We start from the raw sequence: 264,992 nt of genomic DNA, 5'->3' as shown, positions 1-264,992 counted from the left end.
GGGGACCGTGCTCCCACCCACGGGCAGCTGTGCGGGTGCGAGGAGCTCCTGTCTGCCTGGCTGCATGCAGCGGCCCCAGCGCAGGAAGCCTGCTTGTGATGCCCACAGGGGTGCCGAGTGGATGCTCAACCCTGGAGGAAGAACGCAGTCTCGAGGACAGAGCTAGGCTGTGGTCACCCTCTCCAAACGTCAAATTAGCCTTGTGAGTCCTCAGCTGCTCCAGGGGGATTCTCCTGCCCGCACCTCTGCACCTTCTGGTGACGTGTGCAACTCAGGCACGGGCCCACCTGCGCCCAATTCCCAGGCGCCGCAGTGCTCTGCCCCAGGCCCAGGCACTGGCTGCCAGCACTGACACCGAAAAAGGACGACCCACAGAAAACCCCTGTGCCCTTCAGGCCATGCCGGGAATAGTCACGAAGTGTGATATTTTGAAAACATGAGGTCGATGTCAAAGAGTGTGGCTCAGCCCTCCACCCAGACCTCTGGCGCCCTGGCTGCCGTATTTTGGTGACGGAACCTTTTTAGCCTGCAGAACATGTCACTTCCAAGAAGGTTTGGATTGAAAAGCCATCAGGCATCAGCCTATTCTTATCAGCTGTGCAGGGGCATAGGGGGCTGGGGGGCTGGGAGTGGGGGCCCCAGTCTCTGCTCCCTCTCTGCCTCGGGACTGAAACACTCATGCCCAGACTCGCCCCTTCGTGGGGCGCAGCTCACATCCGTCTCTGATGCCCTGGAAACATCGGCCACAGTGTATGGATCCTCTGTTGACCCCTGAGCTGGGTGCCAGGCTCAGCTGCCACCCTGGGACGTCAGACTCACAATACCTGGAGGGCCGGTGAGGAGGCCGCACCCCGAGGGTTAAGTGGGTACAGAGCTGATGCACTGGCCAGGATCCCCTGCTCTGGCTCTGAAGTCCAGGGTACTGCTTTGCGGCTTCAGGGACTGTGGTCGGCCCTTAAAATGGTGGGGCTCTGAGCAGGACAGGGATCCCCCAGGGTGGCCAGATCCAACTCTTCCTCATTCCCCCTGAAGCTCAGGGCAAGGATCTAGGGTCCCACAGCCTGGCTCATCCCCCAGCGAGGTCGAGGCTCCCCATGCCTGCAGGCTGGGGTCTGGTCGCCTATTCCTGTCCCACCACCTGCCGGGTGGCTAGGCGGAGGGGGTGCAGGGGGCAAGGCCCCAGCTATTTTTAGCGCCTTCAGCTCCAAAGCTGCTGTAAACACTGCCTCCCGGCCTCTCTCAGCCTAGAGACCTCCCCTCCCCGTCGGCATGACTGAGACTGCGGCTGTCACATGTCCCTGTGAGACCTGGAGGAGATTCTGTGACATTTCCTGCAGACGGTCCTCTTTCTGCCGCAGAAATCCACCCTGTGTCCCCAGCTCCCTAAGTGAGTTCTCCCCAGAGCTGGGTGTCTGGACCAGGCCACACTCAGGGGCTGCAGTGCCACAAAGCCCAACCCCAGGCCCTGTGCATAAGCCATGTGCGTCCCCAAGCTGCCACAGGGACCACCATCAGCTGCTCCACACAGTGCCCAGCTGCAAGGGTTGGGACCGCGCTTAATGTCACCTATTTTGCATATGTACCTTCCTGCATTAGCATTTCGGGATTTAGCTAGAGAGCCCAGGCAACAGCCTGCCCACGCACATCCCAGGGGCTGGACTGTGGGGAGGGGGAGGACTGTGGTGTGTGGCTGTCCATCAGCTCCTGTCCCCAAAGCCTCAGTGGCGCCTGTGTGGGGAGGCACCCCCATCTCTGTGCTCTGGCTTTCTTCGTGGTCAGAGCTGGCTGGGACTGATATCTCCGTGCCATGCTTACCACCCACCCAGTGAAGTCTTCCTGGCTTATCATTCTGTTTTCCCAGAGCAGGTGGGGGCAGGGCCTCTCCCTGTCCATTATTTGGCAACAGCGAGACACCGAGCACTCAGGCAGAACATTCTGGGTCTTGCTTGAATTAGCCAGGAAAACAGCAGGGAATGTTTGAGATATGTGGATATTTGTGGCTGTGCAAGCCCAGAATCAACAAACAATAATCAGCAAATCAACAAAAATTATACCAACAATCAACAAATAATAATACACCAGGAATCCGTAAGTAATAAGAGAGCTAGGCTGAGCACTCTGGCACCTCTCAGCTCATTCACGGCTCTTTCCACGAGCCCAGCCCGGGCACCTCAAACCTCCCGCCCTATCCCTGGTGCTCTTCCTAGATGAGGAAGTCAGAGCTCGGAGGGGTCACAGGGCCCATACCAGTGCCCGGAAAACAGAGGGAAAGCAAGGACCTGGGTGCAGGCAGCTCATCTGGACGAGGGTCCAGGGACACAGGAAGGGGATCCAAATGGAGCCAGTGCAGGCAGAGGGCTGGAGCTGGTCTCTGCTGCAAGCTCTCAGGGCTCGATCCACTGGGGACCCTGAGGAATCATCCAGCATGCACCTCAGGACGGCTGATCAGAAGGAAGGGAGGCTGGATATTTACCCAAAGACTCTGATCCGGTTGGTTGAGGATTGCAGCTGGGGGCGATGACACTCCAGCGCTTTCTGCTGGGAGCTGGCCTGGTGGCTTTCCTGGCTTCACAGAAACCGTGCCCCTTGAGGCTGGAACAACTTTTCCTCAGCCGCCATGAGCCCTCTGCTGGCACAGGCCTGACACAGGACCTGGGCTCATCAGCACTGTCCCCCATGGCTGTGCAGAAATCGGAGTATAGGCCAGGGACACTGGAGAGGCTCTCGGGTGTCCCTGGCCCAGGAGCATTCTTCAGACCACATGGCCTTGGGAGAGAAGGTGACAGTGATGTCAAGGTCTGCTCCTACGAAACACCCCAGCGTTCAGGATCAACAAAAGCCTCTGCTTTTCAACCACAGCAATGTGTCCCAGGACCCCCCCCCCCCAGAATGGCCCTGCAGGAAGCCTCCTGCCCAGAGCTCAGTGACCCCAAAACCGGGTCTCCTGTGGTCAGGAACAAGGATGCGGACACAAAGCAAGGCGCCCCCACTCTGGCAAAGCCTGTGTGGATGAGGACAGACATCCCAGGGCAGCTCCATCACAGCCCAAATCAGGGAGATGAATCCAGGGTTTAGGGGGTCAGGGCTCATGGTGGGGTTCTGGAGAGCAATCTCGGGGGCCCCAGGAGGAAGTCACAGGCTTGTCAGAGGCGGAGAATGCAGACAAGTCTGTCTGGAAGCATTTGTGTTTTATGCTGCGTGTACTTGCTAAGCTGTGTGCCTGTCTTAAATCTGGCTCAGCGGTGGCGGCACCCCAGGGTGGGGGAGGCCAGAGGTCCCTGGCTCCCACCTGCAGGTGCTGGGGGTCCACGCAGCTGCACTCAGACCCCACCTGCACCGCTCAGGAGCTGTGTGACCCCCTGTGAGTTACTTCCCCTCTCTGGGCTTCAGAGATGATGGAACCTCCTTATGGGGGCAGTAATAAGTGAGACGATTGGGGGGGTACACTCAGGGTGCTGGGGAAAGGAAGCAGTGGGGGGAGCTACCATCATTGTTATGATTATCAGTGGTGGTAGTAGTAGTAGTAGTAGTATGGCTGGACAGACTGCCCTTTCTTTTCAAGATGCTTTGTGTGACTTCTCTTCTGACCCATATTCAGGGGCCACAGCTGATCAGCTCCTGTGTCCCCTCCTGGCCCCTCGCCACTCTCCCTCCCTCCTTCTTCATCATGGTTTGAATCCTGGGAAGGGCCAGCTAAGGCCACAATCAAGTGCCGTACCCTCCTTGTGGGGGCTGGGGACAGGTCTGGAGAATGACATTTGACCTTATGTAATGCGCAACCTGTGCAACTTCACAGGGCTGCCCGGGAAGGGCTCTTCCTTGGAGCTATCTGATGCAGCTGCTCTTTGAACAGTGCACTTTGAACCATGTCAGGGCCCTGATGGGATCTCTTCAGATACTTCTAGATTCCTCTCCAGATCCTGTAGGCCCAACTTCCCCCACCAACCTTCTCCAGGACTCCCTCTATTAGGCTCAGCTCTGGCTCACCTCAGAAAAGTCTTCCCAGCCCCTGGGCTTTCCTGGAGGGCCCATGCCCTGTCCCATCTGTGATTTATATTTGCTGTGGGACAGTGTAGTGAGGGTCTCCTGCCTGCTGGTGCTGCGGGGAGCCGTGTGTGCTGACCGCCAGCGTTGCCCCACCTGCAGGAGGCCTGTCCCTTCGAAGCACTGGGCGGGAAATGTCTGAATGAATAACCACTGTCTCCTTGAAACTTGCCTCTCTGCCGTTTCCAGCACCTGCTCCTGCCTGGTCCTTCTCCCAACCCTCAGCGGTGGCACCACTGGCCATCAGGCTACCCAAGCCTCAGTCCTGAGCATCACCTGGTTGGCCATCCCGCCTTCCTGGTCCCCAGGCCACCAGCCCCGGCTCTGCCGCCTCCAGCAGCGCCCCAAAGCTGAGCCTCCTGTTTGGTGTCTCACACTGCTTGCCCAGCTCGGGCCCTCAGCACCCTGCCTCCTGCCTCCACTCCTTCCTACAAGTCTGTCCTCCACACGGGCCAGCAGGGGCTCTGCTGGAGTGCACATCTGACCAGGTCCACCCTCTTCCGTGGCTCCCCTTGGCCCTGAGGTAAAGCGCAGCTTCCTGGGCCTTCAGCAGCCTGGCCCCCGCTCTCCCTTAGCCTCCTCCAGCCCCTGCTCCTGCTGCACCCTCTGGCTGGATGTCCTTGGCTGGCTAGCTCAGGCATCCCCTCTGGGGAGACCCCTGTGATGCCCCCAGGCCTCCACATGCTGGGTACACACCCATACGTCCACACTGTGGGCATGAGTTGTTTCCCCACTAAAGGGAAGCCTTTTAAGGGCTGAGACCATGTCTTATTCTCCCTCAATTCCCTCCCCGTGGGGGGAAGACTCAGCCCCGGCCCACGGTCATCGTTCTTTAATTATCTGCTTTGCTCACTCAGGGTTCAGACCTCTGGTGGGCCATGGGAGCCCCTGTGTGTTCTGGAGCAGTGACACATCAGTGGTGGTTTCTGAAGGACTGGAGGGGCCAGGAGGTCCCAGGCTGGCAGCCTGCACACAGTTTCTCGGAATGGGCCTCAACCGGGCACTGCTGGCCCCCGGCACTAGGGTTATGGGTCAGGGAGGTTTGCACCCAGGGCCCTGCCTGGGGTGTGTGCGGGCTGAACGGCCTCTAGGGGGAGTCCTTCCTGGATGGCGTATGAACGAGGCCCTCGAGGCCCTTGAGAGGAAAGTTCAGAACCCAACCGAACCAGGAGGGTGCGTGGCTGGGGGGGAACAGACACCTGTGCCCCAGATGCACAGAGGAAGAACGTCCGATCCGTACAGCTTGCTCAGTCTGTGTCCCCTTCCCTCTGCTGTCCGTCACCATCACGACGGCCTCAGCCCAATGCCTCCACTCCTGTACGAGGGAGCAACGGCCACCGAGAGGCTGATGGGAGGTCCCACAGACAGACGCTGGCCGAGTCCTGGGAGGTGATGAGCTCACCGTCCAGCAAGGCTGATTTTCATCTCCTAAGTATAGAGGAAATTGCATTCTTTGAAATATATATAAATCCTTATTTTGGGGTTGGCCAATTGGTGCCAACATCTGATGTCAACATGGGTTTTTTTTGCCTGTCTGTGTAGCTTCAGGATGGTGGTATATCGGGAAGGCTGGTCACTTGGCCAGTGTCAACGTGAACACTGGCCTGAGAGGAGGAGAGGATGGGTTTAGAAAGCTTAGGATTTGTGAGTCAATTCCTCTGGCGACAGAGGACACAGAAAAGAGCTGGTGGCCCAGAGAAGTCACTTGAGGACACCCGCCTTTTCATTTATTTTGATAGGTGGAATTTAGTTTTAATTATTTAAGAGAATACTTCATAAGATATTTTCAAAGAGAAATGAGATCTTAATAATCTAAGCTCTCATTACAGCCCTCAGCTATTAAATCTTTATAAATTTTTGCTGGAAGCTCAGGAGGATGGTGGGTTTGCAGGACCGTGGACTTGGGGCATGAGCGAGTGGGAAGTGGTGACTCCAATGGGGCTGAGGCTTCATTTCCCCATCTGGGGCCTCAAGTTCAAGGGTGAGGGCTGCTCCCTGTGTGAAACTGTGGGAGGGAGCAACTCTGACAACCACTGAGAATAGGGAAACAGGCAGGGGTGGAATCAGCTGCTGGAATCCATGAGACTACTTAAGGAGATCTGGAAACTGTCTTCCACCAAGCTGGCTTAATCTCGCCCTTGCTAAAGTTAACCCCACTCTGAAACTGGGGAATTTTAGTATCTCAGGGGAGAGGTTGGGTTTGAGTTATTTTTACTACCCCAAGTTAAACCATGCGTGTCCATAGTCTGTGCTCATCACTGGGGCCTTATTTCCACTCCCCTGATTCTCTCCTCCCTCCTTCAGGGCGCTCTGGCTCACAGAAACCGGGCCCTGACTCAGCAGGCCTTTGAAGACAGTGTTGCTGCCTTGCTAGGAAGGAATGCCGGTGAGAGCCCCATGGGTGAACCCCTTCTCTCTCAGAGCCTCCCATTCCTGACCTCCACCACCACCCCAGATCCCTTGGGTCTCCCTAAGGCATGCTGCAGTAGCCTCATCTGCACACATCCGAGCTCCTCACAGCCAGACCCACTGTCCTCATACCTCCTGCCCCAGGCGCCCAAGCCAGAGCACCTGAAGCCTCAGGGTCCACTGTACCTTCTCTTTCCTCTGACATCTGGTTGGTTATCCAGTCCTGTTGATGTCAGAGCTTCAGCCCACCTCAGATCAATGGCAACCTCCCACCTGCCAGATGAAAGCTGGGCCTCTGCTCAGACCCTTGGCATCGCTGTCCTTGGGCCCATGGCCACCTTGGTCCCACTCCACCCGGAGTTCCTTTCCTGAAGAGATCTGAGCACCCTGTCATCCCTCTGTCAGCAACCTCTGCCTGGAGTCCAAAGATAGGACTCAGACCTGCTCCTGACCTCGCCACCGGGGCTAGCAACAGACACGGAGGGCCCCTGCTGCCCCTCTGTGTCCTGAGTGCACAACATCCTGGTGTCTCCCCGCCTCGGCCCATCTCAGGTTCGATGCCCAAAGACTGCTTCTCTCCTCCTGAGCCTGGAAAGCCCCAGGTGGTCTTGAGAGGCTGTTTAACAGCTGCCTCCTCTGGGGAGCCTGAGGAACTTAATGAAGGTCATGGAATAAGTGAAGCAATAAATGCATGAATTCTTCTCCCGAAGAGGGAGAAGTGGCCCTTTGTTCTTTCTGTTACCTGCCACCAGCACTGTGGAGTCAAATAGCACATCTGAGATGCGAGGGACGTGGAAATCATCTGGGCCTCTTCACTGACACTGGAGAAACTGGGGCAGGGGCCGGCATCAAGGAGCACACTCCTCTTGTACGCCTCATCGGAGCCTTCTCCCTGGCAGACCCTCCCCGAGGGGCCATCCAGGCAGAAGGATGTGACCAGCATTCAGACCTCAGGAGTCCCTCTGAGAAGAGCCGAGGGTCACAGCGTTGGTGGGTTCTGACCTCCTGTCTTGCTCCGTGTCAGGATAAAGCACACAAAAGACAAGCCCAAGTTCCTACACAACAAGCAAAGTGTCTTTCTTCTTTTCTAGCAGCCGAAACGAAAGACGCTCAGGGCAGGCAAGCGTTGGAAAGAAGAGTGTGTGTTTCCAAAAGAAAACAAGCTAGAGGTTTTGGAAGCATGCCTCCTGCCATCCCTACGCTGCCCTCGGATGCCCCGTATCAGCGACGCCCCCTGTCATTACAGCCCGGGGTTCTCTGGCCCTGCCCACTGCCGGCTCGGATGCTTTCGGTGGCGAGCAGCAGCACCCTGAGCTAGGGAGCGCACGTGACCTTTCCCAAGGCCCGGCAGGGCAGGCTGACCCGCTACCCCCGCGGCGCCATCTTGAAGGGCCATTCTCCCACACCTTTGCTCTGCCATGCTCCCCAGGGATGAGTCCCCAAACGGCTGCGAGGTGACTAGTCAGATTCTGCCAGCCACCTGCAGACCCAACCATCAGCAAAAAAACAAAACGACCTCCATCTGCGCATCTCCCACTCGCCTCGAAACCTTGCCCAGCATTCCTCAGTCGCCAGCCACTCACATCTGATTGGCTCAGATTGGGTCACATGCCCTGTGCTAAGCTAGTCATTGCCTAGGAGGGCCATCGGCTCAGCCAATCAGAGTTTGCCCCCGAGTCACATGGCAGAAGCTGGTCCGCCTCTTCTACACAAAGGCTAAGAGCTGGAGGACCGAGCACGTGCTGGTTCCAGGCTGGGGAGTCCGGAGCCGCTCGTGGAGTCCTTACAGCAGCTCCGCAGCCACCACCGGCCGGAGTCGGGGAACCAGGAAGACAGGGCCGATGGAGGTCGCCCGAAGGCGCACAGCCTGTAAGAGGGGGAGCTGGGATTCGACCCCAGAGCTTAGCTGTCACCACACCCATCCAGTGGAAGTCCTTTTTAAAAATGACGTAAAATTTGCATACCGTAAAGTGGTATCACCTTTTCGAAGCGTACAATTTAGTGGTTGTTGGTATATTCACGAGGTTGTGCAACCATCACCACAGTCAATTTTAGAATAAGTTCATTGCCCTAAAAAGAAACCGCTGGCCCTGTAGTGGTCACCCCCTATTTCCCTCCCTCAAGCCCCAGGTCACCACTAATCTCCTGTCTCTGGATTTGCCTGTTTGGGACATTTTACGTAATGGGATCGTATAGGGTGTGGTCTTTGTGTCCCGCTTTTTTCCCTTAACGTGATCATTGCCAGGTTCACGCGCGTTGTAGCATGTGTTCCGTTGTATGGATACATCACACTGTTTATTCATTCGTCAGGTGAGGGACGCTGGGCTCTTTCCTCCTTTTGGCTGTCATGACTAGTGCTGCTGTGAACATTTGTGAACAATTTTTGTACGGACAGATGTTTTCTTTTCTTTCTTTCTTTCTTTTTTTTTTTTTTAAGATTTTATTTATTTATTTGACAGAGAGGGGGGAACATAAGAAGGGGGAACGGGAGAGGGAGAAGCAGGCTTCCCGCAGAGCACGAACCCAATATTGGACCGATCCCAGGACCCTGAGATCATGACCTGAGCCGAAGGCAGACACCCAATGACTGAGCCACCCAGGCGCCCCCAGATAGATGTTTTCATTCCTCTAGAGTAGATACCTAGGACTGAGATTGCGGGTAAAAGGGTTTTTTAGGAGGCAAAAGCACAGACACTTTTAAGGGGTGAGCAGGTGGCGTTGGTGTTCTGAGCGCTGGAGCAGGAGTTAGGAGGTTGTGGTCAGGGCTGTTCTATCTGAGGACTGTAGGACCTTGGCCAAAGCCCTTCTCTCCTGGGTCTCAGTGACGTGGGTGATGGAGTGGATGTGCCCAGCTCTGAGAGGGCACCTGCATGCCCACTTCCTTCCTGGGGAAAGGAGCCACGGTTTCTCTGGCACTCTGCTGGCGAGGAATGGTGGTACCCCTCCACAGAGGGCAGAGAGGGCACGTCTTCCCTGGCTTTGGCTCCCTGACCAGGCCCTTTGATCCACAGAGAGAGAAAGACCCTGCCCTCCTACTGTAATCAGCACCCGTTTGTCATTTGCGCTTTAATGTCTGCGCGCTGACTCCACGGTATCCACTTGGACTTGAAAGTAAACCTTAGTTAATTCGAATAAAATAGCCATGTAAAGCTCAGCCAGAAATTTAATTGTATTTACTAAACAGCTAATAAATATTTACTAGAAATCTCATTGCTCCATAAAATAGAAGACAGTACCTTCTTGGCTTGCTTTCTTGGCTTCAAGGCAGGGCTGAGGGAGAGAGGAAGGCAGCTGGGAAGGGGAGAGGGAGGGTCCAGCCTGGTTCCCTGTGACAGTGTAAATGTGATCCTTCAATTGGGTTTTTTGTAATGAGACCGGATCACTCACCAGTTCCTTTGATCTCAGCTTGGTCATTTTATTCAGAAAGCGAGCCCTTACAAGGGTTCATTTCAGTTGCAATTCCAAACCAGATCTCTTTGATTATGTGTGGGAAGCTTACAGAATTTTCCACTGAGATGATTTCTGAATTAACTGAAAACTTAGCAGTTTCATAATTTCTGAGTTGTAGATTTTCACCTCCCCTTTTGGTCTCCTAAGTCAATCGCTGGGTCTTTTTAAATCTGAAATTTGCCATAGGCTGAGTCCTCGAAGAAAGATATATACCCTTGACATTTAAAAAAAATTAATGGAAAAGCACTAAATCCCTTCAAATGCTACTTTGAAATGTAGTTACAGCTCTTTCTTCATGCCCAGTGAGAATTTAATCATAGCAAAATCTTAATGTTTAATATTGAAATCTTTATCCAAGAGACCCAAAAAGTGTTTTGCAAGAAGCAGCTTGGCATTTCCTAAACCTGTGAACATAGTTCCCTGAATCTAATTTGAGGCTGTGATAACTGGAAAGATAACTCAGTGACCCTGACTTTTGCCCAAACCCAAAGTTTGGGGCCCCAGAGGTCAGAGCCCCAAGGGCAAAAAGCATGGACTTAGGCAGGGGGCATTGCTCTGGGAATTCCTCAAGGACTGGTTCCCATTTGCCTCCAGGATCCTCAAGCACCCCAGAGCCTCTTATTGGGCCACAGATCTCATTTATGGAGTGAGGGACTCTGGATGTTTAGGGAACACTCTTGGTTGACGGCTCTGCAGGTCAGTGTGAGTGGCATACCAAAGCGTCAGAGCGTCAAAGGGCCAAGTCCAGACCCGGGACAAAGTCCCTCTTTTTCTCCATCCATACCAGTATTGAGCGTTAGCAGGCCTTTGGGACCACTAGATTTCTGTAGTGGGAACTGTTGGTGCTTGTATTAGGTAACATTGCTGTGTAACAAACAACCCAGAAACTTAGTGGCTTATAATCATTTATTGGCCTTTGATTCTGTGAATCGGCAGTTTGGGCTGGGCCCAGCTGGGTGAGTCTCTAGTCTCTCCTGGGCTCACTCATGTGGCTCTGCTGGAACTGGACGATTTAGGATGGCCGGATGCACATTTCTGGTGGATGAAGGCTGTTGACTGGAATGCCTTGGTTCTCTTCCATGTGGCCCCTATGGAAGTTGGCTTGAGCTCATTCCCATGGTTTCAGGGTTCCAAGTGCCACAAGAGAGCATAAACTCCAATGAACAAGCAGTTTTCAAGCCTTTGCATATATCATGTTTGCTAATGTCCAGTTGGCCCAGGCAAGGCATATGGCCAAGCCCAGACTTCAAGAGTGGGGAATAGACTCCTCCTGACGGAAGGTGTAACAAAGTCCCATGCAAAAGGGCATGGATGCAGAGATAGGAGGAATTCATGGCATTCTGCAGCCTACCACAGAGCCCCACCTAGACTGCCTTTACAGGGCTGGTGTACCCCTTCTCGAAATTCTCTGAGTGTTGGCTGTTAGCAGTTCACAGCTGTCTTCTGAAGGGAATGGCTTCAGCTGATGAGAGCCATGCACCCCAGCTTACATTCTTTGTCTCTACCTGGGGGTCCTCACAGCCAATGGCTGACTGGCTCAAAGGTACAAAGAGGCTGGCCCCCTTTCTTCAAGGCAGGGCCAACTGTGGTGTGATTTGTGGTTCTGAGCCCATTGGGCATCAGTGAGGGCTTGACTTTACTTGGGCGCCCACCCCCTTGCTCAGCTCTTTCCCCTTCCCTGCCCCACTTCCCTCCCTCTCTCCCTGACAGGATTTTTTTGAAAAGCATGCCCTCAGCAGACCATGTGCCCCCGAATCCCTGGCAGGCTCTGCTTCCAGGGAACTCAGCTCTGGAGATTGTATTTTCTCAGGACGGTCCAATGATATTTTCTATTCCACTCGTGTCTCTAGAGGGTGCCCTGGACACTCCCTGCTTGTAACCAACAGGAAATGGCGAAAGTGACACTGTGTGACTTCCGATGGAAGGTTCTAGAAGGTAATACAGCTCCTGCCTTGTTGACCGTAAACCTGCTCTTGAAGCCTCTAGCCTGACAGACTGCCCTGCGGCTGCCGTGTTGTGAGAAAGCTCAAACTGGCCCGTGTGGGGAGATGCTCAGCCAGCGCATTGTGTTCAGATGTCATCGCGCTCTGACTGCACCCAGGGGGGAGACCCTACCCAGCCAAAGCTTTCCCAAATTCCGGACCCACAGAAGCCTTGAGAGATAATAAATAAGTGTTGTGATTGCTGTTGTCTAAGCCACTAAGTGTTGGCCTAATTTGTAGGGCAGTAATTGCGACTGTATGCTGATCTTAGACAATGTCCATCTCCAGGTTACCATGGAGAACAGAAGGAGGAGCTTCCTGAGGACTTGAGACATTGTCCAAACTGCTGGTCTTCTGTTCTTACTCTCTGCACAGGTTAACCCTGTGTGTGTGCACACACGCCAGCCCTGTTAGTCTCATTTCTCTTTCTACTCCCAGAGCCTCTCAAAGTGCCTGGCTCACAGCACTATCAATGAATGTTAGCGAAAGTTCCGATACACTGGAACCCTCATGTGTGTAGCCAGACAGATCTTCCTTGTTCTCCAGCAAGCAATCCTGCCCCTCTAACCTCCCTTCCACTAGAGAATCCAGGAGAGAAACTTCCAGAACAGTAAGTCTCTTTGTGGTTGCCCAGTAGGAGAGCTGGTGGCAGGCCCATTAAAGGTCTTTCTTCTTTGTTGGGAACTCTGGAAGTATGCCCATTTCCAAAGGAACCAAACTTTGGGCTTCCTCTCAGACTGCCCTCTGCATCTCCAGCCTTTTGGAGCAAGTCCCCAGTCTCAGGAGTGTGGTTCTGCAAGACGAGCTGGAGTTTTCAAGGACAAGGAGAGCAGGGGAAGGCCAGGAAGGAGGTGATTCCTGGAGGCAGAGCTCTGGGATTTAAGATGCAATTTAGAGGTGTTGGCATCGATCCCCAGCACACAAAGGCTGCCCACTTTTCAGGCTTTGCTTAACAGCTGAGTCTAGGGGACAAGCAGTAGGGAGAGTGACACACTTCATCCCCAGGAAGCTGAGGTTGGTAGGTAAGGGACGGTGGGGGGAGAGAGGTCAGGAGAGAGGGATGGGGGAATGGTGGCAGGCAATGAATAGCAGGCATGTGGGGGAGACATTAGTGGTTACAGGGGGCACACACAGGACAGGATGTTAGGGAAGTGGGGAGGGCATGGTGGGAAGAGAGTTGGTGGCGGGGGAAGATGGGGAGGATGGTGGCAGGAATGGTGACAGGGAATGGTGGGTGAGAGTGAGGGCTGAGGGAGGGATGGTGCGTGGCAAGGAATGGCTTGGGGGGGAAATTACAGCATTTTTAAAAGGATCCTAACTTTGATGCATGGAACTGGATGATGCTATGGGGTTTTGCCTGATTACAAAACATATTAGGAGCTGTATGTTAGGCCATCTTGTTTTTCTGGGCAAATGTCAGAGATGCTACCGCATTATTAGCTTCAGGTCTTTTGACAACCCGGTGGTAGCAGCTGGGCCCTTGTTCAGGGCAAAAAGCACTGAAAAACAATTGCAGCGAGTTCATGTTCACCCGTCCTTACAGCCAGCCATCCTGGGAAGCCCTGAAGCTTGGGCAGAGGGGAGTGAAGAGGAGGGAGTGGGGAAGACCCCTCTTAGGGCTTTACCCACAGAGAGGAAGATGCGATCTCCTCCTACCCACCACCACCCTGGGCTGAGCAGCTTTTTGGAATTTACAAGCAGAACAGGCTCCGAGTGGATCCCATTTCCGGCCTCTGCAGCAGGCATCTTGAGTGTGGGAATGAATGAACGTTTCAAAGATACATGGGTGGATGTTATTTTTGACCGATCCTGGGGCAAAATCAGTTTTATTTACCCTTAAAAATGATGGGAAAAAATGGAATCAAGGCTCTAGACAATCTGGGGGACTTCTCCTTGAACCTTTTCTAAGATATTTTTCTTTTTGGAATCAAGAGACCTCACATCCACCGGAATCAAAGCATGGAAGGAAAACCCAAGTTCCACTTTTTTTATTTCATTTATTTATTTGAGAGAGAGAGCACAAGCAGGGAGAGGGGCAGAGGGCGAGGGACAAGCAGACTCCCTGCTGAGAAGGGAGTCCAATGTGGAGCTCAATCCCAGGACCCTAAGATCATGACCTGAGCCGAAGGCAGACACTCACCGACGGACCCACCCAGGCGCCCTCCAAGTCCCACTTCTTGATCACCCAGGCAACTTCAGACGGGCCTGCGTCTATTCAAATTGTTTCCCCACAGAGGACAGAGTCCGCGGGAGGCCCTGCACCGGTGGTGTTCTTTCTGGGGAGTGGCCTGGAAGTGGCTGCTCGGAACAGCCTCGTTCCGGGTGCTGGCAGCTCAGTTTCTGCATTTGGACTTGCAGAATGAAGCGCCCCATCAGAACAGCAAAATCCCCAAACCAAAGTTAGAGTGTCCGACTTTGGTTCCCTCACCAGCTGTGGGGGAATTTTTTAGTTTGCCTCATACTCAAAAAGAAACAGCAAGGGAGGAAAGGCCGTTTCCTGTGACAGCCATCATGGGCAGCCACCCCACACTGCATCCTGAGTGCCTGAGTGCCCACCCCACAGGGCCTGCCCCACGAGGGCATCGTGGGCAGCATCACGGGATGGTGTACGGGAGCCCTGCCTGACTGACCCTTAAATCCCCCACAAGAGGGGAGGTATGCCACCGGAGAGGTGCAGAGCGTGCCCCAGACACCTGGGCCGTTAGCCACAGAGTCCGTAGAGACCCCAGGTGGATGCCCACTCCAGTTCTCGGTCCCTTTAATCATGTCCTCAAGGCTTGTTGGCCAGCTCTAGGTCCCCTGGCTTTAGGAAGTACAATACAGCTGGTGTTTAGCAAACTCTTGTTAGGCTGATGAAGCAGGGCTATTTAGGTGCCCTGCTAATTACAAAGCAGTCCTTAGTGACTTAAGCCCTTTGACTATCATTTCAGGTATCAGCACATAGCAAGGTTAGATCTTGCTGCGAAATGAGCTTATTTGGGTCCATGTTAAAAAATAGTAGAGGGAAATTCAAATGTGGTCGTTATGAAAACTCATCTACATTGCAAATCACTCATGGAAATTAACATCTTAGAGCCATCGATTAGCTAGAGGTGTAATGAGAACATGAATTTGTGAATCTGCTGTTTTTATGCTCAGCTACCTAGAACAGAGGACAGAGGTGATTTGGCAATTACGGGGCTCATTAGATTCCTTTTGGCCTCCAGACTGGAAACTCCACACCTCAACTGCCCCCCCCCAAGAACCGATTCATAGACCCACCTCCACGAAGGGACGGCCAGACTGGATTCCTTCGTACCAGCTCACCCAACACAGGCTTCAGCTTACTCTTGAGGTCTTAAAATGCCCCAGAGTTTGGGCATCTAGTTGTAGTTGACTTGATTAATCCTAGTTCACATGCTTCAGGTGAATAACAAGACACAAGACCACTTAGGCTGCCCCAAATGCAACCTGGCCAGAAAGAACGAAGTCAGAGCTGGTTATGGCGCCAACTCCCTGGGAGGCACAATCTTTAGTGTTCTGGAGTAGATTCTTGATTGCCTGGGGTGGGCAGACAGCAAGCCTTGGGTTTCTTCTGTGCCCGTGCAGAAGTGGACACAGTGGTGAGGTCAAGAGGTGGGCAAGGACCCCCAATCTTCCGCAGCTTCCCAGATTCACGTGTGAAATAAAGGAATCACGTTGCTATGGCAATAAGGATTCGAGACAAGTCCGTCGGACGCTATTCTAGACAGATGATCACATCAAACACCTTGTGGAGATTCTAGAGCCAGCACGAGCTCTGAGCCCAGTGCTGGGTCAGGGTCCTTTGTGGGGAGCTTCTCGTTGATGAAGTTTGACTGCGTGAAGCTGGAGGTATGTGAAGTGGACAGGAAAGATTTGGCTTGGGGTGGATAGTTCGTTCGTTCGTTCATTCATTCAGTCACTCACACATTCATTCGCTTAGCCAAATATTTTAATGGCTGCCTAGGGCCTTCTGCCAGGGAGAGCGGAGTGGCTTCTGCCCCAGCCATGCCTGCGCGAACCCTGGAGATTGAGAGGGAGCTGACTCCGCAGACCAAAGCCTTCAGACGGCCGGGGGCCATGGGGGCCAGGGCCCAGCGTTGTCCACGTGGGATGGCTCAGGGAGAGCAGGAGGGGTGCACGGTGAGCCGCAGCATCGTGCTTCGTTTTCTGTTGTTGTTGTTGTTGTTTTTAATATAACAAACCTTGTTAATTCTGACTCTGCTAATCTTGAGTGTTTCATCCCAGAGTGGGTGGAAATTGTGTTCACACGGCACACAAAGAGGTGTCAGCAGAAGTGAGGAAAAGAGCTTCATGCGACCGGAGACATGACGCCGGAGCTGGGTCTCCTTGAGGACGGTGGCTTCTCAGACTTCTTCACAGTGACCCACGGTGAGAAAGACCTTTTACCCGAGGGCACACGAACAGAACCATCCAGGCAGAACTAGAACAAGAGTTGTTTTGTTTTGTTTTTAAAAGATTTTATTTATTTATTTGACAGAGAGAGAGACAGCCAGCGAGAGAGGGAACACAAGCAGGGGGAGTGGGAGAGGAAGAAGCAGGCTCCTAGCAGAGGAGCCTGATGTGGGGCTCGATCCCAGGACCCTGGGATCATGCCCTGAGCTGAAGGCAGACGCTTAACGACTGAGCCACTCAGGCGCCCCTAGAACAAGAGTTTTACGAAACAATACCAACCCTCACTAGGTGTGGAGCTTTCTGCTATTTTCTGTTTTATTTTATTTCATTTTTTGAAAAGAGGCTGGTCATGCCCACTCCACTGATTTTATGATCGACTGAGGGATTGCCAGCTGCAGGTCGAAGAACACTGCACCCTGGGCACTGGAGCGGGCCTGGTTCTTTTCATAGAGGCTGTGGAACCCTGAGGACCAGCTCCTCAGAAAATGCTTTTCAGTGAATGGTTAATGAGGTCTGTCTCTCTATTTCACCCTGCACATGGCTGGCGCCCCTGAAAGTCCTAGGTTAGGTAATATCCCCCCAAAATATTGGGGCAAATGTGATTTTTACCCATCGCAATCGGTGTTGAATACCTGAAATTCAGTAATCCCTCGTACCCTGGGAAAGGCCGGCACGTCCTGTATACGTAGTGGTAACAGGGGCATCGGGAATACAGCCCTGCGCCTTTTCTTCTGGGCTTCGGGGCACCTCTGGGGGACATGGTGGCCGCATGGCCCCACTGGCATCATCCTCCTTCACAGCCCCCTTGGGGTAGGGAGGCAGTCTTATTTCCGCTCTACAAAAGGGGAAACCCAGGGCCAGGGAGGTAAGGTGCCTTCCTAAGTTGATACAGTTAGTCATGCGTTGAGTTCTGCTTTTTCGATTCCTGGTCTAGCAGTCTCCTGTTCTAGTGAATTCCTCGCTGGTTCACCTTTCCTAGGGAACTCATTACCACAATATTTTAGGGGATCTTTTGGCAAGAAGAGCTGGGGTCCTGATGCATGGCATCCTTCCTGCTGGGGTGTGAAGCCACCATGTGGGGCCAAGGGCCCATTTGGAGGTGGATAGGGTAAATCCTGGAAATGCATGTTTTATTTGGAATTGCTCCAACTGACTATGACCCACAGGAAGAGAGAGAGTGAAGTATACAGAGACCCAGAGGAAGAGTGTTCTAGGCAGAGGGAATGGCATGGGCAAAGGCTCTGAGGACTGAGTTGGCCTGAGTCACAGAGGCTCCCTGGAGGCCAGCGTGGGTGGAGCAGGGGAGTGTGGGGAACCTTGGTCGGTTTTTCCTGGGGACTAGGCCGCTAAGAGCAGCTGGGGAGAGGCTGTTATGCTGGGACAGCACTGCTGTGGCCAGAGTTGCTCGGCCTACAGGCCATGTGCTGTGGGTTCTCAGCCCCGTGGGGCTCTAAGCATCTGCTAGGTTTAGAACACCACCATGATGGCCACCAGCTAAAGGGTGATGCTCATTCCCTTTCTTCAGTTTTGAAGGGGGGAGGTACCTAATGGTTTTCCAGTTTTGATGTTATTTCTTTGGAAGAGTCCCAGACGTGGGGTCACTGGGTCAAGAGGGAACCACTTTTGTTATTGTTGTTGTTTTTTAAGCTCAGGAGGTTTGTGTGTCTAGTTGCTGGCCCGCACCAAGCTTCATCAATGGGGATCTCACTCATCCTGTAACAAGAAAACATCCCATTGTTGTTCAGATTTGTCTGGTTCTCAGCATGTTTATTGGCTGAAGGACAATGAAGTAAGATCAAATGTAGGGTTAGTTTGGAGAGACTATAAGCTGTCAGCCAAACTTTACAGTGGACCCCAGCTCAGAGTAAAATCAAAGCGCTGTTGATGACCTGAAAGGCCCTGTGTCTCCAGCTCCCTTGAGCCCTGATCCCCACCCTCACCTTCATCCTCTGTGACTTTGTCCGGCTCCTTGGTTCCAGATTCACTGGCCTCCCGAATGCTTACTGACCTCAGGGCCTTTGCCCATGCTGTTCCCTCTTCCTGGATGCTTTTGCCACTGATAGCCACATGGTACCTTCCTGTTTTCTTTTAGGTCTACATGCAAGTGGTATCTTATCCGGCACCTTACCTGCCTGCTTCTCTGACCATTCACTCCAGACCTCCCTCTTTCCCTTCTCTGCTCTGGCATTCTCCAGAGTTCCTGTCATAAATTCACTTGCAATTTATTTTGTTTTCATCTGCTAGAAGGTAAGCTCCAGCAGGGCAAGCATTTAATTGGCTCTGTGCTGGAAGAGAGCCGGCAGGTCTTGACTACAAGGTCTTGACTGAATGCACTAATGAACAAGGGGACAGTGGAATAAGTGGCTTTGGTCTAGTATCATACGACATTTCAGGCGCATCGCCACCAGCCTTGAGAGCTGGAGAAGGGCACCCCATTTGCCTTTACTCATAGTGAGATGTCACATTGCAGTTTTGATGAATTAGAACGATTCTTGTACTTTTCAAACGTTTTATCTCATTAATCCAAGACTCAATTTGGACCCAATAACCTCCTCCCTCATTTCTAATGAGGAGGGAGGAGCAGAGCCCACTTCCTAGGAGTGTGCCGGGGTAGGAAGAGCTGGTGGTAGGGTTCCACCAGCCGCTGGCTGGCTCGCTGAGTGGTGTGTGCCCGCCCGCTGAGGCTGGAGCCAAATCCCAGGGGGCGGGGGGAGGAGCGGGGCTGTGATGAACCCGCAGATAGAGAGAAAAGGTCAGTCATCACAGAAGAGGTTCTAAATAGGATTTGAAGGCAGGCACTGGATTTTCAAAGCAGGATTCGTGAGTTCGCTGTGTGGTTTTTTTTTGTTTTTTTTTTTTAAGATTTTATTTATTTGACAGAGAGAGAGACAGCCACGAGAGAGGGAACACAAGCAGGGGGAGTGGGAGAGGAAGAAGCAGGCTCCCAGCGGAGCATGGAACCCCTATGTGGGGCTCGATCCCAGGATCTCTGGGATCACGCCCTGAGCCAAAGGCAGACACTTAACGACTGAGCCACCCAGGCGCCCCTCGCTGTGTGGTTCTTGATGCAAACTCTCTTCCCTGCCTCCCCATGAGGTCTGCAGAAAAATAACCCTTTCTCTTGATGAGACCGAATCTATTTTTCCGAAGGTGTTAAAGGTCAGGGTGGGTGTGGGGCTCCAGTCAAGGCACCTGTGGGAGGCTGGCCTCACCCTGTGCTCAGGTTCTCCTGAAGGGTTGGGGGAAAGTGCCAGAGATGGTGTGTGTGTGTGTGCATACGTGTGCAAATCCCAGAATGGGTCTTTCCCAAACGAGGATACCTTCATTTCCCTGAGCAGCCCACAGAAATGAGAGAAAATTAAAGCTTCATGTGGGCAGTTCCCCAAATCTCCCACGTTCCCTGCTCTTGTCCGTCACTTGCACAAGAGCCCTGGCTAGGTTTGAGCACCTTAGCCATCCGGCGCCTCTCTGTGCCCCATTTCTTTGCGTTTGCTTTCTGCTACCCTTGTCCAGAGAGGGGCACAGGCAGCCCGCATCTTTGCTGGTGCACCTCAGCCCTTAGCCAGGGTCCACTTCAAGGGGACGGGGCCTGGTGGCCTTAGCTCCCCAGCTCAGCAGGCCCAGCGCGCACTCACCGTGGATCAGTAGGGGGGAGGGGGATTTCCCATAGCCGACCACCCCCCACACTGGGGCGGGGGGCATCCACCATCCTCAGCCCTTCTTTTAGTCGAAGATATTGTTTTCAAACTTCAGGTTACAAACCAACAGTGAGTGGAGAGGGTCACAACAGTATTTACAAAATAGAATGCACTAGAAAATAGAGTACATCACATGTTTGAGGTGAAGTGCTGTCGTGTGTGTGTGTGTGTGTGTGTGTGCGCGCACATACATGATACACAATTGGGTTGTGCTGTGAAATTCACAAAACTTGGAAGCCACTTGCCTGGACAGTTGGTAAAACTGGTTTTATTTTGCTGTGTGTCCCGGTCCCTCCTGAGGTGACATTTAATATGTTTCAGTGGGAGAAGTTTCCAGGGTCCTGCAGCCCAAGTTCGACCTCCCAGGGAGGCCCGTGTTCTTTGTGTGGGTGTCACCTGAAGGCCTGGTCATCACATTCAGGGAGAGGCCTGATGGGACCCCATTCACAGGCCCGAAGTGCCCTAACGCTGTGGATGACTACTTTTCCCCCTTCTCTGGGAAACAGGACTGGCTTCCGAGCCATGGCTAATATCTGTGTGCACTTCTCCCAGGAACACAGCAAACAGAACATGTAATGCAACATAAATCCCTGTGAGAAATTTCTTTGTCCAGAGATGGTGTCAGCTTGTTGTTCCACGTTGCCATAGGGAACCGAGAGGGCGGCCTCTGAAAGGCAGAGGAGAGCTGTAATTGGCCCTCCTTGCTGCCCATCACTGCTGCCCAGCCGGCTGAAACTGCAGAGGCCGGAGGACCCGCCCCCCAGAGCGATTGCCCGGTTTGGGGCAAAATTATTCGTGCTCTGGCCCCCTCTAGTCCCTAAGGCAGGGCATCCAGAACTGCTCAGACAGTTGGAGAAGAGAAAGGAGAGGTGGAAGGGGAAGAGGAGCGGGAGCAGGTCTCCCCAGCAGAGGGCTCCACCGGGGGTCGGACCTGGATCTATTCAATCTGTTCATTCTCACTGTTACCTGATACGCTGTGGTGGAGAGCAAGCTGAGTCCCAGAAAACCCCTCTGATGGGTCGTTGAAACTTCTACCTTGCTGCTTATTTTAAAAGAAGCAAAAATAGCCCAGCCTAGAGAATGTTTGGCAGTCTTATTTTGGCAAAGTCTTAAAAACAGTCCTTGCAGTTTAGCGTGAGGCCGTAGCGGGGAGTGAGCCCCTGGCCCACAGTGTCCGGGAATGCGGTCTGAGCAGGTCTGCGGACCTGGGAGGAGACGGGCCAAGCCAAGCAGCCAGGACCTGATTCTTCAGGTCGGTGTCACCGTTGAACAGGCAGGAAAGGACACCCAGGGCTCTGCAGGGGAGCCCACCATGAGGGACGATGGGGTTCCGGGAGCTCGGGGGTCTGTGTGCAAAGGCTGGCTGCGGCCGGCCTGTCTCCCTGACGTGGTTGCTCAGGGAACGGCAGCCATCTCGGGTTCTCTGCTCTGAACTCAAAGAGCTGTGCCTTTCTGTGGCCCAAGCGGGGGCGCCACTGCAACCTGAGTCTGGGGAGCAGACCCCCCAGGGCTGAGGCTGGGGAACAGACACCTGTTGGGCTGATGGAGCCAGAGCCGCGGCCGCAGCAGCCTGTGCAGAGTGTCCAGGGTTCCGGAACGTTCCAAGGGGAAGCTGCAGGAGGAGATGCTGGACTTCCTGCCTCTCCTCCCATGAGTCATTGGAGAAATACAAGAAGGAAGACTGGCCCAAGCTGGTCACCCTGGTCTCAGCTCTGGTCTAGGGTCTTCATGAGTCTGCTTGAGAAGACCAAAACGAAAAGCCCCTTCTGTTGCCCCGGTGTCGACGTGCAAACACGGGTAGAATTGGCCTGGAGCTTCCCAGAGAGGCCCAGCCAGGCGGGGTGCAGTCTTAGAGGACCAGGGGGATCGCTGATGACTTGGGGGGCACTGGGGTCGCGGCCTCCGGAGGAGCGGGCGCCCCTGGCTCTGGAGGCCGCCTCTACTGCAGAGGCCTGGGGCCGACGCAGGAGAGCGGGGCGCGGGCAGGCGGGTCGCCGTCCACTGGGGCGCCAGGGCCAGTTGCGAAGTCGGGGCACTTGTGGCACACTGGCCACCCTGTTCACACTTGACTGAGCGCAGCTTCCTGGGTGTGGGAGGAGCCCAGGGAGGAAGGAAAGGAAACTCCAAACAAATGCTCAGACGGCCCCTCTCGGTAAAGGGAGCAGAGGCCCAGATGGCTTGAGTCACCTTCAGCCCCACCCACCTGCGCGCGTGTGAGAGGAATGTGTGTGTGAGCGCGCGTGTGCTGTGTGCACGGGTGTGCAGGAGCCTGAGTGTCGGCTGGTATGTGAGTGTGAGCGCGAGGGCATGGGAGCGTGTCTGTGCTCAGGTGAGTGAGCGTGTGTGTCTGAGTGGCACCGTGTTTAGGAATGCGTGTCTGTGAGCCTGTGTCAGCAAGTGTGCGGGTGCGGGTGCGTGACGGTAAGCGTGTGTCTAGGGGTGCAGTCTGTGGGAGTGAGCGTGGCTGCGCGGGTGAGCCGGGTGACGCCATCGCTCCGGGCCGCCGAAGAACCTGCACCTTTGGGGCCCACACGCCGCTGCGTGGCTGTTTTTCGTTTGGTTTTTTTTTAAACCCGGAAAGGGGGGACGGCGGGGGGCGCGCGGCGGCCGGGGGCGGGGGCCGCGCAGAGCGAGGGGGCAGTCGGCGCGTCGGGGGGCGTTGGGGGCCGCCCCAGCTCGCGCCGCGGCGCCGTTGCTAAGGCCGGCGGGCGGGCGCGGGGCGGGCGGGCCTTAGCAACGGGCCGCGGGCGCGCGCGCTGGGGGGAGCGGGGCCGCGCGGGCCGCGGGCGCGTGGGGCTGGCCGCGCTCGCCGGCTCCTGCGCTCCCACGCGCGCGCGGGCGGCGGGGGCGGGGCGGGCGCGCGCTGGGGCGCGCTCCGGCGGCCGGCGGGGATTTCCAGCGCGCGAGAGGAAGTGCTGTGAGAGGGTGCGTGAGGGCGCGAGGGAGCGCGGCGCGGCGCGGCCGCCGCGTGCGCGAGCCGGGGTTGCAGCCCAGCAGGGACTTTCCAGCCGGCGGCGGCGGCGGCGGCCGCCGGCCCTTCCCCGCCCCCCGACATGGGGCTGCCCGGGGAGCAGGACGCTGCGGACCGCGGCGGAGGACGCGCCCGGCGCCCCTGAGCCGGCCGAGCGGGGCGGACCGCGGGGTAAGGGGCCGCGGCGTCGGCGGGGGGCGGGCGGCGGGCGGCTCCATCCCCGGCGGTTCCTTCCCGCGCCCGCGGCGGCGGCGGCGGCGCCGGTGGGCCCGGGGCCGGAGCGGGGCCGGGGCGGAGCAGGCCCGGCGCCCGGCTGCGAGTGCCCGGTGCGGCGCCGCCTCGCCCCCGGGCCCGCCCGTCCCCCGAGCGCCTCAACTTCGGAAAACTTTGTCCTCGAGGCCGGGCCCCGGGCCCGCGGGCCGGGGTGCCCGCAGCTTTTCAGGAAACGGGGTGCCGAGGCCTCTGGAAAGCGTGAGTCCCGCGGGGTGGGGAGAGCCGGCATCTCCTGCGGGGCGGTGTGTTTTCGCGGTGGGAGGGCCGCCCGGCTCGGGGGTCTGCATCCGCTGACGTGCTCCCCCTGGGCTGGCGGCGGGTGGGTTTTTTTAAGCCATTATTTAAAAGTTTATACTGAGTCATTGCTCTGCAGATGAACCTCTGACTGATTCATAATCGGGGAGCTGCAGTGGCCCCGAAGGCAGGCGGGTACTGGGCTCCAGCTTTGGGCAAAATGTACACATTCCACCTTTGATTAATAGTAAAGGTCAGGCTGGGCTCCCAGAGGTGCAAAAAATGAAAATGATCCGTGCCACAGTATTTAAAATTTCATCTCGAGGCGCCAGGCTATGGCTCACGTACGCTTTGCCACGTTTTCACACTGTCACCCCATTTGGGAACATCTATTTAATATTTGGACCTGTAGAGAGGATTCTGTGTGGAACATTCTTTACCCTTAATCTGAAAACATAGGAACAAAATGGAAATGGATGAACTGTCGTGGACGTGCTTTGAAATTAAAGAACCCTTCAGATAATGGACCGTTGAAGGAAACAGTTTTATTTCACGTTTTTCCTATTAAGCTCTGAATCAGATTTCAGACGGAGATACGGTGTGTGTGTGTGTGTGTGTGTGTGCGCGCGCGTGTGTGTGTTCATTTGTTTTTTGTGGAGTCATAAAGGCTGTACTGAGTAGCGTTACCTTACTGCTTCTTAATTTACATTCACAGCATACAACTGAGGAGGAGCCATAATTTTTTTTTTCCTGGCATTTGCCGTGAATACACACGGGTGAGGGTTTTGGACACGTATTCTGTAATCTTCTATATATCTATAAAAATCTTATTTAAAAAAATGACCAGGCGGACCGTCAGTTGGTGCTAAAATCTTCGCGTGTCTTTCCCATGTTTGAAAATGGCCTGTTAAAAAGACTGCATCATGTGTGGGATGTCTGGCAAAATAGTGCACAGCCGTTTGATTTTCAAGTGAAAGGGCATATTGGCCTTTTTACCCCTTTGTGACTGTATAGATATGTATTTAGAATTAGTCTAAAGATGCAAAATTCTGCGTCCAAGCAAAATAAGCCTTATTGGTATGGAAACTGGAAAATATGTAAGATTGGAAATCCTTGTGAGTAGATGCTCATGACAGTCACCCTGACAGACCTGGGATTCCAGCATCACTAGTTAAAATCAGCCCCTGTCACGCATGAGGTTTAAGACGTTAAGGTGTCTCACCCAGACGCCATCTGTTCCAGTTGTCACAATGCAGAAGCCAGGAAAGCAGAGAGAACTGACAGGGAGCATTCCAGCATTTTTTTTTTTTTTTAAGATATTCATGTGAATTTTTCTGTGAGGGGAAAGAAGACCAATTATTTTCCTTTTGATTCTATTCGTGCGTTTTGGAATTAATAAGATGGCCTCACTTAGTGAGATGGGTGTAAAGACATTCCGCTGGAAACAGGCAATAGCAGTGGTCAGTTGTTTCTGTTAATACCATCAAAATATTCCTACTCTTGTTCATGCCTTGAGGAAAGTCCTTCATTTAACTGAAACATCTGGGCTGCTTCTTGCTGTTTTCCCCTGTGTTTGGGATTTTGATTCTGTAAACACCCCGGCTGGAATCCCTTTATTTTTTTTTTACTGTGCAAAGCTGAGAAAGGCCTTTCTGGGGTATTGTCAGGATAGATATGCTAATGAACTGAGGATGAGAATGATTTATCACTCCCTTAAAGTCCTCTGTGATGTTAAAGCTGTACTTCAAGAAAGATAAAACTGTCACTGTGGTGTTGCAAGTCTGGGCTGGCTCAAGCAAACAAAGGAAATTGCGTTAAATTTGTCCATCTCTCTTTTCTCATCTTCGTATAGCAGGACTCTCCAAACAGCAAGTGAGCTGAACTATCAAGTATTATGCAATAGCTGAGTCTCCTTGCCATGGTCAATTTAAGACCTCTTAACTTGGTAGAGGAGACGTCTTATGACCAAGGCCCCCTGTGTTGATTCCATAGAGTCAGGACCCCTTGTGTGCTTTTTTTTTTTTTTTTTTTTTTTTTTTTTTTTTTAACAAGTGTTCATAGAGAAGGAGATATTATTTGGGGAGGGGGAGTGTAGGGGAGAGTCATAATATTGATTTCACATGTGGACAGAAACTGGGAAGAGAGTTACTGAGTGAGAAAGAAGGAAGTGAGGCCAGTGGATCTGGAAGGTGACCAGAGAGAGGCAGTCGAGGCCTAACTGTGGAGGTGATGCTTAGGCTTGTTCTGGGCGGGAGGAGTAGAGCCAGGGGGAGAGGACAGATGCCCGTGGGCAGGAGGGCAGTAGACAGTAGAGGTGAATGGGGGGAGGTGCTGCTTGCATCATAGCTAGAGGCTTTGGGTCCAAGGAGCCAACGGACATAGAAGAACATGTAATTTTAAACAGAAAGGAAAAATGTAAGAAAACTATGTGTGCTTGAGTAGTATCTATGATTCATGATTAACTAAAAAATACAAAACAGCATTCTCATTTTAAAGAGCGTTTATTGACTGTGTTCTGCACAACACTATTGTGGAGGAGTTGGGGGTGGGGAACTGACCAACCTAGGAAGGAGCAGTGAGGTTTTCATCATTAAGTAGTAAAATTTTTTGTCTTGCTGTGCAGACTACCTTGGGCTGAGGCTGGTAGGTCATAAGATGTCATCAATATAGCTAACTGTCGATTTCTCACAACTCCAAAAATCAGGTGGGAATCTCTCGCTGAATTCTATATTCCTTGAGATAAGTGGATCATTAACTGGGAGTTGGGATTTTTTTTTTCTCATCTAACTTTATGTTCAATTAATGTGCCTTGAGTTCCCATAATGTTCTTGTTACACAGCTAGGATGAGTAAGATACAGCACTTGCTTTTAAGGGCATGGTCTCCAGACGTCTGCCCGTGTGCACTGGGAAGGGAGATGCCTGAAACCACGGGTACTGGACCAAGACAGCACCAGGACTGAAGCTTGTGGCAGGAAGAGTGAGGAAAAGTGGAAATTTACCACCCTGCCCTCTGGGAACTGGCGCTCAGCTGGAGAGGGAAGACCCAGCAGGAAAAAACTAAGTAGTCATAAAATGTAGGCTAAAGTGAATTAGTGGATTGTGTTAAAGACTGGAAGTATGGTGGGAATTCAGGAAAGGGGAAGCTTTTGGCTGGCTGGGGGTAGTTGGGGAAGGCATCTGGGAGGCGGGTGTTGAGCCCCAGCATCACGGAGGCCATTGGGCCTCTTGCAGGACCCTTAGGATGGCAGGAAAAGGATTTCTCTCCACCCCCCTGTGTTTTGGTAAGATGAGATCTGACAAGTTGCTGTCCTGTCACTTGCCAGTCAGACACAGTGCTGGTGATTCTGCCGGCCAGTGGATTTCCAGTTGCCATGTTTCCTGTGCTATCCTCTAGCTCCTAACCAGGAGCTCAAGTGGCTCAGGCGGTATGCCGCTGCGAAGGGCCCAGCCTGCACTGGGGAGCAGAGCAGTGGGTTGGCAGCACACTGCCGTCTCTGCTGTTCTCATTGTAGGTGGAGAGTCTCAAAAAGTGGTGGTGGGGGAGGGGTGTCAATGTTAATAAAAAGCACCTATTCCTTAGGAACCTGTCCGGCCCCACCCCCGACCTACTGCCTGTCATCTGTGCTGAAATGGCCTAAATCTCTTTAATTCTCAAGAAATAAAAAAATCGGGTCCTGTTGTTTCATTTCATGATTTCCGTTTTTCTAGGGCTTGTTCTGTGCTGATCTTATTTATTTATTTATTTTAAACATCTTTTTTTTTTTTTTTTAGATTTTATTTATTTATTTGACAGAGAGAGAGACAGCCAGCGAGAGAGGGAACACAAGCAGGGGGAGTGGGAGAGGAAGAAGCAGGCTCCCAGCGGAGCATGGAGCCAGATGTGGGGCTCAATCGCAGGACCCTGGGATCACGCCCTGAGCCGAAGGCAGACACTTAACGACTGAGCCACCCAGGCGCCCCTATGCTGATTTTAATTACGTTGGTTTTTTTTTTAATGGAGGTGATTGGGTAACTTTTTATGAGGCCATTCTACCAAGAAAGATATCAGGCCCTCTGTTCTGATATTCTGATTCCCTTTCCAATTTAAACACAGACTGTGTGGCAGAACCCGAAAGCATATTTATTGGAAACTTGGTTCCTTAAGTGGAGAGAAAAGTTAAATTGATTAACGAAGTAGGATAATAAAATCTTTAGGACAGTAGTAGTATCAGAGTGGTGAAAGATGAGTCTCCAGGAGTCATGATAATTATAGTGAAGGTTTTCAAAGACTGGCTTTGTACTTCGGAAGGTTAATGCCCAGTAGGAGGCCTGCATATGCTAGAGGTAATGAGGTACCCATTAGGCCTCTCCTGTCAGTGTTTGTGTCCAGAACTGCAAGTTTGGGAAAGAGAAGAGACGTGCCAGATGCCCACACAGTAATTCCATGTGGTTTGGCTGATAATGCCTGCAGTCGGGTGTGCCTCGTAGCTGCATCCCTTGACTGTGCCCCCCTGTGCCTACCCCTCTCTTCCGTCAGGCTTAGCTCCCTGGTTTGTTGCACTAAGAGGCTTGAATGATGGGAGACTTTATTTGACATTGTAACTTCCCTGGGTGCTTTTAATGACTTAGAAAGGAAGAACAGGGAAACTAGTTCTTGTCTTTCCCTGCTCAGTAATGCCCTGAAGTCACAACTTTATTCTAGAAATTAAATTCTATCCTTTTTGGATTAATACAGCCTGATGTTTGAGATGTTATTATAGGGCAAATTAAATGTTCTGATTTCAGATGGCTTTTCTGTGTGAGGAAGAGCATGGCATGACTTTAGTATGTCTCAAGCCCTTAATGGGAGTCTAGGCCTGTTAAGTTTTAGCTTTAATTTTTTAAAAAGATTAATTTTTTATTTTTTAAGTAATCTCTACACACAGCGTGGGGCTTGAGCACACAACCCTAAGATCAAGAGTCACATGTTCTATGATTGTGCTAGCCAGCCGTCCCTTTATCTTAAATTTTAATATAGATTTTACATTGTACTCAATAATACGTCTGATTTTTTAAAAATATAAACACACTTTGTCTCCCAAATTTTTGAGTACAGTTACTTCTTCAAAAGATGCATTTTGTTTGTCTTTGGCCTCCCTAGGATCGCCAAGGGCTCCCTTGGCATCCTACCACGTGTCCCTGGAGCTGTCCATTCCCCGGCTTGAGAAGGGGAGGATCTGAATGCCCATCCTGCCCTCTGTACTTGGGCAGGCTGTTGGTTCTCTCTGAATAGGTTTCCCCATCTGTAAATGGGGCAGAAACCACCACACACATCACATCACGTGCTTGTTATAAGTGAAATGGACAATAAAGCATTCTACTGATGTTGATTTTTTTTTTTTTTTTTAGAGAGGGAGAGAGAGAGAATCTTCAGCAGGCTCGACGCCCAATGCAGAGCCTGATGCAGAGCTCTATCTCACAACCCTGAGATCATGAAGTGAGGCAAAATCAAGAGTCAGATGCTTAATGGACCGAGCCACCCAGGTGCCCCTGATGTTGATTTTCATAACAATAACTAATACAATAGCTAATCAAGATATAGTAGAATAAGAATGTTAAGATCTTAAAATATGAACATAATATGACCTTGCCTGTGGTAGGAACTGTGGAGACTTTGCAGTTGAATTCCCTCTTTTTATATGGGCGGCTTGGAGTGTTTGGGTTAGTAACTGTCCCAAGTCAGGTAATGGCAAAGCATGGACTGTTCACCCAGACTAGAGTTTTTTCTTTATATTCTTCACTTGTCAAGATTTGCCCCAGGGAAGCTGCTTGGCCTCTATTCCAACTTAGGATAATTGAGAATTATTTGATCAGCACACATTTTTTGAGAGGTTAGTCGGGAGCCATGCTAGCTGTCAAAGCTAAATAGTCAAGTAAGATGCTGTGTGATGGCCAGCCTCAAGGAGCTTCTGTAAGATGATGAGCCAGAAGGGCCTGTGGGTTATGGCAGAGAGGTGCTGAGGGAGTGTGGGGTGCCATGTAATTTGGACCGGGGGATTAGGAGGTGTTTTCTGGGGAGGACAAGCATGAGCAAGGTCGCAGAAGAGGAGGAGACGCGTTGGCTGGCAGAGCCGCACGTCGGAGGGCCCACGAGTCTGAAGCTGTTCCCCATGGCTGTGTTTCAGAGAGAGGGCTCAGGAGCGGGGAGCCGGCTGCCTTCGGGGCCACCTCTGTGCCGGCCTAACTTGTTACTCATTCCCATTTTACAGATGAGAAAAACGAAGAGCAGTAGGCCCATTTGACTCTAGAGTTTGTGTTTTCATTACTGTGCCGTGTGGTCATTTTAAGCTGAATTTTAATCCAGTTTTGGATTTTGTTTGCATTCTAGACTTTTTAGTTTTGCTTTCAGATTCTAGTGTTTTAGTTTTGCTGCGATATAGTGCTTTTTAAAGAAATTGTGTATTTCTCCAGCATGTTTTTCATACGCAGCCTTTTCTTTAACATCTGCTTTGCCTGTATTGACTTATTTTTCTAGCCTGTATTCCCTCTGTTCCTTCTTTCTGTTTTGAGTTATTTTCTTATAGCAGCAACATTGCGTTCAACATCCTTTAACAAATTCAGTTAAGACGTTCTTTACCCTTGTGGTTCGGGTGTTGCTTACATCTTGCTGAGTAGCAGTCCCAAACCTGATTTACTAATGTGTTTTCTTTCCCCTTTTCCTCTCTTAATTTACATTAAACTGGTAGTCTAGTAATAATGATAGTATTTAGTCATTATGTCTTTATAGAGTTTTACACACATTAGCTTGTTAGTGGTGAACAGGTCCCCGAGGCCTGGTCATTCTGTAGAGAGCATGAGGGTTGCAGCCCAGCACAGTCAAATTTCTACCCATTCATCTCAAATGTAATTATAACTACAGATTACTTATGGGAATATAAGTTAAAGGCGAGGAAGCCTTCTCCAGATTTAGCAAGGAAGTGATGTTGTTGACTATTCTGGAGAAGATTTTATGTGGTTCTTCTGCTAGAACCGCTGTACAGTTTTGAACACAGAACCAGGAGGGGTCAGTGATGGCTGGATTGAAGTGAGGAGGCTTGTTGCATAGTCACTGGTAGTTCCAGGAAGGGCTTTGAATACTGGCACACAGCTGGACACCGAGGCTGCAAGGTCAGGAGTGGTAGAGGGTAGATTCCTTAGTTGTTAACATAAGTTGGACTTTTTGGTTGCATGCCCTGGCATTGGATAGCAAAGACCTCATATCTCCGGACCCTGCTCTGCCTTTTTCAGGTTGAGGAATGTTCTGGTGCATCTTGGATGGGTCTCTAGTGCTGAGATGACAAGCTTCTCAAGGACACAGTCACTTCATCATATTTTCAGTCTGGCCTAAGATATGCTCAGTAAAAATGAGACAAATATGTATGGAAGGAGTATGGGTTTGATATCAGACCTGATTGAATTCTGCTCCTTCCTTTAGCTAACTATGGCGGTAAGTTACTTACCCTTTCTGAACTTCAGTTTTCTCATCGATGAAAAGGTAGCTGTGAGGAATAAAAGTGAGAGTATGAGTGAATGTGAGAACCTAGGATATCGTAAGTGGTAATTCCTCTCCCTCTTTCCTGAGTGATTTCCTAAAGGGAAAACATGCCTTGTTAGCAGGGTGAATGACAGGCTCTCTTAGGAGTATGGCTTGGCCCTGAAAGCTATCCTGCGAGGAAGTGTAGAAGCAGCATATTATTGGACTATAAATAAATTATTTGTGATAAAGAGTAAAATGATTTTTAGAAAAGGAATTTTTGCATGTGATGGTTTTTGATAAAATTTATATTTTAGTTTTAGTACATTATTTTCTTTTTTTATTTAGCAGAATAATATTCTTCATTCTAGTCTTTGTTCAAATGTCACTTCTTCCAGGAGGTCTTCCCTGAACACCTTAATTAAAATAGTCCATGCTGTCACTCTCTGGTCTCTTACCTTGCTTTTTAAATTTGTAGCAGAAAATTTTTGTTCATCATCTTAACCCACGTACCAGGGAAGTGCCTGGTGTGTGGTAGGTACTCAAGTATTTGTATGGATGAATCCATATACTGTCATCTAACCACATTTTCTTTTATTGAGGCAAAATTCACATAACATGCAATTAACCATCTTAAGTGTGCAGCTCAGTCGTATTTAGCATATACACAGTGTTGTGCAACCACCAGCTTTCTCTAGTTTCAAAACTTTTTCGTCACCCCCTAAAAAAACCCTTATACCCATTAAGTAATCATTCCCCATTCTCTCTTCCTCCCAACCCCTGGTAACCTCTAATCTACTTTCTGTCTCTATGGATTTGCCTTTTCTGGACATTTCTTATAAAAGGGATCATACAACATGTGACCTTTTACATCTGGCTTCTTTCACTTAGTGTAATGTTTTTGAGGTACAGCTAAATTGTAGCACGTGTAAGTATTTTTTCCTTTTTATGGCTGAGTAATATTCCATTGTGTGTGTGTATACCACAAATTACTTATCCATTCATCCACTGATGAATGAATTGTTTTCCCCTTTTGGCTGTTATGAATAATGTGCATAAGTTTCTGTGTAGATGTGTGTTTTCATTTATCTTCCGCGAAATACCTAGGAAATGGAATTGCTGGGTCATACAGTAATTCTGTGTTTAACTTATTCCCACAAGCAATGTGCTAGGTTCTAATTTCTGTACATCTTCACAAACATTTATGTATGCATGCATGTATATATGTACATAAGCTGTTCTAGTGGATGTAAAGTAGTATTTTTATTATAATATTGTATTTTCTTGATGGCCAGTGATATTGAACATCTTTTAATTGTATGTCTTTTTTGGAATGATGTCCATTCAAACCCTCTGCCCATGTTTTAGTTGGGTTGTTTATCTTTTTGTTGTTGAGTTGTAAGAGTTCTTTATATATTTTAAATATTAAACCCTTATTAAGTATGTGGTTAACAAATATTTTCTTCCATTCTGTAGGTGTTTTTTTCACATGCTTAATAAATGCCCTTTGATGCACAAAAGTTCTTAATTCTTTTTTTTTTTTTAAGATTTTATTTATTTATTCGACAGGATAGAGACAGCCAGCGAGAAAGGGAACGCAAGCAGGGGGAGTGGGAGAGGAAGAAGCAGGCTCATAGCGGAGGAGCCTGATGTGGGGCTCGATCCCACAACGCCGGGATCACGCCCTGAGCCGAAGGCAGACGCTTAACTGCTGTGCCACCCAGGCGCCCCACAGAAGTTCTTAATTCTGATAAAGTTTTATTTATTTATTTTTTCTTTTTGTTGCTTGTGCTTTTGGTATCAAATCTGAAGAGAATCTGTTGCCACATCTGAGGTTGTGAAGATTTATCCCTGTATTTTATAGTTTTAGCTCTTACATTTAAGTCTTTGATCCATTTTGAGTTAATTTTTGTATAGGGAGTGAGCTAGGAGTTCCACTTCATTCTTTTGTATGTGGTTATGCACTTGTCCCAGCACCATTTGTTGAAGGGACTATTCTTTCTCCATTGGATGGTCTTGGCACCCTTATTGGAAATCAGTTGGCCATAGATGCTTGAATTTATTTTTTTTGGACTCTCAGTTCTGTTCTCCTGCTCTTTAAGTCTGTTCTTATGCCAGTGGCACACTGTTTTAATTACTGCAGTTTTGTAGGAAGTTTTGAGGTAGTAAGAGAAGTATGAGTCTTTCAACTTTTTCTTTTTCAATATTGCTTTGACCACTTGGGACCTCTTACAGCTTCATATTAATTCGAGGATCAGTTTTTCTCTTTCTGCAAAAAAAAGGTCATGGGAATGTTTGATCAGGATTGCATTGAATCTGCTTTGGGAAATTGCCATTTTAACAGTGCTAAGTCTTTGGATCCACGACCGTGGGGCGTCTTTCCACTTATTTACATCTTTAATTTCTTTTAGCAAGATTTTGTAGTGTCAAGGTATGAATCTTTCACCTCCTTGGTTAAATTTATTCCTAGATATTTTGTTCTTTTGGATGTTTTTTACATGGAATTGTTTCCTTAGTTTTCTTCCAGATTATTCATTGCTAGTGTATAAAAACACAACTGATTTTTGTGTGGTAATAATATACCCAGATTTCACTGAATTTGGTTATTACCTCTAGTAGTTTTTCTGGGGTTTTATGGGATTTTCTATATATATAATGATGCTATATGCAAATAGGGATAGTTTATCTCTTTCCAATTTGGATGCTTTTTTTTTTTTTTTCCTTTTTCTTTTTCTTGCCTAATTGCTCTGGCTACGACTTCTAAAATGTTGAATAGCAGAAGTGAAAGCAGACATTCCTGTCTTGTTTCTGGTCTTAGAGGAAAGTTTGCAGTCTTTCACCATTGATTATGAAGTTAGGTGTGGGTTGTTTGTTTGTTTTTGATAAATGCCCTTTATCATGTTAAGGAAGTTCCCTTCAATTCCTGCTTGGCTGAGTGTTTTATCATGAAAGGATGTTGAGTTTTGTTAGATGCTTTCTGTGTGTCTATTGATATGATCATGTGGTTTTTTTCCCCCTAATTCTATCAATGTGGTATATTTGTTAATTGATTTTGGTGTGTTGAACCATCTTTGCTTTCTGGGATAAATCTCACTTTGCCAGGGTGTACCATCCTTTTAATGTCTTGTTGGATTTGATTTGTTAATATTTTGTTGAGATTTTTACATTCAAGTTCATAAGGGTTATGGGTTTTTAGTTTTCTTGTGGTATCTTTGTCTGGCTTTTGTATCAGGGTACCAACGGCATTTTGATTGGATGTCCTGTTTCTTCAGAAAATTGAACACTGTCCTGTCCTCAGTAGTGTGTAGAAAATTCTAAGAGGGTTTTGAAGCAGACAGGATGATGGTGATCATGCCACATACCTTTCCAACACAAGACTGCCCTTCATGGCCTATCTCTGGGAAAATCCTGGCTGACACTACCACGATAACTCTGTGTCTACCAGTGGAGAATGGAGGGGGGACACTATTCCTGATGCCAGGATAGGAGAAAGATGTGCTTATCATTTTCTGAAAAACCTACAGATTATCCCAGATAATGATTGCTGAATAACAAATTGTCCTAAGCATCAGTGACCTAAAATAGTAGTAATCTATTACTAGAGCTCATGGTCCTGTGTGTTGATCAGGCAGGGTTCAGTTGGGTGATTCTTCTGCTCTGTGTGGCATTAACCGAAGTACTCACTGGTATTCATCTGGTGTCTGGTCTGGAGGTCCAACGTGGCTGGATGGTTGGAAGGTCTGGCTTAGTGGTTCTTTTCCCTGTACTGTCAGGCCGTCTGCAGATGGCCTCTCTGCCAGGGTGGGTGGAGTAGGATTCCTACAGAGAGTATTTTAGGAGAGGAAGCAGAGGCTGACAGATGGATGCAGCATTATTCCTGCTATGTTCTATTGGTTAAAGAACCTGCAAGGTACTACTAGTTTTAGGGAGAGGGGACACATTGCCTAGCTCTTGTTGAAAGGAGTGTCAAGGAATTTGTGGCCCTCTTTAACCTACCGTATCTGTGGTGGTTCGATTCCAGTGCTATCAGCAGTGTGTGTTATATACACTTTGTAAGACAGGCTTTTGTCGGCTAAAATGGAAACCCCAACTGTTGTGTGTTATCAATTTTCTGTGAGAAAATGCATTCTGTGTTCTGAACCAAGAATTCATGAATAAAATTTTGGAATACACCCATTCATAAAATGGTAATTCATAAAATGGTAATAAAATGTGTGTTTTATTTACTTAATCAGTAGGCATTCTTGATCATCTATTTGTCAGTTTTTTCAAGCACAAATTCGTGTCTATAAATTTTCCTTCCTGTTAGTTCCTTTATTTTTTATTTAATATTTCTTTTAATTTTAAATAGGCTTCATGCCCAGCATGGAGCCCAGCGTGGAACTTGATCCCATGACCCTGAGATCAAGACTTGAGCTGAGATCAAGAGTTCCATGCTTAACTGACTGAGCCACCCAGGTGCCCCTCCTGTTAGTTCATTTTAAAAATTATTTGAAAATTCACTTTCATTTTGAAGAGTACTGTGGAATTGAAGCTTATATTTCTATCTGTTCTTAAAAAAGCTTCATCGAGAAAAAATTAGTAAGCCTACATATTCTAAATTTCCTGTGTTCACCCTAGATCATTCTAGTAAATCCCCTAGAGACTTATTAGAATTAGGTTATGGCTGTTTATATAGAAAAGTGTGGGGTAATTTGACAGCATGTGAAGAGGTGTGTACGCATTAGTTGTAACATGGAAATCGCATTTTCTGTAAACCCTGCTTTCTCAGCCTTTCTCAGCTGACTGTTGCAACACTCTTTGAGCAAGCAAATGTGATGAGGTCATAGAGGAGTGAGAGAGTGGATTTAAATAACGAAACAAGAAATCTGCATCTGTATGGGGACTGATGAGGGTGGAGAGGGGGAGGAGCTCTGTCTGTGTTCCCTGTGCACCCTTTGCTTGCACCCACACAGAGAGACCCGCTGGATACAGCGCTGCCATTCCAGCATCTTTGGCCAGGAGGCCAGCCACCATGTGAGCTGCCCAGTCCTCTGCTTCCCAAGCATTCTGTGCCTTTGTTTCCAAATACCCATCACTCCTGGGCATCTAACCTCCTGTTCAAAGTAGGCATAATTGAAGAGAACCACCTCTGATCAGGTGATACACCAGAGTGCCTGACTAGTGCATGAAATTTCAGGGAGTCCTGGGAGTTCCTGAATCCTCTTCTGTCATGCCTGAGGTCAAGAGCCTGTGGTCTAGACAGTCCAAGGGCTTTTACGGCACTGAAGTTTCATGCACACACGTGCCCATTTCTCATTCTGGCTTTTTACGAATTACGTAAGTGTGCTGACCTTTGGCATCAAGGAGAAAATAATTGCTCTCTGTAGGTCTTTGGGGATGCTTCTTTTGATCCCACTTGCCTTTTTCACTCACCATCACCTTCAGATTCTCTACACCATAATGTGGTGACTGTGGCCTGGAGGTGACCAACATTGGGGCTGAGGAAGGGTTATGAAACTGGAGGACTGGGGAGGGTGGTTGGATGGGGGCAGGAGGGCAGTGGCATTTCACACATTTGATAATGTTGAGGGTCTCCTCTTTGCTCTGGTTCATATAAACAGGTGTTTCCTTGTGCTAAGATGAATGAAGATAGTTACCCTTGCTTTTCTTTTTGTCTTAGGGTTCTCGGGAACTGCATCAGATTTTAGTAACTTTTGTTTGGAGTGGAATATAGAAGGTATGGTTTAACCTGAAACAGTTGTCTGTGAGGCATATTCATTGAGGTCCCAATTCTGTGTATGATAAAAGGCTTTTAAAGCTTTGATTTTCTTTTTTTTAGAAGATTTTAATTATTTATTTGAGAGAGAGAGTGAGAGCGCAGAGGGAGAGTGAGAGCACAGAGGGAGAGTGAGAGGGAGAAGCAGGCTCCCCACTGAGCACCACTGACTCAGTGCTTGCTCCATCCCAGGATCCTAGGATCATGACCTGAGCCCAAGGCAGATGCTTAACCGACTGAGCCACCCACCCCAAGTTTTGACATTCTGTTCTTCTAAGTGTAAAACTACAAATGTAAAAGTTTCTAAAATATATATAATGGTGGAAAGCATGGAAGTGTATTTGTTGGTGCTGGAAAGGTTGAGTAAAGGAGCTGGTGACCTCCCTTCGGTGGAGGGACAAGATTTAAGTTGGAGTTGGGGTCCCACAAGCTAGGCCCTACCAGTCTTTGTGACCCTTTGTGACCTTTGAAACCCCTGTCTGCTTTCATGGTGTATGGGGACAATGGTGCCATGGTTGTTGTGAAAATAAAATATAAGCTTTAAAAAATTCACGAGAAAAATGAAAAATGGTATTTAAGTTTAAAGGAACTTGCATTTTTCAGCCTGGAAAAAAGAAGCTAGACAATATATCCACCAAGCATTCAGTATTTCAGAATGTATTTATCTACTGTGTGCTGGCTAAGTTTGGGTGGACAGTATATTTCTGTGTGTTTCTGTTAAGTATATAAGGTAAAACAACATTTTGATGAACACTGACCAAATTCAGTTCAATGCCATAAACTTTTACAGAGACTTCATGGATGCCAGTCATGCTAGGTGTATATACGTATGGGATACTAAGTGAGATACTGTGTTGTCAAGATATTCAGACTGCTCGCTTTAATCTAGAACATTATGCTTTATGAAGGAGGCATGTGTTGACCAGCACAGGCCGTCTTAACAAAATACCAGAGGCCGGGGGCCTTACACAACAGGAATTTATTCCTCACAGTTCTGGAGGCTCAAGGTCCAAGATTGAGGTGCCAGCCAGCTCAGTTTCCGGTTGAGGGCTCTCTTCCTGGCTTGCAGATGGCCCCCTTTTAACTGTGTCTTCACATGGTGGAGGGAGAGAGACAGGAAGCAAGCTCTCTTCTGTCTCTTATTAGGGCCCTCAATCACCTGCCACAGGCCCGTCTCCAGATACCATCACAGGAGAAGCTACAGTGCCACTATATAAATTTTGAGGGGCCATAATTCAGACCATACAGAGTATTCTGCTCTCGACCCCCACAAATTCATGTCCTTCTCACATGCAAAATATATTCATTCCATCCCAATAGCCCCCAAAATCTTAATATAACCTCTAAAGTCCAAAGTCTCATCTAAATATCATCTAAATCAGATGTGGGTAAGCCTCGAGGTATGATTCATTTGAGGCAGAATTCCTCTCCAGCTGTGAACCTATGAAACCAGATAAGTTAGGAGTTTCTAAAATATAATGGTGGGGCAGGCATAGGATAGCTGCTCCCATTCTAAACGGGAGAAATAGGAAAGAAGGAGAGGGTGGCAGGTCCCAAGCACGTCCACACTTAGCCAGGCAAGTTCCATTAGATCTTTAAGGCTTGAGAAGAACGTCTTTGGTTTGATTCCCTGCTTTCTGGACCCTTTGGGGTGGAGGTCCCACCTCTCCTGGGTGGGGGGGTTGTGGCCTCAAGGCGGCTGCCATCTGGCCTGTTGAAATCTAGATGACGGCCACCCACCTTGGAAACTGAGAAGGCAGCCCCGAGGATCTCTGCATGGCCTAAAAAGCAACAGAACAAAAAGCGGGGAGTGGAGTACAGGTTACAGGATGAGTAAGTTAGCAGGGGAACACATAGGTCAGACTCCAGTTTCCATGAGGAATTTTACCATCTCCAGAGAACTGACGTTAGGGATTTCCTGGGCTGGAGCGCATACGTGTTGTACCAGAAATGACCCAAGACTGGGTGTGAAGACGTTGGCTAATTCGGAATTTTGGAAATTTGAGTTCAGGTGGCGTTAAGGGACAGATTTGCATTGTGGAAGTCCTGTTCTGAGTCTGGATGGGTGTGTTCAGTGGAAGCTGGGAGACATCTGTGGGGGTAGCTTCAGAGTTTGCAAGTGGGGGGAGCAGGTTGCACGATGACTAGTGTCCCTTTCAATCTTAGGATTCAGTGAGCATAATTTAAAATCCACAACTTGATTTGTTTGTGCAGATTCCACTCCATTCATGGTTTGAACCATAGTGTACCTACGGCATGAGAGGTAGAACTTCCTCTTGCGTAGTCTTCTACTAAATGGTTGTTTCTGTCAGCTGGCAGGCAGCGGTACCTCCTGGTTCCGCACTGATGTGTGGTTGTCCTGGAGGACTTTGCCTTTAGTGTGGTACGTCTAGGATTTCAGTGGTTTCAAGGGAGGAGAAAAATGCTTAGGACCGCAGAGCCTGGGATAGCTGGGGTATTCTGTCCCAAAGGAATTTAATAAGAGTTCCTGGTCAGGACTGGAAGCCTCCCAGACTCCTTTGATGGGATCCAGGGACTCTAGTAGAAGTCCTGATGGGCTTGCAGGCTGCCTTCTCAAGAGTCTGACTTTATCAGTGATTCCTTTTCTCCTAATGGTTTCATGTCAGTGATTCTGAATCCTGGGTGCACATTAGAATTATTAGAAAAAAACACAAAATCTGGGAGCCCCCACTTCAGATGATTTCAATCAGTTAAGACCCCAGAAATCAGATTTAATGGCTATCATTGAAGAGTCTGGAGAGGGTGCTGACACCGAGCCAGGGCTGAGAGCCTGTGGTTAGTGGAAGGAGCACACTTCTTTCTCTCACAGGGGATGATCCCATCGCAGCACCTTTCCAGGTGCCTTGAAAATGCAGGACCGCAGCCGTGCCCTCCAGCCCACCCTCACCCAGACCTGCTGGTTCCCAGTCTGCACCTTAGAGGAGGTTTCAGGGTTTTACGAGTCTGAAGCCCCGTACAGGCTTGGGGCGGGAGAAGTAGGGTGCAAATCCTGCCTCTCCTCCTCAGCTGGCGTTAACTTGAGCAAGTGACTTGTCCTTCCTGAGCCTCAGGTCCCTGCACGTAAAACAAGGACAGTAATGCAGGCACCCAGTTCCCCAGCCACAATTGTGAAGCTCCGGAGCCTCTGAAATGGAATGATACTGTTATATATTTGGTGCCAAAACCTGAGCTGAAGTGATGTGATGTTACGTATAATCTCTATTCCTCTTAGTATGAATATTCCTGTATTTTGCTGTAGACTATTAATTACTGTGTTTTCTTATGGGCCCTGTCCCGGACTTCACTGGTGACATTATGTAAGATATGATATATACACACACAGTATTTCCTTTCTAAAACCCCAAAAATTCTAAACTCTGAAACACATCTGGCTTTGGTTTTGGGTAAGAGATTGTGGAGCTGAGGAGATTCAGCTGATAGGTGATTGTAGAGAGGGCATATGTATCGTATTAAAGTGTCAGTATGTATATAAAACTCCTGGCAGTTGATAGCCATCCAACAAATGCAGTATCAATGCTCTCGTAATCCCTCCGCTTATGTGTTTATACTCCCCCTCTGGTTTCTTTGTTTTCCCAGTACCTTTATATTTGGCATACCAGCCTTTATTCTTCAGATAATTCAGTATTTTCCATAAATTGTAAGTAAATTGAATCTGCAACTGGATATCCATCATCCCCTCTTTGCGTGTATCTGGGATGTCATGGCAATGTGTATCTGATGTGGTCCCTGCTGACCAAGAGCTTAGAAATTAGTCCTAGAAAGAGAAAATGTGGAAGGTTTTTTAAAAAGAATCTATTGAATAACATTTTAAGCCAAGAGGCCTGGCCTCCTGGCAAGCTTTTACAGAAGAGGTAGGATTCTTATGGGCTTGAAGGACCCTTATGCTTTAGAATGATAGGCTCTTGGAATGTTAGTGCTCAGCCTTTCACCCCATGGTATAGCCTCGGGGTGGGGGGACAGCGGGGTGTGGTGGCTGAGAAGGTGGCCCTCGCACAGCATGGTGGCTCAGGGCAGTCTCTGACCTCTCTCAGCCTCTCTCCTGACATTTATAAGTGTGCAATGACCACTATGTGCATCACAGAAACGTGCACAGGTAGAATTCTTGATTTGGAGGAGGTGACCCTGTGAAGTTGGCTGAAAAAAGTTGGCTAAAAATTGAGACATTTTTACTTATATACTTTTATAAATAACTCCCTCCCTCCCCCTTCACTTATTTTTTCTCTGTGGAGGCTTAGAATCTTAGGTTCTCTGATATGCTTTGGTGCGCAGTTGGACAATTATCAGCAGTCCCTAACTTCTAGCTAGGAGGCCCCCTAGCGACAGAAGAGTGGAGTGTGACTTGTACCCCTTTGCGGGGCCGAAGCTGCAGTGTTCTGAAGCAGCCTGTTCTTAACACATGGTTTTTGTGGTCTATTTTATCTGAAATTAGTATGGATTTTACATTTCGTTATATAATATGTGTTTTTTTTTTTAAGGTTTTATTTATCTGATAGACAGCGAGAGAGGAAGCACAAGCAGGGGGAATGGGAGAGGGAGAAGCATGGTTCCTGCTCAGCAGGGAGCCAGACTCGGGGCTTGATCCCAGGACCCTGGGATCATGACCTGAGCCGAAGGCAGACGCTTCACCGACTGAAACACCCAGGCGCCCCTGTGTAGTATGTGTTCTGATGTTATAAACCTCTAAAAATCTGTTTATCAAAACTGACCTTCGGGCCAAGATAATGTGCCACTGACTGACTTGTCCTTACGGGCATGTGCCGCTGCACTCTGAGAAGCACGAGAGGCGATTTTGACCTTCTGTGGGCAGAGCGGACTGTGTCCAGACTGACGCAACGTGAATCCCTTAATTTCTTGTCCTCAGGGCCTTTTCGGCCCGTACGGTGTATTTGCTCCACATGTACATTTGGTGCCTTTTGGTTTAGATAATTTAGGTAACTGGAAACTAGTTTTGATCTTATTTTCAAAAATTTTGATCTGGATTCCATCATTACCGGTCCTATCAAGGGGCATTTGGAAGGCTGAGACTCACTGGATGCTTGCTGTGTGTGTGAATGCTCTGAGACGGGGAGGGAAAAGTTACGACCTCACAAACTCTGTGGTAAACTGCTGTGGGAATCTGATACTACAAATGTCTCAAGTGATTTCAAGTGTAAGACTTATTAAGTTGTTTGTAGAGAGCAGTGTGCATAAAAACAATGACAAGTAGAAGAGAATGGCCAAGTATCACTGTAACTGCTCTTAGTCCGTGAATTCTGTGGTGCTGGAAGCCAGCACTTTGAACAGGGATTCGGCCCTGGACAGCAGGTAGGCCCTCCTCGGGGACGTTTTGGGGCCTGCAGCCATAACTGCCCAAGGTTTCTGTTGGCCTCTCCCCCGGCTGAGGAGCAGGGAGGGCTGAGGAGGTATCAGGGAGCTGCCTGCTTTCAGCCACCTCCGTGATTATGCCCGGTCTTACACGTGTAAGAACAACTCTCTAAGGCCATGTTTTCATGCGTGTCTTAAAAGGGCTTTGGTCAGTATAGGCATTTTACTGGGAGGGTCTTCGTCCTGTAGAGGTGGAGAGGCCTGGTAATGAGTTCCCTCACCCGGTGCATGAGGCAGCCCTTCCAAAGAGTCTCACATTTAGACTTAGACTCTATCCAGACGAAATGTTAGCACTTCTTGATGTCATGGTTCAGAACCCTACCAGAATGGTTTGTGTGTGTGTGTGTGTGTGTGTGTGTGTGTGTGTGTGTGTAAGTACCTGTTTTGCTTTCGGTTTCACTAGAGGATGTAATTTGGGCCAGTTGTTTTTAAGTGAGCATTTCAAACTTAGAATTTGCTCCTTGTTTCCTTGGTTGTGTTAATAGGAAAAGACCACTTGGTCTCTAGATAATTGTTCTGAATGGGGGGGCAATTTTGTTCTCCCAAGGGACATTTGGCAATGTCTAGAAACTTGCTTAGGTGGGTGGGTGGAGGGGGGAATGCTCCTGGTATCTAGTGAGTGCAGGCCAGGGATGCTGTAAACATCCTACAATGCTCAGGACAACCCCCCATGACAAAGAATTATCTGGCCCAATATGGCAGTAGTGCTGAGGTTGAGAAACCTGGTCAAAGATGTTCTTTTCTTGATTTCTAGGAGGTGTATGACTATTAAGATTTAACATTTCTACAAGGTGAGGTGCTTTCGACAAAAATTCAATCTTTAGTCATTACATGAGATCTTAAGGAGTCAAAAAAAATCTTTTTAACATAGTGAGGTTCTACTAGAAGTATGAAAGTCAGCAGAGGGAACTGGGAGGTCACAGTGCCTTCAACAGAAGCCCAGATGTCCATCAGTCCGTTTGGATAAACTCTCCCTGAGATACCATAATTTACATTGAAACTTTGGTTAGCAGGATGGGAATTTTTGAGAAGGTACCATTAGAAAAATAAAAGAATTTTCCAGCTGTGGTTCCCAAGTTCCCCGGGCTTGTCTTTAACCCATAATTCTCTTTGAACTTTAGCCCCATCTATTTATTTAAAAGCTATTAATTGTCTGTGTGCCAGACACCATGCTAAATGCCAGGGACACAACAAGAAACAATGTAGGCAGCTTCCCATTATCACAAAGTATTGCAGGGCTTGAGAACAGATAGGGAAGTCCAGATGCTAGTTCCAGAATAGGGCAGGGTTGGTGGGAAGGGGGTGAGTTGAGAGTGGGGCACTTGATGTACTGGTCTTGGAGGAGCTTGCTGCTGAGAGCCTTGCAGGAAGGGGTGTTTCGTCCGTGTGCCCTGAGCAGGAGTCATCAGACACAACTGATGCTATTTGTTGCTTTCACCTAGATGTCATGTAACCTGTCTCCAGTGAACTCTGAACCCTTGATTCTTTCCACCCATATCCAGTTGCTTAAGTGAGAACACTGGGGAGCATTCCTTGATCCCTCTCCTTGCTTCCTATTCTGTCTGTGGCACTCAGTCCTGTGTCCCACTTTTTCGCACCTCCCTGGTTCCCAGCCAGGTCCAGGCTTCTTGCCTGTGTTAGTGGCCCCTGACTGGTCTCTCCACTTGTCCCAGGTTGCTTCAGGCCCTTCCCCACATAGCTGCCACCGAGGTCTTTTAGCAATATAGGTTGCTTCCTGCCCTTCACCAAAAACCCCCTAGTGGCTTCCCACTGCACTCAGAAAAAAACAGCATCCCTCCTCACTGGGCCCTGCACAGCCCTTCCTCACTGAGCTCCAGATGCTCTAACCTCCCTGTGGGCTTCTTCTGAAAAGAACCTGCCTGCCCAGAGGTTGTGTCCATTCTCTGGACCAGGGCCTGCCCTGCCTGTGTGTTCATTCCTCTTCCTCTGTTGGGGGGTGCCTGGAGCCTGTCTTCCTGCCCCTCCACTCTGGATTCCTGTTGCCCTGTTTTCTGCAGGTGTCCTCAGATGTCCCTGCAGGGCTGAGTCCTTTTATGTTGGCCATCTTTAGTTGAGAAATCACTCACCTGGCTGCATTTCACGTGGAGGAGGAGTGGGTGATTCACAGGGACCCACCCTCCTTCCCGCAGAGTTGGGGTTTTTGCATAGGGGATTTTTCTGTCAGTTATTTTTTCCTCACCTTTTGGAGTATTAAAAAAGCAGAGGCAGTAGGGGGTGTGTGTGTGGAGGGGGCAGTGACCACACCTCCTGGGAGTTCTCTGATCCCTATGGCTGGCTTATATTCCACCCTGTTTTCACAGAGTGCAGAAAGATAGCTGTGTACTGATTTTGTCAGTAAGCTTTTAAAGTAAAGCATGGTGAGTTGGTAGGCCATTCTTACTACAAAACAGGAAATGGACAACCAGTGCTCCCAATCGGGCACAATTATTCTAGCATGCATACTGGTGTGCAAGGAAGTCAGGGACCTTTCTGCCCTGCTGGTCCTTAAGACAGGCCTGAGACAAAAAGTTTTGTTAGATATGGAAGAACACATACTCCACGTATTTATAATTGAATAATAGTGTATTTATTTGGCTCAGTTTTTTGGATGAGCAGGATGTAGGAAGTGGGAACAAAGAATCTGTTTGGCCTTGTTCCTTATTTGCCACAGGCTGATGCTGGAGAATTCTTAAGTTTCCACATAGAAAATGAATATGAAAGAAGGCCCATACCAGTCAGGAGTTAGAGGGGTTCCCAGGTGGCCTCTGAGAGAAGGAAACGCCTACAAAGTTATTTAAGATGATTGGTGACAGAGAAACTTCTGACTTTGTCCAGACATAGAGCCATTTTACAAGAAGTAATAAGCTGGAAATACTGAAAATACATTTTCCTAAAGAGGGAAAATACATCCTCTTAACAGCTGATTGATATTTCTAGAAAAATTTTGAGTCCTGGTCTCAATTTTGATTGTTTTGAGCTTTCTGATAAGATTGGGTTTTTTTAAGCTTACAGATCTCCTGGAAACTGAATCTGTACCATGTGAGGATTATTTTTAGGTTCTATAATAAAATCTTTCACATCATAGAGTTTTAAAGACGGGAACAGGTCTTTGAAGGGAAACCTCAGTTTGGCTTGAAAAGTTCATCTAATTGAAAATAAACCAAGAAGGTTCACCCATCTGACTCCAGACAGTCTTCATGTGTTTAGGTGGCTCATCAGGAATCTGCTTTACCAAAAACAAATTCTTAGCTACTTGTGATAGAAAATGCTTAAATAAGCAATTTAAAATGTAACACACTGTACTTATAAAGCAATCAGTTTCAATGATTCGTGGACAGAGCACTTTATATGTACTAGTATTATATAGTAGGTGACATAAGGATAGAAATAGGTTTTTCTTGCCTGCAGAGAACATGCAGTTTGAAGAGGGACAGGCATGTGATAGTATGAGCTGTCAGATAAGGCAGAATAGTGCAGCAGGTGTAGTAGAGTAATAGTATTAGTAATCACGGCAGAAATAGAGGCAGAAGCGTCATAGAATGGGACATCAGATCACAACGTGGGAGTAATGGTTTTGAAAGCAGAGGTTGGCAAACTACAGGTCTAAGAATGTTTTTTTATGTTTTTAAAGGGTTGTAAAAATAAGCAAAAAAGAAAATGCAACAGAGACCATCTGGCCCTTTATAGAAGAAGGTTGGCTGACTCTTGGCTTAAGGGGTCAGGAAGTGCTTTACAAAAACTAAAATTTGAGCTGGTATTTTATAGGATAACAATAACATTTTGATTTTCAGGGCAGCAAGGTTGAGGGTGAGGGTGTTGCTGTGGGTGGGCCAAAGTGAGAAAAGACATGGGGGGTGGGTGAGGGGCATAACAAAAGTACTATAAAGGGGTGGGGAGGGCTGGGAGTTGGCTGAGTATGTGAGGAGTGGGGGAAGGGAAGGAAACAATCACAGCTCATCTTTTTTTTTTTTTTTTTTTTTTTTTTTTTTTTTTAATTGAGAGGGGCACCTGGGTAGCGCAGTCGTTAGGCGTCTGCCTTCAGCTCAGGGCGTGATCCCTGCGTTCCGGGTTCGAGTCCCACGTCGGGCTCCTCCGCTGGGAGCCTGCTTCTTCCTCTCCCACTCCCCCTGCTTGTGTACCCTCTCTCGCTGGCTGTCTCTATCTCTGTCAAATAAATAAATAAATAAATAATCTTTAAAAAAAAAAAAGAATTTATTTGAGAGAGAGTGCAAGCAGGGGGAGTGGTAGAGGGCGAGGGAGAAGCAGGCCACACAATCTGGCAGCACACTGTCTGCTGATGACACGATATTATACGTAGAAAACTCTACAGAATCCCATCAAAAAACTATTAGGACTAATAAACGAATTCAGTAAAGTTGCAGGATACAAAATCAATACACAAGTTCTGTTGTGTTTGTAGACACTAATAAACTCAGAGGAATAAAGAAAATGATCCCATTTGCAATTGCATCAAAAAGAATGAAATACCTGGGAATGTTTTGTTTTTTTAAGATTTATTTATCGTAAAGAGATAACGCGAGCATACACATGTGCTTGAGAGTGGCGGGGAGGGGCAGAGGGAGAGGAGAGAATCTTAAGCAGGTTCCACACCCAGTGCAGAGCCTGACGTGGGACTTGATCTTGAGACCCTGAGATCATGACATGAGCCAAAATCAAGAGTCGGATGCTTAACTGACAGAGCCATCCAGGCACCCCAATACTTAGGAATGTTTAACCAAGAAGATGGAAGACCTATACACTGAAAACTAAAAGACATTGATGAGAGAATTGAAGACAGCATAAACAAGTGGAAAGATATTCCATGCCTTTGGATTGGAAGAATCAATATTGTTAAAATGTCCCAAGTACCCAAAGCAATCTGCAGATTCATTGCATTTCCTATCAAAATTCCAGTGACATTTTTCAAAGAAATAGAAGAAATAATTCTAAAATTTGCATGGGATTACCAAAAAAACAAAAAACAAAAAAAAAACCCTGAATAGCCAAAGCAATCTTGAGAAAGAACAAGACTGGAGGCCCTGTACTTCAAATTATACTACAAAGCTGTAGTAACTAAAACAATATGATACCAGCACCAAAAAAAGACACGCAGATCATTGGAACAGAAGAAAGAGCCCAGAAATAAACCCACACATATATGGTTGGTTAATTTACCACAAAGGAGCCTAGAATATACTATTGGCAAAGGACAGTCTTCTCAGTAAATGGTGCCGGGAATACTGGACCACTATCTCACACCATACGCAAAACTCAAAATGGTTTAAAGACTTGAACATAAGACCTGAAACCGTAAAACTAGAAAAAAACACAGGCAGTAGTAAACTCCTTGACGTTGGTCTTGGTCATGAGTTTTTAATCTGGCACCAAAATCAAAAGCAACAAAAGCAAAAGTGAATAAGTGGGTCTATATCACATCAAAAAGCTTCTGCACAAGGGGCACCTTGGTTTAGTTGGTTGAGTGTCTGCCTTTGGCTCAGGTCGTGATCCCAGGGTCCTGGGATCGAGCCCCACCTCAGTCTCCCTACTCGGCGGGGAGCCTGTTCTCCCTCTCCCACTCCCCCTGCTTGTGTGCTCTCTCTCTCTCAAAGAAATAAAATCTTAAAAAAAAAAAAGCTTCTTCACAGCAAAGGAGAAATCATCAACAAAATGAAAAGGCAACCTACTGAATGGGAGAAATATTTGCAAGTCATGTATCTGATAAGGGACTAATACCCAAAATATATAAATAACTCCTACAACTCGGTAGCAAAAAACAAAAACAAACTCAAACAATCAGATTTAGAAATGGACAGAGGATCTGAATAGATTTTGTTTTTCCAGAGAAGACATACAGATGGCCAACAGGTACAGATTGATGTTGAACATAAGATGTTCAGTCTTATTAATCATTAGGGAAACACAAATCAAAACTGCAATGAGATAAAACCTCACACTTTAGATAGAGTGGTTATTATCAAAAATAAGAAATCATAAGTGTTGGCAAGGATGTGGAGAAAAGAGAACCCTTATCCACCATCAGGAGGAATGTGAATTGTTACAGCCACTGTGAAAACCAGTGGAGCTGCTCCTCAGTTAGAACTACCAGACGGTCCAGCAGTCCACATACAGTGGGGCATTTTTCAGCCATAAAAAAAGAGTGAGATCTTTTTTTTTTTTTTAAAGATTTTATTTATTTATGTGACAGAGAGACAGCCAGCGAGAGAGGGAACACAGCAGGTGAGTGAGAGAGGAAGAAGCAGAGGAGCCCGATGTGGGACTCGATCCCGGAACGCCGGGATCACGCCCTGAGCCGAAGGCAGACGCTTTAACGACTGCGCTACCCAGGTGCCCCAAAAAGAGTGAGATCTTGCCATTTGCCACAACATGGAGGGTCCTTGAGGGCATTATGTTATGAGAAGTAAAGGAGACAGAGAAAGACAAATAGTGTATGATCTCTCTTACATGCAGAATCAAAAAAAAAAAAAAAAGCTGATTAGAGAAAACAGTTGGGTGGAAGTATAGTGCATTATTATTATTTTTTTAAAGATTTTATTTATTTATTTGACAGAGAGACAGCCAGCGAGAGAGGGAACACAAACTGGGGGAGTGGGAGAGGAAGAAGCAGGCGCCCGCTGAGCAGAGAGCCTGATGCGAGGCTCGATCCCAGGACTCTAGGATCACGCCCTGAGCCAAAGGCAGACGCTTAACAGCTGAGCCATCCAGGCGCCCCGGTATAGTGCATTATTGAATGATACCTGAAAATACCTTACTGTTGTCTAGTAATTTGTGACCATCTCCTGTAAAAAAAAAATTAAAAAAGATAAAAAATATGAATAAAATCCTGTCTATTTAGATCACTGCTGTATATGCTCTTCTAAGCCATTTTGAGGGCATATGTATATTTTCTTTTTATAGAAGTAGATTTATTCTAAATAATACCATTTTATAATTTGCTTTTTAAAATAATAGCTTTATTGAGAAGAAATTCACATATATTCACCATTTTAAAGTATACAATCCATTTTTGGTATATTAAAAAATTCTGCACTCTTTACCACTTTCTAATTTTAGAACATTTTCATCATCCCAGAAAGAAACCTTGTACCCATTAGCTGTCACTTCCCATTCTTCCTCACTCCCAACCCTAGACAGTCATTATTTTCTGTTTCTATTGATTTGCCATTTGTGGAAATTCATACAAATGGAATCATATAGTATGCAGTTTTTTGCAGGTGATTTCATTCACATAGCATAACGTTTTCAAGGCTCATTCATGTCATAGCATGTATCAGTAATTTCTTTTTATAGAGAAATAATATTCCATTGAATGGATAGACTACATTTTGTTTATACATCAATCAGGTGATGGACATTGGGTTGTTTCCCCTTTTTGGATATTATAAATAATGCTATTGTAAAAATTCCTGTAAGAGTTTTTGTGAAAACCTGTTTTTTTTTTTAATCTGTTGTATATATGTAAGTGGTCATATGGTAACTATGTTTAATATTTTGAGGTACTGCCAGACTATCAACGCAGCTGGGATAATTTTGCATTCCCATCAGCATTGTGTGAGAGTTCCACTTTCTTCACATCTTCACCAACACTTGTTATTGTCCATCGTTTTTATTCCAGCCATCCTAGTGGGTGTGAAGTGGTTTCTCATTGTGGTTTTGATTTGTATCTCCATAATGACTAATGATGTTAAACATCCTTTTATCTGCTTATTGACCATTTAGGTATCTTTCTTGGGAAAATGTCTGTTCATACCCTTTGCCCATTTTTATTTTTTTTTTATTTTTTATATTTATTTTTAAGATTTTATTTATTTGACAGAGAGGCAGCGAGAGAGGGAACACAAGTGGGGGGAGTGGGAGAGGGAGAAGCAGGCTTCCCGCTAAGCAGGGAGCACGATGCGGGGCTCGATCCCAGGACCCTGGGATCATGACCTGAGCCGAAGGCAGATGCTTAACGACTGAGCCACCCAGACGCCTCTGCCCATTTTTAAAGTTGGGTCTGAGTTATCAGAGTTCTTTACATATGTACAATTTCTTTATCAGTATATGACTTGTAAATATTTTCTCACATTCTTTGGGTTATCTTTTCACTTTCCTGATGGTCACCTTCGATGCAGAAAATTTTTTAACTTTGGTGAGGTCCATGTTATCTATTTTTTTCTTTAGTTGCTTTTGCTTTTGGTGTCATATCTAAGAAACCACTGCCTAATCGAAGGTCGGGAAGATATGCACCTGCTTACTTCTAAGAGTTTTATAGTTTTAGCTCTTACCTTTAGCCTGTGATTAATTTTGAGTTAATCTTTGTGTGTGGTGTGTGATTTTGGTCTAGTTTCACTCTTTTGTGTGTGGATACCCAGTTGCCCATTAGCTAAAAAGACTGCTCTTCTCCCCCATTGAATGGTCTTGGTACCCTTGTCAAAAACTAACTGGCCACAAATGGAAGGGCTTATTTCTGGACTCTGAGTTCTGTTGTGTTGATCTGTATGTCTACCCTTACTATGCCAGTACTGTCTTGACTACTTAGCTTGGTGGTGAGTTTTGAAACTGGGAACTGTGAATCCTCTAAATTTGTTCTTTTGCAAGATTGTTTCGTCTGTTCTGAGTCCCTTGCATTCCCTTGTGCATTTAAGGATCAGGTTGTCAGTTTTTGCAAACTACAAAAATCTTTTCTTAGTCTGTCATTGTGCTGTTCAGTTCAGTAGCCATGAGCTACGTGCCCCTAGTGAGCATGTGACACGTGGCCAGTCCAGGTTGATACGTGCAGTAAGTATAAACTGACACCTGGTTTTGAAGAGTTTGAATGGAAAAAAAGAACACAAACGATCTCATAAACAATTTTTTATGTTGATTACATATTAAAATTATAACATTTTATGTTGGGTTAAATAATATAAGTTTACCTATTTACCTTTTTTAACATGGCTACAAGAAGATTTCAAATTATGTGATTCTCATGTTTGTGTTAAACAGAAGTATTTTTTAATAGCATGGCATAAAGTTTCGTGATTCACTTCTCTGTTGTTGGACACTGAGATTGTTTCCAGTGTTCTCTGTTTTACGTGGTGCTCCAATGAGTGACCTAGTAGCCAGGTCTCTGCGCACTCCTGTGACGCTGCCAGGACAGAGTTCAGGAGGACTTGGGAAATGTGTTTGCTACTTCTAAGCCTAGGGCATGCATGCAAACTCTCCTGTTACAGAGTTGAGTAAGTAAATGAATGTTTCCATATTTTAAAAGATAATAATGTTTCAAAATAAGACTGTAAATAGACTCAACAAGTACTGATTGAGCCCCTCTCCCACTGTGTCAGGTTCTGTTCTAAGAAGTGGGAACACAACTTGAATGAGTCCAAGTTCTAGCCCTCATGCAGCCTATATTGTAATAGGCGAGAGGGGAGAGTCCGTAAACCAATAACCATATCAGTTAATACTGAAGAGCCGTGTTGGGAAGGACAAGGAAACAAGCCTATGGTACAGTGTGGTGGGAATACAGTCCTGATAGAGTCGTCAGGAAGGCTTTCTGAGCACATTGCATTTGAGCAGGGACAGAAAGAAGCAAGGAAGGGAGCCATGTTTAGATCTGGGAGAAGAGTGTTTTTAGGTAGAGGGATCAGGAAGTACAGAGACCTTAATATGGGAATATGCTTGGTGTGTTTTATTAGGAACAGCAAGGAGGCCAATGTAGCTAGAGTGTGGTGAGAAGTAGTTTGAGTTGGAATACATTTTAAAAAAGATTTTATTTATTGATTTGACCAAGGGAGAGAGCATGAGCAGGCAGAGCAGCAGGCAGAGGGAGAGGGAGAAGCAGGCTCCCCAGTGAGCAGGGAGCCCGATTGTGAGCCTCAATCCCAGGACCCTGGGGTCATGACGTGAGCCGAAGGTAGATGCTTAACTGACTGAGCCACCCAGGCGCCCCTGGAATACATTTTGAAGATGCAACTGACAGTCTCTGCTGATGGCTTGGGTGTGGGGCATGTGAGGAAGGGGAGGTCTTCATGACCAGAACAATGGTGTGGTACCATTTACTGAGCCAGGGATTGCCAGACTGGATTAGAGAGGGAGGGGCACCCAGAGTTCAGTGTTAGACCTGTTAAGTTTGAAATGCCTTTGGGTGCTCAAGTGGAGATGTTGAGTTGGTAACTATGATATACCAGTCTGGAAATCACAGGGGGGGTGGAGCTGGCGATGCCTATTTGAAGTTAACAAAAGCTACTTGAACATCAAGCAGGTTGAGTGAGAACATGGAGGTCTTTGGGGACTTTGATAAGAGGTGTCACTAGGCTGTGCTGGGTTGGTGGGTGAAAATTTTCAGGGGAGAATGGGATGCGTGTATTGACAACTCCTTGAAAGAGTTTACTTTAACATGGAAAGAATGATGGGGGATGGGTGAGCTGGGGACAGATTGCCCTTTCCCTGTGCATTGGTGGGAGCGTCCTGGAGAGAGTCTGAGAGGGGAGGGGCTCGGATCATGCCCCAGAGTGGAGATGGCCTCCTCTCCTAGGATCAGGAGAGAAGGCAGAGTAGACTGGCAGGCTTTCCATTCAGCAGTGAGAGATTGAGAAAATTTCAGATCACCTCTGTTTCCGAAGAAACAGAGAGTGACAAGGTGGAAGGGGTGTTGTAGGATTTGTTAGGGAGTTAAATGCAAAATTTGCATGAATTTTTAATATCAAACATAAGACTTCATATAAATTGAGTTACTTCAAAGTGCTCACCCTTGGGGTTCTCTCTCCTGTGCCTTTGGGGATATTTGGTGGAAAAGTTTGAGAAGCCACTTCATTATTGTATTCTGTTGTTATGTTGTTAAATCTCACCCAAGTGAGTATTTAACCTTAAAGAGTTTGAGATTGACTTACCCATTTTGTTATCCTTAATAGAGCATTTGCAGCTGCTCCAAATATCCCTCCATTTGTGCCTCTTAATTGTTGCTTGGCAAGCCACTTCATTCTGCACCAGGGAAGGCCTGGCACAGTAGGCTGTGGGGTGTCTGGAGGTAGAGTGCCCTCGTTCCCGCCCTTTCCACTTTTGGAGGAGAGGGTGTGGAAGAAGGCAGGGCCCCTGAAGGGCAACACCTTCCAAGAATATTTTAGCAAACCTTTCTCTATTGTCTCAAAACACTTAACAAACACACTGCACATCTTTTAATTCTGACAGGGTGGTTTGAGTGAGCTGAGTGTAGTGCTATTAGCCAGCCTTTTATGATACTTAACAATCAGTAGTGATTAAAAGTTACTTGGCAGGGGCACCTGGGGGGCTCAGTCCCTTAAGCCTCTGCCTTGGGCTCAGGTCATATCTCAGGGTCCTGGGATCGAGCCCTGCATCAGGCTCCCTGCTCAGCGGGGAGTCCATTTTTCCCTCTCCCACTCACCCTGCTTGTGCGCTCTCTCTCTCTTTCTCTGTCAAATAATAAAATCTTTTTAAAAAAAGTTATTCGGCTTCTTTCCTCTTTGTTGCATTTGCCTGCTTTCTTTCTCATCAATTTTAGTATGATTAATACCTGCTCCCCCCCATTTAAGTTCTTCTTCAACCTTTTTTTTTTAATAAAGGATGACCTTTTTATTTATTATTATTTTATTATTTTTTTAAGGGAGGGAAAGAGGGGGAGGGGCAGAGGGAGAGAATTCTTTTTTTTTTTTTTTTTTTTTTTAAAGATTTTATGTATTTATTTGTCCGAGAGAGAACACAAGCAGGGGAAGCAGCAGGCAGAGGGAAAGGGAGAAGCAGGCTCCCTGCTGAGCAGGGCCTGATGTGGGGCTCAGTGTCATGACCCTGAGATCATGACCTGAGCCAAAATCGAGTCAGATACTTAACTGACTGAGCCACCCAGGTGCCCCAGTTCTTCAGCGTTCTTAGTGAGAGTGCTGTGAACTATTTGAATTACCCCACAGTTAAGTTCTTGAGATGGCAGCATGTGAAGAATCGGAGGTCTGGCCCCTCTTATGTTGACACATGAGATGGCTGGCACCTGGGGGGAGCTCGATCTGCAATGGGTGGTTATTGCATGACTAGGCCACATGCCCTTGGCTTCCCCAGTTCTACCACTGTGGGCCCACCTGTGTGGTGTGGCCCTGCTCCTTCCCTCATTCTGTCCTGAATCGGGAGAGCAGAGGCATACCTGCTTTTGCCTGCAGCACTCTCCATTCCTAAAGGCTGGCTTCCTCAGGTCACTGGACAGGAGGCCTTCCCTGACCATGCTCTGCATGCCCCCTCTTTGAATCCCTACACAGGCACCCTCGTTGTCTTTATCCCTCCACCAAGTCTGACAGGAGCACTCCTTTGTTACTTCTTGGTCTTCCCCTCCAGTCTGTGGGCTCCATGACGGCAAGGACCACGGTCTTGTTTTGAGCCTGCTGTGTCCAGCACCCGGTGAGGGGTATGGCACACTCGTGCTCAGAAAGTGTGTAGAAGGAACACATGTCTGAATCGGGACTTGTAATCCAGCTTGCCGTTAAAGGGGCTCACGTGTCACTGTTTCAGCCAGGGCTTGTTGTGGAGTTTGGAATTTTTGAGATTTTAGAATGGAATTAGTGAATATGCCATATATTGTAGAACACCCTAAACAGCATCCTATAATCAAACCGATTTTTGCAGCAAAGTTCATGACTATTTGCCCTAAGTGCGACAGAGACTCTGGATGGCCTCACATCACATCTGGGCGTGCTGCGCAACGAGTTACGATTGTGTTTTCAGAGCTTTTGGGGTTTCCGGATCACAGATAAGGGATTGTGGGCCTGTTCTAGTGAATGTCTGTCATGCATTACGCCATGTGCCGTACACGCAGAGGAAGAAAACAGTGCTGCCCTCCTGTGTGGGGTGGGCGACCGCCGTACGTGGAGTGTCGAGCACACACACACAGAAGGCACTGCTTGGGGGCTCGGGCGTTTCTGTCACTCCCATTTGCTTTCGAGAAGTGTGCTGTATAGGTGTTCGGTGCTTCAGGCGTGCCACACAGGGCTTGGACAGAAGAGGTGGCAGGTGTAGGAAGGGGCCGTTCGTGATTGTCCTCATCAGGTTCCCTTGGATCTGGCCACAGGGATTCAAGGAGTAGAGTGCAAGATGCAGGGAAGGTGCAGAGGGGGGCGCCCTTTGTTCCTTGTCTCCCTCACTGGCCGGGGAGTGGGGCCCAGAGACAGAGGCTGAGCCAGGGGGCAGGTTTGAGGTCCTCAGCACTGAGACTGACTTCTCTGCAGTCCTACACTTTGCCCTCTTGGCTGGATCAGGAGTTTTCAACATTAGATGCATTTAATGTATGTCTCCTGACTTAAAATACGAGTATAACTTTATTTTAATGTTTATTTTAAGATGCATTGTTGATGTAGAGAAAAATCTTCCATTTAAAAAAATTTTACCTTCTTTCTGAAATGGTACTTGAATTTTGAAAAAAATGTTTAATTGCCAGGCTGCAGGAAAGCCAGCTCTGTTTTATTAGAAAATGAGGAGCCAATACTCAAATGTTTCAAGCGTTTAAAAGGATGTAGAGTGAAGTAGTTTGTTCCTGGAGCAGGTGCCACTTAGTATTATTTCTAGTTTTTTTGTGGTGTTTGATGAATTCTGTAGAATGTATTAACTCTCATCTGAGCATGTATATTGAAGATTATTCTTTCAACTTAGAATTATTTTTGTCCAAGGTACTTGACTTAAGATTTAATGAGCCATGACACTGAATTAGAGACACGCTTTCAGTCTTTCAACGTTTATAAGAGATACTACGGTTTTCAAAAGGACTTGTGAGGATTGTCTTTTGCAATGTATTTTAAGATCATCAAGAGTAGAGTTTGTATTGTCAAAACTTGCTCCAAGACACATTCTGGGGGTTTTATGAGTGAGTAATGGTGACAGGACAAGGCGGCGTCACCCATACAGTTGTGGTTTTTCTTTGCAAACAATTTATTTAACAGTTAAAAAGAGATTCCTTCTTGTGTTTTATAATTACCCTTTCTTGGAGACCAACTTATAATGTAAAAAATATCTGGTGGTATTATTTCTTAGAGTGAGTGTGTTAGTGTGAAACGTTTGCATCTGTATGGAATGTATAAACGTGCCAGTTTCCAAGTGTAGCCTTTAGAGTACTATAGAAGAGGGGGGTTGTCTTTGAAAGGTCGTAATAGAAAAGCTTTATGTGTCTTAATTGCTTAAATATTTTCTTTCACTGGGATTATTAAGAAAAACACAGAATGTAACATGTGGGAAAATGTGAAATGGATGCAAACACTATAAGATTTTCCACAGAAGTTTTTTATTCACAATGAGGCACATGGGAAGGCTCCATTAACACTTTAGATGGTATCATAATTTTGGAAAAACCATTTCACCATAGGGGTGTTTACAAAAACCGAAGCCAGCTCTGCCAGCCAGGCTTTGACATTTGCGGAGCTGTGTAGTAGCAAGTGACGCCGTGTCACAACCAGTTTAAGATTACCTATGTTGTCACCATGCAGATTTTCTTTATTCAGTATTTAAACTACAAATTTATCAATCTGAGTAATTTGAAATACAGTAGCATAAAAAGAATTAGATATGCCGAACCGAAAATGTGTGCGTATCTAAAGTAGTTTCTTTTCTTGATTTTGGTTAACAGAGGTATCTTCACATCTGTAATTTCTGGTAACTTAATGAGAACACACTGAACTTTGGGGGCACAATAAATTTTCCCATTATGTAAAATATTTTACACACTGGTTGACTCATTGTAAATTGTGAGTAGACATGATTCTCTTCCTGCGGAAAATAGAAACACATTGTTTTAATGGCAGTGTTAGCCAAAGACAAAATTGTGCTGAGAGGTACCACGTTGCTTTCTGTTGGTTAGATTGTCAAGAACCGAGGTGGACACAGTAATGGAAACAAGCTGGGGGCTCTTTGGTTAGGTTTTGAGGATGTAGTCTTTCTAAAATCAGTTAGTTCATTTTATACAAAGGCTTATTTTCATTTTTGTGAATTTTATGTTGTTAATGAATGTGTTTTCTTTGTATTAACTTCAAGTCTTATAAATATGTCTCGGTCTTAAAAACCCAAGTGCTTTTATTTATTTCATGGTAGAAAGAACTAAGAAAATGAGTACTTTTTGGTGGTGATGGTGGGGTTGATAGTTTCCCTAATGGTACTCCTCCCTCGTGTTTAAAAGTGCCACATACTTACATATGTGTCATTTATATTTTGCATTAAAGTTAAAATCAGATTTTTTTCTTGGAAAATTGTTGAACTCTGAGATTTGGAGGAGAAAAGTTACCCAAAATAGGAATTGTTTTGAACAGTGAGAAGCTTATTTAAAATTATTTGAAAGGGCCACCCCCAAAATAATGCATTTTTAGGAGCATAATGAACATATTCCTTTTGTTTGTTCCTTTAATTGAAATGGTGAGCTGTGTCTCATAAAGGGATGTTAACTATCTGATGGTATGATTATGTCAGCTTTTCAAAAAAGTAACTATGAGATTGTCGTCTAGCGTATGATTCAGCATCTAATTCAGTGGTTTTTAGTACAGTCATAGAGTTGTGCAGTCATGGCCTATTTTGGACATTTCATGTAAATGGAATCATAATATGTGGTGTTTTGTGTCCGACTTCTTTCACTTAGCATCATGTTTCTAAGATTCATCCATAGCGTTGCATGGGTCACTAAGTTGTTCCTTTTTGTTGAAGAATAAGAGTTTGTTGTATGGCTGTACCACTTTAAAAAAAACACTTTTTATTTATTTAACAGAGAAAGAGATAGCAAGAGAGAGCACAATTGGGGGGAGGGGCAGAGGGAGAAGCAGGCTCCCCGCTGAGCAAGGAGCCCAACACAGGACTCGATTCCAGGACCCTGGGATTGTGACCTGAGCCGAAGGCAGCCGCTTAGCTGACTGAGCCCCCCAGGCGCCCCTGGGTGTACCAGTTTTTACGTACCCATTAGCCCATTGGTAGACATTTGGGCTATCCTTTTTGGCTGTTAGGAACAATGCTCCTTGGAGCATGCAAGTTCTCGTGTGGACCTGTGTTTTCATTTCTCTCAGGCTTATACCCAGGCGTTTGCATCAGCTCTTGATGCTTCTCTGACCTGCTGTTCAGGTTTTCATTGATGTTTGTAAAGAGACTTTGCCAGTTGTCACTGGGCTTCTTAAGACCTTTGTTGTGACCTGGTGACTCCTGTTTCAGGCTGGACACCCCTGAGCCCCCTCTTGCCTGGAGAAACAGCCAGAATTACAGTGTCCTTGTTTTCCTAAGACCAGATTACATCTGATGGTCATCATTGGGTCTTATCAGATGAGTATCCTTTTAGATTTTGGGCAGATAGTTAGGTATGTTCTTTATCCAAGCCAACTAAATCTGTTTTTTATATTTTTCCTGTGTTCTCTCTGCTTCTTCTTGGGACGCCCTTTATTCTTTGAGCCCAGCAGCACAGGGAGTGATAGTGAATGATTTGTGTATTTTCCCTTCAGGCTGTATGCCACTCATTCCTTTTTCTTTTCTTTTCTTTCTTTCTTTTTTTTTTTCATGGTAATTCTGGTAACTGGGTTGCCTATTTTTGAAGTAATCCACACCTTAAGGTAGTAGTGATACTCTTGAGCATTTTGTTTGGTGTGCAAATGAGACCTATAGGAATGTCTCCATAATTTGTATCAAGTTCATGCAAGTGTACATTACCAGTACTAGCTGATTGCCCGGGTTGGATTGTGAACTTCATTCCTGCTGTTGGATAAAGGAGCAGGCTCTGCCATGGGCATTCCAGTTAGTGGTGAGAACCCTTCAGGCCTCATGTCATGTATTTAAACTGAGGTAAGCTTGGAAAATTATTGAGTGCTTTGAAGATAGTGGCTATATTTTGTAACAGTTGTGCCTTACATTTTAAGAAGCTTGTACTTTGGGAACCTTTCACATGTATTATATCAATTTAAAACTAAATCCACCCTGCAAGGTTAGGTCTTATTCCTTTCCTGTAGACCAGGAATCCCAGATTCAGAAAGAGCAAGCAATTGCTGGGAGCAGTCAGTGTCGGAGGAGACAGTGCCCTTTCTGCTCTGCCTCATGCTGTGAGCCGAGAGGCGGCAGGATATGGGGAGACCACATGCCTGGGCCAGGAGGGTTATGCCAAGTCCAAAGCAACCAGACAGCTAACAGCCAAGCAGCACTATTTTAACACCTAGTGGTGCACTTACAAAGATTCCTCCTGTTTTTGCCTCGCTGCCTCATCTGTAAAGTGGAGATAAGAGGAGGCCATTCTACGGGCAGGTGGAGATCTCTGGTCTCTCAGTCACTGGACCTGGTTTCTGTGTACTGACCATTAACTTGCTGTCCTTAGTTTTTAGATGGTTGGCCTGGAAAGTGGTTTGAATAGTCCTGTACCATGCTTCTTTCATCACCCCCTTCCTCTGACCTCGACCACTGGCCCTAAAGGTCCCCCCGTGGGCCTCGCTCCACCAGTGCACACTACCCCAAGAGTAATTCTCATTGCTGGGGGGTGGGACAAGGGTCTCAGACCTGGGCCAGCATTGGCTCCCCGTCCTAGGCATTATCTGTTCCAGGAGAAGCAAGAGTCTTGGTGTAAGACCCCTACTAGTTCCTCCAGACCTTCCTGGGACAACCCACTCAGGCCAGAACACAGGATTCCTGCTGCCAGACACGGCATCACTGGACTGACAGATCGGTAGGGGACCAGCCCTGTTACACCACAGCAGCTGTTGGGCTGGTGCGGGTGTGCCTGCCACTGAGGACCAACCTTGATCCCTGATTTGAAAGGCACAGTTCTACAGACCGTCTTCTGTGGGGGTGCCCAGACTGGCACCTGAATATGCCCAGAGACATTTGATAAAAGTTCCTCTGAGGCTGTTACATCACTAGTCAGTCTCTACAAAGCACAGTGATGGCAAAAAGAAATTTCCTCACACACTGCCTCCCGCCTTCCCCTTAGATCGTCCACCTAATGCTGTGCGATTATCCAGCCGGGCAGGAATCCACACATGAGGTGCGTCTGGTTTGGTCGAAGATATTCATTGAATCCTATCACAGCTTTTTTGGGAGAGAGTACGGTAGGAAGGGTACAGTGTTTCTGTAAATCTGATCTCCCACTCCCATGAGGAAAGGCTGTGTTGGTGAACCTCTGCGGGGCGCCTGGAAGAGCAGCCTGTCGGGGAGTGAGTTAGGTGTGGGCTGGCAGCCTAGGCGCTGGCTTTGAATCCTGGCTCTCCCCCGTGCCCCAGGCTCCTCAGCTGCCTGATGCGGAGGATGTGGTCCCACAGAGGGCCCGAGTCCTGCCCGAGGAGCGGTGGCAGCTGACTGTGGCGAGCCCTCTTGAGACCGCCGGCTGCCACGGTGAGGCCCGGCAGCTACACAAGTGACTGCTTCGGCGGGGATCCTTCTGTGTAGTGTGCTGCCTGCGAGGGGTGAGGGGAGCCCAGAGGAAGGGTCCTTGCTGCCAGGGGCGGGAAGGGAGTCAGTGAAGACTACCTGGGAGAGAAGAGGTGTGAAGGGGGGGTTAGGTAAACAGAGGAAGGCGAAGCAGAGGTTTCTCATCAGCAGAGGAAATAGCATGTTTGCAGGGAGACGACAGTTCATTTCTGTTACCAGAATGAGGGGTGACCAGTAGGTTCCTTAATCTGTGTGTCCGTTCACCTGTACTGTTCAGTGCCAGGCTGGGCACTCAACTTAGGCTGAACGAGGCCACTTTGTATTTCCCATCAGGAGGTGGTCCCCAGAATCTCTGGAAGCCGGCTCTTCTTTGCTGAAGGGCGCTGCGGTGTGAGCGCAGTACAGAGCCGCCCCGCAGGGTTCAGATTGTTACCTCTGCTAGGCTACCACATGCCTGGGGCACGCTTACACCTCGGGTACGGGACTCTCAGCTCTCTGTCAGTCATGGTGGTGGCCGTGCCTGCCCAGGGCTGCTGTGAAGGCTCGACGGGCTCCAGAACACACCCTTGCTGAGGAGGCCCTAGCGCGGTGAGGAACACATGTGCCGTATCGAGGATGCTTTCTCCTCATCTCTCCCTTTTTCCAGCTGAGTGCACATCCTTTAGCTCCCGGTAAATATTCCTTCCTCCTAGAGCTTATCCTGGCTCCCCAGACCAGCTCCGGGTCTGCCCCCTTGCATGCTGGCCCCCTCCGTCATGCAAGTCCTCATGCTTGGAGGGACTTGTTCGCCAACGGCCTTGCCCACTGGAGTGCCTGTAGCCACCAGGATGGTGAGCTCTGCCTTACGCATGCCGTTCCACACACAGCAGGTGGTTGGTTAATGCTCGCTAAATATATTGAATGAATGAATGAAAAGTAAAGGTCACTTAGTAATCATGCTACTATTTTAAGTCTCTTTCTGAATTTGGTTGTATAGTTAATGGTTCAATATTTCAAGGGCTCTGATCACGTAATGGTTTTTACTATACTGCGAAGGTAGCTGGGTGTTCCAGGTGATTGCTGCCCACAGAGGAACTAGAAGTTCTTACTGTACTTGCATTTTCTGGAATGAAAGTCATGGTTCATTCCCAGCAGCTTTTCGGCAGGGGCTTTGAAGCTTGTGTGAAGCGGCCGATGTGCAGGATTCTCACAGAGAGTACTTGAGCATTAAAGATGGTGTGTCATCATGCACATCTCATTCATTTTAGCATTCTTACCTAGCACGACAAATTGTCAAAACCATCCTCCAGTAAAAACCACAAACCAGTCAGCCTTTAGGAAACAGGTTGGAAATCTAGAAATGCCACCCCCCACTGAAGTATTTGCAACATTTTTTTAAAAATCCTTATAAAATCTTTGTGATTCAAAAGGCAGCTTCCTGTGCCGGGGGAGTCTCTCTCCAGCGCTCTTGCTTCTGAGGTTTGTAGCTTTCAGAAAGACTGCAATGCAGCGGTCACCAAAGTCTCTGTTCATATGGAAACAACTGGTGGTGAGGTCTTTTGCTGCCGTTTGTAGCCACTGACTTGGCCTGCAGTCTGAAGGAGGAGGTCATGAAGGCCGTACTCCCCTGGACTTCGCCGTTCAGGGATGAGAGCGGGAGTGATTTTGCAGACGTTGTGGCTAGCGCAGGCATGTCCTGCAGCAGCTCCGTGAAGTTACTGATGCAGTGGGCTTCCTGGGATGTGAGACTCGAGATGCCTTTGCGGTTTGTGCATGGTAATTCTGTTTTCTTCTCTGTGTTCAGATGGTGGATGATGCGAAGGTAAGGACTTTAGAAATCATACATAATATGTATTTTAAGTGTTGATGAATGTCCCTAGTGCAGGTGAAGAATTATGATTGAGTTGATCTCTTCTGAACCAAAGAAATAAAATTTTGATTTCTTATTATAGGACAGTTTGAACGTTTGAACAGTCTTCTTATTTAGTGTTGACGAATGCCATCTAAATAAATTATTAAAGCTGTTCTTTAAAGAGATCTGCTTGCTCTTTGACTCACTGAACATGGTTGAGTCTCGGAGATGTAGACACAGGTAGAATGGATTTGCTTCTTTACTTAAGCAATGGCAGTGTCATTAATCTGGCATGGAACATTTTGTTTCACAAAATCTCAACCATATGGCAGTGGATGAGGAAATCTAATTTCCTTAGTTCTTATTTGCCTTCAGATGAGCGTTTTCGGATGTGCGGAGCCCTGTGCTTACCCTGGGGTGAGTTGGATACCACCCCCAGCTGCTCCTCTTTGTTTGTCTAAGAGGGAGGCTGAGAGTCACCACTCCGTTTTATTCATTTGTCTATGAATTGGTGGCCCCCAAACTGTATTAAATGCATTATGGGTGGTAATTTATATGTCCAGTGCCAAGAAATATACTGTCAGGGTTACCATGGCAACTGCATGTATTCTGAAAAGCTTATGAATGGGTACTGAACCTTCTGGCGTTTTAAGTGAGATGTTCCAGCTGAGAGCCTGCATTCATGATTAGTGTAAATAAATTCAGCTTTCTGTGTGTATCACATCCTTTTTCTTCGTTTACCACTTATCTGTTCAGCTCAGTTTTTCCTCTGCTAACATCTGCCATGGTCTCTTGGTTCCTGGCAACAGACTATGGTTAAGAGCTGGTTTTCAGCTTCAGGCTGGGGAGCTAACCTGGCTGTGCCGTGTCCGACACCTTAGTCTGTGGGTGGTGTAGAATGGGCTGGCATGTCTGCGCCTCCTGAGGGCTGGAAATCCTCGACAACCCCAGAGCATAGCTGCAACCCCGTGTGCTGGTGTGGTTCTGGCAGAACTTGCTGTCTGTCTGGACAGCTTCTTTCCAGTAACACAGCCCAGGGCTCTGAGAGAGCCTGACTTCTAGGGAGACAGCCCTGCCTAATTTGTATTTCTAGAATACCATGATGGTTGGTTTTGGAGAGGGAGGCCCAGGTTAGAAAGACCCATGCTTGGGGCGCCTGGGTAGCACAGTCGTTAAGCATCTGCCTTCGGCTCAGGGCGTGATCCCGGCATTGGGGATCGGATAGTCCCACATCGGACTCCTCTGCTGGGAGCCTGCTTCTTCCTCTCACACTCCCCTGCTGTGTTCCCTCTCTCGGTGGCTGTCTCTCTGTCACATAAATAATAAATAAAAAATCTTAAAAAAAAAAAAAAGACCCATGCTCAAAATGCCAAACTTGGGAAACTAATGCACGAAGGCCTGTTCTCTTTATTACCAGAGGATTGTTTGCTGTTGGGTAGAAGTATGTGTAGCGTAGTTTCTTTGAAAACTAGTTCCCCTTGTGCATTTAAATCATATTGGTACCTTGATTGCATGGGACTAGAATATCTGTTTGCTAATATTTTGAAGAAGGCACCCCCAAAGCTTGCCTAGGAGGTCCGAGGCAGCCCTGAGGAGGCAGCCCCGGGGATGGCAGTGGCTGCTGAGGCACTTGCTCCCAGGAGGGGACCCTGTCAGGCTCGGGAGGACATTCATACTCACGTGGAGTCCATGCTTTGTATTAAAGATCCTTCAGATGATACAGCTTGGATTTTAAACCTGTAGGTAAAGTCAGCCTTTCAGACTCCCATCGGTGGGCATTTTGTGGTAGCTCGCCTGCAGGCCTTCATTAAGAATCTTGATCTCCTTCAGTCCCTGTATTTTACAGATGGGGAAACTGAGGCCCAAGGAAGCTGTGCCGCTTGGTTAAGGTCCCACAGCAGGTCAGGATCAGATCTAGGGTCAGAGACCTGGCTCCTGGCTTTCTGTTTTCTTGAGGATAACTTTCCTGACAGAGGAGAGTTTTGCTCTCACTGTTTTTTGCTTTTCTTTTTATCAAGAAAAGGACTCCAAATTAACAGGAATAGAACTCTCTAATTTATAAAAGTTCCTACTTTCCCTTTCTTCTTTATACCATCCTTCATCGGCCTTCTACTCAGTGTGCCGGAGACTTGAGGGGCACGTCCTCTGCCCCTCAGGCCTCATGCTGTGATGAGAGATCCTGCCCTGAGCCCCAGAGCACTCAGCCTGCGTGTGGAGGTGGGTCCTGGCTCTGCAGCTGCATTCTGCCTGTCTGTGGTATTCTGCAGAGAAGCGAGGTGCCCAGTGGTCCTGGGGGGTGAACTGAATCACCAGCTATTAAATCAAGGTCACAGTGCTATGTTCACTAAGGCAAAACAACATAGTAATATTAGGTCCAGCTTACACATTACACCTTACTGATTACAAATAATAAGAAGTTCAGCTTGTAAGGCTGCTTGTACTCAGGTTACAGGCAGCTAGGGCGTTCCAGGACTTGGTGCCTGTACACACCCCCACCCCCGACGCTGATCGCTGTGAGGGTAGGAGGCACATTTCTCACTTTGGATCTCAGGCTCGGCACATAACAGAAACCCATTAAGTGGATAACTTTGGAGCCCCTGAAAACTGGTAGGGTTGTTGCAGATTTGGGGACGGTGGTCAAAGATGACAGAAAAGGAATAAGGCCAAGTGCGGGCCCAGCAGCATCCGGATACTGTTGTCTCAGGAGACACACGGTAAAATACAGGACAGTCCGCGATGGTGAGAATGCGATTGAAAATGCAGGCTTTAGACATTTCCCTTTGGTGACGTATAAAGAGCCCAGGACACGTGCGTTGTTACCCTCAGATGAGAGAGAATTAAATGACCTCTCTCATGAAGAGCTGCATCAAAAGAGTCTTAGATGTAACCTTTCAGGTAGAGAAAGATTTCTGCTTTCAGATCTTAGGGGATACTCATTCTTCTTGATATGAGGAATCCTGTAACCCAGATGCCCTGCCTAAGAGTCTGCCTTCATCAGGTCTCTAGAGAAAGCGCCCTAGCGGACGGCCTGGTGTTGCGTTCCCCAGGCAGTTGCGAAGCGCTAGAACCCAGGGGGAAGACTAGCGCGCTGGTCAACTGCACGCTGCCGTGTCAGTCAGATGTGGGAGCGCACGCTCTCATTTAGGGTAAGTGAATCAGGCACTGCTGTTAGAAGCCTGTGATACACTAAAAATGAATTCAGCAGTGTAATTAAAATTGTTCTTTAGCTTAGAAGAATAAAAATTTATTTTAATTGAAGGAGAATAGTATCTTGACTTGTCAAAAAAGGACATTCAATTAAAAATGACAAATTTTCACACTTAGGGAAGCCCTGTATATGTTACAAAATGGCATTTCTCAGGAAGATTCATTAATTAGGATTATTTTGCAAGGGTGTTCAGACCCTCAGGTTGGAGTAAGCACCCCTTTTATGTGCAGCTTGTGCTCAGCCATAAGACATCTACGTAATCGGGTGACTTGTATTTTCTGAGTCACTCCCCTATTGCACTGAACTGTCTCTGTCGTAGCAGGTGGAGTTGAAACAGTCTGCAAAGAAAGGGTCAGGGTGGAGCTCAGGTCTGCCATCTCTTCTGTGTTCTAGACTATTGAAGATCCAAACTGTAAAATGTTAAAACCTCCAGACAGACTCTTGTTCAGTCTCTCCTCATTGCCCTAGCCCCGTGTCCTTGAAACCCAGCCCCAGGGCTCAGAGGGCAGTGCCAGAGCCCAGGTGGATGTGTTCCTGGCCAGCTCTGCCTTCTTCCTCCAGCCCCAGCCTGGAGTCTTGTTGCCTAGAGTAGAGGACTTTTTCTCAGTTTAGAGCCTTAACTCCCAACCCACCATTCCTGGCACATCGTTTCCCTTTTTATTCTGCCTGGGATTTTGAAAATGTCTAATAGTGCTGGATGGCTTTATCATTCATCATTATGAGTGGTATTGTTTATTACAACTTACAAGTCTAGTAAAGCAAATTCATTGCCTACGTTCAGATTGTGCTCATCTAAAAATTCTGTTTATAACATTAATTCAGAAGAAGGCTTCTATTATGAGTTGTTGAGAAACAGCTCTGTACCCCCTTTAATAAAGCTATTTTTGAAATGTAATTTAATGCCTGCAAGTAAATTGCTTGGAGGTTTAGTTCCTTGCTTGCAAAAGAAATGTGACAAGAAGTGTATTTTTTTAACGTGTTTTCCGAGCTCTGGCCAGAAACCCATTCATTCAGTTCATTCATACTTACCAATCACTAATATTTATCAATGTACCATGTGATTATATTTATGTTATATATATACTTATATCCTCGTGTTTGATATATATTAGTGTGCATGTGTATGTATATATGCGTGTATATGCACTAGTTAATACTAATTAATATCAAGCAGAAGTACAGCAAAAAGATTGTTACCGTTGGATTTTTAAAAATTTTTTTCCTGTGTAACCTATAAAATGAGATATTGAATTGATACTCAATACCGAGCCGCTTCTTACACACTTGATTTTTCTTATTGTATTTATCTATGTTTATATTTTTTAAATCTGAGAATTACAGAAATAGTCAATTTCTGCTGACCCTTCAGATTATGGCTTAAATGTCCTCTCCCCAGGAAGGCCTTCCCTGCACCCACTTAAACGGGCGTCACTGGAGTGCTCACCATGTGCTTCCTTGGTAGTTTTCACGTCACATGTATGCGCACACACAGTTACGTGTGCTGTGTCCCTTTTCCCGTAGACGGTGTTCAGGGCCCCTGTCCTTCTTGTCCCCCCCTGCCCGCATTGTGCCGGCCATCCTCGGCGCTGGAGTGCCTGTTGAAAGTGCACAGGACACCAGAGGCCCCTGTGAGGTGGCTGGGATGCTCTGTGGCCTTTACAGGACTGTCTTGGAAGCTTTCAACTCTTTTCTTGATTCAACCAAGACATCTTTGTTCCATTACTAATTTAATATCTTTTCAAATTATTGAATACTTGTGTTTTCCCATCCACCGAGGAGCTGGAAACAGTCAAGAGTAGACGACTCTTTATGTCCTGAATGGCCCTTTCCTCTTTTGCTCTCCATGTTCTTTTTCTTGTAAGTGAACAAATACATTGTGAGGCTAGCAGACTTTAATGCATCCTTTGAATTCAAGTGTAGAGATTTTTGAGAAAAATGAGGTAGTTTTGAGAAACTAGTAAAACCAGCCTCAGTGTTTTTGATATTTTAATTTATAGGAAATGCTCTTTCATTTTCCTCATGATTGTGCCAGACTGGGGAAGGGTGCTGTCATTCAGAATTATTTACTGGGCACTTGTGAGACTGAAAACGGGGACCTGGCAAGACAAGCTTTGGTCCCAACCGCTGGACCATTTGGGACAGCGCCAGGGGCTGTGTGTAAGGCGTGGTGCTGTGGGACCACAGTGTGGCCAGGTGCTCCCTGCCCTCTGGCACTTCTGGCTAATGAGTCAGTCCTGGAGTCTGTCAACAGCACTGATCTAACCTACAAATTTAGATTTATTTTCATATTACTCCAGTAGAAAATTGTATTAATGTGACTTTTTTTTTTGTATAAAATGTTGACAGTAGAATATTTTATGTTCAAAATATTGATTAATTTGGGGGGAACCGAAGAGATTTGATGTTGCATAACAAATCTCTGTTTAAATTCACCGAGTAGATTGCAGTGAATCATAACTATATTAATTAAGCAAAAGCAAACATTGCAGAATAGGGTTTATTTGAAAGACCGATCAGATGAAAATTTCTGGGTGACCTGAAAGATGTCACACTTTTGTACAGCCTTACATTGAAACAGTGTGATCCGTTGGGTGTCATGTAGGAAACTTCATACTGATGGGTCCAGCAATTTTAGCTAATGGGATCACATTTGATTAGGAAGTCGATTTATTTTAGAGGGTTTATGTAGCCTGAGAGTATTAGATTCAGAAAAATCCTAGAAATACTACACTAGACATCTCAGATTTTCAACATGACTCTATCTGTAAAAAATATATGTGACATTTCATATTTTAGGACTAAAGTAAGTATGCAGTGGTAATGGATATTTGACCATGATTTCAGTTGGACAAGACTTCAGAGAAACCTATCATATTGCCAAAAACAAAACCAAACTCACCACTGCATTACAGCTCCAAAACATGTTTTTTTCACACAAGTATAATTTTAACTATTACCCAGTAGCATGGGATAGTCATTTCACTCTTAACTAGCTTTTTCCCTCCTTGTTCAAATCCATTTGGATAATGCTTTTCAAAAGTAATCTGAATAGTTCTAGTCAGTTCTCATATTTAAAGTAGCTAGAAACCAAGCAAATAATTAGTTAAGTGATGCAAGAAATTTATTTTAGCCTCGCCAAGATCTCAATATTTTCCTTGAAGTCAGAAATGGCCTTGGTTCAGCCAGAGGCCCGGTCTTTGGTGCCTCTGGTTATGAATGTCCTATGCTAGTCCTGAGGGAATAAATAAACTTCAGGGATGTCAATGCTGAAATTCAAAACAATTTTAAAAAGGTGCTTGGTTTTCAAAAGTGACAAATGTATTAGGCATTATTGATGTTTTGGGAATTTTGAGGCATGTAGTTTGCCTCTTCATCTAGGATTTGAATTTACAGACGTCTGAGCCGTTGAGAACGCCAGTCAAGTCACCGTGGAGGGAGCACTGGTCTTTGAGACCAGGGTTTCAGTCCTGCCGACTCTGACTTTGGGCGAGTTCCTAAGTGTCATTATCTTAGTTCCGCAATACTCCAAGAAGAGATTTGGAGCATTGGATAACCTTTTAAAGATAATTTGAGAGGTGCAAATGGCAAATCCGATTTTATAACATTAATCTTTATTGATTCTTATGACATCATGAGTCAGCGAGTGTGCCTTTGTTGATATAGTCACTATCTGTTAATAGATGTTACAAATGTGACTCAAGAGGCAGACCACTCTGTTGCTTGCTAATGGGTAATGTTGGGAGATTGCTGAGTCTTTCTGTTCCATTTTCCTCATCTCTGGTGGAGGGGGGGTAAAGGAGAATATTTACAGAGTTGTAAAGAATAAATGAGTAATTATAGGAATAATGTAATAACTACTAATATGTATTGAATGTTTACTGTGTGGTAGATAATTTCTAAGTGCTGAGGATACAAACTTAAGAAAAGCACTTTTCTGTTTTCAGAAAGCTCACAGTCAAGGTGGAAGAGAGAGAAGGAAGCAAAGCCAGCGTAGGCTTGTGTTATGACCGGTCCTTACAGTATGTATAGATCAGGGCTTGAGGAAGGTCACTTCCGCTGGGAAGGGAGGGTTCTCGGAAAGACGCTTAGAGATGTTTCACTGTGTAGAAAGTAGGTGCCTGCCAAGTGTGCCTGCCATCTTGCTAGGTGCTGGGGGTGGAGGGAGGCTACAGATACAAACTTAGCATGATCTCTGCCCTAAAGTTTCATGACAAACTGTGAGTTGAATGTAAATGGTAGGTGTCAAGATACTTGATTGGAGTCTTTGAGGATGAAGTGTCTGGCAGGACATGAAGGGAGTGAGAGGGAAGGAGCCAAGGCACAGGAGAAACGGGACTGTGGAACACACGTACAAGCCCACCCCTGTGATGCAGAGGCAGGGTCTTGGCAGGGGAGGGCAGGCCTGCTGCGCCAGGCTGGGTGGGGCAGACTCACACCCAAGGCCAGGTCAGAAGGAGCAGATGGAAGAGGGAATTTTGGGGGGATGCTTCATGAACTCGAACAGTGTCTGATTATTAAATTAATTAGTTTCATGAGTTTGACTATTCATAAAAATTACAGTTTTTAATTTCATAGTCTGTTTCTCCACTAAACTTAATACCATAAAATTTTTAATTAAGGGAAAAGCTTTTTTTGGTCATTACATTTGAAAACATTTTCCTGCACTTGTGCTTTTAGAAAATGAAGTAGACGCAGAATACGTAGAAATGGGCTTATGGTGGAGTTCTTTTATTCTCGCAACTGTGAGAGTCCTTTTGCCTGTGCTTGCCTAGTGCTATCCTGTTGCATTTACTAGAGAGGCGCACCAGCAGGGTGGTGATGCTGCAGAATCTGCAATGATAGTTTGTTGCTTGATTTGCTTTTAATTGAGCTGATGTGTTGAGAACCTTGGCACCTACTTTCACCAGTTAGAAAATTGACTTGGTAGCAGTTGCTGCTGATGGCTATTTCTCGTATACCCCATAATACAAATGTATCACCCCGACCTTGTGTAATTGCCATATTGTTTTACAGTTATATCTTTGTGTGCGTGTATTTATTTAATAATTGTACAAAGGTTTTAATTTTTTGATTAATTTATTTAAAAAAAATTTTTTTTTAAAGATTTTATTTATTTATTTGACAGAGATAGAGACAGCCAGCGAGAGAGGGAACACAAGCAGGGAGAGTGGGAGAGGAAGAAGCAGGCTCATAGTGGAGGAGCCTGATGTGGGACTCGATCCCATAACGCCGGGATCACGCCCTGAGCCGAAGGCAGACGCTTAACCGCCGTGCCACCCAGGCGCCCCCAAAATTTTTTTATTTTAAATAGGCTCCATACCCAACATGGGGCTTGAACTCACAACCCTGAGATTAAGAGCCTCATGTTCTACCATCTGGGCCAGCCAGGTGCCACAATTATAAGAAAGTTTTTATATTCTTGTAGTATTTCCCTGCCTACAAAGTGGGTATGTGTGGGAATATGTACATATAAGACCTTAGTTGCAAATTGGGTTGCCTAGGTGGCTCAGTCAGTTAAGCGTCTGCCTTGGGCTCAGGTCATGGTTCCAGGGTCCTGGAATCGAGTCCTGCATCAGGCTCCTAGCTCAGCGGGGAGCCTTCTTCTCCCTCTGCCTGCTGCTGCCTGCTTGTGCTCACGCACACTCTGTCTCTCTGACAAATAAATAAAATATTTAAAAAAATACTTTATTGCAAATAGAAGGAATTAGAGCATAAGGTTTCATATCGAAGCATTTTCTGTTTTAAGATATCTCTGAGAAAGAAAACATGTAATTTTCCAGTTCTGATAAACTCTTGTAGTTATATTAGTGTGATGTGCTTAGTAAGAAAGTTACTCCTAAGTCTTTCATTTCTGCCATGATTGAATAACAGGGACCAGACTTACTCTCCACCTGGACCAGATGAGGCAAGTGAGGCACTTGCCTCAGGTGCAGAATTGAAGGTGGCACCAGAAGGCTCAATAATTGAGATTAATATTTTTTTTAGGGGTGCCTCGCTGGCACAGTCAGTAGAGCAGGTGACTCTCTTTTTTTTTTTTTTTTTTTAAGATTTTATTTATTTGACAGAGAGAGACAGCCAGCGAGAGAGGGAACACAAGCAGGGGGAGTGAGAGAGGAAGAAGCAGGCTTCCAGCGGAGAAGCCCGATGTGGGGCTTGATCCCATAATGCCGGGATCACGCCCTGAGCCGAAGGCAGACGCTTAACGACTGCGCCAGCCAGGCGCCCCAGAGCATGTGACTCTTGATCTCGGGGTTGTAAGTTTGAGCCCCATGTTGGGTGTAGAGATTACTTAAAAATAAAATATTAAAAAAATTTTCTTTTACTTATTCAAAGATTTTATTTATTTTAGTGGGGGGAGGGGTAGAAGGAGAGAGAATCCTCAAGCAGATTCCCTGCTGAGTGCATAGCCCAAAGTGGGGCTTGATTTCATGACCCTGATATCATGACTTGAACTGAAATCAAGAGTCAGAAGCCCAACTGAGCTACCCAGATGCCCCCAAAATAAGCATTTTAATACAGTGCTTTGAGAAAATCAAATCTGATGCAAATAGATCCATAATGAAAAAAATCAAATTTTAAATATAGACAGGAGCAGAATTAATGATTTTCCCTTTTGCCACAGCTCCAGTATGGCTCAGTTCAGCATGGTTACTGATACTATCTTTATTTAAAATTTTAATATTTTTGTTTCTTGTGGATTTTTTTTCATTAATTTTTATTTTTATCTCTGTTACTGAGTTATTTGTTCCTCCCTAAAATTTGTACCTGAGGCAGGTGCCTCACTCACCTGACCCTAGGCCCAAACCTGACTGCCATCTTAACTTGAAAACCAGACGAAATATATGAAATAACAGTTTTAGACTTTGGTCAGCAGACAGGTTAGGACTGTGTTCCCTGACGTAAAAGAAATGAGCTGTACGGTTATTCCAGCCTATTCTCTAGAGCAGGGTCAATGAAATTTTTCTGTAAAGGGCCAGACAGTAAATATCTCAGGCTTTTCAGACCATATGATCTCTGTCACAACTACATACTCAACTCTGTGTCCACCTTCATACTATGTATGTGAATGAATGGGTGTATATGTATTCCAATAAAACTTTATTTAAAAAAAACTGGTAGTAGGTTAGATTTGGCGCCAGGCCATAGTTTGCAAATCTTGGCCTAGAGAGACAGTTTCCACACTGCAGGGCAAGGAGAGAGAAGCCAGAGCCCACTGGCCTTACTGAAGTGACAAATACTCAGTGTTTGGGAGGACAAAGCAGCTAGAATTTGGGTGGGGTGGGGGTAAAGCATAGGAGAGGAAGGGGGCTACTTAGAGAACTCCAGCGATCTGCAAAAGGACCCCCTTGAGATTTTGACTGAATACTGACCAGTGATACATGAGGAGAAATACCTCAAAGCCAGGAAAAGAACCACCAGAAAGGAGTAGACTGGACAATTTGTGGATATCACACAGGGTTGAGATAGTCTGTGTTCCCACCACCTAGGGTAATAGCAGTTACGTCCTTTTAAGGCTTGTTTTTAAGTCTTTGTTAGGGTGGGTTCAGAGCAGCGTTTCCAATTAGGGCATCAGGTAGACTCCCCTCACCTCAGTAATGGGGCTGGATTAGCTCTAGACTACATGGGCTATTGCGGACCTGCCCGGCTGGTTCCAAGTAACAGTTCCCAGAACAAAGTCCCACCTGTATTTATTTATTTATTTATTTATTTATTTATTTATTTATTTATTTTAAAAGATTTATTTATTGACAGAATAAGAGAGAGTGTGCATGGGGGAGGGGCAGAGGAAGAAGGAGAGAGACAATCTTAAGCAGACCCCCCACTGAGCGCGGAGCCCGACACCAGGCTTGATCCCAAGACCCTGAGATCATCATTGAGCCAAAATCAAGAGTCTGCCACTTAACTGACTGAGCCACCCAGGTGGCTTGGTGCCCAAGCCCCAATTATATTTAAAAGGATATGATAAAATCCAGTTCTCAACAGCATAAAAAAATTTCAGTGTCCAGCATCTTATAAAAATCACCAGCCATACAAAGAAGCAAGAAAATATATTAATCAGGAGAAAAATCAACCAATAGAAACAGACCCAAAATAACAGACAAGGACATTAAAATAACTGTTATAAATAAGTCGCACATGTTCAAGAATGTGGAGAAAAATGAACATAATTAGCGAAATGAAAAATACAAAAAAAGACAAGTAAAACTTCTAGATGAAAAATAAAATATCTGAAATAAAAAATGTAATAGAGAGATTAACAGCAGGTTGGTACTACAGAAGAATAGGTCAGTGAACTTCAAGACATGGCAATAGAAATGATCCAAAATACAGCAAAAAGAATAGAGAAGACTGAAGAGAATAACAGAGCATTTAGGAACTTGTGAGACAAAATCAGCTGTTCTCAGATACGTGTAACTACAGTTCCAAAAGAGGAGGGAATGCAAACAGCATTTGAAGAAATAATGGCTGAAAAAAATATCCAAATTTGATGAAAACTACAAACCACAGAGCTCAAAAACCCCAAATAAAATAAACAAAGAAAACCATATCAGTGTACTGCATAATGATATTATGCTAGTGCTAAAGAGGGGAAAAAAAAAAAAAAAGGCAAGAAGAAAAGACATTACAGAGGAACAAAGACAGAAATGACAGCTGACGCCTGGTCCAAGCTTGTGCTAGCCAGAAGACAACACAGTGACGTGTTTAAAGCACTGAAAGAAAATCCTGTTAGTTTAGAATTCTGTACCCAGAGAAAATATCTTTCAGAAATAAACGTGAAATCACAATTTCTAGGCCAAGAAAAGCTGACAGAATTTATTGCCAGCAGAACTACACTACATGAAATTTTTAAAGGAAGTTCCAGTAGAAGGAAATGATACCAGATGGAAATTTTTACATAGAGGAGTGAAAAGAACCAGAAATGGTCAATAGATGGATAAATATTCTCATTTTTATTGCTTTTTTTTAAAAAACAGCTATTTAAGGCAAAAATAACAATATATGATGGGCTTTATAAGACTTGTAGAGGTAAATAGATGAAAACAGTAGCACAAAGGGGAGAAATGGAAATACGGTACCACTATACTTAAAGTGGCCTAATAGTATTTGCAGGTAAATTGTGGTAAGTTAAAGATAATTATATCCAGAAAAATCTGTCATCAGTGGGAAAAGAAGGAAACATTAATGCCAATATCAGGGATGTAAAAGAGGGTACCACTACAGACCCTGCAGACATTGAAAGGGTAGTGAGAGTAAAATTGTGAATAATTTTATGCCAATAAATTTGACAACTTAAATAAAACGAAAACATTCCTTGAAAAACACAAACCATCAAAGCTCACTCAAGAAGAAATATCATTACTCTGTGTATGCTGTAAAGAAATTGAATTGGTAATGAAAATCCTTTGGGGCGCCTAGGTGGCTCAGTTAAGCGTCTGCCTTCGGCTCAGGTCATGATCTCAGGGTCCTGGGATTGAGCCCCTCATCGGGCTCCTTGCTCAGCGGGGAGTCTGCTTCTCCCTCTGTCTGCCCCCCCCCCGTGCTCTCTCTCATATCCTCTCTCAATTAAATAAAATCTTAAAAAAAAAAAATCCTTGCCTCAAAGAAAACTCCAGACCCAAGTGGTAAATTGTATTAAACAGTTAGAGAAGAAGGAATACTAATCTGACAAAAACTTTTCTAGAAAATGGAAGAGGAGGGAGTGTTTCTTATCTCATTCTGTGAGCCAGCACTGCCCTGAAAGCAAGACTAGACAAAAACTTTACAATAAAGGAAAACCACCAAGTGCGTTTGTCATACACACACATCTTCATATATTGTAGCAAATAGAATCTGTATAGAAACCTATAAAAAGGATATTACATAATGATCAAGTGAGGTTTATCTCAGAAATGAAAAATTGGTTTAACACTGGAAAATCAATCCATGTAATCCACCATCTTAATAGATCAAACAGAAAAATAAGAAGCACAGAGATAGAAATGCGGGAAGCACAAAGGGAAGGCAGGAGACACAGGAAGTAGTGACTGACACACATTTGATTGGGTTCTGGAAGGAGAGGAGCGGGGCAGTGCAGAAGCAGTGTTTGAAAAGATAATGGCTGAAATTTTTCTAGAAAGTTAAAAGAAGCCAAACGGCAGTGTTAAGACGTTCAACAAATGACTGACAGGATATCCTAAGTAAAAAGAAATCCACACCCAACCGCGTGGCAGCGAAAAGCACATGATTACCTACATACAAAGGAACAGCAGGCAGCCTCTCAGGCCAGCAAGGAGAGCCACACAGCACGTGGAGTGATACCTTTCAGTACGAGAAAGGAAAGGATTCTCTCTCTAACCAAATGATTGAATGTTACAAAAAACGGTGACAAAAATACGTGCACGTGTGTAAACACACAATGGTAGGATATAAGCTGGAAATATGATGAATGGAGATGATATTTTAAAGTCCTTGCTGTCCAGGAGAAGGGTAAAGATACAGTGGCCTTTGAGAAGAACGTGCACGTTGTAATTTCTAAAGTAATCATTAAAAGAATAAAAACCGGACCTGTAGCTTCTAGATGACCGGGAAACTGGGATTGGAATGACAGCAATCCTGAAGAGGTAGACAGCCTCTGGTAAATAGTAGAACTAAATCTACGTATGCGGAATGGCTTCCAATGTAAACAGAGTAAATTTTCCGTTTAAAAGGCAAAGATAACCGAGATTTTTTTTTAAATCCCAACTATATGTTGTTTACAAGAGATTCATCTAAAAGGACTCAGAAATGTTGAAAGTGAAATGATGACAAAAATAAACTATGCAAACACCAAGAGCAAGATTGTGTAGTGTTAGACAAAATGTACTTTAAGGCAAAAAGCAGGACTAGAGTGTCATTTCACATAATATGGTGGGCAACTCTAGGTCCTGTAACAAAATAAAGAGCTTATTATAAACAAGTTCGTTTCTTGCTCACACGAAGTCCAGGATAGGTAGTCCTAGTTGGCAAATTGCTTTCCACATATTCAAGTTCTCTGGAAAAGAGAATCTCTTGTAGTCCCAGAGGAGGAAGAAAAGACTTCATTAATTTTGACTCTGTATGTTCACAGGGAGAAAGCAGCTCTGACCAGGGAATAGGATGCTCTCCCCGGCCAGGCCTGACTGACACGTGCTCGCCTGTGCCTGGGGCTGGAGTCAGTGACTCTGGAAGCAGGTGGACTGAAATTAGGGAGTTCATTAACCTGATGAGAAATCTTAGCACAGTAACCATTGGAAAAACGAACAGGTGCTTATTGCAAAATTAAATTTGCTTTGCAGCAGGGGTATCTGGGTGGCTGGGTTGGGTAAGCATCTGACTCTTGATCTCAGCTCTGGTGTTGATCTCAGGGCCCTGAGTTCAGGCCCTGTGTTGGGCTCCACACTGGATTTGAAGCCTACTTTTTAAAAAAATTGCATTGCAGCAATTGTCAGATGTAAAATTCTTACAAATGTAAGAAATGTAAATGTAAAAAGTTCTTTTTTTTTTTTAAGAGATAGAGACCGAGGGTGGGGAGGGAGAGTGAGAATCTAGAGCAGGCTCCACGCCCAGCACATAGTTCAAAACAAGGCTCTATCTCATGGTCATAACCTGAACCGAAATGAAGAATCAGACACTTAATGGACTGAGCCACCCAGGCACCCCTATTCAAAATAATTATAAACTATGTAACAAAGAATTCTTAGGATACCACTACACAGACACTCAGTTAGCAAGAATTAAAAGCCTGACAAGTCTTGTTGAAGAAGTTGAGCACCAGAAACTCTCTCTCATACACTTATGGTGGGAATATAAATTGTTACACCTGCTTTGGGAAATAGTTTGGCTTTATGTAGCAAAGGTGAATATGAACGTATCCAGTAACCAGCAGTCCCATTCGAAGTCTGTACACCAGAGAAATACATGCTCACATGCTGAAGATAGCTGCACCAGGAAGATGTTAGCAGTGCGTCTTTGCTCCAAAGCAGAAACTACCCAGGGGACAGGGGACTGGATAAGTGAATTATGGTGTATTTACACAGTGGAATACTACTCAGCAATGAAAATCAATGGCAGGTATAGCAGCAGAGGTGGAGTGAAAAAAAATCAAGACAGAAGAATATACACAATAGAATCCTGTGCATACAAAGTTCACATGTTGGAAAAATAAGCTGTACAGTGCTGCCCACCGGGCGGTGCGTCTGGAGGAACTAAGGAAGCGATAACCGTAGGGGGCAGGGCGGTTGCCGCTCACAGGAGAGGATGGGGTTTGGGGTGGGAGAGAGGTCTCCAGCCTTTTTGGGGTTTCAGCCGTGTTCTGTTCCTTCCTTGGCCTGGATGGCAGTTGGACTAGTGTTTGTGTCCCGAACATACGTGTTGCCTGTGCTTTTTGTGTGCGTGCAATAATTCATGATAAAAGTTATTTTAAAATTAAAACAGTCTGAAGATATCCAGACTTTGTAGTTTGTGTCCAACTCAAAAAATGTGGAAAATCCAAAGCACATGTTTCTATAGAGTGGTAAAAATGTTTAAACTTCTTTCTTGATCATGTTTTTTTAATTTACATTTTTGAAATTCTATTTTTAAAATCTTTAAAAATGTTCCCAGTGGAGTTGACCGAGTATTATTCTTACTCCCCAGGTAAGAGACTTCACTACATTCTTTGAAGAAGGATAAGATTGTCGCTGCTTCGCTTCTTTCTTTACCGAAGTCTCTTCCTCCCAGACCGAGCTTTGCCATATTTTCCTTGCAGCATATGACACACGGGTACGTCACTGGAAATTTTTCATTTGTATAGATTTCTTATTGCAGCTGGATCTTGTTTGCTTTTCATAAAAATAAAGTGATTAACACACATCCTGAACTTACTCATTTTTGGCTTTAGCAGGCAGTTTCACTCTGTGACAGATATATTTGAGTATCTTTTGCACACGTGGCACCGTATTTTGGTGTGTGTCTAACCTTATTTTTATTTCTCATTTTTTTTGAACCAACGTTACACTTTGAGAATAATCCACCTTAAGCCTGATGGCCCAGTAATGATGAATGTGTTTGAAACCCAGGGCGGGGGTAGGGGTTTCTGCCTCATAGGGCGCCCTTCCCAGCAGGATGCTTACTGCAGTGAGGGCGCCAGTGGCCCAGGCTGGAGGCCTACTCAGCTCAGCATTGCGTCTTTGATGCTTGAACTGTTTGCTCTGTAACCATCGTTCTCTAGGAGTTTGAAAGGAAACAAAATGCCCTGTGTTTTTTAGTCTCTAATTTGTTTTCGAGTGGCACTTTATACTTGAAATTAAGAACTCTTTAATATGTTAGAACAGTAAAATGAATATAAAATAGGTTTGAGGGGCGCCTGGGTAGCGCAGTCGTTAAGCCTCTGCCTTCGGCTCAGGGTGTGATCTCGGTGTTCTGGGATCGAGTCCCACATCGGGCTCCTCCGCTGGGAGCCTGCTTCTTCCTCTCCCACTCCTCTGCTGTGTTCCCTCTCTCGCTGGCTGTCTCTCTGTCACATAAATGAATAAAATCTTTTAAAAAAAAATGGGTTTGAAATATTTGCATCCAAAGTGAGATTTAATATACAGCTATTTTTCATAAATTCTTAAGTATCAAGAAAACTGCTATTTAAAAAAATCATTCATAATCACAGGACCACTCAGTTTTGCCCCATCGTCTGAGTTTTTTCAGTTTGTGTGGAGCAGGGTTCCAACAGTGGTAGCTAGCGTCGGCCCTTGGGTCTCCTCCATCGCTCGACGGCCCCTCCCTGCCCCTTTTCTTCTGTGCATTTTCTGGGTTGCTTCTTTGTAGTCAGATGTTTCCCTGTGTTGACTTCTGCCCTTTCCACTGAGCGTGTTCTTCTGCCCTCTGCATCTCCTGTGACGTGGTGGGTAGATCAGCGGCTTGCCCGCGTCCCGCCGGGCCTTGGAGCGCAGGCCCTGCAGAGGCTGGTGTGTGCCCTCAGCAGGACGCCCGCGTCTTCGTGGCTCGGGGCCAGTGCTGCTCGGTGCCTGGCCTCAGTCACTGGAAGTTGTGAAATGATGGTGTTACATGCTTTGTCATTTACTTTGCCTTGAGTAGCTAAAATACTTCGATAGATAGAAACTTCCCCTCCCTAAGTATTTGGTTACCTCGAGGGGCAGTTCAAATAGGAAAGGGAGCATAAATGCCAGTTGTTCCTCTTTATCAGGTCTCAAAACAATGAGATGGTTCTACGGCCACTCCCCAAGTGACCAATGACTGTTTTTAGTAGCGTGACAAACTCATGAATTTAGACCTCTGTGGTATGTTTTAATCCCTCGCAGTTAAGATCCTTATCGATGCTGCCATTGAGCCACTGTGGCAAGTGGAGCCTCGTTTGAGTGGGCTCCTTTGTCGTTTGACGTGCCCCGCACTTTTCCTTCCCTTGCTTTCTGCTGTGGTAACATGTTCCAGATTGCTTTTAAACTTCTTTGCCCCAGACCTGGCATTGCCTCTTTCTCCGAGCAGCTCTGGTTCCCTTTTGTAGAAAATGTTATCTTGAAACCACACTCTGGGCACTGGTGATACTCACTGCTACAGGGCTGGTTATTGTTTCCAGGCCTTTTGGACGGACAGCCTGGCAAATACGCTTTTTAAGTGAAAATATCATGAGTTCATACTGATGTTTATTTCAGATTTAGTATTATTGGGTTTTTACTTCTTGTGTTTATGTCTCTTTTCTCTAATGCTGAAAACCTTGGTTCCTAACAACATTAGCATCTCTACTTGTTTTATCCTATAAAATCTATGTGATAGTTTTAGAATAACAATACCAGCATATTAACCAGCAATATGATTCGTGAAAACAGTTTAGGGTTTTCTGCAGGGTTTTTTGTCCTTAGAGTAAACATCCCTAGGGATGTTTTGCTAAATTAAGTTTTAATTTCACTGAGCCAGCCCCTTTGTGTGCCAGCAACTTGTTTACACAGTCATATTTGTTTTTTATTTGTATTTGAAGGAGTAGCTTCTTTTAAAATTTTGTTGTAAGTTTATAAAACATTTTCATTTTTCCTGGGGCGACTGGGTGGCGCAGTCGTTAAGCGTTTGCCTTCGGCTCAGGGCGTGATCCCAGCGTTCTAGGATCGAGCCCCATATCAGGCTCCTCCGCTAAGAGCCTACTTCTTCCTCTCCCACTCCCCCTGCTTGTGTTCCCTCTCTCGCTGGCTGTCTCTCTCTGTCGAACAAATAAAATCCTTAAAAAAATAAAAAATAAAACATTTTCGTTTTTCCAAATCAAGATTAAATATTTTCAGAAATCAGGCTTCCATGCCTAATCTTTTTACCCTGTTTCTTCCTTCCTCCATAGGTAACGTATCTATTTTTAATAGAAGTATGTATGTGCACACAGTCCTCTTTCTTAGAAATTGGTAGCATACAATACATCTTTCCTCCATCTTGTTTTTGTTTTTTAAACTTAAACAGCACGTCGTGAGGCCCACAATGTGGTATACAGGGATTGTCCTCATTCTTTTTTGTACAGCTGTATAGTATTCCATCATGTTGGATGTGTTACAGAAAAAAGCTTATTTTTCAAAGTGTGTTGGCTTTAGTCCATGTATGTTTCTCCTGTGTATGAATGTCGTCAGTTTTGCGCTTTAATCAGTTGCCGATTTCTTAGTAATTTGGGGACCCTGCAAGCACACTGGTTGTCTATGCCTGGTTTTCCTTATGTGTAAAATGTGAGGTTGGGACTAGAAGCTCAAGATAGGTTATTTAAGCTGACAGACTGCAGGTAAGTGAAGTGAATCTAAGAGCATTTCCGTAGCAACAGAATGTGCACCCTGGGGCTCCTGGCTGGCTCAGTCGGTGGAGTGTGCAGCCCTTGATCCTGAGCCCGTGTGGCGTCTGGACATTACTTAAAAAAATAAAATAGAATCTTAAAAAAAAAAAAGACATACGCCCTGTATCCACAGAGGTGGTGGTGCCAGGGAGTTAGACCGGGAGCGTCGAAGCCAGCAGGTCTCGGTCAGTAAATGGGTGTCGGAATCAGGGAGGCAGGGATGGTTCTGCTGAGGCGGCCGGCTCGGGGCTGGTGGCGCTCCCTGAGGTACGAGCAGGCTGTGGTGGCGGAGGCAGAGATGTGTCAGATAGGAGTGGGAAGCACCAAGAATGGCAAAGTCCGTGCTGGCTGCGTTAAATACGAGGGGCCTGTGTAGCAGGACAGACTGAGCGAGGTGGTCTGGGAGCTCAGGAAGCGCGGTGCTGCAGTGCTCAGAGTAGAGGCTCGTGGGCACAGGTCTGCTGCGTGAGGCCTCGGGATTGGCCGGCATGAGTGTGCGGAGGAGAAGGTCCACGTCGGCACCTGAACAGCCCCTGGGCTGCCTTTGAACCACCGGCGGAAATGGGGGAGGCTGCCCGAGAGATGGGGGGCGTTGACATAAGAGCCAGTGCTTTGTGAAATCTCATGCTTTGTTCTAAAAGTTGATTTAAATATTGTAATCCAGTCCTTCATGTGGCCACGTTTTATGTTTTTCACTCATATTTTCAAGTAAAGTTGATGCTCCGGGGAAATGAAGCTTATCACACGCGTGCAGCTGCCTCTGCGTGGGCTCAGCCCGAGGGCCGCGTCCACCTGGATGTGGCTCTTTGTGGCTTGTGAGCGCACTGGTCCCTCAGCCTGTCTCCCTCCCAGACGCCGGGACTCTGGCCCTGGGCCAGGAGAGGTGCAGCTTCTTTGCACAGTTGGGGTTGAATGAGTGCTTTAAAAAAATCCCTAAATCAAGGGATATTGGCAGTGCTGGGCCTCGCATAGCTATTGTTTTCCTGAAGGATTGAAGACCAAGTTTTACACTGGGGTTTAAGCTGGTTCTTTTTCAGCTGTGAGCCTGTGGCCGGCTGTCTGTCCTGCCCTCAGCGCCCCACCCCCCGGTCTCTCTCTTTTTCTCTCTCTGAAGTGAGGCTTTTCATAAGTGATTATGATCTGCCTGTTTGTTTGGAGAAGAGTCGAGTGTCCTCTCTTCTTTACTTTACCAGTGTGTCAGCCACAGGCCCTCTGTGCCAGCACAGCATTTGGCATCAGGTACCGTGGAAAGAGCCTGTGCTGAAATGTTCGCATAAACACGGATTGCCAGAAAACTTTTTTTTTTTTTTTAATCAACAGGGCACACCTGTCTGTTATGGTTTTCTCTCTTCTCCTTTTATTGGCATTGCTTAGATGATACTTCGAATTTCCCTGCTGGGCTTGATGTCGAGCTCGTTTTCCTACATCCATGTTGTGTTTAGTACTTTCTTGCTGGCAGGAGCCATTTTCTTTGTTTATCTGATGCTTCCCTTTTTTGGTTTTCCCCGGGCTTTCCAGTTCTTGGAACACCCTTTTGTCAGCAGATGTGCTTTGGTTTCCAATTTCCAATCTCCGAGGAAGATGTGGCTCAACTTAAATCACAAGTAGGAGATAAATCGTTGGAGTAGTGAAGGCGTAGAGGAAAGGCAGAGGCATCCAGTCCAGCTCTTTGCTGTATTCCTAAGTAGGGATATGCCTCAGCTGTGAGAGAGGGCTTCCTGTGGAGCTGACTAGAAACCAAAATTTTGTGAAAAGATGATTTTCTCAAATAGAAGTTTTTGCATTTGGATAAAAATATGGCCTCAAAATGTAATAAATTCATGCCTAAACCTGTAACAGAAGTAAATAATGTAATAATAGAGTAGTAATTCTACTCAGAGGACATGGCAGAGTGGGAGTTCTAGAACAAGAAGGTCATGCGCTGGGGCAGGCCCTGGTCCTTGGAGCGGCTCTGGCCACCACCGCCGAGGCTGCTGCTTCCCGGTGCTTTCTGCACTTGGCTCCTCTTCTGCTCCCCAGGGTGCAGACTCCCCCGGCGCCATTTCTCGGTCAGGTTCCTTCCCAACCTTATAGTTTCCATTGTGCTCTCCATTGTGCTCTCTTTGCTTCATGGATCTGTGGTTTCTGTTCAGCAGAACATCTTTCTTGATGTGTGTGGAAGCAGAGATCCTCTTTCCACATGTGATGCTGAAAAGGTGAGGTGTTAGCAGTAGCCTCAGGTTCTTATCACTCGCGTGGCCTGGCACGCTGACCAGAGGCACGTGTGTCCACTCTGGGTGTTGTAACCCCCAGGCTGCTTCCCTAGACTGGCCTGTCCAACGTTAGTCCACTTGTGCCCGAGAGTCGCCCTTCCTCCACTACCTCTTTAATACATGGGACTAAGTTTGCATTAGTTTTCTTCAACACAATTATTGGAAATATTACAGGATTTAATTAACCTATAATTGTCACATCTAAGCTTTAGAGCTAAGGTAGAATTTAACTATTTTTATACCCATGTATAAGCAAGTGAAATAAAGATATGTATATTTAAATCAAGAAACCTAGTCAGAGGTTTTCATGATCACATATTTTGGAAAGTTCCAAATATGTGACTTTCCTAACATTGCTACTTCTGGTGCTCAGCCTATGCGTGGAGCACATGGTGGGATTCTTGGCCTGTCTGTAGTTTGGTGTGGATGTCCAGATGCAGTTGCAGATTAGAAATTGTCATCACAAATGGAAAAATTTAGCATTTTCAGTAAATATGTTTGTAGGAACTTTCTTTTTACAGTGGTTTTTAGTTTGGAGGCCTTTGAACACGGTATCAGCTTTTGTACCTATACTTACACCAGATACTGTTGTTCCAGCCTGGCCGGCTCCAGTGGATGCCCACTTACCGTGTGCATGGGCACTCAGCAGGGTGCTGTTGACATTGGCACTCGTCCTTTGATCACTTATTTCTTCTTATTTCTATTTGATTTAAAACATTATTAGCTCAAGTTAGTTTTTCAGTGCTTTCTAATATCTTTACCCCTCTCAACTTTTAATTTTTTTTAAGATTTATTTTTTTTTGAAAGAGAGAAGGAGAGCACACACAAGCAGGGGAAGGGGCAGAGGGAGAGAGAGAATCTCAAGCAGACTCTGTGCCAAGTGCAGAGTCTAACACAGCGCTCGGTCCCAGGACCCTAAGATCATGACCTGAGCCAAAATCAAGAGTCAGACACTGAACTGACTGAGCCACCCAGGCACCCCTCAACTTTTAATTTTTTTATTAAAATACATACAGTGATGTGAAATTCTTTGAATCTAAATATGGACAGAATTGTATTACATCAGGTTCAGATGTGCTAGCCATTTTTTTATGTCGTTACTGCTATTATTATTTTTCTGCTTGGGATTGTTGAGGAGTGGTTATTACGTTATACTACATTATATTTTTTAATAAGAAAAAAAATTTATTTAAACCATTTATAGTTCAACGGTTTTTAGTATATTCACAGTGCTTTAAAATACCAGCACTAATTCCAGAATATTTTCATTCTTCCCAAAAAGAACTCTGTAACCACTAAAAGTTACTGCCCGTTATTTTCCGTTTGCCCCAGTGCCTGGTAACCACTAATCTCCCTTCTCTCAGTTTGCCTATTCTGGATATTTCATGTAAATGGAATCATATGGTATGTGGCCTTTTGTTTCCGACTTCTCTTATTTAGCACAATGTTTTTAGGGTTCATTCTTGTTGTAGCACATCTCAGTATTTCGTTCCTTTTTATGGTGAAATAATAGTATATTGTGTGGATAGACCACATTTTGTTTATCTGGTCCTCTCTTTCTGGGCCCCCTTGGGCTATTAATACTTTCTGTTTATTATGAATATTGCTGCTCTGAGCATACGTGTACAAGTCTTTGTGTAAACATGTGTTTTTGATTCTCTTGGATATATACATAGGAGTAGAATTTCTGGGTCAAATGGCGACTGTTTAACTTTTTGAGGAACTGACAAACTGTTTGCCACGGTGCCAGCACTATTTTGCTTTCCCTCCAGCGGTATACGGGGGTTCCAGTTTCTTTTATGTCCTCACCAACACTTGGAATTTTCCATTTTCTTTTATTATAGCCCTCCTAGTGGCTGTGAAGTAATATCTCATGAGGGTCAGTCTTTTTTTTAAACATTAATTTTTTTCTAGTTGACATAAAATTCACACAACATAAAACCAACCATTTTAAAGTGAACAATTCATGCCATTTAGTACATTCTCAGTGTTGTATAACCACAACCGATGTGTGGCTCCAAAACATCTTCATTACCCCAAAAGGAAGCCCCATATCCATTAAGCAGTTAGCCCCTTGCTCTTCCCTCAACCCCTGGCAACGACCAGTCTGCTTTGTTTCTCTATGGATTCACCTATTCTCTGTATTTCCTATAAATGGATCACACACTGTGTGATCTTTTGTTTCTGATATCTTCCATTGAACATAACGTTTTCCAGGTTCATCCATGTTATAGGCTGTATCATTGCTTCGTTTCTTTTTATAGCTGAACAATATTCTATTGTATGGAGATCCCACATTTTGTTATTCCATTCATCTGTTGATGGACATTTTGGTTTTTTCCACCTTATGGGTATTGTGAATAGTGCTGCTGTGAGCATGAGTGTACATGTGTTTGAGTACCTGTTTTCACTTCTTTTGGGTGTACCTAAGAGTGGTATCACTGGGTCATATGGTAATTCTATGTTTAACGTTTGAGGAACCACCAGATTGTTTTCCACAGCAGCTGAACCATTTTGTGTTTCCATCAGCAGTGTATGAAGGTTCCAATTTCTCCACATCCTCATCAATGCTAGTTATTTTACCTTTTTTTTTTTTTAAAGATTTTATTTATTTATTCGACAGAGATAGAGACAGCCAGCGAGAGAGGGAACACAAGCAGGGGGAGTGGGAGAGGAAGAAGCAGGCTCATAGCAGAGGAGCCTGATGTGGGGCTCGATCCCACAATGCTGGGATCACGCCCTGAGCCGAAGGCAGACGCTTAACCACTGTGCCACCCAGGCGCCCCTATTTTACCTTTTTAAAAGAATTAAAGCCATCCTGGTTGGTATGATGTGGTAACTCATTGTGGTTCTTATGTGTATTTCCCTAGTGACTAATAATGTTGAGCATCTTTTCATGTGCTTGTGGGCATTTCTGTATCTTCCTTGGACAAATGTTTATTCATATATTTTGCCCATTTTTCAGTTGGGTTGTTTGTCTTTTAGTTGTTGAGTTGGAAGTGTTCTTTATGTATTTAGAATAGTAGACCCTTATCAGATATGTGGTTAGCAGATATTTTCTCCCATTTTGTGTCTTTTTGTATTCTTTTTTTTTTTTTTTTTTAATTTTTATTCATTTCTTTGAGAGAGAGAGAGAGCGTGCACACCTGCATGAGCCGGGGTGGGGAGAAGAAGGGGGAAGCAGACTCCCTGCTGAGTAGGGAGCCCAATGCCAGTCTCGTTCCCAGGACCCAGAGATCATGACCTGAGCCAAAGGCAGCCGCTTAACCGATTGAGCCACCCAGGCACCCCGTCTTTTCATATTCTTGATAACACCCTTCTATGTGCAGAGGTTTTCGAGTTTGGTGAAGTCCAGTTTATCTGTTTTTTCTTCTGTTGCTTGTGCTTTGGTGTCATATCTAAGAATTCTTTGCCAAATCCAAGGTTATGAATATTTGCCCCAGTGTTTTCTTCTAGGAGTTTTTTGTGTTCTCTCTTACATTTTAGTTGGTAATCCCATTTGATCCTAGTTTATATATAGAGAGTGATATAAGGGTCCAGGTTCATTCTTCTGCCTGTGGTTACCCAGTTGTCCCAGAGACTTTTTTTTTCCACCACTAAATGGTCTTAGTATCTTTATCAAAAATCATTTAGCCATAGATATACGGGTTTATTTCTGGACTCTCAGTTGTATTTCGTTGGTCTATACGTCTGTCCTTATGCCAGTATTATACTGTTACGATTACTGTAGTTTTGTAGTAGGTTTTGAAGTAGTTAGTTTGAGAGGTGTGAGTCTTCCAACTTCATTTTTGTTTTTCAATGTTGTCTTGGCTCTTTGCAGTCCCTTGCAATTCCAAATGAATTTGAGGATCAGATTTTTCATTTCTGTCAGAGAAAGGCCATTAGAGCTTTGATGGGGATTGCATTGCATCTTTAGATCACTTTGGGTAGAGTATTAGGGTTCTCCAGAGAAACAAAACCTGTGTGTGTGTGCACACATGCGTGTGCACATGCATGTGTAGAAAGATATATTTATTATAAGGAATTGGTCTCACTGTTACGGAGGCAAGCAAGTCCCAAGATCTGCAGGGTTAGTTGGCAACCTGGAGAACCAGGAGAGCCAATGGCTTAGTTCCAGCCTGAATCTGAAGACCTGAAACCGTAAGAGCCAGTGGTATAGATCCTGTCCAAAGGCCGGCAGGGTCAAAATCCAGAAGAGCTGATATTTCAGTTCGGATCCAAAGGCAGGAAAAAAGCCCATGTCTCAGTTTGAAGGCGGTCGGATAGAAAGAGAATCCTCCTTACTTGGAGGTGAGTCAGCCTTTTTGTTCTATTCAGGCCTTTGACTGATTGGATGATGCCTACCCATATTGGGGAGGATAGTGTGCTTTACTCAGTCTACCAATTTAAATGTTAATCTCATCCAGCATGCTTACAGAAACACATAGAAATAATGTTTGACCAAATATCTAGGCACCCCATGGTCCAGTCACATTAACACATAAAATTAACCAAGAAGTAGTATTGCCATTATAACAATATTAAGTCTGCTAATCCATGTACATGGACTTGCTCTGGAGCTAACAAATGTCTTGCTGCTTAATTGTGTCTTCTTTAATCTCAGCAATTGTTTTATAGTTTTCAGTGAACAAATCTTTTACCTCCTTGGTTAAATTTATTCCTAGTATTTTATTCTTTTGGATGCTATTGTAAATGGAATTGCTTTTTAATTTCCTTTTTGGATTGTTTATTACTGTTGTATAGAAACACAACTGATGTTTGTGTGTTAATCCTGTACTCTGCAACTTTGGTGAATTCCTTTATTAGCTCTAGCTGTTTTTCTTCTGAATTCTTTGGGATTTTCTATATGTAGGACCATGTCATTTGTAAATAGAAATTATTTTACTTCTTTCTTATTTGGATGCCTTTTACTTCTTTTTCTTGCTCTGGCTAGAGCTTCCAGTATAATGTTGAATAGCAATGGTGAAAGCATACATCCTTCCCGTTCTTGCTGATCTTAGGGCGAAAGCTTTCAGTCTTTTGCCATTAAGTGTGAGTTTTTTTATAGATATCCTTCATCTTGTTGAGGTAGTTCCCTTTTTTTCTTGGTTCTCTGAGAATCTTTATAATGAAAGGGTGTTAGATTTTTGTCAACTATTTTTCTTCTACATCAATTGAGATTAGTGTGTCCTTTTCTCCCTTGTTCTATTAATGTGGTATATTACATTGATTGATTTTCTTACACTGAACCACTCTTGTCTTCCTGGGATAAATCCCACTAGGTCATGGTGTATAATACCTTTAATATGCTGTCGGATTCAGGTTTTCGTATTTTGTTGTTGTTGAGAGTCTCCTTCATTTTTGAAGAATACTTTTGCTAGATATAGCCTTTTAGTTATTTTTTTTTTTCATTCAGTCCTTTGAACATGTCATGCCGTTGTCTTCTGTCCTCCATGACTTCTGACGAGGTGCCAACTGTTACTCTTATTAAGGAAATCCTTGTATGTGTGGAGTAGCTTCTCTCTAGCTGCTTTCAGAATTTTCTCTTTGTTTTTCCACAGTTTGATTACAATGTATATTAGTGTGGATTTCTTTGAGTTTAGCCTGTATGGTGTTGAGCTTCCTGGATGTGCAGATTAATATTTTTCATCAACTATGGGATGTTTTTGGCCACTATTTCTTCAAATATTCTTTCCAACCCTTTCTCTCCCTCCTCTCCTTTCTGGAATTCCCCTAATGTATATGTTGGTGTGATTGATAATGCCCCACAGGTCTCTGAGGCTCTGTTCATTTTTCTTTTTTTCTTTTTTTTTTTTTTTAAGATTTTATTTATTTGATAGAGATAGCCAGCGAGAGAGGGAACACAAGCAGGGGGAGTGGGAGAGGAAGAAGCAGGCTCATGCCGGAGGAGCCTGATGTGGGGCTCGATCCCATAACGCCGGGATCACGCCCTGAGCCGAAGGCAGATGCTTAACCGCGGTGCCACCCAGGTGCCCCTCTGTTCATTTTTCTTTGTTTTATTTTCCCTTCTATAACTTAGACTGGCTAAACTCCGTTGGCTCATCTTCAGGTTCTCCGATTTTTTCTTCTGCCTGCTAAGTTCTGCTGTTTAGCTCCTGTTGTGAGTTTTTCATTTCAGTTATTGTGCTTTCCAGCTCCAGAGTTTCTATTTTGTTCCTTTAAAAATTTTCTCTTTATTGATACTCTGTTCTCTGAGCCATTGTTCTGATGGTTTCTTTTATTCTTTGGGCATGGCTTCCTTTATCTTTTTGAATACATGTAAAATAGCTTATTTAAAGTGTTTATAAGTCCAGTGTCTGGGTTTCCTCCTGGACAGTTTCTATTTTTTTCTTTTCCCCCAGTGTATGGGCCATACTTCCATGTTTCTTTGCATGCTTTGTAAATTTTTTTGAAAATTTAATATTTTTAATATTATAATGTGGCAGATCTGGAAATTAGATTCTCCCTTCTCCCCAGGATTTGTTGTTATAGTTGTTGTTTGTGTAATGAATTCTTGAGCTAAGTTTGTAAAGTTTATATTCTTTATCATGTGTGGTCATTGAAGTCCCTGTTCCATTAGTGTACTTACTAGTCAGCTAGTGATTGGACACAGATTTCCTTAAGTGCCTATAACTAAAATTATCTCCCAGTCTTCAGATGGAGTCTTTATGAGTGTTGGAGTATGCTTTCAACACTCAGCTGGGCAGTTGACAACTCTTACTTACCATTCACTTCCTCTGTGCAGAACCTGAAGGTCAGCCAGAGGCTTAGGGTCTTCTCAGGTCTTTCCTGAGCATGCACACAGCCCTGGGCATTTGTGTGGCCTTCTATATTCCCAGAAACACATTGGAGCTTGTCAGAGCCCTTTTTCCCCAGCTTTTCTTCTCAACATTTTGGTTAATCTGTTGTTTCCCTCAGTTATTACTGATTGCTCCAGGCAGTGGTGACTAATAAATTTAGCCCCCAAATGTTTTCAGTAACCACCCCCCTACCACCACCACCAGTAGCCACCTCAGCATTGGGAGAATTCTGAGTTTACTGAGGTAAAGCCAAGTGCTTTGAGACGGTCTTCTAGATAAGTCAAAACAGACCACTGAAATTCTTTGCAAATGAGGTCTGTTCTTCTCCCGTTACCCCTCCACCTCCTGCCAAATACCTGTTCCAGGATCACAGACTGTGATCGTCCAGGCCACTCTCCTGGTGCATGGGTTCAGGATTGGGTAAAATGCCACTGAACTTACTGTTCTTACCAAGATTCACCTGGTTTCTCAAGATTAAGTGTTCCTCTGATTGCTGCAAGGTTTTAGTTTCCAAGGTCCCAAAGAAGTTGTGTCTGATGGATTTGGCCAGTTTTTTTTTTCCCCTGCTTTTATTGAAGGATAGACTTTTGGAGTTTCTTGTTCAGCCATTTTCACTGATACCACTCATTAGTCTGTTTTTAATGTTGTGACCAACTCTGAGTTTGCCCAATTTATGTGACCACACCTGATTTCAGAAAGGATTTAAGGTGGCTTAGGAAGGTGAACAAGATAAAAGATAAATTATTTTTTGTATTTGTTTTGTGCCTGTTGGTTAGAGGGCATTCTGGTCAAAACTGTGTCCTCCCATGTTACTATGGAAAACTTGGTCCTGCAGATGGAAGTTTTGCTTCCTTTGGTGATCTTGAGGTGTCTACCCTCCCTCTTATATAGATTGAAGGGAACCTGAAGTAGAGTTCACCTCCGTGGTTTCTCCATCTGCATGACTTTGTAGATGGCCCCAAGGTGGTCACCACATTACTGTCCAACTTTAGGAAAGCTCATGATTGTCGGCCTCCGAGTTGATTATGAAAAATTTGCCTACAATGGTGGTTTTTACAAATCTAGATTCCCTTTTCCTTGGGACACAATAGGTGGGTATTTGTCTTATTTTAAGACTTAAAGATATCCTTCCTATTGTCCTAGTTGTTTTAGGATGTGATTAGATGATTTTCACACTTTAAATCAGAATGACTCTTCATAGTGACAGTTAATGGCTAGTAGAATCTAGGATCATCAGTAAACCTAGAGTCATCTTATCCACCAGTCCTGGCACCTGCTGAGGTGTCTAGCTCCTGCTTTCCCTGGGCCAGCTAAGGCCCACATCAGCCATCTCTCTGATGCAGAAGGTCATGGGCCTTCCCCCTGGGCCCTGCTCAGGGTTCATGTCATTTCTGACTTGAACAGCTCTTGTTTAGGAAGAATGTTTTCCTTGAACAATGTGAGTCTATTTGACATAGTGGCTTATTTGCTAGTTTTAGTTGAACATGATATTCTTCTTTTGAAAACAATTTTGTAATAGAGTTGGAGTTGCTTTCTGTTTTGGTTTCATATATGCTGTTGTCCCTTTTTCATCAGCACCACCTGTAAGATAATCTGAATTTTTAAAAGGCCAAGATATGGATAAATTCGACTACATTAAAATTAAGAAATTCTCTTCATTAAAAGACATAAAGAAAGTTAAAGCCATGCACAGACTGGGGGAGACAAATACAGGTGTAGGTTTAACAGTCAGAATATGTAGGTAACCCCCACGAATCAGTATTGTAAAAGATAATAGCCCAATTAAAACATGGCAGAGAGACACAATCAGGCATTTCACGGAAGGAAAAGGATAAGTGGCCTGTGAGCCCGTTAATGTATAAAAAGATGCTAAACCTTTTTAATAATCAGAGTCCTTACTCTGAAACAGAGACCGTTGTACCTGCTAGGTTGGCAGAACCTAAGATGTCAGACTTCCAGTGTTGGTGAGGATGTGGATTGACAGAAACACTGATGTTGCTTTGCTTTGGAGAGCAGTTTGGCCCTAGCTTGTAAATTGGATATGCGTACAAGCTGCAGATTGGCAGTTCCTCTGGACTCCAGATGCAGAGTCCCTGGCAGGGGTTGGCAGTCTGCTTCTGTAAAAGGCAAGATGGTAAATATTCTAGGCTTTGCGGGCCACATACCGTCTTGTCATATAGTTGCCTTTGTTTCATTTGTTTTTTCAACCCTTTAAAAATCTAAAAATGCATTCTTGGCTCAAAGAAATAGGCAATAGGTAACTGTAACCTAACAAAAATTGGCCAATGGCTAGATTTGACCCACAGACTTCAGTTTGCTAAACCCTGATCCCCTGATCCAGAGCACAGACCCTAGAGACAACTTATACGAGGGCCCCAGAACAGTTGTGCCAGAATGTTCAGAGCACAGTTTTCATAATAGCAAGGATGGCAATGGGTCAGAAAATCGCTAGGTCACCTGTGGAATATTACGCAGCAGTGAGAATGAATGAAGTGTAGCTACTGCACACAGCAGACACGACTGGAAGCTTCCAGTGCTGACAGCAGAGGACTACATATGGTGTGATAGCATTCTATGAAATGAAAGAAGGAAGAAGTATATTGTTTAAGAAGAAAAATATATATGATAGCAAGAGAATTTTAGATGCAAATTTCAGGCTGACATTTACTTCTGGAGAAAGCAGGGCGACAGCTGAGGAAGGAGCACACGGGTAGGTGGTGGCCGTTAAGCACATGGTGGATTCTGGGGCTCTGTTCTTTTTGTCGTATTCTTGCCTTTCCTGTGTATTGTACATAATCTTTATTTTATTTTTTTAAGTAGGCTCCACACCCAGCTTGGGGCTTGAACTCACAACCCTGAGATTAAGAGTCACATGCACTATTGACTGACTCAGCCAGGTGCTCCCTGCACATAATCATCTTTTTAATGTGTCAGATATCACCCAATACATTTTTTTGAAGAAAGAAAGTATACCAGCCAGGGAGGTCTTAGAACCCACCCAGCCGTCCTCCCTGAAACAATACTCTGTGTGCCGGAGCTATGCTGAGTTGCTCACCTGGGAGGGAAGGACGTGGATATCTAAGCAGCTCTTGGGTGGTAACTGCCAGTGTAGCCCTTGAAGAGCTGTAAAGAGAACGCCCAGGAGGAGGGCCTTCTTTGTTCGGTAACAGTAGTGAGGTCGCTGGCACTGAGTGCGTGCTGTTTCTTCCCCGTTGAAAAGACCTTGGCACTCGTGTCAGAAATCAGTTGACCATAAACATGAGGGTTTATTTCTGGACTCTCAGTTCTCTTTCATCGATCTGTATGTCTAAGGCCAGTACCACAGAGTCCTGAATAATTTGTAGTAAGTTTCAGAACAAGGAAGTGTGAGTTTTCCAGCTCTGTTCTTTTCGAGATTGTTTTGTCTATTCTGGGTCCCCTGAATTTCCATCTGACTTTTAGGTTCCGCTTATTAATTTCTGCAAAAGGAACCAGCAAGGATTGTGATAGGGGTTGAGACGCATCGGATCCATTTGAGTGGTGTCGCCATCTCACAGGTGTCGAGTCTTCTAGCGCATGAGTGTGGGATGGCTTCCCGTTTATTTACATCTTTGATGTCTTTCAACAGTGGTTCGTAATGTTCAGTATACATATGTTGCCCTCCTTTGGTTACATGTATTCCTGGATATTCTTTTTTTTTTTTTTTTAAAGATTTTATTTATTTATTTGACAGAGATAGAGACAGCCAGTGAGAGAGGGAACACAAGCAGGGGGAGTGGGAGAGGAAGAAGCAGGCTCATAGCGGAGGAGCCTGACGTGGGGCTCGATCCCATAACGCCGGGATCACGCCCTGAGCTGAAGGCAGACGCTTAACCGCTGTGCCACCCAGGCGCCCCCCTGGATATTCTTTTTGATGCTATTACAAATGGATTGTTTTCTTAATTTCATTTTTGGATTGCTCATTGCTAGTGTATAAAAATACAATTGATTTCTTATTCTGCAACTTTGCTGAATAAGTTTATTAGTTCAACTCGTTTTTAGTTGATTCCTTTGTGAGTTGTATATGCAGGATGATGTCATCTGAAAATAGAAGTAGTTTTACTTCTTCCTTTCCAATCTGGATGCCTCTTATTTCTTTTTCTTGTCATATTGCTGAGAAGGGGCTTTTAAAACAAGGCTTGGGGCTGTCTAAGTAAGATGAGGAAACAGCCCAATGCTTGTTAGAACCCCTGACCGCTGCTGGCGGGAGGACGTGTCTTCTCTGTACTCAGTGCTGCAGGGTCTGCAGATGGACTCAACATGAACTATTACAGTGATGCCTGATAGTGCTAGGACAGTTAGGGGTGGTGTCTGCTTTTCAGGTGAAGAGAAGTGAGGCCCTGAGGATCAGTGCTGTGCCCAAGGAGCCACCTCAGGGAAGGACACTGGGGCAGCCTTACCACCCAGGCCTCTCAGTGCCAGATGTCCTGCCTGGCTGGTTCCTCCCCCAGAACCCCTAACACCAGGTTCCCCTCCATGACCGCCTAACAGTGCTGTGTCTGCTGTTGCCCCTCCTCTGTTAGAATTGAAACGATATCACCAGTCCAGCTCATGAAGCCCTGATCTCCCCAAAACCAATGTGATCTCTTTCTCTTCTGAAGATCTGCAGCCCTTTGTAACTCCTGTTCTTACATCTTCTGTTTGTTGACCCTGGAGTGCTCACCTCCTCATGACTCCCTCAAAGCTCTCTAAGGATGGGGACAGTCCCCTTCATCCCTGTGTGCCTGATGTGTGAGGCACAGAGCTGTATATGTTGTAGGTGCCCAGTTGTATTTGTTGAAATAAAATGTGGTTGGTTTGGCAAACCTTTGCAGAGTTGCTTTCCTGGAGAAAGGTGCTCCCACCCATGTAGAAGGGTGGTGGGCATGCACCCCGGCATTCCCAGGCTGAGAGCCCTGATGTTTGTACAAGGTGTAGCAGGCAACACTCTTCAGGAAACACCGTGGAGGCTGAAATAAAGTGGGGAGTGTCAGTATTTGAGTGAAATGGGCTGTTGTCCTCTAAAATAATATTTGTTTAATAGTTTAGTAAATATTGGAGGAAATATGTAATGTACGACCTTTTAGAAGTGTTCGGCAGTGATTACAGCACCGTCAAATGCACGTCACCTTGGACCCAGCAGTTCTGTTGCTGTATGCTTGCCTGAATGTGCAAAGATAGATGTTCAGCAATTTCACTGCACATTGTTCATAATAGCAAAACATCAGGGGCTCCTGGGTGGCTCAGTCAGTTGAGCGTCTGACTCTTGATTTCAGCTCAGGTCATGACCTCAGGGTCATGAGATCTAGCCCTACCTAAGGCTCTGTGCTCAGCAGGGAGTCTGCTTGGGATTCTCCTGCTCCCTCTGCCCCTCCCCCCCCCCCCACCGCCGGTCCTGTTCGCTTTCTCTCACTCTCTCTAAAAAAAAAATAAATCTTTTTTTTTTTTTTTTAAACAAAACATCAGAAACAGCCTGAGTCTCTCCATTAGTGGAACTGGTTATATAAATTATGGTAAACCATCCAATGGAGTGCTGTATGCAGCCCTTCAAAATAATAAAGTAGATCTGTATATGCTGATATGGAAAATGGCCAGAATACAATGTTGGTTTCAAAAGGAAGCTGTTGGGGCGCCTGGGTGGCACAGCGGTTAAGCGTCTGCCTTCAGCTCAGGGCGTGATCCCGGTGATCCCGGTGATCCCGGCGTTATGGGATCGAGCCCCACATCAGGCTCTTCCGCTATGAGTCTGCTTCTTCCTCTCCCACTCCCCCTGCTTGTGTTCTGTCTCTCACTGGCTGTCTCTATCTCTGTCGAATAAATAAATAAAATCTTAAAAAAATAAAAATAAAATAAAATATTAAAAAAAAAACAAAAGGAAGCTTGATTAATTTGCATGTGTGACACAGTTTGTGTGGAGGGAGAAAAAAAGACATGTTTTCTTTACATGCATTGGCCATTTCTGGATGTCGCTACGCTCTCACAGAACTCCAGAAGAGAGCATCTGCCTCTGGGTATTTGCAGTCAGGGGATCTGGTCCTTATTCTTTGCACTTTACACCCCCATGTTTTAGTTGTTTATTGTCTTCTCCAAGGGAATGTACTATTACAATATAAATGAATGTCTTTCTGTGCTCCCCCACATGTCTGTCACTGACCGCAGCGCTGGGCAGATACAGTTTCAGTGTTAGCGTCTTACGCTGTAGAGTATATGTCACTGTAGTGAAAGTCACATACTAACCAAACCCAGTGGAGCCATTTGGAACAGTTATTTTGTAATATTTTTTGCTTAGGTTTTAAATTGAGATATAATTCTCGTACTATAAAATTCACCTCTTTAAGGTGTCTGGTTCATTGGGTTGTAGTGTATTCACAGAGCTGTGCACCCATCCCCATTATCCAGTTCCCGAACACCTCCATCACCTCAATGGGAAACCACGTATGCATTAGTACACGCTCACCCTCCCCCAGCCCTGGCAGCCGTGAATCTGCTTTCTGTCTCTCTAGATTTGCCTCTTCTGGACATTTCATGTTTAGACCATTTTCTTATGCTTCTTTTTCCTCCCTTGTGAATATAAGGTAGAGGAGGTCTGGTGTTTCTCTGGTTCCTGTAACCCAAGCACTGTAGGGCATCTTTCCCTCCTTCCCCAAAGGCTCATTCTCCAGCCTGCAGCCTAAATCAGGACTGGGCCATGCATGGGACGAGATGCAGGGATGCTGGGTAGGATTGTCAGAGGCCCCCAGTGGCCCATTGCAGAGATGCCCACGTCAGCACCCTGTATTACAGGTAAGTCCTGACAGACCTGCTGGCCATGGGCTGTCCTCCACCCTTAGGACAGGGCTGCTATGATGTTTTCTTTGATATGCCTGGGATACATTTCCATCTGTTCACTTATCTTAAGTAACGTACAAAAACAGAATCTCCCAAAGTATATTCTTTACTCGTTTATACAGAGTATGACATGTTGTAGGTAAATGAACATTTATTTATCATTAGTTTGATCCAAAGTTAATTGTCTCTCAGGTTTGAAGTAGGAATTTACCTTTAAAGAATCAAATATTTCTTTTTTTGAAGATTTTATTTATTTATTAGAGAGAGAGGGAGCACGAGCGGTGCAGAGAGGCAAAGGGAGAAGCAGACTCCCCACTGAGTGGGGAGCCCGACGTGGGGCTCGATCCTTGGACTCCTGGATCATGACCTGAGCCCAAGGCAGATGCTTAACTGACTGAGCCACCCAGGCACCCCGAGAATCAAATATTTCTCATTAAAAACTATTTATTGAACACACATTGTTGGCCAAGATACTGAACCAAAGTCCTCAGTAGGTTATAATCTAAGAAGGAGTTTTCAAGGCTGGAAGCTCCAAGACCAGAGCTAAAAGCTGAAGAGTTTTCTTTTCCTGGAAGAGTCGGTTGTCATAGAAACACAGCATGGCGTTAGTGGCTCGGACCTCACCTTTCCCTCTGTTAGCTCAGCAACTGTGTACTGGGTACCTTCTGCCCATCAGGCAGTATTCTAGGTACCTGGGGTTTGTCTGTCCACAGAACCCGTGTTTCCGGGGAGCTTACATTCCGCCTAAGGAGGGAGACAATTAACAGAAGCATGCAGAGTTAGAGCATGGAAAGTGCCACGGAAAAAGCACAGACAGGGCAAAGGGGGGTCGCATAAGTGGGGTTGGCCAGGGTGAGCCTCCTTGACAAGGTGGGGAGGTGCATTCCAGGAGAGGGGTGAACCCAGAGCATCCGCAGAAGCAAGGGCCTAACGTGGAAAGTGGGAGAGGGTCACAGGTTGCCAGAGCTGACACGCAGTTGGCAGCAGATCAGCGCCTGGTCACCCATTTTCTCTGACAGGCAAAGTAAGCACCGGGCTTAGCATCATAATGAACAGGATTCTGGTCAACAAATTGGTGAGCAAAGGGCTGCTGGCCTTTTGAGGTCATTTTGAAAGCTTTTTTTGTTTTCATAAATGGATTTCACAGGAGGTTCCCACTCTTTGCCACAGTGATGTTCTATTTTATTAAAACTAGCCTGAGTGTGGCTAGAACACCAGTTCATTTATTTGTCAGATGTTAGGCTGCTGGCGTTCTGGTCGGCCCTAGTCGTGAAACATTCATTCTTTCAGCTTCATAAGGAGGCAGAACAAGGCAGTGCGAGGAACAAGGCTCTAGAGAGTGTGCTCTGCACCCAGCATCCCGTGCCTGGGGGGAGGGTCTGCTTCCTGTTCCAGCAAACCCGAGGTGAGCCGCCAGGCCCCTGCACCGCCTCACGGCAGCCTTGCACTAAGGAGAGAAGGGAAGGGGGTGAGGTACAGACGCCCGGGGACTTGTGAGTAGAAGGAATTTGGCCCTAATTTTTGTAATTAGCAGAAATAAATGGATTGAGCAAGAACACAGTGTAGTTTTGAGAGACCTGGTGAGCTTCGGAAGAAATTCCTCTGCAGGTTGGCCAGCTGTGCTGCGGCACGCCGCAGCTGGAGGCCTGCGCAGGCTGGAACCTCTGCGGCTCGTGTCTGGGGGCTGCTCGTTTTGCCTGTTGGTGGGAACTTGCAAGTGGGAACCAGCCATCTGTGCACTTGTCACCATGTGCGGTAGGAGAGCCTGCCCATACGGGCACAGGAGACCCATTCAGTCCCAGCATCCCCTCTGCCAGCTCCATCCCCGGCCTGAGAGTGCCTGTAGAACGACAGTGAGTGCACCTCAAAGCTCTGTGGTGCGCGGTCGGCCGTGTGGGCAGAAAGCAGGTGCCGGTCATGGCGCACCCGGATTGGAGCACTGTGGGTGTTCGTGGGGTCTCTGCGGGGACAGAAACTGCACGAGGAGTCTGCAGACACCACTCAACAGTGCCTGCTGTTGTTGGAGTGAGCGACGCTGCTCCGGACACAGGCTCCGCAGCGATGCCCGCAGCACATGGCAGGCCACCCCTGAGTCCCGTCGTGGGACTGCCATCGGCAGTGCAAAGAACCAAGAAATAAAATTGGCTGGGAACAACTGTTGCTTTGGCCACAATATCAGAATGATGCATAGAATTTTTAAGTTACAGCCAAGTATTACCTGTATTTCAAAGAACCTTAATGACACGACCAGCGCCTTTTAGAAGTTTTTTGCACAGTAACGTTAACAGTATGTTTGGCTGATGTCGAAAGGAAAGAAGCATGTTTGCTCATGTCTGGTTCCCATTGCGTATTAAAGTCAGGAGGGTTCTTGCGTGTTACTTAAACTAAAAAAACCCCACAGCTCCCAGGCACTTGTCCATCCCCAAAGCTGTGTTTCTTCTCCTTGCACAGGACGACGGAGTAGCATGTTACTCATACTGTTATTTTCCCCCTACAGAATTTCTCTTTCCTAAAATGGAGCCAAGTAAAAAGATGGACCCCCCCGGCACCCTACAGGCAAACCCACCGCTAAAGCTGCACCCTGACCGGGGCGCCGGGACGTCCGTCTTCGTCCCCGAACAAGGAGGTTACAAAGAAAGGTTTGTGAAGACCGTGGAAGACAAGTACAAGTGTGAGAAGTGCCGCCTGGTGCTGTGTAACCCGAAGCAGACAGAGTGCGGACACCGGTTCTGCGAGACCTGCATGGCTGCCTTGCTGAGGTAGGGCCCCTGCTACCCTGCGACTTCTCCAGTCTCCCGCCTGCGGCTTCCCTTCACGGTCTAAAGGTTAAAAGCTTTGAAGAAACTCAAATAAAATTCTCAGAGCCTAGCCTGTGAATCATTTAGGGAAACTCAGGAGAACCTCATGCCTGAATTTTCCAGGGCTTCTGTGACTCGCAACCTGGGCTGCCCAGCCCTGTCCCACAGATTTCTGTCTCCTCCCCGCCAAGCACCTCCCGAAAGTCACTCCTGTGCCTGGCACTTCCCGATGGGGCTCACCAGTCTGGCCCTGGTGCCACGGTGTCCCCTGTCTGTGTTGCTCTAGTGGCTCCCGGTTCTGTGGAGGAGACACACCCATCAGCAAGTGACAAAGGAGCCCTGAAAGTGCGGGTGCTCTTGGGGGGCAGAGGCTGAGGACAAGGGCAGCAGGGAGGACTGGACAGGTCCCAGCCTGGGTAGGAATGTAGTCTGTGCATGCTTCCCCAGCAGAAGGAAAGCACACACTGAGCCCTTGGAAGCCCTCGTCAGCTAAGTATCGGTGCCAGTTTAGAGTCACAGATGGAGTCCGGGAGGCATGCTGAAGTTTCACAGCACAAACCACACTGTCCAAGAAAGCGTCTTGGTTCATTCCCCAGGTGTTTTCTGGGCATGGTGCTGGGCACTGGGGATCACAGCAGGATGCTCTCAGACTTGGTCCCCAATGTCAGGGCACAGGAGCCTGGGAAGGCTGCCCACTTCTCCTCCTGATTCACCACTGAGGCCACAGCCCTTGATAACCACACTGCAGGCACCCTCCCTCCCTCTCATCCTCCCCCTAGGTACTTCCGGCTGTGGTCTTATCCACTTATCCCAAACAGTGAGCTCAGCTTCCCTGCTTGTAACTAAAATGACTCTTGAGTCAAGCTTAGTGATGGCAGAGCAGACTCAGAGTACCTGATTTTTCTTACCACACAAACCTGGACTACAGCTCTGGGCCGGGGGAGGGCTGCTGGCCGTGGGGTGGGGGTGGGAGGTGATCCCCAGAGCTGGGGATCCAGAGGGCTGTTCCTCTTCTGGTTTCCCTCCTTTTTCTGCCCCTGGCTCTCCTCCTGCTCCATGTTTTTCTGGTGTCAGGGGGTCCCACCCAGATGCTGCTCAGCCCTAGGGTCTAAGAATGTAAAAAGATTCATATGATTGAAGCAGTTTAGCACAAGCTTCATATTAGTATAGTCTAAATGAAAGCTTTTATTTAAAAACACATTAATTTCGTCTCCCATCAACCCTCAGTTCTCCTGCCCGGCTTCCCAGGCTTGTGGAGCCTCCCCACTCTGCCCAGGGCTCCAGTGTCCAACCCTGTGTCCTCTTCCCCGAATCCTCCACTGACACTCCCTGTCCTGGACTCCTGGAGTCCTTGGCTGTCTAGGGCAGGAGCCGTGGAAGTAGAGAGGGCTCAAACTTAGTTTTATTTTTAATCTCTGGGAGGTGGTTTCCAGGCACAAGATGGGGTTAGAATCAAGTCCAGAAAAGGGCAGCTTGGGAGCAGGGGCTCTTGTCCTGTGTTTAGGGATGAGAATGATGTGGTGGACGAGTGGTTTCCTTAGGCAGGGTCAGTGTTAAATTCTCATGTTAACTGTGGAATTGCATTGGCTTTTCACTATATCATGAATGAAAATAACTTATGGAGAAAGTACTGGCTGTTCTTATAAAGCAAGACTGCTTGTAGGCCCTCCTAATACACTGTGGACGCTCACACCACAGAGCTTCTCTACCGAGAGCTAGTTTTGGTTTCTGAAATAAAATTTCACTTTTAATTGAAAGGGGCTTTCCAAGTGGGACTGATCTAAGCTGTGCTGCTTAAAAACTTCCTTATGAAAAATTACCATAAAAACATTGAGCCCTTTTCTCCTGTGGCTTCCTATTTGAACCCAGTTCTCCGTGGCATCCTGGGGCTCTGGTTGCTGCCGTGAACTTCACACAGCGGGTTGACCATAATGGTTCAAGTGAGAACAGGACTTCCGCTCTATCTAATGTCTTTATGGTGTGTTTTCCCCTCAGCTCCTCAAGCCCAAAATGTACTGCGTGTCAAGAAGGCATCATTAAAGATAAGGTATTCTTGGGATTTTAATAAATCACCTTGTCAAGTGCTTTGGTCATACTTGGCCCGTGGTTTGCACCCAGTGCTCTGGGCACACTCTGAATGTGTCTTGGGGCTTGACCGCGGGTGCTGCAGAGTCGAGGCAGGACAGCTGCTCAACCGGGTGACCTTGGCCAGGTGCTTCACCCTCTGAACCTGTGTCCTTGCCTGTGTCAGTAGTGGCACCACCTCCTGAGACCCTGGGAGGTGTGTAGGGGTGAAGTGTGGAGATGCACGCCATCCTCTCAGGCCTTTCCCCCAGACACCTGGGAATCGGCTGGTCTCAGGAGTTCAGCAGGATTTGCTCTCCGCCTGCCCCCTGTGCACCATCTCCCAGTCATTAGGCGGATGTGGGATTTCCACCCTCCCCCCCGCCACGTGATTATGTGTGCCAGTGAAAGCTCTCTGTCAGTGCAGACGCTCAGAGGGCCTCGGGGGCCGCCCACCAGCTTCCCTCCTGGGGCTCTGATCCCCCCAATGGTGCCTCTGGTCATCTACGCATTGCCAAGCCCTGCTAGGCACGCTTTTAGTTTGAAATGATTCATTCTTAAAGTACTTAAAATATCAATAAAAATGTGTGGTACCAATATTTTGATTGATGAACCTAACAATTTTTTAAATGTAGGTCATTAAATTGTACAATAAAATTCTTGCTCTGGGGGTTTTGTGTCCAGAGCACTTTACAGATCGGGTTTGTGGTCAGGGCAGCCCAGGTGAGTGCAGGGATTTGCGGATCCAGGCGGTAGGCCCCTCCACTGCCAGAGCGAGGGCGCCTTGTGTAACTCCTCTGAGCAGCTTAGAGACGGAGCTGGCACCACGGCCACGTACCGTGTCTTCCTCAGTGTTTACCCGCTGCTGCGGACTGCACTCGGTCAAAGGGGGGGGGTGTTTTTAAGAAAACAAGTCCCCCAGCTACCTTACCTTAGCACGGCCACCAACGTGTTAATGTGTGTCTGACCCATGTGATCGAGGTAGAGGTTCGAGCAACGGACTTCGTGTGTCTCATTGTTCAGAATCATTATCCCTGTGTCTCAGTGGCTTTAGTAACTAAAGAAGAATCACTAGTTTTGTTGGAGCATCGTGAATGACACTGACTAATGCCTTGGATCCTCTTGGGAAAATGGGGCTTGGAGACCGAGATCTGCCTTGTGCAGGTCACTGTGGGGCCTCAGGCTCCTCTTCTGTACGATGGGACAGTTGCAGCGAATCATCTCAGCTCTAAAATTCTGTACTGTCACTGTTTTGACATTGCCAATCTTTGTTTTGTATCCATAAAGTTAGACTCAAGTGACTTAAGAAACTACTTAATGCCACAAAAAGGAAGCTTATTTCCTACTGGCTAAAAATACCTGTTTGGTGACTTTAATGTGTTCTTAAAAAGGTCATGTTTATGAAGGATTAGATTTGACTCCAAATTACTTTATTTTTAACTCTTAACAGCTGTTGATTCTATTTCTTTGCCTGTGGAGTTGAGAAAGGCATATTAAGATCATGTCTGTTTTTTTCACTGTTATAAAGTGTTAACATTTAGGAGTTTCTTAGAAACACCTGAAGATGGAGATGGTCTAGACTGTGTTGCTAGGAGTGAACCTGCTTGTTTTTAAAGGGAAAAATACAATTAAAAAAGAAAGGTTTTCATTTTCAAAGGGAAACATTTTCTTTTTTTTAATTAAAAAAAATTTTTTTAAAGATTTTATTTATTTGAGGGGGGAAGGGACAGAGGGAGAAGCAGACTCTCTGCAGAGCAGGGAGCCCGACGCAGGGCTTGATCCCAGGACCCTGGGATCACGCCCTGAGCCGAAGGCAGCTGCTTCACCAACTGAGCCACCCAGGCGTCCCAAAGGGAAAGATTTTCATTATTGGATTAACTTCAGTCATTGCAGTATTTATTTAAAAGAGGGTTTTTTTAGTAGCAGGCTAATACTGCCTCCTTTCTGGTGAAAAATGAGTTATGAGGGACATAACCTTAGTAGAAAGAGCTAAAGCAAATGTTTTACAACCCATCTGCAAGATAGGATCTTTTACAGTAGTTTTGCTATTTCTTTAGCAATCGACCTAAAGAGACATTGAGTTATAGTGGGTTCTGCCCTTATGCCTTGGTAAGCGTATTGCACCCATGGCCACCCTCACAGAGCTGGCTCCTGGAAGTCTCTAGAGTCCAAATATGAACCTGGTCCTGGTGCATCGCCACCTTGAGATTATGTCAGAGTTAATTCAGAGTATTTGGGTGCTCCAAAGTGATCTTTAGTTATTTGGTATAACTTGTTTTCATTTAGCTTATCTAATAAAAGATGGTAGTGAAGGTTGTATTATTTAAATCGTGAATCTTAGTGGGGACATCTCCTTCATCCTACTTTAGAAATTAGAAATTAAGATGGTCCTTAATGCTCTCTGAGGTCCACTTAAGAGATACTCTCGTGTGATTTTTTTAAAGTGGTTTTGCCTTGTGTGAAATAGCAGCATGTGGAGATTAAGAAATATTAATCCTCTGAAATAACCATCTTCCCATTTCAGGTGTTTAAGGATAATTGCTGCAAGAGAGAGATCCTTGCTCTTCAGATCTACTGCAGGAATGAAGGTGGGGGCTGCACAGAGCAGTTGACACTGGGGCACCTGCTGGTAAGTCCTGGGGGGCCGTGCTCCGTGCTTACATTAAGAAATGGAACTCCTTGGGGCACCTGGGTATCTCAGTCAGTGTGGCATTGGACTCTCGAGTTCAGCTCAGCTCATGGTCTCAGGGTGGGGAGATGGAGCCCCAAGTCGGGCTCCACGCTCAGCATGGAGTCTGCTTGACATTCTCTCCCTCTGCCCCTCCCCCTGCTCGCACACACTTGCTCTTTCTCTCTCTCTCAAATAAATAAATCGTAATTAAAAAAAAAAAAAGAAATATAACTCCCTGATCAGTAAGTATGACATGGTACCCTAAGACCATGGTTATGTTGATTTTCAAAATACAACCAAATATGAAAGCAACCCAAGCCACTTAGGTACAAAATGTTATTTTTATGACATCATTGGCAGAATTGCCAACTGGTTTTTAAACATCCCCACCCTATTTATAATGGAAAGAAATCTGAACTGGATTTTAATTTTGGAAGGCCTGTTAAAACCTCCCCCATGAAATTTTTTTAAACCATGAAATTCCACATAACTTCTTACTTTTTTTTTAGCATCTTATTTTATCTTGGAAGGATACTCGAACTGGAGTGAAACAAAGTCCTTAGCAGATAACATTCGTTTACCCAGGAAGGAGAGTTGGCTTTACTCCTTCAAAAGCAGTGCAGTTTGAGTAATCACTAAATAGAATACAAAATTCATTGTCTCCCGGTAATTTGTCACCCTTCTCTGAAAAACTGATCTAGCGTCAGGCGGAAACCTTTCTGGAGGAGTTAGCTGCATAGAGGCTAGAAGCTGGTATTTCAGATTGAATTTCTTTGCCAATTAAGAACCTTGAAGTGTTTGTTTCACAGGTGCATTTAAAGAACGATTGCCAGTTTGAAGAGCTTTCATGCGTCCGCGCTGACTGCAAAGAAAAAGTGTTGCGAAGAGACCTGCGTGACCACGTGGAAAAGGCCTGCAAGTACCGGGAGGCCACGTGCAGCCACTGCAAAAGTCAGGTCCCGATGATCACGCTGCAGGTGCGCTGCCCCCCCCCCCCCACCTACCTGCAGCTCCGTCCAAATGTGATTTATCACAGAAGAGCATTTCAAAGCACTGTTCTAACAGGAATAAAGAGGAAAGAGAGGAAATGGCAGTTTTCATCTGGCTTTAATTCAGAGTTAAGCTTTATTTGTTTTGCCCATTTTGATTTGTATAATTAACATTTTCCTGTTGCCTTGATTGACTGTCATTTGGGATGCCAAAAAAAAAAAATGAAGACTAATTATCAAAAAAAGGTAGAATATTTCTCTTGTCCCAGGGAATGTCCTGAAAGTCTTATTGGATGGCTTAGTCTTTTAAACAGCTCTGGGACGTAATCATCGCTTTAACAGGGAGTTCGTCTTGCAGCATCGAAGTGCAGCTGTCTGTCTTGGAGAGAGATGAGAATTTCACATTTTTCATACCTTGATTATTTTGGCACAGTTCTATGTCGTGTGTGTGTTGGAAATCAGATCTGTTTTCTGTACATTAGAGATGTTGGGGTGAAGGACAGACTTGGAAAACAATCAACAGTACAGTCACCCTCAAATGTTTGTCCATTTCTTGCACAAATATTCCCTGAGTACCTGCTGTGTGCTGGGCACTGTTCTGGGAGCTGGGGGTTCATGGTGACGCTCACCTTCTAGTGGGAAGAGGTAATTAACAGGCAAACATAATATGTGGCAGTGATTTGTACTATGAAGAAGCATGCACTGGTATCATGGGGAAAAGGGGTGATCAGGGCTGTCTTCTGCAAGGCAGTCAGGAACCAGTGTGGGAAGAGTGCCCCGAGCAGAGGGAACAGCTGAGATGCTGAGATGGAGCTGACTTGGCAGGTGGATTTCAGGAGTTGTGAGAGACCAGCATGGCTCCCATGCCTGGTGCAGAGGTGATGGGTAGCAGGGGAGAGGATGGGGGCAGGCACTGGGCAGCCTTGAGCAAGGGGGTGATGTCAGAGTTCCCCATCAGTTGCAGCACTCTGGCAGGTGTGACAGGTGGACGTGGGGTAAGAGGGAGATATGGAGGCAAGGCAGTGTTGGCCTGCAGGAAGGGGAAGGAGGAGCGGCTGCGCTGGGACATTGGGAAGGTGGAAGCAGTGGGACTAGCCCATGGCGCGAATACGGATACGTGTTAAGGTTGATGCGGGTGGCTACAGCTAGAGCAGCTGGATGAACCCGAGTGTTCTGTTGAGGTGGGGCTCAGTGGAGCACAGCAGGCTTGAGGGGAGAATAGGGCAGTGGTCTGGGCATCTGGTGCATCTTAATTAGGTGGTCCGTGTAGCCTTGGGGACAGAGGCCTGTGGCACATGAATGCTAAGGGGTGAGGTCATCTAGCAAAGGAGTGGCCAGTACGGAAAGGTCAGCAGAGTGCTGCCCCAGACGCAGAGGGAGCTGGAGAATGCATATCTGTGGGCAGGAGAGGCAGACGTTGCTAGGAGGCTGGGGGGCTGCTGGGAATGACCTCTGGACTTGGCAGGACCATGACTGATGGGACCAAGATGGGAGAGGACTAGAGACATGCAGCCAGGGTGTGGGGGCCCAGGTGGTTCCTGGTGGATATTCTAGAGCATTTATTGACCAAAATTTAGGGAAAGTTTTTGTTTTTCTGTATGAAATGAAATGTACTCTACTTCATAATCTATATGTTTACCTTTGTACAACTTTCCTGTGCCTGCGATTTTCTTCTCTTGTGAAGTCTTTTTCCTGTATGATTTCTGTAGACATTTCCAGTTATTAAGGACTTTTAAGAACTGTGAAAAATAGAAATAGTGTGGGCCTAATTGAATAATTCCCTCAGTAACTCAATTCAGGTGAATGAGACATATACTTAATGAGTAATACTGCAGCCTTTGCAATGTTGGTATGTTGCTATCAAAGTTATACTTTGCTTCTTGCAAAAACCAGTTATCTTTATTTGCAGAATAGAATCCAGGAATTAATTTCATTCGAGAAATAATTGTAGATTCTTTGTAGTTAGACACATAATATAAATAACTGACTCTGAACTCCAGACTAGGCTGTAAAGAGACTGGTTTTAAAGTAACGTCGGGCCTCACCTGCCCCGGGTCACCGTGGTGACCCCCTCCCTGACAGCAGCAGGACAGCTACATGTCAGGAGAGATCCTGTCCTGTCCCGCCTGGGATTGGGCTCCTGGGTCTCCTCCTGTCAGCTATGAGCACGCTTAGTCTCATCCTGTCCTATCGTGGGCTTATTTTTAGAAAGAGCAGGCATCTCAGAGGCACATCTACAGCCCAGGTCACCCTGATATCCCCACATTTCCTGTGTTTTATGAAGGGCATCAAGTGCACCGAGTGTTACTGAGATCCAGATTGATAAAGCAGCAAGGCCCTGGCCTGTTGCAGCTCGTATGAGAGTTTCTTTCCTACGTTTAAACCATGCAATTGATGTTACTTCAGCTGTTTCCAAGTTGTTTTTTCTTAATCTGTAGATCAGCATCATTTAAAGTGCCAGGAGAGAATCCCCTCTATCACATCTAGTCTAGAAACTGTCGAATTTGGTTTCCTTAAGCAGTTCTGTTAATTTGTGGAAAGTCAGAATTCTAGAGATCTCCTTTCTGGGGAAATGTGTGTCTTGTAATGGGAACATACAGTGTAGGTGCAGCCCCTGTGGAGGGCAGTTTGGCGACGTTTTATCAGGTCGAACATTCCTGTACTCGGCTAATTAACTGAGAGAAACTGTCACACATCCACACCGGGAGACAGGGCCCAGCGTAACCGAGCCACAGAACTCTGGGAGCAAGCCCACGCGTCCCTTCAGGTGGGGTGGGACACGTTGGTTGTGGCGGACACAGCAGACTGCATGTGACGTGGCAGGGAAATTCCAGGACAGCGGTACTGTCCAGCAGTGCAGATTGAGGACCCCAGCTACACACGACACAAGCGTTAGCCTGAGAAGCACGACACTCAGCCGGGGCTCACAAGACTCATAGGGTAGAGGCCATTTTAATAAAATTCAAAAGCAATCAAAACAGTATTTTGTCTGGCCCACATTTATGTGTAAAGTAACAGTTTTAAGCAAAGGAAGTAGAAACACAAAATTCGGATTTTCTGATTAGGGGTTCCTCCCTGGGGGATATGGAGGGAGATGGGAGAAGGACACACAAGTAAACGGGAAGTCGTCAGTTATGTTCTTGTCCTTGGTGGGTGTCCAGCGTTTACTTACGCTCCGTGACTCACACATGGCTTACATCTATTCTGTGCCTATCAGAGTTATATTTAATTTGGTAGACAGAACTAACTTACTGGTATGGAGAGAATTCTTATGTATCAGTAGGTTATTTTCCTGGGGCTTTTCTAACAAAGTACCACAAAGTTGGTGACTTAGAACAACAGAAGTGTATTCTCTCACAGTTCTGGAGGCTAGAAATCCAAACCCAGGGTCTTGCCAGGGCCGTGCTCCCTCTGAAGGCTCCAGGAAAGACCCCTTCCCTGCCCCTTCTAGCTTCTGGAGGCTGTGGTCCTTGGCATTCCTTGGCTGGCAGCCAGCCGTCTGCCTCCCTGCTCAGATGCCTTCTTCTGGGGCATGTCCTCCCCTCTCATAAGGGCACCCATGGTTGGATTCAGGGCCCACCCTAATGCTAATACACTGTGGCCTCATCTTCACTGCTGACATCTGCAAAGACCTGATTTCCAAATAAGGTCATATTCTGAGGTTCTAGAGACACATGAATTTTGGGGGTCACTATTCAGCCCACTGCTGTGGGCAAAAGCCATGAAAAGGCAATTCACAGGAACTATAAATGATTAATAAATATCAAAATATACTTACCCACACATTATTAAATAATTGCAAATCACACTCACTGACTTTTCCACCTGTCACATTATCAAAGATTGAAAAATCTGATGGAATTGACAAGGATGTAGGAGCATGTGTTCCTGCGATGATGGGAGTGCGCTTGTGTACTGGCGAGCAGTTTGGCAATATCTGTCAAAGTCCATTTACATTACCTGGATCCTGCGATACCCAACAAAGCCTACTTCTAGAAATTTCTTGTTCTGGTATGCTTGCACACATCTGGAGAGACACACGTTTGAGGATACTGATGCATGCGGCCCCAGTCTCTCGTCCCACCCTCCCCTGCCCCACTGTCCTGGAACACTGCCCCCACCCACTGCCACGTCCTCCTCGGAGCTCCCTTCCCAGACTTCCCCCCGCTGCCCTCTGTTGCCTCCCAGTCTCCACTTGCCACAGTGGTGCTTACCTGTGTGCGAGCTGTTCTCATTGGGCCGGCCGCGGCACCTGGTGCATGCCTGGCCTGGGGAAATGGAGGTGGGTTCCAGGGTCGGTTCAGGGAGGAGGCCATCTTACCTCTCCAGGCCCATGACTGATAGGGTCCTCACAGCTCCCCTATGATGTCCGGCCACTCCTCCTACTTATAGATGAGGCAGGGAGGTGGAGCCATTTGTCCAGGGTTTCCCACTGCAAGACAAAGCCTTGACTTGGTGCCACCTGGGAACTCTCAGGGATTCTGAGCACAGCCAGGCAGAATAGAAAGCCAGTGCCCCCGCCATGTGGTGCCTCTTGTGGGAGGCCTGCTGGTCAGCCTCAGTCCAGTCAGGTGCTTTCTACTGAGCTCTGAGCAGTTGTGGACTTGTCCTCTGCGGGCTCTGGGGGCCTCTGAGGCCCAAGCCCAGGAGCAGAGCCATCTCTGCGCTGCAGACCATACCCCAGCGTGCTCATAGAGACACGGGACTTCAGAACATGCTGAAGAAAGCTGAGTGCAGTACCTGGGGCATCACCTGGGCCCTTGTTGCTCTTGGCCCACGCTGAGCCTGCCTAGTAGGACTGAGGTTCTCGGCTATGCCCCCCACGCTCTCCCACCCCCATCGTTCGACATCACAGCAGCATAACTGTGGAGGCCCTAATCTAAAAAACCAGATGAGAATCTGAAGTACCCAGGGTCACGAGGAAAACAGCACCAAGTTTCCCTCTTGCTTGGTGATGTGGCCTCCAGGAACCTGTCCCACAGGTTGTGTCGTGTGGCCGGCAGTTACAGCTCTGATTCTGCCTGCATCAGTCTCTCTCGCGTGGCCCTTTGTCACGTGTCTGGTGGTGCTCTCCAGGGCTCTTGGATTTGATGTCCTGGTGGGCAGCTCTTGCCATAATTTTGCTACTGAACAGATGCCCAGCAGGTGCCCATGGCATGGGTTGAACAGCCATCCAGGCTCTGCAGAGTTGAAATTTATGCCATCCAAAGAGGGGCTAAATCAAAATTTGTTGATAGTTTCCATGCATTATAGGTAATCTAGTAAAGTTCCAGGGCACTAATTTAAATACCCGGTGACTCATGCTATTTGCGGGTATCGGGGAAGCATCATTTCCAGACCCGAACCTGAGAGGCCAAAGGAGAACCACCCTTTTCTCCAGCGAACAAAGTCTGAATCCTAGGTGCAGTGCGACAGCAGCAAGGGCCACGTCTGCCTGTGCTCACGTGTCAGGGCAGTGCCGGCACAGACGGGTGCTTCCCGGTGGAAACTGCTGTGGGGACACCACTGCCAGGTGATTGTGCTCCCGCAAATGGCCCTCACCTGTCAGATCTGGGTAGATCTCCTGAGACCCCTTACTTCTTGGCTTTCGAACTTTGAGCAGGAGGACTCCTCCGACTGTGCCAGAACTCAAGGAAACCAGGCCAGTGAGCACAGTGTCCTTTGGGTCTTCGTGGTGACATTGGAGATACCGATGGGGTCTGAAGGGAGATGGGTTGTACATCTCAAAGTTGACAACGCTTTCTTTTTTCCTCCAGAAACATGAAGACACTGAGTGTCCCTGTGTGGTGGTGTCCTGCCCCCATAAGTGCAGTGTCCAGACCCTTCTGAGGAGTGAGGTAAGGGGCATGGCCAGGCCTGTGGAGGAGTTAGTGACATCTTCAGGACTAGTATGCCAGAGATTCCATCCTTCCCCAGTAGCTGAAGCGAAAGGTTCTCACGGATCATGATAGTGATGCGTATGGTAGAAAGACAACAGAGAACCACAAGCTATTTGGGGACATCAGAAATTTCAGAAGCAAGCAAATAAATGCTACAGAGTGGTTAAATTCAGAGCAAAATATGGTTAAGAATTGAGAAAATGGAATTACTTTACAGTGCAAGCAAAGGTAATAACTTCTTAGGTTCTAAAAAAAGCTCTTTTTAAATCTATAAAATAGAAATTACTGGAAGATTATCTCAATAAATGACATTACAGACACCCCCAGGCCCCTGTGGCCACGTACGCTGTGCAGGGTTGGTGCTGTGGAGCAGGTGGGCCCAGAGGTGGCTCCCACATTTCAGGGGCCGGTGAGCAGGGCCTATACAGCCTCCCCCAGAGCTCATGTGTCTCACACTGCCCTTGGTCATGCTTTCTTTGGCAGGTAGATTTTACATTAACTTAATTTCATCAGGATGTATCCAGACGGAAAAATTCCAAAGATTCTTAAATGTTTTGGCATCTGGTCCTGATGTGGAGCCCCTTGGGTTGCTGTTTCAGGAGCATCTGGGGCTCCTGTGCCCCGTGGTCCCCTGGCAGGTCCCTCGGGCCTGGGTGCTCTCATCTGAGGAGGCTGCTCACCTCAGCGTTTTTCAACGGCCTGGAATTTTACCCTGGATATTGGGGAAGTGAGGGTCAGTGTCTCACATCCCATGGAGCAAGAGCACCTGTGTGGGCCTGGAGCCAGAGACACGGAGTACAGAGAGGACCCCCAGAGCCACTCTTACCCAGAGTGCATCCTCCCAGGAAAGTGACTCTGCTCGGCCAGGGCAGGGTCTTGCCAGGTGGCCATGGTCCCTAGACCTGGACTGGGCCTCTGGGAGTGGCAGGGAGATGCACATAGATCCCCACTAGACGGTCCCTCTGCTGAAGCAAATGGATGAAGCGTCTGCAGTGTTGAAATGATTACCAGGGTTTTATACGCTTTCCAAAATTTTCACTCAGGGTTACCTGAATTAGGGACAGAAGCTACCTCCATTTGCCTCTAAGTTATTTTTCTTTTAAAAATCTTTAAACCTGCATTTATCTTGGTGAGCGATGCTATTGGTCTGTAAATTATTCTTGCCTCTATTCCAAAACTCCTGTGAGGAATGATGATACAGGCTCTGAGAGGAATGATAATGAGCCAGTTTAGGAGAAGGTGTGACCCTGAACTTAGAGTGGCCCGCTGAAAATGACATCAGACCCCTGATTTTAATACCGGAGGCGTTGGCTGGATAGGTTTATGATTATAGCACTGGCACCGAAAGAGAAGATCTTAAAGCTTTGAAGCTGATGTTACTACGCACAGTCTCACACAGTCTCATGCTACGTCTCTCTGCCAGTCACCCGTAATCTGCCTTTTGGGCGCTTTCCTCCAGGTGCAGGCCAGAGCTTTCTGGCTGGGCTCAGAGGAATGTCGAGTGTGCTAGGCTGCTAGATCTGTAACCACCATGGCTCTGCCCCGGCTCAGAGACCTTCTGCAAAGGTTGGCCCATAGTCGCCCTGTGACATTGGCCCTTCTCTGCAGCTCTTGCCACAGACGCACTCTCCTCCCTGTCCTAAATACTGACCTAAAGGGGAAGGACTCAAGGACCCTTTCTCCTGGTGGACAGAGGACAGGCCCAGGAGCCTCTGGGAGTATATGTGCACACAGGAAGACACATGCCCAGGACCAGCTCTGCCGTGCACTCAGATACCCCGTTTCCTAATTCAGGGCCTAATTGTTCTCTGTAAAGAAGATCTATCGCTAGAGTTTCCTGATGAGAATTTCTTCAATAAAAGAAGAAACTGTCCTTAAATTGTATTAGCCTAATGAATAGCACTATGTCTTTAAAATGTGGACATTTCAATTCCCTTTTCTCTTGAGGGGGCATCATAAGTGGGTTTTTATTTGACGATTTGCCGACATTTAAGCTGAACAAAGGGGTTTTTCCTTGTATAAGGAGTTATCATCTCCCAATCTCTCCTAATTTTCTTCAGCCAATTAGAGGTGACAATATTAAGATTCACGTTGTTAGAATGACCTTAGCGATCTGTGAGAAGCTACATGAATTTATGGGCACTCAGAGAGGAAAAAAAGTCTTTTCAGAAGAAGGAAAAACTCATCTCATTATCTTCAGTATTGAGAGTAATGGTACATCGTGTAAGCTTGCTTCAAAAATATATTTATTTTTGTGTACTGTATATGAGGTGTGTGACCCAGTTACATCCTGAATGCTTTCTCTTTTTTGTGTTTCATGCAATTTTTGTTTATAGTCTTTAAATGTTCATTTCAGTTTACGTTTTTTCCCTTTCTTTTTTAAATTCTGGCGCTGCAGACGGCATGTCACATTTTGAACAATTTGTTCTAAAGAAACTGCAGGTTTAAGAAATGTTACAGTAACTGTATTTCTGTATATTGGCGTATATATGTGTATACACGTGACAGTAGTGTATATTTACTGCATCTAAGTCTAGGAAGCAGATGGTATATACACACCTGTAGCTGATGAGCCCCCTTCGTGACAGTACAAACCAGATGCTCTCTGTGCCCTTAATATGTTTGAACATTTTCATGCAGACGCTTGTGCCACAACTCACGTCTCTTTCCCGTTGCAGTTGAGTGCACACTTGTCAGAGTGTGTCAATGCCCCCAGCACCTGTAGTTTTAAGCGCTATGGCTGCGTTTTTCAGGTCAGTATCCAACATTTGTCCTTCCCAGTCACTGACATTCTGCCATGAGAGAGTTATTATCTTAACATCTTAACATGCAAGTTCTGGACTTGTAGTCTTTGTCATGGAACCGAGTCACCGTGCTGCATGGGTGGCGAAGGCCACATGCAGCCGACGTGGGTGCTCGCTCTCCGTGCCTGTGGGGTTCTGAGACTTCAGGTGGACACCTGTGCTGAGAAGGAAGTCAGGACGCTAGCAGAACAGCTCCATCTAAAACCAGCTAGGAAGTGAGACAGCACTGACCGTCGTGGGGGGGTTTCTAGAGAGATTGTTACGGAACTTTAGCCAGTACTTGAATGTAAGTGGATATCAAACCAGACACGGTCTGGCGGTATACGCATCAGTACACAGCTGTGAGGACCACACTCGTGTGTCCATAAACGCATTTCATAGTATCTATGCCACCCCTCCCAGAACAGCCGTGTGGAGATGGTGTCTCGGTCACCACCACACTTGTGCTGAGAAAAACCTGTTTCTGGGGGTTTTTGTTTTTTTAACACGTCTGAGATTGCTACTGAATTTGAACTAAGTTTCATTGAAACGTGTATCTCAAACTTAAAACTAACCAGAGGGCAGTATATATTATAATTAAAGAATTTTATATTTAATTTTGTGTACTATCAATACATTATGATGAAATCAGTACAGAGATACTGGCATCTCAGTATTTTCTTAGAAAGTGAAGAGTCCTAAGAGTGAGAATGACTGTAGCCCTCCCTTTGTCTCTGTCTCTTAACGAGACGGAGCCCTCACCACTGTTATGTCGTATGTAGTACCATTCATTCTGTGTATGTATATATATATGTTTATATATAGCAATACTTATATCAACATATATATATGAATATTCTATGTACAGAGTATATGTTTTGGAGATCATTAAAATGCTTTCTGTGGTTTCTTAATTTTCTAATACCAAAACAAATTATATTTCTATACCGACTATTTCCTTAAATATACGAAGTACTATTTCATGTGCTTATTACTCACTCTAAAATGGTCTCCATCTTACGTACTCTGTAGATTGTTTATGTTTTGTATGTAACTTTCCAAGTATACTTAGAACAGTGAGGAGCAATATGTTTTCTAATACTGTGTATTTCCCCAATAAGTTAATATTCTAGAAAATTGTTTAGAGTCCCACTTTGATTACATGTTCGTCCCCTAGATTAGTGTAGCACCGTCTGGCTGTAACAGCAGGTGTCTGAACATTTCCCATTTGTATTTTTAATGAAAAAAGTTGTAAAGAAACAAATGAGTGGTCTAAGATATAATTTCTTGATATGACAAATACAAACGCAGATGGGAAGGCGCTTGGTAAGAAGCTGGAGGAGCGAAGAGCATGAACGTGAGATCGTTATAGAACTGCAGGGCGTCTGCTCTTCTTGCCAGCCTCCCCACCTGCACTCGGTAGAGTGGGGGCCGCTGAGCATGGCCCTCCGAAGGCTTGGAGACCGCCCGCTAGCTTGACAGGAATAGGGCTCCCTTCCTCGTGTTCAGTGCGGGCTTTAGGTCCTGTGTTAGTCTGGCTGCAATCCGTGATGGAGCGAGGTCGGCTTAATGCACTGCATCTCTGTTCTCGCAGGGGACAAACCAGCAGATTAAGGCCCATGAGGCCAGCTCCGCGGTGCAGCATGTCAACTTACTGAAAGAGTGGAGTAACTCTCTAGAGAAAAAGGTATGCCGGACTGCTTCCCGCTTTTGTTGGCTTTTAATCATTTCTTCAAATTATTTAAAGAAGAAAATCTTTTTTATAGTTACTAATGGTTTTGGACAAAAGAAACAGTATAAAGAGAATGTCAAGTAAATTTCTTTTCACATGACCTTGAGCTCATAAATGAAGGCATTTGTGTGTGTTTATTCTTTGTTTGTTAATTGCCAAGCAAGCATGCGATGCCCTTTTTTTTTTTTTTAATCACATTGTGGTTACCTTAGCACTGACGTACAACAGGGATTGTCGGACTGCCAAACCTTCCTTTCTCTCCCCATCAGCCTTGTCTTGTTGTAAATAAAGTTTTATTGGAACGCAGCCACGCTCATTCATTTCCCTATTGTCCACGGCTGCTTTTACAGAGTTTAGGAGTGAGACAGAAACTGTACAGACCTCACAGCTCAAAATATTTACTCTCTGGCTCTTTACAGTAGAAGTCTGCCAACACCCAGTCTGGAAGGTGACCAGTGTTAAATGCTTCACCGTTCTTAGTCTTTTCTGAGCGACTTGCCCCCCCACTGGTGTTACTGTTGACTTCCTCACCAGACGCTTTGTGGAAGTTTGGTGCAGGGAGCACTCGTTCTCCAGATGGGCTTCTGTTCAAGAGGCCTCAGTTGTGGGGGCTGTGGGCTCCTTAGCAGGTGCCTTCCCCATGTAATATTTCTTCCCAGGGGGGGTTCTCGGTTCGCGGTGTTCACTAGGTCAGGCCCTCTATTCATGAGGAAAACATGAAAACCTCCAAGAATTGATAGAGAAGAAATTGTAACAGGATCTCTCATTGTGGCTTCTATACAAAAATAAAAACTTATTTCAGTATTCAGGAAACATTTATTGAGAATTTGCAGTAGGAGGGTACCAAGATGAATTAGAGCAGCCAGTGGAATTGATGTTTATTTTCTAAAGATTTGTAGAGATTTGAATACCTTGTTCCCAGTATGAAATCCGACCAATTTAAAATGTGAATGTATTTGAAAAAGTCTAAAATTCTTAAGCAAAAGACTTGTATGAACTCTGACATAAAGTAGTTTTTTAATACAAATGTTTATGCTGAAGATGAGAAGCGACAGAAGGGTTGGCTTGTCGCACATACACACGCAAGTCCGGCAGAGGGAGGGTCCTCTTCAACAGCGATGTAAAGTGTGTGTGAGAAGAGTCGTTTGTGACTTCCCCGTGAACACATACTATCGCTCTGAGTTAACGATGGTTTACGTAAGTCTTTTTTCCCCTCTGAAGAATGTGTTCTGTTTCTGCTTTTTAAAGATTATAGGCATAGATGTCAGGGCTCTCTGTCTCTCGTCGATACTCTGTTTCTCACTTACGTAAAAGGTTCTTTCTTTCGTTTCAAATGCACGGGTTCTGTTCCAGCTGGACTAGTTAGCTCGCAGGCTGCGGTTCTGAGGGGTGTGGCTGTCCAGCGGGACAGTGTAGACGGCGCTGCGGCCAAATCCGCTCCCAGAGCTGAGCACCCACGGGCGTGTACGGAGGTTGAGCCCATCAGTTGCGTTCTTTTCCCCGCCCCGCTTCATCATGCTTGCTCCACGCCACGTGAGTGGTTTGCGTCTGTGGAGATGCCTGTGCACAGCCCACAGCTGTTTCTCACCCTCGAATACCTCCCGTGTTGGAACCATCATTGGCCACGCCAAGCACCCGCGAGGGCAGGACGCGTTGCCATGCGTTGCAGCTGACAGATTTGAAATCTTTGCCCTCTTAGTCTCTCCCTGACTCTGCCCAGCAGAATGGACCCCCGCCCAGGCGTTCAGGTCAGCCGAGCCTGGGCCGTGCGGTGTTGTGCGTGTTTACCGGAAGGTGTCTATCTCTTCACTGGGCCCAGAGGCAAAGACTAGATAAGGAATGGAGATACTCTTCTTAAAATGGGAATTTATTTCTTATTATAGAATTACTCAGTTGGAATCTCTTAGGTTATTTTGTTCATGTGTAGTGGAAAATAAAATGTTTGAGTTGGTTCAAAAACCCTGATCCATCACATTCATGTCAAATTAAGGAAAAACTGTTTTGTAAAACGAGGACTTAAAAACACCCTTCTTCTGTATTGGGAAAGCTTACAGAGAAATACGGAGTGCCCCACCGAAATAGGCTGGCGTAAATGTTGTTCTCAGTGAGGAGGGCCTCGGGGAAGGGCGGGGTCTTTCCTCTGCTGTCTTCTTGGAAACACACCTGCCAGCTAGACTTTCCCCGCCTGTCATGTCCACCTGCGAGACGGGTGACAGCCGGGATCTGCAGGTACCCGGGGTTGGATTCTTTGATTAGAATAAATAAGTCAGTAAATAGATAAATAAAATTTTAAGTTAGGGAGGTCCCTAAATTAAGAAAGTAAGAGCTGAATACGACGTGATGTGCGTTCATTAATGTGAGATGCTTCTGCTTATCCTCAGGGCACTTGTTTCGTTGCAGGAAAGAACTGCCATTATTTTTGGAGATATTACCGAGATTTTTAATCAAAAGGGTTGGCGAGCATGCAGGCTATTGCTTTTTTTTGGGTGAGACTAGACTCCAGGAATCGTGTCCAGCTTGAGAGATGGGAGTGAATGAGCCGTGACTTTGGAGAAGGCAGACCCGCCTGCAGGGTGCGCACGTGGCCCGTCCGCGTCACTCGTAGGAGTCCTGAGGCATGAGACAGTGTATCCTAGGCAAGTCCGCGGGCACCGAGTAAAATCCTAGGAAAGTGGAATGTTCTTTTGCCCATGAGACATTGCAGGTTTTGTATTCCTTAGTAAATACGCATTTGTTCTAAAAGAAAACAGACTGTATCCAAAGGCGCCACTTGATTGCCTGTCTCTGGGCAGGTTCTTTGCAGAGACATCAGGAATCTGTGCTTTACCACACCCAGGTCTGTCCTGGGGTGTCCTTGGGCTGTCACGTCAGGTGTTGGCTGGTATTCGGGGCACATCCGAGTGGAGGTATCACAGCGTCCACCATGGAGCCCCCCTGTCTGTGGGGGCGGCAGCCAGGGCCGCGCACAGACACCTCTGTTGGTAGAGGGCCCTTTCCGAGGGCCGGAGTGCCCCACAGAGAAGTCTTATGAGAAGGTAGCCTTGTCAGACATGCCCTCGAAACCACCCCCCACCCAGGGCCAGTGTAAATGGGTTCTTGGGAGCTAATTATTTTCCAGAAAGAGATTTTGAAAAGGTCAGCGGTGAGCTTCGAACTGCTCCCCCAGCAGGCCCTTCCTGGGGCTGGTGTGGCATTGCAGGTGAATGTTGAGTTTTGTGGGTGGTCTCTGCAGCTGCGTGTCTCCGTGGCAGGGCTAGTTGTCGGCCCTAAGGAGTAAGTGAGGCACATACGTAGCTTTTTATTCTCACCGTGTTTTCCCCTTGTGTTGGGAGAGCTTTTCAAAGTGCGGGATATGGACCACTGGTGCAAGTGAAATAATTTAGTGGGTTGCCACTAGTACTTTTTAAAGTAAACTAGAATAAAAGAGAAAGTACCAGGACACATGGAAATGACTAGGGCAAGGATGGTTTTGTGATGCCTGTTTCTTAGGTACACACACACACACACACACACACACACGTCTGTACACATGGGGTGAGATATGAGAGTATGCTTCCCGGTCGAAGTTTGAAAGCCGCTCTGGTAAAAGATTTATTGCTTTTCAGAAAAACTTTAGAAAGTGTGTCCCATTCATTCTGAAATTCAGTCGGCTGCTATACTTTGCCTCACGCTAGTTAACTACTGGGAGGCAGTCTGTAAGATTTCCTGTTAAGTTACCAGGACTTCCATTTCCTGTATGAAGGGATTTTTTTCCCCCTGGAACTTCTTCCAGTGAGCAAGTAGAGAGCCTATATTGTGAAAATGCAAGTACTGTTGTTATAATTGTTATTAATTAATAAAACCACTTTTGTTTGCTTAATTGAAGAATTTCTCTTTCAGGTTTCCCTGCTACAGAATGAAAGTGTAGAGAAAAACAAGAGTATACAAAGTTTGCACAATCAGATATGTAGCTTTGAAATTGAAATTGAGAGACAAAAGGAAATGCTCCGAAATAATGAATCCAAAATACTTCATTTACAGGTAAGAAGCTTAAGGCTGTGGCTGGGGCAGAGTGTGGGGGAGCACGTCTGTGTTCTCCTTCCAGACTTTCTCAGCCGTTGGAGCAAAAGCCCTGACCTGTGTCAAAGAGACGACCTGTTTCTCTTGTTGAAGTGAACTTGAGAAAAACCCAGGCGGCTGTTTCTTCCCGCTTTTCCCTGGAGAGCAAGTCCACTGCCTCTCCGCTGTGCCTTTGATTCACTGTTGGAGAAGTAAGACTTAAAGCCAGTGTTTTTAAAAATTAGCTGTTTTGATTATTATTTAAGATTTCATATTGTTCAGGAGTACTTATGTGTAAAGTTTCACTTCCTAAAGTGAAGTGAAGCCCGTCTGTTTTGTTCTGAATTTTCTACTGGCACATATACCCTACTTTATCTCGCCATAGGGATCCAGATGTACCTCAGACAAACACGCAGACCTTTGCTGCTCTGAAAAAAGGTGATTGTGGAAAGAGGCTTGATTCAAATGTCGTGTTACCGACACAGGTGCCTGTTGGGACATTATTCTTGTAGCTCTTACCTGCACCTTAGTTTCCTCGTGGTGTGTGTCTGTTGCAGGGATTCCCTCATGTATCACATACAGCCGTGGAAGAATCACTACTATGTTTCCAAAATGGCTTTTTAGTGCTTTTACTTAGGCATGTTTCCTTAAATTATCCGGAAGAAAATATTTCCAAGAGCTCAGAGTCACAGCGTCTTTGAGAGCCTTCCCTCCCATTTTAACATCAGAGATTAGTCATAGTGGCTCAGATTGCATAGAGATTTATTAATTTCATTTGTGTTAAAACTTTGTGGTTGTCCAGAGACGAGGAAAAACAGTAATGAAATAGTGGATTGAAAAATAGAAAAAGTACAAGTCATTGGTATTGAATCAAGCCAGAAAAAGTACATCGCATAAAACACCGGCAAGCCTCCTGCTGGCCCGTGCCAGTGGGAATGTCTGGGATACCCCACTCAGCTCCGAGCTCTTAGCAACGTGACTGCTGGCCTGGGGCTCTGAGAGGGGTGTGGAAAGGACAGAAATTCAGCTATGCTAGAAAACCATCTGTTACAAATATAAACAACAGAAGAATGAAAAAGTAGTAGGTTCATTTATACATCGTCATTTATGACCAGAAAAGTTAGGATCTCCGTGACCAACTTATCTGAAACCTCTGATGTCATTACATGCATCCTCCACTTCCCCTTCTCCCAGGGTGAAAAATTTGAATTTACTTTAATTTACTTTTTAGTAGATTTTAATCATTCCACCACGTGTGATTTATATTTGAACACTTCCGTGATGGAATAAACTACTGAGGTGTGTAAGTCAGAAGGAAAGGGGGAAACCAGGTCGCTGGCACCCAGAGCGATGGGGACTGAGCAGCCACACAGTTTGTGCCTCTGATGGGTCCTAGGTAGGAGGGCAGCCACTCACCACTGCTCTTCTCCACGGAGAGAGAAGCATGGAGGGAAACAGACTATGTTGAAAGAAAGGGGCTCAGACCACACTGGACGTGCAACCCCTGATCTCATCAAGTGCACTGGGATGCTGCCCCACTCGGCCCTGCGGCTTCTGTAGACTGAACCCGTCTGGGTGACGGTATGACGGGAAAGGTGGCAGCTTATCTGTGCTTCACCGTGGGGCTGGCTCCACGGACAGAGTCTGGGAACGTGGGTGGAAGACCTCCATGGCTGGCCCCCAGAGGCGTTGGCCATCTGTGAAGCACGCTGGGCTCGGGGACACTTCTCTCCAGTCCCTCCAGAGCTTTCTCCACCCTGAGCCTGGCTCACGTGTGCCCCTCGTTAATCCTTCCTCATCCGAAACCCTTCCCGTCGCCTTCCCCTCCCCCTGCCCTCCTCACTGCTCCCCCAGCCCTGTGCATCGGACCACCACGGTGACGACAGACATGTTACCCTCTGTATCAGTTCCTTCCTTGTCGGATTCTCCAGGAGACCCTAAAATCCCAGAGATGGTGGCAACACATACGGAGTGCGGAGTTCCCGAGGGCCCCAGATGCACATGCTGGACAGGGATGCGGTCAGAGTTGGCCACAGCGAGTGGAATTTAAGAGTGTGTTTGCTTTTGCTGGCCCAGGAAGGGCAGTTTCTTAATATTTTACTTTTTAAAGAAATTGTTTTTCTTAATGAAAAAAGACCACCTATGTTTCCGCTTAGTCCCTGTGTCCCTGCTGTTGGCAGAGACTAGAGTTGCTGGTCGCTCTGCAGTCCGGGGTGCAGGACTGAAGCCACACGGCGCGCTGCCCGCCGGTCCCTGCGCCCCTCTGCACAGTCTCGTTGGCACAGTGTTTGGGACAGAGGTCCCAGTGCAAGTGACCGGAAGAGAGATGGTGTTGAAGCCCTCAGGTGCACCGTGCCGGCACTGATGAATTGATGCCGTGGCAGCAAATCTGTTGATTAGGATTTATTTATCTAGCCTGCACTCTGTACCGTCTCTCAGCTCCTGGATTCTTTTTCTCATGCAATCCTACACCTGCATTTAAGATCTATTTTTACAGGAAGATGACAGCAGCTAAGTGTAGACCACTCTTCGGGAATGAGATCATGTTTGCTGTGTTCTACAGAGAAAGTTTGATTGAGATCAGTGTTCTGCCTCGAGTCTGTACCATTTATACAAAGGAGAGGAGTGCTTAAAACTACCACATTGTCCCTTGCTGTGTGGCGGGGGGGCTCCTTTTAAGTGACTTGGTGGAGCCCTGTCTGTGTGCACGTGTGTGCACGTGTGCATGCATGTGTGCGTCTGTGCAAGTGTGTGCACGTGTTCCCTCCTGCCCCCACCCCCACGTGCTGACTCTGTGTCACTGAGCTGGGCCCGGGGCACACGTGCCTTCACTCCCATTGCCCTGTGCATAGCACGGGTCTTGGGGAGGAGGCATCTCTGTCACCCCCATTTTATCTCACGGGCAGGAGGTTGAGGGGTGATGCGTGGCTTGTCCCGGGCCGCCGTGCAGCTCTCTCGACATCGACCAGGCCACAGAATGACATCTCTCAGACCCACCACTGACGACGTAGGTTTCCGTTAAGCTCTCTCTCTTTTTTTTTTTTTTTTAAGATTTTATTTATTTATTTATTTGACAGAGAGGCACAGTGAGAGAGGGAACATCAGCAGGGGGAGTGGGAGAGGGAGAAGCAGGCTTCCCACTGAGCAGGGAGCCCAATGCGGGGCTCGATCCCAGAACGCTAGGATCATGACCAGAGCCGAAGGCAGACGCCTAACGACTGAGCCACCCAGGCGCGCCCCCGTTTAGCTCCCTCTTAAACTCACTGGTATCCACGTCAGCTCAGCTTGTCACTTAGCCCGTGGAGTACACGGCCAGCCCTGCTCATCAGAAATACATTATGGGCCTGGGTGTTTGGTGAGGTCAGTAGTCCTGTCCCCAGAACACAGACTTCGTGACCTAATTAAATATGCCTCCAGACACATGGATTTAAACAGTGACATCAGTGTTCTTTACAGAAGAGGGAAGAGGTGTTCTTTACAGAAATCATTTTTCTTTTTCGATGTTAGCTGTTATCAGGTTTTCTTGGAAAGAAGAGGAAGAATAACACCGTACTTCTAACCCAAAAAAGTAACCCAGACCTACCATGTTTGTGCCGTGGTGGCTGTTAACAGCCAGCAAAGGTGCTGAAACTCAGTGTTTAAAAATAGGCTTCCGAAAGGAGAAGTGAACTCAGCAGGCCCTGGGGCTCTCCCCTGTGCGGCCTGCAGCTTCAGACAAGGCCCAGTTACTCGCGGCTTCACTGGGGCCAAACCACCCAGCCTTCCTGAGCTTTACTTAAAAAAATGCAAATCCTTTTTAGAAGTGAAAACCCTGGGGCACCTGGGTGGCTCAGCCGGTGACGCGTCTGCCTTCAGCGCCGATCGTGATCCCGGGGTCCTGGGATCGAGTCCCGCATCGGGCTCCCTGCTCAGAGAGGAGCCTGCTTCTCCCTCTCCCTCTGCCCTTCTCCCCACCTGAAGTAAATGAATAAAATCTTTAAAAAGAAGTGAAAACCCTTTAGATCCCAGCTTCATCCAACAGGTGGACATGCCGGTCCTTAAATACAGGCCGGCCACCCTAGCTGGAGTGAGTCTTATCCCTCTGCTTATTGTTGTAAATGGTCTGTGTGTTTCTGCAAGAAAGGGCTTTCTGAATTATTTAAATTAAGATAGCCTGAAATGTAGCCTCGCTGTCAGTAGTCACGTGTTTGTCAGTAGTGTTTCTGTGCCCAGCAGGCATAGGGCACTGAGCACCGTATGGATGGGAAGCAAGCCCCTGTCCTAGGCATCAGCCTCTCGGTTTCAGCCAGGGTCTGAAGACACGCCATCAGGGCTCTTCCTGGCCAGCCCTGTGCAGATGCTAGGTCTCCGGAACAAGTGGCAGGGTGGTGGCTGCTCTCTCTCGGAACCCAGCAGGGTTCTTGGGCCTTGCCTGCAGCCACAGAGACAGGGCGACCCTTACAGCCCTGGGTCAGGCAGCCTCCTTGGAGACCCACATTGTTCCGCCCCTGTCCATGGCTTGGCCCTTTAGGAAACAGAGACCTTGCCACAGCTGATGGGTGTGGCTCCAGGGTCCTGAACCTGAGACTCTAGGACAGAGTGGTGTGGGGCTTCGTGCCCTGGAGCTGGCGAGTGAGGCTTCTCTGTGCCTTGGTCCCCTTCTCTGGGATAGGGACCTGTGGTCCCTGTGTGCCCTGAGATGCATTTGGGCGCCTGGTGAGATGCCCATGTGAGAGCTGGCGTGGGGCTGGCTCTGGGCTGGCTTCTCTTCCTAACTAGCTGGTGTCTGATGGCGGGAGCACGGCGTCTGCAGAGTTCTAACCGTGGTTTCCCTTTCTGATGCCTTTGATTTGGAAGCGAGTGATAGACAGTCAGGCGGAGAAACTGAAAGAGCTGGACAAAGAGATCCGCCCCTTCCGGCAGAACTGGGAAGAAGCAGACAGCATGAAGAGCAGCGTGGAATCCCTCCAGAACCGAGTGACGGAGCTGGAGAGTGTGGACAAAAGTGCAGGACAGGTGGCTCGGAACACAGGTGAGGACGGCGTGGGGAGGTCGGGGAGGGGGTCTGGGATGGTCAGCGTGCATCTTGGTCTATTCCTGGGAGCCTGGCCAGCCTGGCCAGGTCTGGGGGCTTGAGCTGGTGGGTAGGTGGTACGCTGGGCACATACCACCTTGAGCAGTGATTTCCAGTGAGATATTACTCATGCAGAAGTGTGATGACTTTCCAGCCAGAGATGCCTTTGTGAGGGACAGAAATGTTTCCCACCTAAACACACCCCCTCCGTGTGACACCAGTGTGGTAGAGAAGGGGCGCAGGCTGGACATGAGGCAGAGGGCAGGGGTTGCTGGTTTGAGGGGGGAGGTGGTGAGGAGAGGCTCCCGGTCATGCTCATAAAGGCCCAAGGGACACAAGTGACAAGCAGGTGAGGCACAAGACCCAGCGGTGTGCTCAGCCAGTATGTTTCTGTTATCTAGCAGCTGTTTTGGGGACTGAATGAATATTTTGAATGTTTGCATGACAAGGATTAATGGTGCAGAGGGACTGAGGTTATGGCAACACCCCCCTCCCCCAACATTGGGTGTGAGGCCACACAGGGCACAGGTGACTCCAAGCATCAGGCTGGAAGGCAGGGGGACATGAGCAAGAGGGTGGCCTTTCCCTGCCCCCAGTGGGGCTCTGAGGGTGCCTTGTGGGAGGGAGGGCCCTGCAGTGATGTGCCTTGTGACACATAGGCCTGTGTCCCCCAGGTGTTGCCTCCCAGCAGGCTGTGACCGTGGGTTTGGGGGACCAACGAGGCAGGGATCTGAGGCCTGTGTTTCAGGACACATATAGGTGCTTGTCCTCCAGCCAGAAGCCTATTTCGTTTAGTGCCGGTGCTGGCGGGAATGGGCTCCTCCAGCCTTCCTGACACTCATGGGCCTCCTTCACCCCGTCTCTCCTCACCCACGGCAGGCTTGCTGGAGTCCCAGCTGAGCCGGCATGACCAGATGCTTAGCGTCCACGACATCCGCCTAGCCGACATGGACCTGCGCTTCCAGGTCCTGGAGACCGCCAGCTACAATGGCGTGCTGATTTGGAAGATCCGAGATTATAAGCGGCGGAAGCAGGAAGCTGTCATGGGGAAGACGCTGTCTCTTTACAGCCAGCCTTTCTACACAGGCTATTTTGGCTATAAGATGTGTGCCAGGGTCTACCTGAACGGGGACGGCATGGGGAAGGGGACGCACTTGTCGCTGTTCTTTGTCATCATGCGCGGAGAGTACGACGCCCTGCTTCCTTGGCCGTTCAAGCAGAAAGTGACGCTCATGCTGATGGATCAGGGGTCCTCTCGGCGCCACCTGGGAGATGCGTTCAAGCCGGACCCCAACAGCAGCAGCTTCAAGAAGCCCACCGGGGAGATGAATATTGCCTCTGGCTGCCCAGTGTTTGTGGCCCAAACCGTGCTAGAAAACGGGACATATATTAAAGATGATACCATTTTTATTAAAGTCATAGTGGATACTTCGGATCTGCCCGACCCCTGACAAGTCACTGGGGAGGTGGATTGAGCAGAAGGCAACTCCTCTGGGGGGTTTGAACCGGCTGTCTCCACCGAGGTCCTCGCGCTCAGAAAAGGACCTTGTGGAACGGAGGAAGCAGCAGAAGGTGGCCGCGGGCCGGCGGGAGGAGCCACGCGTGAGGACACACCCGACATGTTTTCTAATAGACTAGCAACACTCCACTCTGAAGAATTATTTATCCTTCGACGTGATAAATACTGCTGTCAGAGAAGGTTTTCATTTTCATTTTTAAAGATCTAGTTAATTAAGGTGGAAAACATATATGCTAAACAAAAGAACCATGATTTTTCTTCCTTAAACTTGAACACCAAAAAAAAAACAACAACACACACACACACACACACACACACACACACACACACGCACACCTGGGGATAGCTGGACATGTCAGCATGTTAAGTAAAAGAAGAATTTATGAAATAATAATGCAATTCTGATATATTCTAAAATTCAAGAGTGCAATCTTGTTTCAAATATAGTATATTGTCTATTTTTAAGGCCTCACCTGGTCTCTGTTTTAATAATTTGTTTGTCAGAAGACCCTGAAGTACACCTAGGTCTTTTTTGAAAGTCTAAATTCAGGATCATTTTTTAATTTAAAGTTCTAAGATAATTGTTATTGCAAACATTTTATTTTAAAACGTTGATAGACTGATACTTCTTGGAAGAAAATGTAAACTATCCAACACTGGTTATCACTTGTGATAGGAAGGAAACTCCACTGTGCTGTTATTTCTCGTTAGAAATGTGAACCTTCAGTACGTGTCGTAGTCGATGACGCTACTTCCAGGTCACTGTGAGGGGCCGCTCATGGATGCTGTGCATCGTTTCACATTTATAATTGTTTTCACCCTAAAATAGGGCGTTCGTTGAACTTTGGAGTTCTCAACAAAATCCCGTAGGCTCTTACAGTTCCGCCCCGTGTTCAGACGCGCTTGCCGACGGCTCCGACCTTCCGCGTCCGGCGCCGGGGGTGGGCAGGCGGCTCGTGCTGGAGGAGGCCGCGGCAGGGGTGTGTCTTCGTGCTGTCACGTTGCTGCGTCTTGGGAACGATCTCCCAAGGCAGCATCTGTGCGTAGAGGTGGTGGCATCTGTACATGTGCCTTAGACGCGACCTGCTGCTTCTCGACCCCGGCTTTGTGTGCACTGTCACTCCAGAAGTGACCGCTTAACCCCACGTTCCTCTCGACCACTAGCTCTCTGCCTCTTCCAGGCCCTCAGACAGCCCTGTTCCTGCTGAGGAAGCCAGGCTCAGCTTCAGCTTCTGGAGCGCCCACTGCTCACTTATCACAGATTCCAAGTCTCTGGGCCCCAAAAGTGAGCCACCCAGTCCCAGCACGGGCGTGGTCCCACCCCTGGGGCAGGAGGGGAGCAGCCACGGCCCCTCTCCGGGTCCCCACCTGGGTCGTGGGAGTCCACCCCCCCACGAAGCAGAACCCTCTGAGCATTCCAGAGACCGCCGCTCTCGGGGAGCCCGCCCAGGCTCACCGACAGGGTCCCGGAACCACCGTTCTCTCGGGAAGGGTGGTGTCGGGACCGTCCCGGCCTGCGCCTGCCCAGACGGCATCTTCTCAACTCACTGTTTACCTTCTCTCAATGGTCCAACTGTGATTAGAAGCCGGAGCCCTGCCTCCCTGTGCCCCTGTGCTATGCACCACGCTCCATGGGTGCTCTTACCACTGATGGGTGCTACACGTGACGGGTGCTTCTTAGGCAAAACCAATGTGTGCGAACCACCGCATCTGTGCCGCTCGTCCAAAAGACGCGCCCACGATTGGCCAGCTGGGCCGCGCACCTCAGACTGCCTGCCTCTGGGCTCCCCCGTGGTCGCGCGGGGACGGTTGGGCTGGTGCCCGGTGGCCCGCCGTGTCTCTGGTGCTGCCATCTGCCCTGGGCGTGCCTCCGCCCCAGTGCCTGCTGGAAGTGCCCTCCTAGCGCACCGTCCCCTTCCATAAGTGGCCTCCTTGGTTCCCAGCACCCGCCACGCCCTTTTGCAGTTCAGTGCTCGTTGTAGTCGTCTTTTTTATTTTCTCCGCCCTGTCCCCCCCACCATTGCTTTGAGGGCGAGTCTGTGTCCTCGGTCCTGTCCACGAGGAGTCGTGTGTCCCCGTTCATAGCGAAGGACGTCCTGCAGGTGCTGCGGGACCCCTGTCCCCTCGAAGTTGTCCCCGACCTCCTCCAGACCCTGTCCTGGTTCTACCCCGGACACCCAGGGGGGAGAGGACGCCAGGCGGTCCTTGCCTGGCCTCAGTTGGCTTTCCTGGGGCCAGGGGTTACAGAGACATGCCTGTAACTTCCCTTCACTAAAAGTATGGACAATATCAACAAATTTGAGATAAGCAACATCTCGATCTGGTAAAAAAAAAAAAAAAAAAACAAAAAAAACAATACTTTGCCTCTCCTGGTTGGAATTCTGCTGGGGGTGGGCCACCTGGGAGCACTTCTGGAAGCCCCCGTCCCTTAGTGGGGGGACTTTCCCAGCAGCTCCTCCCAGACACGCTCCTGGTGGGAGATGACAGGCCCTTTTGGCCTTCTCCCAGGGAGCCCATAGGACATGGCATCAGGGACCGGCACCATCCCCTGGAATGAGGATGGGTCACAGCAGAAGCTTCATCCTGTGGCTTGAAAATAGTCGGTGATAATGGGGGGTCGTACACCTTTTAGCTACTGTGCCCCCTTCCCTCTTGTGCACTTGGGACTTTCTGGAATGCAGCCTCCTCTGATGGGCACACCCGGCATGGCTTCCGTCCTGACTCCTCGGTGCCCTGGTCTGGTGCTTGCGCCCAGGGCCGGCCTCGGGCTGTGGCCCCGGAGCAGCCGGCCCTCCTGGCTTTACAGGGTCCCAGCCACAAACGAAACATGTCGCACACAGTGTATATTGGGTGCACTTTTCCTATTTCCTAAAAGTGACAAAATTCCCCATGAGACAAAACTGTTAATGATGTTTAGAGAAACCAACACCAAGTCTTGTGCGTGAGTTGAGCCAGTTGGCTTCCCTGTCAGCCTCGTACTGGACACGAAGACCACTCCCTGTCTCTGCTGACACGCACTCTGGCTCAGCCCTGCGCCGACCACGGAGGCTGGGCTTGTCTGTGATGAGTGGGCGTCAGGTTGGGGGTACGCGGCATGGTTGGCATGAGTGAGGGGCTTTTCCCAGGACACTGGGAGTCTTTGCGTGGCCCAGCAGCACTTGGCAGCTGGAATCCGTTCCCCTGGGCCTCTTTTAGAAGTTGAGTGTTCCAGTTTCCAGGGTCCGCGGGTAACAAAGAGGAGACCGTAGGAATTCACGTAAATTATTCTAAGACCTGTCCGACGAGAGGGAGGCACTGCCCCTCTGGGAGTGATTGGTGCAGGTGGACAGGAGGCACTGTGAGGGCCAGTGCCCTAGCCCCAATTCGCAGCCTGTTCCCCGAGCAGTGTCTGCGAGGCAGCCGGCCGAGTGAGGGAGCTCTTGGCCAAGATGCTCCTTTCCTTTCCGCACGATGCAGTTTTTCCTTGTCTTGTGACCCCAGAGGGCTGTGGAGCACGGGAGAGCCTGTCCTCCATGGCGGCTGCCTCCGCCGGGCCCTTCACGTGCCGGCCAGATTCCAGGGGGCTCTCTGGCACCGCGGATACCCCCGCGGCTTCCCCTATACCACTGTGGCCCACCTTGGTGAGGCAGGGTCCTCATGTCCCTCACCACACATCCCACGTGAGGCCTGCGGCTGTCATCAGCAGGCATTGTCGTGATCACCCACGGCAGGCCTGGCGTCCTGCAGCTGGAGGGCCACAGCCGGCAGAGGAAAGGGTGTCCGGGAGACCCTTAAACATGGCAGGGTCCCGTGGTGGGTTCTTTCCTGCCAGCCCAAGGGAGGTGGGCAGAGTGGCAGGACCCCCTCTGCAATTCACACCCTGGGGGGTGTGCACCTCCTTCTTACTCTGCATGACGGAGGGGCGTCTCCACCAGCACCGGCTCCCGGCATCTCCGCCGGTCTGAGGGGCGGGGCGGGAGGTCACACTCCTGGTGCCTCTTGCCCGAGCCTCAGCCCTCCGAAGTGCGTCCCTCTGCTCTAGGTGGTCAGCAGGGCTGTAAAATACTGTGTTCTCACTTCTGGTCCAGATCTTTCTCAGACTGCGGGGGAGAGCTGGGGAGAGCTCCAGGAGCTCCTTTGCATTTGTGCGTTTGAGAGGTGAACGAGGGGTCTATCACCCAAATCTGCTTCTCAGCCCAAGACCATCGTTCTGTCTTCAGTTTGCAAATCTCAACAGTTTTATTTCCTCCAAAGTAGAATATGTCCACTGGGGTCTAAGGCAGATGAGGTCTGTGTGTGGCTCCCGTGTGGACAGGTGACCTGGTCATCACTACTGTCTGCCCGGGGTGGGGCAGGCTGTCACTGGGGGACCAGGGCCCGCGGGGCAAGGGAGCGTCCCAGGGTGTGTCCTGAGTGGAGCTGGTTAGTCCGGTCCAGGGAGGCCCCAGCGGTACCTAGCAGTGCTTGCATTTCATCTCTCCTGCTGCTGCTGCACCTCGAGTCTCTCGTGAGCTCTTGCACTGAAGAAGAGGCTCAAGTCCAGGATGGCTGTACCACTCCTGCCATCAGTGGTGGTTGGTGTTATAACTCAGTCCCCTAGTAGACAAGTCAGATAACCTTCAACAGCAAACTAAACGAGTGAATTGGTAAACACAAAAGCCGGCATTATTTCCAAGGATTTCTACAAGAATTACCTATAGAATAACATCTGTGATCAAGGAAGTGTGTGAATCCATGCAGACAATCGTGTCAGGTTTTTAGAATTGCATTCTTTCTCTGATGGCACACCTCTTCGTTCAGTTCTATTACCCAAAAACAAAGACCAAAGAAGGCCAATCTCTCATTTGACTCTGTATTTTTAATCTGCCTGTTTTAAAAATTGCCGTCTGTAGTAACCGCTCGTTGTGAGGACCCATCTTGACACTCCAGGTGATTGTGACCAGTGACTCACGTCCTGTGTGTTTCTGCTCTTCTAAGAAAAAACAACAAAAGACAGTATAAGTTATTGCTCAGCAATAATCATGTTGTTAATGTGAGTTAACAACATGTCTGATTTTCTGATAGCATTATTATGGTTTATATTTTCGTTTACTGTATATCGTGTGTGGTTTTATTTGGTATTTATTTGTGTTTTGAGGTCTTGCGATGTTTTTGTGTTTCTGATGCTAATAACTAAAGTTTGTAAGAGTGTAGAATGCAAAACTTTGAAATGCTAAACTGTCTGATTAGAGGAAAATAAATCTGACTAAGGAGTCTGGCTTTCTTTTTCCGCCGTCTCTCACAGGCTCCTGGCAGTGCCCTGGGCCTTTTTTCCCTCCCAAGGGGCCTCCCCGCCTCTCCCCTCCGATGTGGCCTTCTCGGCGGCCTGCGTGGCCACACAGCCCCACGCTCAGAAGGGCCCACGCTTGGCTTCGTGCTCTGCTGTCACGGTCTTAGAACTCTCGGTGTTTGGAAAAGGGGTCCCGCGCTCGGTTTGCAGGAGACCCTGCGGTGGGGCTCTGACCTCCGCGCCTCCCAGAGCCTGGTGTGCCCAGCAGCCGTGCTCTCAAGTCTGCGGCTTGGTCCCGAGCAGGGGAGGTAACCCTCGCCCTCCCGCCACGCCCATGCCGGGGCATCTGGCATGGTGGAGGGGCCCCGGACCCCGGACCCACCCAGCTGCCTGCCTTCACCCGCCGTGGGGGCTTTGGGCTCTTTGAGCCTCAGTTCCTTATCTGTCAAATGGAAGAACAGCATCTAGCTCCTTTCTGAAAAGTGGTTATTAAAAAGCTGTACCAGGGCGCCTGGGTGGCTCAGTCAGTGGAGTCTCTGCTTGAGACTCTGTGCCCAGCGCGGAGCCCGATGTGGCGCTCGATCTCATGACCCTGAGATCATGACCTGAACCAAAACCAAGAGTCGGACACTTAACTGACTGCCACTAGGCGCCCCTAAATAAATAAATCTTAGAAAAAAAACAAGAACAGAACTGCTCAGTGCTGATCTTGTGAGGGCTCCAGGCAACCAGGGTTTTTTTTAAATATTTATTTCAGTAACCACTTCGCCCACCATGGGGCTCTAACTCACGACCCTGAGATCAAGAGTTGCATGCTCTTCCAACCGAGCCCGCCAGGAGCCCCCAGACAATCAGCTCTAAACAGCTGCTCATAGGAGTGTTAGGGGGTAGAGGGCCAGCATGACCCCTCCCAGCTCAGCATGTCTCTGGGTAGTTATGTGGACCAGGCCCAGGGGCAGGAAGCTCTTGAGGGCACCCCAAATTACCCAGTGTGGAGCCTGCTTTCCAGCACTGGTGTGAAAACCATGGGAGCTGCCAGCCCCTCCCCCATGGTCCTGCCCCTCCAGGTGTCACCACTGCAGCCCCACTGGGTCACTAGAGCGCCACGGCGGCAGGAAGGGGCGGACCCGTCCAGAAGTCCTACGCAGGCCCTTAGGCCACACAGTTCCTGCTGTCCGGTGCTGGGGGTCCCGCGAGAGAGTCCTGCCCACCCCATGCCCTCAGCCCTGCAGTGAAGCACACAGTGGGGAGCCCAGGGCCCCCCAGCTCTTCTAATGCAGGTGCCCACACCCAGAACCCAGAGAAGGGCACCGTCTCCCTCTGCCTAGAGGCTCCCAAGGCCACCCACCCCTGTGGTGAGAGCCTTGCGCTCCATCGTCTCTGGCACCCAGGCCTGGGCTTGCACCGTGGCCTCAACCACGCCAGGGCCGCTGAGCAACACTGCAGGTGGCCCACAGCCACAGAAGCCAGAACCCCTGAGGACAGCCCGAACCAGCAGCGTGGACAGCTCTGTGGGCTGGGCAGCCACAGAGCCACGTGGACTTGGGGTTTTCCAGCTCCTTCCGAGGGGTTGCGCTCAGCCGGAATTTCAGAAACTGGATGCTTTTCTGTCAGCCTTCTGGAGTTCTTTTCTGAGTTGCTCAGGAAGGGAAGGGAGCCATAAACCCCAGGAGAAGAGCGCCCCCTGGTGGGTGCACCTCGGCCGGAGGCGCCCGAAGGGACTGGGGGCAGAGGCGGCTGCAGATCTGGGCCACTGTCCAGCAGCGGAGGGCGTGTGCGATGAGAAACAGGGTGCTCGGAGCAGCTCCTCCACCCAAGCCTGGACCACTCCCAGGACTGAGCGTGGCGGCGCGGCAGTCAGACCAGCCACGGCCTTGGCCTGGGTCCCTGGTGTCAGCACTGGGGGCAGCCTGGCTCTCCCAGCGAGCTGGGGGACCAGGGAGGGAGGCAGCCAGGCGGGGCACTGTGACTCTCGCTGCCTCCCGCGGCTCTGGGGACACTGTGTTCCAAACGCTTTCAAGCAGGACTTCTGAGGACGAACTAGGAACTCACCCGGAGCAAGGGTGCAGGAACCCGGCCCCGCTGCTGGCTCCCGGCCCCTGGTGCTACTACCCCGCGCGGAAGCTGGCCCATCCCACACGGGCCGGGGACCAAACCTGGAAAAATGTCTGAGGCCACCGCACGACTGCATTTGGTCAGACATGTCCAGTCTCCGAGGGTCTCTTTGAAGTGAGAACATCGAGGTCTGGAGAGCCCTCCCTTCGCTCTGCTGGTCTTCTGTGACTGTGGTTCACCCTGCAGGACGCTCCCGGCACCCCAGATGGGTGATGACCTACAGATGGGGCTGCTCGGTGTAAAGCGTGGGTTTCCTGAAAATGGACCGCGGTGGAAGCTAACTCCTGAATCCGAGGGGTCTGTGAAAGGGCCCCGCAGCGAGGGGAAGGGAAGGTCTGCAGAGCAGGTCTGCCACTCGACCCTCAGGGCTGGCCTTGGAGGAGGGCGGAACTCCGAGGCCCCCGCAGCTACTCCCCTCCCCCAGGCCCCAGGGCAGCGAGGAGCCCGCAGTGGGCGCAGGCCCCAGCGGGGAGGGGAAAGCATGTTAGGCCTTCTGGGGTGGCGGGAGGCCCCTGTGAAAAGTGCTCTTGGGGCAGGGAGGACATGCTCTCAGCCACTGGTGGCCACCAGCCTGGCAGGAGACACTCGGTGCTGACCTTGGCCTGCTGGGCCCTCCCCTGCGGCTGGGGTGCGGGGGGTCACGCGGTGTCTGCAATGGCACCTCCTCACAGAGGCCTGCCCTGGCCGCCTGGCCCCAGTGGCTCCCTTGCAGTCACCGCACACTCTGGCTCCCCCATCCATGCTCCTTCCAAGCCCTGCTCAGAATGGTGTGGTGTGTCCGTCCTCCACCTCCCCAGCCAACAGCCAGCCCAGAAGGGCCGTGCTCCCAGCCGTGCTCCCAGCCCCCCGCTACAGGCCTGGCCCCAGGGACATGCGCAGGGAAGGCGCAGCTCAGGGGAGGGGACTATTCCAGGGCTGCAGGGCCTGCCTGTGGGCAGTGTCAGCCATCCCTTCCTTCCATACAGATTTTTGGGGTGGCCCCTGTGCTCCAGGCAGTACCTAGTCAGCCCCAGGGCACATGGCGGAGGGTGCTGACGGTGGGGAGGCCCACGATGGCCTCTCTGGAGAGGTGACTTCCTGCAGAGACTGGAGTCTTAAAGGGGCTCCAACCCCATCGTCCCACAGCCCCCACCTCACGCCTCTTTCCCCGTGTGGGAAGAGAATCATGCACGCTGGAGAAGGCCCAGAGATGTGTAGGAGACTACCCAAGGTCACACAGCAAATCAGGGACAAAGATGGGGTGAAGGAGCTGGGGAAATGTTCTTGGGGCCGGATCCATTTCCACAGAGTTGTAGAGAAGGGGGGGAGTGGTAAGGGAGTGATTCCCAATAGCTCTGCAAGTCTGGGTGGGAACCCTCCCCACCCCGCAGGCGGCAGGGCTGTCACACACCCTCACATCAGGGGAGGGCTGAGGTGGCCCACCACAGCACAGTGTCCCTGTGCCCTGGGATTCGTGCAGCTCTGGAAACCGGAACCCGTGCTAGGCCTAGTCAGGGAGGAGTGGGCTTCAGTTCCCCCCAGGCCATCTTTCCTGCCGCATGGAGAAGGTCGTGCGCAGAGGGAAACCAACACCGCGGGGGCCGTCAAGCCAAGACAGAGTGAGACTGAGACACACGGGCAGACACGGAGACCACGAGCTGGCCGGCCCTTGGAGCCCAACCTCGCCTGAGGCAGCTGGTTACTGGAAGAAACTCACCCTGGGACTTTGCATTTCTCCTACTTCCACCTGAGGTCCTGAACGATTCCAAAGTGTGTGCCCACATGCGTACCCGGGGGCCCAGGGCACCCACGCGTGCAGTTCGGGGCCTTCTGTGAACACAGGGCTCCTGCGGTGTGGTCCGGTCGTGCCCTGCATCGCGTCTTTGCTCCCGAGGCATCCCAGCGGCTCCCGGCCAGCTTGGCCAGGCTGCTGCCTGCCTCTGGCCTCGGCATGGGCTCTAGTCTGGGCCGCCCTCTGACAGGTGGACACACGGGGGCCCGTGTCCAGCTGCTGCTCAAGGATATCCCCTGCAGGGTGGGGAGATGGATGCCGATGTCTCACGGCCCAGCGGCCCCAGCTCTTCCTGTTCTGCCACCTCCAGTCCACTGTCCACACTGCGGCTACAGCCATGACCTCTGAGTCCCCACTTTAACGCCATCTCTTCCAGGAAGGTTTCTCTGACTGCCCAGGCAGCCTTGCTGCCCTGTTCAGATAGCACGGTATCTCTGGGAATGGTCTGCCCAAGTGGGTCAGAAAGCTCCATTTCCCCAAGTCCTGACCACCCCTCTTCTAGAGCCTCTCTTGGGCCTCGGCCTCAGTGCAATCCACTTTCTGAGTTGAGAGAAAGGAGCCGCCACCCTTGGGAAGAACTGCCTGGACTTTCAGGCTTGGCTACAGTGCTCTGGGCCCTGGGAGTGAAGTTCGCTGAGCCCCCCAAGCTCTCTGCCTTGAAAGCCACAAGTGGGGTGGTGGGAGCGGGTGAGGGGAGCAGAGCCAGACACCCTGCTGGAGTCCCAGGAAGCACCAGGCCACAGAACTGCCTGCTTCCCAGCAAGGAGCAAGGCAAGGGGACAAAACAGATGTGACCTCCAAATAGCCCCTCTGTTCCTGGTCAAGGCTTCTGCAGAGGAACAGGCAGACAAGGCCAAATTCCAGGGCCAGGAAGACCCCCCTCCCCGACCCAGGCCGGGCTGGGGGCTGACGCCTCCAGCAGGGCTGGCTCCACTGCCCGCCTGAGAGCAGGTGCCCGCATCCCACTGGGCTGAAGGGTGGCACAAGCTGGCGTGCTCCCTCCCTGATCCCAGTCAGAGAAGTCCTGCCCCTTCCCAGTGCGTGAAGAGGCCGGAATGGCCCCAGTGGCAGGTCGCATCCTCCTTGGATGAGATGCCGGCTATGGGGGAGACCCAAAGACCAGTCAGAGTGAAGAGTCTAATTCCAGGGGTCTGCAGAGGAGGGGGGGGCATATCGGAGAGGGCAGGGTGGGCAGGAGGGAGGAAGGCACCAGGGAACCCCAAGGCTAAGGCCTTCCCCTCGTATGGGTAGTACACACAGTCCTCCACCTCCAAGCCCATGTCCATCACCTGCCCTCCATCCCCCATTCCACAGTCATTCTCCCCTCACCAGCTCGTCCTGGACACAGTGGCCCACCCGCCACTCTTCCCCTTGCCATCAACCATAACCAAGAAGGCGCCATCATCCACGGGTCACCCTATCCCCTGATGATCAATTCACCACCTGCCCCACCTATAACCCACTGCCCATCATCCAGTTTACTGTGCCCAGTCTGTCCACCCACCCACCTACCCTCTACCGTCCCATCCCCCACAAATCCATCCTCCGCCACTCCCCAACATCCACCCCAGCTCCATGCCTCAGACACCCCCTACACAATCAGTCCACCTGTCCATCCATCCAACCATCCATTGATCCAGCTATGATCTCTGCTCTCATCTTCCCATCAGCCAGCCCTCTACTAACCTGCTACTCGGTCCATCTAAGTCCTGTTCATCCACTCATCCACCTTTCAGTCTCACCTACCAGCCAGCCATCAGCCAGAAACCACCTTTTCTCACCCACCGTTCATCTCCACAAACTCCATCCGACATCTGTGATTTATATTTCACCCATCACGCATCCACTTACCCAAGCACCATTTTTGTCTACCATTCTTCCCCACCCAAACACTGTCCACCATCCATTGGCCTTCCTTCCACAATCCACTCCCCTCCATCCATCCATCCATCCACCCACCACTCCCCAACACCCTTGCAACATCTACCCAACACACAAGACTCATCCTCCAACCACCGCCCCTCAATTCCTGTGCATTCCTGTCACTCACCATCCCCCACCCTTCCGTTCCTCCTCCATGGCCACCCAGTGCACGCACCCTCCGCCACTCACCATGCACCCGCTACCAACCGCTCCCCATTTGTTCACAGGCACTTGCCCCGCAAAGCCCATCTGCCAGCATCCACGGTGCTTTCAGGCCAGGAGGCAGGAGGGCCCTGCATGGAAGGGTGGACACCCAGCCCCAGTAGGTGGGCAGAGAAGGCGCAGCCCCAGCCGCACAGGGTCAGGGACAGTAGGGAAACCAGAGGTGGTTTAGCAAGCCCGGGCTCCCAAGACACCCTTGTCCCGGAGCAGGTGGGTCGCGACAAGCTCCTCTTCCTGGGCACCCAAGGTCCTCAGGTCCGGGAGGGCTGAGTGTGGGGGAAGGAGCGAGTCCGACCGGCGCCTCGAGGGGCCCCGGGAGTAAATGTGTAACCGCCCGGCCGTCCCGCCCCGCCCCGCCCGGTCAGGTGGGTCCCGCGGGGCAAAGTCTCCGGGTGGCGACGCGGGAGCGCGGCGGGATGGGCGCGCTGGGCCGGGTCCTGCTGTGGCTGCAGCTGTGCGGTAAGCTGGGGTCGCCCTGGTGGGGCCCGGAGGCTGCGGGCCGCACACGCCCCCGAGGGCCTCGGCTCTCCCCGGGCGGGCGGCGGGAGCTGGAGAGGCTCCCTGGCCTTGTAGAGTCTAGGACCCCGGCCAGACCCCCCTCCCGCTTCGGGGCCCCGCCCTGCCCTCGGGCGCCGGTGGTCGGTTTGCGAGATGCGCACTGTCCCCAGTCCCTGCCCACAGCAGCGACTCAGTTTCCCCGTCCCCGAGGGCGTGCTGACCCTCCCCTTTTGCACCCCGGCCGGCGCGCGTCCTCGGTGCCCCCAAGGCCTGGGACCTTGAAAACTGAAGCCCCGCCCCCTTCTCTTACGCCCCTCGCGGGTCCCTCAGGACACAGCTCCCAGTCAATGCCCGCCCTCCAGCCCCTTCTACTTGGCAGAGGCCTCCGCTATCCTTCATCTCGGCCCCTCGGTCCTTGCCTGGCCGTGCCCTCTGCTTCATCGATGGGCAAACTGGGGGCGGGGCGAGGAGGCGATCTTGGAGAGCGGCCTAGAGGGGGCACATAGGAGCGGGCTCCGCAGATCCAGTAGGAGTTCGTCAGCACCGGGATGGGGCTCCCGCAGGGTCTGGGCCGCCCTGGCTACCCCATCTGCGCCCGGGCTCTAGGACCAACCTTCCCTCTGCCTGGGAGTGGGGGCGTCTGAGCAGGATGAACTCAGTCATCCCCATCCCCAGCGCTGACCCGGGCTGCCTACAAACTCTGGATCCCCAACACCGACTTTGAAGCCGCCGCCAACTGGAGCCAGAACCGGACGCCGTGCGCGGGCGCCGCCGTCAAGTTCCCCGCAAACAAGGTGCCTTCACCACACGCCCCTCCCCGGGGGGCTTGGGATGGGGACTCGGGTGGCCAGGGGTCGGGGAGAGACAGAGGGGGTCCGCTAGCCAAGGCCACTTCTTCCTGCAGATGGTGTCAGTCCTGGTGCGAGAAGGTCACAGCATCTCGGACATGGTGAGGGGGCTGCGGCTGAGACTCGGGTCGGAGGGGGGCTGGGGGTCCCGCTGGCCCACCGGAAGCCGCTTTCTTCCCTCGAGATCATCCGTGCAGGCATTGTGCCTTTGGCTTCTGGAGGGGCTTCTGCGAGGTTGTGGGACCCATCCGGGAGGGCAGACACTGGTCCTATGGCCCCAGCTCAGGCTGTGCCCCAGCCTTGCAAAGGGGTTCAGAAGGTGCCTCCTGTCCCGGCTGCCCTCTGCTTCTGGCCTCCAGCCCCCCAGTAGCCTGTCTTCTCTAAGGTGTGCTCCAGGAAACATCCTTCCCCCACTCTTCTCCTCAAAGTCTTTCTTTTTCCCAGTACCATCAGAAACCTCGGGGTCTTTCTCTCAAACTGCTTTGCAGGACACTAGTGTTCCGGAGAATGGTGGGAATTAGGAGGGTTGAAGAGGTTCCGTGGCCAGTAAATTTGGGAGATGCCGCCTGCTTGCCTGGAGCTTTCGGGATGTGTTAAGGCCTGTGATAAGGCCTGGGAGAAAGACTCTGGCTGTCTGTGAAAGGCGGGGTCAGGAAGCTCCTTACTGCCCAAATGCAGCCGTGTGGCCGGAGCTGAGAATGGTTTTCAAATTTTTAAAGAGTTGGGGGGGGGGGGAAACCAAAAGATGACTTTTGTGGCACGGGAAATATAGAACACGAACCTCAATGTTGGTAAGTAAAGTTTTATCAGCACACAGCCCCGCCCGTTCGGGTGCCAGCATCTCTGGCCGCCGTCGCACTACCAGGCAGAGCTGAGTGGACATGAGGGAGTCTGTGTGGCCTCAAATCTTAACGTATTTTCTGTCCGGCCCTTTGCAGAAAGAGCCACCGCTCCCTGATTTAAAGTGTCCTTTCCCGAGACCCCTCCTAGTTAAGAGGCTCCACGGCGCCCTCTGTCCTCTGGGTTGGATCACTGTCCTGTCGGAGGGTTGCCGGCTCTGAGCAAGGGTGGAGATGGGGGAGGGGGGCTCTGGGTGTGGGTGCCAGGGCTGGGGTCCTCATTTAGAGGCCACTGGGTTTTGTGCGGGCAGGTGAGTTGGGGGAGGCATCGGGTGGCCCTGGCCCCACCCCATCTCTTGCTCAGATGCAAGATCTGAGGACCCCAGGCCTTATTTCCACTCCCTGAGTTGTCTTGGCTAATGGATGGTTTCCCAAAGCGGCAATTCATGGTGGGACCCTGCCACTTGTGGGGCAGGACAAATCAGTGCAAGGGAGCCCTACCCCTCCGTGTGAGCCAGAGCTGTCCCTGCCTGGGGAGGGGGCATCGGGCAGAGACTGGGGGTCCCGGTCCGCAGATCTGGGGTTGGGATGCCCTTTCACATCTGCCCAACCCAAAGACTAAGGTGTGGAAGGGGGCAGCAGCCAGGTGAAGGAGCAGGGGAGGCATGGGGGGAGCAGCCGGACCCAGCGCCCACTCCCCCTGCCCGTGCCTAACTGTGGTGACCAGGCAGGCAGCAGCCTGGAGCAGGAAGAGAGGGGCATCCAAGAGGAGCATCCAGAGCAGGTGTGGGACCCTCGAGCAGGAGGTCAGCCGGGGCGGGGGCCTGGGGTCTGGGACCCTTCTCCAGATCATTTTCATGATCTCCTTTGAAAGAGTTTGAGGATCTTTTTTTTTTTTTTAAAGATTTTATTTATTTATTCGACAGAGATAGAGACAGCCAGCGAGAGAGGGAGCACAAGCAGGGGGAGTGGGAGAGGAAGAAGCAGGCTCCTAGCAGAGGAGCCTGATGTGGGGCTCGATCCCATAACGCCGGGATCACGCCCTGAGCCGAAGGCAGACGCTTAACCGCTGTGCCACCCAGGCGCCCCAGAGTTTGAGGATCTTAGACATTCATTCATCCATTCATCGCCTGACAGGTCTCTCTATCTGGCCCTTCTTTCCATCCCTAGCTGTCCAAATCCGAGTCCCGCCTCTTTTCCTGGGGGACCGTGAGGCACCCCCTCACTTCCGCTGCCTCTCTTCCTCCTGCTCGGGGGCTTCCCCCCACCCTCCCACCCCCACTGGAAGACCCAGGTGGGAACTGTCCAGGGGCCCGGGAACAGGCTGAATGGACCCCGAGCTGCCCCAGACTGCCTCCCAGCCCCGCTGCTCAGCATTACCTGGCTGCCCAGATGTGGCCCTGGAAACAGGGGCAGCTGCCGCTGTGTTTTCATTTGTCCCTCTCAGGTTTGGAGCTTCCCTCCCTGGGATTTTCTCCTTCCTGAACCCCCTCTCCCCTCCCATTTCTATTCACCCAGTTATCTTGGTCTGGAGGAATCTCATAATTTTTGTCCATCGATCCATGGTTGCGTTGCAAGACGGCAAGCGTCTTCTCACTGTGCCCTTTCTGCCTGTGGTGCCCTTCGCCAAACAGCAGCCCTCAGTGTAATCTGCGATGCCAGACCCGCTGCCTTGTACGGTTTTTGCGGTGTTCTAAGACTCCCTTGGCTGCTGCTGAGTCACGGCCATGGCCGAGCATTCGTCTATCCTGCCATCAGGAGTGCACGCTGGAGTGGGGCTCTAGCCAGGGAACCAGCTTTATTCTTCTCCTTAGAATAAGCCCCACTTCTGACGTCTTCCTCCAAGCCACAGCCTCGCCCCTTGGCCTTGTGGCTCAGCCGCCCTGGCTGCAGGGAGGTCTCAGAGTCCTCCCTTGTCCCTTTGCCTGTTCCTGGGCCGCCGGCACCCCGCGGTCCTCACGCGGCGGCTCTGTGGGTGGTCTGAATGCCCACTGGGGCAACTCCCCTGTCCACTCTTCTGCTACGAGGCCAACTAGTTCTTTGTCGATCGGATTGTTGCAGAGGAAAGGGAGGGTGGGTTTATCAGATAGCAACAGCTGCAACAAAACCCTGGAATTTGGTTTGGGAATGAACACCCGATTTATACCAACAGGCCACGAATTTCTCTGCAAATGTTTCACATCATCCATCATAAAACTCGGTACTAGAGTTTTCGAGGGGTCCCCACAGAGTCTTGTAGAGATCGGCCCATTCATAAACACTTTGTAACGTGGTTTGTATTGGGAACGGTACTCTATTTTTAAAAATTATATGTTTTGATTTTTTTTTTTATAAGTGATGATAGTTGTTCCTCCTTCCTTCCAGTCCTAACTCCTTTTATTTCTTTTTCTTTCCAGATAGCTTTGTCTAGGAGGCGCCTGGGTGGCTCAGTTGGTTCAGTGTCCGACTCTTGGTTTCGGCTCAGGTCATGATCTCAGGGTTGTGGGATCGAGCCCTGTGTTGGGCTCCATGCCCAGCGGGGAGTCTGCTTGGGATTCTCTCTCCCCGCTCCCTCTGCCCCTTCCCCCACTCTCTATCTCTATAAAATAAATAAATAAATCTTAAAAAAAAATAACATTGTCCAGGACCCCTCCCCTAGGTTAAACAAAAGTGACAAAAGCGGGCAGCCGTGTCTTGTTCCAGGGCGAGTGAGAAGGCATGTCTCGTCTCTCCATGGAGTGTAATGTTTGCTGTAGGGTTTTGGTACATAAACTTTATTGAATTGTGGAAATTCTATTATAGCTTGCTAGCAGCTTCTTACAAAATCATAAATAGATTTGTTAGACTTCTCTGGCATTTTTGTTGTTGTTGTTATTGGGTTTTTTACATCGAGTGAGATACGATTGCCCCCTCCCTCTTTTCAGCCTGTTAATGAGGTTTCCTGAGGCTGAACTGTCATTGCGAGACCGATGGCCTCCTGGCACCTTCCTGTAGGTGCGGGTCGGAGCATGCCCTTTCTGCAAGACTCCTGACTTCCCTCTGCCCCGACAAGTCGGTTTTGTTGGCACAAACTGCTCACCGCCGTCTGCTGGGACACCATCATGTGCACTGCTGGGAAGTGGGGATGAGAGCCGTCCTGGGACCGAACCCCATGATCACCATGTATTTTTAAAACACACTATTGGAGCTAGTCACCTAATACAGATATATCTTAAAGATTTATTTATTTATTTTAGAGAGAGCGCGTGTGAGCGGGAGGGGCAGAGGGAGAGAGAGAATCCCAAGCCAACTCCCTGCTGAGTGCGGAGCCCGTCACCACCGATCCCACGACCCCAAGATCACGACCTGAGCCAAAACCAAGATCTGGACACAACCGACTGTACCACCCAGGTGCCCCTGGTCAGCTGATCTTTTATTTAGGATTTTTTTTTTTTTTTTTTTTTTTTTTTGCATCTACATTTATAAGTAGAACAAACCTACACTTTTTCTTCATCTGGTTTTGGAATCAAGATTACCACAGGCCTCATGAAATGGCCTGGGCAATTTTCACTCTTTTTTCTGTTTCCCAGAACGACTTCTGTGACAAGAAATCAGTTGTTCCTTGAAAGTGTAGGGTACTTCACGTGTGAAAACACTGGTGCTGGAAAGCGACTGACATTTTAATTTCCTTAATGCTTGCTGGTCTATGCAAGTTCTCTATTGCTTTTGTGTCGATTTTGACATTTTGAATTTTTTTTTTAAGATTTTATTTATTTATTTGACAGAGAGAGAGAGACAGCCAGCGAGAGAGGGAACACAAGCAGGGGGAGTGGGAGAGGAAGAAGCAGGCTCCCAGCAGAGGAGCCTGATGCGGGGCTCGATCCCAGGACTCTGGGATCGTGCCCTGAGCCGAAGGCAGACACACGCTTAACAACTGAGCCACCCAGGCGCCCCCGACATTTTGAATTTTTCTAGAAATTGATACATTTCATCCAGGTTTTCAAGTCTGGCAGTCCTTTTTATTTCTTAAGCTTCTCAGTGTGTGTGTCTTCCCACAAACAAGTCCTTTTGGTGTGTTTCCTTCCCATTTCTTTCCTTCTTCCTCCAACTATGTTTTCAGGGCAGGTCTCTGCCGCTGTCTGAAGTCTTTCCATTATGCTCCTGCATTGGAATGGACCATTGGCCGGGTAGAAAATTCTAGATGGGAGATGGGACCTTCTTTTCCTTTAATACATAAACTATTATTACATTGTCTTTTTGCATCCATTGTTGTTGCTGATAAACCTGACCTCTGAGTTTTTTCGTCTTTGCTGGGTGATCTGTTCTTTCTCTCTGAAGCTTTTAGAATGTTCTCTGTGTCGCTGATGTCTCTACACACACTGCCACGTGTCTGGGTGTGATTTTCCTTGCTTCCCATGCCATGTGACGCCTTTCCATCTGAGCTTTCTCAGCTTTCTTCAAATCGGGAAAGCGCATCCTCCTTGCTTCTTCAATATCGTCCCCCTCCTTTGTATCTGCATTTTGGCACTGCGGTGTTGATCCTCCCTCCTCTCGGGGGCTCCACCCTATCCTGCCCCGCAGAGTCCCTTCCCAGGAACACCCGTCACTGGGGCTTCTCCAGCTGGACCAGTCCGCGTGTTTATCTCACCTAGTGTGCTCTTCCTTTCAATTATTCCATGTTCTGGAACTTATTTATATTTTCCCCCTTTGGTTCTTTTTATTATTAAGTTTAAATCTTCATTCCAGTATAGTTAACATACAGTGTTATATTACTTTCCGGGTACAGTATACTGATTCAGCCCCCTTTGGTTCTTTCCAAAAATGGGTTCTTGGTCAGCCTTGCCCTGCCAAGGCCTCCCCTGTTCCTGAGGCGCATATCCATCTGTCTCCAGGGCTCACTCCGCACCTGCGGGTGGCCCTGCCTTGCGGTCACAGGGCTCCACTCCCAGGTGTGACCTCGCACCCCCCCAGGCGTCACCTCTTGGTCAGGGCCCATGCTCAGGTAGGGGACAAGCAAGATAGGACTTGAGGCTGGGCCCTGAGTGGACTACCCCAGATGAGGACGAACCCCTCCTGATCCCTGCGCAGCTCAGCTCCCCTGGCCCAGCCCTCATCCCCAACCCCAACCCTGAGGGTCAAAAGTCCTGGGGCTCAGAGGGGATGGGGAGGGAGGGGCCGCGGGCCTCCCTCACCTGGCCTTCCCACTGCCACAGATCCTCTGACACCTGAGGTCTGAGCTGTGGCCCCCCACTTGTGGTGAATGGGCTGCCCTGGCGGAGCCTAGGCCTGCAGGGGAGACAGCGGCCACTCTGAGGCGCCGGTACCTTCCTGCCACCAGCCCCCCTCCCTCACACAGTTCAGGGCTGCCTCCACACTGCCCCGCGGCTTGGGTTCCTGGCTTGTACAGTTTCTCGGGGTGACGGGAGAGGGCAATGACCTTCGTGTCACCTTGCCCCAAACTCTTCACACCACCAGGTCTCAGGCTGGGTCTGGCTCCTTGGCCTGCGGTCCTGCTCCCTCCGTCTTCTCTGACCCTCAGCCGGGGCCAGGCGCCGCCAGCCCCTGACCTCACCTCCCGCTCGGTGACCTACGCTCCCTCCTCCCCGGGAACGCGGAGGCAGGGGCGGGACCCTGTGGCACCCTGCCCCCCGCGAGGCGCCCCTCCGCCTGTGCTTTCCGCAGCTCCTGCCGCGGGACGGGGAATTCGTCCTGGCCTCGGGGGCCGGCTTCAGCGCCCCGGACGCCGGCAGGGACCCGGACTGCGGGACCGGTGAGGGGCCCGGGGGCGGGGCCTGCCCGGGGGGCGTGTCCAGGCGGGGCCTGGTGGGGGGCGCCCCGCCCGCGGAGCTCAGGGACACGCGCTCACCCAGGCGCCCCCGCGCTCTTCCTCGACCCCGACCGCTTCTCGTGGCACGACCCGCGCCTGTGGCGCTCCGGGGACGCGGCGCGCGGCCTCTTCTCCGTGGACGCCGAGCGCGTGCCCTGCCGCCACGACGACGTCGTCTTCCCGTCCGACGCCTCCTTTCGAGTGGGCCTCGGCCCGGGCGCCCGCCCCGCGCGCGTCCGCAGCGTCCGGGCTCTGGGCCAGGTGAGCTGGCGCGCGGGGCCGGGGCTCGGGCCTCCTCTCCGCGCCTCGGCCCGGGCAGTCCCCACACGTGAGTTCCGAGCACTCAGAGGCTGTCCCCTCCTCGGGCTGGCTCCGCTCGTGACCCGGCCCCCCGCAGACGTTCACGCGCGACGAGGACCTGGCTGCGTTCCTGGCGTCCCGCGCCGGCCGCCTGCGCTTCCACGGGCCGGGGGCTCTGAGCGTGGGCCCCGGGGGCTGCGCCGACGCGTCGGGCTGCGTCTGCGGCAACACCGAGGTGAGCGCGGCCCGCAGCGGGGTGCGGGGGCCCCGCTCGGGGTGGGGGCCTGGAGCCGGCCCTCTGCCGCCGCGGTCCGGCCCGCACCGTCTCCGTGCTGACGGCCGCTTCCCTCCTGCAGGCGCTGCCCTGGATCTGCGAGGCCCTGCTCCAGCCCCTGGGCGGTCGCTGTCCCCCGGCCGCCTGCCATGACGCCCTCCGGCCCGAGGGGCAGTGCTGCGACCTCTGCGGTGAGCGCCCCCTCCCGGCACGTGTGTGCTGAGACGGCCTAGCTACGCGGGCTCGACCTGTTTCCCTGTTGGTCCTGGGCCCGCGGCGCCGACCCCTACCCTTCTGTCGCAGGAGCCATCGTGTCGCTGACCCACGGCCCCACCTTTGACATTGAGCGGTACCGGGCGCGGCTGCTGCAAGTCTTCCTGGTAATGGGCCTGCGCGCCCCCCACCCCAGCCCTACCAGCCCCGCCGCCCCCGCCCGGGACCTTCATCCCCGCAGGGACCCCGGGACCCCACTTTGCCTCACTGACGCGGTCACTCTCTGCGCACCTGCCCACCATTCGTCCCTGCCGCCAACGCCCCCGCAGGTCCGAGGGCGAAGTCCCTGGGACAACCCTGTCTCCCTCCCCAGCCCCAGTACCAGGGACTGCAAGTGGCCGTGTCCAAGGTGCCGCGCCCGCCCCGGCCGCGCGGGACCGCAGGCGCGGAGGCGGACACGGACACGGAGATTCAGGTGGTGCTGACAGAGACCGGGCCCGAGACGGGCGGCGCGGGACGGCTGGCCCGTGCCCTCCTGGCGGACGTCGCCGAGCACGGTAACCGCGGGTGAGCTTTTCCCGGCCCCTGCCCCGCCCCGCGTGGGGGAGACTGAGCCGGCGCCCTTGCAGGTGAAGCCCTTGGGGTCCTGTCGGCTACAGCCCGGGAGTCGGGCGCGCCTGTCGGGGACGGCTCGGCGCAGGGGCTGGACGGTTCAGGTTTGCGCGCCGAGCTGGCAGGCGGAGTGACGGCTGGGCTGTTCCTGTTGCTGTTGGCGCTGGTGGCGGGGGCGCTGCTGCTGCGCCGCGCTCCGAGGCTCAGGTACGCAGGCGGGGCTGCGGCGTCGGGGGCGGCGGTGGGGCCGCGGGGCGGATCTGCAGGGGGGCGGAGGCCCGGGCAGCCGGGTCTCGGGGTCATGGGGCGGGGCCTCAGGTACTCGGGGCGGGACCGCGGGGCCCATCAGCCCCGGGGTGGAGGCTCAGGTCGCGGGGACGGGGCCTCAGGGCGGGGTTTCGGGGCGAGTCCGCGGGGGCCGGCGGCCTGGAGACGCCGCGGTGGCGGAGGGTCAGGTACCAGGAGGTGTGCGGAGCCGCCACTGCAAGTCTTCTTGCAAGGGCTCACGTGCGTCCTTGTTCTCCAGATGGAGTAGGCGAGACGAAGCGGCCCCCGCGCCCGTCGTGGACCCCCTGGGCTTCTCCAACCCCGTGTTCGACGTGGCGGGCTCCGCGGAGCCGGTGAGGGGGCGGGTGGGGGTATCGGTCTGCCCCGGGGCTGTGCTGGGCGCCAACGCCCCTTAACTCTGCGCCCCCTCCCCTTGATTCTACGCACCCCGCAGCCTCCCGCGACCAAGGTGGAAAACAGCAGCACCAGCCGCAGCTACTTCGTGAACCCGCTTTTCGCGGAGGCAGAGGCCTGAGCAGCCGTGTGACTGGCCAACTCTCACTTCTGCCTTACCGCCCCCGCGAAATGTACGGGTCCTTGACCTTGCGAGATCCCCGCCCCCTTCTCCACACTCCTTGTCCCCCGCAGGCCTAAAACAGGGCTTTGCCCAATAAAGAGGTTTCCTGCACCTGCTATCAGTTGTCTCCTGTGCCCCCACCCGTATGCCTTTGCTTGAGCGCGGAGAGTGCCCTCGTTGGTCCGTCCATTGGTGAGGGGTGGTCCTGCGAGTCCTCCCTTCTGGCCATCCGCAAAGGTAGCTCCGGGAACTACCTATAGAACGGGTCCACCAGAAAATTGCAGTCTGCAAAGTTGCACCCAGAACAAGGAGGGGGCTGCCGCTGGTGCAAGGGAAGGCGACTGGAGCACGGGCGTGCGGCGCCTGGTGAGGCTGGCTGTCCAGGGCACCCCCAACATCATGCCAAAGGCTGTCGACCTTGCAAATAAAATAGCCAGTCATCTCAGCGGAAGAACGGGTTTATTCTGGAATGGCAGAGGAATTGCACGGCGGGATGTTCAGACTATGGCTAAACCATAGGCAGGCAAGTCTGGAGACCACAGGAGAGGAACAGAATCAGAGAGAAAAAGGAGGGAGTTGGGAGAGGCGGTTTGGAATGAAAGTCCATGGGGGGAAACAGAATTCAGGGTGGTGCCGGTTTCTCATTGGCCGGCTGCTCCCAGAAGAAGGTCCTGCTGCTGCTGGTCTAGGAGAGCGGGCTTCTTGCCGTGGGTGGGAGGACAGGCGGGTGGGCAGTGAGAGCTGACCGGCTGTGTGGGCTCTGGGAACTCTGCATCCTTTCCTCAGGCTCACACTGCCCAGCCCAGGCTGAGCACCTGCGCGGCCACCAGAGACCCGGATGCTGTCCTGACTGGGCGGCAGGGCGGCTAGAGCCCCCCCCCCCCCCCAGGGGGAGCTCGGGGCTGACGGGGTGTCCTTGGGGGTTGGTGTCCGGTGTCCACCGCTGCAAGGCTCGCCCCCTTCTGAGGGCTGCTCTGCCCTGGGGTGTGGGGGCCGGGGCGCCTCACACGGCTGTGCGTGGGGCAGTGTTCGTGCGTGGGACGGCGGCTCTGCGTGGGACAGTGCGTGGGTCAGTGTGCGTGGGACTGTGCGTGGGACTGTGTGGGACGGCGCAGTGTGTGGGACTGTGCGTGGGACTGAGTGGGACAGTGCGTGGGATGGCGGCTGTGCGTGGGACTGTGCGTGGGACGGCGGCAGTGCGTGGGGCAGTGCGTGGGAGTGGGACAGTGCGTGGGATGGCGGCTGTGCGTGGGGCAGTGCGTGGGAGTGGGACAGTGCGTGGGATGGCGGCTGTGCGTGGGACAGTGTGCGGGACAGTGCGTGGGACTGCGTGGGACAGTGCGTGGGACGGCGGCTGTGCGTGGGACAGTGCGTGGGACTGTGCGTGGGACGGCGGCAGTGCGTAGGGCAGTGCGTGGGACTGAGTGGGACAGTGCGGAAGTGTGCGTGGGACGGCGGCAGTGCGTGGACTGAGTGGGACAGTGTGCATGGGACAGTGTGGGTGGGACGGCGTGGGTGGGATGGTGTTGGGCCAGGGCCCCGGGGGCGTCTGTGCGGCGGGTGTGTGCCGGCGGTCAGTTCCGTGCGCGGTGTGGACCCGTCACTGCTGGGGCTGCGCTCCCCTCCGCGGCGTGAACCCCACACGCTTCTGCTCCTCCGGCTCTTGGGCTTTTGCAAGGCGGCCGAGCGCGCGCCGTTCAGACTGTCAGGCAGCCGGTGGACGGCGGTTTGTTGCGCTGGTCCTCGCGCTCGCCCCCACCCTCGCGGGGAGCCGACCGCCGCTGCACCCCCCCGCTACCAGCTGAGCGCCCCAGCCGGCCCTGCTCCTCCGTCAGTTTTCTGTTTTCACAGCCAAAGCTATTTCACTCGCGTCTCTGAAAGGCTCCACCTGTGCCTTGCATGGTCCCCGCTGCTCGGACACCCCGGGCCCTTTCAGGAACAGGGGCGAGGACTGCCATTTGTGCCCTGTGGCGGGGGTGGCGTGACGTGCCAGGGCGAGGGGAGCAGATGGGATGTGGGCCACGCACGGCCGAGCGGGCGGAAGGGCGCCCAGCAGACCGCTCCGGAGCATCCCCACCACGGGCTGGGCGGGCTGCTCTCGGTCCTTTGTAGCCTCACAGCACCGGCTCAGGCAGGTGCCGCGTGTTACCAAGCACATGTTGGGGTCTGGGGTAAAATTAGGCCATCAGGGGCGGTTGCCCGCTCGGTCCGGGGTTCCGCTGGCTCCTGATGACTCTGGCCTGCCCCATGCCGTCCTCTAGGGCCGCTGAGGGGCCACCGTGCTACTGGGTGGACAGGGTCCCCCTGCTGCTCCAGGCAAACGCACAGACGGGAACCTCTCCTCTGCGGCTTCTCTCCTGGGGCTCTTGCTCGGCCTTGCAGGGTCTCATGGGTGTCCCCTGGCCCTGCCCGTGGCCCCTGAAGGCTCCTACTTCTCTCAGGTTGAAATTCCAACCCAACTGCTGTGGCTGGCTACCTGGAGGCCCGGCGGGAGCACCCGGCCAGGTGGCCCCTTTCTCCCCCCAGTGGCCCAAGCCCACCCCTGCCTACCATTGTCAGCGTGTCCCCCCAGGAGGAACCCCATCATAGACTTGGAGGGCCAGATTCCTACTCTGGAAACCAGCTCCTGCCACGTGGAGACAGGTGCTTTTTGCAGGCCCCCCCCCCCCCCCCCCCCGCCAGCAGATGACTAAGACCGCGCCTGCAGACAAGGCAGCTCCCCACTGCCTTCCGAGGAGGAGCTTCCAGCACAGGGCACCACGGAGACACACGCCAAGGTGACAAGTCATCACATTCAGACAAACCACCGAGAGCTTTAAAACTGCTGTCTTCTGCTTTATTGGCAGGTAAATTGTTCAAAAATGTTCTCACGATTCAATAATTACAAAGACTCAGACTTACATTAAAAAAGTAAAAACCAGAACCCCCAGCAGGTGCCAGCCCCAGCAGAAGGCCCGGGGTGGGGGGGTGTGGGCAGCAGGTGCTGGGTGTGTGACACGCACAGGCAGGCCGCGGTGCCCACGTCACTCAGTGCCGACTCAAGGTAAGTGCACGTCTTAAACAGCGACGCCAAGAACGTCGACCAGCGGGAGAGCAGGGAGAGCCTGTCCTGGGCCGAAGACAAGCGACGTCTGCTGGCCGGTTAATCCCAGGCCTTTCACGGACAGGCCACAAACCTGATTACTCAACACAGCAGCAAGGAAGGGGGGGTAAATCCACGGGCAGAGCCAATGTGCAGGAGTGTGTCGGGCGAGTCTACGTGATGCATACGGGCACTAATCACAGGGCTCCATGCAGGGGCGGGGCGGGCAGGGCGTCCTGGCGCCCGCGGCGGGGCTCCGGGGGTGCCGGCCTCCTGTCACCTGGCAGGCCCCCGGCCCGGCTGCAGCTGTGCCAGCGCTTGGACTTCACAGTAGCGAGACAGGTGACACTTGATGGCTGTGACCGGGCACACACACACGGGACCCAGGGCAGGGGTCGCTCACCGGGGGCCTCTGGCCATGGCTGCAAGGTCGGCAGGAGGTCTGCAGCTGACTGTAATGGCTAAGTGAATAGAAAGGCCACCGACTCACCTCCGCTTTCCTGTCTTTAAGATTCTAGTGACACTGGGACTGAAACACAACTTCCTACGATTCTCCTAAGGTCCTAGGGAAGTTTCAGGGAACAGGCTTGTCATGGAGGCCACGGCAGAGCTGTGCAGGGCTTGCTGGCGAGGCGGCCAGTGGCCGCAGGGCCCCACGCGCCTTCGCAGCCGGTTCCGGGCGGGGGAGGCTGGGTGCTGGTCCTTTACGTGCACACGGAACAGTGCTGTCCCATGGCGGCGCGGGTGAGCGATCTGGCCCACCACCAACCATGCGGCATAAAACTGATCGTTATTATAATAAAGACTTTTCTTCATATCTACAAATTGAGTCTGCATTTCCTTGGACAACACTGGGGGTCGGCTCCGTCTTGGCACTGGCAATGGAGGCCACGCCCAGCTCCCCGTCCCGTGGTGGTGAGGCGGGAGGCCGGTGGCTTCAGGCGTCGTAGGCTGGCTGCTCCAGGCCTTCAAGGGGGAGCTGGCTCCTGTGCGGTGAGTTGGGGCTGGGGGGGCCGCTGGGGTTGGAGCTGTTCGATGGAGTTGAGTGTTTGGTCGAATCGGAGTCAGGCTGTTAACACAAAGGAGGGGGAGAGCATAAGAACCAACCGCCCTGGGCCTGTGCGGGGCACGCTGCCAGCCAGACGCCGGCATCTCGGGGGGAAGATGGGGCAGCTGCAGTCTCCCGTCTGGTTATGACGACACTCTCTCTGAGCATTTCACAGGGTCCTTGAGATCACCAATGAAAGCCCAACCCGAAGCCCACAAATAACTCAGTAATTATAGTTGCAAAGAAGAACGAGCAACTCGACAGTGAAGACACCAGTCAGGGAGCTCTTTCATGACAAGGGGTGTCGATGAAACGTCCACAGCTCACTTCATACTGAATGGCGCAAGCCGCAATCTCCCGCGAGGACAAGCACAAACGAGGACGCCTGCTCTCACCACTGCTGGACGTGCCACACTGGAATCAATTTAACCGAAGACGTGAAACACCTGCACGCTGACACCAGAGAGCATTGCTGACAGAAGTTAAAGATGGCCTAAATAAACGGAACATCTCACGTTCACGGACGGAAGGATCCAACAGCGTTAAGACGGCAATACTCCCCCGAAGCCATCCACAGACTCGATGCCGTCCCTACTGAAATTCTAATGGCGCTTTTTCCAGAAATGCGAAGTGGCAGTCCTCAAATTCATATGGAATTGCAAGGGGCCCAGAATAGTCAAGACAATACTAGGAAAAAAACTGGGAGGAACCACACTTCCCAAACCTACTCCTTCAAAATGTACTAAAAGGCAGCAGTACCCCCAAAGGGATGGCGTGCGTCGCCACAGAGACCAGTGGGACAGAACTGAGCCTAGAAGTCAGTCTGTACAACCACGGGCGGCTGGTTTTTGACAAGGGTGCCAAGACTGTTCAACGAGGGAAAGCAGTGCTGGGCATCCGGCATGCAGAAGACTGAAGTCGGATCTCCACCTTAAAATAACTCAAAGCAGACCAGTGACCTACATATGAAGGCTAAAACCTTAAGACTCTTAGAAAAAAACAGGAACAAGTCTTCAAGACTTTGGGTTCAGCAATGAATTCTTAGATATGACCTCAAAAGCACAACCAACAAAAGAAAAAAAATTGGGTATCACCCAAATTAGAAGCATCAAAGGAAATGATGACAAAGGCGAAAACACAACGCACAGAGTGGGAGAAAATATTTGCGCGTCACTTCAGGGTCGAGTATCCAGACGACATAATGTACTCATCAACCCAGTAACAAAAGACAACTCAATTTACAAAAATAGGCAAACAACTAGACATTTCTCCGAAGGTACAGAAATAGCCAACAAGCACAGGAAAACGATGCCTAACCTCACCAGTCATCAGGGAAATGCCCAACAAAGCCCCAGTGCGGTACGGGAACTTCACATCCCCCACGGTGGCGGTTACAGAAACCACCACCACCAGCACCAAAAGCAAGGAAAGGAAGAGTAAGCGCTGACAAGGAGATGGAGAGATCGTCACCCTCACACTCCGCTGGCGGGCGTGAAATGACACAGCTGTCGTGGAGAGCAGCTGGGTGGTTCCTCAAACAGCTAAACCTGTTCCGCTGCTCCGTACGTACCCAGCTGTGAGCACAGGCGCCCCCGCGAAGGCGGGCGCGCACGCGTGCGTGTCCTCAGAGCTGGATCCAGCCCCCACGCCCACCAGGGGATCACGAGGACGTCAAATGCGGTACGTCCCTACGGTGGAATGTTTGGCAACAGAAGGGAACGACCTACTGACCCTGCTAGAATGCGGATCAACCTGGAAGACCTGAGGCTAAGTCAAACAGGCCAGACACAAAAGGCCGCGCAGTATCCGCCTCTGCTCACATGGAATGTCCGGGACAGGTAAATCCACAGAGACAGCATGAAGGTCTGTCGCTGCTCAGACGAGCCTCGACGGAGGGACACGTTGCACAAGAACTGTACTTTTCATAATAAATTTAATGTCATTGGAGAGAGAAAGGCTGGACCCAGACCAGACCCAGGACGACAGGGTGCAATGTGTGAGCCTTAACCAGATTCTGGTTTCAGAACAGCTGGGCCCTGGGCACGGACGGTCCCTGGCAGGATGCCGAGGCAGGACGTGAGCCCTGCGATCGGGGAGGAGACACCTGCGCCCTCAGGAGATCCGCGGAGAACTGGATCAGGGGCTGTTGTGATGTTGCCCCTTCCTCTCTGCTGGGTTTCCCCCACAAACCAAACAGGGAGAAGTAGGTTAGATAAAGCTCACATGGGATGTTCACACTAGTAATCTTCCAACTTTTCTGAAGGTCTGAGATTTTCAAAATACACAGCTGAGGGGAAAAAAGGTAATAGGAGAAAAAACCAAGGCCTACCTCTAGAGCCGTCAGTCCTAGGCAGGTTTAAGGGCCTTCTATGACCCTTCCAGGAAAGAAAATGGATATGTTATGGCTACTACAAGATGCAAACTTCGCCAGTCCGAGTTCAGGCTAGCACAGCTCTGAGGACAAAGGCGGCCAAGGACAGCACAGGACACGAACTTCACTGACAAACACTGTCCACACAATGATCCCAGACTCCATGTATTTGAAATAAGAACAGCACGAGTTCCTCTCAGGAGGCAAGGCCACTCTGACACGAACAGGCTGGAGAGAAATCCCAGGAAGGTGGTCACCGGGGAACCTCTGATGAAAGCATCTGATGAATGTTCATCCCCCCTTCCTTACCGAAAAAGCTCTTCCTGAGTTAGGAGGAGAAAACCACGTCCTTAGCCAGAACGGACAGGTGGCATGAGTCTTACTGGAGTCCGGGCGGGGGCACAGAGCCTGTGGCGTCGCCGGGCCACACCTCTGCTCTCGGGAGCCCCGGCCAGTGCGCTGAGTGAGGCAACACCCATCTCTGCACCCCCACCCCACCCCCTCCCAGGGTCAAAGAGACAGAACTCCAAGGCCATCAACCAAACACGAGTGCTAATCAGAATTCAGCAAAGTGGCTGGACACTGAACAGTCCAAAGTCGCCAGCTCGTACAGACACCAGCAATAACCACCAGATATGTAATGGAAGATTACAGTCCATTCACAGCGGCAATAAAAACCTTCAAATTCCTAAGAATAACTTACCACACACATGCACTACCTGTAGGAGGGGAACCATCAACGGAGAGACACTCGATATTCCCACATAGGAAAGGTCAAGATGACGAATATCCCCCAAATTAATCTACAAATTCAATGTAATCCCAATGAAAAGCTCAACACAATTTTTACCTTTTTACTGTGAAGCCAACAAGCTGGTTTTAAAATTCGTTTGGAGTGGGGTGCCTGGCTGGCTCAGTGGGAAGAGCATGTGACTCTTGATCCCAGGGTCATGGGTTCGAGTCCCACACTGGGTGTAGATGTGACTTATAATACACTTAGAAAAAATAAAATTTATTTGCAGAAAATAAAAACTAAAAAACTGTTACAAAGGAGGAACAAAAAGATTTGCTTTGCCCAGTCTGCTACAGGCGGCACGGATAGAGGAAAAGAATCCATCCATTGGTAGACGGACTGTTCAGAAAGAGAAACAAATAAAGGAGTTTAACTTTATATAAAACAGACAACATTTCAAGTTGGAGAGAAATAAATGGCATGGGGCCAGGGTGCCATCCACTTCCGAAATACGTCAGCTCAGGTCCTTGCCTACAAACATGCAGAGTCAGGGCACTCTTTCTCACAGTCGCGAAGGCGTGACACACAGAAAGGAAACCTCGCCAAACTCCTGAAGAGACTACACGGAACGTCTGTTTACCTCAGCTGAAAAAGACAGACTGGGCTGCGTGAGAATTAGTACCTGCCACATATCGTGTTCACAGTGAGAACAGAGCTTCTGGGAGTCAGGGAAGGAGGGGGCGAAGGTGTGCAGCCGGACCCCGGAGGAAGAAATGGCCCACGTTTGGAATGACCGTGGACCTCGGAGACTGAGCAACACGTGCAGAAAGACCTGTGTTTGCCTCCCCGTGCCGCCCCAGGCAGAGTTCTCGGGGGGCCACAGGGCAGGGGGTCGGGCTCCCGAGCGCACAAAGGCTGGCGAGCACGGGCTCCCGCACTGTCCCCACTCCCCTCTCTCACCGACACGTGCCTCAGCGTGCACAAGGATGCGCCCACCATGGCAGGGTCCGGAAGGCCCAAAGAACACCCGAGCCGCACTGGCCCCGCACGCCCCGATCCCGAATGGCCATCAGAGGAACGGGGAGAGACTGACATGGAAGGCTCTCCAAGATGCACCGGGCCCCCTGTGCGTTAAAACGCATGCAGCTACCAGCATGTTACATCCGGATACGCACAAGCACACAGAGGAGTCTAGAAAGGAGAAGCTGGCTGGGCTTTTCTTGGGAAGGCTTTCATTTCTCAGTCGTTCGGCAGGGCGGCCCCTACCGATCAGTGCCCAGGAGGCTTATGGCCCCCGCCCGCCATGCTCAGGGCTGCCACCAGCTCCTGGAGGGCCCGGGCCCTCGGGAGCAGAGCCCGGAAGGAGGCCTGGCTCCAGAGGCCTTGGTCTGATTGAGGAACGTGGTGCTGCTCAGGCCATTACCCGGAAATGGGAATCCACGTCTTTCTCCCAACAGGCGCACGGTCACAGAGCCCGTGCCGTCCGAGCCCTCCTGTGGCACAGCCTGAAATGTCAGGAGTGGGGAGCTCCAGAGGCGCTGGTGAGAAACACTCAGGTCCGCACTCCCCAGGCTGCTCTTCGTTCTGCAGTGGTGACGCAGGTGTACCCCTGCCCCTCTTTCCCGGGCCACTGGGCCCCACACGGCTGTTCCAGGTGGGCCAAAGCCGCTGTCACCACTCTGATTCTCCTCCACGTGAGGAGCTGCAGACGCTCGGGGGGGGGTCTGTGGAACGAGGCAGGTCTTACCTCTTTGTCAAAGTCCTGGTCGGGGTCGGACATACTCCTAAGAGGCACAGCCACTCCGGGCTCTGACCCACCTATGGAAAAGGAGAGCCGCCATCTTAGAGAGAAGAGTCCAGAACCCCAGCAGGCCAGGCCCTCACCCTCAGACACCCTTGATACCTGACGAGGGCCATGAGATGTAGGGCTTGTTCCTGGGGGGAGGCTGCCGGGACAGGCCGGGCGGAGCAGGGCCAGGCCTTTCCTCCTGGGAGGGGGGCACGGCGCTCTGGGTGGAGAGAAGGGCAGTGAGCGGGCTCGGGCGCCCAGGCTGGGAGAGCAGGCTGACCCCTGGCCCAGCAGGTGGGGCACCAAAGAACACAGCTGGGGTCCTGGGACCTCACTCTCTGCACAGTGGTGCCAGGCCCATTTTGAGCTAAGAACTGAGAATGACAACTGTAGACCGAGTCAAATCCTAGCTCATGTTTTTAAGTGAAGAAGTATGCTACCTGCTTGTAGGAAAATGTTCCTGGGAAACCATTTTTGACAGCTAGTTTCCTCATAAAATACTACCAGCCTGAAATGGTCACGGACCCCAAACGAGTGTAAATGCCCTGGCATTCAGAGACACGCACATCCACACGCAGCCCCTGGGAGCAGCCGCGGGGCCAGCTCGGGCAGGGAGGCGCCGCCCCCCCTCCCCCCGGCCCCGCCCCGCGAGCTCACCAGAGGCAAGTCCATGAGCACCTGCATTCCATCACCCGGGCCCATGTGGGCCACGTGGTTGAAGTTGGTTGGGTTGGATATCATTTTGGATCTCAGTTCTGGGTCTCTGAGCATCTCTCTGAGGGAAAGGAAAGATTTTTTGAGATTCACAAATATGCCCCCCCACTCCCCCCCCACCGCCGCGAGGTCGCCGGGCCAGGGACGGCGCGCTCACCGCCGCTGCTGCAGCCTCTCCTCCTCCGGCACTTTGAAGACAAAGCGCCTCTTGCTCCTGGTCCGGAGCATCTGCTTCCTGCTGTTATCGGAGGTGTCGGGCACGTTGAGGGCTGTCCCTGCGGGAACGAGGGACGACCCCTGTGGCTCCGGGCGGCCCTCCCGCAGGTGCCACGCGGGCCCCGCCCCGCTCCGTCCGCCGCCCGCTCTCACCCGCGAACTTGCTCTTGAAGTAGATGAGGCGCGGCGGCTCGCAGCTGAGCAGGTTGAGGGTGCCGTCGGCGTTGAGCGGCCGGATCTGTGGGGAGGCGGAGAGGGAGGGTAGTGGCGAGGCTGCCCCGGCAGGAGGCTGGCCCGCCCGCCCCGCCCCGGGCCTTACCCTGCGCAGGCCGATGGTCTGCACCCACTCCATGGTGCGCACGTCGAACACGTCCACGCCGTACTCGCTGTACACCGTGACGTGGGAGGGGCTGCAACCTAGTGCACACGGGGCGAAGGAGGTGAGCGACCCGCGCGCCCGGCCCCACCGCCGGGGCGCTCCAGCAGGGGCCACCCACGGCCACGCCGCGCTCAGCCTAGGGCCCACGACCGGCTCAAAGGGCAGGGACCTCCACATGCCCGCTCGAGAAAGAACCTTCGCTGCCAGTTCACACACAGCCCGCACGTTCGAACCCTTCCCGGCCCCTCTGTAACTGAGCATCACTTCAGATACCACAGGGCAGACGCTGAGGAGCGGTCGTGTAAAAAGTTAGCCTTTCACGTAGCTTCCTTATACCATTACTGCAGAAACAACCGCTTCGGGCTCAATGCATCTGAAACAGGCAGGGCCCGGGCGTTGTTTTTGAGGCAAAGTCCTTTAAGAGATGCCAGAAAGTCAGGTTTCTGAGTAAATACTTACAATCTCCACACAAACCTGCTGCCTAGCTCTGGGGCCACAGTCCTGCTGGTCGTCCCCGCCCCCCCCGCCACTCACCCACTGGCTGGCTCTCAGACTGGGCCTTGGGGTGTTCACGGGCAGCCCTCTGCTAGGCCGGTGGGAACACACCCGGGCCAGCACCCAGCTTCCTGTGCTGAGCCCTGCAGCGGGGGGGGCCGATCCCTCCTGGTCCTCAGTGATGGGACCCTGCCAGGTGGGCACGGGTACACACCAAGGACCGGCCCATCTGGCACTCGAAGTTTAAGGGGACAGTCCCCACCTTTAGAACTGCAGTAAGACTATCTGAACCGGGGGAAGGAGAGCAGGCCGCAAGAGAGGGCCTGCCAGGGATGGCGAGGCAGGTACGAGGTGTGCAGTGGCGTCCCCAGCGCCACGCTGCGGAAGCACAGAGCCCCGCGGACGGCACGGCTCGGCCCCGGTCCTCCGGCCTTCCAGGGCTGAGTTAAACTCCCTCGCACCCTGCATCACTAACTGAACATGAGCCTTTGAAAGGCTTCTCCTGATGTGTTGCCGTCAACTTCCCAATGGACTGCACGCTCGGCCCCTCTTTTGAATACACACTGGAAAATGAAACAGGGTTTAGGAAGTGGCCAAGTGGCCGGAACTAGCCAGCAGCCCGTCACAGAAGTGACATGCAGAAAAACTTTCTGAAGTAACTTTCAGAGGACCGTTCTCCACACAGAGGCCCCTGGGGCAGCTCCTCTTACTTGGGAACACGTGGGGCTTCCTTTGCAAGGAGCCAAGGAGATATCTGTGTGTGTGTGGCTTGCTGATAAAAGTGATCAACTGAGGCGTCCAGTCTAAAGAAAACTGTAAATTAAAACATCAACACCAGGAGCAAGAAGACGGGCTGGGGAGCCTGAGAGATGGGCGTTGGAGCCGGCCCCACCGGGCGCCGCACACGCGGCCCTCTGTCCTCCTTGGCCAGGTGGGACTGACTGCGCCTCCCTATGTGACTGGGCACAGGTGAGCACACACGTGAATGCTCAGCACGGGTGTAGAACGAGGAGGCAACAGAGTTTTAGTTCTCCAGCCTGAACGTTAGTGACTTGTTTTTCGCCAGCTCTAAAACAGAGCTGGCATCTGTACTGTGCACAAGGGAGCAAAAAGGCCACAAGGGAGTAGTGAGAACTGGAAAGGCCGACACAGGAGCACTAGGTGTGTGTGCCAGCCACACAGCCAGGATGCCAAAAACATCACGCTTAGTGACCTTTCCACAATAAACTTTTCAAAAACTCAGGGTTCAGAAGGAAAAGACCGTGATAGGCAGGGTTGCCATGTGGCTCTGAGGCTTCTCCTGTCCAGGTTGCCCATGAGGAGGATGGGACACAGCAAGGAAGGGACCTGGCCTGCCACCACCTGCCTGCCCGCCTGTCTGCTGCCCTGGCTGAGGGCTGACCGAATGAAGGAACATGCAGAGGCCCAGAGAGCCGAACGCCGGCAGATCCCAAGGGCCTGACGTCCCAGTTCCTACACCCTTGGGTACTCTGCCAGCTTGGTGTGGCCAGCAACGAGGCACACAAAATGTCACCGTTTTAGATAATTAAGGAAAATACCACCCCCACCTCCCACCCTACCCCTCCTCCCCCATCAGCTCAACATCAGCGTGTACCCTGTGCCCTGTCTCATCACTCCCTGCTCTTTGTCCAACCTGCTGTTTCTCTGACTCGGGAGACACCGAGCAGGTGATCTGAGGCGTAGAGTCTGCTAAGAGCAACAGACAGTGGGAAGTGCCCCACGGAGCCGACTCGGGGCTCTGGCTCATCAGGCTCAGGCCTTAGAGACTCCTGTCCAGGGACCCCCTTCCACAGAAAGCCACTGAAACTAGGCAAACAACGGGACGTGGCTCCCAGCATTTCCAGGGACATGTCTGTCCCAGCAGGAACTTTAACCTGCACACTGAAGCTGAATTTTTTTTCTGGCTACCAAAACCCTTTACCTTGTTTTTATTACCATGTGAGTTTATAAATCATGCCCTTCAGGGTTCTTCAGCTGAGAGGCCCCTGCAAAGCCCTGGTGCTCCGAGAGAGGCTGGCGCTAGAGGGAAGCCCCCCGCCCCCTCAGCTGGCCCGAGATGCGGACCACACCTTCTCTTGAAGAAATGCACGGGGCCCGCCTCTCTGGCACCTCCTAACCGCTCAGCTAAGGGAACTGAGACACAAACCAAAGCAAACTAGAATGCATGCTGACTGTCGAGGTGAAGAGCAGCAACAGGGATATGGCAACAGAAAAACATATACATACTACAGGCAACAGGCGCCGCAGGCCACATGAGCTCCTGCATGCGTGACCTCCGACCTTGTGGGTCCACGTACAGTCCCATGTGGCTGAAGCAAAGCAGGTACTCCTCGCTTTTGAGCTCCACAGCACAAAGGGCATCAAAAGACTGCTGTGAGAGGAACGTAAGCGAGGGGTCATTGGGATTTACCAGGGTTAGAGCCTGCCCGTCCCCCTGGGGGCTCAGCAGAGAGAACCCAGAAGGGTAGCCAACACAGAGCTTGTCCTTGAGCGCGGCCATCCACTGCACAGCGCCAGGGGCCACAATTTCATTGACCTTCCTGTGGAAAGGCCTAGTTCTCTGGACCTCATAGCAAAGGACCAGCCGTTTCACAGCCGCAAACAGGCAGGTGGAGGAGCTCTTCTTCAGTGTCGCGGTCGCTATGAGCTGGCAGCCTTTTGTTTCTGGAAGCTTGATGTCGACATTACTTTCTGCCCCATCGAAAGCAGACCACGGACAGAGATGGACGTGGTGGTTCCGGCCGCAGAGGAGGACGGCGACTTTCTCTTTGGGCGCAAGCTCGATCTGGTAGACTTTCTTGTAGTCAGCAACACGGACGATCACTGCGGGAACGGGAACAGCAGCATCTCACAGCGGCTCACGGGCATCTGCCCAAGTGCGCCAGGAACCTCCCCATCGGCTCCCTTCCCCGCCAGCCAGCTCTAGAACACGCTCTAGGATGTGCCTCCACCCCTGCCAACCTCACTGTCCTGCAGACGCCAGGGCAGCGTCCCCCTTCAGAAGCCCCCAGGGGCCACCATTCTCACACTCGTCCCTCTGCCTCCGTGCTACCAGCCCCCCCACCCCCGGCTGGAAGATGCTGAGTGCACTGTGGCCTCGGGGGGTGGATCTGGACCTCTTTCCAGTTCATCCCTGAAGACAAGAACCCTTGGGTTGCATCTGGGGAACAAAGGTCTGTCTTCAACCTCACTGGATCCTCAGATAAACTCTCCGAAAGCACCCGCCCCCAATTTAACCCAACATCCCCAATACCCTAACTGGTTTAGGAGCTGCACTAAGAGCTCTCTGAGCAGAGCCCTTGGTCTGGAACCTGAGGGACCAACAGCCCTGGACGCGGGCCAGCAGTGGCCACCCCGGGAGGTGACACGCATTCACACAGGGCTCAGCAGGAAGGGAACGCTGCCCACCATGGAGCAGCTCCTTATTTCTGGGGGACGTGCCGAGAGCATGGCCCAGGGCCCAGGCCGGTTCTAGTTTCCTTCCATTTCTCTCCTGAGACACAGGGTGGTGAAGAGGGGAGACATGGGATACTTTGCATTTTCTTGCCAGAAGAAGGAAATGTCAAACTTTGAAGCAGAGGAAGGAAAGTTTCAGTAAGGCCTCAGAGGAATTCAGTACATGATTCTCCTTCTAGGAGGCTCTCCCTGCCTCCAACTCCCTCTTCACTCCTCTCCTTGACGAGCTCAGTGAGCACCCACCCGTGGTGCTGGCTGGTCTTGTGCTCTGCTGAGCCTGTGGGTAGGGCCCTGCCCTGACTGAGGCACCGGTGGACACCCCAGACATCTGCTGAACATCTGTCTTGTCTGCTGCAAATAACATTTCTCAGCTGTTTGCCTTTCCCTTCGTTTACGTAATTCACACATCTCTGAATGCATCTTGGCTCGTGCAGGTTCCTGCTACTCATCCCACACCCATCTGCACGGACTGGGGAGGACGGAGAGCAGCTCCTGTGCACTCACCGTCGCGGGTCACCTCTATCACATAGAGCCCTTCTTCCAGGCCAACCACGATCCTGTCTCCATCTGTCAAGGCAGGAGACATGAATGTCAGTACTGCTGACACACACCACTGGCTTCTCAAAGCAGACGCAGGAACTCTGTTCCAATGGACAACACGTGGCGGTGTCTGCTGGAGGGCAGATCAGAGACCACAGCACCCACTAACACTCTGCTGTTCCGCGCTTCGAGAGCGCGGCCCCACGCGGCCCCAGGCACGCACCCAGGACGGCGGCGCTCAGGACGGCCTTGATGAGAGGCAGCGTGCTGTCGTAGGCCTCCTGCGGGACATGCACGACCTGGTTCCTCAAGCGGTTCTTGTGGAGGATCGACTGCAGTCCTTCTAGAATACCAACCCACTTCCTCTTCTCGTTCTCATTTTCTGTCAGAATGAGCAGTGAGCTGGTCTTAGAAGGTGTCCCTAAGAGAGAGGCTGTCACCTTCGTGACAGACAAAGAAAAGAGCCATAAGACAACCAAAGCACAGCACACAGACGCCCACAGCCTGGCCTGGCCACCACCTCACGCTGGAGGGTGTGCGGCCCAGCACTCTGACTTGGCGACCTCGGAGTCCCGATTCTGGGGTGCCCACAGAGGCTGTGAGGGGCTCTGCTGCCATAGACAGGGGCCCTGCGTCCCTGTCGGATTTCGCTCTTGCCAACAGTGTGATGGAGTTACCCCATCTTACGACGGGTTTCTTGAATGACCTTACTATAATTAACAAAAAACAGGGAAAACCGAATCTCCCACAAAAACGCTCTGCCCACACACGCTTCCCCGTGAGCATCCCCTGAGCAGGGAGCAGGAGCCCGGAAGGCGCTGGCTGCTAAAACGGTCAGCGTTTAAGCACACGGGATGACCATTTTCTGTATCATACGTATGAGGCAGTTTCTGAATGGACAGGTGAGGTCGGAAAAGAGGTTCTTGGACTTCATTTTGTGGTCAGTGAAAATTCTTCTGTGTTTATAAAAACTCCGAACGGAGGTGCTGGGGGTGATTCTTTCCTTAATCTGCAATCGCTCAGAGGCTTCCTAATGCCACACCATCTAACATGAACTCACTGGGGGACGCTCCATCTCGGCCAACAAAAATGCTGCCGGGAAACGTCTACTGACTCCGTCTGTTTCCTCCAGTTGAGGACAGTAAGTCCCAGGGAGGGGAGCCGCGGCGGCATATGCCATCCATAAAGGACCACGCGGCGGCTCCCAGCATCCGACACGTTGTGAATGCACATACAGACTGCGTGAGGTGCAGGATGGAAGGCAGTGCCGGTGACGTGGGGGCGACGGGACCCCGGGCAGGAGGGACCCCAACACAAGGGAAGGCATCTGGAGCAAGACAGGGGTGGAGGAACAGAAGGTCTACTCCGGGTCTGCTGGCCCCTTGCTACCGCACAGTGAAATGCTCCCAAGAACTGTTCCATTTTAACCACAGGATTTCGTTTTTAGGATGAACGAAACATCTCTAAGAAACAAAGAAGCATACCCTGAAGATACACGGGATGTCTCGGCGGGAAGCATGTATGACGTCTGAGGCCAGGACTGAGCTCACTGAGAACTCCTCATCTCTGGTAAGAAACAGAACACTTGGAACATCAGAAAAAAATATGCACACGAGACTGTCCCCCACCCCCTGTGCTACCAATCTCCTGAGAAAGGATACTTCCATGGCTCTACTTTCTAGAATATAATGTTGGCCCCTTGCCTCCAGCGGGATAAGAAAGCGCTTATGCTGACAAAGCTCACAGACTCAAGAATCCTGCAGGTGTTTCAGTGATGAGGGACGTGTGAGACTAAAAGCACTTTCCCTGAGCCACATGGTTCTAGTCGTGCCATACGCTTCCAGACACAAACATATCGCTCATTTGGCCAGTACTTGGCTACAATCAAGTGGCCGCTTGGTGACGGCTTCTAAAGAACAGGACACAACCTGCAGAAACAGCCGTGTAAGCCCCGTCAGACACTCTAAATCCTGGGCTGCACCTGACGCCACATCCTGGGGCTACCTGCCTGTGGGCTCTTGGCCACCAGGCCAGGGCCCACCTGTGCCCACTGACGGACAAGCAGGATCGCCTGGGGATGTGGAAGTGGGAGGTGCTGTGGAGGTGACTCAGCTACACGTCTGTCCCTGAAGCCGACGTCAGGGGCACCTGGTGCAGCCCGTGGCCCCCAAGCACCAGTGTGGAGACTGAGGTGCCGGGCCCTCGCCCACGGCAGATGCCGACGGGCAGACGGGACACCAGGCCCTGTGCTGAGCGTGCGCCTTCTAGGAACTGCTTTGATCTTCACAACAAACCTCCGACTTAATGAGGTCATCGTGCCCATTTTACAAATAGGGAAACACAGAGCTGGACACCAGTCCTAAGAGAAGCCGGGAGGGAGAGGGGATGCTTTGCCACCTCTGTCTCTCAAATGCGAGGAAGGCAGGTGATGAGAGATGCGAGGGAAGGGAAGGTGTCATGCGGCAGAGCCCTGGGCTCTAGATTTCTGTCACAGAGAGGATGTGCAGGTGCTGACACCTTAGGCCGGGCAGTGTGTTTCTGGGAAATCTTCTACCCGTTCCTGGGGCAGGTAGTCTTATGTTAAATACCTATATGCCAAATTGTTGAGTGCAAAAATACCCACACGGGGAAGTTTCTAGCACGCTCGTCAAGCACCTGTTTTTAGAACTCCATGATGACCAAGAATATGAAAGTATACATGAGGTTAAAGATTACCCGGCAACAAATTCCCATTTTGGGCTAAAGAGAAGTCGGTCAGAACTCCACACAGAACAGACCTGAGGTCCAGGACCTGGCTGGCGACAACACCAGGCTGGGTGGATTTTCCTTCGGGCAGGTCATACAGAAACAGCTTGCAGTCACAGACCACTGCGTAAGCCCGCTGCCATCCTTTCTTCACCCCGGTGGGCTTCGGGACCTACAGATAACAGTGAGCACATTCCACTGGACCGGAAAGGCCAGCCGCAACACGTCCAGGCAGCGGGAAGTGCAGGCCCCGGGCCCCAGGAGCCTCTTTGCCAAGGGTTTCCTTCCAGCTGCTGCGTGGCTGGCCTACTTCTCCAGGGACAGCTCCCCCATGACCCTCCCAGGCTGGTGGCCAGAGCGGGGTCTGGGCTCAGGAAGACTCAGGACACGACTGGGGAGGGGTCCATACAGGATATAAGATGATGCAGGGGACAAAGTGGGCAACTCAGCAAAAAGGTGTGTTCATACCACACACAGAGCATCTTGGAACGCCGTAGCTCTGAGGCTGTCTGGACACTGGTTATCAAACAGCACTCGGCTCTGGAACCCTATCTTTAAGTGTCTGAAAGGTGGACGGGGGGCTCAGGAGGACGGAGGATGTTTCTGGGGTCCCCAGAACCCGGGCCTGAATGCCTTACTGCCCAGGAGGGGAGGCCTCCCCGGACCAGCACAAAGGTCACTTGACAAAGCAACAAAGGTCGGCTGTCAAGAGCAGTACTGTGACTATGGGTCATCACGCCCAAGACGGGGAGAGTGGAGCTGATGCAAAGTGCCCTCCCCCGCCCAGGCCTTCACACGTCCTACCTTGACGTAGCCCTTGTAGGCTGTTCCTATGCCTCTCTGCACGTCCACGCCCAGAGGCCGCTTGGACTGCTCAGGAGGGATGGGGCACACCTGGGGAGCGCTCTCTTTGCAGGACACATGGCAAGCAAATGAGCACACTGGAAAAGCGAAGGAGCACCGCCATCAGAACCTGCTTCCTCCAGAGCAGAAACCGCGGGAGAGTATATGCCACAGATGCGGCCACGCAGTAATCCCCACGTCAGGGCAACGGCCTGGACAGGCAGTGGAGCGCACGGTTTCTGGAACAGTTCCCACAAAGCCCAGGGACTCTGGCACTGTGCGTACTGCTCCCCCAGGAAGCTGGGCCTCACTCCCCATGGCTCTGTCCCCAAAGTGCCTGCAGAGGAAACAACCTGCAGGCATGTGACGGGGCAGCGGCTTCAAGGACAGAGGGGGGTCCTGGCAGCCGATCAGAAGGCCTGCCAGGGAACGAAGGAAAAGGTTTCTGCTACCAGGCAGAAGCACATAAAGCCGCTTTTGCAGAGCACTGTTGCCCAGCTGCTGTCACCTGTCCTCGTGTGTGACTTCAGCTGGCTGCTCGTCTGAGAGACGAGCGATCACACTGCACCGAATTGGTCATGTTGCCGAGCGTGCGTGTGGCACAGGGCAGCCGTGCACTCAGAGGTTACGAGGCCAACGCCGCCGCCAGCAGAGACAAACACCGGTGCTTACCCTCAGATGACGTGACAGGGGAAGAGCGTAAAGTTCTGTTTAGTCTCTGCTCTTCCTGACTTTCCAGAAGAACCACGGACATTTCATTTCACAGTAAACAAGAGCCCACAGAAAACCCGCGTCACCCTGTGGCCCTGTGCTCTCCCGCGGCAGAAAGGAGTTGGGACTGTTGTCTCCCAAAGCTCGACCGAGCGTTTATAAAACTAAAGAAGAGAGAATCTGCCCTCCGCTAGCTCCCCACTGGCTCTGTATTCCAGCCCCATCTGACTTTAGAGTAACTGCCCCCCCCCCCCCCCGGTGAGCCCCAGTCACTTGCTCTGGCCCCCGTGGCCCGCGCCCGCCACTCACCCTCGCAGGCGTAGCCCTGCCGGATCAGCCCCACCATCAGGGACGTGCAGTGGCTGCACTGTGTGGGGCTGGAGAAGGACTTGATGCTGAACTGGTGAGCTTTTGGCTGGAGGAAGAACACCGAGAAGGTGAGACCCAGGCTCTGAGCAGAGACCATCAGTCTGCTTGTGATGAAACTGATAAACTTGGGGATGACCCTGAGGCGGAGAACGTGCAGTTTCACTCTGATGCGTGTATGCTCCTTACCGGTCGGTGTTGACCGAAGAGTAGGGCTTACCACCCACCTACCGAGCTTGAGCCAGAAAAGAAGTCAGCACATGCCTCCTCTGGCGAGCGCTCCTGCGCCCAGAGACAGCAGGGGTGGGGCGGGGCGGGGGCGCCGCGCTGGCACAGCCAACACACGCTCTGGCGCAGGCGGCTCGCCTCCTGGAGGCTCCTGGGGACTGACGGGGCCACATTTTGGCGGGGGCTGCCACGCAGGGCTGCATTTGCACGTGAGACCCAGAGGCATGCAAGAAACGAACAGCAGCCCTGTTCCTAAGAGCAAGGATCTGGACGGACCTGCCGTCCCTTGTCGGGAGGGCAGGCGCATCATGACACAATCCATGACAGAACGAACTGAGGCTGAACAGAGCAGCAAGCTGGAGACACACGGGACAGCGAGCGTGTAAAGCTCCGACACAGCAGAAGAAAGGATTACTACTCGGGGACACAAATTCTATGGGACCATGTGTAAGAAGCAAAGGAACGGGCAACACAAAATGCAGAGGGCAGTCCTCCGGACGCTACAGGAACCCAAGCCCAGAGCCTAACAAAGTCAGTGTCTAGCTGGCCTGCCGTCTATGGCTGAGGCCATGCCTTGTTAACGGAGAACGAAGCATCTAAGTGCATCAAGCCAAACACTTGCTAATGTGGAAATTTCGGGCCTCCTCACAACGAGAACTCCGGGAGCTGGTGCGCGGCTCTCCACACACACTTCTGGGAAAGACGAGGTACAGGACTGCACTCTGGGTGCTGTTCCGCCTACTTGGGGGGGGAAACGCCCCTCCACAAACCACATGGTTCTTCTACTGTTCCAAGGGCAGATGGACAGAAGTGCTGGAAGGACCGCAGTGGACACGTGACCAGAGTGGTCACTGCTGAAGGGAGTACGATCTGGGAGATGAAGAAGAGGAAACTGAATTCTGAAATTTCACAATTAACATGCGACCACGTGTCATTCACTGGTTGAATTAAGGAGACACAGGGTCAGGGGCACCGGGGTGGCTCAGTGGGTGAAGCGTCTGCCTTCGGCTCAGATCATGGTCCCAGGGTCCTGGGATCGAGCCTCACATCAGGCTCGCTGCTCAGTGGGGAGTCTGCTTCTCCCTCTGTCTTTCCCCCCTGCTTTGTTCCCTCGCACACACTCTCTCAAATAAATTCTTAAAAAAAAAGAGAGACACAGGATCCTGACACTTCACGGACCACACACTGCTCACAGCAAACCATTACTAGGACACCAGAGTCTCACTGTGCATACAAAAATAATAAGTCTTATTTATACAAAGTTACCTTCTAAAAGTGAGAAGGTGGCACAAGTGCAAAGCCAGGCCCTACCTTTGGTCCGGCCAGAGCGAGGGGCTGTGTGGTGGGCAGCGGCATGGTGGGTGGCCTCTGCGTGGCCCGAGCCATCTCCTAGGGACAAGCAGGGACAGGTGAACATCCTCTGAGCTCTCTACTGCTCTTACATGTCATACCCTGCCTGGGATTCGTTTCGCTCTAAAACTGATTAATAATGAACGGCATGTTTAATTTCCTACATTGTTGAGACATCTGTCAGAGCAGCCCCGGTCCAGCTGATACACTAACAATAGTAACTGAGACACAAGCCGGGCTCGGCAGCTGGCAGAGGATCTTGCCAGAGGGTGTGAGGCAGGACTGAGAGGGGGCCTCCCTGGCATGAGCGCAGCCTCTGCCCATCAAGGGCATGGGTGGGGAGGGGACCCAAGGGCTCACAGGGGAACAACAGGGCAACACTGCTTACTTCCTGCTGTTCTGTGCTTGCGGCCACAGAAACCGATGGGGACACCTCTGGCTTCGGAGCCTGTGTTTCTTGCTCCCCAGCTGAGCCGCTCTGTGAAAACAAAACCAGAAACATAGTGGGAAGGAGAGAACTTCCGCGGAAGTCAGACCGATTACACGGTCTGTACCACTGGGGACCCATGGTCCCACCCAGGCCCGTACTCCCGTCACGTCCCATCAGAGCCCACTTCACTCACAGCTGCGCTTCCCCGAGGACCACTACCCTTGGCATTCGAAGACCGAGGTGGTGACTGACTGTGCGGTCTGACAAGTCACAGTCATCGCCAAAGGACAGAGGCCACCTGCCTCACCCTCCACCCGCAGCTCTGACTGCCCGTTCTCCCTGCCGCCCCTCATTTAAGGGGCAGGAACTGAAAACCGGACCCACTGGTCTCGTTCAGAAGTGACTTTATCTATACCTGGTATTGTTAAGATAAAGGAGTTAAATACTTTTTAACCTCATTTCAGGGGCCAAGAAGAAATTCTGACATCAAGAGGAGTCTGGGGCCTGTGACCCAGAAGAAAGAATTTCTCTGAAAGTTTTACAACACAGGCAGGCAATGTTTTGTTCTAAGAACTCAAGATTCCCAAATTAATTTCACAATGTGAAACTGAAGCTAAAGCTTTGAATCTAATTTGAAGCTCATTTTAAAACCACTTAAAAAGGACCTCATTTTGAGCGTTCCTGCAATTATTATTTCCCCACGAAAGGCTGTGACTATTTGCACAGACGTCCATAAACTAGGGGTATGTGCTCAGCGTTAGCACCGGGACAACGAGGTGGCTGGCAGGTGCCTACAGGAGCAGTTTACAGCTTTATCTCGTGTTCCACATTGAAATCCCAATGAAGCAAACCAGAGAAACACTTTCTAAAAGTCGCAGTTAACGAGGCTCCTGTATAAGGAGCCGAATTCAGACGGGAAGGCGTGTGCACACGAGCACACACAACCGTGTACTGCGGTACTGGAATCTGCTAACAAATTCACGAGGGAAACGCTACGTCAATCAGCTAATCGTCAAAGCACAAACTAAGCAAATCTCTCCCATAAATAAGGTATGTTACGTGGATTAGAGTTCCGTCTCTAGATAAATGAAGAGTAAAAGAACACCAAGTAACTGAACTGCAGCCACGTAATGGCCTGGCTAGTTTCCCTTGGTTGGGGAGTCCGAGGACGGGAATTAAGGATGAGGAGCCGTCCACATCTGAGGGCTGCGAGGGACACAGGGAGGGCGGCAGGGGCCAGCACGGGCAGTGACTTACTCCTTCCCTAGAGGCTGGCAGAAGAGGTGGGGAGGAGGCAGAGGCCTTAACTGCAACAGATGGGGGAGCGAGAACCATCACTTCCTGCCCAATGAAACCCTGCACAGAATACACTGATTCCATCACCATCGCCAACACTGTAGTATTTAACGACGTGTTTATACAGAGAAAGCAGGGTAGAAGCTTCTAAAAGAAGACCCTCAGGTCTGGAAACACGTCCTGACAAACCCCGACTCCAACCAAGGACTTTTCCTTTCCATCAATGAGTGTCCTGTTCCTCAAACCACAGAGGGAAGGACGGACTAAGGCCAAACACAGACACTGCAGGAGCACCGGCTGCCTCTGGATACGCCGTCCTCTGTCAAGCTCTGTGACGACACCACCTCCCCAGTGACCGCTCCTCTTGCCCTAATTGTGCAGAAACACCGCAGCTGTCTGGGCCACCTCCACCCAGTGACAACAGCAGCCCTCGGTCCGCCGGGACGTGCCTGGCGCTCCCACAGTGGGAGAGGCACCGGACTCAGGAGGCAGCAGGTTTCTGAAGGAACCGGCTTGTGAGGACCAGGTAAAGCTATTTGCTTCTTTTTTTTTTTTTTTTTAAGCATTTTTTTTTTTTTTTAAAGAATTTTTATTTATTTGACAGAGATAGAGACAGCCAGTGAGAGAGGGAACACAAGCAGGGGGAGTGGGAGAGGAAGCAGGCTCATAGCGGAGGAGCCTGATGTGGGGCTCGATCCCATAACGCCGGGATCACGCCCTGAGCCGAAGGCAGACGCTTAACCGCTGTGCCACCCAGGCGCCCCAAGCTATTTGCTTCTTAAAACCGAGGACTTCAGGGAAAAGACAAGCATCTCCAATTTGATAAGAAATCATTTTGACAGGTGAACAGAAGCAGGTAGGAGACAGAACCTGCTTGGTTTTGTAACTGACCCCAGGCAAGGATTGCTGACGGACACCAGCCCACCAGCGGACAGCCAGCCAGCCAGCAGCCATCCCAAAGGCCCCATCTTATGAAGGGGGGGGGGGTCTGGTGGACACCACGTCACCCTGATGACGAAGCCTGGCATCACCAACCCTACACACGCGGGAGTACCCAACGTCTCCTGGGCAGAATCCGTGCCACTGCGTTCGACCCGCTTCTAGTCACAACGAACTATCAGGACCTTCTGTAGGACAGCTGCTATGGCCACAGAAATACCAGCTTATAACCTATGAGCTCTGGCTGGAGCCTGACCAGAGGAAGCCAGCCAGCAGTAAAGGACTTTGCTGGGGCAACAAGGGAAACATAAAGTGTGCTCAGCTTCGGCATCAGTGCGAATCATCCTCCACCTGCTGGCGACAGTGTGGTTATGTGAGGAGAACACCCCTGATCTCAGGAAACAGACCCTGAGGTGTTAGGGGGCATGTCTGTGCATGTACGTGGGGTCACACAGGTGACAGATACCTGTATGTTTACTCTACTATTCTTTCAACTTTCCTGCAGGCTTGTAATTTTCTAAATAAAAAGTTGGAAATCAACAAAAACAATGACATTTTGTCAAAAGTCCCATTAATGAGATTTGTTTTCATTACTTTCACTTTCTGGCTCGTTTCAAGGGTTGTTAGTAAGGATCCACCCCTAGCATTTTGGAACAAGAGGGAAAGGCTGTCCTGGGTCTGGTTGCAGTGCATGCAGGGATGAAGTGGGGCTCACGCAGCGCCAACAGCCACTTCCCCAGGTGGCCCTGACCTACTCCCGTGGGGGCCACTCTCAGAGCCGAGGTGCCACACTGAACTGCACCACCAGGCCAGCGACGGGGTACCTGGGGCCGGACTGTCCTCATAAACCACCTTTCCTCCATCCATCCTTAAGACCAAACTTCAGAGCCATACAGGAGTCACTGAAAGGATAATAAGACTGGCTTATTCTTCCTTTGCTGCGGTATGAGAATTTGTATTTTCAAAACTGCCACAGGACGCCCGGGTGGCTCAGTCGGTTACGCGTCTGCCTTCGGCTCAGGTCATGGCCTCAGGGTCCTGGGATCGAGCCCCGCGTCGGGCTCCCTGCTCAGCGGGGAGTCTGCTTCTCCCTCTCCCTCTGCCTGCCGCTCCCCCTGCTTATGCTCTCTGACAAATAGATAAAGCAAAAAACAAAAACAAAAACTGTGTGAAATACTCAGCACACAGCCAGAGGCAGGGTAGATTTCTTCCCCGAAGATGCTGAGCACTTTCTTAATCAACTTCCAGTTCGTCTAAGGACGCTTCTCTGCGAACGGTTCGAATACCTTCCGTGTGTCTAACCTCATACACTGAACACCCCGGGTCAGTGACAGGTCCGCATGAGGGAGAAAGCTATTAGAGGCTGTGGGTGGCCCCACGCGGGGTCAGAGCACGTCACACTAGTTCTGACTTAACATCAGCTCATTTGTCACTTTTAAAAATAACTACTTACTCTACACGTCAGATCGTGTGCAAGAGGTGCAGTGTTGAAATACTCAAAAATAGAATCCTGAAAATCTGGAAGTTTGAGTCCTGTAAAAAAGAAAGAAAGACCAGTCAAGGCAGGTTTAAAAGATGGTCTCTTGTGCTTAGATGGGAAGACACAACGTCATTAAGATGTCAACCCTCCACAAGCTAACTGAAAAGTCTGATGCAGTTCCGGTCACGTTCGTTTGGGAGGGTCACCAAGGAAGACGGTCTCAGAAATCCTTCTAAAAGAGGGTTGGAAAAGGAGATCTACCAGGTATTAAAGCAGGTTCCCCAAAGCCTCTTTAAACACAATCAAGTCAACAATGAGCAAGGAGGAAAAATGCAGAGACAGACTCAGGTGCTCAGGGGAATCTCATGTGGGAAGAGTCACATGTGAAATCAGGACGGAGGGGCTTTTCAGCAACTGGTATTAGGCAACTAATCAGCCACAGGAAAAAGAGCAAACTGGATCAATCCCTCACAATGTACATCACGGTCCATTCCAACTGGATCAGTGATCTGAATTTAACAAGTGAGACCATACCAGCACTTGAAAGTAGGACTGAATTACTTGGAATACCTGGGGATTTGGGAATATTTCCCTATGACACGAAAAAAGGAAAAAGAATGATAAATTTAATGTACAAAAATTAAAAATAAAAAAGCACCAAAAAACATCATGCTTCATAGAAAAACAAAACAAAACAAAACAAGCCCCCTGAAAAACCAAAAAAAACCCCCAAACATAAGCAAAGTAAAAAAGACAAAAGACAAACCAGGAAATATTTTGCAACTTCTATCACAAACGAAAGGCTCTAATCCTCGATATATGAAAAGCTTCTAGAAGAAACCACATGAATTTTTAAAAATGGACAAAAGATACAGATATATAAAAATTGCGGAGTAAGAAATACAAATGGCCCTTAAACATACACGAAGGTGCTCGATCTTGCTCATGGTACGAGAAACCCCAGCGAACTCTATTTCGATGCTACTTCTCGCCTCTTCAGCACGTACAGCCGCTCTGCGGGCGAGGCTGGGGGGGAGCCCTCGCCTGCATGCTGGCAGGGAGGCACACATGCGAGCCTCTAGGGCGGAGTCCGGCAACAGCTAGCATGAGTGGCTGCACGCTTACCCTATAACCGACAACCCCACTCCCGAAAACACCTGCATAGAAAGAGGAAGCGTCGCACACATACGTCTTTTCTGTGACGGCAAGAGAACAGCCCAGCACCGTCCGCAGCCCCCAGCAGAGTGCGGTGCGGCGCAGCCATGAGGGGATGGGACCTGGGACCACCCTGCACGCCATGGCCCTACCCGTGCACAGAATGGAGCCCAGAGCAGGCTGCCTTGCGTAACCAGGGCGATATGGATGCGTGCTTTACACACACATGTATTTGCCGCGTACACCAAGATTCAACAGCAAGGATAAACCAAAGCCCGAGGTTACCTTTAGGGAAGGTATCTTTGAATGTACCCTATTTCAGAATATTGGCTTTGAAATTGTGTTAAGGGCTTTCTTTATGTGACTAAAAACAAATCTAAAACAAAACCACGTCGTTAAAGAAAAGCTTGTATTTAAACAATTCAGAAGCTTGTAATTTTAATTTACCAGTATCTGCTCTAAATTTTTCTTCCATCCTTTTCTTCAAAATTTCCATTTCTTCTAATAATTCTCTATTTTTGGCTTCGGAATCCTTTAGTTTACTAAAATAAAAAATAAATAAATGGCTTTAAGCACACTGAGAATAGATCATCCACACGTTGACTCAGCAAGTGTCAGAGTGTGAGGGCAGGGGCTCGTCTCCAGGGCCTAGGAAAGTGCCGGAACATGGCAGGCTCTCTGAACAGAAACACAGATCCACTCTTGGCCTGGGTGAGCCTGCTGAGCATGTTACGGAGAGTACAGATACTTCCAAATTATAAACAGACACAGATTTTAAGAATCATGGTTACTGCAGGTCTATCTCTTGAGCCTGTCATGGAGTTTCTGACACTCTTAGTCTCTTTCCAGAGGTGTCCTTTGTCCTCCGAGGACACACGACCTCCAGACGTCTTTCCCATAGCTGGTAAAATGGCGGGCTGCACCTGAGACCACGACCACTGCCGGAGCACCGGGGGTCCTGGGGCTCCCATGCAGTCACACGGCGACAGAGCAGTCAGGCCGAGGCGGTTAACGTCTGGCCAGGAGGTGCGCGGCACAGTCCAGCAGCCGAGTGGGGGTTCTGTGCGGAACTAGCGGGGGGACGCTGGCTGACCCACCGCACCTCTGCCTGTCCCATCATCTGCAAAATGGAGTTGCACGGCTGCTGGCCTCCCAGGGACATATTTAAATGGCAGCTATTATTACTCTTTGAGCCCCAAAGAAATGTGTGACTCAGTAATCCCATCAAGGACATCCCTCGTGACACCCAGGCCCCTTCAGGGAGGAGCCTGCCCCCCTTCCACACCAGCAGCTACTCCTACAAGTAGGGAGGCCTGGTTTTATGAAGCAGCGGGTCATGCCTGTGTCCTGAGCATGTCAGGCAGTATCTGCTGACAGTGGCCCCTGGTAACACACAGGCTGAATGTGCCATTGTGCATAAACGCTGCTGCTACGGCTGTATGAAGCTGGAAGAGGGTTTTCAGATAGGCACACCATCTTCAACCTGTATTTTAAAGTAAGTTTTAGGTTAAAAGGAACAATTCAAGGCTGATGAACTGAACAGCACACTAAGGTGAACAAGAAGCCCAGGGAGGGGCCCACCTGACATGTGGCCGCGTCCTGTCACCCAGCACTGGGAAGACAAGCATCACCCTTGACACACACAGACGCCGGCCCTTCAGAACGATGAACTCACACCACTCTCATTCTTCCTTGGAAACACTGGCATAACCCTCCAGCAGTAGGTGAAGGGCATTTTCACATTCGTCCAATCGGTTCTTACCCACCACCGACTAGGTGCCCGAAATGTCCCACTGCTCAGAGGTCCTTCCATCAACTGATGTCACAGCGTGGGGGCGTGCCCAAGGTCACACAGCCCCCTGCGTGGTTGTCAGACCACAGTACCAGGTACCTTTCAAAGGAGAGATTCGTGTCTTTGACTTTCCTCAGCTCCTCTTGAACAAGCTGTTTGGCCCGGATCTCTGCCTCAAGAGCAGACTGCAGCTCTAGCCGCGCGGACATGTCCAGCTTCTGACTCCGGCGAACTTTCCAAAGGGGATCCTGCAGATGAAATATTGCAGATACGCTGTTAAGCTATTTATTTATTTAACAAAATGCTGGCAAGTACTTCATCTTTTTTCTAAAACTTTTATTATCACATTTAAATACTTATTAATTTGATACTATTAGATATTATCAAAGTCCACCAGACCCAATTTTAGTTTGGGCATTTCATGACTTTTATTCTTACTTAGAGATCTTCTAAAGAATTGGATGTACCTTTTCTTATTTTTTAAAAGAATAAAACTGAAACTCGAGTGTAATTTCTATTTGAGCCCATTAGACTCTCTTACAAACCTAAGGGTCTCAGCTGTCTTACTTTTCCTTTATCTTGAGACATTCTACTGTTTCACTCACTGAGAAATTATGTCAGTCTTCATCAGTTATTCCTACCTAGGAAGAAGACTACAACAGCAAATGGAGGGAGGAAGGATGGAGTGCCCAGAAGGATGACGTAACTGTGAGCGAAACCAGCCTGACGACAGTGTCCTACTCCTGCCGAGCCAGACGTAGGCCATCTGCTTTCAAGACGGATAGAAGTCCGGGGATACCACTTTCATAGACCTTTTTAAAGTTTTCACTAAACGCAGGATTTGTCCTTTTCCTTCCACACAGCACAGAGAAGACAGACAGCCCAGTGCAGGTGCGCAGGGACAGAGAGCCCCGCTGCATCTAGACGCTAATGACTATGATGGAATCCAGCAAATGAGAGAAAACTCATGGATGTTTGCATGACTGCATCCTACACGATTTCCTCACTCGAAAGGTGAACAATACACTTCTCGGGACAGAAAAGAAATATACTTTCATCCAGTGAGTCCTCCAATAGGAGTGTTCTGCAACAAGAATCGCCATCAACCCCTTTTGTTAAAGGACCTATGACGGCATTCCTTCACCTTTTATAAGGTTTGTGCACTAAGTTTATTCAGTGCAGCTCGTAAGTGCAAGTATCCATGGAAACGTGATAGGAAGAAAAAAGAAAATGTGGAAATGAAAAATACTTGTTCATTATTTGAATTGGTTTTTATAAATCTAAAATCTAAAAATGACTATGTTTTCCAATTAGGGAGCAAAGAACATGGCTGTATTCTTTGATAAGATGGTATGAATGTACCAGGTGCTTGGGTGACAGGGGATGAGTGGCTAATGACATTCGAAGGTGCTGCCCCTTTTGGGTAAATATACCTTCAAGCCAGCAAAACACGGGATGAAAATTTAGGTTTATTAAGTTCTAGATAAAATTCTAATAGAGCTGTTTCACTATACCTTTGTTACTTGTATATGTTACCCACACAGTAACTTACACACATATACACGTATCGTACAAACGGCAACGGGAGTAGAAGGGACGCGTGTGGCTGTGCCCAGGAGTGAGCCTGGGCGGAAACGGTGCTGCATTCAGACCAGAGCTTGCCACACTCCCGGCACTCAAAACACACGGACCACTGCCCGGGCAGGTGACAGAATGAACAAGACCAATCTCTGTGAGGGCAGCACCCCGTCCTGCTGAGGATCCCTCCGTGGAGCCTGGCACTTAGTGATTACTTGTGCGCAAGTGTGCGGTATCAGAAGAGGCTATATCTCCTGGTAACTCACAGACCCTGAGCTCCTCAAACTCGGCAGCTTTCACTGGCCACACAGAAGTCCCACATCACCAACGTGACCTGCCTGGTAGTGAGCTGCACGCTCGCTCAACAGAAAGCCATTAATGACTTCTATTGCCATAAAAATGCAGAACTCAGAACAAAGCCTACCAGTGCTCTTGACCCCAGACTGGAGCTCCTCAGAGTCTCGAGCTCTTCGGTCATCTTCGAAGCAAGGGCCTGAAGATAACCTCGGGCATCTTTCTCGTCGCTGACCCTAGAGGAGGACCATACCCCGTGAGTGAGAGGAGCCGAAAACGTGAACAGGTACCTGCCTCCCACAGGACAGAGTGACAGCATGTCCTATCAGCCAGAACAGTGGCCCACGACTGATGAATGCCTCCGCTAGCAAGAGCCGCCCCAGTCCCTTCCTGCTGTGCTGTGCAGAGGCCCGGCCTCCCGCTCACCAGAACACGGGGGGCACGCAAGCCTGACCCACACCGTCAATGACTCGGTGCAGTCTCTCCACCTTCAGTCCAATGTGATGACCACTGGGCAGAACTGCTGCCGTCAGACGTTAGCAATTTGGGCAAAGAGCAGCGAGGCCTGTGCCAAGGCCTCAGAGAAACCATCGGTGAGGAGAGCCCAACGGGCACAAGCAGGGCTGGGGACAACCGCGGGTGGCACGCACATACCACTGAATGATCTCTGCAATCTGAGCTTCCCAGTGGGCAACCGACTCCTTCTTGGCTGCCAGATCCTGCAGCTCATCCTCCAGCTGTCTATTTTGAGCTGTGAGTTTATCCACAAAGGAACAAAGCTGAAATTAAACAATTGTACCACACGACTCGTTATTTGGTGCCCTTTAAATTTTTTTTTTTTTTTTTTTTTAAGATTTTGAACTTTTGTATGCTCTGGGAATCTCTACAGCCCAAGATCTTCTGAAGAGTCTGAAAGCTTTCCTTGTTACGAGATACTGTTCCAAACTTAGTTTTCAATGTAGACTTCTCGAGTGTATCTAACTTCCGTCCCATCTCAATACAAATCTGACCAGGAGGTAAGAGCTGGTGGTTTTAGTTAATTAGCAGCTTTTAACCCAGTGAAACACCTCGTTCAGAAGATAAACCTAGGACTTCCCGTAAGCAGTAAGCTCCCAGGATGCATGACTGAGGACATCGCGGCCGCAGGCGGGGGCGCAGATTACCCTCTCGTTCTCAGCCGTGAGCTTCTTGTTTTCCTCCAGCAGCAAGGCTCTCTCGCGCTCATACTTATCTCTTACTGTGCCTACCGCCTCCTCCATTTCCGTGTGCCTGGGAAGGTACGAGAGAGAAGGGAGTCAGAAGCCCATGAGCCAGCCCCCCAGGGGCAGGGACACAAGCCCGCACTTGCTGCACTGAAGAGCACGCAGACACGTACCGCTCTCGCTTTGACTTCTCCAATTTGTCTTTTAACATAAGAACTTCCTTCTGCAGGGCCAGCTGGTGGCTCTCCGAATCATGCACCTCCTTCTTCACGTTTTTGACTTCCAGCACATGGGAGGCCTCACGCCTGACCAACTCCTCTTCATAAAACAGGACTTTCTTCTCAAGCTCAGATTTGATTTTGGAAATCTCCTGCTGATGTTCTAAGGTGGCCCCCGGTCCCCGGCCTCCTTGCTTCATCTGAAGATAAAGGTTAAATAAAGTAAATCACAGAGCTCCGTGTCTTCCCGATGGCCACGTGGCCCGTCGTCCCCCGACAGGCGCTGCACCTGACGCATCTGGCCTTGGTCAGGCTGATTCCAGGGGCCGACAGTATCTGCCCTGCTGAAGGGACGTACCCCGATCTGCCAGACCCCAGAAGCTCTGTCTCTACACCCTGACACGGTCTTCAAAGCCTCCTCCCACTGTTTGTTCATCCGCAACAATATTCTTCTGAGGGCTGATCATGTGTCAGGTGCCTCTGTGGTAACACGGTTACACCGAGCTCTCTGCTCTTGTGCGGCAGAGGGGGACAGACCGATGACAAACCGGTAATAAGCAACAAGGCGCTAACACAAGGCACCGAACAAAGACTGGGGGCGGCATGAAGCGGACTGTCAGAGAAGGGGGCACTGAGGTGGTGACACATGACGCGCCATGTCAGGTGACGAGCAGCAAGTCAAAGGTGCTGAGCTGGGAGTGCACCGTGTGCGTAACAGGAGGGGCGCCATCACTCCGGAGCTGTGGGAAGCTGCTGGTGGGCACTAAGGACAGGACGTGCTCCCACTACGACCAACAAGCTCGCTCTGGCTGCTGTGTGGAGCATGGACTGTCACTCTGGATGGCGAAAGGCACTCGGGCACAAGGGGCAGAAGTCTAGGCCTATGGGGCTGCCACCGGCCAGACCAGAGTGCAGCAAGGACGATGGAGAAAACAGGCACCTCGGAGTATGTGCCGGGGGAGAGAGGAGGCCCGTCGTCTCCACTTCGCAGACAAGGAAACCAAGGCTCAAAATGGGGATTCGTGCACCTGAGACCACACTAGACTAACAAGGAGACCCACCACCTCCTCACCCCTGTTCCTGCCACTAGCGCCTCTCTGCTCACTTGCTCCCTCCCTCCCTCCTGAGGCACCTGGCTGCCCCATCCCAGCCACCAGCCTGTCTCTTCAACTTCAGCGGCAGGACATGGGCTTTAAGGAATATTTCCAGAAATGGACTCCACTGAATTTAGAAACACGAGATAAGGGCACCTGGGTGGCTCAGTCGGTGAAGTGTCTGCCTTTGGCTCAGGTCATGATCCCAGGGTCCTGGGATCGAGCCCTGCATCGGGCTCCCTGCTCAGTGGGGAGCCTGCTTCTCCCTCCTCCTCTGCCCCTCCCCCTCCCCACTCCTGCCTGTGCCTGCACAGGTTTTTGCTCTCTCTCAAATAAATAAAATCTTAAATAATAAAAAGAAACTCAAGATAAATGGCAGTTATTAGGTGTTAGTTTACCACGGCTTCCTATAAACTACCTGAGACATTTTATAGAAGATAAACATGAAGGAACTTCGGTGTTAAAAGTGACAAGCTGTCATAAAGGCATGTTCTCCACGACCCGCGTCTCGTCTGCACCTGCCCTTCCCCCACAAGCCCACCACGACAGTCAGTAAGGGTGACAGTCTGGCCTCCGGCAGGCACTACCTTCAGGGCCTCAAGCTCACTTTCCACTTGCTTGGAGAAGTTCTCGCTGTGTTCACGAAGCTTGCGCTCCCTGGAGGCCTCGGCAACGGCATCCTCCAGCCGAGCTTCCAGCTGCAAGAAGAACGCCGGCAGTTTACTGGCATGAAGCCGGCCCTCCCAACAGGGGCCCTCGGCCAGCGCAGTCCCGAGGACCTCTGAATCCTTCCCTCATCCGATTTCACCCCCACTTAAAGGCTGAGAAGCACACTTCAAGACAACTGGTTAGTAATAAACAAGTTTAAATTCTAAGTTAAACAATGATTTGTCATTAAATTTCAAGAAAGGATGCTGAGTGGTGAAACAAGTACTTCGGACGTCTGGAGAACACGAACGCATCTATTAAACGACAAACGTCACCTGGAGCATCTCGGGCAGCCAGTTCTCAAAGTCGGGTCTTGAGGCCATTTCAGGGGGAATAAAAGGCCCTACTTTTTCTAATTACCTGGATTTTCTTCAAACGCTTTATCCAGAACAGTGTAACATGACAGACTGAATGCAGAGATAGGTATGACAACCTATGTGTTTATTAAGCTAGTTATTTAAGAAAAGCACAAAAATGTAAAAATGCCACTCTTCTCATTACATGGGGGAGGGCAGTTACTTTTCATAAAAGATGTTACTTACGTTAACATGTAATGGGTTTATTGTTAAACTGAAGACAGTGTCTTAATTTCTAACATGGTAAACGTGAAGGGCTGTAACGGACACAAACAAAAGCTCTTCGGGGGTCTCACAATCTTTAAGAGCAAAAAGCCGTCCCGAAAGCAAAGTTTCAGAGCCACTGGGCTGACGTGAGGTGTGGCTGGTCTTCCTACTCCTCCCCACCCACCACGGACGTGCAGCTCGTGCCTACTTAGGCTGTGCTGTGTCAATCACATCACAACACGTCTACGTTACACCTGTTAGGCAGAAATATCCTCTATTTGCTTTAAAAGCGAATTTTTAAAAATCAGCACCCTAAGATATCTCTTAATAATTTCACAAATAGGTATCGAGGGCCAAGAAATATAAAATAAATACTTGGCAGGCCAACTTCCTTAGTTTATCATAAAATTCAATATATTTTAAAGTAATTTATGTAATTTAGCCCGAGTTCTCAAGATGTTTTATTAAGATCATACAAAGGTCCAAACAGTACAATCCCCGGAACAGCTAACAAGCTACCTCTTTCCTGAACTTCTCAGACTTGCGCATTTCCTGCCGCATGGAGTCGATCTTCTGCATGGCCACCTCCACCTCCTCCTCTTTGTCGCGGAGCTGCCGGGACACCTTCTGCTTCTGGGAGCGGAGCTCTGCCATGCGCTCGTTGAGCTCCGAGAACTCCTGCAAGGCCAGCTTTCGCTGCTGGTGGGCATCTTTGAGTTCTCTGGCTTGGGATTTCAATCGCTCTGAAGCTTCAACCAATTGCTGAACAGAAAGAACGAGAGAGGTTTTACATTTGCTTGACAGAGATGTAGAAGCTCAGTCTTCCCCAGCAAATGCCACCGACAGACCACGGCCAAGATCCAAGAGCTCACCTTCTTGGAAAAAGCCCTTTGCTCAGCCCCAGCACAGCTGTGAGCTGCCTGGAAGAAGCCCACCTGAGCTGAGGTGCTAAGCATCAACCTCACTCCAGGAAGGACCCCCAACAACACGGTGACCAGAAGCCAAGCTCTCCCAGCCAGCCTGAAGGCCAGCTCACAGTGCCAAGTCTGGCTCAGCGGTTTCAACCTCTCCCCGACGTCATCCACACAATCACAAAGGGAGATGAAGTAGGAATATGGTCACTAATCCAGTATTTTAAACAGCAGAACCAGGAAAGAACATATTACTTATGAAAAACCTTAAGATTTCCACCAAAGTAAGGAATCATAAAAACGATTATAGGCTAGCTAACCCCTCACTAGAGAGAGAGATGGGTGTGGTTGTCCCTCTGGCTGCATGGGTGACATGGCCTCACCACTGGCTGCCCTGGCAGCCTCCCCTCCCTGCAGCCGATCCCTCAACCCCTGGGTGACAGAGCCACTGTGGCACGTGTCTGACTGGAAGGAGCGGATATGAACAGGTTAGTGCAGAGGCACCCACACGGGGAGGGAACTGGCTCCACCAGGCCCCCGCGGGCCAGGCTCAGGGTGTTACTGTAGCTAGAGCAAGGAGGGGGTCTCCTGTCCCACACTGCAGTTCCAGACAAAGCGCTGTGGTCGGATACCATGAACTGAACAATCTGGGTTTGAAATCCTGCACATTCTAGAGAACGGATCACAAACCATAGGTTTAATGACTTAAGTGAGTTAAAGAACGTATTCCAGAAAACACGATCCTGTGGTATGAACATACCGTGTGAGCATGCAATTTGATATATTTTACTGAAAATCAAATTTATGAAAGACTATTGGGGGGAATCACCCGAATTTTAACAAATGGTCTCTCTTGTGGTGCCCTGTCGTAAGGAAGAGCTCACTTCTGAAAGAAGGGGGGGGCAGAGGCTGCTGCAGGGGGCCTGATGGAGCAGGGAGGGCGAGGACTCTGGCTCCAGATGCGAGTGTGTGAACCCAGCTGGGTTGGTTGCCGCGGACGCTGAGACATGGGGACCCCCTGCATCGCCGAGGCCTTCCTTTCACCAGGGGGTACGGCCCACAAGGCAGGCTTGTGGTCAGGAACCGGGAGGAGGACCACGAAGTCATGGCCAGCCACCCTGGAGACAGTGGCCAGCGGCCCGGCGGGATCCTCGGGCAGTCCGTGCCCCTCAGGGGCTGCACACGGCACAGCCCAGGACACACACGAGGGTCCTGGAAGAGGTCTCAGACCCCTGCACGACTTCAACCTCACAACTTGTAAAATGATTTACACCTTTCTCACGTCAAATCACACCCTTGACTACCTTGTGAAAATCCTCCTTCTCCTGCCGCACCACGCGGTACTGCTTTTCCAGGCCTTTCAGCCGATGTGTGGAGTCCTCGTGCTCTTGGCGAAGGGTCACCGTGTCCTCCAGCTGCCTCTCAAGCCTGTTTGAATCTGAGTGAAAGAGAAAACAGACCATCTGACGTCCTGAGAGTGAATTATTTAATAATTCCTCACACTCTTTATCATTTAGAAGCTTTCTGACTTCCTCACACACGGGAGCTGCCCATCTGGGTAACGGCTCTGCCCCGGGGGCTGTGAGCCGTGGGGTGGCACTCAGCCGCCCGTCTCAGGGGCTGCTAACTTGTGCGAGCGAGCACAGGGCAGCCGAGGGATTCCAGGCAGGAAATGGAGAGAAAGAACAGGTTTGGAGATGAGTCAACTGCCGGGCTGACCCACGTGTCAGGTTGAGGGTTAAGACTCAAAAGTGACTTGAGTCTTTAGGAAGCTTTGATAATCTAGGAACCACAGAAGATGGAGGGGGGAGGACAAAGCCAGCACTAAAATACCGAGGAAAGTAGGCCACTGAGGGAAGCCTCAGGAAGAAATAAGCTGTGGCGATTCTGCCTCAGGGCTACAAAGAGGCAAATTAAAACATAGAAACGTAAAATGTTCTGAGAGTTTGTGGATGAAATGCTAGAAACAGCCTCTAGCTGCAACTATAAAATGCTATTATTGGGGCCAAGCTAAGGTGGAGAGATCGTCTCAACTGAACTGACAGAAGAGACCTTTAAACAGGTTCACTGAGACCAAAGCTTTTCTTCTCCTTTTCCACCGTATGAAAACGACCGAACAATTTCTCTGAAGGGATCAACGTCCAAGAACACAGACCACCTACCTGCTATTTTATTCTTCAGACGCTCGATCTCCTCATTGAGCTTTTTGATTTCCTTGTCCCGGGCCGCGCCGCCCAGGGCGCGGGCAGAGCCATGCAGCGACTGCACGGTCTGGGTGGACTCTAGGGGAGGGAGATGGGCGTGAGGCAGGCTGGCACCAAGGCCGGGCTGACCGGGGCTGTGGGAGGCCGAGCTGAGCCCTCACCCTGCAGCTTCCGGCTCAGCTCCAGCTTCTCCTGCTCCAGCCTCCGGATCCGCCGCTCGTAGGCTTCCACCTGCAGGCTGTTCTCCAGGTCCCGCTGCACACCCTCGTCTTTGCTTAAGGTGCTGGACTGCATTATGCTCTTCAGAGAGCCTCGGTCGGAAAAGCAGCTGCAAGTAAAGCAACAGAGTTTTCTCATCCACTAAGAATCCACAGTGAGTTCATCAGTATTTTAAAACTTCCCGGGACAAAACACACGTCTTTTAAGGAAGCCAACAAAATTGTCTGTGAAAAGACTATTGTTTATGGAGCCAGAACTTAAAAGAATCTTCCTTAGGGCTAATGGTGGGAAGACAGGGGGTGACTGACAAGGATGTGCCCTCCAAGGTGGTCAAAGAAAACACCTCTGCAAAGGAGGGACTGTAATCCCTACGGCATGCCTTACGCTCAACCGGAAATGCAACAGGAGACGGTATCGTGTGGGCATCTGGGCGTGAGGGCCTGGCAGAGGCCACAGTGGTCGGCCCTGCATTCCCAGGCCACCGAGGGCTTCCCTCCTCCTGCCACTGACTGGCCGAGGATTTGTGGGGACGGGCCGCTCCACCCTCCGGGGCTCATGGTCCCCTGCAGACCGAACAACCTGCGTGGTTCTCTCAACTCCAGCACCATGGGCGGCCCAGCTACTCCTCCGTGACGGGCCTGCAGCGCACGCCACCCGCACAGATTAAAGCCCACAGTGCTTCTCTCTCTCAGAGCTTAATTCCTGAACTGGTTCACAAGTAATTCAGTTCTCTTGCTTTTAATACGACAACGATGCCGGGGAGACTCCTGAGTCCTGCTATACGGAGTGCAGCAAAGGCACCACGACACACACATTCACAGAAGGGCCTCGCTGGTGTTTTTCACAGTGGCCTGAGAATGCTGTGCAGGCCAGCACTGCAGAGTCTGTTCCAGAAGGAAGGCCCTGGGCCCGATCCGCCAAACTGGAGCCTTGGCAGGTGGGCCTGGAACCCCCAGGTTTAACAAGCACCCACTGAGCTAGAACAGACCAGAAAAATGAGGAACCTCTGCATGAACGGTTAATAGGTCATTATGCCCACGGCATCTCGGGCGGCTTCCTGTGGACTACAAGGCCTCAGCTGTCACTCTGGCTCAAGGGCTGCGTAACCCTGGCACCTCACACCAAGGGAGCTTCTAGGAGCTCAAGCAGAAACAGCCCTCTCCTGAAGGAATTCTCATCAATGCAGGTAGGAGCTACTGGAAGGTGCCAGGAGTCAAGTTGTGTTGCCCTCCTTCAGGCGCTGTGCAGTTCCATCTGCTTCATTTTGCCCGCCTTTCCTCCTCCCCCCCTCCTCCTGGCCCAATTCCTTTAAAAGCTGCTGACAGCTTGGCAAAGAGGCCCATTCAAGACAGAGCACCCCACGGTGCTCGGGGGCTGGAGCTACACATGGGGCTTCTGCTCCCAGTTCTTCAGATTTCCATTACATCTGGGCCTGTGCTCCGGCCCCACGGTGGAAGCTACAGTAAAATCCTCACGAAAGCTGGGCATGACCGGGGAATGGGGCCACTGGCCACGGCCACTGACATCTTCTCAGAACAAATCTTGCCAACACTGATGGCCTGTGAGTCACAAGTCAGCTAACTGCCCCCCCATGAGATAAGGATGGGTTTCACACTTCCAAAGGGTTGTTAGAAAAGAAGACTATCTAACAGAGACCACCCTTTGGAAGAAGTCGGCTGAGTCATCAGGTGGCCCTTTTAAAGGTCACGGCCCCCCCCAACACTGACGTAGGCACGAACTCGCACAGGAGTAGCCCCCCAGACTGCTCTTCTAGCCCAAGGGAAGACTCTGCCTGGGGAATGATAAATCTACACCTACCTTTCCGTTGTGAAAGTAAAACCGATGAACGGCAAATGTAACCCAGAGAAGCCTGTATGAGAACCAGGAGGTAATATTTCCTGCATAAGAACACATACAACAAAATGAAATCGGTGTTCAAACAAAGGAAAAGAAGGAGGAAAGAATGTTACCTATTGGTGAAACCAGGGCTGCACAAGAGAGAACTGTGTGGCTTTCTAGGACACGGAGGACACAGCGTTTCCCGTAAGGGAGCACAGCAGGGGCAGATCTGTGGTTCTCCGGCCTGCTGCAAACACAATGCAGCAGAGAGGACAAACACACCGCTTCAGATAATGTCGCAGGCCCAAAGACCAAACCTGCTGACGTCCCCGCTCACGGCCTGACATGGCCCTGAGTGGGGGCAAGCAGACAGGGCACAGAGGCACAGCCCCCGGAGGACGTGGGGCAGAGGCTGGGGCTCCCAGGCTCTCAGCAGAGACAGAGCCCAAAGGCAGAGGGAGGCCTAAAAGCCAAGCTAGAGTATTTTAGGCATATATGTTACAAACTCTTATTTTTCAGTTTCAGCATCCTTCTTTATCAAACATGAAACAAATTTATAATTCATCTGGGAAATGTCAGTGTGGAAATAGTTTCTTTGCAGTCCAGGAAAACCCTTTCCACAGGACACTACTTTTCTCTGTGTGGTCTGTAGTTCAGCTCCTATTTGAGAAAGAGGAGTTCTCTAGGGAGCAATCAAGAAGATCCTCCTTCTACTTGGTTGACCCTCAGACCCTCTATCCCCAAACCAGGTCACACGTATGGACTAAAAAAGGCTGGGTTCGAGGAGGTCAAAATAACTTCACAGCCTCTGAGCACGACTCTCTGAAGCTTAAGGTGATGACTCGTGCACCAGAGGCCCTGTGGGACCAGCCAAGCACCGGGCGGCCCTAGAGCCAGGACCCAACCTGGGGGATCCGTGACGTCGGTGGGAGGACCACACACGGTCACTGTTGCTCCCAAACGCCTGCCACACAAACACACGTGTACACACCAAGAGCATGTGACAGCAGGAAGCCTACACGCTCATGCATGGGGACCGGAGCCCCAGAGGCTTGCAAGCCCACGGTAGCGGCGCAGGCCGGGCTCCTCGCCTGCTCAGGGCCTCTAAGTCTGGAAGTGGTGACAGGGCTGGGGCGAAGCTTCAAGATGGTGGCATCGGTGACACTGCTGAATACCATGAAAATACCGCACAAGTATGTCTGAGGAGTTCCAAAGGAGAAAAGCCATTTAACTCAATTTTACTCCTGCTGAGGACAAGCATACCTCGGAGAAATTGCAGGTCTGGTTCCAGACCAGCACAAAAACCTGAGTATTGCAACACAGCAAGTAAAGTGTGTTGTGTGGTTTCCCAGTGCACGCAGAAGTTGAGGTCACACCACACAACAGTCTATTAGATGTGTGACAGCATTATAGCAGAATGAAGTACACACCTTAATTTAAAAATACTCTACTGCTAAGAAACGCTAACCATCACCCGAGTTTTCAGCAGGTGTAAGTACTGGTCACGGATCACCATAACAAATACAGTAATAATGAAAAAGTTTGAAATATGGTGAGAATCACCAGAATGTGACACAGAGACATGAAGTGAGCAAATGTGGTTGGAAAAATGGTGCCCACAGACGTGCTGGAAGCAGGGGTGCTGCAACCCTTCAGTCTGTAAAAAATCCAGGATCTGCAATGCACAGTACAATGAGGTGTGCCTGTAACCCTTACTTGTTCAAAAGGACATTAAGGACCAAACTGAAGGTTGGACTAAAAGATGTCCCAGATTTTTAAAAAACAACACAGCCCTAAGATACACCATATTGACAGAACACCTCCCACAGAACACTGCCAGCATTCGGACCCACCGGGACACCACATAAGGACGAGACCGTGCAGACACTTACAATATTTCTCAGCACATCGTCATCCACATCGAAGTTGGAGGTGTCAGAAGGGCTGCTCACATCAGGAATATAAGGTGCTTCAAGGTTCCGTATGTTTTCCCAATTCAGACCTTCAAAGAACGCGTGCTTTTTGAAGTCCTCTATCCCGTTCTGTCCCAGCCGGCGCTCTCTGCTGCAGATGAGTCTCTGAATGAGGTCTTTGGCTTCTTCAGACACGTCGGTGACATGGGACGGAAACTGAAATCGCTCCTGGGGGGTGGGGGAAGTCGGTGCACTCGGGGTGAAAACTTAACTCAAAAAAATCGAAGCTCTACCGACGTTACAGCAAACAAAACAGAGGCAATCGCTCCAAAGCAGCAGTCGTGTCTAACTTCACGGTAACTGAAGTGCAAGCCTCAGCCAGTGAGACCCAATTCCAGAAAGACAGACGGAGAATCATTAGTCTTGCTGCTTTTATGCGTGGCAGACTTGGTACCACATTACATGTAAATTACAACAACGACAGACCGTCAGCCATCAAAGCGGCCAAGGACGGCCCAGCTCTTTCAGAGGGCGTTCTGCCAGGATCTATGGCAATTCCGCTCCGAAAACCGTATTCTACAGAAACAGTCACAGAGAGAACATCTAACATGTTCCCAACAGCATTATACTCTCACCAAGTAAACTGGAAATTACCTAAATGCCCATCAAAGAGAGACTTGCTAAAAAACAGGGCACACACATGCCAAGAGAACGGTCTGGTTCTATGCACTGGACAGACGGATGACAAAAACACAGGGACAAAACAACCTGGTTCTATGAGACATGATGCCATTCATTCCAACAACATCCCCCCGTCCCGCCCCCGCCGAGGCCCAGGCCCACCACCTCTGTGATCTAGAACTGGGGACAGCAGCACCGCCTCACGGAGCTGCGCTGAGGATCAGGCGAGTGTGCGCACGGAAAGTGCTGGACCAGGCCCGAGAGGGAGCGCCGCACACACTCAGTACCAGCAGGCTCTTTAGGGTTCACAGAGTCCCGATCGGCGCCTTAACAGCACTTATCACGGAGAAGTGGATGGGGTGATTTCCACTATGTACACTCTGCCCTTTTGTGTTGTCTGGCGTTTTTATGGTAAGTATATATTAATTTATAAGTGAAAACATTTATTTCTACTTCGGGAAAAGTGTTTTTTACAAGTATGGCTTGCTCTGACTGGGAGTTAAAGGGAAGACCACCCACCACTTTCATGTCCATCTGCTGCCCACTCGAGCAGTTAGTGAGGGACAGGGCGAGGATGGGTCAGTGGAGGGGGGCACCCTTGGAGAGGCGTGGAAGGACGCTGAGAGCACACTGGCAGAGGGTGGGAGCGGCGTGAGAAGACATACGTGACTGAGGGAAGCAGATGACAGAAACACGAGGAAGAAGAGCAAATGGTAAAGCAAATGAGAAATGGAGGAGAGGCAGAGCGGAGGCAAGGTCGGAGTGGAAAATACACAGCTGGGAAAGGGAAAAGGAACAGGATCCGGGACGCAGAAGGATGCCGCTATGCGAGGCGCGTGGCCCCGTCACGACAGCTGGTGAATCCAGACCCTCAGGTGCAGTGCCCAACTGCTCCCTATCCCTGCCGTCCAGGAGCCGCGCACGCTCAGCACGCTTCTGGGCGCTGACCCGCAAGCTCTCCTCCCCTCATGCCCACACGTCCTATGTCGGACGCCGGTGCAAACTCCACTGCCACAATCTCTCTGCTCCTGTCTGGGCGGCCAGCAGCCTGCTCCAGCCCTACCACCTCTTCGCCAAAGACGCTAACAGCTTCCGAGCGGCCCTCCCACCTCCAGGCCTGCGCCTCGGGACTCAAACCAAGAGGACATGGAAATGCAGAGTCTTACTTCATGGTTCATGATCTTTCCGTAGGTCTCCACGAGTGACTCTGCATAGAAGGGCGTTTCTCCGTACAGCATCTCGTACATGCAGACGCCCAGCGACCACCAGTCACACTCAGGGCCATACTTGCCCATGCCGTCCTCCATCGCCTGCAGGATCTCAGGTGAGATGTAGTCAGGAGTGCCCACGGCCACAGAGGACTGGACCTTAGGGGAGAGGGTGGTGTTGGGGGGGGAAAACTCTCATGTCAAAGTCCTAACTACCTTCTCTAAAATAGGGACAATAACGAAACCATTGTGAAATAAAACTGACACATGATCATGATTAAAAACCTATTAATTTGAAGTTCAATGCGAATAACTGTTCTCCTGCAACACTACATACTTTCCAGAACGCACGAGACTGTCTCGCACACCTGGTCTCTCTGTGCGAGAGAAGCCAAAGGCCCACCTCAGCCCCCAAAGGGCACTGCAGTCCCTCGAAGGGTGGCATGTCCCACATGCTCTATCACTGCCTGAAGTGTGGTCCTGGGGCCACGTGTGTTCAGGCTAACCCTTCGCCACCTCTGTGGGCGCACAGGCCACCTGGGCTCTGGTAGAACAGATTGTGGGGTGGGGCCCAAGACGCCGAACTCCAATATGCTCCCAGAGATGCTAAGGCGGCTCACCGAGAGCCTATCCGTCAGTCTCCCAAATGGGAACATCGGGAAGTAGGTCCAGGCACTTAGCTGGGTGCTGGAATTCCCCAAATGGGGAAGCAGGAGGCTAAGGTCCCTACAGGGGAAAGAACAGTCCCTCGGCTACTGATGTTAGCAGGCACAAGCCTGTGACATCTCTACCGAAATCTGTGGCCAGAGAGGGTAGCAATCATCACAAAGAAAGCAAGAGGGAGTGAGTCAGCTGAGAAATCAGACTGGTCTCGAGCACATGGAGAACAGAGTCCACAAGACTGAGGGAGAAAGAATCACAGAAGGCCTGACTCGCCCTCGGGTCGTGTCTGAGGAGAGGGCCATGGGGTGCAAGCAGTGCCCCAGGTCAGACTAAATCAGCAGGGAGGTCTGCCTCTGTCACGTGACCAGTCACTGCTCCGCAGCTTGACCACCCAGCTGCAGAAGCTCTGAGGCAGACAGTGGAAGACCGGAGCATGAGGTGGTGACACTGGACGAGTGTCCACATGTGCGGGTAAGAAAGCGAACCAACACTCCAGCTCAGTCTGAGGCCATGCTCTTATCATCGGAAGACTGGATTTGATGACAGCACCAATATATCAACTCATCAATATGTGGAGAAATAAGAGACCAGCTTGTTGGAAAGAGAGAAAAGTCTACCATCATGGACCCCTGCTTCCAGATCTACAATGTCCGAAAGAAAACCCCTCACTGACAGGACGTTAGCTGCCCACAGACAGAAATGGAAGGGGTAGTTACAGCGAACGTCTGTCCACCTGACCGGCCTGCACAGGGGGTTTTAAGGAAGGACCCAAGCATCGCCTGTCATCCACTGCAGTGCTGATACAACTTTAGCTGCCCAGCCACGTGAGGAAACCTCACAACACCCCCAGTTGAGAAGGCATACGCATGACTTTCGTAAACACAGAAAGCAAAAAAGAGGTTTCAAACTTAAGTAGAACATTTCAACTGTCACCTAAATGGATTTATCTTTTTAATTTACATTCATAAACTTGGTTTCTTAACTGGGTCTCAAACTGAAATTTTAAGTCCCTTCTAATTACAAGCAAAACCCCAAATCAAATGGAAAATCTCCAACAAAATACCTACAGTTCCATCGTCATTCATCTTCAAGCATGATCCAAAGTCAGCCAGGCGAATATGACCATTCACGTCCAAAAGGACATTGTCAGGTTTAATGTCTCTGTTAGTAAAATAAATAAATGAGTTAACCATTTCCATGCTACACATTAGGCAGGTCAAAGCCTTTAATGAGTGGCGTACCAGCTGTGACGATCTTGGAAAATGTCTCCCGTGACGCTTTACTCGGGCATGCAGTGGCGGTCATCACCACTACCACCCCTATACGGGAGCTTAACCCTAGTCAGTCGGGTGACACCCCGCTCTTGTTCCCACCACGTGGCTGACGAGGTCTCCTAAGCGTCTCCTTTATGCCAGGTGCTGCGCTCGACCCTAGGTCTACAACAGTACCCAGACCCCGCGGCCCCCGCCTTCACGAAGCTTCCCACCAGCCGAGGTGACAGAAAATGAACACGGGACCGGACAGACACGCATGTGGTTTCAGCACCAGAGTACGACACGTGGTAAGTGCTGTGGAAGAAATGTGAGGAAGTTGAAAACGAGGCAGACGGTGGCTGAGCAGAGACTGGCTGAGAGCAGGAGGCAGGTGAGGCTCTGGGGCAGGAGCGCAGCAGGCCAACAGGGCACCGCGTACCCCACACTGTATCTGCCGGACAAAGACCCAGGGACTGAAGACCAGTTACTAGCAGTAAACGCCTGTGTCAGGAGAGTAAGCCCACGGCCGTACCTGCTGTTCTGTGTCCTGGCAAACGTGAGCGCCCGGTTGGGGGACTATTTCTAAAGCACAAACCCTCCCTCCTGGCAAAATAAGCTCAAACGACAGGACGGCATGAGAGGAACACAAACTTGAGGAGTAAAGGCAGGCCGGCGCTCACCAGGAGTAGATGCCTGTCGTGCCGCAGGACAGAATGCCACGCCTCCGGGAGAACAAACGCGCACCGGCTACGCCCAATGTCGGGGACGAGTCCCACAAACCAAAGTGAGCAGAAGATGACAATTCTTATCCATGAAACACCCACAAAGCAAAAGAAAACTAGCACAGCACTCCAAACTGAAATAAACAAACAGGAAGAGGAGAAAGAAAACAAACCCTCAACGAGTCAGGAAAATACAAACTAAGAACAGAACCAGATAAAAACAGGAACAAATGAAGAGAGCTGACTTAACTCAGGTAGAAATAGAAGAAAAAGACAAAATCTTATCAGAAATGGTGACTAGATTATAAGGTGACCAGAGGAGAACACATTTAAATAAAGATCTGATGAAAGGCACTGAAGAAAGGGAGGGAAAGATCTAGAAGAATAAAAGGGAGACAAAGTGGTAACAGGGTCAGAGCGAGCAGCTGGAGTGAAGTGGAAGACAGGCTAAGAGGACCCCGCACACAAGTAATGGGGTCCCTGAAAAAAACAAACAATAAAACATAACTAATACTTGAAACTACAACCCGAGAGAACTTTCCAGAAGTAAAAAAAGGACCTGCACTGACAGACTGATGGGCCCATCACATTTAACATTTTTCAACGTCCTGTTTTTTGGGACCAGACAAGTCGATACTGAAGGTCACAGGGATCAGTTACTGTGTGAGGGCAGCCAGGAAAACCATGAGGAGAAAGCAAGGGGTCTGATGGGGCGACCAGGCCTCCACGGGCTTAGCCTCCACGATTAACGCAGCAGGGCTCTGGTGCAGAGAGACAGACAAAGGGACAGGACAGAATGTCCAAAAACAGACCAACCACACGAGGACTGCGGACGTGATGAGGTTGTTCTCTCCATCCACTGGGGCAGAGAGACACGTGAGTAAGTAAGCGGCTCTTGGGACAACGGGAGGGCCTCTTCAAGATAAGAGCCATTCCTGGGGAGGCGCTGCAGAGCTGCCCCCCCCCACCTCTCCATCTCGGTCAGATTTCCTCTGCGCTATCCTGCGTTCTCATCCATGCAGCTCTTTGTTCTAGCTTTTCCTTTTCCAAGACCTTTTTTTTTTTCTCTGAATACTCCTTCTCATAAAACTGCACCGTCCTTCTTCCATTGCTGAGCCATACTCTCTGTTCTCTCCGGGGATGTGATGTCCTCCAACAGCAAGGCTTTGTGAACCTGGGACTCTTCGTTTCTGCCTTTGCTGGACCTGGGGCCAACCTCTCAGAAGACGGGTGCCGGCCGCCCACTGCTTCCCATGTCACAGAAGTCCAGCAGTGGGGCGGTGGGCACTGCCTGAAGTCAGCACGGCCCACAGGCAACCACAGAAACAGGCCGTGGGGCCGTGGCACAGGGTGTGCATCATGCCTGTTAAATCCAGCAGGGCTAGCACTCGTGCTGACAAAACACCCTTCTTTCTGGTGCTACCAAACCACTCACACTGTGTCCACCACCGGAGGCTGGGGTAGGACTGGCTTCCTACAAAACCTGACTTTGGGAACTTACTACCAAAAACGCAAAGCTTTGTTTTTAGACTGGGCCGTTCAGGTGCTACGTCTGAATCCTGAGTTGACGGGGGTGCTAATTACATATTTAATTCTCTTCCTATGCCTGGAGGTTAAACGACAGAGTGAAGCTTCTACGTAGCTAATTAACAGGGAGAAAGCTTTCTAATTAGGGTAAAAAGGGAAAGAGTACACTGTTAATAAGGTGGTCAGATTAATTTCCCTGGAGCTCGGTGACAAACGCAAAGACATTTGTGTCTGCTATGAATCAGGCGCAGTCTGTCAGAAAGGCAGAACATAAAATCAAAGGATGAAAACAACTACAATGAACTGTTATAAAACCAGGCACAACGACATTAAGGAATCCATGAAAAAAGAGAAAATGCACTTTCCAAAACCTCATTGCCCTAAAAGAAGTGACAGTTATTTGGGGGCAGCTCCCTTTGCTTACTCTGTGGCACAGTGCCCTGGCAGAACATGTGGCCGGAGGCAAGCTGTCCCAGGCCCCCGTGTCTCAGTTTCCCCACTGAGCAGTGAGGTAACATCATGGCCAGACCTGATGGGCTGTTCTCTTCACATCGGGTGCCGTGGCTACCCTGGGAGCGGGAGCTGAGTTGGCCGCGGAACATCTCCTGACGGGCCGCACAGGCCGGGCCCCAGGCGGAGCGGCAGCCGAGCACACGGCAAGGCCAGGGGATCGTGGCGGCCCCGAGACTCCGAACACGGGACAGTGATGCCTTCACAGTCCTAAGAGGAAGGTGATTTCCAATCTAAAATCCCATACTGGATCATTCACCAGTCACACATGTGGATGGAATTAAGATGCCGATCTCCAAAAAAAAAAAAAAAAAAAAAAAAAAAAAGATCTCAAGAGCCTCCTTTTCCAGAAATTACAGAGAATATGTGCTACCAAATAGAAAGAATGAACCAAGAAAGAGGAAGCGTGACTCAGAAAGCAAGGGCTCCAATCCCAGGGAGATGGGAAGGGAACCCATCCGGGGGCAAGAACTCTCAGAATGAGGGCAGAGCAGTAGGCTCAGAGAGCACCGAGGACAGGAGGGAACGGGAAGGAAGGAAGAGGCAGCTCCAAGAAAAACCAGACCAAGGCTACCCGCCACGTCTGTGTGTGCAGAGCTGTACACTTTGGTCACGATGTTTGGGGATAATTAGTGATGGTTACCACGGAAAAGAACACTTGTGAAAAAACAGGGCCACTACTAACTCTGGAGGAGACAAGTTACACAAGTGTAAATGCTGTAACTGCCAGGTTCATGTGTAATACTTACACAGGCACTCTATTACCAACACGAAACACCGATTTAACCAAAACTACCATTTATGGATTGGGAAGGTGCAGGAGGGGGAGGATGGAGAGTGTGTGTGGGAGAGGGCTGGGAGAGAGATACTTGTGTAAAAAGTAAACCTCCATTTTAATAGATGTGATCTAACTCTCCCTCCTCCGCAAGAAAGAGAAAACCAAGAGAAGCCTGTTATTTAGAAATACGAGGTAAATACCAGAAGAAACAGTTAAGGAAGTTGACAAGCTACCTGTGGCCAGTGGAATCTGGGCAGGGCAGGAGACTCATACACAGCTATCTGACTTTGATAAACACGAAACAAACAACCCCCCAGCACGGATTCGCGGTCTTAAATGGGAGAAAGAGACGGATGCGGCACCCTCGCCCAAGAGGGAGTGGGCCCAGCAAAGGGCCCGGACAGCGAGAGGCAGCCAGCCACACCGACTCCTCCTCGAGAGCCAGGCACACCCTCGCTCAGGCTGCTGGGGTGTGAGCCACTCTCTTCAGCCTCATCTTCCTCTGTGTTTTGTTGCAGGCCACGGAACAGAGAAGGCATTGCTGAGAAAGCGGACGCACAGGCAGGGAACCCGCGAGCTAGGGGGCAGGCATCCTAGGGAGGAGGGATCAGCAGGGGAGGGGTGAGCCAACGTCAGGTAAATATCAAAGGTGGCTTCAGGTGACCGGCACTCGAGCATCATAATCGTCACAGTAACGCTGGGATCCCCTGCTGCCAGGCGCTGGGGTAGCTCAGAGTGAGTACTGCTAACTGCACGACCTCTCTGGGGGGCCTGGAACCTGGGGTCTGTGACACAGAAAACCCTGAAAGGGTATTTTAACACATCAAATGCAGTTTCTGTAAAACGTAAGAGGCGATTACCTGTGCACATAGTGAAGCTGATGGATGGAATCGATGGCCAACACCATTTCGCCAATGTAGAATCTTGCCATATCTTCTGGAAGCTTGTCTTCAAATTTACTGAGCAGGGTCAGTAAATCACCACCCACATAGTAATCCATGACTAAGTACTACAAATTGGGAAGAGACGAGAGAGAAGAGAGTATTTAGTCAGCACCAAGCCTGACAGCTAAAGGCCAAACTCCCACTGGGAGTTCTTTGGCTCTTCAAGGCTGGATCGATGGCTTGCTCCCACCTCATCCAGGACTTTCTCACTTTGATGTATCCTAACACTGCTGTACTTTCAAGTTAGGCATTTGGCGGAGAACCACAAGAGATAGTACATTTAACCTATGAAGAAAGTGACTAAAGGGCTTGATGCTGGAGAAGGCACAATAAAAGCTAGAGAACCAAAGTAGTAACACGATTCGTGATCAAGTTCTGCCGGGTTTGAAATCATTCTACAGGCCGTTACATCACAGGAAGAGGACAATGGACTGGAGAGGGGAGGTGAGTTATCTAAAATCACATGAAACCATCAGCTCTTATTAGAAAGGTGATCCCATGAACAAGCTGAAAGGTAGGTACTTGTGAGTACACCCTATGAAAAATCAGAACATTTACTGCTTATGTAGAAATTAAAGCCATGAGAGAAAAACATCCAGATGCCGGTGTCCTGCTAATGGGACTGAGACAAGGCCTCCCCTCAGAGCCGGCTCGTCCCAGGACCAGAGGTGCAGGGCGGCCTTCTGTCTGAGAACAGCCTCTCGGCGCAGCACCCTGAATGCTCTAATGCCTGATGGGGCATCTCACAGGTCAGGGAGGCCCAGGACAGGTGAGACTGTCATAGACAGAGTCAGGGTTGCAGCTGCTGGGGTCACCACGTCTCAGGGACTGCTGGAGAAGCAGACAGGCCCCACCTCAGAGCAATCACCTCCTTTGAAGCCAGTTTCCTTTGAAGAGACGGCTGCTCTCGTCTGAACAGTTAACCTACTAACCAGCAGAGGAGAAATACCTTGGTTACCGAGCCAGAGGAACAATCACTTCGTATTTACTGAGACCCTAACAACGGCAAGAGCTCCCACTCAGGGGGCAGCTACTATGTTCTGTGCGTTCAGGCTCTGATTCACACCCGTCATGTCTGCGAATGCCCACCGCAGCCCTCACCACAGGCACGAGCATGATCCCCTTTACAGGCGAGGAAGTGAGGCTCAATGACACGCCCGAAGTCACCCAGCCAGTAAGTGACAGAGCCAGGATCTGAACACAAGCAATCAGACCCAGGCCCACAATGGCAAACATGGCCCTCGGTGCCCCATGAGAGAAGACAGTAGCCACCACGCTGCTGGCCTCCTCTGAGGGGCGGAGCCTCCGCTCTAGGCCCCTGCTCTCAAAAGCACTTGTACTGACAACCTCCCACCTGCCTCACAAACCGCTCTCAAGACTCACCTCGGCTGACCCCACCTCTCTGCCTGCTCTCACGGCACCGCGGCACTGCAGCCCGCCTGTCCAAGAGTGAGAGTCCTGTGTAATCACGTCCCCCCTCACCCGTATCCGCAACAACTCCTGTTTCACTGAAGACCCTCGAAGGCATCCACCGAGCTAGTGCTTTCCCTCGTTCACTCTCATTTGCTCATTCTCAGCCAGGAGCCCTTGGCACCCTTCTAAGGCAAGGGTGCTCCTCCACAGAGCTGACGTTGAGGGGAATGCCAGAGACCCTAAGTAAGTATGGAGATAGTCACAGTACTCTCAGGGAGCGCTAAGCACGGAAGAAAACGGAACCACACACCATGTTAGAGCACGACCAGGCTGCATGGACCATCGGGCAGATGTCTGGGGCCTACGCGACAGGCAGAAGCTGGCCTTGGCATGGGCCGGGGATCATGTTCCAGACAAAGGGACATGTGCAAAGAGAAGGACGTGGCCTATTGGGGGAAAGAGAGAACAGTGACTACGGCTGGAGCGCGAGCAGGGGTGGGGGTGAGGCCAGGCCCCACTCTAAGAGCCAGGGAAGCTGCTTGGAGGTCCTGGGCTAGGAAGCTGCAATCTAATTTACTATGAGCTTTCTCTGCCTGCCCAGGAAGAAGAGACTAGAGGATGAGGGCCAAGAGCAGGGCAGGAGAGGGGCTGGGAGGCCATGATGTGGCTGGTCCAGGCAGAAGGTGAGGAGGACAAGCACTGGGGAGGGCAGAGAGGACGGATCATCATGGATATCTGGAGGCAAAGACCAGAGCACCTGCTGCCAGACGCACGCGGGGTGAGGGGGTAGGTGAACGAACAGCGAAGTTCGTTCTAGCTGAAACTCAACGGTTTCCACATCTGCCTAGAAATCTAAAAAAAATAAAAGTAAAAACGTAGTATAGCAGGGCTAAATATGACTGATAGGCTCCTGGAAAACGAATCTGTAAAAAAAGTAAACTGTAAGGGGTTATAAGGCAGACACACAGAAACTCACTTTTAGAATAAGAACTAGACCAATTATTTCCTCTGTCACGTAACACAGGATTCTATGTGGGTAAGGCAACGCCCTTTTAGTTACTGGTGAAACAGGTTTAATTTTTATGGCAGGCGAAGTTTAGAAACCTACAAGACAAATCATAACATGAACTGGCTCAGGAGGGCAGCCCAAGGAATCCACACGAAGAGGGATACCGAACACAGCCCGCCCCGCGCAGCGCTCGGCCCCGAGCTTGCTGGGCCTGCTTCGCACCTGCCCCACAAAGGTGATGACCGCCACTGTCCCAGAGAGAAGGAACTTGCTGAACACACCAGGCGGGGGCGGCAGAGACAGCAGCCAGACCCTGGTCTGCCAACCCCAGTACAAGGACCCAAGAAGGCCCGAGTCCCTGCTCTCCTTCTCCCTAATTGTCACTGTACCTGTATTTGTGCAATGACAGACACTCAAGAAGACGGCTTCTTGGCTGGAATGCCTAACTGACCGCCGCGCTCAGAACACGTCTGGTAATACCTCACATCTCAGACTGCAACGTGCCGTGATCTCAGGGAAGACGCGCTGCTTTCCCTCTGTACAGACCCATGGTGCCTAGACCACTCGGAAGCCTTATTCAAATCGGAAATGGGCTGGAGCCGGTCGCCTCTGAGCGGGGATTTACGCGGAGAGGGCCCCAGGGCGTAAGGACTTGCGGTCTGTGGCGAAGGGCACTGCGCACCACTTCCTGCCACAGGCCGGGCTGTGGTCCTTGCTCAGCCCCTGCATCTGTGTGACAACCCTGGGCAAATGACTTCATCCCTTCCTGCTCCAGATGCCCCATTTAAAAAGTGGTGACAACCATGAATGCCTAACCCACGGGGTCCCTGGGAAGATGGGACTGAGGTGACCCATGCACCTCTGCTCAGTAAACATAATGGTCCCCTCTGCAGTAACAAGCATATATATTTTAAATTTTTATTTTTTTAATTTTAGACAGAGCACACATGCGTGAGTTAGCAGAGGGGGCCGGGGTGGGGGGACGCAGCAGAAGCGGGAAAGAATCCCAAGCAGACTCCACACTGAGCACGGAGCCCGATGCGGGGCTTGATCTCTCAACCCTGAGACCATGACCTGAGACAAAGCCAAGAGTCGGATGCTCAACCACTGAAGCCACCCAGGCGCCCCTATTCTAAATTCTAAATAAAAGGTATAATAAAACCTTTTTACCTAATTCTGGGCATTTGAATCTAAGGGGCTTCTTTGATGTTTGAAAGAGACTGTTCTGGAGAGACCCTACGCCGCTCGGCTTGCTATAGGAAACAGAGCACACTAGTGAGGAGGTCCCTGCCCTGAGGCTGTGCTGACCCTCAAAGGCCCTGCGGCCACGGCTGGAGCCACTTGGGCTAGAGGAGCGAGGCAGAGACCAGCTTCTCTGAGGTCTGTGCTCGCCCGACACCTGGAGCTCCACGTGAGGACGTCAGGTTTAGGTGAACCTAGAGTCACTTGAGGAATCCAAAGTGCCTGAGACCCAAGGTTTGGTTTCCCTTCACTCATGAGCTGTTGTGTCTGTGTTCCCAGGTGTCTATGTTCACGTCCAGGCACACATGTGAATCACACGGCTGACTGGTCAAGACTGAAATCCCAGCTCAAGTCAGGAGAAACAGATGCCAAGAGTCCCCCAAAAACCCACGTCAGAAGGCCTCAGAGAGCCTGGCTCATCCACCCGGGAGGACTGCAAACCAGCTCAGTGTCCGGGCTGTCGTCAAGCAACAGAGGTGGCAACAGCCGCCTGGCATAAAGGGCTGACCCTGTGAGCCCCTGCAGCACTCTCTCATTCTTACACATTGACTCAAGATGGAAAGTGTGTGACACCCCAGCTTACAGAAAGGGAACAAACCCAGTGAACAAAATAATCAGGTTATCGAGTGATTAGAAAAACGAAGTATACAATCTCACGAGTCTATTTTTAAAAAAAACTCCACCTGATTACATTAAAACAAACCCCGAAGTCTTCTCTGGTCCTATATACGTTTAAACGACGTCAATGTCAAACCGTCTTACTCAGTTTCTAGTAACAGCACAAAGGCACCACCAACAGGAATGAGCCGCACGCCGTCCGACAGAGCCTCAGCCGCTGGAGACCCACACGTACCAGGTAGTTCTCGTCCTGAAAGGCGTAGTGCAGCGTCGTGATCCACTGGCAGTCCCCGTTCACCAGCACATCACGTTCTTCTCGGAAACAAGCAGTCTGTAAGGAATCAGGGGGAGAGTCGGTCTGTGTCCATCTAAGAAGTACAGTCCCAAACAGAGGGGACCCTGCTGTGACCCAAGCTCTGGAGACAGTGCAGGAACCCCGCCCCCAGGCGGCTCCCACCCGCTCCTCAGTCGTTCTTTACCCGCACGGGCTGAGAGGCCGAGCGCCTCCAGGTTCGTTCCCGCTCCTGCCCACATGGGCACTGTGGGCTGCTGAGAACTCCTTCCTCATGATGGGCCTTTGTCCCCTTCCCTCCGCCACCATCACTGCGTGCCTACTGCTCCAGCCAGCATGGGACGTTCCGCCTGGCTCGACGATGGATGCCAGCCCCTCCCACCCAGCAATGACTGACTTCTCCTGACCAGGCCAGCTTCATCTTGATGGCCTATGGTGTGGCCACCCCGTGTCTGCCCGTCTGTCACAGACCGCATGGTGGGCAGGAGAGGCACACAGCTGCTTCCTGATCTGAGGCGGGACACACATGACCCTGACGGGGTGCTATGAAGACCTGGCCTGTCACATGTGGGTAAAGGCTAGCTTTCAGGCTGTCATGGTTTAAGAGCTTCACTGCACAGGCGGCCCCTGTATTTAAAATGCCCAGGCTCTCTGGCACAATTAGAACAAAGCGTTCTCTTTACTGAGCACAGAGCATTTAAACTCCTTATATCTGAAACTTGCAAAGCTTCACAAAAATCAGAGTGGCACTAACAGGGGCCCTGTCGGCCAGGCACTGGAGAATTCTGCCCGTTCTCTCAGGAGTCTCACAGTGGCCTGTACAACTTTTTTCCTACAAGTTTTCTGTTCTGCACTTGCTTTCTGAAGTTCTTCTTTCAAAAGTAAATGACTGAGGTACATGTGCCTCAATTCTACTAATTAAAAGCAGAGAAAATGACTCGAATGGGCCAGCAATCAGCTTACAATGTCCAGACGTACAGAGACCAGTGGTCCCAGAGCCACCGTGGTCCCTCAGCCAGTGGCCACTGAGACCTGGTGCAGGGCGGCCATAAGACGTTCCACGTTCTCAAGCATTGACCTAGCCACATTTAGAATGGAAGCCATTCTTAACCCAAGGATCAGCAGCATCGTGACCCACAGACAGGAAATATACGTATGATTCAGCAATTGTGTTTTGTTTTGAGAGCAAACTTTCAGGACTTTCTCTTTTTTTTAATTTTATTTATTTATTTTTTTAAAGATTTTATTTATTTATTCGACAGAGATAGAGACAGCCAGCGAGAGAGAGAACACAAGCAGGGGGAGTGGGAGAGGAAGAAGCAGGCTCATAGCAGAGGAGCCTGATGTGGGGCTCGATCCCACAATGCTGGGATCACACCCTGAGCCGAAGGCAGACGCTTAACCGTTGTGCCACCCAGGCGCCCCTCTTTTTTTTTTTTAAAGATTTTATTTGACAGAGACACAGTGAGAGAGGGAACACAAGCAGAGAGAGAGGGAGAAGCAGGCTTCCTGCTGAACAGGGAGCCCTACGTGGGGCTTGATCCCAGGACCCTGGGATCAGGCCCTGAGCCGAAGGCAGACGCTTAACGACTGAGCCACCCAGGTGCCCTGGGACTTTTTTTTTCTTAATGAGCAAAACAGATGAGCTAAAAGCCCGGCACGATCCACAGGTTACGAATTCACATGGCTTTGCAACTTCTCTGCCTTCTCTTGTTGACTACATGCTTTTAAAGATTTTTAAAAGTTAATATAAAATTTAATGTTCAAAATAAGCTTAAATAAGATAAAAAAATGAATTATTTTAACCAACATTTTATATCAATATTATGTTTTTATACATATCACACACACATATATCCCATTACATGTATTCTGAGATAATCATCATAATTATCATCATAAATCATATATAATCACAATAATTCTTGGGCTTTGCAGAGTATGCCAATTAGACAGGATTCTAACCAGATTTAAGTTTCAAAATTCCATAATTTTAAAATGTACTCACCATGCCATTTGGGTAAATACTAACTAGTATGAAAGGGTGAGAATCACCCCTCCCTAATCTTGAGACTTCTCTCTCCTATAAAAATGTAAACTTGAATGAATTTGCTACTAGCATTTAGTCCCCCAAATGCTGATTCTTCCCACAAACTTCTATGTAACACTACCTATTGTGTTCCCACAGAAGAGTCACTTTGGCAATGTTCCCGTGACGACCAGAGCACCAGTGGTGCCGCGCACGAGGGCTGCTGGGGTGCCAGATGAGGAAGACAACGTGAGGGTGAGGAGTAGAGACCAGTGGGGCCACGGCAGAGCCACGGGCCACCGCCATTTGGAACCCAGGTGACTGCGCGAGTGGTGATGCTTTCAGGGAGCAATCTAGGCATGAGGCCTAGCGCTGGGCGCACGTCAGGAAAGAGGAGCGGTACACACGGGACAGAACAAGCTGTAAATGGCAGACATGATGAACTCAAGATGCTGAGTGAGAACGCCCACCCACCCAGTTAATGACACCCTGCGCTCAGGAGAGTGATCGGACCAGGATAAACATGTGTGCTGCTATTTGCCCAAGGGGGCACCATCGCCCCAGGTAAGAACCACAGAACGCAGGAGGAAGGGCCGCCTAAATTACAAGGAAGGCTCCGAGTGACAGGAGCAGGGAAGGAGTTCTCAAAGCAGGAGGTGGCCAATCCTAGGAGCGTGCGGGCCCAGGGTGAGCCTGCTTCACAGCTGGGACGCCGCAGGGGTGGCGAGGACGGTGGAACGGGCGAGGCTGGACCTCTGCCACAGGTGCGCGGAGGGCACTGTGCCTGGGGTAGTCCGGCGAGAGGACACACGTAAATGACGGAGCCCGGGAAAGGAAGGGTGCTCGGCTCCCCGACGTGAAGCGGAGCAGCACAGCCTCACAGGCTGGTGAGGCAGACTAGGGGGCGAGTCTGGACAGCACGGGGGAAAGCTCGGGCTCGCTCCGCAGCCTCACCTGTCTCCATCAGGGGCAGGGAGGGTGAGACAGCCACCCCAGACACGGACACAGGGCTCAGGAAAAACACATCTGAAACCGCCAAGCGGTCAGCGTCTACTTCTACTTACGATCTCCATCCTCCTTCTAGGAGCGAGTATCAAAGACATTTCTGGACTTAAGTAGGCTCCAAATTCAATAATGCCTTTTGCGCATGAGGCATAACTGCAATAAATGCCTAAAATTTCCGTGATGGCTTTAATGTGCCCTTGCAGTAAACAGCCCTCGCGGGGGAAGGGCTCCGCAGTGCAGCGGACAGCAGGGCAGAACGGAGCGCGCGCCAGGACGGCGCTGGCGTCGTGGCGACAAAAAGCAGTTCAGTTTGGTCAGGAAGGGAGGCCCAGATCTGGAAGGGCTGTGGTCCAGACCCCACGTGGCTTCGTGGCCCTTCTCCTCTCACATAAGCCCCCGTTCACCTGTTGACTAGTCACCACTCGCACTTACCTCTGCTCTTTTAAGCATTTCCCACTTGTTGAGGATTTTCATGGCATAGATCCGTTCAGTGTTCTTCATTTTGACAACAGCAACCTGGAATACAAACAGGGGTTTAACAAAACTGTAGTTAATGGAACAAAAGGCCACACCTTGTCATATAACTACAGTGAAATCTTAATTGCCTGGGGGAAATGAAATGCTGGAAAATGAGCTGCTGAGGAAAGAAGAGTTTTTTATGTGAACAAAGATTTGCCCTTTTAAGCATCAGACTTGATGTTAGCCACGCTGCACCTGGCACCTCACTCGTTCAGCTCAAAACCCCCCGTGGTAAGCCGTGTGCACACAGGGGGTTCGCTGTCTTCTTTGGTGCATGCCTGGGATTCTCATGAGAAAAACTTTAAAAATCCACTCACTACTCCCAAGTCTTCCTCCCCGTGTCCGACGGCTCCGTCCCCACAGTGTTTCTACCCACCCCACTAGTGCTCACTCCTCTCTCGCACTCCCACCGCCAGCCTCTGCATGTGCCAGCTCTTGCCCCTGAGATCTTTAAGACGTGATGAGTACCCACATGGGCTCTGGAGTGTGACTTGGGCAAATTCTCTTCTTTGGGTTTCTACAACTAGAAAAGGGGTAATAGCAGTACTGACTTAGGACTGCTGTGAGGATAAAATGAGCCAATATGCTTAAATGTGCTCAGAATGGTGTTAGGCACACAGCATGTTCGCTGTCAGCCACATTCTTCAAGGTACAATTCAAATGCCACCTCTTCCAAGAAGTCCCACTGGATTTCCTGACCCCCACCAAATCTCAGATGAGCTCTTGCATCACTAAGTCTCCATCACAGAACCGTAAGCTGCTTACCTATTGGCTGTACCTTTCCGCTGCCAAGGCAGGCAGCCACACAGCACGTATCAACTGAATTATTTACTTCCTGGCTTTCTAAACAATAACACCATCAAAGTAAGCATACAAGCTCACATGCCCTGGGCACTCTCCCCACGCTGGACCGTGCTGAGTAATTTGCCTGCACCGTCTTGGGTGACCCTCACCATGACCCTCCATGGCTGCTGTGTTTACAGCCACATTTTACAGATACGGAATCCGAGGCTGGGAGGTTGAAACAACATGCTAAGAAGTGGCAGAGGCTCACCCTCGAACGCATGCATGTGAGCATTACCTTATAAAGACAGTCACAATTAAATGTTACCTTCCATGGGCGTGATGACTGGCGGGGCGGGGCGGGAGCAGGGGGTCCACAACAAACACACCCTGAAGGAACCCCAGAGCCTGCTGAGCGTCGCGGGCGCCTCCCACACTACGTGACTTGCAGCCAGGCTCCCTCTGCCCACCGTGTGGACCCTGTGGAATGACACTGTCCTCCGGTCACCTCCCTTGGTCATCCCTCTCACTGCCAGCCTGGCGCTCACTGTGGTGGCCCCACTCAGCACACCACACCTATTCAAGTTGCTGTGTCTTAGCCATGGCCTTAGATTCACTGACCAAGCTCACTACAGCTCTGCACAGAGAACAGAGAGGGTCTGAGTAGAAGGTCTGTGAGCTCCCCAACATGTCTAACAACAACAACTCTGGGCATGTGGTCTGTCATCTCATCAGGAGTGTCAATTTCTTCTTGGGAACCAGCTACAATCAATAGGTGAACTATTAGTGTTAAAAAAAGAAAAGCTACTATAATGCAATCCGTATCAAAATATCAATGGTATTTTTCACAGAATTAGAACAAATAATCCTCAAATTTGTGTGGAACACCAAAGACCCCTGAGAGCCAAAGCCACCTTGAGAAAGAACAAAGCTGGAGGCATCACATGCCCTGATTTCACACTATCCTACGAAGCTGTAGTGGTCAAAACACCACGTCCTGGCACAAAGACGACACACAGACCAATGGAGCAAAACAGAGTCCAGAGATAAACTCATGCTTATAAAATTAACTAACCTTCGACAAAGGAGGCAAGAATAAGCGATAAGGAAAAGACCGTCTATTCAACAAATGGTGCTGGAAAAACTGGACAGGCACATTCAAAAGAATGAAACTGGACCATTTTCTTACACCATACACAAACACAAAAATAAACTCGAAATGGATTAAAGACTTAAATATAGGGGCGCCTGGGTGGCACAGTGGTTAAGCGTCTGCCTTCGGCTCAGGGCGTGATCCCGGCGTTATGGGATCGAGCCCCACATCAGGCTCCTCCGCTATGAGCCTGCTTCTTCCTCTCCCACTCCCCCTGCTTGTGTTCCCTCTCTCACTGGCTGTCTCTATCTCTGTCGAATAAATAAATAAAATCTTAAAAAAAAAAAAAAGACTTAAATATAGCACCTGAAACCATAAAAATCCTAAAAGAAAACATAGGCAGTAATCTCTTGGACATCAGTCTTAGCAATATTTTTCTGGATCTCTCTCCCCAGGTAAGGGAAACAAAACTATTAAGACTACATCAAACCAAAAAGCTTCTGCACAATGAAGGAAACCATCAACAAAACAAAGAGGCAGCCTACTGAATGGGAGAAGATATTTGCAAATGATATGTCCCATAAGGGGTTAACATCTAAAATATATAATGATCATACACAACTCAATATAAAAAAACCAAACAATCCAATTTAAAAAATAGCCAGAAAACTGAAGCAGACATTACTCCAAGGAAGACATTCAGTTGGCCAACAGACACATGAAAAGAGGCTCAACATCACTCATCATCAGGGAAATGCAAATCAAAACCACAATGAGACACCACCTCACACCTGTCAGAATGTTATTATCAAAAAGACAAGAAAAAATAAGTGTCAGCAAGGATGTGGGAGGACGGGGAACCCTCGTGCACTGTCGGTGGGAACGCAAACTGGTGCAGCCACTCTGGAAAACAGTATGGAGGTTCCTCAAAAAAAAAATAAAAATATAACTACCATTCAAATCCAGCAATTCCACTTCTGGGTATTTATCCAAAGAAAATGAAAACACTAATTCTAAGAGACAGAAGCGCTCCTATGTTTATTATAACAGCCAAGATACGGAAATAAGCCAAGCGTCCGTCAACAGAGGAACGGATGAAGAAGGGATGGCGCCTACACAACGTAACACTACTCAGCCATATAAAGAATGACGTCTTGCCATTTGCAACAACACGGATGGAGCTGGAGAGTATTATGCTAAGTGAAGTCAGTCGGTCACAGAAAGACAAATACCATATGATTTCCTTTACATGTAGAATCTAAAGAATAGAACAAAACAGAAACAGACGCACAGATGCAGAGAACAATGTGGTGGCTGCCAGGTGGGCGAAACAGGGAGGAAAAACACTGCACAGGATTAACTATAGACGTGGTCTAACTGGGAAGAAATGGTGGAGCTGATAACATTTGAGGAAAGTAATGAAATTCGGAAGATTACAAGCCTCAGGAACAGTCCAGATCTTGCTGAAAACGAGATGCAGAACAGTCTGAACGCTCACCAGAAGCTTACTTCTTCAGAAGGGCTCACCAGGGCACAGACTATGTCCAGGAAACACGCCAATGCATCTGATAAATACCCAGAAGGAGAAAGAATGTATCTGTCCACAGAAAAACACCTGTCAAGTCAGGAATATGTAGAAGTGAAATGTAGGAGTCAAACAAATGTAAAAACAAACAAAAAAACCTCATATATTAAACAAGCTTCCTCTATCGCAGAACTTATAAAATAAACAGTTTGTAAAAATCTTTAGTTTACCAGAAGCTTCTTCTTGGCCCAAAACTCAGTCTTAACTGTGTAAATGAGGTGATGATGGTACTACAAGTATCTCCAAAATCAGACATTTCCATAAGGAAATACAAACTGAAATAATAACTTTATAAAACATTAGAAAACGATTTGGGGGCGTGGGGACCTGACGACCATCTGTGTGTGACACCTGCTGCCAGCCCAGGTCTGGTCTGGAGGGACCAGAAAGAAGGCCGTGGAGAACGTTACTGGTCAACTGCCAAACTGGTATAAGACAGATCCGACAAAAAGTATGCTAAGGGAAAATGCACACTCATGAACTGTGACTACTTAAAAGACTACCTCCCATGAGAAAACAGTCTCTGAAGTATCAGGGGAAGCACCTTGCTTGGTGCAGGCACATTACTCTCTGTCCTTCAGAAAGAATCACACACTAACATACGCATTGGCGGGGGTGGGGGGGGAGCATAGCCGCTACGATAAAGCAAATGAGACAAAATGTTAACTAAAAAAAGGCAATCTGGGTAAAGGGCTAGGGTGATCTTTGAACCATTTTATTCATGCATCTGTTCTGTTACTTTGAAATTGTTTCTAAACAAAGCTTTCAAAGCTTTGTTTCTTTTTAAAAAGTCATTCTGGGAATAAGAGACAGCAGCGCTGAGTGGTTGAGCCCATGGGCTTTGGGTCAGGCAGGTGGGATTCAAGTCCAGCTCCAGCACAAGCCACCCTGGGCCCACAGGTCTCAGTCTGTCATCTTTCTGGTGGAGCGGTATACAGGTGGGGGCTAGAAGGTGTCAGTGCTCCCACACTGATGAAAGCACTTCCCAGACCAGCTGTCCCCACGATCCCGAAAGTGTTTCCAAAGCCATTGTGCTCAAGGAAAAGGGTAATACCCCAAATTTTCCCAATCTTGTTTACAGAATCATCCAGAAACGTTTCTCTCAACTCTGAGTGGTGGTGGCGGGTGGGTGCAATTCTGAGCTCCACGTTTCATATGCTCCTGCCATGGGATGTGGAGGGAGTTCTGGACTGATCACTCTCTGGGAGGGGGCTCCTGAGCGGCACGTCCCGTGGTCTCAGTGGTATGGGTCCACATACCCGGGCTCCACTGCAGACCCTCACAGACACTTACCCTCCCCTGGCATGTCATTAGGAAAAAATAGCTCAGTTAGAACATACATATTCTTCACACAGATGGTCCCAACATTGTAAGAGTCCTCATTTCTGTGATCTGCTCAGTACCGGCACTGACTGGCACTGAAATTGGGCACACTTCAGGTACGTGATGACAAGAATATCCTAGGGAGGCAACGGCAATAATGCCTCATTACCACAGAGTGCCAGGTAACGGTAGCACCATTAAGAATCCAAAATTCCAGTCACGGCGGTGGGGCGCAAGGGTGGGGGCGAGACTTACACAGGCTGCTAAAGGCTGGACAGGAGCAAAGGGAAGGCAGAGAATCCAAGGCCTTTGCAAAGGCCCGGGCAAGGGTGGATTTCTCTTAGTGTGGGAAGAACTTAAAAGGTGATACAGGTCATCTTCTTTGAAACTCAGAAAACTGAGTTTTGCATTAAGTTCTCTGGCAGAGGAGGGCATTAAAACTAACTAACGTATTTGGGAACAATACTGCTGTCTCCTGTTCTTCCGTTTTCTCTCTCCTGCCCTTGGGCGTCTTCCTGCCCCTCCTGAACCCTCTGCTATGGCTACAGCCTGTAGCCACAGATCTCTGTGAGGGCCTGGGCCTTGCTTGTGTCTGCACCCAGAGCCTGGCCCAGGTCGTGGTACAAGGAAGATGATCAGCAAAAGTATACGCTGCCCTGAGTCAGGTGTCAATTTCAAAAGGCCTTCTCTTTCTCCTCACGACACAACAAAACCAGATCCTACATCATCACATAACCTACTTAAGCTCAAAGATGTGTTATTTCTGAGCAGAACTCACTTTTTTCCCTGTGGTGCTGCTGCTTGCTGAGACATACTCCTAGGGACAGGCCAGGGAGAGGCGGTGTGAAGCCAGTGGGGGTGGTGGACAGCAAGGTGTGAGGACCTGGGGCTGGGGTCTGATCTGAGGCCAGAGCAGTTTCCAAGGGAGAAACAAGGGCACGGCAGACAACCATCCACACTCGCTCAGGCAGACCAGGGCTTTCTCCTTCGACTATTTGTAAAGCATTTTTGGAGGAGTACTTCCTTTCTGTGTATTCTACTGAAGCTGATAAAGTAGGCGCACCATCAGGTGCTTGTAGCGGAAGAATCATCCAAACTATTGACATATTTCCTAAGACAGATGACAGGCCTTGTTTCAACTCAGCACGCAGAGAAGACATGTCAGAGCCAAGAGGCTACCTGGTGAACTCACTGCTCTGCTCTCTTTCTCGGTGCACAACGGAAAACGTATGCCTGGCCCAACAAACTCCACACTGTATTTCGTGGCACTGTCATCGTGGCGGGTGGGCTGTCAGGTAGAGCCCATCTGCTGCTATGGTGGGACAGCATGTCACCGCTGGATTTTTCCTCAGAACCCCCTCCGTGCGCGCGCGCACACACACACACGCGCTTCCCCAGCCCAGGAGAGCTAAAGGGAAAGTCTAAGCAGAGGGGTCAATCCATGTCAAAGTTTAAGAGGTGCAGCTCTTCCGCACTGACTGTAAAACCACCTGACCCTGGTCTGCTGCAGGAACCTGAGCCTCAGCCCTGGCGGGGGCACGACGCCAACAACAGCACTCGGGGCAGAGGCCACGGCCTCCAGGGCTTGGCTGTCCAGCCCAGGGCAGTGAGGCCGGCACGCCAGAGACGAGCGGAGGTCGGGAGGGCCCTGCGCGCCGCAGACCCCCTCCCCAGCATGGGCAGCCGGGCTCGTGAGCGGCCTGAGCACTGACGGCAGGCGAGCTGCCCAGGAGGAGAAGGGCTGTTGCTTTGCCGTCCTTGCACTCTGTAGAAAAGGACCACCGAGCCATTTTTCAATTAACAAATGGATTTTCAATAGACTTCTTTGTCTCTAAAAAGCAATATTCAGGGCGACTCACCTGTCACAAGCTTCTGTTTCTCCTTTTCTCTTAATTCTATCTTTTAGACTCTGCCCGCCAAGTACCACTCTCCCAACCATCTCAATAATGACCCCCCCCCCAGAGCAATGCAAGGGGTCCTAAATATGCTGGATGGGAGCTGTTGCTGTTTTGGCCGTCAGGCAGTCAGCGCAGTGCAGTTGATCTTACCTCTCCAAAAGCCCCTCTTCCGATCACTTTAATTATTTCGAAGTCTTCTCGATGAAGTTGCATCTCCTTCACCAGTTGTGTAAATGGTTTGGCTACAAATTTAAAAAAGCGAAATCAACAATTTACTCAAAAAGTTGAGACTACATAAAAATTCAATTGACTGGGGGCATTCTACTAAATCACGCAGCTTTTTTAGGAAAAAATTTACTTTTTAAATGTTTAATATCTGGCAAGTTTTGGAAAGTCTGTGTTTATGTTCAATTAATGTAGGTATTTCTCATCTGCCTACACATCACTCTCTGTTGTTAACAAACAGTGCCACACAAAGATCCCCCGGTAAAAATCACTAAAGCTAGGGTCTACCTCGCCGGGAAAGCAACTGTGGGGCCCATTCCCAGCTGTCCCGCAGCGACTGCCCACTGCAGCCCACAAAACTAGCTATCCTCCAGGTGAGTGAGCGCCGGGCTCCACCTGTCAGCTCAGTGCAGCCACAGGGCAGCTGGGGAAACACGAGACATTCTCCAAGAATGGTGGCGACCTTTACAGTGCGGGCAGTTCTCCCGGACATTGTAACCATCCTTGCTAATAGCGTGGAACCTCTAACCGTGACCTCAGTAAGAAATGGGGAGAAGCACTTGCCACGGTACTCACATGTTCTGAATTTTAGGAAGAGGAAACTGAGCCAGGTTTCTGTGGACAGTGTACCGGGCTGATTAGTGTCATGTCTCCCCCTGCCCCGCCCCCCAATCAATGGTGTCCACCCAGAACCTGGGAACGTGGTCTTATTTGGAAGTGGGGTCTTTGCAAATTAAGGTGAAGTCACAAACAGGAATGAGATGGGCCCTAAATCCAATAGGACTGGAGTCCTTATTAAAATGAGGGAATTTGGACGCAGAGAGAAAAAGTCACGTGGAGATGGAGGCAGAAACTGGAGCGATTCTGTCACAAGACAAGGAACGCTGCCGCCGCCAGAAGCTGGAAGAGACAGGGAGTCTTCCCAAGGGCCTCCAGGGGAGCACAGCCTGCTCACACCTTGACTTTGGACTTCTGACCTCCAGAACTGTGGGCAGAAGAGGGCTCAGTTATGTTACACCACCCCCCAGTTCATGGAAACCACTCCGGAGTGTGGGTAACTTGCTTCCAGGAACAGAGCAAGTGGCAGCACAAGAACAGATTCACGCGGTTCACCCCAGGGGCAGCACCCTCTCCACCGCCACCCGTCCTGCCCTTGGTCTGACATCCATTTAGTTAATCACATCTCTCACACCTGTTCTTATTAGTCACCTCCAGGCCTAAATCCCCATTTGATGCTAACCTGTATTCTATACAGTTCTTTTTTTCAAATTCTCCACTACTAGCTTTGTGAAACATTTCCACTGGGGGAAACTGGGCAAAGTGTACAAGGGCTGTTTCTGTATTATTTCTTACAACTACACCTGCACCTACCATCATCTCCAAAAAAAGCCAAAACAAAACCTGCAATCTGACACTTTCTAGGCTTCTAACTGAGCTCCATATTATTCATCTAACGCTATAGTTTTCCTCTTTAACTAGAGGCTTAATAGATACCACTAAGGTTCGATCACCATGGTTCACTGATGGCGGTAACAAAAGCCAGAGCACCGGAAGGTTCTCGGTGCCTACAGATAGTGAACTATTACCACTATTGGTGTAGATGTCCATTGGCATAGAGATTAGGGAACAGAACACATAGAGCCTGGTTTAAAAAAAAAAAAAAATGGCCAGGCTAAAGAAAACCCTTGACCTACAACTTGAAAGGTCATCATGGCTCATCTTTATTTCTTTCAAATATCACCCAAAATAACCATTCCCAGAACTCCAAATGGGAATATGTACTTCAAAAAGCCACCAAAAACCTCAACCTCTCTTGGTATCTTCTCGGGGAACCACATGGTACCATTCCTCCTACAATAAAGGAAAAAAACCCAAATCTGATCAGTTCTGTTTTACCACCGGAGGAGAGAGCTACAGAAAGGAGAGCACGCTGACCAGCTACGAACAAACTCCACCACCAGGCACAGGCTAGCGCACGCCGCAGGACGTCTGCCTGCAGACGCACAATGCAACGCTCCGGACTCTTCCACAAATACCCGGACCACTCACCAAATGTGGAAGCCCCTGTTGTACAAACCAACAGTCATGAAAATCAAAGAAAATTCCACCCAGAATCATGCCACAAGTCACTTTAATTTGTCCATGTCCCCATTCCATCTTGCTCGTAGACACAGTCCATGTTTCATATCTTCTGTATTCTTTTATTTTCTTGGACATTTCATGTCTCTGTACTCAATTATCATTTTAACAGATGCATACTATTTCCTAAGTTGACACACCAACAACTGTAAATGGTACATCTGTTGGACAGACAGGTTAAATTTTTTTTTTTAAAGATTTATTTATTTGAGAGAGGAGAGAAAGTGCACACGAGCAGGAGGGGCAGAGGGAGAGGGAATCCGAAGCAGACTCTGTGCTGAGCGCGGAGCCTGACACGGGCTCAACCCCACGACTCTGAGATCACAACCTGAGTTGAAACCAAGAGTTGGACACTTAACCGACCATGCCCCCCAGGCACCCCTCATTATTTTCAAAAAGATTTTATTTATTTGAGAGAGAGAGTGTATGCATGCACGAGACTGGGAAGGGCAGAGGGAGAGGGAGACGCTGACTCAGTGCTGAGCACGGTGCCCGGTGACCTGGGGCTCGATCCCAGGACTCTGAGATCACGACCAAGCCGAAGTCCGACACTTAACTGACTAAGCTGCTGCCTAGGCACCCCTAAACATTTCATTTTTAAAACTATTATCTTCTTGGGATGCCTGGGTGGCTTAGCCAGTAAAGCATCTGCCTTCAGCTCAGGTCATGATCTCGGGGTCCTGGGATCGAGCCCCGCATGGGGCTCCTTGCTCTGCGGGGAACCTGCTTCTCCCTCTTCCTCTCCAGCTCCCCCTGCTCGTGCTCTCTCTCCCTGACAAATAAATAAATATAATTAAATAGAAACTATTTTCTTACAGGGAGTAACTTCATGATGAACATTTTCATGCACACAAGTTTTACTATTTTAAAATAACTTTTAGGATGAAATTCCAGGACTCTCCAAAGCACACTGTTGTTTTCTACAGCTCCTAATCTGCCTCCAAACTATCTCCTGAGTCACCACTCCTGCCCCAACACCGTAGGAGGATGTCTCACCTGCCTTTGAAACCCACAGTTCTCTGAGGCCCAGCGAAGCCAGCTGTTTGCCCTATTACACGGATGATCCACTCATCCCATTTGCTTGCTAATCACATCTTAATCTTGTTAACCAACTGCCTGGTGCTTTATTCTTTGTCAGACTTCATTCCTGTAAATACCACACCTCCATTATGTTCCCGCTTTTCATCTTAATTATATTATTGTATAGAAATTATTACTTTTAATAAAAGTATTTTTAATAAAACCGAATTGATTCATTCCTCCTTTGTCACTTTACTATTAAGGCTTAGATGGGCGCCTGGGTGGCTCAGTCGTTAAGCGTCTGCCTTCGACTCAGGTCGTGATCCCAGAGTCCTGGGATCGAGCCCCGCATCGGGCTCCTCCGCTGGGAGCCTGCTTCTTCCTCTCCCACTCCCCCTGCCTGTGCTCCCCCTCTTGCTGGCTGCCTCTCTCTGTCAAATAACTAAATAAAATCTTTAAAAAAAAAAAAAAGAAGAAGAAGAAGGCTTAGAAAGTTATCAACTCTTTCCAGATCTGGTATTCAATCCTGCTTTTTGCTAAATGGCTTTTCAAAGTCATTAACCTGTCCTTTGTTGTTGGCGACTGCTGCTGGAGCGTGAAGGGTTACTCTCCCCCCTCCAACCATCTCTGCGTATATAAGTGGCCCAGTCTGCGGGGGTGGGGAGAGCTCCGGCCTCGGCCTCGCACCAGGAGACTCCTCACACCAGGAGACTCGGGCCCCAAGTGCACCAGCTGGTAGTCGGCCATCCTAGGGAAGTCATGTCGTCCTCTGTGATTAACTTTCCTCACCCATAAAATGGGCAAAACACCTTGCCTGCCCACGTCAGGGGCCCACTAACAATGACACCAAGGTAGGTGAAAGGGCCTCGTGGCAAGGCTGCCACCCACATGCCCTAATCCCTCTGTCTCTGCTCTTTCCACATCAATCATCTTACTTACCTTCCTCATCAAGTTTCCTTTTTTTTTTTTAAAGACTGTATTTACTTATTTGAGAGAGTGAGAGAGAGTAGGGGGGAGACGGAGAAGCAGATGGACGTGGGCTTCGGGGGATTGTGACCTGAGCCAAAGGCAGACACTTAGCCCACTGAGCCACCCAGGCGCCCCCTCCTACTCTTTGATAGAAGAATTTTGTTGCCTTTTTTGCCTTGTACACAGTTCTGCACAGATTTCCCTGAAATGGATGGACACGGGTTCATCAGGGCCAGTCAGATAAAAGGGAAAAACCATGGAAACAGAGATGAACACTTGAAACAATATCCAGCAGTTCTGAGGACAGTAAAAATATGACACTGGTGTGTAAAAATTACTAAGACTGCATTAACTAAAACCAGAATAGAGAATCACACGGTAGCAGCAGACCACCCTGCTAATAAGCACACAGGTGTAAGGGGCCATGAAATCACACTGATCGGACAGGACTTAACAGGTGAAAAGCAGAAAGGGTGACATTTCAAATGGGCTGTCAATCAGTATCAATACAAAAACAGGGTGACCTCGCCATCCGGACTGTAGAGTCAAGAGACAGAAAACACGCTGTTATATGAATAAGAAAATCTAACATAAAAAACTGTTAACAAGGTAACTAAAAAACAGGAAGGGAACTTACCAAAGAGACAGAAGACACAGGAAGCAACTCTACTGCCCAAAGGATCAGGGGAACCGAGGCAAGATGCTGGAATTTTGGAAACCCCAGCAAAGGGCTCCGTTGAGCTGAGGGTGGGCTGCTACCGCTGGTACTGGGGTCTCTAAGCTGAAAGGTGGATCCCATGGGCTGGGAGCCAGGGAGCTGCGAGGGAGCCAAGGCCAGCTGATGCTGGGGTCTCCCCAAGTGTGGGAGAAGGCCCACCTGGGACCAGCAGCCTACTGCTAGCAGGCACTCTGGGCAGGAGGAAGAAGGGTTCCCAAGGGCACCACTCAAGGGAAGAGGAGCAGGCAGGAAGTCCCCAGTCCCTTCTGCCTCTTCCGCCCCCTCTAGTCTCCTACTAGCACCCTTTAGGCAGAGCACAACAGGGAGCCAGGTCAGAGCCCAACCGGGGAGATGCTGAGGTCAGGAGGATGTCCCTGCAGGGAAACGAACAGGGTGAACAGGGAGGGGAGATCTGTTCTATACAGGAGGACGGATCAAATAAGTAAACAGACTCAGGAAAGGGGAGCCTGGTTCCTCACCGTCAGAGAAGGGAGCTGTGAATAAGTTACGAATCGTGCAGTACTGGACTAGAATCGGAGGCATCAGTGTGACCTCTTGATTTTCAACGTACAGAGCTATCAAAACACAGACATAAATGGCTGCGTACATCCACTGCGACCTCGCTCCACCCACAGAGAGGGCCTGGGGGCAGCAACACCCCAGCCACAAGCACATGGAGCGCCTGGTCTCCTGCAGAAGATCCAGGCTCCTTGAGCCACTCCAGAGCCCAGGCTGGGACACCTTGTGCCAGAAAGGAAAGACATGGTCCAAGAGAAATGGTTAATCAAAGCAGACACTGACAGTCACAGGCTGCGCAAATGAAACAGGACACCAGGAGTCCATACTGATATTCATAAATTTAAAAACTCTGATGAGAAATGAGATACTTATATAGTTTCAAAGCACATCCAAACGAAACAGATCTCAGTGCCAAAGGGAAACAAGTGGCTTTCCAGTGACGTCTGGCAGACATTCGTACCTAAGTCAAGCCAGTGAAGTGAACGTGCTCACCATTATGCGGCAAAGTGCAATTGTGCCGTCACCCAACAGGGCATAGTGAGGAAAGGCAGCGTCGCTTCTGTATTTTCCTGCCAAAGTTACATAACCTGAATCTAATCATGAGGAAACGGGAGGTAAGCCTAAATTAAAGGAACATTCTACAAAACAGCCCACAATGTTCAAAAATTTTAGGGTAATGAAAGTCAAGGCAAGACTGAGGAACAGTTCACACGGAAGGGAACTGAAGGGCCCGGCCAGGCCGAGGAGGGGCAGCGTGTGGCTCTGTGCAGGCCCGGGTGCCACGGAGGGGAATATCAGCGGGCTGGTGGCCCTTCCGTGGGCTTGGAAGAGCAACTCACCCTCAAAGAGTTGGGGGCACTTCTGTGTACTGCTTGTTATTTGCAACTTTTCTCTGAGTTTGAACATGTTTCAAAAAATTTTTTAAACATCTTTTTAAAGATTCTCTCTCACGATCTGGAAAACAGGCTGTAGGGAGAAGGAGTGGAAGTAGAGAGAGCAGAGGATGCTGCCTCCCCACAGGAGACAGCAACGGTGGCTTCGAGGCCCACAATGACAATGACAGTGACGTGGTCCCTGGACACAAGGAGGAAAAGGCCGCACCCGGGTTAGGCTCCCGAAGTGCAATGATCTGCGATGTGGGGTGAAGCAGAGGAGACTCGGGGGACTGTCCACGTGGATGGGTGCCACCGACTCACAGCAGACAGACCCAGGGATGAGCGGGCTTCGGTGGGGGAGGGAGCAACGATGGAGCGGTGGAGTCAAAGTATTCCACAGTTTCCGCTGCGGAGCCCAAGACAGCGAAGAGACCAACCTTGTAAAATCCTACTGCTGTTTCATACTTTCAAAAAAGCATCACTTCGGAAGCACCAGCTGCCATGGGGGTGGAGGAGTGGTGAGGCCGGGAGGGGAGAAGAGTCTACTGCCAGGAAACTGGAGACAGAGCTCCCTGGGAGGAAGGAAGGCACTGGCATTTTTAAACCCTTTTCTGTCTACCAACGTTACCTACTGACTTAATCCAGATGGATTGGGATGCTCTCAGAACAGAATGTTACAGGCAAAATTTTATGAATTATATCCACTGGGGCGTGACACAGCTTGTCACATTCTCAAAATACACAAGAAGCAAAGTAAAACCACAGCAATGGAAACACCAGTAAGGACTCGTTTTCAGTATCATTTACACCAAGGCTCTCCTAGAAGACAGACATCTTACGTAACTTGAAGAAAACAGATCAGCTGTACTACTTAAAATGTTTCATTTTCACGGTGACGGTGAACTTGTAGATTTTGAAGTACGACATAGATAACTGTTACAAATTTTGTGAAGGGTGACGTCGCCTCTCCTTCGCGTCCCATGAACACACACAAAAAGGTACCAACTCAGCAAGTACTCACTGGGCGCCTCCGATGGGCCAGCACCTGGAGACCGTGCTGAGGACAGAGCAGCGGGGCCCAGGCTGACAGCGGGCCCCTGTGGGAGTCTAGCTCCGCCCCGGGTCGTGTACCATACACACCTCTCCCTGCAGCTGCGCCTGCGCACCGTCTCAGACCGCTCCCCACCACCCCAAACCCCTTGGTCCCAAAGCCACCTTTTCCCGTCCCTCTGACGCAGACCTCATCGCTCGCCGGCCTGTGCCCCGAGCGCCCACTCTCCAGCCTCTCCAGTGCTCTGGTCCCACAAGGCCACGGCACCGCCTTTGCCAGAGCTAAGGTAATGACATCGCTTCCCCACTTACGATTCCTCCACAGCTTTCCATGGCTCTTGGCTAGAATGTGCATGCTCACAGAGCCTACTGCATGTGCAGGCCCTCCTGCCTCCCCTGGCTCCCACTCCAGCCTCGCCCAGCTTCACCCCTGTGTTCCCCTCGATCCCGCATTATCTGGGGTCTTCTGTTACTCAGGCCCTCAGTCAACCCTGGGTCTTCCTAAGCAGAACCTCTGCCCGGGGCAGCCCTCTCACCCCCGCCAGCTCCTGCTCATCCCTGGGATCCCTGAGGCAGAAGGGGAGGTGACCCCCAACTCCAGCCAACTGGCCAGGTCAGGTGCCTGTGAGTCCCCTCAGAAGTAGGCCTCAGAGCGGTACCTGCTCGCTGCCATCTTCCCCACTGGACTAGGAGGCCCAGGAAGCAGGGCTACCTCCACCCTGTTAACACCTGCTCCCCAGGCTCCTAGCGCAAGGATGGGAACGCAGCTGACTGAGGGACCGCGGCATGATGCGCCATCAGGAAAGGTTACTTCCTCTACAGGATGGCCAGGCAGAGTTCCCAAGGTAAAAATACTTAACAACCTGGGGTACTTTCCACCAAAAAAGACTGAATAAAGCTTTAGCCCTTAGAGAGCCAAATGTTTATTAGATTTTTTCCCCTAATCTCTTCATTCTTCCACAACCCAAGATTGTCCCCAGTAGAACTTCTCTTGATGCCTTGAATTAGGCAATGAATTAATCAATCCATCGCGGGCAACCCACTGGCCAACAGGAGATCCCAACAGTAAGGAAAAACTGGAGTCCAGTGTTCCCTTTAAACAGGAAACACTTTGCCAGGAAGAACCGGGGGCGGAGGGAGGATCCTTGGCTGAAACTGACAGAAAATCATTGTGAAATGAGAAAATGATGCCCCCTCCCTCCTCGTTGGTGTGTTTAGCCAGAGAGGAAATAAGATCAGAGTGGCTGAAAGGAGTGCCCAGGGAGAGACAGTCAGAGGAAAGAGGACTGTGTCACAGGGTAGCAGCCCACAGGAAGGCAGACGGGAAGTCCCACTCTGTCCCTTCCCAGCACGCACCCTGGCCTCCCCCTGGACTCGACCTGCACTGCACCCCTGTCACCCACTCTCTCTGCTGCTCCAGCCTCAGCCACTCACTGGTCATATATTTGGAAATGGAAATGTTACAGATTATCCAGTCCAAATACTACATTTACTACCAAAGAAACAGGGGCCCCAAAGGCCAAGGGACCAGGAGTCAGCTCCACTCCACAGTGGGGTGCTCTGCTCCTAAAAGTCCTCCCCTGGCAGCTGCCAGCTGCAGCTGTGGTCCCATCCAGAGGCCACAGGACAGAGCAGCAACCCCCCAGCTGGCTGGGTACAGGGGAGGAGCCCAGAGGGCACTGGAAGCCCCAAGGTGGAAGGCCAGGAACATGCCGGTGGACTAGGGACCTGGTGTCTGCTGAGGAGAAGCGGCCCGGACAGCAGCCCAAGGACCAGGAGTGTGTCCACAGCAGAACACTAAAGCGGGCAGGGCATGCCCGACTCCGACGAGCACACACTGAGAACTGGAGAGCAGGGCAGGATGGAGACAGTCGGTATGTCATCTAGCAAGTGGCAGGGAAAGCTGACACTTTCCTACAAGTACCAGCTTAGAGTTCCAGTTCCCAAACTGCTTCAAATTCATCCTCACAGTTCAGACTGATACACCTACAGAAGATCCACGCCCATCGTAAAGTTTTTGAAAAACGTGCTTAACTCACATCAAATGGGATTTGTTTTAATAACCACTTCTGTTAAATGACAGAACACTTTCCTCCATAGGGAGTCCGTCACAAATCCGTCTTGTTATAAATCACCAGTTCTGAATCTTCCAAGAAGCCCTATCGACTCCCAAATAAAGTTCTCTAAATTTGGACTCGACCACACAGGCTGATAATCAGGAACTATACTGTTGTAAAGTAAACAAACATTAAATTTTAATGCAATTTCAGGTTTTAGAGAACTGAAAGGGAAGCCCTTTCACACTGCTCTGACTCAGAAGGCAAGTAAGGTAGAGACTGAGTCAGGAAAAATCAGAGAAGCTAGGGTGGGGGAAAGGGTGGGGAGGCTGCACTGAGTCAACAATAAACCAGGAAAGGTCTCATTCCGACAGCCTGCTCTCACACGAAGGCCAGCTCGCCCCACCTGCGCTAACCTTGCTCAGACCTGGTTTCAGGACGCACTCAGGCTCAGCCACGCATCCCTTCCTCTTCGCATCCACTCGACGGCTGACTGATTGCTTTTCTCAAATCACTGTCACTTGTCCATCTTGCTCTGTAAATTACCGAAATAAAATCCTATTGCCTCACTGCTGTGTATCACTTAGAAGTGTCTGTCCTCTCTACCTGAAAGCGCAGCCCAGCGAGGGAGGCCCCAATTCCAAAACAGCAAGTCTCCCCCACAAACCGCTGGGGCACTGTCCTTTGGGATTCCTCTGTCAAAACAAAGAAATTATGCAAAGTGAGTGAAATTCGCAACGTACGTCTGTCTTGTAAAACCAACTTCCCTGCAGAGGTGAATATAAATATATGTTTAAGTTAAAAAAAAAACAAACCCAAGTGTACGACAGAACGACATGGAACAGAGCCAACGGAGGCATATACACAAGTCACGCAAATGCACCAAAGGCACAAAGAGAAGACTGCATGATGCTTTGGTGCTTACGCCAGCGAGAAAGCCAGTTTCAGGCCATTTCTCCCGTGAGTCACTGGAAGCATGCCGAATGTGTACATTCTAAATTTAAGAAACAGGAAAATCTACAGAACACCTGCTGGTTATCAGATGGCAGGGGGCGGGGGCGGGAGAGAATCCCCCCGAGGTCACCATTCCATCACTGAGCAGAAGGCACATCCTCACGGCCTGGCAAACAACCCGGGGCCAGACATTAAACCGCAGCATCGCTGGGCGTGGACCTGGCAGATTTACTCGGCTCTTCGAAGGCTGTCTCCTCACCTGCTGAGAATAACAGTGCTCACCCAACAAGTGAGTGGGAATGCTGCATTCTGTCCGAACCCCTCAGCCCCAGCACTGAGCTCTGTGTGTGGCACACAGTACATCCTCCTGGAAGAGCAGCCCCAGCTTCTGGGTGGCAGTGTTCTCTCATCAAAGACATGAGTGTTCCTCAGATGTCACATCGAGCCGTAAGTAAACCAGCTCTATCACCAAAATTACCCTAGTATCCAGCTGAACCACCAACCAGGAAGGTGTAGCTGTTAGGAACACGTTTCACCAGGCAGATCACACTCGGATAACACCCAGGTGGCACTCAGTAATCGCCACTAGGTAGCCTCTAACCGAGGGCTAGAAAAGGGGCCCCCACAGCCCCGGAGGGTGGTGCTCTGCTCTGGGGAGGGCGGAGGGCAGCCCATGCACACAGCTTCCATGTCGGGGCTGCGACCGGCCAGTGGCTCCTGGACCTGCTCAAATGGGGGAGACGAGGAGGATTTTACCTGCAAAGGCCAAACCACAAACGGCAGGCCCTGCATCTGCACCAAACGCCTTACTGCTGCCCACCCACACCCAGCAATCCTGTGAGGTTGGGAGCACTGTCCCCTTTTATAAGGAAAGAAACCCCAGATCTGTGCCCCCGGCTGCAGAGCTTGAACCCAAGGCTGATGCGATGTCCACAGTCTGTGTCTCTTCAGGGCACTGGGGTCGGGTGTCTGAGTCCTGGTGGGGTGCTGTCTCACCCCTCGGCAGTCTTAGATAATGGAGCCGAGGCGTGATCTGGAGGGCCCTTCCCACGCCCTCCCTCAGGGGCTAAGTGACCTTCGGGCTCTGGGACTAATGTTCGCAGAGGCGGAGAGAAGACATGTTTCAGGTTTCTGTTCCCCTCTAAAGTCCCCGACCCCAAAGTTTAAGTCAGAAAAATCACAATTTAATGCAGGACTTGTCTGTTTCTTTCACTGACGTGCTTACGGATGAAGAACCACCCAATCGCCGAGTGAAACAATTTATAAACTGCTTCTCCTTCGCACCAGGATCAAGCACAGCTCCTCATCCCTTCAGCACTGTGCATCCCCCAGGGCCTTTCAGCCATCTTGAGCCGTCCTCCACACCCCTCCTTCACCTGTACTGCTCTTCAAACGCCACAGATCTGAAGATATTTTGCTTTAACATCTGGAGTTACTCCCCAGGAGGGTGAATTCAAAAAGGCCCAGCTATGTGAGCAGACAGAAGTGGAGGCTGGCTGCCAGTCCCCCGCCACAACCACGTGGACCATGGCTGCACACAGGCACCTTTGTCGTAAACAGCATCACCTCATGGTGACCCTCTGGCTTTGTCCTGGAGTGCTCGATCCAGCGGAAGGGCCTGCTTCTCAGCCATCTCAGACACGCCCTGCCAGATGCAAGGAACGCAGGCCTCTGGTCCAAATTCAATCCAAACCCTATGTCCTAGGGAAAGCCTGACTGGGAACACCTAGGGGAGGCCACCCTGACATCGAGTCCTCTTGGCTTAGCAGAGAGCAGGGACAGGAATGCACTGAACACAGCACATGCACAAGCAAGGTGAGAGCTACAAAGAATTTTAAGGAACAAGCTGTGTGGGTGAAAGAGAAAAGAAACCAGCTGTGAGGGTGCAAGGGAGGGAACATTACAATATTTTCTTTGAAGGGGGACGCAGAAGAGAGAGGAAGAAGGGAAAATGAGTAAAAGCTAAATCAACCTTGAAGTCCTGCTTCTGTGTTAGACACAAGACTGTCTGTGTGTGCACACCTGTAAACAGGAGCAGTGTGAGCAGACGTACGGAGACAGGGACGCTCTCTCTCCGTCTGAGAGGACAGAAGCAGGGCAAGGGTGTCGTGTAAGTTCCATGCAGGGGCTGAGCAGGTGGGACGGGCCAACATGAACACAGACCTAACTAGCATCTTCCTCTCACCTGGAAGGGTACAGCGAGGACCCCAGGATTCTGTACCGGGGGACGTTATGCTGACTGAAGTTTGTTGACTGAGTAAATGACTACACAAGACAGCACGTGAAAGCATTTCGAGGGACACCTGGGTGCTCAGTTGGTAAAGTGTCTGCCTTCAGCTCAGGTCATGATCCTGGGGCCCAGGGATCGACTCCCAAGTCGGGCTCCCTGCTCCATGGGGAACCTGCTTCTCCCTCTCCTCCCTGCTCATGCTCTCTCTTGCTATCTCTATCTCTAAAATAAACAAAATCTTTAAAAAAAAAAAAAAAAGCATTTCGTAAACTACAATATTGTACGAAAACGCTTGTTGTCCCTAATGGAGTGACTACTACCTCACCAATAACTAACCGAAAGGTTTTATTTACAGGTTCTAAAATTGATCAGAATCAATGAAACAAATACTTATTAAGCATCTGCTGTTTTCCAGGAACTATCCTAGGCAGTATGGGTAGATCTGTGAACAAAGTCCCTACCTTCCTCATACGTGTGAGGAATGAGTCGGTTATACAGAAGATAATCATCTTCAGATAAAAGGAGAAAAAGCAGGGAAACTGGGAAATGTTGTAGAGTAAGGGAGGAGAGTCGTTTCTACAGCGCCAGCAGCCTGGACAGAAGCCGGCGGAGTGGTGGGGTCAGGTTCTGACTGGATTTTGAAGGTGGAGCGCACAGGACTTCCTGCAGGACTGGACGTGCCGAGTGAGAATTACCCAGGGTGCTGGCCTACGCGCCAGGGACGACGGAGCTGTCAGTGAGTGAGATGGGCAGGCGTGGAGGGAGCGGACCGCGGGTGAGCGGCACTGGCCTGTCGGAAGGCAGCTGGATACCGGAGCCTGGGCTCAGGCTGAGTGTGGGTCCTCGTATACAGCTAGCATCAGTCACCAGCACGGATGAGATCCCTGGGGGTTAGCAGAGATACAGGGGGGACCACAGGCGGGCCCCCTTCGCTGTTGGGAGGCTGAGGGGAAGAGAAGGAAGCTGCACAGTGCTCGAGAACTGTGCGTCCGGAAGGCAGTGGGGGCTGAGGATTGAGCACTGGTTTTTGCCACGGAGAGACCACAGGTGACCCTGACACAGAAGCAACTTTCGGGGAGTAGTGAGGAACAAAAGTCTGATTCAAGCGAGCCTGAGAATGGGAGAAGAGGCAGTGAACACAGGGAGAACACGTCACTCTCAAGACTCTACTGGTAAACAAAAGCGCACAGGTTAGATGAGTGAAGTCATTCTCAACAAATGTTCTGTAAACACAAAAACAAAACCATTCATCTTGGAACAGAGGTTAAAGGTGATCCATTCCAAAACCAAGCTCACATCGTGCCGATCAATGAACCTCATCGAGCTGGGCGGTGGGGACGGGAAGGCATCTGCATAACTGACATCACAGAAGTTATAAGCAAACAGTTCATTTTCACCAGTTTAGATGCTAACAGTGAACCATAAATCCAAGCTCATCGAGTCAATGTCCCAAGCTTCAATAAGCAATCCACAGAGTACAGCCACCTCCTTACACTGGACGTTAAGGACACTCGGTATTTCTGTGACTCTGCCTGGCACCTCAGCGGTGTCTCCTGGGAGGGGCCTGCTCACCCGCACTAGCTCTTTGGATTTTGTTTTGGGTTTTTTTGGGTAGAAATTAATGATTTTATTCAAAAGCTTTTTTTTTCTTTAGTTTTCCCTGATCTTTCTCTACTGAATTTTGAGTAAAAAACTAATTTTGGTAAAATATATATTAAAAATTATTTAGGGTCGCCTGGGTGGCTCAGTCCTTAAGTGTCTGCCTTCGGCTCAGGGCGTGATCCCAGGACCCTGGGATCGAGCCCCACATCAGGCTCCTCCTCTGGGAGCCTGCTTCTTCCTCTCCCACTCCCTCTGCCTATGTTCCCTTTCTCGCTGGCTGTCTCTCTGTCAAATAAACAAATAAAATCTTTAAAAAAAATTATTTAAAAAAATTAAAAAAAAAAACCTAATTTTGGTAAAAAATACATAAAAAATAAAAAATATATATATTTGGTAAAATATAAAGAGCACAACACATACTGCTTTATCGAGTAAACTGCTGGGATGACACACACACACACATTTTTTTTTTTTGATAATACACAGATTCCCCAGTGTGCCAAACCGAGGTACTCGAGAGCACCTGCCATCAGTGCAGCCCTTTAGTCCAGCGATACGGCATCACAGCCGCCCCAGAGATGGTTTTGTAATCTCAGCCTTACTGCGTTAACTAGATATCCAGGAATCTCAGTGACGGACGAAGTTTACCTTTAGCATCCTATTTAGTTAAAAACAAAAAGCAGGCCACGAGCGCACAGTGCTGGGCATTCTCTGGCTACAAAGGGTGCCCCCAGGTCAGCGGGGGGAGAGCCTTCACACCCAGCATCAAGACTGGGCCTCCCTGGGAGTGCTCAGGACGAGGACCATGGGAAACAGTCCCCACGGCAGGATGGCAAGTCAAAGATGGCCTCCTTCCCGCTGCCCAGCACAAAGCCAGAGCCATCCCGACCAGACACGAAATGCCTCTGGTACGCTCACAGATGGGCTGTTGACCAGTGGGGCAGGAAGCCGGGCAGGACAGCAAGGCCGGGAACTGTCTACATCTCTTCCCCCCAAGAATGGGGCGTGTTGACAACGCTTCTGTGTGACTGAGACTGGAGTCCTGGGGCAGAGTGAGTCCTAACCTGCGGCTCCTGGTTCCGGCTCTCGGGTCAGAGAAGGGAGTAGGGGGGAAGTAAAATCAGAAGGTGGAAGTCTGCAAAGCCTCCATTGGCAAATCAACACATTAAAAAAAGGTGACTGAATTTCAGTAATCAGTAATTTGGGGGAACTTTTAGCAACCAAATAATATCCACCAACCTTATGTTACAATCCACTCAAATTTACGCCACAGTCATGGCATTAAGAGGCATGAGAAGGTAGGAAACTGGCTGAATACATTTGTCTTTCACTCTTTCTTCCACCCTGAATATTTGATAAAATATTAAATCCATCCCATTGCGAATGGCAGCTACCACTCTCTGAACATCTACACATGGGTCAGGGAGGTCGCAAAACAATGTCTAAAACCTGCGGGACAGAGATTATGACCTGCTTTTGACAGAGAAGTAAACTAAGAAAACACAAAGTCCACGTTCGTATAAATGTCTGGTACTTTAACTCTTCTTTTATCTTTATTTCTCACATGTATAATTCTTCATATTTCTTACAACATTAAAATTTCCAATTTTAAAATGAGAGAAAAAACTGCACTCATTTTTCTTATTGTTCTGGCATCCAGTCGGCCATGTGCAATCAGATTTTCTGTGGGCGCCTCCGCTACAAATTCAGAGCAGTCTGGCTTTCATGCCGCACAGTAAAATCATAGCTGCTTCTGCTTTCGTGATTAGTACACCTTCTGTGGAACAAACAGTCAGTGGTAGCCAGTATATTTTGGTTACAGGAAGTATATCATTCAAATTCTTTAAAATCTGGAACCAAAGTAAACAATTCTTTCATGCTCCTCTAAACAGATTATTTATCACCCTTCTGTTCCCGCATTCATGTTTGTATCTCCCAAGCTGACATACGTGTACCCTGACAACCCAGGTATGTCTACCAAAAAGATACAGGAGTGTTCATGGCAGCTTTAGTCAACCCATCATAAACCGGTAACAACGCAAATGCACACTAAGAGGAGAATGGATAAATAATGTGCAGTATCCGTGCAATGGAACACCACACATCGAAAGAATGAACTGCGTCTACACACAACACTGATTAATCTCAAGTGTGAAGCTGAAGAGAGCAGATGCATACTATAACATGATTCCACTGTCAGAAGCTCAGAAACAGACACAGCCCCACAAGAATGCGATGAGGAAGTGAGACTAATGGTGCTAAGACAACTGGATACCCACATGCAAAGGAATAAATATGAGCCCCTACCTCACACCAAATACAAAAAGTAACTCAGAAAGAATCAAAGACCTAAAAGTAAGAGCTAAAACTTTAACTCTTGAAGAAAGCATAGGTATAAATCTTTGTGACCCTGGATTACACAACAGTTTCTTTTTTTTTTTTTTTAAAGATTTTATTTATTTGACAGAGATAGAGACAGCCAGTGAGAGAGGGAACACAAGCAGGGGGAGTGGGAGAGGAAGAAGCAGGCTCACAGCAGAAGAGCCTGATGTGGGGCTCGATCCCAGATCGCCGGGACCACGCCCTGAGCCGAAGGCAGACGCCTAACTGCTGTGCCACCCAGGCGCCCCTACACAACAGTTTCTTAAATATGAAACCAAAAACATAAGAAAAATTTTAAAAATAAATTGAACTTCATCAAAACTAAAAATGTTTGCACTTCCAAGGACACCAACGAAAATGAAATGACAAACTACAGAATGGAAAAAATACATGCAAATCTGCAAATATGCACTAATTCATAAATCTGATAAGGAACTTGTAGCCAAAATATACCAAAAGACAATTCACTAATAACTGCTTTTTATTTTTTTTTAAGATTTTATTTATTCAAGAGAGAGAGCGAGCTCAAGCACGTGTAAGCACAAGCAGGGGGAGGGGCAGAGAGAGAGGGAGAGAGACAAACAGACGTCCCCCTGATCAGGGAGCCCAGTGATCCCACGACCCTGAGATCATGACCTCAGCTGAAGTCAGAGGCTTAACCGCCTGAGCCACCCAGGCACCCCACAGACAACTCACTAATGAAAAGACAAATCAGGACGCCTGGCGGGCTCAGTCAGTTGGGCATCCAGCTTTGATTTCCACTCAGGTCATGATCTCAGGGTTGTGAGATCAAGCCCCGTGAGGCTCTGCACTGGGTATGGAACCTGCCTGAGATTCTCTCTCCCTCTCCCTTTGAGATTATCTCTCTCCCTCTTCCTCTGCTCCTCTCCCCTGCACCCCCTCCCACTCTCTCTCTCTCTCAAAAAGAAAAAAAAGACAAATCACCCAATTTATTTTAATCATCCAATTTAAAAATGGCCAAAGGATGTGAAAAGACATTTCTCCAAAGAAGACATATAGATGGCCAACAGACACGTGAAAAGATACTCAACACCAGCATCAGAGAAATGCACCCACCAGGATGGCCAGAATAAAATAAGACAAATCATAACAGGTGATGGCAAGGAGGTGGAAAACCGAGAACCTCCATACACCGTTAGCAGGACCGTACAACAATGTAGGTGGAAAACAGTCTAGTAGTTCCTCAAAATGCCAAACATGGAGTTACCCCAAAACTCAGAAATTCCACTGCTAGGTGCATACTCGACAGAAATGAAAACATGTCTATATAAAAACTTGCACACAAATATTCACAGCATTATCCAGAGTAGCCAAAAACAAGATACAGCCCAACTGTCTATCACCTGATGCATGGATAAACCAAATGTGGTCTACCCACACAATGAAATATTACTCAGTCATAAGAGGAAAATACGGACACATGTACAACATGCACAGAGCTTACGAACACTGTGCTAAATGAAAGGAGCCACAGAGCACCACACAGCGTACGACCATTTATAAGAAATCCACAGAGACAGAGCAGGACGCCAGGGGTTAGGGGAAGGGAAATGGGGACTACTAATGGGTATAGGGTTTCTTTTAGGGGTGGTGAAAATGTCCTAGAACTAGAGAGTGGTAACTGTTGTACAATTCCGTGATATTAAGATCACTTAAAAACAGGCATGACTAATCTGTGACATGGCTCACAACAGTGCTTACTACTGGAAGAAGGGGTTATACACTGGGGGAGGGGAGGTCACAATGGAGCCTGCAAGGGTACATGATTCATTCATTCATTTATTCAAAAGGTATTAAGAATATTTAAAGAAATTACTGGAATGAAGCAGCAGACACAGCAGCTGAGAGCAGACACATGAGCTGGACTCGGCCACCCCACTGGTATCACAAGCTACTTCATCTGAGCTCCAGTCTCCTCTTCAGTAAATTCGGGGTAACCCTGTATTGAGGGTTACTGGAAGGGTTAAGCGAGACCGTGGACATAAGCCATGAGCAAGCACAATGCTACTGTATCAATACACAGAGCCTGGGGCGCCTGGTGGCTCAGTTGGTTGAGGTCGGCCTTTGGGTTAGGTCATGATCAGGAGTCCTGGGATCGAGCCCTGCATTGGGCTCCCTGCTCAGTAGGGAGCCTACTTTTCCCTCCCCCTCTGCCTGCTGCTTTCCCTGCTTGTGCTCTCTCTCTCTGTCAAAGAAACAAATAAAATCTTAAAAAAAAAAAAAACACAGAGCCACTAGAATCGCATTATGATCACCTGTTCATCACTGTAAGACTCACTGCTCCCCTTCCCACTCTGATTCTTTTTCTCACAGAAACACAGTCTGTGCTCAGGAGGTGTGGACAGCACACCTCTGGTGCTCCCCAGGGACACAAGCCTTCCCTCCCTTGTCGCCATGAGCCAGAAACTGCCACTACTGCACGGCCTGCCAGCTGCTCCAGTCCTTCCGGCCATTTCTGTCATTCCTTTCTTTCACTAGCACTTAGCAGAGGGCTCTAATAGAGCCCCTGACCTCACAGGCCCGCCCTATTTCAATGTCATCTAAGCCCTTCACTATATTGCACACTCATGACCTTTACATATGGAGCAGCCTCTTTAATCTGAATACAAATACATGGAATTCTTGTATTAAAGGACTGTTATGCAAACTCACTCAACTGTAAAATACTAGAAAAACAAATTTATGACAGGGATAAAAAAAAAAACAACAAAAAAACTCTAGCACACACCCTGAGACCAGGAGAGTCCCATTTAAACCTTCCATATAGGGTGCCTGGTGGCTCAGTGGGTTAAGTGTCTGCCTTTGGCTCAGGTCATGATCCCAAGGTCCTGGGATTGAGTCCTGCATCCGACTCCTTGCTCAGTGGGAAGCCTGCTTCTCCCTCTGCCTCTGTCTGCCTCTGCCTATAGCTCCCCCTGGCTTGTGCTCTGTCAAATAAATACAATATTTTTAAAAATTACAGGACTCTTCTGGAACCTAGTCCTCTGCCAGACACCTGAGGCTACAAAGGAACACCAGAGTGCAGCCCCCAGCAGCCAGACGTGAAAACAAGCCGGAAAGGAAGATTCGAAAGGGCAGCCCTTGCAGCCACTCCAGTAGGTCATGGGCTTTAAGGCTACTGCTTCTGAACCACAGGAAGGAACCGACCAGGCTGCTTCAGAGTGATACACTCACTTTCCTCCCAGCTTCTTCGCCTGGCCTCGCCCCCTAACAGGAGGGCCAGCGGCCACCTTCCACCAGCTGTCACCTGCCTCAGCTCAAAGAGGCTCCCGCTCCGGGGTGCAATGGCCAACGGGGCTAAGGCGGAGACAGTGCCTTATCAAAACGCTTCTAAACACGTAAAAGAATCTAGTTTTCTTTTTCCTAAAAAGAGGCTTACAAAAACTGTTTGAGGAGCAGTAATATTTTAGATGTGATAAAAACAGCTTCACTCATTTGAAATGCAAATCGATTCAATGTCAAAAATTAAATTTGCCCACTACCCACATTAAATGGTATGTCATATTACCCAACTGAACCTGTGCATCTCTGAGGTATGCTTTTAAATAAGAAAACAAACCCTCTGTGTTTGATACTTTTTCAGTAATATAAAAATGACAGCATAAAAGAAAAACAACACAAAGGAAAATAATCAAGACACTTAGGAGAAGGAGGATAGATGTTCTCCTGAATCTTTTACCTTTAACTCACTGTCCCCAAATAAATTAATTAATAGGGAGTAAGGAAGCTGTTTTTATCTAAGACTTTTTAAAGTATTACTCTGGTTTCACCCAGCCATTGGTAAGCCGGTCCTCTTCCCACTAGATGGCTAGAGATGAGACACACTAAAAAGACGGCAAATGACAGGAGACTGCCGTAAATCAGTAAAATTTTATTGGAAGGTGGGCAAATGTTTAACACTTCAGAAAAGGACATCTAGCTTTGTGCAGTCTGCATGTGCATGCTAAAAGATCCATCAAAACCACATTCTTCTTACACCAGTCCTTTGGTGAAAATGAATTATAACATTTGATCACACACACAAAAAAATCACACTTTCCCAGAATCTCTGGTGCTTCTGAGTGAACTGAATATTTACATACACCCACATTCAGCTCTTGCCTTCTTGCTTTGCCTTCTTGCCTTCTTGACCACCGCCTCCCTCCCCCAACCCTTCAAAAGCACAGCCTTGCCCCTGGCCTCCCTGGCAGGACTGCCCACCCGGCTCGACCTTTCAGAGCTGGATTAAAGGAACGAAGAGCTGGATATACCGGAGAGCACAGACACGGATGAGGATGACCTAACTTTTCTTAAGTTCAGTTACAGAACCAAAGGCCTTATGACATTCAGACTCCCCACTTTCTCCAACACCAACCCCCCACCACATCTACAGAGGCCTCCTCACACCGTGTCCTGCAGGGTCCCTCTGTGCTACCCTGAGTCACCCGGGCTGCGCCTCTGGCTTCTCCCTGCCACCACGGACCTCGCCTCTTAGGGCACTTCCGCCCGATACCTGCCAACCCCAGCGAGGGAGGGAGGAAGGCCACGTGCTCCCATGACTTCTCACGCGTCCAGACACAATGAAAACCAAAGGCCCTGCTTCGCAACCCGGGGCCACACAGTATTTTGTCTGTCTCTGCGGCTGTCGGAAACCGGTGACAGAGACTACCCTCCCCACCATCCAGCACAGAAAGGGGGGAACGACATGCAGCACAGGAAGGGGGGGCCACCAGGCACAGAATGGGGGAGGGAGAGACATCCAGCACAGGAAGGTGGGGGACACCCAGCAAAGGAAAGGGGGCCAGCCAGCCCAGGAAGGGGGGACATCCAGCTACAAAGGAGGACAGCACTTGAGAGCTCAGGCCCCAGCACCCTATATTTCAACTTACAGTCATAAACTCAGAATAAAACCAGCAAGTGCTAACAAAAGGCAAACAAAGAAAAACATAAAAAGGGGGTTAATTTCCCTACTATAAAGCATGCTAAGAAACTGATAGGAAAAAGCTGAACAAGCCAATGTAAAGTATGGGGAAAAGGGAAGGATTTTAGCTAAACATTAATCAACTCTTTAAATGTTCATAGTGTTCATTAAGATGCCCTCTGGGGAAGCCATGGGGGGGGTGAATCAGACACGTGGGTAGGGGAGGAAAGGCGGGTCCCCATGGCCACGCTCAGGAGACAGCGCGTCAACAGGACCTCGGAGGAGGAGGCAGTAAATGATCCCGCCCCTGCATCACCACTTGGAACATTAACCACCAACCTCAGTCACAGCTGACCCAACACCCAGCCCACACTCAGGATCCTAAGCCAAGTTAGCCACTGATGAAAAACACACCTCACAACAGTAAAAACGCACACAAACACACGAACAACAGCAAAACATTTGGAAATAAAGTAAGAAATATCTCATTTTTTACAATAATTGCCTAACCCCAAATAACTCTATTTTCCACAAAATATACTAGGTCAACAGTGTAAGAATGATTTGCCACCAACCTTATTTGTCCAGCTAGGAAAACACTAAAAAGAAGTTAAAATGGTGTGAGCAGGATAGGGCAAAGAACTTCAACAAAAGAACTGAAAGTGGGGGGGTGGGGGAGAGAGCCTGCAGGTTAAGAGACTCAGGAGGCACGCCATACAAACGCCGTGTGCAGACTTTGTCGGGGCTGCTACAGAACAAGCCGACTGAAAATACCAACAGAAAGAGGAAATTTAAACCATGACTGAGTATTTGGTGATACTGAAAAATCTACTGTTAGCTTTTCAATGTCGTAATGTCACTATGGCTATGTTTTTAAAAATTTATTATTACTATTGTTAAAGATTTTATTTATTTATTTATCTGAGAGACTAAGAGAGGCAGAGGGAGAAGCAGGCTCCCCGCTGGGCACCCTGGGACCCTGGGATCATGACCTGAGCCGAAGGCAGACACTTAACTCTGCTTAACGACTAAGCCACCCAGGTGCCCCAACTATGTTTTTAAAGAAAGCCCTTATCTTCTTAAAGTATATACTGAAATATTTACAAATGAGACCACAGATGTCTTGGATTTGCCTCAAAATAAAGCTCTTTGGGGAATGGGGGGATAAAAATGAAGCAGACTGACCACGATCTGACAACAGTTGAATATGGGCGACAGACACAGGGGTTCATCATTCCACTCTCTACTTCTTAATGGCCGAAATTTCCTATAATAAAAGAGATCTAAATTTGCATAGGAAATACTTCCAATTGCTACCACTTTTATTAATACTATTTATGAAAATAAAGAATATCAACAGATGAAAAATTCAAGCCACTCCAAAAAAGGAATGACATTTTCATACAGGGGGTCATCTGCTATTTCTTATCTAAACAGAGGACAGTTGAAGGCTTGACATGGGACGCTAGGCTAGCCAGTTTTGAAAAATTAGTCTCCTTGTACACATACTCAAACCAGAATGACTGACTTGAAACCACAACCAGCTCTTGCTGCAAAGGACACAGGAGTTCCCCTCACTGGAAGCATATCCGGACATGAAAATCAGCTACACACCCAGTTTGTTTGTTATGACCTCGTTTGTTTTATTGCTGGCATTCCTTCTGGTCATAAAACAGTTTTATGAGCTGGTAAAAATTCTGTACAAACTCTGCAGAGCTGACATGACTAATGGTTTCAGTATTCCGCATACTAATGTATTCCTGAACCTGAGTCATACTGGCACAACACTACTCTGAACTCTGCTTTCAAAAGGCGGACTGAGATACTCTTATTGCTAAATGTTTACCCAAAGACTCCCTTTCAACTGTGGTGCTGGAGAACACTTCATGGAAAGTGAAAAACAGGTATACTTCTCCATACGGATCTTTATTTTTAAAAATATTTAAAGTTCATTATTGCAAAATATTTTTCTCAGATTATAAATATAATATTTTAGGGGCACCTGGGTGGCTCAGTCATTAAGCGTCTGCCTTCGGCTCAGGGCGTGATCCCGGGGTACTGGGATTGAGGCCCGCATCAGGCTCCTCTGCTGGAAGCCTGCTTCTTCCTCTCCCACTCCCCCTGCTTTTGTTTCCTCTCTCACTGCCTCTCTCTATGTCAAATAAATAATAAAATAAATAAAATCTAAAAAAAAAAAAAGTCTCCAGCAGACTAAAACTTTAAAATATATATATATATATAATATTTTAAGCATCATTAAATTTGCAAAACAGTCAACAAGAATTACTACAGCAAGTAAAAAATAAACCATAAGAAAACAGATACAGGTGGTGATGAATGACATAGATTTTTGAAGCTTTTAGTCTTAGAGGTAATGAAGTTTTATTTATATTACAAACCAATTGTGATGAAAATGCTACTGAAGAAGAAAAAATATAAAATCTGATCAACTAAGGATCTGGCAGTACTCAAAAATATCACCATTCAATAGGGACTAGTAATTTTATATTATTTTTGGGAAATTTCCTAAATAATCCATGACAAATGGAAATCCAAGGACTACCCGTATTGGAAGGAAAAAATCACTGGAAGGAAAAGTTCCAAGGTGAACAAAGAACTGGTCTCAAAAGAAACAGAAAAATCGGAGAAGAAAACGTTAAAACATTCTAAGTAATATCCTCAAAAAGAGAGGAACTCATGGCCACCCACCACCTCACCATGATCACGAAGCAGAAACTTCTTCAAGAGGGAGACACTGTGAACCTAGAATTCCATACTCAGTGAAGCAAACACCAATAAAATGAGTGGTGAATAAGGCATTTTTAGACATTCAATAGCTTGTAAAGATTACTACCCTTGATCTCTATAAGGGGGGGAATGTTACATACACATACATATATACACACATATACATATATACATAATTATGTAACACATATCCTCTCCTCGCTATGAAAAGACTCTAACAAATCACCAAAAAAACCAGAATCCAATGAATAGTGATGTGAAGATAAGAAACAGTGGCAGCTGAGTATGACCCAGAAGCAGCACAGGAAGTTAGAAATTGCAGGGAACTCTTCGGTACTGAAATCTGGATGATTCTCCTGCTCAAGGCACAAGATAGGCACATTCTCTCTGGGTCCAGTCATACAACTCGGTTTCACAGTGAATAAAAGTTATATAACCATAATTACGGGCAGACCCTGGAGACACTGTGGGTTCGGTTCCAGACTAGCACCATAAAGTGAGCATCACAACAAACGAGTCAAATGAACTTCCTGGGTTCCCAGGGCATGCCAAAGTTCTGTTTACACTATACCGTAGTCCATTATATTTGCAATAGCATTATGTCTAAAACGTCAATGTTCATACCTTAATTAAACATACTTCATTGAGAGGTGCCTGGGTGGCTCAGTCAGTTAAGCGTCTGCTTTGGGCTCAGGTCGTGATCTCAGGATCCTGGGATTGAGCCCCACGTTGGGCTCCCTACTCAGCGGGGAGTCTGCTTCTCCCTGCGCTGCTCCCCCTGCTTGTGCGCACGCGCTCTGTCTCTCTCAAATAAATAAAGTCTTTTAAAAAAAAATACCTCATTGCTGACAGCGCTCACCATCATCAGGGCTCTCAGCCCATCACAGTCTCTTTGCTGCAGGAGGGCTGGCCCCCGTGGTGCTGGCAGCTGACTGGTCAGGGTGGTGGGCGCTGGAGGCAGGGGAGCCCATGGCAATGTCTCAAAATAAGACAAGAAGGAAATGTGCTGCACTGATGGGCTCTTCCTTTCATGAACAATTTCTCTGTAGCAGGCGATGCTGTTGATAGCATTTTTGCCACAGGAGAACGTCTTCCGAAATGGGGATCAGTGTTCTCAAACCGGCTGCAGCTTTCTGGACGCCGTTCATGGGAGGGTCTAGGTCCTTCGTTACCATCCCAGCAGCGTTCCCAGCATCTCCACCAGGAGCGGTCTGCCTCTCAAGAACGCACGGTCTCTGCTCACCCACAAGAAGCCAGGCCTCCTCCTTTCAAGTTTTATCATGAGATTGCAGTAACTCAAATATAATAATAATGAAAAAGTTTGAAATATTGCAAGAATTAGCAAAATGTGACACAGACATGAAGTGAGCAAATGCTATAGGAAAAATGGTGCTGACAGACTTACATGATGCAGGATTACAACAAACCTTCAATTTGTAAAAAACGCAGTATCTGTGAAGCGCAATACAACAAGGTATGCCTGTATTATGAATGCTATTTATTAATTTCCAATTCTTACAACCAACTTAGACCAAACAAGGAAGACTTCATTATAGTCACAGAACATAACATCCATGCTACAAGCTTTGACACCATAAAACTGATAATTCTAATTAACTTTTTTTAACCACTTAAGAGATTTTATTTTAGAGAGAGTGCGCACGAGGGAGTGTGGGGGGGAGCCAAAGGGGAGGAAGAGAAATGGAGAAAGAATCTCAGGTGGACTCCGTGTTCACCATGGAGCCTGACACGGGCTCGATCTCACCACCCTGAGATCGAGACCTGACCTGAAACCAAGAGTCAGATGCTTGACCGACTGAGCCACCCAGGTGCCCCCTAATTACTCTTCGGTGAAAATAAATTTGAAAATTATGTCACAGATAAAAGGAAATTAAAGTAATTAAATGATTTTATATATAAGTCCACTAACTACAGACACCCCCCCCCGCTGGGAATATAAATTAAAAATTAATAAACAAACATGAACACAACAGGCTCAACTGTGCAGTTAGGGGGAAAAAATGCCATGGCCAAGTGTGCTTCATCCTGGGAATGCATGAATGATTCCTTAGCATTATGTATATTAATATACATATACGTAACAATAAAATTAATAGTCTATCAAAAGCAAAAATCACAACCCTCTTGATACATGCAATAACCATATTTCAACATTAACTTCTCATGAAAAACTTAAAACTATGAATAGGAAAATATTTTGATATTAAAAAGCCTTTCAAATCAATATTCAATTTTAATGAGAAGTTTAGAATATACTCTAAAATTAAAAAAGAAATAAAAAGTTATATACAATTAGGGGGAAAAAGATTTTTACTTTCTATGGCATACCTTCTGCTTTGTTTCAATTTATTAAATCATGAGCACATGTTATTTTTGTAATTTTAAAACTATTTAAAATAAAAATAGCACTGGCCTAATGTAAGTTTTCTGATTTATGTTCTGATATTTTTAATACATGGTACATGGGGCAATCCTAAATCACAGAGAACTGTAACTTGGACCATCCACAATCATCCTCCACAAACAACGACAGAATTCAAAGTTATGGGGGAGTAACTCAAGAAATGTCTGGGAAGGAATTTTTAAAGAAAAACTGACCAGTGATATGTAGACGCACTGCAGTCAAAGAAACTCTCTGGAGAATTTAAAAACCAAAGCAATTTGTGGTAGAACTCCTCATTAACAGCCCCAAAAATGGCCACCCCGTATGTCCACTCAGTGAGTGCACAAATGGTGACACACAAATACAGTGGAACGCTGTACAGCGAGCAGAAAAAATGAACAGCAGTTACACTCAACAGCATAGATGGATCTCAATTACTTTTACTTGCAGTTACTTTTTCACTGTGGTAAAACATTAAACTTGCCATTTTAACCATCTTTAAGGTTGGCCAACGGGGAAAAAAAGAGGGACTCAAACTGCTAAAATTGAAATGAAAGAGGAGACATTCCTACAGATCTTACAGAAATGAAAGGATTAAGAAGTACTATGAATGGACTCTACGCCAACAAATTAATCTAGATAAAATGGACAAATTCCTAAAAAAGATAAAAATTATGAAACTGACTCAAGAAGAAAGAGAAAATGTTAACAGATGTACAAGTACAGGGGTTGAATCAGTAACCCAAAAACTAACCAAAGAAAAGCCCAGACAGCTTCCCAGGTGAACTGGGAATCTGGCAGTTCCTCGAAATCAAATATTTAAATACAAATTTTTCACAAACTCTTAAAAAAAAAAAAAAAGAAAAAGGACAGAACACCTTCTAACTCATTTTATAAGTCCAGTATTAACCCTGATATCAAAACTAGACAAAGACATTCAAAGAAAGAAAAAACCACAAACTGGTATCTCTTACAAATATTGATGTAAAAATCCGCAACAAAGTACTAGCAAACCAAATCCAGCCAACACAGAAAAAGAATTGTACACCACGACCAAGTGGGATTTATCCCAGGAATGTAAGGTTAGTTTAACATACAATAATTAATGTAATACACCATATATCAACAGAATAAAAAACAAAAGCAACATGATTATCTCAATGGACCCAGAAAAAGTTGACAAAACACAACACCCTTTTAGGAAAAAACACTCAATAAACTAGGAATAGAAGGAAACTTCCTCAACCTGATAAAGGGCATCTATGAAAATTCACAGCTACAAGCATACTTAATAGTGAAAGACTTAGATGCTTCATCCCTAAGATCAGGAATAAGACAAGAATGTGCTCTCTTGCCACTTCTACCCTACACTGCGCTGGACGTTCTAGCCAGGGCAATTAGGCAACACCACAAAAGAACATCCAGCCTGCAAAGGAAAAAGCAAACTATTTCTCGCCACAGGTGATATAATTTTACATATAAAAATCCTAAGGAATCCACTAAAAACTATTAGAACTAATAAATGAGTTCAGCAATTTTGCAAGATACCAGATCAGTATTTTTAAAAAATCCATTGTTATGTGTATACATTTGCAATGAACAATCTGAAAATGAGATTAAGAAAACAATTCCAGGGGTGCCTGGGTGGCTCGGTCATTAAGCGTCTGCCTTCGGCCCAGGGCGTGATTCTAGGGTCCTGGGATGGAGCCCCGGATCGGGCTCCCTGCTCCACTGGGAGCCTGCTTCTTCCTCTCCCACTCCCCCTGCTTGCATTCCCTCTCTCGCTGGCTGTCTCTCTATCAAATAAATAAATAAAATCTTAAAAAAAAAAGAAAAAAAGAAAAAAAAATTCCATTTACAATAGCGTGAAAAAAATCTTAGGAATAATTTAACAAAATAATTGCAAATGTTATACTGTGTTTTGTAAATAAATTAATGTAACCGAAAAAACACTTATAAAGTTAAAATGGCAAATTTTATATATACGTATTATGCCACAATAAAAAAGTAAAAACAAACACATTAAGCTCTGAAAACTACCAAATACTTTTGAAAAAAAAATTTTAAAGCTCTAAATAAGTGGAAAGACATTATGTTCACAGACAGAAAACTTAATATTGTTAAAATAGCAATACTCCCCCTAGGGATGTACTGTATGGTGACTAACATAATAAAAAATTATTATAAAAAAATAGCAATACTCCCCAAATTCACCTACAGATCCAACACAATCTCTATCAGAATCCCAGATGGCTTCTTTATAGAAACTGACAAGCTGATCCTAAAATTCATACTGAAATTCAAGAAACTCAAAATAGCCAAAACCACCTTGAAAAAGAACAAAGTTGGAGGACTTGCACTTCCTGAATTCTAAACTTACTACAAAACAACAGTAATCAAGACAGTATTGGTACTGGCATAAGGACTGGCATAAATCTCAAAAGAACACAACTGAGAGCCCAGAATAAACCCATACATTTATTAACTGATTTTGACAAGGATGCAAGATTATGCCATGGGAAAAGAACAGTCCTTCAATAAATGGTGCTAGGATAACAGGATATGCACATGCAAAAGAAAGATAAATGAATGTGGTTCCCTATCTCATACCATATACAAAAACTGAGTCAAGTGGATCAAAGACCTACATATAAGATCTGAAACTATAAAACCCTTAGAAGAAAACACGGGTATAAATCTTTGTGACCTCGGATTTGGCAATGGAGTCATTATTTATTTATTTATTTATTTGAGAGAAAGAGTGAGCATAAGCAGGGGGAAGGGCAGAGAGAGAAGCAGACTTCCTGCTGAGCAGGGAGCCGGAGGAGGCCGGGCTGGATCCCAGGACCCTGAGATCATGACCTGAACCAAAGGCAAATGCTTCACTGACTGGGCCACCCTGGCACCACTTGGCAAGGAATAGGACACCGAAGTCAACAAAATTTAATAAACTTCATCAAAATTTAAAACTTCTGTGCTTCAAGGAAACCATCAAGAATGTGAAATGACAACCCACAGTATATAGGAAAATATTTGCAAATCATACATTTGGTAAAGGTTTAATATCCAGAATATATAAAGAACTCTTACAACTCAACAACAAAAAGACAACACAATTTAAAAGTGGGCAAAAGAACAGACATTTCTCCAAAGAAGATATACAAATAACCAATAAACACAAGAAAGGATGTTCGACCCTATGAGCCTTTAGAGGAAAGTAAATCAAAACTAAAATGAGACACCATTCACTAGAATGGCTAGAATAAAAGAGACAATACCAAGTGTTGGCAAGGCTATGGAAAAACTGGAAGTCTTACATGCTGTTGGTGGAAATGTATACTGGTACAGCTGCTATGGAAAACAGTCCGGCAGTTCCCCAAAACACTAAGCATAGTTACTGAATGACCCAGCAATTCTACTCCCGGGTATACACCCAAGAGAAACGAAAACATATGTCCACACCAAAACTGGTACATTAATGTTCCCAGCAGCATTCTTCGTAATAGTTGAAAGGTAGAAACAACCCAAATGTTCATCAACTGATGAACGGATAAACAAAACCTGAACTATCTATGTAATGGAGTGTTATTTGGAATTGAAAGAGACAAAATACAGGAATATCCTTGAAAACATTATGTTAAGTAAAAAGGATCCAGTCACAAAAGACCACAGGAAATGTCTAAAACAGGCAAATATATAATGAGACGAGATCAGTGGTTGCTTAGGGCTGACAGCTAAAAGGTACAGGGTTTCTTTCAGAGGTGATGAAAATGTTTGTGATTCAACAGTGGAGATGGTTACACAACTCTATGAATATATTAAAGCTATTGGACTGTATAATTTGAACAGGTAAATTGTGTGCAAATTATATTTCAATAACGCTATTACCAAAAAAAGAAAGAAAAAGAAAGTAAATAAACTATCTGGTAACTGTAAATGCCAGAGAAATCTTTCTTTCCCACTAAAATAAACTCAATCAGCCGTGCAGTTTAAGTTTCTCTCATCTTGCTGATAGACATCAGTTTTTGTTCCAGTAACCCTCTTCATGTATTATTTCACAAGGATTATCAAAACTTCATAAAGGCAAACCTTGCTTTAAAAAAAAAAATAATTAAATATTTGTAGAAGGATATATACCCAGGCTTATCACTTTGGTTACATAAAACCATAATGCTGATGTTTTCAGAAACATTTCTTGTCCTGATACAGTCTAATATAAATGCCATCCTTGATACCTTAATTAACTGACGAAATTGGGAATAGAGCGCTCCCAGTAACTTCCCAATTTGCTGCGAGACAATATACCCCACATATTCAAAAGCAGTGCTTTACTGACATTTTCCCACATTAACTTTAAAGGTACATTAGAAGAGTGACTTGTTAATACACTTAAAAGACTTTTCAACAATCTGATCTCAAATACTTGCAGTTAAAAAAGAAGCAGGTCCATTTGCGACAGAGCTGCAAAATTATTTTTAAAAGATTACTGTATACCCACTAATTATGAAATCAACATCTTTCTCAATAGCGAAGAATAGAAATGCAATTTCCAGGCGGCGCCTGGCTGTCTCAGTGTGAAAGCATGTGACTCTTGATCTCAGAGTCATCAGTTCGAGCCCAACATTGGGTGTGGAGCCTACTTTAAAAAAAATTAAACTAAATAAATAAATAAATAAATAAATAAATAAATAAATACTATTTCCTGTTAAAAATAACATATAAGTTAAAATAAATTCAGCTCCCTGATTTTAATTTTTTTAAACAAAATGAGAGAAATTCAATGATTTCAGTTCAATTCTTTCACATGAAAAGGGTAAAACACAACAGAGCAACAGCCTAAAAATGTAATTTGGGTGTCATGGTAAGGGAGGTCTATTTACCTTTGGATTTCATTTCTGTTACTTGTTTTTAGAAAATTATGAGTGGCAAGAACATTTCTTCTTCTGTTCTTGATTTTAAACTGGTGATACCTGGGGCGCACGGGTGGCTCAGTTGGTTAAGCACTTGCCTTCGGCTTAGATCATGATCTCAGGGTCCTGGGGTAGAGCACCTGGTCAGGGTCCCTGCTCAGTGGGGAGTCTGCTACTTCTTCCGCCCCTCCCCCCACCTTGTGTGCTCGCTGGGGCGCAGGCGCACACATGCTCTGTCTCAAATAAATATCTAAATAAATAGTTGGTGATACCTTCCTTCATACCAAGAATTTAAACAGAATCAGCTCCATGTCAGTTCAAGAAAGATCAAAGCTTATGCACATGGTCTCTGGGTCACAAACACCCCCCCCAACTGCAAACATCTCCACACTGCGGGTCTCCAGAGGTCCCTCCCTGCTTCAGCCCTGTGCCCACACTAGAGGAGCTGCTCCCCAGCCATCTGAAGAAGCACTTTCCAGGAACCCCTTTTCCTTTTCAGCGCACCCATACTATAACTCCCCCTTCTTCACATCCCTTTCCTACCCCCCTTCCACTAGGATGCAGTTCCTAGAGAAAAACTTGTCCTTATTTCCCATGTCTTCCTTCTACTTACTGGGGGAAGCTTTCTAATACATGAGTAAGCATACGAATAGAAATGCCAATACAACCAAGTCAAAGAAAATAGAAATTATTTCGACTTCACACAGTGATGAAAAAACTAGGATACCTTTCAGAACACCCGCCTTAGCCTTACACCATCTGAAAATGCTACTAAAATGATAGCTTATGATTACCATGGGACACAGCCTCAAGGATAACATGAGCCCCAGGAGAACAGGGATTCTGTTTATCATTGCAGTGCCTAGGACTTTTAAAGTCCTTAAAAATACTTGTTGAACGAGTGACAAGAGATGACAGCAGCCTAGAAATGTCAGCATAACTCTGCACAGTGGGAAAAGCCAATGCACAAGCCATGATTAATTTAGCAAAGCTAGAAAACCGAAAGTTATTGTGTGTGAGGTAGGGGTAAGGCGGCTCGGGAATGATCAGAAGCACCGGCATCTCTGAGGGTCTAAATGTGAACAGAGAAAAAACAGAACTGGCTTTGAATCTGTACGAGAAGCAGCGACACCCTCCTCCTTCTGTTCCCTCCCTCTTCCATCAACTCTCCACCTTACCCTACCTTCCCCAAAAGCCAGCCTATCCCACACTACTCCGCACTGCCCAAGCAGGACACCAGAAACCCCTCTCTGGGGAAACTGACAGGCCCAAAGAAAGAATTACTTTAGCAATTTCTGGTAGTGGCCCTCAAATTGGCAGGTCCCCATCCTATTTCCTAACGGTGAGACTCAACACTTAAAAGTTTGTCCGTGCACATGGGGAGTTTCTAATCAGCCCCCTCACAATTATGAAAAGACAGCCAATAATCAGCAGACAACTGGAGAGATGCTTGTGACATCAAAGACAAAGACCAAAGCAGGAAAGAGGAGAACAAGGACTCAGAAGAGAGAGACAACACAGAAAACAAAAGAAAATGTCTATATAACATAAATGTGTATAAATAAATCAATTTTAAAAAATCTTTAAAGAAATACATTGCCAGGGCGCCTGGGTGGCTCAGTTGGTTGAATGTCTGCCTTGGGCTCAGTGGTGATCCTGGAGTCCTGGGATAGAGCCCCACGTCAGGTTCCATCAGGCAGGGAATCTGCTTCTCCCTCTGCCCCTCCCCCCAGCTTTTGTGCAGGCATTCGGTCTCTCTCAAATAAATGAAATCTTTAAAAAAAAAAAGTGCATTGTCTTCATGAAACGAAAATAGGATGTTATAAAAAGGAATGGTGAGAACAAAAACACTTAGTAATGAAAGATAGACAACAGAAATAAAAATTCAGTGTAAGGACTAGAAGATACAGTTGAGGACCTCTTCCAGAAAACTCAGAAGCAGCAGCTAAATGAACAGAAAAAAGCAGGAAAAGGGAATTAGGAGAACACTCCAGAAGGTCCAACCACTGAACAACAGGAGATCAAGAAGGCTACAGTGGAGAAACCACGGAAGAGATCATCAAGAGACAATATAGAAAAGTTTCCAGAGCTGAAGGACCCAGTGTCCCCACCAGAGAGACCCACCAAGAATGCTGGGAATAGACAGAATTCCCAGATAAGACAAGTCACACAAAGTCCTAGGGGTCACTGTGGGGTCTGGCTGCTCAATACCAACAAGGGAAGGTGGACAGTGATAGAGCGACACCTTCAAACTTCGGGGGAAATGACTCCCGACCTAAATCCAGTACCCAGGCAGTCTGTCACTCAACTGTGAGGGAGGAAAAGGCATTTTCTGACACCGTAGGTCTCAAAAATTTATCTCTGATGAACCCTTTCTCGGGAAGCCACTAGAAGACACACTGTACCAAAAGGAGAAGACATAAAATCCAGAAAGGGGAATTCAACAGAGAGACACCAAAAAAATTCCCACAAGGAATGAAGAGAAATGCTAGGAATACTGCTACACACTGGGCCTAGAGCACAAACAGCCTCCATGAGAACAGGAACAGAAAAGGCTTCGAGGGGTGGAAGGTGACAGGCTGGGCGGGGCGCACGCAAGGTGCGTTACAGTGCTGAGATATTCCAGCTTCAAACCAAGGACTATACTTAGCACCGTACGCTGGCATCTAAGCTAGAGGAAGAAACGTAACTCATTCCAATAAACACAGATATAATTCCCTGTCTCAGTAAAGACAGGCAACTAACTGCATCCTGTGTGGCTTAGTTAAGATATTTAACCTAGCTAGAACAACATAAACACTACCAATTTAAACACAAATTATTACATAACAATATTTGGAAAAAGGGAGACAGAGGACAGGTGGGCAGAGAAGGTATATAAAAGTTCTGTAAGCTTCTCTTCCACAGTAAGAAGTCAACAGATCATGTCTAAAACACAAAAATCAGAAATCAGTAATATAAAGCATGCTTTATAGAAACATGGAATTTGAGGCAAGAACTGGTAAATAAGCACAACATCCCAGATCCTTCCCCTCTTCCACAGTAATACAACACCTTTGCCCTGCTGCCTGGAATGCAGAGGGGACAGCCACCATCAGATGCTGGACCAAGAGCAGGAAAGGGCCCAGGTCCCCAAGGACTTGTTGGAATGAGCTGTTTACTAGCCCTGCCCTGCCCACATACCAATCCCACAGGAGACAGAAGGCACCCTGATTTTGGTTAAGTTGCTGTTAGCTGGTTGTGCTACTGGCAGCTGAATGTGATCCTGAGACGGATGATTATCAAACAGAAACAGAGGGGTTAGAAATGGCTGCTTATGAAAGTTAAAACCCAGAGTTACTAAGTAAATGCATAACTTTAATAAAGGTAAAATTATATTTGAAGAAAATCACGGGGTATGGTTAGAAGTGCTGTTAATCTCAACTTCTAAAACTAAGATTATATGGGTCTTTTTAGGTCAGTTTTACCTGATTTATTAAAGGCAATAGAATATGAAGTATTTGAAAGAGGGAGTGATGAAAGGAACAGCAGTGTCTAAGGCTGACTGGTACAAGTATTGAAATCTCAGACTGAGAAAGGCATTCATTTGGGTCTGCGGGCTTGAGAGCTTCAGCTAGGCCAGTGATGATGGGAATGGAAGGAAAGGTTACAATAAAACAGATATTTCAAAGCAGGTGCCTACAAGGTAGCCCAAGGTTGGTCATAGTCCAGTGAACAAGAAAACCCCCGCTAGAAGGCTGCTGGCTCCGAAAAGATCAGGGAAAATGTCCTGAGCCCGGTTTACCCAAGGGAGAGCAGGGATGGGGATGGAGCGCAGACCACATGGCCACTCCAATTTCTAAAGTATTCACAAACCTATGACTCTGTAATTGTGGAGGCTAGAGAAATTGCCATCCCTGTGACATCTGAAGTCACCTCCGAGTAAGTTCCACAGGTCTCCAAGGCAGCTCCGATACAAGGACAGAACTGGACTGAAACATGATCCAATTCAAATTTCTCTCTGAATTTCTAATTCTTTTCTAAAGATAACAAAATCCGAAGTTCTATTATATAATTGATCCTTTGTGCAAAAAAAATTTTTTTTAAGATTTTATTTATTTGACAGAGAGAGAGGCAGCGAGAGAGGGAACACAAGCAGGGGGAGTGGGAGAGGAAGAAGCAGGCTTCCTGCTGAGCAGGGAGCCCGACATGGGGCTCGATCCCAGGACCCTGGGATCATGACCTAGCGGAAGGCAGACGCTTAACAACTGCGCCACCCAGGCGCCCTGCAAAATTTTAATCTAAAAACAATTTTGTTGCCAGCTACCTACCCGTCAATGAAACTGACCAAAAACCTAAAGCACAGATCAGATCCTTCAGATCCTGCTGTAAAGTATGACCTTTATTTCATAGTTAGTATCTATCTGTCTTCAAAAAACAGTTGTCTCCGGTAGATTTTTAAGTCCTTATGTAGTTCAGGTTGTCAAAACACTTCTGGTTTTAAATCTAAGGAAAGTGTTCTTTTCCTCTCACCCATTTTCCTTATTAAGAGAGCATTTGTGTGAGCTTTTCACCCAAGTTTAAGATAACCCTAAACACTGTCATTCTTGACCATTCTAAGAAGCTAAGAACCAAAATTAAACTTGGGACAGGGACTAAAAGGTGTTATGGGGACAAGTTAGGGTGACGTGATTACAGGGTTTTCATGGTTTTTTTTAAAAAACTACTTCAAAACCTTAATTTTATCTCCTTTTTGATTTAAAAAAAAAAAAGGTAAAAATCTCAATTTGGTTTCCTCCGGCAAGATCCTTTTACTTTTTAGTCATAAAAAAACTTTTTGTCTCTTTACCAAGAAAAGCACTCAATAGTTTCACCGTACTTAATATAGTTTGGAATTAACAGTCCTGTTTGCTCCTGTGTTTGTCCAGCATCGCCGACGTCAGCACAGACAGGAGATTTCTAAGGGCACCAGGCTCTGCAACCAGAGGCAGGGCAAAGGCAGAAGGAGCCAGCTCTATCCACACTGTCGCATTCTGATGATTTTATCTCAGGCACCTGAGTAGCGCGCACGGAGCGTGACCGGCTGCAAGTCACAACCCTTCTCAAGAGGCTCACACAGCGGTATCCTGCTGGAAACCAATTCACTCCGGCACCAACCTTGGTTATTTAAAGCCTAGATTTAACACACTAAGCGTGTCACACACGAAGTGAAACGGCTGTTCACTTCGAAACCCAAATGTCAACAGACGAGGTTTTAGGAGAGAAAAGGTAAGGCTGGCTTGTTAAGGTTTAATGGTTTCAACTGTCCCATCACATGCCCTGTGGTCAATATCACCAGGCATTTCCTTTTTTTTTTTTAAAGATTTTATTTATTTATTTGACAGAGATAGAGACAGCCAGCGAGAGAGGGAACACAAGCAGGGGGAGTGGGAGAGGAAGAAGCAGGCTCACAGCAGAGGAGCCTGATGTGGGGCTCGATCCCATAACGCCGGGATCACGCCCTGAGCCGAAGGCAGATGCCTAACCGCTGTGCCACCCAGGCGCCCCTCACCATGCATTTCAAATAGCTACTTACAAGTCTAAATTATGTTAACTTAATTTTTCTTATGCAATTCCAGTATTTCCCTCCAATTTAAATCTTATTCAAAAAACCTGTTTAAGCCATTCCCATGTTACACAAACATTCCATCTGGAAGAACTGTTATGTATCAAACCAAAATGTATCGTGAGATGCTCAGCATCTCCGCACCAGTTAAGCCTGAATGTATTCAATTTGGTAGAGTCATCCGGCTCACATCTGGGCTGAGGTCCCCGGGCTAACGGCTACGAAAATTCACATGGATGAAGGTACTGCTGCATTCGTAACAAGTAAAATCACAAATGAGGAGAGTAAAGAGTGCTAGAAAGGATTAATTCTATTCCTTATACCTGAAGTACAGTGGCACAGTAGAGGAAGGTGCCCTGGGGGTGCCCGGGTGGCTCCGTGGTCGGGCGTCTGCCTTCAGCTCAGGTCATGATCCCAGGGTCCTGGGATCAAGCCCCTCATCGGGCTCCCTGCTCAGCAAAGAGCCTACTTCTCTCTCTCACTCCCCCTGCTGTGCTCCCTCTCTAGCTGTCTCTGCCAAATAAATAAATAAAATCTTAAAAAAAAAAAAAAAAAAAAAAAACAGGAAGGTGCCCTGGACTGCAAATGGGGAAGCCCACACTGAGGTGCACATCTCCAAGACGTGCCTCCACCAGCTGCAAGCTCTAGGCTTCCCACCTGGTCCGCAGGCCATGCAGGGCCAGAGTACAGAGCCACTGTCATCCACCCACTGCCAATGGGCTGGGACTTCAAACATCAGCTCCATCCAACTGTAACACTAGCCATTATATTTAAGCCTTGAAAAAAAATTTAACACATGTAAAAGTATTTTTATGTAACAAAGATAAGAGATAGCAAATTCATCTCATTTACTTGTATTTGTTACTATTTACTTGTAGAAATTTCAAAGTGTTCTACTTTGAATGGGATCAATTTGCATTAAAATACAGCTTAAAGAAATACAGATGCAAAGCAGGGTATTTCCAACTTTTAATTAAAGTCCAGGATTTCACAGAGGAAGCTAATCAAACTATAAACATAATCAAGGGAAAATGAAAGACCTAAAATGAAGGTCTTTAAGCTGGGCTCCGATGACTCTTGTCCCATGCAACCACTGTGGCAAAAAGGGAATAAGAGCCAGAAAGTCTTCTTTTAAAACTTAAAAACGGGGCACCTGGGTGATGCAGTCAATTAAGCATCTGACTCAATTTCAGCTCAGGTCATTATCTCAGAGCCGTGTGACTGAGCCCCACATCGGGCTCTGCAATGGGTGTGGAGACTGCTTGAGGCTCTCTCTCTCTCTCTCTCTCTCTCTCTCGCTCTGCACCCATGCACTCTCTAAAAAACTAAAAATAATTTAAAATAAAACTTCAGAGAAAGACAATACACCATATGATTTTACTCATGTGGAATTTAAGAAACAAAGTAGATGGAACATAGGGGAAGGGAAGGACAAATAAAATAAGATGAAAACAGAGGGAGGCAAACCATAAGAGACTCTTAATCACAGGAAACAAACTGAGGGTTGCTGGAGGGGAGGGGAGGGGGTAGGGGATGGGGTAAGTGGGGGATGGGCTTAATTAAGGAGGGCACGTGGTATAATGAGCACTGGGGGTTATATACAACTGATGAATCACTGGATTCTACCCCTGAAACCAATAAGAAATTCATTATCACCTGTTGTTATAATAAACCATAAAATAAATAAATAAAAACTTTATTACCTATACTTTCCAAATTTCCTAAAAGATTTCTCAGTAACTCTCAAAATCTGAACTGAATAGCTGTTATTTCTTCATTAAGTTTCAAGATTTCTACCTAAATTAGACACCTACCAAGATGTGGAAGGTGGGGAGAGACTGGCCCTCTGCATGACAGGACTCCACAGACTGCAGGCTTCAAACACCATGCAGAGTGTGAACGAACGACTTAGCAACCCCAGGATGACAGCTTATGTCTACGTTTCCAGAGCAGAAGTAATTCCACTTGAAGTCAGGTCACCTGATAATGCTCCACAATTCCACCTGATGGACCATCCTTCACCTTCCACTAGTAATACGCAGGCATTCTAAGTAACACTAAATAATGACTGTACACACCTCTTCATTAGTAACGCACTCCTGCAGAGCTACAAGTGTACAGGTTAACATGCGTGAGATTAAATACTACATCCTATCTTATTAGTATTTAGAAGTAGTATTAGTATTTCATTAAAACGCCACCTTAAACCTCAGTCCATTTCTCTTCCCTGCAATTTAAGGTTTACACTCCGGTGCAAATTGACTCATTTGTAATCATAATTTCCAAAACGCCACAATACAATTTCGAAAATATTTCTAAGTGATAGCACACAGCTTCTGTTTCGATTTGGAAAGGGCATATCTCATAAAATAAGACCTCCACACATGCTGAGAAGAGCCTTCTCCAGTGAAGCCCACCACTGCAGAGTGGCCTGTACAGTCTGCTGGGGAGGGGGCTACACAAGAACCACCCACATACAGGGTGTCCGGCTCTCAGACTTCAGCCCACAGAGCCCAGCTGGGCCACACCTCACCACTACAACAACCCTCCCTCCACCTCTCCTTTCCATCACGCTCCTACCCACACACTGTGCACGGAGTTGAACCTGATTGTGGAACTGTCTGGATTTCAACATCAAATGCTAAAGGAAAGGTAAATACAATATTCAGAAGGCTCAGATATAACAAGCACCAATGACCTCACTTTCAAAGCAAGTGTGAAAGTGAGTTAATTATTTGGTTGAAAATCACATCACCAATAAAGGACCCCAGAAAGTGAACGCTCTCATTTTACAGACATTGTATATAACCAAGTCCGGTGGTCCCCACCGAAATAAAGCATAATGGGCTGTCCTGGGGCTCTGGGCCTCCTTTCTCCTGCTGCTCTCACAAAACATCATTTCACTAAAAAGCAAAAAACAAACCCCCTAAAGAATATTTCCATTTAAATTTTAATTAGTAAACCCCAAGTCCCAGTTACCCTTTTGGCAGAGTAGGAGGCCTCACCTCAGAATACATTTCTTTCTTCGTGTAAATATCAGCTTTATCAGCCCCAAAGATTAGAAATTACTGGTTCAAACTGCACAGTCCTAGCCCAATGATGCATGTGCCCCAAGGATGGGATTTTCTTAGGTTTGGCCTGAACACAAGCACTGTATGTTCCTACTGGGTCGTTCCCGGTGAGTCTGAGGGTCTGGACAGGATGCCCATGTCAGAGATGAAGCGAAAGGGTTTCACTTTACACGTGTAGCTGTCTTCGGGATTCTAATGATCATCGAATGGCTTAATCAAGCTTTTGTCCTAATAAAGCAAAATACGTTAGTTGATCAACGATTTGAGCGCTATGGATCCTTGAATAAACTAGAGAAGGCATGCAAAGATCAGATGAAGAAAGTTTTTAAACGCTTCCCATATACTGACCGTTCTAGCTGCCCCCAACGTATTACAAGGATCTAGCGCAATCACAATGAAAAGAACCAATTTGCTCTTGCAAAATAAGGCTTTTAACCTGAAAACTTTCTTGGAGATGCTCCGGTAAAGGGTGTTCAAGCCCTAGGCATCCAGGAGATGCAGCAGGCTGTCACCTAGGAGGGGCCGATAAAACCGGGCTCCCCGGAAATGCACACGCAGATAGGAGGCCCACCGGGCGGTGGAGGGCGCAGATATAAAAATCGCACGCGGCTGCCCCCACAAGCCAGCAGGGTGTGCGGGGGGGCCTCGACGCTGACTCTGGACCCCAGAGCGAGGGGCAGGGGCAGGGGTGGGGGCGGATTTCCCGGGGAGTGCTGCAGGAAATGATATCCAGACTCGGAGGGTGGATCTAGGAAGCGGCCCGGGCGATGGCCGGCGGCGGAGAGCGAGTGGGGGTGGGAACGGAGGATGTGGCTCCCAGGGGCAGGATGAGGGGGCGGGACGGCCGAACGCGGATGCGCCAGGACCAAGGAGGAGGGCAGGGAGGGACCCAGAGCCGCTAAGAGACGAGGGCGCAAGGGGCGGCTCGAGAGGAAGGGGGCGGCGGGTCTGGGGGCTCGGGGAGGCAGGAGGAGCAGAAGGCTGAGAGCGGGGAGGAGGAGAGGGCCGGGGGCGGAGGCGCAGGCCGGCGCCCCGCGCGCACTTACCCCACTCGAGGAACTCGGCCACATACTTGTCGCGCCGCAGGGCCGAGTGGCTGCACTCGGTGTACAGGCAGACGAGCACGTCGAGCAGCGTCTCCACGCTCAGGGCGCTCTCGTTGCGCCAGGGCCCGTCCAGGAGCAGCTGCTCCAGCTTCTTAAGCCGCACCTTGGCCGACATGGTGTCGCGCGGCCCGCTCCCAACGCCCCGGACTCTCGCCGCCCGCTCGGCCAGTCCGTCAGGGCGAGCCCTCGGGGGCCCGGCGGCCGCGAGCCCCGGCAGCTGCGGCGCCTCGTCGCCGCACCGTCCGCGTCGTCGCGCCCCGGCCTAGGCCGACATCTTGGGCTCGGTCCCGGCGGCGCAGCGTTTGGGGCGCCGGGCCCCGCGGGTCCATGGGCCGGTCTCCTCCCCTCGGCGCCGCCGCCCGCCCCGCCCGGCGCGGCCCGCCCTCGCCTAGCCCCGCCGCGCGCCCTTCAGCCCCGCCCGCGGCCGCGCCCTCCCCGCCTTCGCCGCCAGCCGCCGACCTGGACCGGCGAGGAGCCGAGCGCAGCGCAAGCCCGGCCGGCGCCCGAGCCCCGACCCCAGCCCCGACCCGGCGGCCCAGCCCCGCGGCCCGCAGCCAACCAGGGCGCGGCCAGCGCGGGCGCAGCCAACCAAGACGGGGCCGGCCGCCGCCGCGCTGACCTCAGCGCGCCGCCCCGCCCCTGCGCTCCCGGCTCCCGGCTCCTGGCGGGATGGGACCTCGCCGCTTGCCGTAGGGAGTCCGGGATGCTGGGAAGGCCTGGAGACGGGGGGCGGGGCGGAGCGAGCGCGCGGCTAGTGCGCGGCCGAGATTGCGGGCTCGCGCGTGCGCAAAGGGCGCCCGGGCAGCGTGCGCGAGCGCTTCGCGGACCAACCCTGGGTGTGTGGGGCCCGAGCTCGCGCACGCGCACGCCTCGGGATCCGAAGGGAACCCCCTGCTTGCCGGTGGTGGGTGGGAGGGTGTTTTGACCTCCTGGTTTAAAACCAGGGCGCGTCCGAGCTCTGAGCAAGTTTGGAAAGCTGGGCTGGACTTGCACGGGAGCCCGAGGCCCGGACTGGGCGCGGGCCGCTGCAGAGCGGCTACCCAGCGTGCCACCCAGCCCGTGGTAAAATCCGGGTGCCCCGCAGTGGCCACTTCAGATTCCGCTGTGCAGCTCGCTCCAACAGCAAACACATGTCTTGGGGTGGGATTTTGGGAAGCAGCCTCCAGGCTGGGCTTGCCTAGCGAGTCACTGCTTCAGTGAGATTTTTGGTTTATTTGGGTGGCGGGATAAGGAGGGTGATGGAGAACACCCCACCCAAACAGACCCTTGGCGTCGGGAGAGCAGGGGCCGCCTGGAGCTCCTGGGATGTCACTGAGGCCACACGGGAGTGACTGAGAGCTGGGCCGGAGGGTGCAGGGCCTTGGGTAGCCGAACCAGAGGAAGGGGGTGCGGTGGGGGGCTTCAGTGGATCCGGGGCAAGGAGGTAGAGCAGATAGAGATTTGTGGACGAAAAACTGAAGGAGCCTGTGGCAAAACTAACGTAAGGAAATAGAAATCAGAGTAGGAGCTACCGCTGTGGAGAAAGTCTTGACTGGAAACGGGTAGGAGGGAGTCTTCCTGGCTGCTGGAGTGTTGTATAAGTTTATTTGGGTGGTGGTTATGCAGGAGTACATATAAGTAACATTCTTCAGACTGTACTCTTTATACGTTATACCTTAATGTTTAAAAGGCAGGCAAAAACAATCTTGGTGTTAGAGATCGGAGTAGAGGTTACTTCCGGGGGGGGGGGGATTATGAACTGGGGGCTAGGAATATTCTGTGTCTTGACCAGACCCATCTGTAACACGGATCTCTGAATATTTGTGCACTGTATGTGTATGATACCTCAACTTTAAGAGGGAGGAGGTGGGGCTGAGCAGACCACCTGGCTCAAAAACAGATTTCCCACTGGTTTTAGGATAAAGACCAAACTCTTTACTGTGGCTTTTAAGTAGGGTGATGAGATGCAGAAATTTGTCTGGGTCGGTCCCCATTCTTTGTCTTTGTCCCAGTGGAAGTATAACGATGTCCATCCTCCCAGGGCCCCCATTTGGACAATATATTCTCTTGTCGCCAGGCCCTGCTCCACCCTCCAGCCCTGCTCTTACCCTCTCCAGTCTCTAACTCCAGTTCCACTGACCTCCTTGCTGCTCCTCAACTGTTTCTGCTCCCTCCTGCCTCAGCCTTTGCACTTGCCAAGACCTCCACCTCGGATTCCCTTCCCTGACCACCTTCATTTTGTCTGCTCAACCCAAAGCTGTTTGAGCATTGCCCTTCAGGCCAGCCTTGCCTGACTCGCTGGGCTGAGTCAGGTCCCAATTCACCCTATAGTCTCCCTCAGTACTTGGCACCATGGGTACCAATGGGTCTTGCCCACTACTCTGAAAACGAAATCTTTCTGTGCCTCAGTCTCAGGTGTAAAAAGAGAATAACTATAAGACCTACCCTGTTTTTCAGTGAGTTGCTGAAAGGGCTAAATGAGTGAACACCCACTGAGCCCTTCGAACGGTGCCTGGCTCCTAGTAAATGCTCACATTGGTAGCTGGTATGCATTACAGTTACCCTTTCAGAACTAGAGACTTTGTGACCAGCTGATGGATTGAGCGGTCTTGGGTTCCCCCAGACCAGGGAATCCCAGTGTCTTCGGACATCATGAAGTCCCTCTGTAAATGTCTTCATCACTTTAGGCTGCTGTAACAAAATTCCATAGACTGAGTGGCTTATGGACAGAAATTAATTTCTCATGGTTCTGGAGGCTGGAAGTCCAAGATCAGGGTGCCAGCATGGTCAGGTTCTGAGTGAGGGCTCTATTCCTCTTTATAGAGGGCTGTCTTGTTGTATTCTCACGTGGTGGACAGAGGTAGTTCTTTGCCCTTCTACAGGGCAGTAATCCCATTAATGAGGGCTCAACCCTCAAGACCTAATCACCTCCCTAAGGCCCTACTTCCTAATAAATCACATTGGGGGTTAGGATTTCAGCATGTAAGTTTCGGGGATAATATTCAGTCCATAGCAGTATCCTTACAATAAACTACTCGGGCTCCAGTGGGTTTCTGGTCTGTGCAGCACGGCAAGTCAGGCTACGCAGAGCCTGGTGCCCAACACCCTGCGACGTGCACAGCTTGTGGTAACTTCAAGCTGAAGTGTCTCTGTTCAGAAATCAGAACACCCCGGCCTGCAGAGTGACACCTTAGAACTTGATTTAACTTCACATCTTCCCCTCGCACCCAACTTGGGGGGCATGAGATAAGCACTGGGGACAGGGGCTGTGCTTGGTGCCTGCCTTGCTCCTTCCTGAGCCTCAGCTAGCCTGGTCCTGCTTCCACCCACCTGTGGCTACTACCAGGGAGGAGGGAGCCTACAGTCTCACCTCTGGTCTGGCAGAGCGTAAGCTGACCCCCTTGTGCCCGGGGATATTCATTCACAGGCTCCTGCTCCTTCTCCTGAGCAATGTGTCGTTTTGCTGGGTGGGTGCACCCCCTGGTGGCTGCAGGGGACCCTCTGCCCGTCTATGGGTACCACTAGACAGGACCTAAGATGACCCATTCCTGCGATTCCTACCCATCCCCAAGAAACACTGTTGCATCCCTTGCTCTGACAAATGCTCAGGAGCAGGCAGGTCCCAGCATGGCAGCACACTCCCAGCTCCACCTCCAAAGCAGCTCATGAGCCTTCCTTCCCTGGCTGGGAATCCATCCCCAGTTCACGATGCCCCTAAATGGAGGGCCACATCTTAAGTTCTCTGAGGAATCCCTGGGAAGCCCCCCTCACTAGGTTTCAGGTCATGGAAAGAGTGCACCATGCTCCATGCCCCAGCAGGACTGCATCATCAGATACTCACACCTTTTATTCCAGAGTGTGGGCCAGGTTCCCATGCATGTCCACTGACAGGCTACATATGGTAATCTTATACCTCATTTGGGAATTCTACATTTGTTGTCTCTTGATAGCCCCCAAAATTTCAGTTTACTGTTCTGATAAATGTATTACATGTACACTGGACAAAGTTCACTGTTCCTTTGCTGGACAGTTCTTGTATTTCTCTGCCTTCCACCCCCTCTACACCTGAACTCTGCACAGAGAAAGAGCCCTGAAGACCAGCAGAGGGTCCCCCTGAGTGCGTATCCAGAAGCATATCAACTAGCACTAGTGTGGGGGGAGAACTTCCCAAGGCTACAGAGAGAACCATTCAAGAAAATTAGAGAAAATGATGCCTGGTACTCACACAGATTGAGAATAGTGTTGTTTTCCACCAGCCAGACTAGAGAAACCTCACAATTCACCAGCATTGGGTAGAATTCTTGAGAAAGTTGTGCCTTGGAAATGCGAATTAGCTCCAGACTGAGCACTGCTCCAGCTCTGCCTCACATCATACAAACAAAACCCAAAAAAATCAAAGTGATTTGAAGCAATTTAACCACATCCCAGAACAAAGCGCAAGAAATTTTATAGCAACACAAAAATATCCAGCACCCAAAAAGATAAAATCACACTGTCTGGCATCTAATCAAAGATGACCAGACATTCAAACAGGCAAGAAAAAAACAACCCATAGTGGGGAGAATAATCAATTAAATAAACCAACCCAGAACTTACACAATGTTAGAATTAGCAGAGAAGGACATTAAAAACAGTTATTATAACCATATTCCGTATGTTTAAAAAAAAAGTTAATAGAATCACAAAAGACATTCTTTAAAAACCCTACTAGAACTTCTAGGGATGAAAACTACAATTTCTTGAAAACACATGGTATGGGATTAATGGCAAATTAGACATTACATGGGAAAGGTTAGTGAATTTGAAGGCATAGCAATAGAACTTATTTAAAATAAAAATAAAAACTTATTTAAAAGAAAAAAGAATCCAGAAAAACAAACAGCATGAGTGAACTGTGGGACAATGTCAAATGGCCCAATATACAGATAATTGGAGTCCTGAAGAAGAACAAGAAAGAGGAGGGACAGAAATAATATTTGAAAAATAATGGCTTAAATTTTTCCAAATTCAGTGAAAACTATAAACTCACAAATTCAAGAATTTCAATGAACACAAGAAACATGGGGGGGGGGACTAAGGCCACATAATAATTGAATTCCAAACCCAGTCATTAAAAAAAGAAACAGAGGGGGAAAAGACATATAACAAGCAGAACAAAATAAAGATGACATCAAATTTCTTTTTTTTTTTAAGATTTATTTATTTGAGAGATGGGGGGAGGGGCAGAGGGGGCAGGAGAGAGAAACTCAAGCAGACTCAGTGCTGAGAGCAGAGCCTGACACGGGGCTTGATCTCCCGACCCTGAGATCACAACCCAAGCTGAAACCAAGACTCAGCTGCCCAATCAACTGCACCAGCCAGGCCCCCTGGATGACAGCAAATTTCTTATTGGAAATTATGTAAATGAAAAGACATTGGAACAGCATCTTTAAAAGTACTGAAAGAAAAAAAAAAAAAAACCCTGCCAGCCTAGAATTATATACCCAGCAAAAATAACTTTAAAAAAAATGAAGGTGAGGGGCGCCTGGGTGGCACAGCGGTTAAGCGTCTGCCTTCGGCTCAGGGCGTGATCCCGGCGATCTGGGATCGAGCCCCACATCAGGCTCTTCTGCTATGAGCCTGCTTCTTCCTCTCCCACTCCCCCTGCTTGTGTTCCCTCTCTCGCTGGCTGTCTCTATCTCTGTCGAATAAATAAATAAAAAATCTTTAAAAAAAAAAAATGAAGGTGAAAATAAAGACGTTTTGAGATAAGAAGGCCCATCATGAAGAAAGAGGCACAGTGCCTGATTGACCTTGTTGAATTCTATAGACATACTTACTGCTTGGGTGAGTTTCTCTGACTCATTGCTGGGTACCCTCTAAGACTGCCAATTTTGAGTGGAATCCAGAGAACAAATGAGCTTTCCAGCAGATCCAGGCTTTGATGCAAGCTACCCTGCCACCCGAGCCTTGTGACCCAGCAGACCCTGTGTTTTGAGTGTGGGTGGCAGAGACTCTTGGTGGGGCAAGTCCCAGTAGGAAAATCCCTGTGTATACACACAGGGGTTTGGAGTAAGGCCATGCCTTCTTCTACCAAAAGCTCTTCTCCAGTTCAAAAACAGCTCTTGGCTTGCTGCTGGACCTTAGCAGAGACTTAACACCTGGCCATGGACACCAAGAAACTATGCAACCCAAGCTGTCCATTACAAAATAGATATTATCTTATCCACTAAATCATAAAACTCTATGTGCACACAGCAGTCCATTATAAGATGAGACTGAGCCCAAGGAGACCTGGGAGGAACGAGTAAAGTTTATGAGTAAGTAGATGGCTTAGCCTCCATGGTATCTGCTCCTACTGTTTTACCAACTCTTCCTAACCCAGAGCTACACCCTCACGGGAAGGGCTGTGACCAATCAAAAAAGGGTAGAAAAGGTGTGGGCCTGATTTAGATTGGTCTGCCTGGGTCTAGCCAGAGGAGGTTGGCTGCTGCTTTACAGACACACTCAGGAGAAACCCTGAAAGGCAGTGGCGAAGAAAAATTCTCCCAGGAGGCAAAAATTCTATGTTGATCCATGGGCAGTGGCTAACTGGTTGCCCTGCCAATCAAAGACTAGGAAAAAATACACGTTTTCTAGGAGCAAGTGGATGGATCGCTCAGGATGGGCACAGAATGCTCATCAAAGGGCATCTACTGTAGAGGAGGCCCTTGGGGGTCAAGTGGACAAAGTGACCCATTCTGACGATACCAGCCTCATTCCTCCCCTCTCCTGGGGATTTCTCAACAGGCCCGTGTACAAGTGACCAAGGAGGCAGGGATGGAGGCTACGTGGGGGCTCAGCCACGTGGACTTCCCTCACTAAGGCTGACTTGACTTCCATTGCAGCTGAGCGCCCACCTTGTCAACATTAGGGGCCCACAGTGAGCTCCTAATATGGTACCATTCCCCAGGGGGACCAGGCAGTTGCCTAGTGGCCAGGTTGATGACGTTGGACCCCTATCATCATGAAAAGGGCAGTGGTTGGCTCTTGCATACTTCAGGTCTGTACTTGCCCTTCCAGCCGCATCACTTCTGCCAGCACTACCATTTGTAGACTTGGGGAATGTTTTAATTTATCCATCACCATGGCAACTCAAGCAACATCGCCTTAGACTGAAGGTCTCATTTTCTGGTGAAGGAAGCACAGCAGACAGACAGCCCGTGCCCATGAAATTCCCTGGACTTACCATGTTCCCTGACGCCCTGAAGGAGCTGGCTTCAGAGAAGAGCAGAATGGTCTGCAGAAGACTAGTTATGGTGCTGGAGGAGAGCCAACAACCTGAACCCTGCGGTCCAGACTTTGGTGTGTGCCTCGACCCGCAAGGCGGTATACAGGGCCCTCCCTCCACAGCCCACATGCGAGGGTCCAGGAGCCGTGCAGTGGAGGTGGGAGTGTCCCCTCTCACTATAACACCAAATAACACACTGGAAGAATTTTTGCTTTCCTTCCTGTGACCTTGGGCTGGTGTCCAAGAGAGGGATGCCTTCATCAGGAAACAGTCATGCCTCCAGTGAGTTAAGGCTGAGGCTGCCCCTGCCCCCACCGGCTATTTCGGGTTCCTCATGCCAGCAGGCAGAGGAGCCATCACTGCAGGCCTGGGACATTGAACCCAAGCGTCAGAGGGAATCTGAATTGGTTCCACGCACTGAGCCAGAGCGGGGGATGCCGTCCAGAGCCCGGAGGTTTCACTGTGGTGTTTAAAGATTCTTCCTGGGGGGCGCCTGGGTGGCACAGCGGTTAAGCGCCTGCCTTCGGCTCAGGGCGTGATCCCGGTGGTATGGGATCGAGCCCCACATCAGGCTCCTCCACTATGAGCCTGCTTCTTCCTCTCCCACTCCCCCTGCTTGTGTTCCCTCTCTCGCTGGCTATCTCTGTTAAATAAATAAATAAAATCTTTAAAAAAAAAAAAAAGATTCTTCCTGGGATAGGGAAGGGAGCTCATTCATGACAGGGCCATAAAGGACTCAGGTCCTGAAGGAACAAAAGCCTGGGTCACCCCACCAAGACTAACAAACAGTGCTGCTGAGGGGCCTGCAGAGGGGACGGGGCGGGAGTTGTGGCTGAAGAGTGTGCCCCTTGGCAGGTGCTCTTGCAAACAGACCTCATGGGGACTGTCTCGTGCTTGCCCGTCTCCCTCCCCCCCTTCTATGAAGAGCACAGCTGATGCCCGGTGTCTTAGGCTCAGGAAGGCACACTCCAGGGTGGCATCACCCAGGATGATCAGCCGAGGACACGTTTCCCGCATAGGACCAGGGTGGATGCTGAAGGACATGAGGGTGGTCAGCGTGCTTCTGCCTCTCAGGTGCCCTCAACCCTTCTCTGCCTGCTTTGCGCCCCCAGTGGGCTGCACCCATAGGATGGGGAGCTCGGGGCAGAGTCAGATGGCTATCTATCCCCTTCCTCCCCATTCCTTGTGGCTGCAGCCACAGCCTGCCTGGGACCCCTCTCCTTGAAGCAGCTATCCCCAAGTTCCAGCCACCCCTCCTTCCTGCTGCCCCTGGAGAACCCAGAGGTACTAAAAGCTCCCTGCCACTGCCAGCCCTGGGAGTTTGCCCACATTTCCCGAGTGGCCCCAGACCCTGCCCACACCTTGGAAAATAGGCCACTTTTTGGCTGTCGTTGATTTCCCTGCTTCCATGGGCCCCCGCTGGGACTCTGACGGAGGCAGTCATATGTACAGTACTATTCATTATCAGTTACCTGCAATTAAATAATGAAAAACTGAACTTCCAACCCTAGACACATAGATCAATCATGATCCACATAGTCATTAAAAAAAATTATGGAGTTCTGGTCATTCAACCAACCCAAACCTGCTGAAGGCCCGCCACATGCCAGCACGACCCTAGGTATGGAGGGTACAGCAGTGGCCCGGATAGATGCCTACTGTCTACTCTAGTCGGGGACAGACCACAGACCAGGGCACAGAGGGGTAGAAAGAGAGAATTTTGGAGAGTGGCCAGGACTTCGAGGAAAGCAGACACAGCAACATGATGGAGAAGGAGAGGGTGCCTTCATTACAGAGATGGGGGACCAGGGAGGCCTCTGTCCCGCAGCGCCACTGCGGCTAAGCCCAGAGCAGGAAGGAGGCAGCTGTGAGAGGCTCTACAGGCACAGAATGGGAACAGAAGGTGGCCAGCGTGAGATGGCAGGGATGGGGGCAGGGAAGGGTGGGCCCTGGCCGATACAGATTTCTCAGGGGCTCCACTTTCCCTGTCAGTTGCCTCCTGGGTCCTGTGGTCACAGTAAACCTGGTGGTGGTTCCTGAGGTTTCCTGCCACCCAAGTCTCTGGGCCACGACTCTTTCTGAAGGGAGTTTGTCTTCCTCTCGCTCAACCTCCCAGCTGACAACATGGAGGGCTTTGAAGGTCAGGGGCATGAATCAGTACTCTGCCAGGATCAGACACAAAGAAAGTGCCCACGGAGACATGTGTGCATGAAGGAAGGAGGCTGGGAGCCTGGCGAGGGGGGGGGGCAGGGAAGGAGGGAGGGAAGGCTAGACAGTCTTCTCTCGAGTGTGCTGCTTCTTGTCTCCTTGGCATCTTGACACAGACCGGACTATGAGTTTGCAAACCTTGACCTCCCAATGCCCCCATGCTTGTCCTTGCCTGAGACGCCCCATTGCCTGCAGGAATGTTCCTGCCATCCCCAAGCACTGAACCCAGCAATGCCCAGCAGCTGCCCATGCGGGATGCTCTGCAGGCTGGGTGAGAGGACCAGACCAGAGGCAGCAGGCTAACTCTGTGACCCGCAGCTCCTCATCTGAAAGGGTCATGGGCCCTGCATTGCAGAGGCTGAGGGACATTGGAGTCACGGCCATGGCCTGCAGTCACACTGGGCACCTTCTGTGCAGAAGTCCTGCAGTGGTACTTCCAGACGGTAGCTGCTGACGGTGAGGATGCTGGATGGTGAGACCAGGTGGGGATCGAGACAGCCCGCGTCACCTCCTCCCTGCTCTGCTGGTCTCCCTGCCTGGCAATCTCCCCCCACCTTCCACCACGGCCAGAGGCATCTTCCCAAAGGCTGGCTCTGACCACATCTCTTCCTGCTCAGAAGCCTTCCATGGCTCCCCACTGTCTCAGATTTAGATGGGGCCCTCTGGAGCCTCTGATCTAGGATTTCTGCTCCAGAGCCTCCAGCAATACAGAGAGAACCACTCACTGCCTGGAAGGAGCACGTGTGCAGGCTGGACCAAGGAGTCAGGCAGGAGGCATCCAGAGTGCATGTGTGTTGGGGGCAGCTTGGGGGAGGACACCAAGGCTTCGTAGCAAACCCTGACAAGCACTCTAAGTGCTCTGTGCACGGTGCTTTGCAGACCAGCCCGCTGAGAACTCGGTGAGGCAGGGACAGGAATGGCCCCTGTTTCAGAAGAGCAAACCGAGGCCTGGGGAAGTTGAAGCAGCTGCTGGGAAACCGCAGAGCCTGCTTCTGCGCTCAGGCACCCTGGCCCAGCATGCTGTGCTGCCTTTTCCCAAAGCAGCAGGGGCCTCCTTTCAAACCAGGCTGGTGTCCCCTCCTGGGAAAAAAGAATAACCCCAGAGACTTCTGTCGAGCACTTTCCTTGTAGCCTCTTACTTATCTGTGCTCAGGCTTGTGTGGCCAGCAGAGGCCTGAGCGTTGCCCCTGAGCATAGAGATGTCCCCAGGCTGCAACGCTGTGTCCTACCTGGAATGTGGACCTTAGAGGCCTGGGAGGGTCAGACTGAGGACATTCCTGTCCCTCCAACCGCCCCTTCCACCTTGTGGTTCTCAAAGTGTGGTCCCCAGACCCAACTAGCAGCATCGGCCCCGGGAACTTGTTAGAAACGCATGTCAGACTCACTGACCCAGAACCCGCCGAAAAGGGGCCTCCCTGTAATTCGGCCGCATGCTGAAAACAGAACCAGCCCAGGGGTGGTTCTGGACTGATTCCGTTTCCATCCAGGGCCTCTGTTCTGGGCCATGATGGCACTAACCGCCCCCCCCCCATCAGAGGAGGGAGCCCAGGGTGGGGTCCCCTTCAGGGTGACACCTACTTTGGACACCCCGTGGCCAGTCCACTGCCTCATCTGACTGAGTCCAGGAGAAGCACGAAACCCATTAGCAAATTAGCCCTTACCTGCTGAAGGGGTGTAACGCTCCCCACCTCGTGCGGATTAAGCGGAGTAAGGCGCGGAGCGGGCGGACTCGGCATTTCCCAACTCCTTTACCGTCAGGAGGATGGCTATTAGCACAAATCTCACCCGCCCCGCGGCCCTCGCGGAGCTCAGAGCCCCCCAGCGCGGGTCGGGAAGTTCGAGACCAGGCCCCTCCCGGCAGGGCCCGCTGCCTGGGCCGCCCCCGCGCCGGGCCTCCCGGCCTTTCCTGCCCGCCCTCCCTTCCCCC

The 264,992-nt window shown here is 49.2% G+C and overlaps 3 protein-coding genes across 14 annotated transcripts; 2 read left to right on the top strand and 1 right to left on the bottom strand.

The window, feature by feature from the left end:
* The first annotated feature begins 22,958 nt into the window (after positions 1-22,958).
* Positions 22,959-131,867, top strand: TRAF3 (TNF receptor associated factor 3). Of its 7 annotated transcripts, XM_057318534.1 has the most exons (15): positions 22,960-23,141; positions 28,846-28,980; positions 48,661-48,823; positions 78,104-78,229; positions 99,608-99,869; positions 101,904-101,955; positions 104,497-104,601; positions 105,453-105,620; positions 111,389-111,469; positions 114,190-114,264; positions 115,889-115,981; positions 117,068-117,223; positions 119,906-120,046; positions 124,901-125,075; positions 125,997-131,867. In XM_057318534.1, the coding sequence occupies exons 5-15, from the start codon at positions 99,625-99,627 to the stop codon at positions 126,566-126,568; spliced, it is 1,863 nt and encodes a 620-aa protein (XP_057174517.1). In that variant the 5' UTR covers positions 22,960-23,141; positions 28,846-28,980; positions 48,661-48,823; positions 78,104-78,229; positions 99,608-99,624; the 3' UTR covers positions 126,569-131,867. The 7 variants fall into 7 exon arrangements, with proteins under 7 accessions (XP_057174514.1, XP_057174519.1, XP_057174517.1 ...); XM_057318535.1 differs by lacking the exon at positions 28,846-28,980; XM_057318532.1 differs by lacking the exon at positions 48,661-48,823.
* Positions 131,868-138,290: 6,423 nt separating this feature from the next.
* On the top strand, positions 138,291-148,244 carry AMN (amnion associated transmembrane protein). Its single transcript, XM_026515257.4, has 12 exons — positions 138,291-138,374; positions 139,089-139,207; positions 139,318-139,362; positions 145,741-145,828; positions 145,929-146,146; positions 146,283-146,420; positions 146,542-146,650; positions 146,763-146,839; positions 147,046-147,229; positions 147,302-147,491; positions 147,811-147,904; positions 148,006-148,244. The coding sequence occupies exons 1-12, from the start codon at positions 138,332-138,334 to the stop codon at positions 148,084-148,086; spliced, it is 1,386 nt and encodes a 461-aa protein (XP_026371042.1). The 5' UTR covers positions 138,291-138,331; the 3' UTR covers positions 148,087-148,244.
* Positions 148,245-150,939: 2,695 nt separating this feature from the next.
* On the bottom strand, positions 150,940-253,980 carry CDC42BPB (CDC42 binding protein kinase beta). Of its 6 annotated transcripts, XM_026515256.4 has the most exons (37): positions 253,570-253,978; positions 212,296-212,387; positions 205,377-205,460; positions 201,854-201,949; positions 197,253-197,401; positions 192,670-192,763; positions 190,898-191,098; positions 189,030-189,278; positions 187,117-187,196; positions 185,241-185,407; positions 185,038-185,157; positions 184,180-184,313; positions 182,484-182,726; positions 181,281-181,391; positions 179,555-179,799; positions 179,343-179,448; positions 178,834-178,958; positions 178,310-178,415; positions 176,407-176,555; positions 174,963-175,057; positions 173,334-173,413; positions 169,604-169,693; positions 169,177-169,254; positions 167,581-167,686; positions 166,522-166,658; positions 165,750-165,889; positions 164,457-164,538; positions 163,196-163,412; positions 162,937-162,999; positions 161,203-161,799; positions 158,401-158,498; positions 158,235-158,319; positions 158,023-158,140; positions 157,809-157,926; positions 157,266-157,371; positions 157,110-157,180; positions 150,940-152,279 (listed from the first exon to the last, which is right to left on the bottom strand). In XM_026515256.4, the coding sequence occupies exons 1-37, from the start codon at positions 253,742-253,744 to the stop codon at positions 152,148-152,150; spliced, it is 5,139 nt and encodes a 1,712-aa protein (XP_026371041.2). In that variant the 5' UTR covers positions 253,745-253,978; the 3' UTR covers positions 150,940-152,147. The 6 variants fall into 6 exon arrangements, 4 of the variants coding, with proteins under 4 accessions (XP_026371041.2, XP_057174323.1, XP_057174322.1 ...); XM_057318340.1 differs by having other exon boundaries at positions 150,940-157,180; positions 157,830-157,926; positions 253,570-253,980; XM_057318339.1 differs by having other exon boundaries at positions 150,940-157,180; positions 253,570-253,979.
* Positions 253,981-264,992: the final 11,012 nt, after the last annotated feature.

The sequence above is a fragment of the Ursus arctos genome, unplaced genomic scaffold, assembly GCF_023065955.2.
Source record: "Ursus arctos isolate Adak ecotype North America unplaced genomic scaffold, UrsArc2.0 scaffold_25, whole genome shotgun sequence".
Taxonomy (NCBI): Eukaryota; Metazoa; Chordata; class Mammalia; order Carnivora; family Ursidae; genus Ursus; species Ursus arctos.
The sequence above is the reverse complement of the archived record's forward strand: the minus strand, read 5'-3'. Positions and strand labels throughout refer to the sequence as shown.

Excerpts from the sequence above, each read along its gene's own strand:
- CDC42BPB (XM_057318339.1), bottom strand. The coding sequence starts at position 253,744 with ATGTCGGCCAAGGTGCGGCTTAAGAAGCTGGAGCAGCTGCTCCTGGAC. Across the intron at positions 164,539-165,749 it reads AGCCAGGTCCTGGACCTCAG|AGATGAGGAGTTCTCAGTGA; the intron begins GTCTGTTCTGTG and ends GTTTCTTACCAG. Across the intron at positions 158,320-158,400 it reads AGACCATCGGCCTGCGCAGG|ATCCGGCCGCTCAACGCCGA; the intron begins GTAAGGCCCGGG and ends GCCTCCCCACAG.
- AMN (XM_026515257.4), top strand. The coding sequence starts at position 138,332 with ATGGGCGCGCTGGGCCGGGTCCTGCTGTGGCTGCAGCTGTGCG. Across the intron at positions 139,363-145,740 it reads GTCACAGCATCTCGGACATG|CTCCTGCCGCGGGACGGGGA; the intron begins GTGAGGGGGCTG and ends TGCTTTCCGCAG. Across the intron at positions 147,492-147,810 it reads CGCCGCGCTCCGAGGCTCAG|ATGGAGTAGGCGAGACGAAG; the intron begins GTACGCAGGCGG and ends CTTGTTCTCCAG.
- TRAF3 (XM_057318531.1), top strand. The coding sequence starts at position 28,956 with ATGCTTAATGGACCGAGCCACCCAG. Across the intron at positions 99,870-101,903 it reads TGCATGGCTGCCTTGCTGAG|CTCCTCAAGCCCAAAATGTA; the intron begins GTAGGGCCCCTG and ends TTTTCCCCTCAG. Across the intron at positions 105,621-111,388 it reads TCCCGATGATCACGCTGCAG|AAACATGAAGACACTGAGTG; the intron begins GTGCGCTGCCCC and ends TTTTTCCTCCAG.